We start from the raw sequence: 230,197 nt of genomic DNA, 5'->3' as shown, positions 1-230,197 counted from the left end.
GTCACCCCTTGAAAACTCCAGGTGTGGGGAAGTTCTGCCCACTGTCCCCAGCTGACCTCCACGGTCCTTTTGTTCATGACAAAGCTTATCCACATCACCGGTGTGAAGTCACCAAGTGGAACAGCCCTTGCTGATAGCTGCCCTGGAGGCAGCTTCAACAAACACGATGCTACTATCCCACTTTTTTTTTTTTTAAAGCTGCTATCATGTTTTCAGGTTTACCATCCCATTCCTGCCTTGGAAAAGCTGTATTTATATATCCATGACAATAACCTGGAAAGGCAAATAAGTGTTCACAGTGGTTACCTCTAGGTTGTGGGATTATCAGTGTTTCTGATTCTTTTCCTTTTGCTTATTTCAGGGTCTAACTTTTCCAGAAAAAAAAAAAAATATATTGCTTTTGTCATATGAAAGTTACTTTTTATTAACACAAAAGTTCTTAATAATTATGACTTTTTCTGCCCCTACAAGTGAAGTACAAGTAAGCTTTCGGGTTTGAATGACTTCTGCTCAAACCAAATGATTCACAACCACACCAAGTCAAAAAAACAACATCTGAGTTGTTCTTTGCCCCCACTGGGATGGTGTAACGTGAGCTAAGATTAGGTCAATTATTCCAACCCTCGGTCTCACAATCTTTAAAAAAAGACTGTATCCACCCCACTTCTCTCACAAGCATGAGTTATCAGTGTGCCAGACACCTGGAGCACTTCTGCACGGAGACCTCATGAGAAGTCAGTATACTGCCATCTGCCACAGTGGTCAAAAACCTGTTCTTCAAACATCCAAGTCAGAAAAACCCCCAATTAACTTCAGCACCACTAACATGCTAAATTAAAACCTTCCACCAGGCCAGGCACGGTGGCTCATGCCTGTAATCCTAGCACACTGGGAGGCCGAGGCGGGCGGATTGTTTGAGCTCAGGAGTTCAAGACCAGCCTGAGCAAGAGAGAGACCCCGTCCCTACTAAAAATAGAAAGAAATTATCTGGCCAACTAAAATATATATATAGAAAAAAAAAATTAGCCAGGCATGGTGGCACATGCCTGTAGTCCCAGCTACTCGGGAGGCTGAGGCAGGAGGATCGCTTAAGCCCAGGAGTTTGAGGTTGCTGTGAGCTAGGCTGACGCCATGACACTCACTCTAGCCTGGGCAACAAAGCGAGACTCTGTCTCAAAAAAATGAAAAACCTTCCACCAGAAGCTTAAATAAATACAAGTTTTCTTTTATGTATCTTTTATCTAATTCAGAATAAAGCAGGTTTTTCCTAAGTAATACTTAGGCTACCCAAAGTAGGGCCCATAATTTGTAAAAAAAATATTTATCAGTTGTATTCTACTCAGAAAATTGTTGCCTAGCTAAATAAAAATAAAATTTTGCAGAAAGCTGAGAAAGTTCTTTATTTCTGGTACCATTTAATAATGTATTCCGCAATTTACATTTAGGTTAGATTCTCAGTTCCCACTCTGGAAAAAAAGGGAAAACAAATAAATTGAAAACGGTGGCTGTTGGCTTACTAAAATACCCGTTTTCTTAGGTAGATGCAGAAAAGGGAATCGTCTTAATTCTATATCATAAAATCAAAATTTATTTTCAATTTGTCAGTGTGTAAAACATCAATAGATATTATTTACACACACCGCAGTCCATTATAAAATAAGGGTTAACACTTCTGCCAGTTATTCTGTCTCACAAAGCAAATGACAAGTGTCACCAGAAGTGCTCTGGAAACGTGATTATGCGGTACAAAGACATCACAAACCCAACGGCACACGGTGCAAGTAAAACCTTTCCTACGGCTCTGAAAAGTCTTGTGGATGGAACCGCTGGACGTCAAGCGGCGGGCAAGGAGCAGGTTCCGATCTGGTGACGTCCTGCTCGGCCTCTGTGGGGATCAACGCGGCCAAGTGCCCCATCCAAGTCCTTCAGCGCTGAAGACGCACGCATTACCGGGGCAGAAACGGTCACGGTCAAACGCGACGTCGCACCCGAAGGGCGGCTGCCTGTTCCCTTCCTGCTGGCCCCAGCGGGCACCGCGTTAAGTCCTCGCCCCGTGGGCAGCCTGAGTTCCAGGCTCCTCAGAAGGATCACCGGGCTCCGGCTCCTCTTCTCCCAGCACTTGTCTCAACCACTGGTCCGCGTCGCTCTCCGGCCTCAGGTAGAACCAGATGACCAGAACCATGAGCGAGAGGCTGAAGGGCAGCACTTTCCACCAGGGCCGCTGATGTCCCTTCCCCAGGGACTGCTCCACACTCCAGCGTAACGGGATGCCTTTGCTGGAGGAAAACTGAACGGGGCGGTCAGGGTCGTCGTCCTCCTCCCCCTCGGCCGCGGGCTGGACTCGGGCCCGGCCGCCGGGCGGCGGATGCAGGCTGCGGGAAGCCCAGCCCACGAGCCTCAGCCCCCGGACGGTCCTGGAAGAGAAAAAGCACTGAGCGCTCCGCCCTCCCGCCAGCAACCGCCCTCGCCCCGCCGAGACCCCACGGCGCTCACCCGGCCGCCGGCGCACACAGGACACGGTTCATCGCGACTTCGGCTCCGCGGCGCGCCGCACTCGCGTCACTTCCGTCGCACGAAATCGGAATCCGGACGTCATGGCAGGCCTCCGCTCACGACACCAGAACGTGTGCCCAGTCGCGCACCGGAAGTGACGCGTTTCTCCAGCAGACTTTTCCGTCGCAGGCCCCGCCCCGGGCGGGCGCGAGGGCATGCCGGGAGATGTAGTTCTCCATCCCGTCCGCCGAGGAGCGTGTCCGCCCGGTCCTTGGCGGCGGGGAGTGGGCGGGCGTCGTCCTGCCAGAGAGCGGCCCCGGGCCCGCGCTAGGGCGTCCTGGGTGGGCCAGGCCCGGCAGGAGGTCGGCGCCCTGGGCCCTGCCGCTGCCCGGCCGCTCCTGCCCGGGCCTGGCCGCCGCCGGCGCTGTTGTGGTTCGTTGCCAGGATTTTCGGCCCGAGAAAACCTTGTGTCCTGGCCTCAGAGGACCCTCCGCTGGCCGGGCTCGCTGGGGGCTGTGCCCTCGCCAGTCGCGCGCCCTCCTCCCCGGCCGGTGGGCGCCGCGCGGAGACGGCGGGGACGGCGGGGACAGCGGGCAGCCCCGACCCCACGCGCGGGCCTGCGGCCGTCCCTGCTCAAACCGAAGCTGCGGCGTCTCGGGGGACCTTCACGACCATCCCAGGGGGCCCAGGGCGCGCTGCTCTGCCGGGTCCCCCACTTGGCTTCGCTGGGAAGCTGCTGGAGCCGTTCGTCCCCAGGGCACAAGGCTGCCCCCGGCTCTGGCTGCAGACCACATAGGGGCACCGTCCGGACGTCGCGACACTCCGTGGGGAGGTGGTTTGTGGAAATCACGTGCACGTCTGAACTAGGACCTGTGATTTAGGGACGTCCCATTTTCAGAACCAGCCATACTAATATTATATTCTGTGTACTTTATGCGAAATAAAAGCTATCGTGCGTCATGGAAAATATAAACCAGATACAACTGATTTACCACAGGGCAGGCTACTGTGTTGAATTAATAATCTGTTTTGTTCTTGAAGCTGTGCCTCAACGCAAAAAAATAACTGCCCCACCCCCCGCTGTGTCATGGGGCAAACAGTTTCAAGTCCCAGAAACTTTGAGGTCCTTTCTCCCCAGGCAGAGTTCAGATGCTTTTGTTTTCCTCCAAAACTGTGTTTTGTGCCAAAAAGAGTGGGGGGGGGGTGCCTAAGGGCAGAGGTCTAGACAGGAAGGTGACTTCTCAGCCACGGAGCTGATGTAGGCCTCTCTGCTAACAGCGGGGCCCTGCCTCACTCCCACACGGTAGCCCAACGGGGCAGTGCTTTTGGCGGCAGCTGGCACTCTCACAGCTGAGGCTGGGCCCGGGGAAGACTCTGTGCCCTCGCCAGGCCACAGACAAGGACCCGCTCACCCGACGGCTCGCCAAGGAGCAGCCCCCTGACGCGACGGGACCACCCTAAAGCCAGGAGGCTCCCCAACAGCTTGCTGCCCCTTCTTCTTGTGGGGAAGGCAGGCGGCCCCCGCAGCAAGACGGAACTTAATTTTCTCCCCTTTGAAGCTGTCCTTTATAAAATCAATAAAGGGCCACAAAGTGGGAACTGAGGCAGGGGAAATTTATATGTAACCAGCCATTGTCCCCCAGCTGGCTATCCTGTAACCTCTCGAGACTCAGGAGTCGCACAGCTGAGGGGCATGAAGATTCCTCGCTTTCTTCGCTGCTCCCACGGATAGCGTCAGCCTTGTGACACCTGAGGCTGGTTTCTGAGGAAGCTTCCAGGCCCCGAATTCCGGTGGGACGGCTGACCCACCCAGACAGCGGCCCGTACCGAGGAACGACTCAACTGGTCTTGCGACTCCCACCCAAGAACCCACTAGCACAAGGAGGCAACTCCCACAGCCCTGTGGCCCCGCCCGGAGCCCAGCCAGCCAGCAGCCCCACCGCCTGCCCTGTGCCCCCAAACTGCCTCTACAAACCCTTTCTCCCAAATTCTCGGGGGACGGATTTGAGGACTCTGTCCCCTCCTTACACGGCACCTGCGACAGGAAAGTCTGTCTCTGCCGTGACCCTGCTGTCTCTGTGCATTGGCTTCCTCCGGAGCAGCGGGCAGCGGACTGCCAGGGCTGTAACACACTCTGGGAAGTAAAGGCCTCGAAGTAAATTAATTTTGATTTAATAAAACACGTCCTTTCCTATGCCCACAATCTCAGAGCGGAATTCACACCTTTCCAATTGCAGGGTTAGGTGGAAACCCGAAAACTAGCTTTTGGCCTCCCTGCTTGGTGGTGGGAGGAGCTTGTCCCCCCAGGATGGGCCTGGGCCACCCCCGATTCTGTGATTCTGCCACAGTTTTGGTCCACGGCTGCCATCTGGGGGGTGACTGGGACCTTGGCCCGTGTGCCGCATCATATGTGGCCGGTGGTCCTGGACAGCCCCTTCCCCTGAGCCAGAATCTGCCCTAGGGACACCCCAGAGGAACCCCTTGTGACCCTGGCGTTGCCCACCGTCTGAGGTTGGCATCTCTGCCTCTGGAACCTCCCCCTCCTGCACCTGCGTCCTGGGAAGACGGCGGGAGGGGCACCAGACGTGGGACGGGTTCCCTGCCCCCGGGAGCCCTCACAGCGGGGCACAGGTGGGGGTGTTCTGAGCCCAGGACACCTGGGAGTCCTCCCACCCCAGAGGCCCCACCCAGGGCTGTGCTCAGAGCTGCTGTGTCAACAGAGGCACCTGTGTGCCCAGGCCCTCCTCACGGGGCCCCGCCCCACTGGTTCCACCCCAGAACTCCCCGTGTGCATGGGGGGATGGGCCACAATCACCCTGGTGTGCGGCCCATGGGCTTCCTGGAGGAGGTGTCCATCAGAGGGCTCCAAGGTTAGGGATGGAGCCGCGGGAGGGGCAGCTGGCCAAGGCTGGTGCAGCTGCCTGGGGAGGATATTTAGGGCAGCCGGGCACAAGCTGCCCAGAACAGCAGTGTGTGGGCTGAGGCTTCACCCTGGGGTGGACCAGCCTTGGAGGGGCCACTGACTCATCTCCGTCCTGGTGACTGTCCTGGACTGGGGACAGGAATGAGACACCTGCAGCGGACAACTTAAGTCCTTGAGCCTCAGCAGCCACAGCTGTAAAATGGGCGCCCCCACACCCACTCTGGCCGCTGTAGGGACTGGAAGATGCTGTACTAGGTTGCACGGTGCCCCCCAAATCTATGTCCCTGAGCAGGCAAGAACGTGACCTATCTGGAAATAGGGACGTGGTTAGTCAGGATGAGGTCATGCTGGGTTAGGGTGGCCCCGGGTCTAGTGACCGGGGTCATTGTAAGGCCGGGAGAGGACACAGAGACACAGGGGGAGGCCATGGGACCAAAGAGCCAGAGATCGGGGCCACGCTGCCGGCCACACGCGAAGCCAGGCGGGGGGTCTGGGACAGATTCGTCCCCGAGCCGTCAGGGGAGCTCGGCCCGGCACCTTGGTTTGGACTTCTGGCTCCAGAGCGTGAGACAATGAATGTCCGTTGTTCTAAGTCACCCAGTTTGTGGTGGCTTGTCACAGGCACGATCAGAGAACCCCTGCTTCCTGGCAGTGTCCAACCCAGGGCAAAGTCCTGCGTCTCTGAGTCCCCAGTTGTGCATCCTGTTCCCTGTGGCCTTTGGCTGGAGGGCGCAGACGTCCCCAAACGCTGTGTTTATCTGACCCTCCGATGCTGTGGAGCCCCGAGTGGGAAAAGCCACCAATGTTCCGGGGGCGCCTGCGTCTCGGGGCCTCCCTGCCCGGCCGGCCCTGTCTTGTCCCTGGTCCCGTCCCCCCACCCCCGGACATAAACCAACACCTCAGCCGTTGTTATCTCAAAGCACACAGAGAAATTTCACGGGAGGCCTAATGTCCCACTAATGGGGCTGTGGCCCCGTGTGCTTCATGGCGGGTAATTTATTGCTGCGCCTCTCGAGAGCTGACATATTGGAGCTATTGATTTTCCCCGGTGCGTGGGGCCAGGCAGGGCGTGGGGACAGGCAGGGCTGCCCGGCAGAGCCTGACGACAGGGGACGGCTGGCGGGGGTGGTGGGCTGGGGACACCCAATGCCGGGCTGGAAAGTGTCTCTTGGGGACTGCGGCAGCGTCCCCTCCCTGAACTCCTGGCCTCGGCCCCCGCCCAGTGTCCAGTGTCAGCGCCATGCCGCACTGCCCGAGGGCCTCTTCCCAAACTCCTGTCCACGCTACTGTCCCCACTCCAGGATCTTCCGTCCCAGCCTGGGGTTTTCTCCTTGGTCTCTTGTCAGGCAGAGAGAAGCGTCAGGACGACCCCAGGACAGGCTGGCACCGGTGAGCACCCGCGCACAGGGGCCTTTGTGGGACCCGAGGCCCCGTCGTGGCCACACTGACGGAGGGAAGAGGTGTGTCTGCGGGGTAAGCCCAGGGCCCCGGGAGGGAGCCTGGGCAGGGCTGGGGTGACCACGCACCCCGTTCACGGGAGGCCGATCACCCCACACCAGGGCTTTCTCTCCAGCGACAGAGGAGCAGCTGAGGCCCCGGCTCTGGTGCCCGTGGCTGGGGGCCCTGCTGCCCAAGCCCACCTTCAGGGTTTCGGCTGCACTAGACCCAAAGCCACAGCTGATGGCATAAAGCGTCACACGCTGATCCGACAGCCCTGGAGGTGAGAGGCCGAGTGGCTTCACCAGCCTGAGACGCGGGTGTCCCCGGGCCGCCCCGAGGCTGCTGGGGGCCCCTCCACCTCCAGGGCAGCAGCGCAGTGTCGCCCAGTCTCTGCCTCCGGCCCTCCTGCCCCCTCCCACAAGGACCCCTGCGATGACATCGGGCCACCTGGACGGCCCAGGTAGCCTCCTCGCTCAAGGTCGTCCCTTCGATCACACCTGCGAGTCCCTTTGCCCCGTGAGGCTCCTGGGAACACGGTGTGGCCGTCTCGGGGCCGTCACTCAGCAGATCACAGGGGTATCCCAGCTCCACAGGGGCCGGGGCGTCTTTTCCAGACTGTTCCCTGCACTGGACACCTCACAACCCACCTCCTCCGAGCAGCCCCCCCCTCTGGTCACACTGGGGCCAATTGGTGTCTCATCCCCCCACCCCCACGCGCAGGCCACGCTGGCGCACACGGGCCGGCAGTGAGCGGACACGCCTGTGCCCACGGCCTCCTCCCAGCACCTCCTGCTCCCGGGCTGATCAGGGCGGCACTCGGGCGCCCAGATGCCCTCCTGGGTCCTCTGTGCCGGCTCCCACAGGGCCCCTGCTTCCCCGCCCTGCAGGTCTGTCCCTTCCGCGTCGAGTGGCAGAGGGTGCTGCAGCCACAGCCCCCCTCCCAGGGTCTGGCCCTGGGTCCCGGCAGGGCAGGGCTGGCAGGCGGGCAAAGGGGGCCGGCCGAGGCTGGTGCAGCCCCCCACAGCCAGGGCCCAGGCAAGTGTCTCTGCACCCTGAGTCTCAGGGCAGACCCTGGTCTAGCCTGAGGTCAGTCTTTGGAGACAGATGTCCCCACCTGACCGGGCTCTTAGCAGGGAGCATGGCCAGATGCACCTCGCCAGGACGTGGGCTCGGCTTCCTGCCCGAGGGGCAGTAACAGGCGGCCATGAGGGGCAGGCTGTGCCAGTGCCATCCCTGTCCCACTCCCTGCAGGTGACCCTGCCCCTGGCCAGGGGACACCAGTGTCTTTCCAGAACCACTCCTGGAGGTCACCGTCCTGACCTTGGGAGGGTCTCGCTCTGGGGGTCGATCTTTGCATTTCCCTGTCACTCCGCAAAGCCGGCGGCCCACTTAGCACTAAGTGGCTGCATGGGCCCCGGACCCCCGAGATCTGCCCTCCAGGTGCCCAAGAGCTGACTGGCAGCCACCGGGGTAGGACCGCCAGGGTCACGATGCAGGCGGGGCTGGGTTTGTGTCCAAATCCCACACCTGGTGGCTGTCACTGGGTGCGAGGGGGCTGCTCCAGGGAGGGGCCCCCAGGCAGGTGACGATCCAAGAGCTGGGACCTGGGACAGTGAGTGTCCGTGTCTGGAGTCCTCCCAGACGGTGCCACGAGGCTTGCGCGAGCGGGGCCAGCTCTGGTGAGCACTGAGGCAGGGCGACAGCCACGTACGCGGGGCACCCACACAGGGCTGAGAGTGTCCCCCAAAGGCACGTCTGCCTGGAAGCCTGGGATGTGACCTTGTTTGGAAACAGGGTCACAGCAGACGTAACTAGTCAAGCTGAGGTCCGACTGGCCTAGGGTGGGCCCTGGATCCAAGGACGGGTGTCTTTATAGGAAGGGCAGGGGACGTGCACAGGGACACGGGGAGACCGAGGCAGGCACCAGAGCGGTCACCTGCGAGGCTCACCAAGGACTGGGAGCAACACCGGGGACGGACTGGAGCCTCTGGCAGGAACCGGTCCTGGTGACACCTTGGTTGGGACCTCAGGCTGGAGGACCGTGTGGGAGTGGGTCCCTGTCCTTAGCCACCTCGCGTGCGGTAACTGGGTGCGGCAGACTGGCTGGGGCTGCCGGGAGGAGGCAGGGATGGCAGAGGTCCTCTGGGCGCTTCTGGGGGGCAGTCGGGCAGGTTCCAGGGTGCAGTAGGAGGGGAGGGTGCGGGGCGGGGGCTGCAGCCAGAGGAAGGAAGGGAGGTGCTGTCTTGGCCAGGCCTGGACGCAGCAGAGGGTCCAGGCGATTATCGCAAACACATCTGAGCCCTGGGTCGGGGAGGTGGCAGCCCTGCGGGGTCCTCACCACGGCCACTTCTGGGCCGGCTGAAATGAGTGAGAGCGGCCCAGGAGGACCGTGTGACCTGAGGGGGCTGGGCAGGGGCTCAGGGGGCCTCCCTGCACACGCCCACCCTGGGCCCTGGCGGGGAGCACGGGGCTGCTCTCCCTCCCTCTGCATCCAGCCGGGAGCGCCGTCCGCCAATTGCTGCAGAGCAGGATGCCCTCTAGAGAGGCTACTCCAGAACTCAAAATAGCATGAAATTTAATTTTCCGCCTATTTGACAAGGCTTGGTCCAGGCCCCATCAGCAGCAGAGATAAGGGTCCCGGGGCCCGAGGTGCAGCCAGCTGGGCGGGCGGCAAACACTCCACGGTCCCCGGGCAGGCCACTGCAGGTGAGGCCGGTCTGCGGGCGCCCCCCCCTTGGGGCCCTGGTTGCCGGGCGCTAAAGCAAACGGGCTCTATTTGCCCAGTCTGCGATGACAATGCCGTCACCAAATATTTGCCAGCCCCAGCGGCTACAGGGCTGGACTATAAATGCTTGCGCCCAGGTGGAGGTGGGCCTGCCCGGCGAGAGCTGCAGGCCTCGGCCAGGTAGGAGCCGGGCCGGGGGTGGGCGGGGGCTGCGGGGCCTGTGAGCCCTTCTGCCCAGGTGCCCTGCGGGGACTGGCCTTGGGAGAGTCCCCGGGCAGGGCTGGGTGGGGGCCGGCAGCAGGGGGGAGGCGCCCGCGGCCGGGCTTTCCAGTGCCAAAGCCCCCCACGCCGCCCTGGGCGGGGCCCGCAGTGTGGGTGCCATCAGGACCCCAGCGTGGCCAGGCCGGTGGCAGGAGGGAGCCCCCCGGCAGCTCATCCCCCTGCCGGGAGACAGAGGGGAGGGCGCCCAGGTCAGCTGACCTGAGGAACGTGCCCCGCACTCTCCCCCTCCCCTCAGCCTCCTTCCCCTGCTTCTCCTCTCCTGCTGTGGGTCCCCTGGGAGAGGCTCAGACTTCCTGGCCCCAGGGCACCCACCTGGCCCCGCGGTGTGTAGCAGCCAGGTGGCACTTGTCCATGGTGGGGCTCGGGCCTCAGAACCAGCCCCTGCTTGGCCACTGCTCCAGGTGAGAGCCACTCCTGCCCCCGCAGGTCACCTCCCGGGACCCCCACCCCCGCCACACTACGCCCCAGCCCCAGGCGCCTCCCTGGGGTGTCCTGGACAGTCACGGTGGCCCCTGTGGCCCCTCCAGGGATGCGCTGACTTGGCCACCGCACCGTTAGCGGGAGGTGTCTAGGTTGGGGCCGCTCCCTGCCGAGGGCAGCGGGGTAAGGCCTGGCGCTGTGACTGCCGGCGGGACTCGCTGGGACAGCCCAGCTCAGCCTCAGCCCGGGCAGGCAGGACCCTCACGGCCCCCCAAGCGTCCCAGGGGCCCCAGTGAGGCAGACTCATCCCTTGGTCTAGAGCCATAAAGCTCTCCGGTTCTGCCCGCCGCAGCCCCGGCCTGGGCAGGTGCCCTGCGCTGCTCCTCTGCTCTGGGGCAGCCGCAGCCCCTGGGGCTCCTGGTGGCACCATCCCACCTCCCACTCCCTCCCTGCACCCGGCTGCCCCATGAGACAGGACCCACTGCTCCCAGCCAGTGACCGGCTACCACCCTGGGGCCCCCTCGCCCATGGCCTGCACTGTTGCAGGCCTCCCCCTCGGCAGCCACCCCCCTGGTGCCCGGGTGCCCCCGTCTCTCTCCACACCTCAGCCCTGCGGAGCTCAGCGCCCTCACAGAGCACGGCCTGCACTGGCCCATCCCCCGGGAGGGCGGGGGCTCCAGGGGAGGCCACACAGGTGTGGGGTCCGCGTGCATGGCCAGGCCGGACAGACAACCTGCCCACCCCGGCTCCCCCCACAGACAGCACCTGCCGCCTCCGAGGCCTCAGAAGCAGGGGACAGCGAGGAGATGGCCGCTGGTGTGATCCGGCCCCTGTGTGACTTCCGGCTGCCCCTGCCGCCCCACCGCTCCTTCCTGCCTCCAGACGTGGAGCCCCCAGAGACTTCGGAGGAGGAAGAGGAGGAGGAGGAGGACGAAGAGGAGGAGGAGGAGGAGGAGGAGGAGGAGGAAGAGCTGCAGGGTGAAGGACCAGGGGGCTGCAGCCCGGCCCCCCAGTGCTCAGGCTGGGCCGAGCCCACCCCGGAAGCAGCCCCTCAGGGTCCCGGCCGCCCCGAGACGCCGCTCCAGCTGCTGCGGTTCTCCGAGCTCATCAGCAGTGACATCCAGCGGTACTTCGGCCGCAAGGACAAGGGGCAGGACCCAGACGCCTGCGACATCTACGCCGACGGCCGCCCGGCCAGCAGCTCTGCCCGGGAGCTCTACTACGCCGACCTGGTGCGCCTGGCCCAGGGCAGGTCCCGGGAGGAGGAGGAGGGCCCTGAGCCCGGGGTCTGCTCACCCGGGGGCCCTGGGGGCCAGGCGCATAGGCTGGGCCTCGGCAGGGACGGGGCGCAGCCTCTGGGACCCCTGGCTGAGCTCTTCGACTACGGTCTGCGGCGGTGCGCGGGGCCCAGGGCGCCGGGGGGCCGCAGAATGAGGCTGGAGCGGAAGTACGGCCACATCACCCCCATGACCCAGCGCAAGCTGCCCCCGTCCTTCTGGAAGGAGCCGGCCCCCAGCCCCCTGGGCCTGCTCCACCCTGGCATGCCCGACTTCAGCGACCTGCTGGCCAGCTGGTCAGCGGAGGCCTGCCCTGAGCTGCCCGGTGGAGGGGCACAGGCCCTGGAGGGGGCCCAGCTGGCTGAGGCCTAGTGAGCGGGCTGGGGGCGGCAGGGCCTCCTCCCTATGGCAGGCCCCTCCCGGGACAGCCTCCCGGGCTGCTGCATCCAGGGGGCCCCAGCAGGACAAGGCGGGCACAGGCAGCCGAGGGCCGGGCCGGGCTGGCCCTGAGGCCTAGAGCCGCCGTGGCCAGGGGCCTCCGAGCTGGGAAGGGGCAGGAGTAGGGGGTGCCCCTGGCCCTCGGCCCCAGCAGGGCCCCCCAAGGGGCACAGAGGCCCTCAGAGCTCTGCCCAAGGCAGGGGGTACCCGGGCAGAGGCTGCGGCTACTCTGGGGTCATAGGCTGAGGGGGCTCCACATGAGCTGCGCCCCCCAGGACAGCCCGAGCTCCGCCAGGCCTGAGAGCCCAGGTCAGTGGCCAGGGCAGCCGAGGGCAGAGCCAGAGGCGGGAAGGGGGCCCCCCCCCCCCCGCCATGGGAACAGACACAGGCTGTCTGCTCCCCGCTAGGTCTGAGGGTGTGAAGGGCTGGCGAGCAGGGTCTGGGGACCCCAGACGGGTCGGCCACCGGGCTGGGGCAGGACAGGGAGAGCCCTGGGGGTCTCGGACTGAGCCCCTCGGGTCTCAGCCACTCCCACTGCCGGGGGCCTCTGAAGCCCTGGCCAGCCCCGTGGGCCCCCGGAGGACGTCGCCGCAGGCATCAGGGACCCGTGCGACAGGGTCAAGGCACGTTTATTTCTGGGGGAGGGGCAAATACGAGAGGTGCCACGCAGGCTCCGCTGTGGGGCGGCTGCGGGACCCCTCCTGGCCTCCGCTGGGCCACCAGGCTCAGGAGCGTCACCTTCCACTGCAGCCACCTGCCAGGGACATGGCTCAGGGCCCCGACCCCTGCCCAACCGTCACATCCCGCCCCCCACCCCCGGGCCTCCACCCTGACGCCCACCCGGAGGGCTGGCGGGGGCTGTGTGGGCTCCGTCCCACCTCACGGCCTGGTACAGGCCCCAGCGGTTCACGGGGACCTTGCCGGGGGCCACGTCCTTGATGAAGAACCGCTGCCTCCCCGGGGACGTGCGCGCCTTGCGGCTGCCCAGCGCCCGTGCCCAGGGCCCCTCCTCGCCCCACAGGCGGGCGCTCTCCCGCAGGGCTGCCATCTCCTGCGTGCGCTGCGGACACAGGACACAGGGCGCCGTCACCCGGGGCCGGAGCCGAGCCGGGACGGCCTGGGCGGAGGTGGAGGCGGCGCATGCGGGGGCTTATCTCCCTTATCTGCAGGGAGACGCGGCTCCGCGCCAGGCGCAGACAGAGGCGGGCCGTGGGGCGGGCGGTGGGTCAGGCCCCCCTGCCCAGGGCCGCCCGGGCCCCTCACCAGCTTGGTCTCCGTGTTAAACTGGAGGTTCTGGATGGCCCTGTTGGCCTGGATGCTGTTTTCCAGTTTTATTATTTGGTTCTGAAACTAAACACAGCCCCCATTTGGGGTCACAGACCTGGCCAGTCTGCTGGTGTCCAGCTGTCCCCAAGGGCCCCCACCCCCAAGTCACTGACTGCTCGGAGCCTGGGCACGAGCCGCCTCCTGCCACAGCCCTCATCCCCTCCGTGGGTCCTGGGCCGAGCCCAGCGAGGTGAGGAGGGCCCTGCGTGGCCCTGCGGGGGTCCCGGCCACGGCCCAGGGCTGCCCCTGCCATGGTGGCTGCCGGTGCCCAGCGCTGGGGGCCGCACACCGGTGTCCCCACTTGGAACTTCCAGAGGCCCAGGGTGCCGGGGCCGCCCAGGGAGCTGGTTTCGAGGGTCTTGCCCTTGGCTGGAAGATGCCCCTGGGCTGGGGTCCCAGATCCACCCTCCCCTGGGGGCAGGGGGTCCTCTGGGGTCCCTTGGCTTGGGCTGCCCCCATCTGGCTCCCGGGTGCTACCGTGGCCATCCTGCCCTGCATCTCAGCGATCTTCCGCCCAGGGTTGTCGTCCTTGAGCAGCTGCACGGCCGACAGCAGGGCGGCCAGCTCCTGCCGCAGGGCCCCCACCTCGGACTGTCTGCGGCACCGAGGCAGGGGGCTGTGGTGCGGCTGGGGCAGCCCCCAGGCACACGGGCGGCTGCTCCGGCTGCTGCAGGCCCGAGGGAGCTCGAGGGGTGCTCAGCCTTGCGGCCCCTCCAGTGGGGGTGGTTGGGGTCCCCAGCAGGTGATGGGGGGCTCGAGGAGCCATGCAGGCTGCACGAGGGTGGGGGGCCGGTGCTCGGCCAGGCCCAGGCGGGGGAGGGGATGCGGTTGCCATGGCACCCAGGCCTGTGGGACCAGCCCAGCCCATGACTGTCTGCAGAGCTCCTGCCCCTCCCAGGGCGGAGGGGCCGGGCCTCACCTCGCCCTGCCTTCGGCAGAGATCCTGATGTCTGAGTCACTCTTGTGCAGGACGCATTTGTCTGAGACGCCTTCTATCTGAAACACGGAGCCCAGAGTGGGGGGCAGCAGGGGAGCGGCCCCCAGCATGGCCAGCTCGGGGAGCCCCACACCCGGCCAGGACCAGTTTGGCCAAGGGCAGCCACAGGGGGAAGAATTTAGATTCACGTCCCGCCTGAGGTCTAAATCCCTCCAGGCTGGCTGTGCCTACGCGGGCGTCGCCTGTGGCTCCGGCCCTCACCCACCTGCCGGGGGAGGCCGTCCACCTTCTCCCACAGCCCCTGCAGGTGCACAGCCACCTCCTTCTGCCACCTGGCCAGCTCCTCCAGGGACTTCCTCTCCGCACCTTCCCATTCGGTCTTTGCCTGGGATACAGACACCCAGTGAGGGCCGGAGCCCAGAGAGGGAGGACGCGTGGACAGGTGGGCAGGTGGACGCGTGGGCAGGTGGACGCGTGGGCAGGTGGACATGTGGGCAGGTGGGCAGGAGGACGCGTGGACAGGTGGGCAGGTGGGCAGGTGGGCAGGAGGACGCGTGGACAGGTAGGCAGGTGGGCAGGTGGGCAGGAGGACGCGTGGACAGGTGGGCACGTCGGCAGGTGGACGTGTGGACAGGTGGGCAGGTGGACGCGTGGGCAGGTGGACAGGTGGGCAGGTGGACGCGTGGACAGGTGGGCAGGTGGGCAGGTGATGCGTGGGCGGGTGGGCAGGTCGGCAGGTGGACGTGTGGGCAGGTGGACAGGTGGGCAGGAGGACGCGTGGGCAGGTGGGCAGGGCCTGCTGGAGCCAGAGCACAGGGAGGCCCCAGGAGTTGGGCTCCGGGAGCACAGGCAGCCTCACGTCCACCGCTGACGCTGAGCACGTCTGTGCACAGACTGGACAGGCACGTTCGGAAGGGCCAAGGCAGCCGCAGGGCCCTCCCAGGTGGGGCCGCCAGGCTGAGCAGAGCCGCGTCCTGGGAACAGCTCCTGCAGCCCACGCAGGGTCAGCGGGCAGGGGACAGCGCAGATGGCCTGGCCACGGCCGTAGAGGGGAGGGAGGCCGAGGTCAAGGGCCGCCGGGGGCCACAGGGCAGGCCGGGGCATCGAGCCCCGAAACCAAAGGGTGGACCCCGTGTCCACGGCAGTGTTCACAACAGACAAGACATGGAAACAAGCCTCACGCCCACGAGCGGATGAGGGACAGACCCCACGTGGTCCAGCCACACAGCGGGACAGGGCTCGGCTGACGCGGGCCACTCTGCGGGGACCTGCCAGCGTGACACTCAGCGACGACGGCAGGCACAGCGGCCACACGCGGCGACTCCACGTGTATAAAATGCCGGAACCGCAAATCCGTGGAGACCGCTGCTCCCGGGGCGTGGGTGTGGGTGTGGGCGTGGCTAATGGGGTGATGGCGACGCCCTAAAACTGACTGCGGCAGGGGCTGTGCCACCCCGGGAACACCTGAGAACACCTGGGAACAAACACCTGGGAACACCTGGGAACACGGCCCCACACTGCGGAGGGGGAGCTGCGGGCTGTGAACTCCATCTCAATAAAGCTGTTCACAAAGGAAACAAGAATGCGGCGCTCGCCTGCGCTTGCCGCAAAGAGCCCCCCTCGGCCCCTAGAGGCTCTGGGGCCCAGGGCAGGGGCTCCACCCGGCCTCAGTGCTGGGCTGAGGCTGCAGCAGGGGACGTCCTTGGGGCACGGGTCCCCTGGGCCCTGCGGACCGCCAGTGGGAGGGGAGGGAGGCCCAGGGCCTGGCCAGGGCTCCTCCCTGGGGGCAGCCGTCTGCCCGCCGCGCCCTCCCTCCCCGAGGCCCGGCTCACCTCCGACAGCCGCAGGCCCAGCACCTGCCCCTGCAGGTCCAGCCTGCAGCTCAGGGTCAGGAACTGGTCACTCAGGTCCCTCAGCTGTGCAGCCAGCTGGGCCACCGACGCCTCCAGGGCCTGGCTCTTCTCTCGGAGCTGCGGGGACAGGGGTGGGGCAGGGAACCCGGCTCAGGGCCCGTCCCGTGTGCCTGGGCGACCCTGCGGGGGGCCCAGCCCGCGCACCCCTCACCGCAGCCAGCTGGCCGTGCGTGTCCTGCAGGGCCCGCGTCGCCTCCAGGCCCTGCTGCACCTGCGAGGCCAGCTCTTCCGCCTGGCCCTCCTCCAGGCGCCCCTTGGCCTCCCTGGGGGGGGTGCCATCAAAACTGCCCCTCAGCACTGGGCCAGGGAGGGGATCCCGCCTGCTGGCTCTGGAACCTTCTGGGAGACCCCACGCTGGGGGGGGGGGTTGCTGTCATGGGGCCACCAAGACAGGGCTCCGTCCCCGCTGCCACAGCCGAGCCCCCCAGTGCGGGACAGGCTGGAGAAGGGACGGGAGCCCCCACGGGGAAGGTCTCACTGGGCCTAGTGCTCTGCTTGGGGCTGCCGGGGAGGCAGGGCCAGCGTGGCCGGCTCCTGAGTGGGGTGTGAGGGTCCCCCTGGCCTGACAGCCCCCGAGGCCCCAGCACAGCCTGGGGGACACCCACAGGGCCTTCTGCTCGGCCAGCAGGACGCGGTTCAGCGATGCCTGGTTCTGCCGCACGAACTTGGTCAGCTGGACCACAGCCGCGTCCAGGCCCCGGCACTGCTCCAGGAGGTGGCTGTCCTCCTGCCTCGGGCGGGCAGAGGCAGCTCTGGGACCCGTGCGCCCTGCCCCGGCCCCGCCCGCCAACCCGCCGCGCCCCACCTTGCGCGGCCCGCACTGGGCCTGCAGCCGCTCCTCCATCAGCTCCCGCAGCGCCCCCCAGCGGCCCTCCAGCTCCTCCCGCAGGCGGCCCTCCAGCCGCAGCCGCGAGCTCTCCGCCGCCTTCATCCTCTGCGGGGAGAGACCACTGAGAGTCGGCGTCCGGGCAGGGGTGGGGCGGGGCGGGCCGGGGCGCCCACCTTCTCCAGGGCCAGGAAGCTCTTCTGCAGGAAGCCGCACAGCTTGGCCTCCCTCTTCAGGAAGCGAAGGCTCATCTCCTCGCCGAGCGTGGTCACCTGGGCCTGGGGAGGGTTCACATCGTCCCTGTGCAGCCTCTGCTGGACGTCGGGGGCCGGGGGAGCCAGGCAGAGCCCTCGGGGCCCTGTCTCCTCCCGGACAGCCGCTTTCCTGCTGCTCTGGGGTCCGGGTCTGGGGTCTGGGGTGCAGGTGAGGCGCAGAAACCCCCCCAAGCTCTATCTGCTGAGCCCCTGTGGGCCCCCCTGGAAGTGCCTGGAGCAGGTCTCTTTCCGTAAAGAGCCAGAGAGCAAACGCTCCAGGCTCGCAGGGTCTCCGCCGTGGCCTCGTGACGCTGCAGTCACAGCCCCCAAAGTAGCCACGGACAAGATACAAACGCTGTTTGTTCATGGCTGTGCCGATAAAACTTTATGTACAAAAACAGGCAGTGGGCCTCAGTTTGCCGACCCCGGTCCTAGAGAGTGCTCAGATGCCCCCGTGCTCAGGGACAGGGCTGGCACCACCAGGGGAGGGGGGCAGCTTCCCCCACTCGTGGCCCAGCACCTCCCACCTTCTCCTCGGAGCCGCTGCGCTGACTTCCCACGGGCAGGGAGGGGCCGGCCCTGGGCAGTGGGGCGGTGCCGGCAGCCGCTGGGGTGCACTCCCGGCCCCCCTCCCCCGCCCCGGAGCCGGCTGCAGCCCCTGGCCTGTTTGCAGAGCTCAAGACCTGGGCTGCAGGGACATGTGGCTGCCTGGTCCCCTCCCTACCCCAGAGCAGAGGCCCCTTCTAAGGCCATAGCGGAGGGGAAGCCGCTCCAGCCCTGTGAGCAGGACCCTGGTCCCAGGAACTTGCGCCCCGGGAAGGTGACCTCCACTGAAAATGGCCGTGGAGGGGCTTTGGGGCTCCGACGTTCGATTTCTCCATCTGGGCGCTGGCTGTGTGGGCGGCAGCGTGCACGGGGCCGGGCCATTCCACAAGCTTCTGCCACGAAGGATGCCTACGTCGGCCCCCGCCTGCCACACGTGGCTACTGAGCACGTGCAATGTGGGGTGAGCGACTGAGGAGCTGCCTTAGATTGTCTGAACTGTGTCTAACTCCAGACACAGCAGCCACTGCATGGGACAGCACAGGACTTGGGGTCCTGCCAGGGCCGACCACATGGACAGAACGAAAACAGAGCTGGCGGGAGGGAGGGCAGGGGCTGTGAGAGTCGGGGACTCCTGCGGGCCTCCAGGCCGTACCTGCATCCTGGCCACCTCGCAGCCCACCCGCTGGCTGGCGTCCTCCTGGCCCCTCTGCAGGGCGCTGCAGGCCGCCTCCCGGCCCTGCTCCTCCTGCCTCAGTAAGTCGCTCAGCTTGGCCAGCCTGGGGACATCGGCTGTGGGTCACAGGGCCTGGCTGGGGAGCCACCGGAGGCCGGGGGGGCCCCTGGACCTTGATCCTTCTGGGGCCGGGGATGACCTCCCGGCTGGCCGAGCGGGAAGCGCACGGCCCTGCCCGGGCACACGGAGGGGCTGGAGGACGGGAAGGGGCAGGGCCAGGCTGGGGCCTCCTTCCCCCCGGGGGTCCTGGCAGCCAGCAGCTCAGCGAGGGCAGGGGACGTCCTGCTGGCAGTGCCTCGGCCGGGCCAGTGACCGCCAGATGACGGCCCAGAGCCGTCCCCAGGGCCCACCTGAGGGCCATCTCCTGCTCGGCGTCCTTCCGCTCGGAGTCCTGCAGCGTCTGCCTCCTCCTGACCTGGGTCAAGGCTTCCCGCACCTCCACCAGCCTGGCACACAGGGGCCACTTCCGACAGGCCCAGAGCTCGCGGGGCAGTCTTTGGGGGATGGGGGCCCCTGCCGCCGGCCTCCGCCTGTGTCCCCCCCACGGGCTGCCGAGGCGCTGTCAGCCCCAGGCCTCTCTGCAGGGCCCACACACGCGTGTTGCTCACTGAGCAAGACAACCCACCGGGGAAGGGGCTCCGGCGCTGGCCACTGGTTTCCGGAAGCCCAATCCCTTCCCCTCCCGCCAAGGCTGTGTGCGCTAGCGTATGCGGAGGTACCTTTGGTCCAGGGCCTGCATCTGGTTCTGGCTCTGGGGGCCAAGGGGCTGCGAGGAGGAGGAGGGCGTGGGCTGGCACAGGCCCGGGGCTGCCACCTGCCCCGAGTCCTCCCAGCTCAGACACGTGTCGCGAGAGCCCGGGCACAGGGGACTCCCCCGCTAGGGGACCTGGGCTCAGGGCCTGGGCAGCAGGGGCAGGGCTGGGCTCGGGGTGACAGCTGCCCCCAGCCCCCGGCAAGTGGGCAAGTGCGAGAGCTCGAGCTGTGGGGGGCCGTCAACCTCTGGCGCCTCCTTCTCAGCGGCGGGAGCCGCCTGCTGCACCTCCTGCTGCACCTCCTGCTGCAGCCGCTGCAGCTCTGAGTCCTGCACCCGCACGAGGGCCCGCACCCGCAGCAGCTCCCGCAGCAGGCCCAGCGTGGCGTGCTCGCGGCGCTCCTCCTGCCCCCGCAGGCAGGCCACCTCCGCCTGCAGCGAGGACACACTGGCCAGGGCAGGGGCAGGACCGGGTCAGGCTGTGTCCTCGAGGGTGGGTCCTCCCGTCCCCGAGCCCGCAGACTCACCACTGCTCCAGCTGCTTCCAGCGCTTGGCACTGTCCTGCTCAGGGACAGAGGCGGTGGACGCCAGGTGGCCGGACGCATCCCTCTCTGACATCTCGAGACTCAAGGGCTCAGGGCTGGCCAGGCTTCCCGTCAGGAGCCCCAGGTCCTCCGAGGTGACAGTGCTCAGCCGGGAGGGGGGCGATGCCCCTGAGGAGGGGCCGCTGTCCGCTGGCTCTGCAAGAAGGTCGTTGGGAGCTCACCCCTGGGGGACGCTGGCTCCTGCTGCAGCGCACGGCAGACGACAAGGACCCAAATCGCTGCAGGACCCCACCCTGAGCTCACACAGCTGGGGCCAGACAGAGGCTCGGCTCAGAGGTGGCCAGGGATCTGCCTGAGGACACCCAGCTTGGGGCGGCAGAGACAGGACATTGCCCCACCTGGCCAGCTCCAGAGGAAGCCCCCAGGGGCCGGGAAGCAGAGCCGTCCGTGGGGCCCACTGGTGGCCGGGCCCTTCCTGGACCTTGTTTCTCCAGCTGGGGCCCCGGCAGCAGCTCACCTGACATAGCTTCACCAGCAGCCCCGGCCCTGCTGGTTGTCCAGAGCCCACTGCAGCCCAAGGCAGGGGGGGCTGGCTGGAAGGAGGCGGGGGGGGGCGGGGGCTGGACGCAGGATCGGGGGCTGGGGGGCGAGCTCTGCCCTCACATCTTGCCTCCTTCCCAGAGGGTCCCTGAGAGGCAGGTGCGGCTGGGCTATTCTGGAACCTTCCTTTCCTCCCCAGAACCTCATGATTTCATGGCCCAACTGCCAGTGGAACCTGAGCCCTCAACCTCCCGTTCCCGCAAGGCCTCTCCAACTGCCTGCTTCTGGAAGGATCCAAGGGGGCGCCATTCCCGGGGGGGGGGCACAGAGGAGCGTCTGTCAGTGGTGGGGGAGAGGGGGCTGGCCCAGGCCCGAGGGGAGGGACGCCAGCAGAGTGGCCGGGCAGCGGGCCGAGCCCAGGACAGACCAGCCCTGCGCCCACCGGGGAGCAGAGACCCAGGCACAGAGCTCACGGCCCACAGCAGCCACGCGTGACATCAGCCTTTCCAGCACCACAGCAGACAATAAAGGGACAGGCAAAGTCAGCTGTAACAGGTCACTTTATTTAACCTAATATATCCAAAATATTATTTCAACATGAAATCTATAAAACAGTTGTGGAGGAACATTGCACATGCGTTTTTGGTGTCATGTCTTTGAGGCCTGCTGGGGGCGTCTCACTTCCGCCCACTTCGATGCTTCCGACCCTGCCGGGTGGGCCCAGGGGTCCCTGCGATGACGCCTTCCCGCCAGTGCCCAGGTGTGGGGACAGGAGAAGGGGCCGAGAGCCAGGAAGGTGGAAACCAGGCTCTTCAGCCCCCAGGGAAGGGGACGAGGACAGGACGTGGAGGTCAGTGCTCCGGGCGAGGGCTGTCCCCACAGGGCCATGCCCCAGACCTCCCTCCCCTGGGGCCCTGGGGGCCACTGCCATTCATAGGATGGCCTGGTCCCCGGACGCCTGTCTCACCACCCCACTCACACCCCGATCCCCAGGGCCCCCGAAAGTCCCGGGCTGCAGGACCGCGGTCCAGGCTGGGTGGGAACGAGGAAGGGGCGCCGGCGGGTAGGACACCTGGGACTGGTGCTGTCCCAACAGACACCCGCCAGGGACACAAACCACCTCTGTGCAGCGTCCTGTGGGCGGAGCCCTGGGGACCAAGGGACACCAGGCCCAGCCCTGACGGCGGGGAGGAGGCTCCGAGGGCCGCAGGGCTCCGGCGCTCACCAGCCCTTCCCAGCCACCTGCGCTGTCACTGGCACAGGCAGGAGGGGGAAGCTGCGGCCAACGCCGGGCTCCCCTGTGCAGAGGGAAGATCCACCTTCCCAGCCGGTGGCCACAGGTGTGGGGACCCCCAGGTCTGAGGGCTCAGGGTGACAAAGGCATGGCTGGATTCGGGGGTTCGGGCCCTCAGTGTTTCTTCTCAGCTCTGGGGACCCCAGGCCCGTGGTCACCGCGTCGGAGTGCAGACCAGGGTGCACCTGGGGCTCCCCCGGGGAGCCCACCCAAGGCCACTCTCCGGGACCACCCTGTCCCTGGAGCTTCCCGTGCAGCTGGGGCTGTCACTTAAGCCCGGGAGCCCGAGGCGGTCAGCTCCCGCTGGGGATGCATGAGGCCACGCCCGCAGCTGAGGGCCAGGCCGGCTCCACGTGGCAGAGCCCCTGCGTGCAGACAGCGCCCGCCGCGCGCCAGCCAGACACACGCCAGCCGGCAGCCAGGGGGCGTGGCACACGCACTTGATCCCTGAAGTTCAGGCCCCAGAAAGAGACAGCCAAGTCCAGGGCCAAGGCGCAGGGGACGCACTGGGACGTGGCCAGCCGCCCTCCACCGGGGCCGCGTTCCTGCGCCAGCCGGCCCGGCCCCAGGCCTGGGGGACGCTTGCTCCTGCCGCTGCTTGGGGAGCGCGGCTTCGGCAGAGACCCAGGGACCCCGGGAGGCTGGAGGGGCCGGGGGAGCCGCTGCCCGCTGAGGGCGGGGCCGGGCCTCACGTCTGGGCCAGCGACAGCTCCTCCAAGCCGCCCTTGCCCAGGCGGTACCTGGCGAGGTCCTTCCTGGTCACCAGCCCGACCACCTGCGGAGCAAAGCCAGGTCAGGGGCCGGGTGGGTGGCACAGCAGGGGCCCAGGCACAGGGTCAGGGGTGTGGGGCCAGGCTGGGCCGGTGCCTTAGCGTCCCTCACAGGGAGCCGAGAGCAAGTGCCCACCTGGGACGGGGGCACCCCTTGCCCCAGGCTGCCTTGACAAGACGCAGACCACCGGCCGCCGCTCACCTGATTGCGGTTGTCCACCACCACCAGGTGCCGCAGGCCCAGGGCCCGGAACAGCTTGAACACGCGAGGGAGAGACGCCTCCTGCAGGGTCGGCACAGCCTTGAGCTCCCCTGCGCCCCGCCCGGCACCCACACGCCGCCAGGACGTCAAGACGCGTCCGGCCCTGCCTGTCTGGGCCCCCCCCATCCATGCCACTGCCCAGCGCTCCTGAAGCCCAAGGCCTGGGGGCGCCCCGCCTCCCCGGAGGCAGACCCCGAGTCCTGCTGGGACAGCAGCTTCCTCCTGGCTCCACCTCCTGCCTGAGCCCCGGCGCCACAGTGCACATTCTGGTGACAGGGCCTCGCCTCAGAGAGCCGCAGCCCCGCGACCCTGCCACCCAAGGCTGCCCCCGGGAGGCTCCAGAGGAGTCTCGCCACCTGTCACTCCACTCAGCATGGAGCTCCTGCCCGGCTGTTGCTGCCCCCCAGCGCCTGAGCACCGCGGGTACCTGGGGCACCGTGTAGGGCGAGGGGTTCATGAACTCGGAGAGGTCCATGGTGCACTCGCGCTCGTCCTGGGACACGTGGATGGACTGGATCGGGGGGAAGCGCGGGTAGGCGTCGCGGAAGTCCTTCAGCCGCAGCCGCCGCTGCACGAGGCCCATATTGGAGCGCTCCACAAACACCTGCGGGCAGCGGCCGCGTCAGGCGCCTGTGCAGGCCCCAGAGGCTCCCTGCGTGCAGGCCAGGGGTGCCGACGCCGGGCCTGGCGTACCTTGTGCTTCAGGAGGACGATGAGCTGGGAGCGCAGGATCAGGCCCTGGAGCCGGGCGGGCTGCAAGGGATGGAGGTCAGGCCGCGACACCAGCAGGGACTGTCGGCAGCCAGGACTGCGGCTCCGACCCGCTCTGGCCAGACGCCGCCTGGGCACGGTCTCTGTTTAACAGCCACCTGTGAGCCCCAGCCTGGCCTCGGCGTTCCACGTGTGAGGTCCCTCAGTCCCCAGGGACCAGAGGCGGAGCAGCGAGGCCCAGCCGCACAGAGCAGGGCGACGGTGGCTTTGCCGGGGGGAGGCACAGCCCTGCGTGCCCCAAACCACCCAGCACCCAGGTCAGCTCCCCTGCAGGACGGGGCCTGGGCGAGGGCCGCACATCCTGCCGGGGCCTCCTAGCGAAGGCCAAGGCCACTGGCCCCGAGGCACCAGCCTCGCCCAGGCGGTTGGCGTTTCCGCAGCCTGGGGTTCCCCACAGCGACGGGAATTCCGCGCCCTGGCAGGTAACGGGATCTCACTCAACACCCAGCGGCACTGCGCCTCCGTCCCGTGAACCACCGCGCCTCACCCGCCAGACGCCAGACCCCGAGGAGCCGGGTCTGCCAGGGAGGTGCCCTGGGTACCTGGGTGTCATCCGCGTGCTCCACCACGGGGAAGCCGTTGTGATTGGACGTCGTGTCGCTGAGCACGTCCACGATGACGCCCACCTTCTCCCTCCGCCTCAAGCAGGTCACTGGTGTGCTCATCACCTCCCTGCGGAGCAGCCGGCAAGGAGATGCCACCTCGCAGCCACCAACAGCCTGGGCACCCGCCATGTACTGGCGGGAAACCCTGAGATGGGCCAGGAGCCCCCCAACCCCGCACAGCAGGCTCAGGCCTGGGGCCGCGTCTCCCACCCAGGCATCCCCCCAGCCACCCCCAAGCATCCCCGGCATAACCCGCCACACACCCCACCTGCGGGGGGCTCCTGGTGGGGACGAGGCCCGGGGGTGGGGGTGGGAGGAGGTGGAGGCAGCCTGGCCCGTACCTGGCTGTGAGCGAGTGCGAGGTGACCGGGGCCTCCCAGTGCAGGAAGGGCACGCTCTGCAGCTGGATGTGCATGTCGTACAGGCCCTGGGGGGAGGCGCGTGACGTTCCTCCGCGGCCGCAGCCCCACAACCCCAGGGAGCGCAGCTCGGAGGCCGCGGGGTGGAGGGAACAGGGGCACGAGGGGCTGGGGGCTCAGGGGGGTGGAGGGCCTCCGTGAGAGGGGCTGGGGGTGGGAGGGGCCCCGCACACCTCGATGAAGACGTCGCCCACGATCTTAGCGGTCATGAGCACCAGCATGATGGGGAAGCCGTAGGTCACATTGCTGGTGGCCTCCATCATGATGACCGTGAGGCTCAGGGTCATCCGCACGATCCCACCTGCAGGGCGGCCACGGCCCACGGCTGGCTCAGGGCCCCGGCCCACCCAACTGTCCCTCTGGACCCGCCCCACAAGGGCGGCACTGCCCAGCCCTGGCTGCTGCCCCCCAGCCCTGTGGGGGGACGGCCCGCCTGCCGCCTTGTTGACATGCAGGAGGGGGAGCCCCGAGCGCGGCCGCAGCTCTGCCCCCCGCAGGGGCGCCAGGCGCAGCGGGACTCACCCAGCTGGGCGGCAGCTCCCATCAGGGCGTACTTGCCGGGGTCCGCCCAGATCTGCGGGCGACACACAGGAGGCGTTAGGCGCCCGGCAGCCGCCAGGCCAAACCACCGCGACGCACCGCGGAGGCCGTGCCTGGGCCAGACGCCACACGCAGAGGCCGGTCCTGCGGCCGACACGCATGCTCAGCGGCCCGGCATCGCCTGCACACGGCAGCGAGGGAGAGGATGGGGCCTAAACCAGGGCTGTGCCACCCGGAAAGCCAGTCGGTGCACCAGGGACAGAAATCCCGAAGAGCGACACAGGTAAGCCTGGGACACAGCATGGAGAACCCACACGCAAGGCCACACGTGTGTGACGCCACAGACACGGGACAGAGGCTGGAGACTGTGGGGCTGCAGTTGGGGAAAATGGGGGGTAGGCGCTCAAGGGCCTGGGGCTTTCCTTTGGGGTGACAGAATGTTCTGGAACTCGGCAGTGATGGTTACACAACATTGTAAATGAGACAACCACCACTGAGCTGTTCCCCTCAAAGCGGTGGATCTGACGGAATGAACTTTAGCTCCATGTCAAGAAGGAACCGGGCAGGGCAGGGCCTGGGCAGCAGGGGGCACAGAGACGTCTCGCCGTGGCCTGGCTGCAGGCTTCCCATCTTACTGAGGGGCCGGAGTGAGAAAGGAAGACACAGGCACAAACAGCCCCCGCTGCCCCCACCCACAGGCCAGCACGACCACGGGAGCCCCCCGCCGGGACCCCCACACCCACTCACCGCCGCCCCCGTGAGGTAGGACAGGGAGATGCCGAAGAGCCGGCCCCAGGCGGCCCCGATGAGCAGCGAGGGGATGAAGACCCCGGCGGACACCGTGAGCCCGTAGGTCCAGCAGGCCAGGAAGAAGTAGACCAAGGTGAATAGGCCGAGGGTCAGCGGGTTGTAGGAGCCTGGGGGCAAGGGCGGGGGCTGACGCGGTCTCCCAGGTGACTCACGCCTAGCGGTCATGCCCTGGGAGCCCAACAACCTGCGCCAGGAGCCCCAGCCATCTCCCCAGGGAAAGGAGGGTGCCCCCCCCCCACCGCACGGCTCAGCGGGGAGCCGTGGGTGAGGAGGCCGCGCAGGACCCGGGCCGGGCCGGTGGGCAGGCCAGGCCCCCGGCCCACAGCAGCAGCATGTCCAGAGCCCACGGGGGACGCCACGGGGGGCAGCCTGGCCCGGGGAGAGGGTGCCGCGCCCAGCCTGGAGGTCCCTTCCTAGTGCAGGGGCACACCCACCCCTGCAGGCAGCAACCTGGCTCCAGCTCTGCCCGACTGGCCTAACTGTACCTCAGCCAGCCAACAAGTAGAAAACACACAGAACTTTCCCATGCACCTGAGCACAGGTGGGTCCCCACGGCCCAACCCGGTCAGTGGACCAAGGAAAATGTCCTCCGGGGGGCAGGCGGGCAGCTGGGAAGAGTCCTGCCAGGGCTCAGGAAGTGCCACACCCGGGAAAGGAGGAGGGGCTGGCAGGAGGGCGCCACCCCCAGCTGCCGTGGCTCCAGCTAATCCAGCCCCAGTCCCGGGGAAGCACTTCCTGGGCAAGGCACTGAGGTCCGCGGTGGCGGGAGCGTGGAGGCTGTGTCCGCTGGCTGGGTTGGGCGGGCAGGGCACGGGGGAGCCAAGGCCAGCCGGGGGAGCCAGCAGGACGGTGACCTCAAGGCCAACGAGAGGGGCTGTGCTCGGAAGGCCGTCGGCCCTCACTCCACACCAGGCAACCGCCCAAGGCAGGGGACACGTCGCCCAGATGCTGGAACCACGAGCCCCACACCAGGGCCCCACGCAGAGGGTCTGGGGGCCTGGCCTCACCCACATTTAAAGCAGTTTCTGTTTAACCTCAGGAACCAACTGCTCAGAGATGCACAGACCAGAGAACAGGGAGCTCCCGGTGACTTTGTGACAGGAACAACTAGAAACCACGCCAAGTGTCCCCCAGTCACATGCCAGAAAATCTAACGCGCACAGTAGGTGGAAAGGCAGGTGTGTGGGAGAAGGGGCCAAAGTGTGCGCTGGCTCCACTGTGGGCCTGGAGCGCCGAGGGCGGGCGCCGCGCTGGGCACGGGGGACAGGACGGCAGGCGGACAGCGCTGGGCGCGGGGGACAGGACGGCGGGCGGACAGCGCTGGGCGCGGGGGACGGGACGGCGGGCGGACAGCGCTGGGCGCGGGGGACGGGACGGCGGGCGGACAGCACCTGCTACAGGCAGGGTCCACGCTTCCACTGGCAACGTGTGGCCGGGTTCTCGGCCTCAGCGTGACCTGAGCACGCAGCTCCCACAAGGAAACTCACCCTGGGACAGGGGGCGGAGCCAGCCCTGGTGACGGCCCTGCTGGAGCCCGGCCAGGCCCCACCCTAGGCATGACAGGAACCCAGTGGGCCAGCGCTGCCCCCGAGCGCCCCCGGCTCCCCCACTAGGGATGACCCCTGCCTACAGGGCACCCTCAGCCAGCAGGCGTCACCCACACCCCGGGCCGACAGTGCCGACGAGCGCACCTGGCGGGTCATGGAAAAGCCGCACCACACTCTTCTCTGGGGTGTTGAAGAAGGCGGCGGCCATGGAGTTGTACTCGCCGTCGGCACAGAAGAGCTGTGAGGCCGGGAGAGAGAACAGGTCAGGAGCGGGTGGGCGGCAGGCTGCAGACAGACCTGGCGTCGCCGTCGGCGACAGCCTGCTCCGGCCCAGCCGGCATCCAGCTCCAGCTGGATGGGGTCAGGTCGGGGGGCTGCCCCAGAGGGGAGAACACAGGCCCAGGCGCGGCAAGGGCTGCAGCCCCGCTGGGGTGTCCAGCCCATCCCTGGGGCCAGGGGGCCAAGAGTGCACCATGAGCACGCCCCTGGGGAGCCGGGCTGGGGCCCCCACGGAGCGCAGGACCAGAGCAAAGCAGGGGCTCCCCATGGCCGGCCGGGCACAGCCCCGCACCGGCCGCGTGGTCCACACCTGTCCGTCTGCACGCGCCTGCTTCCCCAGCCCGGCGACCACTGAGCATCTCCCTGCTCTGACGCCTCGGGTCAAGGGCATCACACACGGCGTGGCCTTGCATGCCGGGCTTCTCTCACCGAGCACCGTGTTCAAGGCCTGCCCGTGCTGCACGCGTGTCAGAGCTCCCTTCTGCTACACGGCAGAGCAGTCACCGCGGACAGCGTCCGCTCTGGGCTGCTGTCGACCGCGCTGCCGGGAACCGCCACGCGCAGGGTTGCGTCCCTCCTGGGCGCACCTGCGGCCCCAGTTCTCTAGTCAGGTCCCCGTTCCGGGAAGAGGACTGGGGTGAGACTTCAGCCCTGACAGCACCGCCCAGGCCCCGGCAGACGGCCGGCCTGCTCTGGGACCCGGGTGGACAGCGCTAACAAACCCTAAGGCGCACCAGCCCGCTCGCTTCTGGAACTTGGCTGCGCTACACAGCCGCCGCCGCTTCGAGCAGGCCTGGGGTGAGCACAGCTGGAGGGCGGGGCCTGCACAGCCCCACCCACCTGGGGTCCCCGGGCCGCCTACCTGGAGCGGGTAGGACATGGAGTTCCCCTGCAGGGGTTGGCAGTCCCGAGACGAGTAAATGAGGACGAAGGCGACAGTGGCCGTGACGGCGGCCACCAGCATGGCCTCGATCACCTGCAGGCAGGGCCGGTGGATGTACCTGGAGCCAAGAGTCAGGGGGGACCCTGTGTGGGGACGGTGGGGGCAGTACCCTTGGCAGCTCAGGCCAACCTGAGCCTGCGACCGGGCAGACGGCCATCGGAGGACGCTGAGCAGGAGGGTGACACGGTACCAACTGCCCAGGCGCCCGCGCTTCTGGGTTATCTTTCTCCTCGTGGTAACAAGGGTCTCCCAGCGGCAACGCCTCCTGGGAAACGGCCCCCCCAGCACCTGGCTGCGCCCGACAGCAGCTGGAACTGGCGCAGGAACAAGATGGCAGAAGAGCTCCCACAACCCCAGGACCCTCCCTGAAGGTTCCAGAACAACTGCTGCTCTCCTGATACAAAAGGGCACAGAGTGCCATGGGCAGCCCCAGGCGAAGGCTGGACATGTACCCGGCCTGTCCTGGACCCACAAGGGGCCTTGCTTGCTGCCTGTGACCCCCAGGGCCCTCCTGCTCTCTCCATCAGGCTTGTCCGGCCCCTCCCCCAGGCCCTGGACACACTCCTCTGAGCAGGTCAGCGGGTACAAGCCATCAGGGAAGGACGTGTACACGTGCGGCCTGCCAGCTCCGGCCAGGGGTGCAAAACCCACACCACCACATCCTTTGCAAAAGCCCCACGTGGCCACACCTGCCAGCACAGCACACAAAGCCGAAGTTTCCTTCTCACCTGATTCGGAACATCGTCAGCCAGTAATTCAAGGCGTTGAACACAGCCCCGAGAACACCACCTGCACCCAGGAGAAAGTCCCGTGTCAGCTACACGGGCAGGGCAGGGGGGGCCCCTGCCGCACGGGCAGGGCAGGGGGGGCCCCTGCCGCGAGGCCCCCAGGAGGCAGAGCGGGGAGGGGCGGTCCTGTCACGACGCTCCTGCTGCCTCCCACGCCCTGCCGGGAGGGCGGCTTTTCCTGGAAGGCTTTGCCCTCCTCCCAGGGAACGAGGTTTTCTGCCAGTACTAACTCCTGCTGGGGCCTGTTCTGCCTCCCTTCCCTGCCCCCACCCACGGTTCCCTCCCGGGTGAGCGTGCTGCCCACGGAAGAACCCAGAAGGAGCAGTCCTGTGCGAGCCACGTCACCACCATCCCGAGGCTGAGCGCCCTTACCCACCACGCCCATGGCGATGAAGACGGGGATCTCGTGGATCGTGTAGGCCATTTTCTGTGCAGAGAGAGGAGGAGGCTGAGGCTGCTAAGGAAGTGACCACACCTCCTCCCCGCGCAGGCCCAAGGGCTGGGCATGACATCTGCCCCTACGCACGGAACCTCCCGGCACTTCCACATGGGGCCGCAGAGGTCCCGAGGGAGGGAGGGACTCCAGGCACCAGGAGCTGGCCGACCCCTGCCCGTCTGGCTGGCGGGAGGCTCTCAGAGGGCCGTGGGAGGCGTCCACGCTTCCCACCCAGGCTCCAGGCACCCGGCGGGGGGGATGGTCCCCAGCACGAGGAACACCCTCGACTCCCAGGCTTCCACGCGCAGCACAACCGTCCCGCAGAGCTCGTCCTGGGACTCCACAGAAAGGAGCCCCCGAGCCCACCCGCCCCCACGAGCCGCTGCTGCACACACACCCAGGACGCCCCCGTGCCACAGCCTGCGTGACGGCCCCGGGCCCTGCAGCCTCACAGGACATCCTGACTGCAGGGGCGGCTCAACACCTGCTTTCCCAGAGCACCTGAGAGCGCTTGGGGCTCACAGTTCCACGGCTGAGAGCTTTGGAGTTTCCCAAAGACCAACTCTCAAATCTGGGCCTCAAGGCAACAGTCCCGGCAGCAGAGGGGCGGGCGGCAGACGCGGCGGGTTACCTCCGAGTCAAACCTTCCGAAGTTGATGAGGCCGGGGCTGGACAGGTCCCACATGTTCCCGTGGTAGATGCTCAGCACGAAGTTCAGGGTGAAGGTGGAGATCATGGAGGCGAAGAACTGCCGGGGAGATGCCGGCACCATCAGAGCCGCACTTGGAGGCCACGGCTACAGCCGGGGGGCTGGGAATCCGCAGACCAGCCCGAGGCGGCAGGGAAGAGGCTGGGCCACCGTGCACCAGGCAGGGCGGGGACCACAGCCCTCGAGGGGGAGCCAGTGGAGGACAGGAGGGCAGCGGGCAGGGTCTGGGTCCTGGCCGCCCCGCCCCACAGCCTGGACCCATCAGGGTGGCAGAGACGCCAGGACTGAGGGGCGCTGGGCAGCAGGCGCACCACCACCTCGGGCAGGGACGCAGCCTAACAGCCTGCAGGGCCCTCGGGTGAGGACGCCGCAGTGTGGCTGAGGGCAAGGTGCCCGCCCCAGCCAGGCACTTACGATCCTCCACGTCAGGAACTGGTTCCAGAAGGAGGCGCCTTCCTCCAGGCTGAACAGGACCCCACCTGAAAGGCAGGCGGCGGCACCTCAAGTGCCAGCGGACACAGGGCACTGGCACCCACCCACTCCCGTCCCTAGGGAACCAAGGCCACGTCAGGAGGAATCTCGGGGGTGGGAAAAGGAGGGGTGTGGGAAGACGGGCCTCCCGGGAGCGCCGAGGGCCAGGCCCAGGCACACCGACCGACACCCCTTCCACACGCCCTGGCCAGTGACTCCGGCCTGGCCCGCCCTCACTGGGCACTCAGTCTGGAACACCAAGGCGATTGCTCCCAGCACGCGGGGAGAGCTGGATTCCCAACCCACTGGGAGAAGCCACAGACAGGCGGGGCCAGCCCATCCTCACCCACTGGGGCTCCAAACGCAGCCGACACCCCGGCCGCAGCGCCTGCAGAGACAAAGTCCCGCTTCTCCGTGTCTCTGCGGAAGTACTCGAAGATCTGAAACAGGGACAGAGCCGTGGGCAGGTTCTGCAATGCGCCTCTGAAAGGGAGGTCGGTCACGGGCGCCCAGACAGCGCGGAGGGGGGCGGGGCTTCCCCAGCGACCAAGTCCTGGGCTGTCGGCTGCGCGGAGCACAGCGCTCGACACAGCGACAGAACACAGGCCGCGTGGCTGCCCCGCTGCCAGCAGCTGGGGGAAAATAACGGAAAGGCCCCCCCAACAGGAATCCGGGTTCACAACACACCTAAGAGATACAGTGAAAAACTCCAAACTCCACTGAGACCTAAACAAAACAATCAATGAAAAACCTAAACTTGTTCTTGATTTTGAAAAAAGACTCTATAACGTGAGGTGTTAACTGTCTAATTTCATGTTAATTCAGTGTAATCCTTATCAAAATGCTGGTGATTTATTTGGAAAACATGACAAAATTGTTCGAAAGCACATCTCATAAAATACACATGTCTAATGCGAAACACGTTGTCTCCGACCTGCTTTCAGGTTATTTATTCCTTGGAGAAGTGGCTCAGGGCCAGAGTCCCTGCACAGTAAACGCACGCCCACGCACCGGGGGATCCGTGGGGGCCGGCCAGGGAGGGGCCACGTGGGGCTGAGGCAAAGGGACCTCGCCCACCCTGTCCAGGAACAGGCCGGGCTCTCTCGGAGGGGGCTGGGGACGGGGACAGGGCTCCCATGGCCACGGCATCCACGGCGCACTTGCGCGGGGGAGGGGGGCTCACCTTGAAATCTCGCTTCAGCGACGTGGACCTCCCCTGGGAAATCCCGGCGGCGATCACCGACCCCGAGTGGATCATCGGCCCTTCCTGGAAGACAGAACACAGCCGACACTCAGGGACGACACACAGGCCCCGGCGTCCCTCGCAGGGTTCAGGGGCTCAGATGGGGGCCGGGACGGCGTCACACGCACTGTTACCTTTCCCACGGCCAGTCCTCCCACCACAGACAGAATCACGCCGGACACTTTGATCACCAACGTCTGAAACAGGCAAACACATCGCGTCTCTGATTAACGGGACCCGAACGACAAAACCGCACGCACAGTGACTGATGGCACAGAGCACCCCGGAGACATAGGAGTCTCAGGGGAAGGGGCCGGGGCCACACGACACTGAGCACCAGCCCAGCCCCCTCCTCCGCACATGCTCCAGGGGACACTCAGCAGGGCAGGGTGGCCTTTCCTTCCTTTCTGAAGCAACGCTGGGCTGTGGACCACCCTGCCCCTCGGGCCAAGCACCGTGGGGACACGGAGGGGCTCTCGCCAGCCCACAAAACACTCCACATAGAGGGGTTCACGACCCGCCTTGGGGGTGCTCGCTGTCCGCCCCTTTGTTCTCGCCACACATCCCCCGAGGCCACAAGCCGTGAAGGGAGGCAGGGGACACCACTGGCCCGGCCAGAGCCTGCGGGCGCTCACAGCACTCGAGGGTAAATGGAGGCTGACTTCGTGAGAGCCCTCAAGATTTACAAACGCTTCCCCTGCCGGGGCCCCCGGGGAAGAGGGCTTCCAACCACACGGCCGGCTCAGGAAGGGCGGCGTGGAGACACCGGGTCCGGCCAGCCGCGGCGGCACCGAGCCAGCGCTGTTCCCAGGGGCCCCAGGTGAGTGGGTTCTGCTGCCGTGAGGCCAGAGCTCCCCACTCCCTCAGCGCCACCACGCCGGCCCCTCCGTGGACAGGGACACAGTGAGAGACACGGACAGAACCGACAGACACGGCCCCTACAGCGTCGGGATGTCACTCATGACGTCACGCAGAATGAGTGTCAGGAAATGTTTTGAAAACGGGAGAAGAATCACAAGTCTACCATTCTAACGTAATTATTTCTGTTTGGAAATGCTAATGTCCACCTGGTCCTTAGTGACAACGTTGCATAGCTATGATGATAACCTACGCACCACTTCTGCACTATTTAATATGTACAAAGAGAAGTTTCACCGTTTTTGAGAAAAGGTTACCCTTTACACAAGCTGTCGGCCCACCCACTCCCTGTCACCACCTGCAAGGCAGCCTGGGTGCTCGGAGGGAGCGAGGGACAAGAGAGCTGCTCGGAGCCAGCAGACACCAGCCTCGTGCCCAGCCAGGGGTCACCTTGCACCTCACCTTGAGTCGCACCACGTGGGGGACCTTCACCCCGTTGAGGAAGCACTTGATCTGCGGGATCCCACTGCCAGCAGCGACCGGCTGAAAGGGGGAGGCGCCACTGAGCCGGCCAGGCCCCAGGAGCTCAGGTGACCGGAGGGGCCCCGGCCTGGGGACAATGGTTCTCGCTCTCCCAGCCCAGACCGCAGCGCCCCCGAGGGAGTAAGCCCTGTGGGATGTGGGAGGCCAGGGCCAAGACAGAAGGCCCACGTGTCCCCAAGGGTTCAAGGGGAGGGTGGGGACACTCCAGGGTGGGCAGGCACCTACCACACACCAAGCAAGAAGCACCAGGGCTTCCTGCGTGTGGGGGCCACTGCTCTGCACCCCCAAAAGAAGGTTCTGGATGCTGCCCCTTCTTTCACCATGACAAGGAGGGGAGGCCAAGGAGAGACTTTTGGGAGACGCCCGGGGATAGGGGGCACCGCAGGAGGGTCTGAGCCCCTCGGGAGAGGGTTCCTGCTGGGGGCTGGGTCGTCCCCACTCCTGAGACTGCACACCTGGGGCACCCCAGCACCCAGCAGGTCCCGCTGCGTGTGAGCACCGGACGTGTGTCGGGGTGGGGGCCGTGGGGGGCCGTAAGGGGGTCGTGGGGGGGGGTGGAGGCCATGGGGGGCTGTGGGGCTGTGCTCCGGGCCAGCGTCTGGGGTGAAGCGGCCCTGCTGCGTTTCCTGCGTTTCCTTAGCGGTTTCACGTCTGTACCGTGTGGCTCCACCAGAAACCAGCAGGCAGGACAGGGTGGGTGGCTGGGCTGAGGGGTTTCCACTCGTTCACTGAGACCCGCTGAGCCCAACGTGGGTCTGACGCCCCAGGGCGCCTCCTGCCGCGGGGCCGCCGTACCTCTATGAAAGCCACGATCACGGAGCCCACGAGCACGAAGGCAGAGTTCAGCGTGGCCCACAGCAGGAGGGAGAAGGACAGCCCGCCCTTCTCAGTGAACTTGTCGATATCTGGGGCGCGTCAAGGATGGTCCCCGCTTCACCAGCAGGACCCCGCCCCTGCTCCCCGCCCCGGCTGTGACGCGGCGGACCCCATCAGGCCTCCTGCCCGGGCTGCGTACACGCGGGGCCGGGCCTCCCGCTGGCGCCCCCAGGCCGTGCGGGCGCACAAAGGATCCTGTTCTTGATGACCTTGTACTTGAGGCCGGCCAGGTTCTCCACCACGATGTCGATGAAGCAGGCCACAAGGCCCGTGAGGATCCCGATGAGGGCGCAGATGACCCAGCGCTTGATCTCCACCGTCCGGAAGGCCTGCGGAGGTGGGGGTGGGGGCAGAGCTGTGGTGGCCATACGGCCTGGCGAGGGCCACGGCGGCCACCGCACAACTGGCCCCTGGCCGCCTGCGGCCCCTGGAATTCCAAAAGTCGCCACCACGCACAGCCCACCGCACTCAGGACCCCAGAGTCCCACAAAGGGCAGCCTCTGGCCGACATCTCCGCGACCACAGAGCACCGCAGGCCCAAGCGGGTGGCGTGGGGGAGGGCCGTGACCTTCCCAACAAATTCACAGTTAGGTGTCGACACTCGGGCAGTGGCTCTGACGTCTGTGGGAACAGCCTAAGCTTCAAAGGCCACGACGCACTCTCCTGCCGTCTCTGCTACCCGGGGTTGAGCCACACTTGCTCCAGGCCCCAGGGACACAGAGCAGAGGCCAAACGGTGGCTCCAGGACTGGGAGGCTCAGGGACAGAGTGGGAGGGCTGGGGACGCACACTCCACCCCTGGGCAGGACGGTGGCACCGGGCCAGTCCTGCAGTCCCAGGTGGCAGAGCCGGCCCCTGCCACAAGGCCCACACCGGGGTTGGAAGACCGTGGCACAAGCCAAGGACGCACCGTGTGGTTGATCCGCCTCTCCTCCTCCAGGAACAGCTGGTTCTCGCTGTTGTCGTAGTCCAAGCTCTGCAAACCGGGTGACAGGGCACCATTACTGACCCCGATGTTCCGGACGTGAGCACAGGGGACTGGGCAGGGTAGGTCTGGAGGGGCAGAGGTCTCGGGGACAGGGGGCTGGGAGGAGGCCCACCTCGTATTTGAGGGACAGGAGCTTCTCGTTGTGTGGAATCTCCTTGGGGAAGGGAGGGGGAGGGTCCAGCTCCTGTGGGAGGAAAAGGCAAAGGGAGACACACACTTGACAACCAGGACGCTGCAGAACGTGGCACTGGAGGGCATGAGGGACCACGCCCAAGTTCATTCCCAGAGGCCAGTACTATCCTGATACCAAAGGCAGACTGAGGGCATCACAAGAAGACCACCGACAATATCCCTACAAATACAGACACAAAAGTCCCCAACAAGATATGAGCAAAGCACATCCAGCAACACCAGGACCAGCCCAGGAATGCAAGGCTGGTTTAATACCCAAAAAGCAGTTAATGTCCTATGTCATCTCGACAGGACAGAGGACAAGATCCACACAGTCATCTCAACAGATACAGGGAAAGCATCCGAGAAAACCCAACATCTGTTCAGCATAAAAACACTCAACACGCTAGAAGCAAAGAGAACTTCCTCAGTCTGGTCAAGGGCACCTACGTCAGCCGCACAGGCCACAGGCTCCGCAGTGAGTGACGGGAGCTTCACCTGAGATCAGGAACAAAGCGGCCACGCTCGCTTTTGCCAGCTCCACTCAACACTGTGCACAGGCTCCAGCCAGGACAACCAGGCAAGAGAAAGAAAGAAAAAGCATCTAGACTGGAAAGGAAGAAGCGAAACTCTATTTGCAGATGAATGATCTCATATACAGAAAATCCTAACAAATACACTAAAAAACTACTCAAATAAACACATTGAGTAACATAGAAGAGGACACAATTCAACTGTAGTTCTATACTATTGCAATGAGAAATCCATAAATGAAATTAAAATAATTCTATTTACAATAGCATGAAAAATAAACTACATAAAAGAAAATTTATTCCTAAGATAACATGTGTAAAACTTGTACATTGTAAACTACCAAACATTTTTTTTTAATTTAAAAAAAGACACAGGGGGTCTTGCTATGTTGCCCAGTCTGGTCTTGAATTCCTGGCCTCAAGCAATCCTCCCGCCTCAGCTTCCCAAACAGCTGGGACTAAAGGCAGGAGCTACTGTGCCCAGCTTACCAAACATTGTTGAAAATATTAAGGATCTAAATAAATGGTAAGACATTCTGTGTTCATATATACAAAGACTTAACATTGTTGAGACTCAATGCAATCCCTACCTGAATTTCAACTGATTTTTTGGAATAAATTGACAAGCTGACCCTAAAGTCTGTGGAAGAAAAGGGACCCTGAATAACCCAAGAGATCTTGAAAAGGAAGAACAAGAAGTTGGAGGACTCACACTTCCCAGTTCCAAAACTTACCTCAAAGCTGCAGTAACCCAGACAGGGTGGCACTGGCACAAGGACAGACGTGCGGACACACGGGACAGAACAGAGAGTCCAGGAATAAATCCAACACACCCCGGTCAACTGACTTGCAACGTGGTGTCAAGACAGTTCGATGGAGGAAAACGGCGTTTTCAGTAAATGGTGCTGGTACAGCCGGATTTCCACAAGCAGAGGATGCAGCTGGACCTTACACCACGTCCAAAAATTAACTCAGTGGATCAAAGACCTAAAACTACAAAACTGTGAGGAGAAATGGCTTTGTGACCCTGGCTCAGGCAGTGGTTTCTTAGATGTGACACCAAAAGCACACGCAACAAAAGGAAAAATAGATAAAGTGAACTTCAGCAAAATGGAAACCTTTTGTGTATCAGAGGACACACCAAGAAAGTGAAAAGAAAACGCACCGAATGGGAGAAGGCTTTTATGATCACACGCCTGACAAGTGCTGACAGGTGATGAACTCCTGCCACTCAATTACAAAAGGACAAACGACCCTATTAAAAGATGGCACACCTGACGCAGGAGTGCCGGGCCGGCTCCAGGTCTCAAGGCTGGAAGCGACGATTTCTGAACCCCACACCCGCGCTCTCTTCTCTCCCGGCCCTCCCAAGGCGAGGCCAAAGCAAAGGCTTTGACGGCCAAGGAGGCAGTGCCGGGAAGCGTCCACAGCCACAGAAACAGAGCCACACACGTCGCCCCCCTGCCAGGCACGGCTGAAATGCCTCTGCCCCCAGGAGAGACAAGCCAGACCACTGAGCCTGCCACAAAGAAGACAGCCACACGGCGTACTCGTGTGGACAAGGCCAGCAGGCTCCAGACCAGACAGGCCGTGGACAGTCTCGCGCACTGACGTGGCCACGGCAGCCCCAGTGGGACCCGCTGGGGAGAAGGTTCTGACCAGGACGCTCCGGTGCTGCCAACAGAACCGGGTCATCCCAACTCGAGTCCACCTGGCTCATCCTCAGTACATGTTTTTTCACCATATTAAAAAAACGGGCACAGGACAAGAACAGATGTTTCTCGAAAGAAGATAAATAGCACGTGAAGACGCTCGGCCTCACTGGCACCAGGAAACACAGATCACAGCCACCGTGACATGCCACCAAGGAGGAAGGAAACTGCAAGTTCTGCTGCGAGGGAACCTCAGAAAGTCTTCCCAGGACAACCGCTGGCACAGTGGCTGGCGGGGTCGTTAGCAGGGGACGCCAGAATCCTTGCCCTCTGAAGTCAGGGGACACCACCGCCCCTTCACGATCTCCGAAGGCTCCCCGTCCTCGCCCTGACACAGAGCCACTGCCCACGGCACCTGTGCCCAATTAGCTCCCTGTGCCCACAGCACACTCACCCTGCCAGGCCCGGGAGTCCTGCGTTCCTCTGCCCACCTGGCCGTCGATGGTCACCTGGCCTCGGGCTGTGTCCCTGCTGCCCCCTGGAGCAGCCTTCCCCAGGCAGCCGGCCTCAGGGCCCTGCTGTCTGCCCTCGCCCACCCTCTGGACCGATGGCCTCGCGAGGCGCAGCCCCCAGGACAGGGACCTCCACCACTCACCGGGTCTAGAAGCTCATCGTCCAGGTCCACGTTGCTCATCTGCCCAATTCGGAAAAGGGCAGAACGAGGTGACTGAAAGCAGAAGAGAAATCGTGAGGGCGCTGGGACACCAGAAGGCGGAGACCGCGCGTCCTCCCTGCCCACCCACACGCTGCCCCCGCCCCCGCCGGAGCTCAGACAGGAACAGGGCTGGGGGGACAGCGGGGCCAGGACTGGCCTCCTGGGCGCTGGAGCCCAGCCCTGGCCACCACAGCCTGGCAACAAGAAGTCCAGCCCGGCACGGACGCACCCGGCTCCCTGCTCTAGACTGAAGATGAGGCAGCTGCCGCCCAGCAGGACGGAGGGCCGGGGGTGCCCCAGCCAGGCCAGCGCCCTGCCACCGAGCCCCACTCCCTGCCAGCCGGTCCCGAGGCCCTGCCTGGCCGCCTCCCCGCTGGGCGGGCAGCCGGCGGGCAGAGCTGGGCAGGGTCCTGGCAGGTGCAGGGCAGCCAGCGCCGGGTGCCGTGGCGCCCACGTGGCTCACTGGGCCCCCCCGGGCTAGCGCCTCCTCATGGGGTGCAGACCCGCCGAGCACCGGCCAGGCCGGGCGGCCGCTCACGCGCTCGTCCTCCTTCCTCCCAAGAGGCCACGTTATCAGTTCCCCAATTTCAACTGTTTCCTGAATCTGCCAACGTTGCTGGGGCGGGAGGGGAAGGAGCGCCGGTTCCTCAGCTGAAGGTTACCTGCGTGTCATCTGTGTGTTGTCTGCATGTCATCTGCGTGTCACCTGCATGCCATGTGTGTTGTCTACATGTCATCTGTGTGTCATCTGCGTGCCATGTGTGTTGTCTACATGTCTTCTGTATGTCATCTGCCGGTTGTCTGCATGCTACCTGCGTGTCATCTCCGTGTCATCTGCGTCAGGCCAGCAGCCTCGTGAGGAGAATCAAGCGCCAGGAATCAGCTCCAGCGGCCGACAGGCCACCCCGAGGCCGCCACCCACTGATCTCCCCCGTCCTCCCCCCAACACTCCCTGGACCCAGCCAGAGGCCAATCAGCACTTCTCAGGGACCCAAAACCGAAGGTGGCGGTGCCAGGAGCCAGCTGGCCAGGATGGGACAGGATGGGGCGTGCAGGTCGGCTGCACCCGGGGGCCAACTCTCATCCCACCCTCGCGCAGATGTGGGGACCACAGCCACAACAGGCAGGTAAGGAAACCAGAGCAGACAAGGAAGGTTCCGGACTTGAGGTCTCTGCAAGCCATGGGTGGGGTGGGCTGGGTCCTGCCTCCTCTGGGGAGCTCGGCCCTGAGGCAAGCGGCTCCCTGTCACCCACCACCCTCCCGTTCCCAAAACCACGAGCTTTCCTGTCCCCTGCCCCAGGCCCTGGAGCTCCCTGTGCCCTCTGTGCACCCCCCACCCGTCCCGTCCCAACCACAGCCCGGTGCTACTGGCGGGCGGGGACCTGGGCAGCCACCACCGGCCTCACAGGCACGTGCAGAGGTTCCTCCTCTCCTGGGGCAGGGGACCCCCCAGGACCCTCCGTCTGGGGTCAGGGAGCACCCCATGGACAGGCTGATGCGAGTGGCCTGCCCCGCTCGTTCTCACCGCCAGGCACGGTGGAGCCGCCACACGCCACCTTCTGACGACCTGCGAGAAACGTGCCCTAGGATGAGGCAACAGCCAGGCTGGGACCGAGGCCCCAGCACGGGAGGGGGGAAGGTGTCACCCGGCCAGGAGGACGCATCTGACTCCCGGTTTCGTCCCCAGAAAGCAGCGCTGTGGGCTGGCTCTGGAACCTCCGACCCCGAGTCCCAGACAGGCACCAGAACTGGAACCAAAGCATCTGACCGTGAGGAGGGCCCCCATGTCACCACCGCTACGCAGAGGGGCCGCCCTCCACGTCACTCTGGAGGGACTCTCCTGGCACCTCCCACCTTCAAGCCACTGCAAGGCCCCCTGGGTGACTCCGTTTTGCTGCCAACGCCCACCTTGTCCCCTTCAGTCAAGAAGGGGGCGCAGCGCTGAGCACCGCGCAGAGCCCGCAGCCCGCGAGCGTCCTTCCTGCCGGGCGTGGGCTCCCTCAGGCTCACCGCGGGCGCAGCGGGGAGGGCCCTGCTGTAGGTGGGCAGCGCGGCTGTGGGCGGTGGGGGGCAGGCCACGCCGGCCACCGCGTGCGGACAGCTGCCACGGCAGGAGGGGCACAGACAGCAGGGCCGGTCAAACGACCAGGGGCGTGCACTGCACACCTGTTGGATCTGAATTTCAGATGAACAAGTAACTTTTTACTAAAATATGTTGCAAATATTACACAGAACTTCCATTAAAAATTATTTGGCATTTATGTAAAAATTCAAACGTAGCCGGGTGTCCGTATTTTGTCTGGCAGCGGGACACGCAGTGCCGGCAAGAGCGAGTCGCTGCCGCGCACACAGCCGGCCTCACGCGGACGCTGCGCCCAAGGGCAGACACGAGGGAGCCCGCTCAAGGCCGAGCCAGCGCCCTGTGGAGCCACACGGGTGACCTGAGGGACGCCGGCCCTCTGCTGGGGGTGTGAGTCTCCCATGCTGCCGTGACCAAGTCCCACACCCTGGAGCACAAACAACAGACCAGGGCCCTCCCCCGCTCTGGAGGCCACAGGGCCACACTTCCTCCAGGGGCTCCCGAGGAAGAGCCACCCTCGCCTTTCCCAGCTTCTGGGGCTCCTGCTGTCCCCTGACTGTGGCCGCGTCACTCCCGGCTGCCTCTGTCCCACACAGCCAACTCCTGTGTGTGTGTGTCTGTGCCCAAACTTCCTTCTTCTCCCGAGGACACCGGCCATGGCGTCCTGCTCCAGGACGACCTCGTCTCAACCTGACGACATGGCTGTTCACAGGTCCTGGGTCAGGACGTGGACACATTTTTGGGGGGCACTGTTCACCCCACAAGAAGTGATCAGTTCTGAGGAGCAGTTCACACGACGATCACCAAGCCGTACGCTTTTCTTACGCACGGTGAACATCAGCACAAGGGATCAATGAGAAAAACGTATGTTTCTGTTTTAAAAATGACAAAAAATGTCCCAAACTGCTGAATCCCTGGGAAAGACGGTGGCTCCCCAGCCCTGTGGAGCACCGCCCTGACCCAGGAAGGACGCGGCTCTCCAGGGAGCTCCCCCAGGAGGGAGGAGGCCCTGCCCGGCCCATGTGTGGAGGTGCCTGTCACAGGCACAGAGCCTGGCGCGCTGCCGAGGCCAAGCCTGCCCACGCGGAGCCGCCAGAGGCCGTCCAGCCCCTGCGAACCCAGGGAGCCTCCACACGCGCCGGGCGCCCAGGCCGACAGGCGCAGGGATGACAGGCCCAGCTGAGCACCGTCGGGGCAGAACTGAAGGTGACACTGTGAAAGGAGAGCTGGAGACTCCACCCGCTCCCAGCCTGCCAGGGGCGCTGACAGGGCCGCCTGGACACCGCGCCTCGTCCACTGCCAGCCGTGACACCAACAAGCCAAATGCCACCAGGCACCACGGGGGCCCAACACGGGACCCCGAGAAGCCTTTGGCTTGGAGGTCTTGGCAGTTTCTGAGGACCAGGAGACCCTGGGGGAGAAGTGCGGGTGGTCTGGGCAGGCAGACCCACGACAACCGTCCCAGCACGGCGTCTGGAGGACACCTGGGGGCCCCGCCCACACCCCCAAGAGCACCCCCTGGCGGCGGCAGGCAGAGCTGCGAATTCGCGAGGCCGACACAGGAACAGGTGACAAGCGGGACACCCTGGCCAACCCCGCTGCAGTCTGGGGGAGGGGGATGCAGACGCACCCCACCCCTGCAGGGAAAGCAGGACCCCGCGGCGCCTTGGCGCCAACACTCGCCTCAGCGCGTGCTGTCGTGCTGGGAAAATCCATTCACTTGAAGCGACTTAATCAGCGTGGTCCCTTTCTTCCGTAAGCGCGAGTGACACGAAATGCTCGTCCTTCCTCAAACCACCAACGCGCACAGCCAGGGTGAACCTGAAGGGCGTGACCCACTGGAAGGCGTCGGCTCACGGCCCCTCCCGCAAGACAGTAGCCGCCCTGTCACCCGCGCTGAACGGCGGCCTGCGGGGCTGCAGAGGGGACAGCGGTGGCCAGGGCCAGGGAGGGCGGGCCACCAGAGGCAGGACAGGACAGAGATGCGGTGGTGACGGAGACACTGACATCCTGCGTCTCGTGAGCGCACCACAGGGATGACAAGCTCCGGTCTGGTACTGGGCTCGGGCCGCGTAAATGTGGCCACCGAAGGAAACCTGTGACGGGCACACGAGCCCTCTCTGCGCTACCTTTGCAGCTTCCTGTGAATCCATGATCATTCAGAAGTTAAAAGTATTTTATAGCCCAGGCACAGGGGTTCCGCCTGTAATCCCGGCACTTTGGGAGGCCGAGGAGGGACGATCGCTTGAGGCCAGGAGTTCAAGACCAGCCTGGGCAACACGGCAAGACTCTACCTCTTCCAAAAAATAGAAAAAGTAGGCGGGCTTGGTGGTGCACACCTGTAGTCCCAGCTACTCGGGAGGCTGAGGCAGGAGGATCGCTTGAGCCCATGAATATGAGGTTATAGTGAGCTATGATGATGTCACTGTACTCCAGCCTGGGTGACAGAGTAAGACTCTGTCCCCTACTACCCCACCAAAAAATTCTATAGACAAGTGGGACTACGTCGAAGTTAAGAACTTCTGCACATCTAAGGAAACAGTCAACAGACAGAAAAGGCAACCCACACAATGAGAGAAAATATTTGCAGATCGCACATCTCATAAGTGAATAAAACTCAGAACATATAAACAACTACAACTTAACCACCAAAAAACCAAACAACCTGATTAAAACATGGGCAAAGGACTTAACAGACATTTCTCCAAAGAAGATACACAAATGGCCAATAAGCACGTGAGAAGACGCTCAAAACCACAGTGAGATTCCACTTTACACCCACTGGGATGGCTGCTATGAAAAAACAGAAAGAAAAGCACAAATGCTGGCGAGGATGTGGAGAAATCGGAACTCTCTGTGCACTGTTGGTGGGAAGGTCAAAGGGTACAGCCACTGTGGAAAACTGTAGGGAAGCCGCTCAAAAAATTAAACAGAAAACCACCACGTGACCCAGCAATTCCACCTCTGGGAAAATACCTAAGGGAACTGGGAGCAGCGTCTCGCAGAGATCCCGGGACGCGCACGGCCACGGTAGCTGAAGCGCCACCGAGGGATGAATGGACAAGCACAGCGTGGTCCGTCCACACAATGGAGTCATTCAGCATCGAACGGGGTGACGCACGGACACGTGCTACCACAGGACGGACCTCGAGGACATCACGCTGAGTGAAATAAGCCAGCCACAAGGCGACACATCCCGCGTGACTCCCCGTGCGCAGGTCGGTGGGTGGTCACGCTCCTGAGAGCGGTGGGGCGGGGCGGGGCGGGGCGGGCCGTCGGGCGGGGCGGGGCGGGGCGGGGCGGGGCGGGGCGGGGCGGGCCGTCGGGCGGGGCGGGGCGGGGCGGGCCGTCGGGCGGGGCGGGGCGGGGCGGGGCGGGCCGTCGGGCGGGGCGGGGCGGGGCGGGGCGGGCCGTCTGACGGGGCGGGGCTTCACTCTGCACGCGACAGGCCCGGAGATCAGCGGCACAGCAACATGAACATACCTAACACGACCGAACTGCGCACTTACAAATTAAAATGGCAAATTCTGTGTTACGTGTTTTTACCACAATTAAAAAAATTTTTCAAACAATTTTAAAGACTGTCTGCCACTCCACTCCGCCTGCTCTGCACCCACCGAGCACCCCCCCTTGCACCGGACCGCCCGGGACAGAGGCCACCTCAGTAGTGGCAACAGCCAAAGGAAACAAGGTGACACATAGCAAAGTGTAAACTGCAAACAGCCACAGAGGACACGAGGGACAGGCTGGCCTCCGATGCGGCCAGGCAGCCTCTGGGCGCAGGAGCGTTCAGACTGAGACCTGGCGGCCGAGCAGGAGCGAGACGTGCCCAGAGCAGCCCGTCCCTCAGCTCTCTGCACTGCTGGGCCACAGGCCTGGCCCACTGCCCCTCAGCTCTGCCCCACCCACGCTGGGCCTGGCAGGTGCTCCCCGAGGGCAGCAGGGAGGCAGAATTCAGGGAACTCTCGGGGAGCGAGCCGGCCCTGCACAAAGGGGAACGGGGGTGGGCAGCTGGAGGAGGGGGACAGTATGACAACGTCACAGTGTTGGGCCATGGGAAGGCAGAGGACTTCCCAGAGAACACTGGGGCCACTGGGGATGACCAGAGGACCTTCCCCTGCAGCTCGGGGTCACCTACACGTCTCTGGCACCCCCCCCAGCACCCTCGGACTGTGCTCTGTAGCTCCGACCTGGATCCCTACCCTGCTGGGGGTCTCAGGCGGAGCTTCCCAAAGTGAGTTCCCGGGAATGTCCTGCATTTACAGGTACCTCAAACACCCACGCTGCACCCCAGCCCTAGAGCCATCTGGTCCTGGCTCAAGCAGATTTTTTTTCAACCTCTAAGTGAAAGCGGAACAAACAGATTCTTGCTGTAAGTTCTCCAGTCACCTGGCTTCCCACTGCCCACACACATGACCATGACTTGCGGGCTGACCTCACCCTCCCCCTGTCTCAGCACCAGACAGGCAGTGACTGCCACCCCCACCCAGCAAGATGGGCCTGAGAACAGGAACAGCAACCCACAGGTGGCCCCGAGGGCCTGAGCTTTAAGCTTTGGCCGGAACTCGAACAGACCCCACGCCAGTACGCCCTGCCCCCAGCAGCTACCACTGCAGTGCTCGGCCAGCTGTGCCCGTGGCAACAATGTCACCGTCCAACTCTGGAAACCCTGCAACAAACCCCAAAGGGCCAGGAGACAGCCAGGACAAGCTCTCACATTGAGTTCTCCGGATCATTCCTGCAGGGCAGTTACTTGCCTAGGTTGGTACTTTGGCTCAAAATGGCCCTGGAGGCCGGTCTGCTGCTCCTGGGGCAGCCCTGGTCGTAGCCGTGAGCTCTGCCTGCTGGTCAGAGCACACCCTTCCCCAAGAAATTCAGTCAGCTGCTAACAGAGTCATGTCTGAATGTTAAAAACAAAGATGAATCACTTTTGCGCTGCTGCTTTTAACACTACTGAGGACGCCTAGCATTCGTCAAGAACGTGTTTTCTGACAGGCACCATGCTCAGTGCTGTTCACATACTAACTTTTTTGCAGATGAGCAAACTGAGGCATGTGCTCAGAGCACAGAGGCCTCCCAGGCTACCTGGCCTAACAGGTCTGCCAGCCTCTGGACTCCGCCTTTGCAGTCAGTCTGCCAGGCAGGCCACGCATCCTTTGGGACTGGAGTCCCCAGCTTCCGCATTCAAAGCCAGCTCATGTGCCAGCAAGGCTGCCCTCTGTGCTCCACACTGTGTTCCAGACTATTGGCTCCTCAAGATGGAGTCCCCGTGTGACCTGCCCCTGGGGCTCCCCAGACAGTCCTCACAGCTGGGCCTGTTTCTAGGGGGAAGAAAGCTGCTCCACGCACCTGTGTCCTACACACTGCATGGAGCCAGCCACAGAGCAAGTGCGGGATCAATTATTTTGTAATTGTGGAACAGCAGCTAATCAGTTATTAAATACAAACAAACAAAAAAGCTTGCAATGATTTTTAAGGGAAGAAATAACAGATTGTTTCCAAAATAGCCTGTATCTATTTGCAAAGAGAAGTCGGAAAACCCAAGCACATTCAGTCCCGAGATAAACCCAAATCCAACCTCTGTCAAGGTTTCCAATCTCTTTCCCTACTGGCTCTTAAAGCCAGTTTTCTCCTATCTTGTAGACTTCAGATTACTTCCTTTTAAACAGAAAAAGGAAATAAAAATTCATCAAGAAGAAAATAATCACTCCTGGTCCCACCACTCCAAATTATCTTCTTCAGAGCACTCCTCACACAGACCCCAGAACAGAAAGCAAGAGGTTCCACCTTAAAGGGAACCAAGCCTCTACCCACCAGCAAAAAGCAAGCTTTGACCTTCATTGTCTGATGCATTTCCCAGGGATTGGGAAAACATTGGGTTCTACAGAAGCAGCCTGATCTTCCTGTCCTTCCTAATCTTTAAACACAACATCCGTGTTTAAAGGACAAACCTAGAATGAAAAGGAGAACATGTAAAGAGTAATTGTAGAGTAGACTAAGACCAATCAACCAACCAAAATAGTTCATTAACTCAAAATTAACACAAAACACACAGACCGGGAAATAAACATAAGCCCAAGCCTCCAAACGTTACCGCACTCACAGACACAAGCTGCACGTCGACATGCTGACGCTCCAACCTCTCTGACTTGTTGATTATGGTTTTGGCTACACACTCCAAGTTCAATTAAGTGCTAAAGAAAGCTGTCTACAAATTCTCGTCATTCCTAAGATCACCCTGAAAGCCCCGACTGAGGACTGATCTCCCAGAGAAACGCGACAGACAGAGGTCCTCGGTCATTCCCACTGGAAGAGAAAACTCTGCCATCTAGACTGTCAAAATCTCCTGGGGGTCAAACATCAAACAAATAAAATTAGCTACTCATGTATTTATCAGAACTTTTTTAAAAGTCACCTGAGCAGAGAGCCACCTGCTTCCCCTGAAAAGCCATTCTGGGGTGCACCGTCGGGGCGTCAGCCCGCACCGCGGCTGCCCGGGGAGGACAGTGGGCACCCCGCTCCTCCAACTCGCCGGCTCCTCGGCCCCCACTCCGGCCAGAGTCCTCCCAGAACGCTGAATCCCGGCCCAGGACCCGCCGTGCCGTTCGCCCAGCGCGCCCGGGCGCGTCCCGGACCCACCAGCGGCTCGACCGCCGGATCTCCGATCGGGGTCACGGCGGCGCGGGACGGCTCCAGGCCTCGGCTTCTCGCGCGGCCTCACCTGGCGCGCGGCCGCGGGCCCGGCCCCGTTCAGTAGCGGCGACCCCGCGCCGGGCCGCGCCGTCCTCCGCAGCAGTGGCGCCGCCTCCTCGTCGTCCCGGTCGCGGCCGGACCACGACACCTTCTTGGAGACGTTGGCCATGGCCGGCCGCCTAGGGCACCCCGCAGGGAAACGCCGCCGCCCGGCTGTTTGGTCTGGTGACTCGCGCCGGCAGCCACGTGACCCTGACAGAGGTCACGTGACGCGCAACGGGGATCACGTGACGCGCGACGGCGGCCGTCGAGGGCCGCGCGCGCGGGGGCTTCTGGGAGCTGCGGTCGGAGCTGCGCGCGCTGTCGCAGCGGCCGAGGGGTCCTGGGCAGACGAGGGCGGGGACACACGGGCGCGCGCTTCTTGCCGCGGATGCCCCCGAGAGCTGCGAGCCGGTCGCTGGGGCTAGGAAAGTCGCCCCTTCGCCGCCCGCAGTACTAGCGGACGCGGGCGGGAACCGTTAGTGCACGCTGCGACCCCGAGTTAGGGTTCCTGGGAAACTGCGCGCAGTCTGAAGCTCTCTCCGAAGGGTGCTCGCTCACGGCGAGGGAGGGGGTCCGGCCGGCGCCCCGGCCACGCGAGGGGCAGTCCCGCTGCGACGGCGGCACGACCCCCGCGGCGGTGCTCGTCAGGGTCGGTTCACTCCCGTGGTGTCCGGCAAAAGACGCTGCGGACGAGCCGAAGCTGAGGGTCACCCGCTGTGCTGAGCGCGGGCAGTTAGTTCCACAATGCCAGTGTCCTGAAAGACAACGGCGGGCCGAGGGACTGTCCTCAATCAAAGGAGACAGCATAAAAGCCCTACATGGGTCTGGCATTATTGGGACAATTGGCAAAGACAGGATATACACGATATTAGTTAACAGTGTCGTAACGATGTTAAATTTCCCAAATGTGATCATTGTGTTGGGGTGGGTCAGAAAACGCCCTTGTTCTTAGGAAATACACACTGAAATATTTAGGATGGATTGGGGTGTGACATCTGCAACTTCCCTTAATCACGATGTGGAGCTACCTATGGAGAGAGAAGAAAAATGGGGTCAAATGTTAATGTTCATGCCTGGAATCCCAGCACTTTGGGAGCCAAGGCAGGAGGATTGCCTTACGCCAGGAGTTCATGACCAGCCTGGGCAACATAGCAGGGTCCCGTCTCTACAAAAAGTTTACCAAGTAGCCCGGTGTGGTGGCATGTGCCAGTGGTCTCAGCTGCTCAGGAGGCTGAGGTGGGAGGATCGCTTAAATCCTGGAGTTGGAGGCTGCAGTGAGCTGTGATTGTGCCACTGCACTCCAGCCTGGGTGACAGAGTGAGACCCTGTCTCAGGAAAAAAAAAAAAAAAAAAAACTATTGGCCTTTGGCTCTCGGAGCAGCACCATGGCAATGGGCAAAAACAAGCACCTTAAAAGTGTGACAAGAATGGAGCCAAGAAGAAAGCGGTCGGTCCATTTCTGAGAGAGATCACGGTGAGGCGAAAGCACCAGGTATGCTCCACGTGAGAAATGCCAGGAAAACAACTAGTCACCGGGACTCCAGGAACCAAAATTGCATCCGATGGCCTCAAGGGCTGTGTGTTTGAAGTGAGCCTTGCTGATGTGCAAAATGATGAAGTTGCATTTAGAAAGTTCAAGCTAATTACTGAGAATGTTCAGGACAAAAACTGCCTGACCAACTTTCATGGCATGATTGGTGACAAGCTGTTCTCCGTGCTCAACAGCAGACCATGTGGACTTCATGGTGACCAGCGGTTGTTTGCTTCAGACCTTCCACGCAGGTTTTACTTTATAAGCACGGCAGTCCTATGGGGAAGGCTTCTTTTGCTGGCACCAACGATTGGCCAAACCCAGAAGATGACAGTCATGAGCCAAGAGGTGCAGACAGATTCCTTGAAAGACGTAGTCGATACACTGATTTCCGATGGCACCGGGAAAGACACGGAAAAGGCTCCCCGGTGTCGTTACCCTCCCACGGAGTCGTCCTTAGGAAAGCGAAAGTGCCGGAGAAGCCTGAGTTTGAATTGGGAAAACTAAGGGCTCCTCAGCGAAGGTGGTCGTTCTGGAACAGCTACCAGGCATGAGACAGTTGCCAGAGCTGAATGAGCTGATGGATTTGAGCCCTGGGTCCAAGAACCTAGTTCAAATTTACACTTCAAATGGTGACAAACATAAGTCTTATTTGTTAAAAAAAAAAAAAAGTTAATACCAATGACTGTAGGATAAACACATGTGACGTGCAATGTATTCGTCTTGCAGGTTTTTCAGGTTTGAAATTTCTCCAAATGAAAAGATTTTAAGAGTTCTTTAGAGCCTTTAGGGCTGAGAAGAGAACACTTCCCTCCCCAACATAATTCAAAATAAAACCAAAACTAAACCCAAAATAAGAGGAAGGAAATCCAACCAGGCTCTGAATTTCCCCATGATGACTCTGCAGCGCTTTCTCTGAAGTACTGCAAACAACGTTTTCTGAGAAAAGGTGTTCTTTGTAGGTGTGCCCGGCTTTGCCCTTTCGAGGGACGGTGACAAGGGCACTGTGACCTCTGTTTTATACACCAGGAGTGAAGCTGGTTTATTACAAGGCCCCAGGCACAGGCAGGAGTTGAACCTGGCTTGGTTTGATTTGAAAACTGTTGGTCACAACCTGGCTTGAGTCTAGAGCAGACAGCAGGCCCCCTTGGGGTTCAGAGGGGGGACAGGCTCCTCCCCAGGCTTCTAAGAGGCAGGACCAAAAGAAAGATGTCCTATCGCTCCCTCCTCAAAGGCAGAGTGAGATGGAGCAAGAGAGTTCCAGAACACATCGGAGACTGGGAAAGAAAGGGTGTTTGGGAAGGGAGGCTGTCCATAGAGTGAGACATGTCGTGGGGAAACAGCAGCCAGTGACTCCGGGACCCGTCACGTGGGACCCCCGCGGGTTTCCAGTCCTAAAATACTGTCTCTGACCTTGACTCACGCACAGGGGGTGCTGGGGGGGGGCCTGCAGTTGCCGGGGCCCACAGACGGCTCTACAGAGGCGCTGCTGGGAGACTCAAAGGACTAAGTCTGGCACCTTCCCCACCCGAGCAGCTGGGCAGGGCCGCGGGCGAGGGGTGGCCCAGGCCCTTGCAGAGATGAAACCACCTGTGTGTGAGGCAGGGGGTCTCGGGCCCCTCGGGGGTCTGCTAGTGCGGGACATGGGGCTTCTCTACTCAGCTTCCTCACTTTTAAAATGGTGAGGGGGGAGGATTGGAACATGAGGAATCCGAGAGCCAGGCCCATTCCCAACTCAGCGGTTCTGGCCTCTCCCCACCCCCTTTTCTCCCGTCGGCACCAGGGCACCTTCTGATTCTTGGGATCTTGCCTTTGGGTCTTCTTTGGGAATCCCCAACCTTACGGGATTAATTCATATCACACAGAAACTTAGAGTAAAACATGTCTGTTCTGATTGTGGATGCGTGCTCTTTTTTAACCTGCCACAATTTGGAATTCCAAAAAAAAAAAAGGTTGTCAAAAAGACAAATGATACCGAGTGTCAGCGAGGCTACTGAGCAATGGGAACCTTCATCTGTGGCTGGTGGGCACATGAGCTTGACGCAGCAGCTTTGGCAAACAGGTTGGCAGTCTCTTTGAAAGCCTAGACACGAATCTACCGTCCACCCACACAGAGACCAGTATGAGAATGCTCTAGAAGCTTTATTCGCGGTAACCCAAACTGGAAATAATCCAGATGTCCGTAGCGGATAAATGTCTAAACAAAACACGGTCTGTCCATACCATGGAGCGTTACTCAGGTGTAGAAAGGCAAACATGCTGCTCGGCGGGAGAAGTCGGCCACGAGAGCCGCGTACTGCGTGACTCCGTGTGTAGGCGCGTCCAGAGCGGGCACGTGCAGACACAGCAGGCCCCTGGCTGCCAGGGGTGGGAGGAGGTGGGTGGGACAGGAGTGAGTGCCAGCAGCACAAGTTTTGGGGGTGGCGACAGAAATGTTCTAAAGCCAGATTATGCTGACGGCTGCACAACTCAGTAAATTTGCTACAAATCTTTGAACCATACACTTAAGATGTGTGAATTTTATGAGACATAATTTGTACCTCAATACAGTTGTTTTGGAAGCACTGCCAGTCCATCTCCAATGTTTCTTTTGAACCGCTTGCCCCTGCGTGGACCCTCCGCCCCTGTGGCCTCCCCAGCCACCACAGGACAACAGGACAGGACTGGGCCGGTTGACTTTGGGGCCCCCAGAGCTCCCGGGGAGGCGCGGGGTGGGACGGGGCAGTGTGCTGTAGTTCACAGGGCCAGGAAGCAGACTGTCAGCCTTTTTCACAAGAGCTGCTGGAACAATGGTCACCTTGAGAAAGGCAGTGATGGTTCAAATGCCACCTATGCAGTTTCAAGGAAAACGGACGGTCCCAAGGAACTAGCCTTTAATCAACTAGACTTTTTTTTTTTTTTTTTTTTTTTTTTTTTTTTTTTTTTGAGACAGAGTCTCACTCTGTTGCCCAGGCTAGAGTGAGTGCCGTGGCGTCAGCCTAGCTCACAGCAACCTCAGACTCCTGGGCTCAAGAGATCCTCCTGTCTCAGCCTCCCGAGTAGCTGGGACTACAGGCATGCGCCACCATGCCCGGCTAATTTTTTCTATATATATTTTTAGCTGTCCATATAATTTCTTTCTATTTTTAGTAGAGGTGGGGTCTCGCTCTTGCTCAGGCTGGTCTCGAACTCCTGAGCTCAAACGATCCGCCCACCTCGGCCTCCCAGAGTGCTAGGATTACAGGCGTGAGCCACCGCGCCCGGCCTCAACTAGACTTTAACAGCTGCAAACACACTCGGAGGAGAGACCCGTTGGAGCCCGGCACTCTGGCTGGCTAGGTCAGGGCGTGTTGAAATGCCACCATGCCACACAGGACGAGGTGGCAGATGCTCTGAAGGAGCAGCAGGAAGGACGCCGTGGTGATGGGAAAAATGCTGCCTTGTGGCCCAAAGGTGACGCTGGGCCTCTGTCTCCGGCTCGCTATTTCCTTGTCCACTTCCCTGCTCCCATGTTAGGGCGCAGGTGGGCACAGCCACGGTGGGTGGCGGGGGTCTTTGTGGAAAGTGCTGGTCCTGGGGAGGCCAAGCGTGGGTGGCCGCAGCCCCTGCTGGCGCGGCCTCACAGACAGAGCTCCAAGCAGGAGCAATTGGCCCTCTGCACGAATCCGCCTACCCGCGTGGCATTGGCCAGTGTCAGGATGGCGCCTGTCGGGAGCTCTCTCCCAGTGGCAAGGTTTGTGACTTCCCCAGGGACCAGCACCCGGTCCCAGATGGCCAAGCCAGACATGCTCCCCACGAAGGCCTCGGAGCTGTCGAATCCGCCCCCCACACTGTCCTGCTCCTGGCCCAGCACAAGGGACCCTCCCGGGGGGATCTCATAGCCCTCCCTGAAGTGGGAGCCGGTGGCCACTAGCCTGCGGTCCACGTGCAGCCAGTACCTGCCCTGGATGGAAGTCCAGATGACACAGATGTGGTGCCACTGGCCGTCCAGCAGCAGCTGCAGGGGCAGCTCCCTGAAGGCCGGGTCTCCGATCACAAAGTGGATGGAGCCGGGCACGAGAGAGTCTCGACCATGTAGCACCAGCTTGTTGTCGTTGTCTTCCGTGGCGTAGGAGAGGAGGGTGCCCAGGTGGCCAGAGGCTGTTCGGACCCAGCTGCAGAAGGAGAGGGCTCGTAGGGCCGTGAGGAAGCCAGGGCTGAGGGAGACCACGTTTTCGGTGGAGGCGTTGGGGAACACGAGCGCGGGGCCTCCGCTGCACACTAGGAGCAGAGGGCGGGAGGGTGAGCTGCACCGCAAGGCCGTGTGGCATGTGCTGCCCCTCACCCCAGCGGGCACACCTGGGCTCCCAGCAGCCACCCCACGGTGAGCCTTGCCCCTGGGCCGGCCCTGCCGAGGGCTCCTTGCAGCGTCCCTTGATTGAACCTCAAGATTGATCACCCTGTTTCACAGGCGGGAAGGCTGAGGCCCTCCCAGGGGGTGGCTGAGTCCCGATGGGGACCTGAGCTGTCGGCCCACGAAGCTAAGCCAACGCTCCTCCCTGCCAGGCCTCTGTGCGCGTTTCCTGGTGCTGCTGTAAAAAAATAGTCACAAGGCCGGTCGCAGTGGCTCACGCCTGTAATCCAGCACTCTGGGAGTCCGAGGCGGGAGGATCACTTGAGCTCAGGAGTTGGAGACCAGCCTGAGCAAGAGCGAGACCCCATCTCTACTAAAAATAGAAAGAAAATTAGCTGGACGACTAAAAAATTAGCCGGGCATGGTGGCGCATGCCTGTAGTCCCAGCTACTCGGGAGGCTGAGGCAGGAGGATCGCTTGAGCCCAGGAGTTTGAGGTTGCTGTGAGCTAGGCTGACGCCACGGCACTCTAGCCCGGGAAACAGAGTGAGACTCCGTCTCAAAAAAAAAAAAAAAAAAAAGTCACAAATTTAGTGACTGACAACAGCACAGGCTTATTATCTTACGTTTCTGGAGGTCAGAGGCCCATCGCGGGTCTCACGGGCCTCAAATCAAGGTGTCGGTTCCTGCGGAGTCTCCAGGGGAGGCGGCTCCCCCTGCAGCGTCTCCAGCTGCCCACATTCCTCGGCCCCGCCCTTCCGGGCCTCCCTCCAACCTCTGCTTCCGCCCATGCGTCACTTCTCTGCCTGTCGCTCCTGCCCACCTCTCTTGAGGACCCCCCACCTCTCGTGAGGACGCCATACACTGGGGTCCCACCCAGGACGGGCTCCCCTCTCGAGGCCCCTAACAATCATCTCTGTAGAGTCCCTTTTGCCACGGAAGGTACCTGGGACGTGCACACGTGCTGCCACCTGGACAACTGACAGGGTTGGGCCAGTTCCTTACTTCTGGGGCACGGTGTGTGGAGAGTGACGCTGGGGTCCTCTCCACACAGCCCCTGGGAGAAGCCTTTTTGGTGGAGCTGGGGGAGGCCTACACAGCGATGCGGGCAGGGCGGGCCGTGGTACTTACTTTCTCCTGGTCTCTGGGGCGTCCACGCAGGCCGAGGAGGGTCCCTCGGGGCTGTGGCAGCCCCCTCAGGTGCCAGGTGGCTGCCTGAGGCTGGGGGTCCCCGTGTCCCCTGGGGACGTGCAGCAGAGTCCCGGGCGTCGCTCCTGTGCTCAGGGGCGGCTCTGAACGCCTGCCTGCCCCGCTGCAGCTGCAGGGAGCTCGGGCCGGGCTGTTCAGGCTGCACTGGGCTTGGGGCTGGGACAGGCCCCGGGGCTGCGGTGCCAAGGTTGGCCACGGGCAGCTGCCCCTCGAGGGCAGCCAGCCTGGCCCCCTGGCTGTGGACAAGGTGCGAGAGGTGAGCCAGCGTGTCCCGCAGGGCCTGCACGTCCTGGGCCAGTCCCGAGGTGGCGTCCTTCTGCACCTTCGTCTCCCGGGCCCGCAGCTCACTCTTCCTGCTCAGGGCGAGGTCCAAGGCCTGCAGCCTCGAGTGCGCCTTCCGGCTCCTGCGCTCAATCTTCCTCACCCAGGCCCTGAGCTGGGCCAGGTCCCCCTGCACGGCGGCCTGCGACTGGTTGACCGCCACGGCCACGGCCTGGGTCTCTTCTGCCAGGCTCCGGAACCGGATGTCAACGTTATAGGAAACATTGTAGTTGCTGGCAATGTCCCGCAGGTGTGTTAAGGTCACCTCCTGGAATCTCCGAAACTGTGAAGAGGACACGGAGCGATTGTGGGGCGCGGGCCAGGGCGGGGGGCGGGGGTGGGAAGGAGACTTTCCTGCTCACACTGTTGCAGCACCTCCCCCACGCCCGGGTCAAGGTCGGGACCTCGCAGGCATCAACCGCCATTCTGTGAGACAAGGTGCGGGTTCTATGGCCGGCCCCCCCGTGAGCCACCCCAGGGCCACAGCCGCACGGTGTGGGTGGGGACTCCAGGGCCACAGCCTGGGCTTCCGTCCGTCCCTCACGCCCCACGCTCTGGATGAACACCAGCCAGCCGGTCACTTTACCGAGACCAGGTCCTGCCTGTGCGTGAAGGGCGGCAGGGGAGGCCCCGTGAGTGCCCGATACGACTTAGACAGGAAGCACCTGGTGCAGGCCTGACACGCAGGGCACTCGAGGACTGTCTGTGGACCCCATGCAGGAGTCTCGGGGGTGCCCGTGTCCTCTGCTTTGAGGCAGTTGGTGACCTCACAGCTCCCATGCCCAGCGATGCTGCCTGGCCCCTCGGCCCCAGCACCCCCAGATCCCCAGACCCCAGCTGTGCCCCTCGGGCCCTGCAGATACCGTCCGGCCTTCTGGCCCCACTCAACCCTCACACGCCACCTGGCTCGTCCCCAGAACACAGCCCAGCAAACTTCTTCCCTGGTTTCCAACTATGGTTAGAAATGGGTGACAATGCGAGAGCTGACACAAAGAACCGCAAACGCCATGTTTGTTTCCACCACGCTCTGCCGTTTACTGCTGTTTCTGCAACATCTGTCCTTCGTCTGTTGCCAGCTTAAAATACCAACCGCCCCAAGTCCTGGGTATACTTGCCTGCTCTTCTAGTCTACGCAGCCTCTCAAAAAATGGTTTCCTTGGCCCTGCTGGGCCGGCTTCCTGCAATGAAGCCCCATGTAGATAAACAGGCACAAAAATAAGGAGGAAAGACAGGCTCTTCCTCCCAGAGCAACCCATCCTGAGGGAGGACGAGGCTCCCGCTGTCTCCGCCTGAACACAGAAGGTGGTGTCGGCCTCAGGCATCGTCTCATCCTACGCCTCTCCCAGCTCCCTGGCTGAGCGATTTTCCTTCTTGGGCCCTGGCTGGATGTCAGGTGCTTCCTGCCACCTCAGTGAAAAGCATCTGCCTTCAAGCCACAGGCTGTGAGAATTGGAGGTTCCCAAGGAGACAAGTTTAAAACAGATGCAAACATTATCTTTGGAGAATTGTTCCACAGGGTGCAAGCCCTTGTCTGGTTGGCTCAGAGGCAGAGAGGAGGTTATGGCTTTAACAGGACACATGGATTCATGGTCCCCAGAAGCTGGAGCAGGACAGGGGACCCGACTGGGGCTTCGAGGTCAACAGAGCCAGGTCTGCAATGGCCTCCGGCATCCAGGCCCGCAGGGCCGCATCTTGTGAGGAACATGCGCTCTCTCCCTCCCCACCCGCCCCTGTAAGGCAATGGAAATGTGATTGGGAGCCACCTTAATTTATTCATTTTTGGGCACAGTTTTGCAGCAGGTTGAATGATGCCTCCCAAAAAGATTTGTCTAAGTCCTAACCTGGGTACCTGTGATAAAACGGTCTTACCTGGAAAAAGGCTCTTTGCGGTATAATTGAGCATTTTGAGGTGAGGTCATCCTGGATTATCCAGGTGGGCCCTAAAGCAAATGACAAGTGTCCTTACAAGAGACGGAGGGGGAGACGTGGAGGAGAAGGCCGTGTGGAGACAGAGGTAGAGTCTGGAGTGATGCTGCCGCGAGGAACACCTGGAGCCCCCAGAAACTGGAAGAGACAAAGTAGGACGCTTCCCTCGAGCCCAGAGGGAGCGTGACACTTGCTCTCAGACCTCGGGCCTCCAGAACTGTGATAGGGTAAATTTCTGTTGTTTTAAGTCACCCAGTCTGTGGTGCTAAGGTAATCATGAGGTGTCCCCTACAAGGGCATCCATCAGTCCCGAGACGGCATGGGCCCAAGCCTCATCTCGTCACATCAGAAGGCCACAGACGCGAGAAGATGCTAAAAGCACCCAGAGAAAAGTCTGGTCACGTAGGCGGGGTTGAGCTTTTCCCCAGAGCTGCCTCTCAGCAGCAGTGCTGGGTGCCAGAGGCTGGGGAGCAAACCTTGCCACTTCCGTGTACAGTTGTGTGTCTGGCTCCTCTGTGCGTCAGTCAGGAGTGAGAACAAGGACACTTCCAGACACGCAAAGCCTTGAGAAGTCACCTTCCCTGCACCCTCCGCTGGGAAGTTACCAGATGTCGGGCTTCGGGACAATAGCGGGTAAAGGAGGAATGGAGTTGCCGTGGGCGCTGGGGAGGCCGTAGCCCAGCAGTGGACTGGGGGCAGTTCCCGGGATGGGGGGGCGCCTGCAGAGTCCCAGGAAGGTCTTGTCCTCCCGTCCTCACACCCTGCACTCAATCCATCAGCTCTGCCTCCAAAGAAACACCCCGAGTTTAGTGGCTTCTCAACACTCTCACTTTCCCGAGCCCGTCCTTCCGTCTGCCCAGCTGGGCTCACTGTGCTGAGGCTGCCCCGCCGTCTGTTCTCACTGCGCCCAGCGTGGACCGTTAGGGAAGGGCAGATCCTGACACCCATTCCTCAACCCCTCCGGGAGCTGCCTACCGCACGGCAGAATCCGCAGTCCCAGCTGGGCCTTCCAGGCTGTGGCCGCCTGTCCCCCCCCAGCTCCACCTCCCTGGCCACACCTGTGGCCTCAGGCATGTGCACTGCAGGTTTCCGCTGCCACTGGGTATGCTCTTAGGTATCCACCACGTTTGGGGCTCTGCTCAAATGTCTCCTTTTCAGAGGCCTCACCTTACCTAAAATAACACCCCCGCTGCACGCTGCCTCTCATTTCGTTTTTTTTTAGACAGGGTCTTGCTCTGTCACCAGGGCTGGAGTGCAGTGGCGTCATCATAGCTCACCGCAGCCTCCAACTCCTGGGCTCAAGCCATCCTCTGGGACGACAGGCGTGAGCCACCGCGCCCGGCCCGGTTTACAAGTTTTTAAATCTCAGCTCACGTCCACAGCCGCAGGCGCCGGGCGGGGGCGTGTCGGACGCAGCTCTCACTCCCTGGCCCCGCCTCCTCGAGGCTGACGTCACTCCGCGGAGGGCGGACCGAGGGGAGCGGCGAGGCCGAGCGCGGCGGGCGCCGCGTGAACGACCCGCACCACGTGGGGAGGGAAGGCCCCGCCCCCTGCCTCTTCTGACCCCGCCCCGCCCCCGTCTGACCCCGGCCCGCCCTCCGGCGCAGGCGCAGCCGCAGCCGCGCGTGCTCGGCAGGTTAGTGGCGAGCGGCGGCGGGAATCGGCCCCGAGGCTCCGGAAGGCCCGAGGCGGCCGTGCCCGCTCCCGGAGCTCGTGCTCGGGCCGCCCGCTGGGCCGCCACAGAACTCGGTCCGGGGCCGCGGCGGCCGTGGCGAATCGGCGGCGAGCGGGGCCTGAGAGCGCGCGGCCCCTCGGGAGCCAGGCCGGGTCGGTCCGGGTCGGGTCGGGTCGGGTCTCGGGGCTCCGGAACCCGCGTTCCCCGCGAGCGGCCTGGGTCGCAGGTCACCGCTCCGGGCTGGCGCTGGCCGGTGACGCCGGACCGGGTTCTCACGTGGGCGCTGCTGACATCGGTTCCGAGGTGTTTGCCAGAGACGCTGGCCAGTGGCACTCCCGGTTGTAACAACTCTCGTTTGTCCCCGGGGGCATGCGCCCAGGAGCCGAGTGTTGGTGGAAGGTGTCAGACGCTGCAGGGAAGGAGAGGGCCAGGGAGCAGCTGAGGACAGGGCCGGGTCGGACCAGGGGCGGGAGGCCGGGTCCCCAGGGAGCTCCCTGTGCGGCCGGAGGTGGGGTCCTGAGGGTGTGTGAAGAAATGCTCGGTGACCCCTGGACTGAGTCGAGTTAATGCCGAAGCTTCTGGGCCTTCTCACGCGCGCTCTCCCGTGCATGCAGGCCTGTCCTGCAGGATGGATCCTGCCCGCTCCGAGGTCCGGCTCGCTGTCCAGGAGGCCGTGCACACCCTTTCGTCATCTGAGGATGGTGGCCACATCTTCTCCACCCTGGGGTCTCTGAAGCGGTATCTCAGTGACACGGAGAGCCCAGCCCTCCCCAGGGAGAAGGAGGAGTTTGCCACAGTGCACTTCTCCGCGGTTCTCAGATGTCTGGCGGGCGTGCTGAGCCCGGGCTGGCTGGAGCTGTTGCCGGACGGCCGGCTGGAGGAGCTGTGGGCCAGCTTCTTCCTGGAGGGCCCGGCTGACCAAGCCTTCCTGGTGCTGATGGAGTCCGTCGAGGGCACTGCAGGGTGAGTGGTGCTGGGCTGAGCACGGGTTGTTCGTGACCTCGGAAGCATAAGAAAGGCCTGTAGGACTGTGAGCCAACAGGTTCTCTAAATTCCGTGAGTTCAGCATCCTAAAAGGTGCTGGGGTTGACAGTAAACAGCTGAATGTAAAATGCCCGAATGTAAAAGCGGTTTGTGACCCTCTCCTCTGCAGTGGGAAGGACCTTGCTGTCTCCCTGTCGCACGCTGTGTCCTCTGTCCTGCTGTGTCGGAGAAGGCCAGGAGTGGGAGTGTTCACATCCCAGGGGCCCCAGTGAGCTGGGCAGGCGGTTGGCATGTGCCGTCTTCTGGGGCCCTTTCTGCCACTCTGGTTCCCGGCCCTGCAGTGAGGGACCCGGGCCCTGCAGTAAACTCTCAGGGCTCCTCGGGACACTCCAGGTTTCAGGGAAGCACAGTGTAGGCGACAGGTGTCTGATGTGGACTCCTGGCTCCAGGTGACTCCCAGATCCAACATGAGGTCACTGCGGTCCTTGCGAGGATGCCGTGTTTTTGAGGAGCTGGGTTTTAGAGGTTGCGGTGATAAACGGTGAGCAGGGGGTGGCGGAGCCCCCAGTGTGACTCCAGCTTGGGAGTCGTGTGGGTGTGACCAGCTCTCACACCCCACTAGAGATTGAGGTGGTTCAGGAGTGGAATTAAAAAGTTGTTCTTTCATTTGTAACCAGAACCAAAACTTATGAAAAAAGCTTTTTGTTTTAACTAATGAGCTCGAACATAAATGCTAACTCAGTTGGCCGGACTGCCTATTTAATGGGCTTCTGGGAGTCCTGGTGGCTACAAGGGGGTGCTGGCGAGGGACGGGCTTCGAGGGCTCCGCCCAACACGCCCGTGTGCTCAGCCCCAGCTTCCGTCTGATGAGGATGGCGCAGCTGCTGGCCGCGTTCCTGAGGGCGGGCAGGATGGCGGCTCTGATGGAGGCACAGTGTCGGCAGCAGACGTCGCCCGGCTTCCCCCTGCTCCGGGAGACGCTGCTCAGCAGGGTGGTGGGCCTGCCCGATCGCCTGGGCAACCGTCTGCAGCGGGGGAACCTGGCCGAGTTCCTCCCGCAGAACTACTTCCCTCTGCTCGGCAAGGAGGCTGTCCGGGTGCTGCAGGCCGTCGTGGACTCTCTCCGAGGTAAGGCCCTGCCTCGGTGTCCCTCTTGCAACCCGTCTTCTTGGGCTGCCGTCCCCCCCTTCCCTCTCTGGTGTCTCACGGTCTCCAGGGTCTTTGCAGTCTCTGGGTGGTGCTGTTAGGTCAGGTGACGTCGCCTGTCTTGGACAGCAGTGACCACATGCTGAAGCTTCATCCTTCCTGGCTTTTGACGTTGGGAGGTGGGGCTGACCCTTGATTCCTTCAGTTCTTGGGGACATTTGGTGAAGTCATCAGGACGGGGTTTGCCGCCCCCTGCCCCTCGCTGGGCGTCCGCTGGAAGGTCCTTCGCTCTGAACGGTAGGGCGGCTCCTCCTCTGTCCCTTCCTCCAGCTCTGCACAGGCCGAGAGACGCCTCGGGGGCAGCTCGGGTGGCCCTGGCCCGGCTGTCCCCAAGCCTGCTCCACGGGCCACTCCCACCTTGTTCTCGCCACCTCCTCCCAGTGCTCAGGCCCAGCTCCCCGGAGGCCCCTCAGGTCCTGCACGGCCCCCATCTGCCCAAGCCACCTGGTCTCACCTGGGTGTTGCAGTGACCTCCCGAGCTCCGTCCCTCATTCCGGACTGTAGCTCTGGCCCGGAGCTGCTATGTGCGCTGGCTGGTGCCTTAAGGAGCTTTGGGATCCACCGAGAACATACGTGGAGCGTGTCTCCCTCACGCTCGCAGTGGTGGCCTTGGGTTCATCTCGCCTGACCTATGCGCCCCTCCCTGGTCGCCCGTGCTGCGCCCCCACGCGTGGCTCCGTGGCTGTCCATGGCTGTCCACCCGTCAGCCCCAGCGGCCCTGCTCCTCTCACAGAGCTGGTGCCCCTGCCCGTCCCCTTGCTCCCCATGTTCCAGCAGGGCTCACTTCACAGATGCGGGCGTGTGTCCCTTCCCTGCGGGTGGCGCTCCGTACTCCCAGGCCCACCCCAGTGGCTGACCGACTGCGGCCGGGTCCCCTCAGTCCTCGTCTTCCTCCTTGGTGACGTTATCTACATCCTGATTTTGTAGGATCATCGTGACCATTAAGTGACCTAATATATGTGATGCTTTTTAAACCGCCACGGGTGGCCCCTCAGTTAAATCAGTGCTGCTAACACGCAGACGGCGGTTGGAACTGGCCTGAACTGCGCAGCGTGGACGCCTGTCCGTCTGCGCTTGCTCGGCTGTCGTTGCGCTGGTGCCTGTAAAAGGGGTCCTGCTTTCTGTCCCAGGTGGCTTGGACTGCTCCGTCTCCTTCGTGTCTCAAGTCCTGGGGAAAGTCTGTGTCCACGGGAGACGGCGTGAGTAGAGCAGCGCTTTCCGCCCTGTCCCCACCCCGGCCATCCCGTCGGCCGTCGTGTGGATGGTCGAGAATCCCCCCGGCCCCGAGCCCCCACGACCCCCTCGCTGGGTCAGTGGCGCCAGCTGTCCTGGGCCCCTCGGGTCGGGGGCTGGGCTGTGCCAACTGGGGAGCCAGTGGGGCTCCCTGGACGCACCCTGGGCGCTGGGGCAGGTGCCGCTCCTGAGGCTCAGGCTCCGTGTGCCCCTCAGAGGAGACTCTGGGCGTGCTGGTGCCTGGGCTGACCGCGCTCACCGAGGGGAGCTGCCTCTGGCAGCGGGTGTGCTGGCGCCTGGTGGAACAAGTGCCGGACCGGGCCATGGAGGCCGTGCTGACGGGGTTCGTGGAGGCCGCCCCAGGGTAAGCCGCCCGGTGCTCTTCCCGCTGCCGACGCTCCCTCTGGGGGTGGGCCAGACTCTCCTGCGGCTGCCGTGCCTTTGTGCTACTTTTCCTGGGCACCAGGCTGCAGCCAGTCCCCTGTGTTGGTGGCTCAGGGTGCGACGGCCCCCCCTGCCTGGTGGCCAGTCCCCCAAACTTGCTGCTTCAGGTTGGCTGTCGAACTGGTGGGGAAACGCAGGGGCCAGTGCTGACCACCTGTGCAACTTCTTTGTTTTTTATTGTGAGACAGGGTCTTTTTCTGTCACCCAGGCTAGAGTGCAGTGGCATCACCACAGCTCAAACTCCTGGGCTCAAGTGATCGTCCTGCCTCAGTCTCCCGAGTAGCTGGGACTACAGGCATGTGCCACCATGCCCAGCTAGTTTTTTCTATTTCTAGTAGAGACGGGGTCTCGCTCTTGCTCAGGCTGTGAATACGGTTCCGCGGGCACACGGCTGTGCTCTGGCTGCTTTTGGCTACGTCGGCAGGAGTGAGCGGTTGCCGCAGAAACTGTGTGGCCTATAAACCTAAAATGTTTACTCTCCGGCCCTTCACGGAAAAGGTTGAGTTCAGCTCGGACTTGGTCACAGCCGGGCCAGGATGCCGTCTGCGCTGACCCCTCACAGCTGGGGTCCAGCCTCTCGGGGTTTCTGCATTTAGGCTCTGCAGGAGGAAGGGTTAAGGCCGCCCGAGATGTCCGAGGACTGGCCCCCAGGCTCATGGCCGGCAAGCGTCAGGGCCCAGTGTCCATCCTGGCTCTGCCACATCTGGGTTCATGCCTCCCCCTCCCCTCCGCCTGCGCCTGCCGCGGCTCGTGACTCCGGCCCCTCCGGACTCCACCTCATAGGCCCGAAGTGCTGTCTCGGCTGCTGGGGAACCTGGTGGTGAAGAATAAGAAAGCGCAATTTGTGATGACCCGGAAGCTTCTGTTCCTGCAATACCGACTCACGGTGAGAACGCAGGCACGGGCGTGGCGGGGCTGCCCCGGGTCACAGAGTGGCTACAGAAGTGCGCTCAGAGCAGTGTCTGTGGCCCGGGACGTGTTGCCGTGATTCGGCAGCCCGCAGGAGTCAACGCAGCCGTGGGTCCGTCCTGCCCCTTGGTGGCCCCACGGTGCCGGATCTGGGCCAGTGCGTCACACGTCCCCTAACCCAACCCCCAGAAGCCGCCCTCACCAGCTGTGCTCCGTGCCTGGGTTGATAGGTCCGGACCCAGGCTGTGTGTTCCCCAGCACGTGACTGCTGCTGTCCCTGTGTCCTGGTGCCAGGCTCTGACCCGAGGGCTGGCCGGCTGTCAGGGCGCGGTGGGCGTCTCAGGCTGTGGCGCAGGGCAGGACAGGTGGGCGTGAGGCCAGAGCCGGGCGCACCGAGGCCTGGGACTCACTTGTCTTCTCACGCGGCAGTACTTGCTGGTGCCCACCACGTGCCGAGTTCTTTCTTGGTTGCCGAACGTCCCACTGGGGGCTGAAGAGCCACAGGCCTCCTCATGGGGTTGACGCCACAGGGAGGGAGGAAGATGCCGCACGTGCACGCCATGGTGTGACGTGGGTGCTCGGGGCCCAGGCGGACGAGTGCCACGGGGCTTGCGAAGACTTGGTGATGAGACACCTGAGGCCACAGGGTGTGGCCCCAAGAGACAGGGCCTGGGCGGTCAGCCTCCGAGCAGGATGGGCCGTGAGCAGGATGGGCCCTGCGGCCTGAGCTGGTGCTGGGCCCCGCCTGCTACGCAGAGCAGGAGGCTGGGGAGGACGGAGAGGCCAGGGCGGCCAGATCCAGAGCCTTGTGGCACCTTCATGGTGTGACGGGGCAGCTGGAGGGTTGGAGCAGAGGTGACAACACCCAACTGTGTCACAGAGACTCGGTCTGGCTGCTGTGTGGGAGGCCAAGGGGCCAGGGCGGAGATGATCCTCACTCACACCTGCCTGCAGCGTGGTGCACCCCGCGGCACAGCACAGCGGGCGTCGAGGCAGGGTGGGCGTCACCTGGAGCTTGACGCAGCCCAGCCGTGCTCAGGGGGTGGGTGGGGGTGACGAGAGATGCCCCAGCCGGCCCCTGAGGGAGAACAGCCCGGGCTGTCCTGCCCAGGATTCGCGGCCCCGGAACCCCACCGAGCTGACAGCCTTCCAAGTCCCCGGAGCATGAGACAAACCAGGGGACCAGGCCACAGAGCAGACGCGCAGGTGCCGGAGTGGACTTTGGGGGTCACGGTCCTGGGGGGTGGGGCTGTCGGGATGAGGACGCAGCAGCGAGGGGACAGCGGAGCAGCTTCCAGCATGTCCCTGAAAGGAGCAACCCGAGGAGTAAGCGAGGAGCCACGGCAACGGAGAGGACGTAACTGAACGTGCAGCGGAAAGCATGGCGCCGCGTCCTGCGGCGAGAGGAGGGATTCGTCCCTGTGGGCACCGCGTCAGTGACGAGAAAGGCAAAGTCAGATGGGAGCGGAGGAGCCGCACGCGGGTCGAGGGCAGCCTGTACTGGGGGGAAAACACGCTGGGGCGCGGAGGGCCGGCGTGAGTCGAGGCGGCGCAGGCCCGGGTGTCGCGGGGCTCCCACCCCTAGGGGTCCAGGAGACCTCGATGCTGTGCGTCACTCCACGCAGCCAGCCTGAGAACTGGGATGAAATGGAAAACTCCCTCAGGAGAACTTTGTGCCCAAGGTGGCTTGCAGAAGCAGAGTGTGCCCTGCGCGGCCGGAGCTCTCGTTTTGCACAGCTTTCCCCGGTCCCCACTAGCCGGGGGCAGAGGGCGGCCCCTGCACGCACGTCCCACGGCTGCCGGCCCAGACCCCTGCCGATCCCGGGCCCCCGCGGGACGGCTCTCGGCCTCCGGGAGCCCCGGGCTGGGCAGTGAGTGAACAGACAGGACGCGGCTTTTGTTGCAGACGCCCGAGCTGCAGAGCCTGCTGGGGTACCTGGCCATGGACAGCCAACGGCGCCCGCTCCTCCTGCAGGTAAGTCCCCCTGTCCTTGTGTCCCCTCGGGGTCCCTGGGAGAAGGGCCGTGCAGGGTCCACCTTCTGGTGGGCAGGGCAGAGAGGGGCCGGCTCGGCCTGGTGCTGGCGCGCAGAGCCAGGCGCCGAGCCCACGTGGTCCTGGGCCGTGCCGCCCGCAGGTGCTGCAGGAGCTGCTGGACACGTGGGGCAGCAGCAGCGCCGTCCGGCACACGCCCCTGCCGCAGCAGCGCTACGTCAGCAAGGCCGTGCTCGTCTGCCTGGCGCAGCTGGGGGACGCGGAGCTGCGGGACAGCCGGGACGGTGAGCGGGCGGCTCGGGCGCCCCTGGCCCCGGGCGCCCCGAGGTGCTCAGGGTGCGTGTCTGGTGCTTCCAGAACTGCTGGCCGGCATGATGGCCGGCGTGAAGTGCCGCCTCGACAGCAGCCTGCCTGCCGTGCGCCGCCTGGGCATGATCGTGGCGGAGGTCATCAGCGCCCGCCTCCACCCCGAGGGGCCTCCCCTGAGGTTCCAGGTGAGTGGGGCTGTCCCCTCCATGTCCCCTCCGCGTGACTGGCCCGGGTCTCCCAAGAGGCTGTCAGTCCAGCCCCCACGTCGCCTCAGCTCCTTGGGGTCCAGCCTCGCGGTTGGTGTTGGCCATGCCGAGGGCCGAGGCTTGGGGGTCGCAGGCGTGGCCCTCAGCTCCTGGGGGGCCAGGCGAGTCAGGGCCGAGCGCTTGTTCCCCCGGAGCAGACGCCCTGGACGTGTCCACAGACTCGTCCAGACAGGGATCCAGGCGAGGCTGTGGGTGGAGGGAGCAGTCGCCTGGGTGTGTCCCCTCCCCTGTCCACTGAGCCCCTGGGGGACCCCTGCCCCTCCTTCAGGAGAAGGTGGGGCCCGTGTGGCCCTCAGCCCACCTGTGCACACCTGTGCTGTCCTCGGCCCGTGTGGACACTGGGAAAGTCACTTTTGGAAGGCGACTGGCTGTCCGCGGCTGCGCCACGGGGGAGGCTGGGCTGCGAGGGCCGGCTGTGCCTCTGTCCCCTTGGGGAGGTGCTGCCGGTGGGTATCACTGACCCGGTTGTCTGCGCCTGCAGTACGAAGAGGACGAGCTGAGCCTGGAGATGCGGGCCTTGGCCACCCCCCGGCCGGCAGGCGACGGCGTCCTGGAGGCGGGGTGAGGGTCTGCGTGCCCCTGGCCCCGCGTCCGTGTGCGCTGGGCACCCGCCGTCCAGGGCCCAGGACAGGAGCTAAAGGGCGGGGGTGGGGGCGAGCGATTCCGAGGCACAAGCAGGTTCTGAGACCGGGTGCTCCAGGGGGCCTGGAAGGGTTTGTTCTTATTGTTTCCTAGAAGCCAGCCGCTGGCTCCAGCCCCTGCAGAGACCCCCGCGGAGACCCCTGCAGAGGCCGTGGACAGCGGTGTCCCCCAGGCACCGCCGGAGGGCTCCGACTCGGAGCTGGACAGGTAGGGGTGGGGCTCCCTGACCCGGTAACCCCGGCTGCCCGCGCCCCTGCGGGTGGGCACCTCGGCCTCCACTGCACGCTGGGCTGGGCAGTGCTGTGGCCCTGGTGGCCGGCCCACTGCCTTGTCTTCCTCTTCGGTCCGCGTACGTGCCGCAGCTCCTGCCCCTGCCGCCCCTCCGCCCCTCCCAAGGGCTGCAGGGACTTGGGAGTGAACGTGCGCGTTTTCAGGAGGGAGGAGGGGGCACTGAGCCAGCTCTGGGGGCTGCTTCTCATGGGCCGTGGGCGCTTCTGTGTCCACTTTTTTTCTTCCCCAGTGATGATGAGTTTGTCCCCTATGACATGTCGGGGGACAGAGAGCTCAAGAGTGGCAAGGCGCCTGCGTACGTCCGGGACTGCGTGGAAGGTGGGTGTGGGCCTAGGTGGCCCTTGCTGTCTGCTCCGTGGGGCGGTCCCCAGCCCTGGACAGCCCTCGTCCTGACACTCGGGGCTGCCAGGAAGCCCTCGGCGGGACAGCAGGTGTCGCTGCCGGCGCCTGGCTCAGGGTTAGCGCTGAGAGGGACAGAGGCCTGTCTGGGTTCTGTGCAGCCCTGACCACGTCTGAGGACGCAGAGCGCTGGGAGGCAGCCCTGCGGGCCCTGGAGGGCCTAGTCTGCAAGAGTCCCGAGGCCACCCGCGAGGTGAGTGGGCGAGGGGCTGCCGGGGAGGTTGGGAGGGCCTGCGGTGGCTGCTGCCCCTGCACTGTCTGCGTCCTGGGTCCCGGGGGCTGGTGTCTGGCTGGTGTGGGATTCGGTGGCTGCTGTTTCTGCCGGGGCTGCAGGCATCCCGTTCCTACCCCGCGTGCAGGTGAGCTTGGAGCTGGCCAAGGTGCTGTTGCACTTGGAGGAGAGGACCTGTGTGGCGGGATTTGAGGGGCTGCGCCAGAGAGCCCTGGTGGCCGTCACTGTCACAGACCCAGCCAGGGTGAGCCCAGTGCCCTGGCCAGGCAGGCGCAGCGGGGAGCGCTTGGGGCTCTGCCTGGTGCCCGAGGGCAGCCCCGGGTGGCCTGCGGGGTCCTAGTGGCTTCCTTTGTGCACTCAGGTAGCCGAGTATCTGACCTCGCAGTTCTACGCCCTGAACTACAGCCTCCGGCAGCGCATGGACATCCTGGACGTAAGTGTCCCTGGCCTCTGTCCAGGAGTCCCCTTGGTGCTGGACCCGAGGGTCTTGGACAGGCCTCTGCCTGCTGCGTGTGACAGCAGGTCACACTCGGCAGTGGCGGAGTTGGGCTCGACAGCTGAGTTCTTTTGTTTTTTAAAGTAATAGTTTTACTGACATAATTCACACACCATAAAATAACACCATTTTGGGATAAATTGTGGGATATTACGCAGCTGTAAAAAACCTGAAATTCTGATACATGCTACAGCACGGATAACCCGTGAACACGTGCTCGAGCCAGTCTCAAAGGCCAGGGCATCATCGGGCTGCATTTGCGTGGACTGTGCCGGGCGTCAGGGCCGTGGAGCCAGCAGGGCGGGGGGTGCCGGGGCTGCGGGAGCGGGTGGGGAGTGACCGGGAGGAGCTTCCATTTGGGAAGATGAAGAGGCCGGTGCTGGTGGTGGTTGCCCAACACGAGCATACTCATTACCACCATGGAAATGGACATTTTTAAATGGTTAAAATGGTAAATGTGATATTTTGCCACAATAAAACAAAAAGGACCCAGAGGGCATCACAAAGAACTCGCCATTTTTAAGTGAACAGTTTGGCGGCATTTGGTGCACTCACCTGTCCGCTCCGGAGGTTTCCGCGGCCCCGCAGGGAAGCCCCGCCCAGCACGTGTCCTGTCTTGGACTTGCCTACCCTGGACGTTTCGGGGAAATGGAGTCACGTGCACATGGCCTTGTGTCTGGCTTCCTTGGCGGACGTGGTGTCTGGGGGCAGCCACCTGGGCCCTGTCCCGCAGCACTTGTGTTCACTGAGGCTGCGCATGCTTGGTGGGTAACTTAGGAGTGTCATTGGTCCCCACGACGACGGGACTGCCCGGGTGTCTCCACCCCTCCAGGTCCTGACCCTGGCTGCCCAGGAGCTGTCCCGACCTGGCCGCCTCAGGAGGGCTCCGCAGGACGGCCGCCCTCGTCCTGGCGCCTGCTCGCCGCCCCTGGCCGCCTCCCAGCCTGGCAGCGCCGCGGCTCCCGACTGGCGGGTGGCGGTGGAGGAGCGGATCAGAAGCAAGACCCGGCGGTTCTCCAAGGTCAGCCTCACGGGCTCAGTGTGCGGCCAGTTTCCTCCGGGGGCGGGCGGCACCAGCACCGGTGGCCTTGAAGGGAGGTTCACAGCACAAACCGAGGAATGTGGCAATGCACGGCGGAGTCAAACTGGTCCCGGATCCAGCTCAGAAGCAGACGACCCGCGGGTGCTCTGTCGCCGGGGCCCATCTCGGCCCAGAGTGGTCTTGCCCCACGCGGGATGTCTGGAGACTTCTGGCTGTGGCTGGGCGGGGGAGGCAGGGCGGCTGCTCAGCGTCGCGCAGCTTGCAGGGCAGCCCTCGCCATGGGCGTTATCCGGTCCTGAACGTCCGTGTGTGAGGCTGGGATCCCTGGTTTGGGCCGAGGGAGCCGGAGTCCTGTCGCCGTCGGCACAGGGCCTGGGGCTGCGCGGCTTTGCCCGTCCTGTGTGGGCGGGAGGGCCGCTCGCTGCCGGCCGTGCACCTCCGTGAGCGCCATGTGGTGTTGGCAGGGCGCTCCCCGGCTGGGACCCGCAGGTGGTCCCAATGCCTTCAACTCCGTGGCCGGCTACTTCTTCTTCCCCCTCATTCAGCGCTTCGACAGGTGAGTGGGTTTTCCACAGGCCTGTGGATTTGGGGAACAGGAGCCCTGACACACCCTGTGGACAAGAGTTTCCCAGGGTGGGGTCCAGTGGGGTTTGGGGCGTGAGCAGGGGTCATGACTTTCACCATGGTTTTTTGTAAGCTTAACTTAAATGATGCAGAATGTTCCGCCAAGTTCCCTCTGCCTTGAGCTCTGTGGTGGTGTTTTCATCGTCACTCTGTGTTCCCAGATGTCTGGTGCACGGTGGGGCTGGTGGGGCACGAGCTGGCAGACGCTGCCCTCGCCTGGCCTGGGCCCCCAGGTCCGGGTGTGTGGCTCGTGGGTGGCAGTGCGGTGGGGGTGGGGGCCTTGGCTGGGCCATGCCAGGCCGTCCTTCACTGACCGGGCATCTGGAAACACCTTCTCCCATGGCTCTTTTGGTGGCACGTGGGCTCAGGGTGCTGAATGCAGGAGAGGCTTTGTGGAGCTTCCTAGAGTCTCCCTTGGTGGCCCAGGAAGTGGGGAGCCCGCCCCGAGGTGCCCACGCTGCACCATTTGCTGAATTCTGTGTTGTAGGCCTCTGGTGACCTTTGATCTATTGGGAGATGACCAGTTGGTTCTTGGGAGACTGACTCACACCTTAGGGGCTATGATGTACCTGGCCGTCAATACCTCGGTGAGCTGGGAGGGGAGTTGAAGGCGCTGAGCACTGCAAGGCCCCTCCCGGCCCTGGGGACAGGTGTCTGAGGGAGGGGCCGCCTGCACGAGGCTCCGCAGGGCAGTGGAATGTCCCTCGCCCTCGCACGGCGTGGTCCCTGGGGGTGGGGATGGGCGCGGAGGACCCCCGCCTACCGCTCCTATGCCGGCCCCCAGGTGGCTGTGCCCATGGGCAAGGCCCTGCTGGACTTCGTGTGGGCCCTTCGCTTCCACGTCGACGCGTGAGTGGCCCGAGGGGCTGGGGCAGGGTGGGTCTCGGGACGCACAGGTGTCATCGCTGAGGCCACACGGAGCCTCCAGGCAGCTGGCAGGCGGCTGGACCTGGCGCTTCCCAAACAGGAAATGTGCTGGGCGGGGGCCGGGCGGGGACCAGAGGGGCTCAGCCTCCCGCCTCCTTGCGCGGCAGCTACGTGCGCCGGGGCCTGCTGTCTGCCGCGTCCTCCGTCCTGCTCAGCGTACCTGCCCAGCGGCTGCTGGAGGACCTGCCGGACGAGCTGCTGGAGGCCAGGTCCTGGCTGGCAGGTGCGTGTGTCCCCGGCTGCGTCCGTGAGGCAGGCGGGGCGTCCGGCGCCAAACAGCTCCTGCGCGCGGCCCGTCTGGACAGGCACATCCCTCCTGGGTGCCGACAGGCTTGTGGTGGCCTCAGTGTGGGGGGCAGGGGAGGCAGTTCTCACGGCCACTTTGGGAGCCCTGCAGCAGAACCCGAGGGCAGGTGCCCCCACTGTGTTCCTTCCCGAACCCCAAGTTCCAACCGGGTCTGAGGACCGTGGAGTGGGCGCCCAGCACCTGCCCCCAGGCTCATCCACGGAGCGTTTGGCCACTGTGCTCCTCCTGAATGGTTTTTTTTATTTTAATTTTTATTTTGTTTATTTTAATAAGTTTTTGTGTTCAGAGGCAGAGTCTCACTCTGTCTGGCAGGCTGGAGTGCTGTGGTGTCACCACGGCTCACAGCAGCCTCAAACTCCTGGGCTCGAGGGATCCTCCTGCCTCAGCCTCCCGAGTAGCTGGGACTATAGGCATGCGCCACCACGCCTGGCCACATATGTTCTTTGTAAAGTCAGTTGCAGATGTTGTGACCCTTCCCCCTGGGTCCTTGAGCTGGGGCCAAGGACAGGCCACTGTGACCCCCTCAGGACACCACTCGGAGAGAACGTCCAGCCTGGCTACCCCAGGACTGGCCCTGTTCTTCCCTTCAGCCCTGACCTGGGACCCAGCGGGGCCCCTACGCAGCCCTGAGCTGCCGCCCTCTTGGGCGCCTTTGGTGGGCGCGGCTCCCTGGTGCCCTTTGTCACCTGTGGCTTTTGAAGCCCAGGTTGTCTTGTGCCCCCCGCTGTGGTTTCACTGACCCCCGACTCCGCGAGTGTCAGGACGGTCCTGGCCAATGCCAGCTCCTTTTCAGGGACTTGCACTGCAAGCACCTCTGCTGGGGACGCTAGTGGGAGCCTCCCCGTGGGGATGGCCGGTCTCTGCTCTGCCCCAGCTGTCTCCCCACCTGGGCGTGGGCTCCTGCTGGGGCGCAGTCCTGCTCATCTCGAGGGGCTGCCGAGCTCGTTGGGTTTGAACAGGCATTTCCCGTGGAGCCGCCGGGGACAGGGCAGAGGAACAGAGCGTGGGACTGACAGGCTCCCTGTCCCACGTCCCTGTGCTTAGGGCGGTGGCTGAGTACGCACACATCTTACCGCCAGAGCCTGTCTCTGAGAAGCGGGACAGTACCGGGGGGTCCTTCTTTTAAGGGGGAGTGAGGGCCCGTCAGGTGACGACCCCTTGGAGCCACCCAGCTCCCTCCTCAGCTGGCAGTGACCTGCCAGGAGCGTCCTGCTGCATCAAGGACGACAGTTCCCTCCGTGGCTGTGTGGGGAGCCCCCAGTGTGGGGGGCAGGGCTGCCACACCCCTCCCTGCCACTGGGCTCCTGCTTCCCCAGGGACTCAGCACTTGCGTCACAGCAGTCGGGGGAGGAGCTTGTGGGGACAGAAGCACCTGGTCCTCAGCAGTGACTTCAGCTCAGGGCATGGAGGGGGTCTGGCCAGTGCAGCCTTGTCCACTGTGTCAGGGCAGCGCCGTGGCTGAGCACAGACTCCCCCGAGGGTCTCCAGGTGCCCCTCGTACATTGTGAGGGGTGTTGGGGTAACCCCCACTAGCGGAGCCTCCGGTGGCTTGCCAGGCTCTAGGAGACCTTGGTGAGGGCCCTGGCGTGGTGGGGATAGCCGGAGATTTGGTGCCACCCTGAGTGGGGCAGTGCAGGACTCCAGACCCCCAGAGGCCACCTCCCTGGCCGCCTCCATGGGTGGGGTCACCTCCTGACCTCCATCAGGTGGTGGGCGGCCGCTCATACACTCCTGGGTGCCCTGCCTCTGTGACTCAGCACCGTGGCGCAGCTGCAGCGTGACCCTCTGGGCCAGAGCGGGCCCTGCCTGCTCCTGGGCTGGGCAGCCCCTCCCCCACTGGCAGTGCGGTCACTGCTCTCTCCGTGCGGCCCAGCTGCAGGCTCTCGGGGGGACTCCCAGGCTCCTGAGCAGCCCCCTGCCCCCACTCGAGGCAGGTGTGGCAGGGGGAGGGCTGCTCACCTGTGTGTGTCTCGCAGCAGTGCCGGGCCCAGGGAGGGTCCTGCCTCTCTCTTCGGGCCGGTTTTCTCCCAGGGTGCTGCTGTGGTGGGTGGGATGCCCCGTGTGTCCCGCAGCGGAGGGTGTCCCTGTCACCTGGCCCCCTGGCCGAGGCTCCCAGCCCCAGGGGGAAGGGGGTTGCTCACGCACAGGGACGTGGTGGTGCACCCTTGTCAGCATCCGAGATGGGGCCTTAGTGAGGGTGCTGGTGCCACATGCCCACGGCCTGGCAGGTGGCTCATCTAGGAACACTTCAGAGGAAAGAGAAGAGCAAACAGCTGGCCCTGTGACGCTGCCTCATGTTCCGTTTTCATTCTTATCTTACGGCAGACGTGGCCGAGAAGGACCCGGATGAGGACTGCAGGGTGCTGGCACTGAAGGCTCTGCTGCTTCTGGAGAGACTCAAGGACAAGCTCCTCCCACCGTCGCCTTAGTCCCCTGCGCCTTTCCCCAGCCCGGGGCCCCAAACAGGAGGCCCAAGGAGCGGAGTGGAGCGGAGGACCCAGGCAAATGTCGGGGCTTTGCAGCGCGGCCAGGTCTGGAGCGGCAGCCGGTGCCGAGCGTGCAGATGCAGGAAGGCCCGCGGCCCCCGCCTGCACCCCCGCCGCTGTCTTTAGCCCGGCAAGTCTGAGCGTTCGGCTACAAATGCACACGGGCCTGGGCGCTGCCATCACAGCACACAGCAACCTGAACGAATGCTGGGGCTGGGGGCGTTGGCAGGAGTTGACCCCTGCAGTGAGGGGGAATCGGGGAGTAGCAGGGGAGGAAGGTGGGAGCTGCTGCTTAGGGCCCCAACGCTCCCGCAGGAGCCAGCAGGAAGGGCACAGCCCTGTGGCCTTCGCACGTTGTGTCCCCAGAACAGTGAAGAGCAGCAGGTGGCCGGGCACGGCCTTCACTGTGGTTCTGACTGCTGGGCTTGGACAGGCCTGCAGGGGCCCGTGCGTGGAAGGAAAAGCCCGGGCCTGAGAAAACGGACTTTATTGGAGTCGCAGGAGGGCCAGGGCGGTCCTGGCCTCAGTGGGCCAGCTGGGAACTGCCAGGTGACCATCAGAGGGGCTTAAGGAGGGGCGTGGGGAACAGCAGGTGTCCCCCGTCCTCTGGGTGCCGCGGCATGAAGCTCTAGAAGTCTCTCAGGCTTCACAGTATGTAGTTGGGAGAAGATCGTGGGAAAGACGAATCCAACTGCCTTTAAAGGAACTAATCCAAAAATCCGCAGGAGCTGCCGAGCGCCTGGAGGCAGGAATGCCAGAGGAATGGTTTAAAAATACAAACACACTCTTCCCTTCTCAACACGCTCCCTCTGGGCCCTGGCGACTGGGCCTGTGTCCTGCTACAGCTCTGCTTACATGTTCCAACACACGAGGGGTTTTTGGGGAACAAAAAAGCTGTCTTTGCTGCTATTGGCAACTGGAAAATTCCAGAAGACGCTTCTAGCAGGAGAACACTGGCTGGCTGGGCAGCCAGGGGCCCAGGCCCATCAGGGGTCATTTTCTACCTCTTCAACCACCTCCTCGTCCACCTCCCGGGGGTCCTCCATGCTGTTGTGGCGGATCCGCTGGGGCACGACGCGTGCCGGAGGGAGGCCAAGGCCCTGGAGCACGGCGTCCGTGGTGCGCTGGCTCACGTAGTAGGACATGTTGGCGGAGGGAATTCTCTTGCGCATCTCCTCCAGGTGCTTGTAGGCCTAGGGTAGAGGGGACAGCCAGGTACTCATTTAGTCCAGTGAGACCCGAAGGAGCCATCCCATTTGTTCACTAGAAAGAGGTTCCTAAACCCCCTCAAGGTACCCGGCTCGTTACCCTCGGTCAGAGGGAAAGCCTCCCGCCTCCTGCCTCCGGAGGACACTCAGGTCCGGTGGCCCGAGGCTTCGTTTAGGAGGGGATCATGGTGTCCGCAGACGGCACATGTTTCAGGCTTTGAATGGTTAACACTATAAGCTATCATTAGTATTTTAACTTTTTTTCGAGGCTGCAGTGAGCTATGATCACACCACTGCACTCCAGCCTGGGTGACGGACTGAGATCCTGTCTGAAGAAAGGATTTTTGGGTGACTCACTGACACCATCCTGCAATTGGCCCACACGTACAGAAGGCCTCTGCCTGGGCTGGATGGGCAGCATGCAAGCCCTCCATGCGCTCTCAAAGGACAGGCTGTGAGCAAACACCTGCGTCCTCAGGCATTCACAAACGCCCTGCTGTGCCCCAGCAGCCCTGCTGGACATGTGGGACACAAGACAAAGAGGAACAGGATAGGGACAGAGAGGTCTGGCGGCAGCATTCAGGGAAGGGCTACAAGGGGAGGGAGGAGTAAGGAGCTGGTCAGGAGATGGGAAAAGAGCTTGTGGCCAGAAGGCCTGTGCGTGCCTGAACGCCCAGGCCCAGCACCTGTGACCCCTGTGTGCAGGCTGGCTTCATCAAGGGCAAGGAAGCAACCCCAGAAGGAAGGCAGGCACCAAGGACAGCGAGGGGCAGGGCGCAGGACAGCAAAGATGACACGTCATCGCACGTCCTGACCAGGGGATGTATTTGTCACCCCGAATCAGGAGTTTGTGAGGGTTTGGCTCTGATGACAGGCAGTGAGACCCGAGTGGACGGGGAGCAGCCACGCTGAGGGCAAGGAGCCTGAGAGAGAGATGGAGACAGCAGCAACAAGGTTTCTTTCTACCAAGAAGAAGCTGTGCATGCCTATCTCAGATTATTTATAGTTCTGAGTGTTTTTTAAATTTGGAATTCCTAGGCCGGATGCGATGGCTCCCGCCTGTCATCCCAGCACTCTGCAAGGCCAAAGCAGGAGGATTGCTTGAGCTCAGAAGTTCGAGACCAGCCTGAGCAAGAGCGAGACCCCGTCTCTACTAAAAATAGAAAGAAATTAGCTGGACAACTAAAAATATATAGAAAAAATTAGCCGGGCATGGTTGCACAAGCCTGTAGTCCCAGCTACTTGGGAGGCTGAGGCAGGAGGATCGCTTGAGCCCAGGAGTTTGAGGTTGTTGTGAGCTAGGCTGATGCCACGGCACTCTAGCCTGGGCAAGAGCGAGACTCGATTTCAAAAAAAAAAGATTTTTCTGTTAATGTTGAAGATACAGGCATCTAAGTGTCTCTATAGTCCAATTTTGTTTTATACACAAAATATTCTCCAAAAAGCGTGCAGTGGTGTGCACCTGTAGTCCCAGCTACCATGGAGGCTGCAGCAGGAGGATCACTTAAGCCCAGGAGCTCAAGGCTGCAGTGAGCTACGATTGTGCCTGTGAACAGCCACCAGACTCCAGCTGGGCAACTCAGCAAGACCCATCTCAGAACAAAACAAAAACAAAATAAAAAAAAGAAAACTTGTTGGAATTAGACTGATTTTTTTTTTGCAACAACACAAGGGTCCAGTGAGTGGAAATGGTAGGCGCACAAGGCAGTCTCACAGTGCTGACCTTCAGCCTTGGGGACGCCACCTGTTGGATGACTTTCCTGTGAATTCCGGAGACTGCAGCCCAGGGCGGCCGACACTGTCAGCACATTTCTAAAATCAATTTGTCGGTCCTCGGTTTGCGAGCACTTGAGACGGAGCAGAGAGACTCCTTGAGCACTGTATCTCCCCAGGGCTGTCTGCCCGGGGAACACAACCCCGCAGGCAGAGCATCAGGATGCAGCAAGGTCTACGTGTATCTCTGTCCTTGGGAACGTGAAGGACAAATGCGGGTGGGTGGAATTTTTTGTTGACTACCGTAGAATTATGATGGAAAAAGAATGAGGAGCCGCCCCCCGCCCCCGCCCTCCTTTTGGGGAAAAAAAAAAAAAAAAAAGAGGAACGAGGCTGCTGATAACGGCAGCATAAGTCACATTAGGTCGTTGCTCCCGCCAACGATAGGCCCTGGGCAAACACACACGCGGGAAAGGGGCAGCCCTGGGTGAGTCTCCTGCTTGCAACTTCTTGCCTCAGGGCAGGCCCAGGAGTTTGAGGCTGCAGTGAGCTATGATGACACCACTGTGCTCTAGCCCAGGTGAGTGAGTGAGAGACCCTGCCTCAAAACAAAACAACAAACAAAAAGATAAAACGCTCACAGGATAGATAAATTGAAATTCTAAAAAATATTCACTTAATTTAAAAGACAACAGGACAGAAAGTTCAAAGGAACAATAAAAACTGATAGGACAAGCCAAACAAAAATGGTATCGTGAAATCAAGCCATATTAATAATTATGTTAAATGTAAGTGGATAAAACATTCCAATTAAAATGCAGAGATTATCAGAATTTTAGAAAGACCCAACCATATGCTGCCTACCAGCAATGTACTTTAAATATGACGACACAGATGAGCAAAGGTGAAAGGCAGGAAAAGGATATGCCATACAACACTAAGCATAAGACAGCAGGCTAGCTATGCTGGTGTTACCTTAGGGATACTTCGAAAGAATACTACCAGAGACAAAGGGGGACATTTCCTAAAGATCAACTCAGCCACCCTGCTTACTGCCTTGAGAGTTTTTAGGCTGCAGTGCAGGGAGGGGGAACCAAACAGCTGGCAGTCTGTCTGTGCTGAGGAGATGGGTCTGAGTCTAGGGAGGCCGAGGCAGCTAGAAGTCATGGGATAGAGCACTGGACAGGAGAGAGCAGAGAGACAGAAACAGCACTCTGGAGACCTGTGGAGGGTTCCGAGTCTTTAGCTGAGGAAAGAACAGTGCATGTGTGTGAAGAAAGTAACTGAGGCCAGGGAAAAACCACTGGAAGTGATCAGGTAGAACCACCCCAGAGACTGATCATGCGTGGCCAGGAATAGTTCATTCTCCCACCTGCCAGAGGAGAAAGATCTCCCAATACATGAGGCATCGAGTAGAGCAGATCCCTCGGTAGTGGTGCAAAATTAACCCTGGACACAAGCCTGTTCTGGACCCACCTAACAAAGCTAAAAAGCAAGCTGCAAAAGAATCAAATTGTTTCCAAGTAACTTAACCTCACCCCAGAAAAAGGCAAAAAAATATTTAAAAGAAAATGCATTCCAAAGAAGACTTCAAAAAGAAAGAAAGAAAAAAAGAAAAAGAAAAAAGAATACACACATACACACCACCATCCCACTACCTAAAACATTTTCAGTGTCTGGAATCAATGAAAAATTACCAAGCATGCAAAGGAGCAGGGAAATATGAGCCATAATAAGAAGAATCAATCTGTAGACACAGATCCAGAACTGACACAACAGAGTTTGGAGACAAGAACATGAAAACTATTATAAATGTACTAAATGTGCTCAAGAAGGCAGAGAAAAGTACAAGCATGATAACGAGAGACACAGAAGATACAGGGAAGGAGCCAAATCAGATTATCAGAGATGTAAATCATAATGTCTGAGATGAAAAATAGGGACGGGATTTTAGAGTAGACACTACAGAAGGAAAGCTGGTGAACTTGAAGCAATAGCAACTACCCAAAATGAAAAACAGAGAACAAAACCTAGGAAAAAAGAAAAGTATCAGTTGAGTAGGGGACAGTGACAACACTGTATAACAAGTAATTGGATTTTCAGAAGGAGAAGAAAGAGAGGTTTAGGAGGGAACTTCCTCACAGACTGGGAGAAAATATTTGCAAATCGTGTATCTGATAAAGCGAATGTATCTAGAGTATGTATAAAGAATGTATAAAGAACACAACTCAACAATAAGATTAAAAACTCAATAAAATGCTGGGAAAAGACTTAAACACTTCATGAAAGAAGACATACAAATGGACAACAAGCACATGAGAAGGTGGCTCAACATCCTCAGTCATCAATAAAATGTAAATTTAAACCACAATGAGATACACACCCTCTAGGATGGCTAAAATGAAAAAGAGTCTTGGTGAAGATGAGGAAGAACACTTGTGCAGCTAAGTAAGTTGTGAGCTAAATTAGTCACTTTTACATGGAACACCATTTTTTTTTTTCTTTTTTGAGACAGAGTCTTGCTCTGTCACCCGGGCTAGAGTGCCGTGGCATCAGCCCAGCTCACAGCAACCTCAAACTCCGGGGCTCAAGCGATCCTCCTGCCTCAGCCTCCCGAGTAGCTGGGACTACAGGCATGCGCCACCGTGCCTGGCTAATTTTTCTATATACATTTTTACCTGTCCATATAATTTCTTTCTATTTTTAGTAGAGACGAGGTCTCGCTCTTGCTCAGGCTAGTCTTTTTTCTTTTTTTTTTAGCGGGTCCCAAGAAAGGGGCCCAGGCGAGGTTCACGGGTCCCAACAGAGGGGCCCGAGAAGTCGCTCAGGCTGCTCTTGAACTCCTTAGCTTGAGCGATCCTCCCGCCTTGGCCTCCCAGAGTGCTAGGATTACAGGCGTGAGCCACCACACCCAGCCAAGAACACCATTTTTTAAAAACGACTAAGAGATAAACTGTGGTTATTCAGACTTGGGTATGTGGCAGATATTTTCTCAAAAATGAACAAAGTACGCCTGTTACTTCAAGAAAATTAATGACAACATCTGAGCTCTGAAGCACAGAGTCCTAGAAGCCGTATGTGGCAGAACGCTCCTGGTGAGCAGGGCCCGGCCTCACCGTCTGGTACTCCTCCATCTGCAGGTAATGCTCCACCAGGAAGCCATAGACGTCCCCGACGCGGACGGTGCTGTCCAGGTCTGGTTCCTCCAGGAGCAGCTCACACTGCTTGACGGCCTCCTTGGGGTCTTCCGTGTATGTCCTGCAGAGAGCAGAGATGAGGCCTGTGCCCCGGGCCCCTGAACACACGCTGCTTGTCAGAGGGCACAGCAGACGTCTGTCCTGCAGGACATGGTCTTGGGGAGTGGTAGGAGGAAGTTTTTTGTGAAGTTAATTCCCACAAATTAAGTTAATTCATTAATTTCTTCCTGCATTCATTCAACAAACTCTTACTGATCACTTACAGTGCTGGGTCCTGTGCCTGGACACCAAGATCAAAGATCTCTAACCATTGGTTCCTGCCCTGGGGACAGCCCAGAGGGGACAGAAACCTCTAGGTTAAGTGTGACCCAGAGGGACGTGGGAGTATGCGGATGGGGGTGTGTTGAGAGGGGCACACCACCTTGCGAAGGCAGTTGAAAGGAACCTTCGAAGCAGAGGAGTTGGCCTGAACACAGGCCAGCAGGTGTGAGCCGGCGTGGGCGTGTGTGGCAGAGCAGGGTGTGGCATGTGAACTTGGCAAGACTGGGGGGTGAGCCTGCCCACGAGCCAGCTGAGACACGACTCGGCCACTCCAGGCAGGTGCCTGGCCCGCCCTCAGACCCCTGACCCCTGGAGGGCTGCCACCCTGCCCCTCACACATCCTCTGCCCTCCACCCACACGCCCTGCGCTCTTGCTGGTGACCACCTGCTGCCCATTCTCCTTGAGTCCTGCCTCCCACCGCCCAGGCTCAGCAGGCCTCTGCTACGTACAGATATTCCAGAATCTACACATGCTAGTGGACGTGCCCTCCACGGAACCCCACTTTGTACAACAACACTATTTCTGGAACTCTCCTTCTGAAAGGCTATTCGCAGCTGAGAAAGACACTGTTGCTAGTTCGGCGGACGCTGAGCCCCAGGAGCCCACAGATGTCTGCTCAGGTGTGGTGACCCCCAGAATTATCTGCCCACAGATGAAAACTGGGAGGTGTCATATAAAAATTTATATTCTTGGCCTTTCCTAAAAAATGAGACAATGCACTGCCCAGCACCACCCCCCACAGGCCTGGAGCCTGGCGGCAGTGGCACCAAGGAGAGGTGGGAGCCTGCTGGTCACCATGGCCCCAGCCACCCTGAGTCACATGATAGTCCCTCACTCAGGGTGACCTGCCTGACCCCTGCATGCCCTGACCAGGGGCACACCTGGCCCTGGACACAACTTCTCACACAAATCACCTCCTCTTCCCCTCCCCCACCAGATTTCTCTCTCAGTGTCTCCAGGTGTTTCCAGAACAATCTTTCCAAGCAAGATTGTGCCCAGGTTCCAAGGGAATTCTCCAAGAGGAGCTCAGATGCATCTTAAGCAACAGAGATGACCCTAGGGTTCCTACCCAGTTGCCCAAGGATTTCTTTGAAGAGCGTTTGTCAGAAGTGAATGTTTGGTTTGGTTCCTTGCTGTCAGCTGTCACTCTCCCAGTGAAGGGGGACTGGGGGGATTCCCGAAGTCTGCGGGGCGGTGCGGGCCAGCTGCCTGCCGCAGTCTGCCGGGGACGCACCTGCGGGCCTGGATGAACCTCTTCACCAGTGCCATCTTGCTCTGCAGCTGAGCCAGCTTGGTCTCCTGGTCCAGCGGGCTGGAGGCCTTGGCCTTGGCCAGGCACTTGTAGGCCTCGGTCAGCGCCCCGTGGGCTTTGTTGTAGTTCTGGTATTCATCGATCTCCACCTGCACCGGGAGAACGTCAAGACCCAGCGAGGCCCAGGCCTCCCACAACCCCTGCCGAGCCTGCCGCAGTCCGAGGAGGGTCTGTACCTGGGCACAGGCATCATAAAAGCCCGCCAGCAGATCCAGGGCACGCCCCTTGGTGTAGAAGCTGATGATGTTCTTCATGATCTCCGGCTCCTTCCGCCAGTCCAGGGACTGCAGGTAGTTGGCAGCCATGATGTAGATCTCCTTCTGCCTGGAGACGCCCGCGAAGAACACAATTTTCTCTGTGTCTCCAGACTTGAGCAGCGCTCTCATGGCCTAGGCAGAGAGAGCGGGGGCTCAGGTGCGTGGGCGGGGCACCTGGGGACGCGCTCACACCCAGCCAGCGATGCTGCAAGTCTGGCTCACAGAAAGAGTGGCTCAGGGCTTCTCGTGTTCCCCAGCCCGAAAAGCTCTTGCCCTCCCTGATAAGTGCAAAGGCAAAGGGAGAAAGCACAGCGGCGTGGTCTACACGACTGTGAGGCGGCTGGCGGACGCTTACCTTCAGCTTGTTCCCGGCCTGCGTGTACTTCTTGGTCGCCAGGTGGTAGCTGCCCTGGCGCATGCAGCAGTTGGCCACCTGCTCCAACAGCTCCCGCCGGGACTCCTCAGACAGGTCCTTGGAGTCCTTGGACACGGTCATCTTTTCGGCCATGTCCTCAGTGATGGTCATGTTCTGCTCTAGGCACAGCTGCAGGGCTTCGTGGTACTGCAAAGGCGCCAAGGAAACCTCGAGGGGGCTGCTCCCCTGAGCAGCTGAGGGGCACCGAGGCCGAAGTGGCGCCCGTGCACCCGCCACCCCCAAGGAAACCAGGCCCACGGCTGGGTGGTGGCTGCTGTCTGGATTCGCTCATGTTACTTTCTCTCACGCTATGAACCTTAACATTCTAGAATGTAATGAAGGGAACGTGGAGCTCAGATGAATATTGTATTTGTTGTGGCAGAAAAAGGAAACTGGTAATTCATTTCCTTTTATAATTTTTTTAGAATTTTAAAAATTAAGGGTTTTAATTTTTCTTTTTTTAATTGTAAGAGGAAACATAACTCGAGTGTGCCGGGTCCCCTCCCCCTAGAGTTTTAATTTTTTTTTAATTTTAAGAAAAAATTTTATATTCTTTTTTCTTTTCTAACATCAACTTGAACCAAAAAAATTTTATATCGTTCACTTAAAGACATGTCTTAGGAAACAAGGATTTTGTCTTGGAGGTCATTCCACCTCAGTACGTGAGGCAGGCGCTCTCTGCCCACTGTGTAGGGTTCCGCTGTGCCAGGGTTAACCATGACTCTGCTGATGACGAGGGTGACTGTCCTCTTCTGTGGCGTGTACCCTTGTGCATGCACATGTCACCTGAACGTGTGAATGTGTTGGTTGGGATCAATTCCTGAGGAAAGGAATTGCTCGGTCAAGGCAGTTGTAAACTTTACTAGCGACAGACGTTCTTGCCCATGGTGCCTGGGTGATCTGTTCTGAGCCAATCTAGGGTTTTCTAACCTTTTCACCTTGACCAGTCCAGCTCCTGAGAAACGGCACCCCCGCGAGCTCTGATCTGTGATCTCTTTTTACGAATGAGGCTCAGCATCGTGTATTAAGGAACCACTCACATTTCCTTTTTAAAAAAACATTCACATTCTTTGCCCTTTCTGTTTGAGTTGTTGGTAAATTTTTTATTGGGTTATAAGAACTTGATGAATTTTAAGAAAATTAGCCTTTTGGGATAGAGGTAAAATATATTTTGCCCATTTTACTATTTATCTTCACCTTGTTTATGGTACTTTCCCAAGTGCTATAGGCAAATGTGTGTTTGGTTGAATTGACCAGTCTTCCCACTATGGCTTTGGGCTGGTTTTACACCACACTTAGGAACAGGCTTCCCTCCTTCAAGGCGGTGCAGGACGCTGAAGGGTGGAACCGCGGTTGCCTCACTGTTACACTTGAATCTCTGATCTCTCTGGAATTTACTCCGATGTGGGGTTTCCCAAATGACCACCTGGGCCTTCCGACCCCACTGACGGAGTGGCCCCCCCCCCCCAACGCCATGCACTTCCCTCATCCCACACTAAATGGACTCTTGCCCCGGCTCTGTTTCTGGATTTTCTAATATTCCCCCTGATCTGTAGACCTGCTCATGCACCAGCCCGAATATTTTGGATTTTATGTATTATCTTTACTATCTGGGTGTTCGATAACCTTTTAGTTGTCTTTCCCAGATTTTTCCTGGCTGTTCTGACTTACCTAGTTTTACTGTGAAGCTACAGAATCAACATCTCTAGCGAGAGAAAACCCTCTGGTGTCGTTCCTGGGCCCCAGTCAGCCTGCAGACTACCCTAGGACAGGCCTCTCTAACCAAGAACGCGGCGTGTCCGAGAATTCTGAAATTGCTCTGTAGCAACACGCAAAGCTGCACGCCTACTGCTGGCTACAAGAACGACCTTTCAACCTGGACAGGCTAATTCTGTACCATTAACAATTTTCTGTATCTCCATTAGGTTTCTATCACGAGGAATTTTTCTACTTAAAAAAAGGAGAGTGCACATACTCTTTTATTATTGGCTACTATCAAAAAACCCCCAAACACAACGAGGTTGGGAAGGACGTGGAGAAACAAGCCCTTGCACAGTGCTGGTGGGAATGTAAAATGGCGCACGCAGCCACTGGAAAAATGGCCTGGCAGTTCCTCAAAGGATTAAATGCAGAACCACCATGTGATCCAGGAATTCCACTTCTGGGTGAACACCATGTCTAGGGAAGACAGGTGACGAAGAGACATCTGCACACCCACGTCCACCGCAGCAGTGCTCCAGAGGAGGATACCACCTGTAAGACCACGTGGCCCGTCCACACAGTGGGACATCACTCAGCTCTGACACCTGCTATAGTGTGCGTGAACCTTGGGGACATTATGCTCAGTGAGATAAGCCAGTCACAAAAACCCATATACTGTCTGATTCCACTTACTTGATTCCCTGGAGGAGTAAAGTTCCCAGAGGCAGAGGGCATCATAGGATGGCGGGTGCTAGGGGCTGGAGCATTAGTGTTTAATAGGGACAGAGTTTCAGCTTGGGAAGATGTAAGAGTTCTGGACACTGGGTGAATAAAAATGTGAATGTACTTAACACTACTGACTGCACACTTAAAAAATGGCCAAGATGGTAAATTCCGTGTTATGTGTATTTTATCCCCCTGCCACACATGGAAGGGGTCAACTCCTTGTTATAATTCCATGACGTGCGTGAAGTGGGCAGTATGTCTCAGGTTGTCCCCAGGGCCCTTCACCTCCACGGCAGGGTATAGTCACAGCCTTTCTCGAGAAATCGTAACCAAGAGAGACAGGCCGTTCCCACCGTATTCGTGGAAAAGGTGCCCCTGGGCGGCGGCGCCTGAGCGAGCCCGGGACCCCGTACCTTCCTGGCGGCCAGCAGCAGCTCCACCGCCTTCTCGTACTGCCTGTGCTCGATGAAGAAGTCCGAGCAGCGGGCCAGCAGGGCGGGGTCCGACTTCTCATCCAGGTCCTCCGCGATGAGCTGCAGGGCCGCAAACTGCTGGGTGGCGAAGGCCAGCTCCAGGGCCTTGGAGAAGTGGCCAGCCTGCAGACAGTGTGGGCTCTGAGCGGCTGCCCAGCCCTGGGGCCCCCAGAGCTGGGCCTCGCACAGGCAGTGTCCCTGGTCTCTGGCAGAAGCCTTGTTCTTGCTGTCCCCCACCTCCCCCAGGTCCTGGGCACCGCCGGGGGCGGCCCTAACCTTGTGGTACAGCATGACCGCCCTGTCCATCTGCTCGCCCTTCTCCTCGTAGTAGCGGGCGGCCTCGATCATGTCCTCTGGTGAGCTCAGCAGGGCCAAGTTCATGAGCTGGTCGTCCAGGCTGTTCTCCTGTGGGAGGGAGGCAGGGCTCTGCAGACAGCTCCTGCCTGGCACCCTGGGCCACTCCGACTAGTGAGCATGGCGGGGCGCATCCACCCCCTTTTGGTTTGGTCTGTTGCTAAGCGACCTCTGCACCTGATGCCTTCCTGGGCCTGACTGTGCCTCCCACAGTGCTTTTCAGACGCTTCCTGCTCTATTTTACAGAGCACCGCAAGAAATACTTGGCCTGGAGGGTTTTCCAGAAGTGAGACCCTGAGCCGGGATGTTTTTAACGGATGCAGAGGGTGTGACAGCTCGCTATGAAGGGGCTGCCTTTTAGCAAGGCCACCAGCCATGAGCCGGCCTCATGACTCGCTCAGGAAGCCTGGATACTAGGGACACCGAGTGACAACTCAGTGTCCTACAAACAAAGTCAGGTGCAAGACGCAGGGATGGGAAAGGTAGGGGAATGCAGAGTGAGAGGGGGAATCAGCAGGGGCAGGAGTGTTCACGACACAGCTCTCTCGATGGCTCTCGTGAACAGCCAGGAGGCACCATTTCCCACCTGCCGGGCTGAACTCCCGAGGCCTGTCCCTCCGTACCTTGCACAGGCGGATGGCGTTGTTGAAGGCCTGCGCCCGCGTGTAGAAGTGCACTGCCTGCCGCACGTCTTCCTGGCTCTCATACTGGCGGGCAAGGTGATACGACGCTGCCAAGTTCCCGGTCTCGTTGGCGATTTCAGCAGCCTAGAAAGACAGCAAAGAAGCCCAGTGGCCGTGTCTCCAGCAGCAGGCCGACCCTGCAGGAGTGGCCTTACCTTCTGAATGTTGCCCTGGAAGCAGCAGATGCGGACCAGGGAGAAGTGGTCCTGTGCCAGCTCGTAGTAGCGAAGCGCAGTGTCCATTTCCGCCTGACTCTCCAAGTACTGGGCCCACCACCTCCACAGGGTCCTGTGGGGCCCACAAGCCATGGGTTCTCTGCCAGGGCCCCACCCCGGGCCCCGACGCCACCCTCAGAGTGCAACACGTGTCCTGCAGACAGGAGAGGTAGGGAACCAAGAGAGGCCCCGGGCCCTGAAGGGAGAGCCCCACGTGGTGCCCGGGACCAGCTCTGAGAAACCCACTGTTAGGTGATGCTCGTAAGCAAGGGTACCCAAGCAGGCCTCCAGCTCCTAGTGGGGACACTCACTTGTCCTTCATCTTATTGATGTAGAGCTCCAGGGACTGCAGGTCCTCCGAGAGCATCCTGGGCACCTCAAAGCGGTGGGTGTCGGACTTCTCATAGCTGTGGAGGGAGGAGACAGGAGGACCTCGTTCTTTTCCATCTCAGCCCCACGAGGACAGGACGGGCTGAGAGGCAGTGTCACAGAAACACGTGAGAGCAGTGGCCTGTGTGGTGTGCGCTCCCAGCCTGCAGATCCATGGGGCAGCACGCTCACTGTTGGGGGGCAGCGGGAGTTTCCTGCACTGTGGGCGGCTCAGGGCCGGTCCCACCTCAGAGCTGCCCACACGCAGTCCAGATCACAGACACAGATCTCGGAAGAGCTCCTCCTCTGGGAAGGGTGACATGTGGCCAGGCCCCCAGCGGTGGCTCATCTGCCCTCATAGAGGCACCAAGCCCATTCTCTGCTGCAGCAACTAATACGAGCAAGGGATGGACGCCTGCCTTTAACCCGCCCTGAAGCCTGCTAGGCCAGGACAGAGGGAGGGAGGCCCTGAGGCTGTCCTAAAGCCACACCCCGAGATGCTCTTCCTCTAAGGATCTCTGCAGCCACTTCACCTCGTGGCAGCCAGGGCCAGCCCAGAGGGAGTCAGGAAGACGCCCCATGTCCCACAGCCCCTCCTGGGCCCCACGCTCACTAACTAAGGGCCAGGCAACAGTCGGCGCTGGCCTCCAGGTGCTTGGCGTAGTTGTAGTAGGTGGTGCGCAAGTGTACTCGGTCGTGGAGCTCGGCGACTTCCACGGCTTTCTGCCACTCGTTTGAGGCCTGGTAGAACTTGTTCAGAAGGTCGTAGCGCTTGCACTTCTTGTACAGCTGCTCGGCATCCTCCTGAACAGTAAAGAAGGGCGGTGTCATGGCAGTCACCATCTCCACAAACCAACTCTTCAGAACAAGACTGCTCCGGGAGAGATGCCAGAGGTCGCCAGCTGACCTGTCCTGGTGCCTCCCATGGTGCGAAGCTCCCTGACACCCAGGGGCCAGCAGGGTGGCCTCTGCTGCCCAGGAGCTCATGGCAAAGACATGCAGCACACCACACACAGGGCTGACACGTTTACAACAGATGCCGCGTGCCAACGTGGCACTCCTGTCCCACAGCTGGGAAGCAAGACCGATGCACTGCCCAGAGGACATGACCCCACCCTAACCCAGAGGCCGCCTTGCCCCTGCCCCACCAGCCTCCCTGCCACCCCAACACTCTGGGGCTGCTGCACCAAAGCCCAGCGGAGGCCGGCCTGCTCCGGCCCATCTGCCCCTCCGCGTCTGCCCGAGGTGGAAGTGTCTGCCTGTCGGCCTGCCCGTCCCAGAGGCGGCTCCGACTCACCAGCATGCCCAGCTGTATGGCCAGCATGGCCACTCTGGCCTCCAGCTCTGGCTCACGCTCTGCCTCCCGCAGCGCTCGGGCCCCACGGGCATGACCCATGTTCCCCAGGCACACCTTGGCGACGTCCAGCCTCTGTGTCTTCACGCACATGCGCGCCATGTTCTCCCAGACGGCCTCACTGTGGGCAGAGAAGGGGCTCTGTGAGCTTCCTGCCCAGCGCCTCGGGCCCCACAGGCCCTTCTCCCTGGGCAGCCTGTGAGCGCACAAGGCACGAAGGCCTGCGGGAGGCCTCACAGCACTGCTCCACACACAGTAGGACTGCACACTGGCACCACAGGCCATCGCCCCAGAGGAATGGAAGTGACAGAAACTGTCCCGAGTTCCACCGGGGCGGGGGGGGGTGGGGACTTCTGGAGCACAGGGCCAAGGGCTGCATCTCACGGCCTCCCTGCTCCTGAGGGCCGGGGGAGATGGGAGAGAGGGCCCACTAAGAGTCAGGATGACCTTTGAGCAGGTCACCAAACTCCTACTTCTTGCCCCTGCTTCAATCACTCCAGCGGCTCAGCCAACACTGGCTTCTCTTTTGCACACAGAATGGGCTCAAAGACGGGACCTCCTGCTCTCACCCAGTAAAGCAGCCGCTGATGGAGGGGACCCTCTCCCAACCTCTCCTGACAGTCAGAGGGCAGAGCCTGGGGAGGTGGGGTGTGGGGTCCCCCGGCTCAACCCGGGAGCTGGAGCAGGGCCTGCTCCCGAGAGGATGACCCGGCCCAGTACAGGGTCCCGCAGGGTCCAAGTTCCGTGTGGCTGAGGAATGGAGCCCATGACTGGGTGTCCCGTCCCAGCACAAGCCAGAGAAGTTACTGGGCCTCTTTCTGAGGTGTCCTGGCATGCGTTCCCCTCCTGCCGCCCATCTGGGTTTTCAGCCCCAGGTTCCTTCTCAGTGGGTCGCCAGGCTTGGTGGGAACATGGGAAGGGCCCAGACTACTGAATCCTGTGGGCCCAGGGAAGGGAAAGGCTGCTTCTGGCCACCCCTGGGGACCCGACACTCTGTAAGAACCGAGTGTTCACGCGAGGGCTCTTCGCTCACAGCCAGTCCTCCAGGGGTGGGCAGTGTACGCTTTCTGCTACTCCATCCACAGGGCACTGTGAGCCGCCTTCCTCAGGGAGCCCTGGCAGACTCCGCCCAGCCTGTGCCTTCAGACCTAGAAACAGGCTCAAGGCCTCCAATAAAGATGCCCTTTTTACAAATGGCTCAGTGTGGTCACTAAACAGTGAAAAGGCCAAGGAGGAGAGTTTACACATCACGCTCTCTCCCTCTCTGCCAGCAGAGCTGCAGCCGCACGCGCACACAGCGAGCCCTGGGCAGCCCTGGGGGACGTGTCCTCACTGAGGCCCTCCCTCACATTCCAGCTGCTCCCTCCAGATAAAGCGGCAGCCAGGGCGGGTGGTCACGGGAGTCGTGGGGAGCAGCCGCTCCGCAGGCGGGATCTGCTCCCTGCCCACGGGCCGCTGAGGCCCCAGCTGTCTGGCAGCGGCACCCACTGTCCTGGTGAGTGAGGGGACGCAGGGGTGTGTGTGCTGCCCGGGGAGGGATGAGCTCCCGGGAAGAGGGCCGTCAGGGCCCAGCCCCACTGTGGGCAACTCGAATCTCAGCTTCCCTCAGACGGAATCTGAGCAAAAAATCTTCCAAGACGGAAGTGGTGGGGCCAGCTCACTGCAGTCCCAAGGCTGGGGTCTGTCCCCTGGACGGACGTCACTGTGGGTATCAGTGGTTGAAATGCTGCGTGTCCGGTGCCTGTCCTGTAGCCAATGTACGCCTTTTGTATGTTTTTCGGATTTACTTGGGTCCTGCTGGAGCTTCAGTTAATTCGGTAGCTGTGTGCTACCGAGCGACAGGGGCAGGGCAGATTCTCCCACGGCAGCCACTGCCTGGGGGAGGTTTATGCGGCAACTTGCGCCTTAGCCGGTACCTCTGCAGGGCGATGTGGGGTGTCCTGGGAGCCAGGGCTGTGTGTCCACACCCCGCCCACGGCACCTGGATGGGAGCTGACCTTCCCTCCCCCTGTCTGCGCTCAACACCCCCTGGTGCCCTCATCTGGGGCGTCTCACAACCCCGAGGGGCTCGTGCCCACTGGCACCCGCAAGGACACCCGGGGAGCACCGCGGTGAAGGACCGCGTGGCGGCGGGGCCTCTCGCAGGGTCAGGTCCCTGGCAGCACCACCTGCTTCTTGCTCATGGAGCTCGGTCTGCTTTCCTCGTCCTTCTGGCTTCGGAGTCCAAATCGCTGACGGTCGCTGTGAGGCTGCAGACGCCCGAGAACCCGCCCAGGCCCACACAGCCACGGCTCCGGCTCCTTCCCCGAAGAGGCTGTTTTAGACTAGGGCACCCAGGGGCTTCAGCCAAGAAATCGCCTTCTTTGCGTATAAACTTCTTTCTTTATAATAAGCAGAAAACCAAAGCTGTCTTGTCTTCCACCCTGAAGTGCTGGGTAAATGCCCGGGAAGGACAAGCTGTTCATAAAGGGCCCAGACAAAGCGGCCTCTGCAGGGCTCTCCTGGCCCCCGCCCAGGACCCTGTGGGACGCGGTGGACTAGGCTCTCTGAGACACCGCGGGGTCTGGAAGCGCCAGCTAATGACAGCACATGGAGTGCAGGGGTCAAACCTGGAAATTCGAGAAATCTAATCAGAGAAATACCCTGTTCTCACCACACAGCTTCTAGTAAGTTCTACTGAATGGACAGAAGAGATGTCATAGCTCCTCAGAGATTCCTCATTTCTCTAGCAGGCCTGGGGGGTGGTCTTGGGCGCTCTGAGGCCTGGAGCTGCCCTCCCAGGCCTGCTGCACAAACTGCGCGATGCGTGTTGACTGCTCCGTAAGCAGCAAAATGCTAGTTAGGTATCAGATCTTTTTTATCCTCCCATTCCAAACGATTTCACGTGATTGAAACCTTTCAAAAATAATCTGTGTTCATTCTCAACTGTCTGCTGAGGCCAGGTGTGCGGGGCTGGACGGGGTGGAACGCCCTCTGCACGGGGTGGGGGGGGGGGGCGACTCCCTTTCCTCTGCCTTGTCTGGAAAACCAACGGTTTGGGTCCTCACCCCATCGAAGTGGAGAACAGGCCAGGTGCGGTGCCTCACACCTATAATCCCAGCACTTTGGGAGGCCAAGGCAGGAGGACTGCTTGAGGCCAGGAGTTTGAGACCAGCCTGGGCAATATAGCAAGACCCCATCTCTGAAAAAAAAAATCAGCTGGGCACTGTGGTGTGTGCTTGTAGTCCCAGCTACTCCGGAGGCTCAGAAGGGAGGATCACTTGAGCCCAAGAGTTCAAGGTAGCAGTGAGCTATGGTGACACCACTGAACTCCAGCATGAATGATAAAGTGAGATCCTGTCTCTTAAAAGTAACAGAAAAGTGGAGAATGACCTAAATAAGCAGAAAAAACTGGCAACTGACACGTGGGCCCAGCCAGGCCCCGTTTGCTCTGAAGTGCCCTGTCTCTCCCACAGGGCAGGCTATGTCCACCAGGGTCAGGCGGCTCTTGGCAGGAACGGCGGGACAAAGAGGCCCGGACACCTGACTCAGCTTTGCCACGGCTCACCGAGCACTCGTGTGACCAGGGATCCGTCCGCCACATTGCTACTGCCACCAGTCCTCTGTCCTGGGAACTGAGTCTCCGCCACGCAGGGCTCTGGAAAGCTCATGCTCCCACGCAGCACCAGCCCGGCAGACAGACTCGGGAAACGCCCCCTCAGGGCGGCCCCAGCAGGCCCCCCCACTTCCCGCCGGGCTGAGGCTGCTGCGAGCAAAGCACAGGGAGGGCAGGGGCCCCTCACCCAGCTCAGCTTAGACTCGCCGGACGCAAAGAGCTGGCTGCAGCTTCTACAGAGCATGAGCTGCGCGCTCACCAGCCGTGTCCTTCTGGGAGAGCCGTATCGACCCCCATCCAATTCCTGACATTCTCTCCACACGCAACTGGCCAAGGATCTAGGGACAGCTTCCACTCTAGCGCAGGGTTCTGGGGGTTGTGGATCTGACATGAATTCCGAGAAGTAAACACCCTCTTAGTCTCCCCATCCAAGTCCTGAGGATTTCCTGTTGTCCAGGCGGGTCTGTGGCAAGCCACGCACATCTGCACCTCATCAACTCGGAGTGCCTGAAATAAGCAGCAGATGGGCAGCAGGATGCCGGCCCTAAACCAGGCCCGGTTTCTGCAAAGCCCCGTGCGCCGCAGAGGCTCTGCCGAGACCTCTCTGTGTCCAGACAGCGGGCTACCAGAGGCATAGCAGCTTGATGTCCCAGCGAAGGACACACTCGCTGTCACTAAGTCTTCCCGCCATCTCTGTTCTGCATGAAGGCTCCCCGTTTGTGTGAGCACGCGAGCAGCAGACGCACCCCAGGAGCTGCAGCCGGACCCTGAGGCAGACCACAGACACCAGCAGCAGGGAGAAGAGCAGTCCCCTTGGGGGAAGCCCTGCCGTGAGCACCACAGACCCTTTAAGGACAGCATCTCCTCCCAGGACCGACCCTGGTAACTTCTGCCCTCTTGAGCCCGGCCTCCCACACTGCGGAAGCTAGGTCGGGGTGCAGGGCCCAGGGCACAGGGACCCGATGGCCTGACAGGAGCCCTGCCAGCAGTGCCGGCTGGACAGGGCTAAGGATGGTGGCTGTGACACAGGACTTCCCAGCTACCGCCCCGCAAGGAGCAGCTCAGGCCGTCCCCGTGGGTGGGTGCCTGGCCGCGGCTGCCTTACTCAGCCCAAGGAAAGGACCAGACAGGGCTGCTTCTCCTCTGGGCTTTGAGACGCCACTAGCTCTTTAGTGAACATTAGTCACTTAACTACTCCCTAAAGATAAGTGATATAATTAAAGAGGAAAATAAATTCTTTCCTACTGGAAACTTTCGGGAAAATTTCCTTTTCAAGGCAGCCTCCTGCACTGTGTGTGTAGGAGTGTGGGCATTTGAGACGCGGCACTCCACGTGCTCAGGGAAGGACACGTGCAGGCAGGACTGTTGGCCTCTCCCCGGGGCCCTGGGCCTCCGCAGAGCAGCGAGGGCAGACGTTCCACGCCGTGCACTCCCCGTCATGTTCCTGGTGTGAGAACATGAGCACAGAGAGGCTGGGGTGAACAGACAAGAACAACAGAAACAGCAGCTTGATCTGGCACAAGCCAAGGAAGAAAGGAGAGTAGTAAGAAACTCAATGCACATCTGCTACAAACGCCAATGGGAAAGATCCTAAAATAGGCAAAATCCCTCAGGGAATCCACAAACATTTCTCAGGGTGAGGATTCAGCACAGGCTGGTCAGAGACAAAGCTCAGAGTTCCTGCCTTTCCGGCACGTACACCTGGCGGGCAGGGCCCCTCGAGTCACGTGCGACGTACGAGGCCACACACCAACCGACTGAAAGGACCAATCCCGGGAAATGGGGGGCTCTCGGGGCAGCCCCGGGCCGGGGCCCCCGGCACGGGCAGTGCATGCAGGCAGGAAGCGCTCAGAGGCTTCCTGCTCCCTCGAGGAGCCCCGGCACTGACAGAGCCCTTTCTGCTGCGTGGTGCCTTGGGTTCACGTGCTAGGGACGGTTCAGACGGGATGCGGGACACCTACGTCCTCTCATCCATTCACAGTCGCCTGAAGCCCTGGCGTGCTCTCTGGAGAAGGGACACAGAGTCCCAGCCCCTCCCACTGTGTCTATCCACGGGTGCCGAAGGGTCTGAGCAACAGTGAAGATTCCTCCGAGCTCCCAGCAACTTACTCTGTGTGACAACACGACAGTGCACACAGTTACCTGCCTAGCCCCTCATCTAGCTGTGGGGGGTGACCGTTTCCATCAGAACAAAGCACGGGCCAGGCCAAAAACCACATTTGCTCCATCCCAGGCCCTGTGGGTGCCCCACCCGGCACGTCCAGACTCCTACCCCTTCTCGCTGCCTTAAGGATGACCTCCAGCCGGAAGGTGCTGCAAGTGTGGTCCCTGACTGTCCAGGTCTGGGCACACCTGCTCCCCCAGGCCGTGGGTCTCTGCCCCAGAAATCTCTCTGCTCTCTGTGCCCACTCCAGGGCAGAACCCTGGGGACGGAGGCAGGCCTGGCACATCATGGGCTCTCGGTGCTTGTCATGCTGGGGAACAGCTGGAGGGTCGGGTGGGTGGACAGTAGCCAAGGTGAGCAACTGGCCCTTGGCGTCCCACCTGCCCCCGGATGTCCACAGCATCCCTAGGCCCTGGGTCCCAGCACAGGAGCCTGCCACTGCGGCCTGCCAGGCAGTGGGTGAGACAGAGGGTCTGTCCCGTGCCTGGCATCCTGGCCTCTCCTCTGGGGCAGGAAGGTGGGGAGGGGACAGCAGAGGGGCTGGCCTGGAGCAGGGCCTCAGAAGCCTCCCCAGGCCTTTCCCATCAGGAAACACATCCTGTTAGTGTCTGGCTGTGGTCGCAGAGCTGCTATTTGTTGCAGTTGGCTACGCCCTCCAGCTCGCCAAAACAGCCTCAAAAACAACCATTTCCTCTCTGCCGAGAGACGGGGAGAGCTCGAGCTGAGCGCACACACGCTTCCTCGCAGCGGGCGCTCTGCTTTCCAGGACCTGCCGCCTGCTGTGGAGCACCTGGACAGGGCCCGGGCAGCAGAGGGGCAGCTGCCGAACCTGCCCTGCTCGGAGCACGACCTGGGGCTGGACGCCCGCGCGGCCGCCTGCTTCCTGAGTTCCTTTCTGTTTTCTGCCGCTGCAGGGGGAGAGGCACACGCAGCCTCCTTTGGCCTCTGCTGCCCGGGAAGACGGCACGCTCACGACTCTGGATTCGCGCTGGTGCCCCCGTTTCCTCCCCGGGATGGGCCTCGCAGCGACGGGCTGCAGCACAGGCGCGGCCCTGCTCCAGGTGCAGGAAGGAGGATAAGGCAGGGCCGTGAGGCGGGCTCACCTGGACCTCTCCCATGGGCCTCTCCCGACACCGACCCCTCCGAGCGTCTCCTCTGCCCGGCTGGAGCCTCCCGCGCGACCACCGAGAATGAGCGGCGATGTGCTCTAGCCTCCCCTAGCAGCGTCTTGCTCTCCCTGACGCACAGCAGCTGACTGGGACTTGGGTTTCTCGGATAAGCAGCAACACCGGTGGTCAGCGATGACCATCCAGAGACTTGTGGCCGTGGCTGTGCTGGTGGCCCTGGTCTCACTCATCCTCAACAATGCAGCAGCCTTCACCCCCAACTGGGTGTACCAGACGCTGGAGGACGGGCGCAAGCGCAGCGTGGGGCTGTGGAGGTCCTGCTGGCTGCCGGACAGGGGCTGGGGAGGGCCGGGCCCCGGGGCCAGGGCTGGCCAGGCAGACACACGGGACTGCGAGGCGCTGGGCTGGGGCTCCGAGCTGGCTGGCTTCCAGGAGTCCCGAGGCACCGTCAAACGTAAGTCTGCTGTTTTTCTGTTGCCTTCAGTGTGGCTGGGGCCCCCGGGCACAGGGAGACATGAGATGTGCATCTGGTTAAGGTCGGGGAGACGGGGACACTGGTCTCCCAGGGAACCTGGGCTGATGCCCACCCTCTCCCTAGCGCGGGAGGGCCACACCACTCTCCCGCCCGGCAGACCCTTCCTCTGGCTGCTTTGCACGGGGATTCCTTCTTATGCAGCGGGGGTTTGCCTTCTGCCATTGTGCCTAAAGGACAGGTACCTTAATCAAAACAAGGAAACATTTTTCCTTGGTTGAAAATAAATATTTTTCATGAGTAAAATAAGCAAGAAGTTTAAAAACACGACGTTGAGTTCTGACCTCATTCCCACGGCTGTCGGGTCTGTACCCTGAGAGCAGCACGGAGGGAGGTTCCAGCTGACTCTAGATGGGACCTTTGCCCCGAGACCAGGGGAGACTCCTGGGGCTCAGAGCACGGTGCTACCGGTTTTCTCCAGTCACAGCTGCCGAGTGCAAGGTCTCCCCACTCCGTAAAGCCGAGGCGAGGGCTCTGACTCCCAGGACCCTCTGCCCTGCTGCAGAACTTCAGAGTTCAGCATTGGACCTCTCCTCTGCTGAGGTGACACTGGTCTTTGAGCCTAGGGCTTAGGCGATGCCTCTGCTAAATGCTTCCAGAAAGTGTTCCCGAGTCCTCGAGCCACTTGTGCCACAAGTGACTGTCAACAATCCCACCCCGTTCCCAACCTGCTGTGGTCAAGCAACCCGGTGGCGGCGGGGGGCACCACCCCCATTTCACAGGCAAAGAAACTGAAGCTATCAGAGGACACATGGCTCAGCCAAGGCACCGTGGAGAATTTCAACCCCCTCTGTCCAATTCAGAGCCGCCTGGCTGTAGCGCACAGCCTAGACAGGTCCCCTCCACTCGGGTCCTTTGTGATCAAGGAGCCATAGCCCTTTCCTTAGAAATAAAAGCATGTGAATAATTTCAACATTTCTATGAGCTCTCAGAACTCAGGTGTCTTAGGGAAGCCAGACAAATACAGCTGAACGTGGGCCTCTGCATGCCTTGCAGGCAGGGAGCCCCCATCTGGACTCTGCTCCGAGGAGGGCAGGGAAGCGGGCAGGGGCTCCTGGGCTGGGGCTCTCACGTGCTCTGGGACCAGCACTAGTCTCCCCATCCCACAGAGCACCCCCGGTGGAGGGAGGCCTCCGCTGGCCCCCGGCCCCGGGCCTCAAGGCCTCCTAACTGCTGCCACGTGTATGTCTCGGCACCACACCCAACACCCACAGGTGTCCTGGGAGCCCTGAGCGGGGTTCAGCCTCTGGAGCATTTTGTGTCCCTCCGCCGCACTCCCCCACACCTGCCGTCCACTCGCTGAGGCCTGGCCCCTAGGCCCCTTAAGCCCTGCTGCCCCCTGACAGCTCAGACGGCAACTTTCATGGTCCCCCCGCCCCCCCATAGCGAGTACAGCGTCTACAGGCGGCCGGCCCTCGATGCACCCCAGCAGCAAACACTTGTTCAAACAATCTAAACGTCCACAGGAAGATTCTCATGAATGACGCTGATGAGACTGAACTGAGGAAGACGAACAGGCTAAATGGGTCACTTTGGTGGCCGACAAAACTCCTAACAAGCTTCACGTGACTAAACACGGTATGAGCAAAGCAGTGCTAGGCCGGCCCTTCTTGGGGGGAAACAGCAGACCCCAGCCCACAGGTGTGGGGCTTGGGCCTCGGGCTGCGTGCTCCGTCCCCTAAGGTCCCAGGGTTGGGGACCTGCTAGTGTCTCTCCTGACAATGTTGGTTCTTCCTCCTGTCTCTCACTGGTGCCTTCTCCCCTCTGTGGGGCAAAGCTCATCCCCACAGTGCCAACTGCTCCATGGCAGCCCACATGGCTTCCCCACCCGCAGCGGCAGCCCTGGTGTGCCTGTGTCCCCACTTGACCAAGGGCTGCCACCAGCTACCGTCTGAGTCAGGCCTAGCCTTGAAAACTCCCCTGCAAAACTCCAAGCGGGTCAGCTCAGACCCTCTTCTCCCTGCTCACCTAAGCCATTTTCAGGTAAAATCACCTGACATAAATGACGGGCCATGTCCGTCTGCGCCTTGGGGCTACAGGTGCCAGATTCCTCCTGATCCCACTGGAGAACCAGTCTGGGGCGGGGGCTTGACAGGACACAGGACTTGGCACACGGCACCCACCATGCTTCCTCAAGAGCACCGGGCCGTCCTCAGAGTCTCCAGACATCACTTGGGATGGCGTGGCCTCTCCTGTCAGCTCTGTGCCCAAGGTCCCACCCCATGGAGCATACTTGGTCGAAACCACTCAGCACTGTAGCTCACAAACACCGTGAGAGGCCTGCCCGAGGGATGAGGGCCGTCCCCGACATTCTGAGCTCTGGTTGGGGCACCCCAAGCTGCAAGACGTCCCAAGGGGCCTGGGTCCAGGGCCAAGGGGTCTAGAGCTAGAGTCATCCCTGAGAGGGCCATGGAGGTCTTCCTGCCAGCTGGCTGTTCTGTAGCCTGCACTGACCAGGACTTTTCTTGCTGAGCAGGGGCCTCTTTGTCTTTATGAGGAGCTCAGGGGGTGCTGGGGGGACCTGAGGCCCACCTCCCAACCTAGGTCGGGGTTGGTCTTACTTTCTGACCTCCACTGTCTCTCTGTCTCGTTTTACACATTTATTTCATCTTTCTGTATTTCATGCATTCTCTCGGGCACCACAAGTCCTGAGACGAGGTGGCATTGAATAGATGATCACATATCTGAATCGCAGGGCAGGTGGCCCGAGCCCAGTGCTCCCTCAGCGGGAGCCCCTGCCCTTCTCCTGGGTGGCTCCAAGGGAGCCTCTCTGCACACCCCACCGACGTCAGACAGACGATATGTGGGGCACGCGACACAGCACTTGGGCTTTACCCACTGCTGGGCCAGACACGCTGGAACCGGGTTCTCACTGGTACCTTTGGAAGTCAGGGGGTGACTGTCTAGGGCCACCCACACAGCACAGGACAGGTGAAGAGCTCAGAGATGAACACCAGCTCTGGGAAGACTCCCTCTGGGTGGGGGTAGGGCTTCCACGCAGAGCCTCTGCTGTGCATGGTGTGTGGCACAGGCGGCTCGGAGCTGCCAGGAAGGGTGGCTGGGAGGGCAGGGCTGGGGCGGAAGGACAAGTCAGGAGTTGGTCTGAGCCCTTCCTGGCTCCTGGGAGCCTCAATCATGTGGCCTCACTGCAGCTCTGCTGCTCCAGCTCACTCAAGGCCGGCCTCCCCCCTGGCAGCCCCGCCCACCCCAGCCCTCCCTCCATTCATTCAGCCCTTTCCCGCCTCCGAGGCAGAGCTCGGAACCCAGCCGCCATGAATCTAAGCAGCTGTGCTGTCCTGCACTATTAATATTCCACGTGATATTTTAATACTCCCCAAACTCTATGATTGCTCAAAGTAGCAGAGCCTTCCAGATGGTTATATAAATGGTAAAAAGGATTATGAAGTGAAGTGTTATGATGACAGAGCATTATATAGAACACCTCAGGACAGTCCTAGATGGTTTTCAGATCACACTGGAAAGGAACCTTCTGGAGCACACACTCATCCCTAACACAGGGACAGGACACTTTTGAAACATGCAGGATTGAGTCTGGTCTGCACATCATGTGTGGTCATGCTAGGGCCAGCTGTGAGGACCACGTGAGTCCGGGCTCCCGCCCACCTCCCCTGCATAGGTTGTGGTGCCCTCAGCCTTGGGGGAGATGAAGACGCTGAGGCTGGGGTGCCCCCTGCCTTGGGGCTCAGTGAGGTGTGAGAGGCCAGTCGGTGGCAGTCAATGGCTGGCAGTGAGCTCCCTGCCCTGCTCTTTCTAGTGGAAGGCTCTGACTTCCCAGCAGCCCAGGGGTCTCTGTGCTCTGCGTCCTTTGTGTATCGGTGCTCTTTACACAGTGCACACAAGGCCCACGGGCCTCAGAGCTGGGGGTGCCGTCCAGGCTGGACAAGGCACGTGGGAAACGCCTGGCATCCGGGACGGCTGAGGGTGAGCTCCCTCAAGCCCAGTGACAGAAGGGGATGCCATGGAGGGAGGCAGCTCGAAAAACAATGGGCAGGACGGGCTGGTCCTTGGTGGCGGGAAATGCCAAAACATCTTCGAAAGACTCTGTGACTCCACGAGCCTAAATATAGATGCCGAATGCCGAGGAGCATGAATCAGGAACCATCCGGCCCCAAGACCGCTGGGGTCTGTGAGGGCCTCCTGGTGGAGACGGTGCACACGGCACAGGGCCCCACCAGCAGGTCCCCACTCCCATCGGGGGCGGCTTATCCCACGCTGAGTTAATGGTCTGAGAAAGACCTGTAGGAATGGGGCTGCTCCACAGTGCAGTGAGCCACATCCCACGCTCCTGCTCACCCCACAAGGGCAGGTGTTGCTTCTTCTCAGCCTTTCCACGATGCCGCTAATGGCCCTCATCTGTGTGGAGGTGGCCCTTGGTCACGGCCAGCTCCGGAGAGCACAGCCAAGCAGTGCATGAAGGCCCCTGACCAGCCAGAGGAAGCTCCTGAGGCCCTCGGACTCTCACCGAGAGGCAGCTTCGCCCCACTCTAAACTGGCCACCAGCCCGGGTCATCGGAGGGGTGGACAGGGCATGGCGGTCTGCCTTTGGTCTGCAGGTGAGGGCGCCCGGGAAGGCGTGGCTTCAGGGACTTAACGGACTCACAGCAGGAGTCGGAGAAGGGCTTCAACAACATGGACGAGGGACAGACTCCACGGGCCCAGGCAGAGCTGCCCCCGTGTGCCTGGCGTCGTGGCAGAACACAGCACCAGGGTACTCCGGCAGGGAGGGTGGGAGACGTCCCCTGCGATGACAGCCGTGAGGGGCAGATGGGGCAGGGAGCAGAGCCCGGCACGAGGTGGAAGGAGAGGCAGGCGCCAAGCCCAAGGGGCCTGCTCGTGACCTATGAGACCGTCTGCAAAGCTGAACTGCGTTTCAATAAACATTAAAGTTGGACCAAATGGAACTGCTGATATTGGCAACAGTGGCTCAAACTACACTTCTAGCCGTTTAAAAACTCACCAAGGTGAAGCAGCCTGCACACTCCCGAGCCTCCAAGGCCAGGGCAGCTGCCACCTGGGCGTGCAAAGACCACTGACGAGCCGCTCCTGCCAACTCCAGCTCCCCACGAAGCTGCCTGCGAGGAGGCGGCCAGGCACCCACGAGTCTGCAAACACTCGGCCCCATCACACAAACAGGCCACTTCCCCACACAGGAGATGCCAGGCCAGCCAGCCTCCACGCCTTCCTCGCCCCCATCTCTGCCCCCGAGTGGGACAATGCGGGTCACCCAGAGGCCAGGCGCCTTCAGGGCTCCTGGAAGAGTCTGCTGCTTCTTGCTCAGTTCTTACATTTGTGATTAGGGCATTTTCAGTGACCCGCTCCTGAAAATCAAGGATCTGTTTCTCAAACTCCTATGTCGATTTACCTGAAAAGTACCTTGAGATTTCAAGGCAAGCTGTTTAAAAAGGTGTCACTATTTGCAACAACTTAACTTTGTGAACCAGAACTTCCTAAATATCGTGCAATAAGACGGGACACAGACGCACAGTGTGGACGATCAGACGAAGCCGCTACTCTCAGCCAGCACCTGGCTCCTGCGCTGTGCGTCCCGCAGCAGACGTCCACGTGCGCCGGCGACCACCACCAACGTGCACGCGTGGTAAAGTACTGTCTCACCACTGCTCAGTTCTATCTGCGAGAGGACAAAGCTCCTCTGCTCCAGAAGAGCAACCAGCCCTGTCCCTACAGGCAACGCCCCACTCCGCGGTTCACCCACCGAAGGCTCTGTCTGCCCCAAACTCGTGTCTGTGTCCCCTGTCTGCCTGGCTCCTGAGCCCAAGGTTGGGGGCAGGGAGGGCAGGCCTGTGCCACCAGTGAGGGACGCGGGCACCAGCTCTGGCCACAGGCAGAGCGATGGATTGGGCAGGGGGGTGAGGGGTGCCCAAGGGGGGCCCTGGCACAGACCCAGGGCTGGCTCCTGCTCTGCCCCTGGTGGGGCGGGAGGGGCCCGACTTATCCCTGTGGGCCCAGGGTCCCTCCCCCGTAAGGAAGGAGGGGAAACAACGCCGGCCTCCTGGGGATGGGAAAGCGGATGGCATAGACAGCAGCTGGGCCACAGTGGGCTCTCTGGTCGGGCCGCAGCCCTCGTCAGTAGAAGAACAAAGGAACACTAGTCAGGGCCCAGCGTGCTGACTCTCCTTTCCCTTTTCAACCCACCACGGTAGCTCCTTCGAGCACTGTGTCAAACCGAGAGGAATGGCTGTTCCAAGAAGACAAAAATCACAGAGAAAGGCCTATCCCGGGGGATGCACCCCCTGCAGCCAAGCCTGGGGCCATGAGGAGCCTCCAGTGGTCAGGGAGACACATGGGCTCTCCGGTGGGTGAGGGGGAGGCCACGGCGCTTCCAGAACAGGCACTGGACGCGCCTACTGCCTTTTCAGACATCAAGAAAGTGAGTGGCCGTCACGGGGACCTGCCTGGCTGGGGCCTCGGACTTGCCACCTGGTAGCCTGCTGCACTAACCACCTGCTTTCCCTCCTCGCCCACAGTGCAGTTCGACATGATGCGCGCCTGCAACCTGGTTGCCACGGCAGCGCTTGCCGCAGGCCAGCTGACCTTCGTGCTGGGGCTCGCGGGCCTGCCCCTGGGGTCGCCTGACGCCCAGTGCTGGGAGGAGGCCATGGCTGCTGCGTTCCAGCTGGCGAGTAAGTACCGCAGGCAGGCAGAGGGGCTGTGCCCTCAGGCCCGCCGTGGGGGGAGTGGGGGGAATCATGGGGGGATCTCAGGGCCTTTGGTGGTCTGAGGGGGAGCTGCAGGTTGCACCACTGTATGTGGCCACACCACTGAGAGGTTCCCGTGGGGCGTCCTCCCTCCCCACCGGCTGCTGAGGGCAAAAACAAGACAGAAACACACTCGGACCCACCTGGCATTGCGTCTCTGTCATGCCCTTTCCCATTTTAAGCCCCGAGATGGCACGCCAGGGCTGGGGCGTTGCTCTTCCAAGTCCGTGGATCTGAGACCTGGTGGGCCCTTCTGCAGCCACGGTCACTCAGCCCCTCAGTGCTGGAGCAGCCAGGGAAGAGCAGGGCCAGCCCGAGCCCCCACCTCTGCGACTCCCAGCTCAGAGGCCTGGAGCACACGCGGGGAGGCAGGACACTCTCTCACAGCCTCCAGCGCAGGCCGGCGAGCATGGGGCTGGCGCCCAGTAGGCAGTGAGGCGAGCACACGCCCCTGCCTGGCTCGGACACAGATGCAGACGGCAGCACCACACGAGGCACCGGCTTCCCCCAGCTCCGTGCGAGCGTGGGGGCTGCAGGGCCTGGAGGGAGGCCAGAGGCAGCTGCGTGGTGCTGGGCCGTCAGCGCCCGCAGCCTCCTCTGACACTCTGGAGCCCACCAGTCTGGGCTGAGATGGGACAGGCCGCAAGAACACCTTGCAGTCTTTAAAGGGTTAGAATGATGGAATTGTCATAAGGAATTCACAGAATATTCTGGGGCGTTCCGGACAAGTGGTGGAAGCCACGGCAGCCGTCCAGCCGAGGCCGGCACCAGGCAGAGGGGCGGTCTGCTTATTTTCCCTCCACCACTGCCCGCCAGGCTGGCTCAGGGCTTGCAGGGGCCTGGAGGCTGGGAAGTTCGGGTTTCCTGCTGCTCCCTGGGGACAAGTGAGCTCAGGGTCCGAGGAGACAGAGACACAGACAAAGCTACCGCACATCAGCACACGGCCGACCCACCTGCCTTTCCCTCCTGGCGCAGAACCGCAGCACCTCCCCTGTTGGACACACAGCCTGGCAGGGAACTGGCAGGGGTGTGAAGTGACTCGTGCTAGGATTAACGGGTCCCGGGCCCTTATCTTTCTTGAGAAACGCAATTTCCAGGTCGAGGCTGACAGGCCGGGGCTGGTGTTTGTGTGGTGGAAGGTGCCCCAAGTGGGAGTCAGCACACCGGGCTGTCCCGGGCGCGACTGCCAGCACAGCAGTGTGGTCCCAGGCGAGTCATTTCCCCACGAAGTTTTGGTGGAAGAGCACAGGGCCTGGTGTCAGAAGTGGGACTGTACCCTGGCTCCGTCCCCAGTGTGAACTTGGGCACATCCGGAGCCAATGTGAGTCTCAGTCTACACGACTGTGAAACGGGTGCTCTCTGCCCCCCACTGATCACGAGAATCAGTGAGATGGGGGAACATTATCAAGGTTCAGTTCTGCCCCCTTCCCTCCCCCCAACAGTGGTGAAAACATGACATTCCAGGTGACGGGTCTCATTCAGGATGCCACCCACATTGCCCTCTGCCGACCTCGGGGCCATAAAACGGAGACGGTTCTCAGTCATACTGAAGCCACCAGTCTCCATCATGTGGGACTATCTGAAATTCCATCCCTTAAAAGAGGAAATGGAAGATTTTAAAACTGTGATTAGAAATCCTGGGTTAAAGTAAAGATATTTTAGCGGCAAAAAAGAAAAGTAATAGTTTTTGATTCTTAAAACAACTCCTTAACCAGGTTGATCACAGTGCTTCTCCATGGCTCCCGGGGGCCCTATCTGGCATATCAGAACGCCTGCAGGCTTGGCGTGTCAGACATGACCGCTTACTTCCTGCAAACTCTTATTTCAGGACAAGATAGTGTTGTTTTCAAATAACTTATTTTCTAGCAGTCACAACGGGGGAAAAGCACCCCAATGAACTAAAATCGGGCTGTGCTGCAGCAATCCCGGGGGTGCTGCTGAGCGTCTCCCCAGTGCCCTGTCCCTCGGCAGGGACGGGGGAGTGCTAGTGGTGGGGGCAGAGCTGTGTTCCCCTCTCCTGAGCATTTCCAGGCCGGCACAACCTCTGAAAAGGTCGGACCAGGCTCTGTTCAAAAACCATCAGACAGGTGGCAGCGGGTGGTGGCCCTCGGCAGCGGCGTTTTGGGCGGCTACTCTCTCCCCCTTGGTGTCCAACATTCATCCCTAACAGGTCTGTTTTGCCCAAAAAGGAAATGCATTTTGGAGCTGTTTAGACGGTTTCATTGACAAACAGGACAGAGAGCAGCTATGTGCCTTTCTTCTGTCGTGCTGCTAATTTTAGAGTCGAGTTTTTTTCCTGTGCTCGGGAGAGACTGAAGGGCGCCAGGATGTCCTGTCACAGGACGAGGAAACGCCTGCTATTACCTGTTATGCAAGCGGACCTCGATCCCAGCACCCGGCCGAGGTGGGGTGGGCAAGGGGGTAGGATGCTCATAAAAAGAGGAAGGGAAAACACATGGGATCACGGGGTCGGGGGACACAGGAGGACGCCGCACACCCAGAAGGGGACTCTGTTATCCTAGAACGGGGAGGGGGCAGGGGGTCTGTGCTTTCACTTGTTCCTTCCACGACCACTCTGGGCACCAGTGCTGTGCTCAGCACCATGCCCAGGCTGTGGCCACACCATCCTGCCCCCCAGGGCTATGGACCCTCTTCCCTGCCCTGAGCCCCAGTGAGAGGAACTGAGGCGTGGAGGGCCTGCCCTATGGGTGACGGTGCCCGCGATCAGCCTCTCCTCAGCCGCATGGTTGCACAGAGCTCCCAGTCTGCCAGGAGACCTGCCACACACCTTCTTCTACCTCGTTCATTCTCTTCTCTTCCATCCTCTGCCGTCTTCTCGTTGCCTCTTCTCTTTTCCCTGTGCCCCTGCTCTTTTGTGTTCTGTGGTCTTATTGGTTTGGGCAGACAGGCACAGGCAGGGAAGGAAAGGAGCATTGAATGGGGTCAGGGCAGGTGACACGTGAAAGGTAAGAAAGTCATTCCAGCTCCTGATTGCTGCAGCCACTGTCTGGGCAGACGCTTGAGCAGCTCCTGGAGCCGGGTGGAAAGCTGAGGGCCAGCTTTGCAGGCAGCTTAGCTCAGGAGGCTCCTTAGTTCTCTATGGCTCTTGAGAATGTTCCGAGCTCTCAAGTGTGTCCGGCTGCAGCACTGGCTCCAGAGCAGGTTGCCTGGGTTTGCTCCTGGCTGTGCTTCTGGTCAGCCAGGAGTTCCTGGGCGAGTCCCTCCACCCTCTGGTGCCATCTGTGCAGTGGGGAGAGTGACCGCCCAACCCACAGGTGTGCTGTCTTCAGTGACGCGCACTGGGCTTGTTCTAACTTTTCCCCATGGCCCTGTTGGGTAACACCCATACTGAGAAGCCCTCAGCCCAGAGTGTGGCCGGTATGCTCCTTGGTGCAGAACCTGGGCTCTCCGCTCGGGGCTGGGTGAGCACGAGGCATAGGGAGAGCCCCGCTAGGCACTCCTGCCACCCACCCCAGTGGGCAAACTGTCCTTGTTGGTGGGGACTCTGCCAGGCTCCAGATGTTCCTGGAATAGTGCCCTCCGGCCTGCTCCCCTGGTTTTCACACGGGTACCCTGGGTCTTGCTTTTTGCCACCCAGGACTAACCAACCAAGCTCGGCCTGAAGACATTTTTGGATGGGACAATCTAGTGGCCGGCCACACAGAGCTCTGTAGTTCGGTCAAAGGCACCTTTAAAGGGCAACTGTTTGGCCACGACTGCAGCCGCCAGGGCAGCAGGGCTGTCTAGCAGAGCCCAGTGCGAGAACATGACAGCCACGCCCAGGGGTCAATCTGGTGAGTCACAGCTGTCCCCTGGGTCAGCGCTCACCTGGCATTCTCCTGCATCTGTGTGAGGACCTGTGGCATCCTCGCTACAAGAACACTGGCTTAGCAGGGTCCTCTCTGCGGGAGCCGGGGCCTGGCAGATGAGAGCGATCCTGGCAACAAAGGCCCTGCTTCCTGCCTGCTTCTGCCTTAAAACAACCCTTCTTCCGTCTACGCTGCATCATCATGTGTTTAGCCAACTTCCAGTCCTTTTTGGAAAATGGTAGCATGCAACCAAAAAATCCCGGTCACTACCTCAAGGACACGAGAAATAGGTGCCCTGGATGGCACCAACCTGTCTCCGTGGTAAGCAGCGACATTCTGAGAAAAGGCCGACTTGCAGAAGTGAACGGCTTTACGTTTCTTCTGAAAGGCCTTTGAAGTGGTTCAGGTTTTCCCTGGGAGCGCTCTCCAGCAGCCTAGAGTCGTCACGGAAGCCAACCAGGAGGCCCAAGCCCTCGTGCTACGCAGAGAGTCTCGTTTCTCCCGAGTAGGGGAACCCGCGCTTGTTCACTTCTGACCTCAGTCTCTACAGCTGGCACCTCAGAGTTCATGTCACCTGCGAACCACAACGTTTGGCTGCGCATGTGTTACCACAGCTGACGGACGCAACCGTTCACCAAGGCCACTTCCAGTGCCGGGCGCTGGGACGTTCTTCATCTCCCAGCGTGGCCAGCTCCCTCCTCGTACACAGGCCTCTCAAGTGCACGTGGGACGGCGCTGAGGGTGGGTTTGCTGGGGACCCCGGTCAGAAGCTCCTAGCAGCCTTGCCCAGCTTCGTGCCCGCGGGCTTCCCTCTCCACTTCTGGAACGCTGAGGTTGGTTCTAGCGAGGCAAACCTTACACACACTAGAGGCCCCGTGGTTCACCCCCCGGGATGCTGACTGACCAGTCCTCAGGCGGTCAGCGGAGCTGGGAAGCACTCACTGAACTGGCATCTCACGAGATGCAGGGATTTCTGCTGTTTCCTTAGACACAGGGATCTTCTCTGAGAAATATTTGACTTTTTGTTTCTTACAAGCACTTTGCTTGGTCTGGGTCATTCATTTTCTGTCTTCTGTCCCTGCTCCCCAAGCATCGGTCTCCACCCAGCCACCCCTGCCCATCTCTTCTTTCCCTTCCATCTTCTCTGACTGCGGAGATTGCGGCGCGGCTTCACGCTCCCATGGGAGCCCACAATGGCGGGAATCCTATCCTCCTCCTCTCTCTTTTCCCCTCCCAGAATCTCTCCCTTGAGAGAGAATCTCTTGGATTGCCTCCTCTTCCTGCTCACAAGTGGAAACTGCCAGCCACAGTAGGGCCTCGAGACGCCCGCTAGTCTGTCTGCCCTGCAGGCTCCTCGCAGCGCACGGGGTCCACGGCCCAGGCACCGCCTGGTGGTTCTGCAGCTCTGTGAAGAGCGCCAGGGGTCAGCCCCAGGGTCCCTCCACTTGGCCACCTGTGTGTGTATGTTTGACAGTCCCTCTGAAAGGAAGGCCTTGTGACAGAAGCCGCAGCCCCGGGAAGCAGGCAGGAAGGAAAGGAGAGGGGAAAGGGCCGGTGGGGCTGGCCGAGCTGTAATTCACACCGCCCGCGGCTGGCTCACAGGAAGAGATTGTTTGCTTTGGCAACGTAACTTCACGAAGATGGAATTGATTCCATGTGCACAATTCACAGTGTGTTTGCTAGAACTCTTCCCTCACATTTGTTTCTAGAAAACTGGTCAACATCACTGAAAAGTTTTGGGAGAAAAGTCTTTAGGGGAAAGGACAGTGGGAGAAAGGGACCTTCACATTAAGACGGTGACAGAAACACTCGAGGCCAGCCCAGCCCTCCTTCCCCACCTGCCCCAAGCCGACAAGCCCATGGGTGCGAGAGGCCGCTATGCTCCCGAGCAACAGCCACAGCGCGGTGTGACTACCCAGCGGGCTGCACGGCCTCCTTGCCGATGTCAGAGACGCACAGTGAGTGGGGCCACACATGCCTGTGTTCCCATGTTCTCATCTGCTTTTTACTGCTGACATGCAGAACACACGGAAGATCCCCTCATACCGTGTGTCTGCTTAGTGCATTCACTCTGTCACTCAGTGCAGCATTTGGATGGCTGTCAACCACAGGAGCCACACAACGCTCCCGGCTGTGCCCTGAGCTGCACCCCTGGCCAGCCCCTCTTCACACCCGTGTGCTCAGGACCACACAGGTGCCTCGTGAGGTGCAGGGCCCGGGCCCGGTGTCCGGGGGGGCCTCTGTATGGCACTGGCGTCTGAGAAGGTTGTTCTAAATGCATAAACTCTTTCTCTGTCTACACGTACTCTAAGCTGAACCAAAGCAAAACAGAAGTCAACACTGGTCTTTACACAAAGTAGGTGATGTAAATACAAAATTTTAGTTAACCTTTTTTCACACAAAGTACAGGGCTACATTTTCCTTTCTACTCACTCTGGCAATAGAAACGCCAAGGCAAGTGCAGCCTCTGAACTGCACCACCAGTCAGAGAAGCGAGACCCCCGGAACTCTGCCCAGAACAAGCCCAGTGCCACTTGTTGCTAGGTTTGCAATAGCTTCCAAGGCTACTAATAAGAGGTGGGGACCTGCCTTGTGAACAGGAAGCCCGTCAGGCTCAGGACTGACACCTGATCCACCGTCTTCAATACTTCTCCAACCTGTACTTTTAGGATGCAGGTGGCTATGCCAAGCGTGTTGTGCATATGTGAATTTATCCTTCTTTCATCAGTTTATCTGCACTCAGTATTCTTTCACTTTATATAGTATTAATAAAAAATAGTGTTCTCAGAAGCAGATACAGCTCTGAAACCTGAGTTTGTGTACATGGTAAACAACATAGCTAACCACACACAGGGAAGAAAGCAATCAACAGGTTAAAACAGCCTACCTTGTTTTCAAAAGCATTTGATACTGATCTTAAGAAAATCATTAACCAGAACAGAGAACCCAGAAATAAACCCACATTTACACTGAATTCCTCTTTGACAAGGGTGCCAAGAACATATAGTGGGAAAGTGACAGTCTCTTCCATAAGTGGTGCCAGGAAAACTGGACATCCATCTGTAGGAGAATGAAACTGGACCCTTGTCTCTCACCATATACAAAAATCAGATCAAAATGGATTAAAGACTTAAACCTAAGACCTGAAGCTATGAAACCACTGAAAGAAGCCATTGTGGAAATGCTTCAGGACACTGCTCTGGGCAAGGACTTCCTGAGTGATACCCCAAAGCACAGGCAGCCAGAACACAGCTGAGCAAATGGGATCACATCATGCTAAAAAGCTTCTGCACAGCAAAGGAAACAATCAACAGAGTGAAGAGACAACCCCCAGAGTGGGAGAAAATATTTGCAAACTACCCATCTGACAAGGGATTAATAACTAGAATATACAGGGAGCTCTAACTCAATAGGAAAAAATCATATAATCCGATTAAAAATGGGCAAAGGATCTGAACGGACATTTCTCAAAGTAAGACATACAAATGGCCAACGGGTGTATGAAAAAATGCTCAACATCATTAGTCATCACAGAAATGCAAATCAAAACGACAGTGAGATATCACCTCACCCCAGTTAAAATGGCTTTTATCAAAAGGACAGGCACTAACAAATGCTGGTGAGGACATGGAGAAGGGGGACCCTCGCACACTGTGGGGGGGTGGGGAATGTACATTAGTGCAAACACTATGGAGAACAGCGTGGAGGTTCCTCAGAAAACTGAAAATGGACCTGCCACGTGACCTAGCAATCCCGCTGCTGGGCACACACCCCAGGGAGGGGAGCTCGGCACAAGGAAGAGACCGCTGCACTCCCAGGTTTACTGCAGCACTAGTCACAACAGCCAAGATTTGGAATCAACTAAGGATCCGTCGACAGAAAACTGGACAAACAAATTGTGATGTATAGACACAATAGAGTATTATAAAGCTACAAAAAATGAAATCCTGCCATTTGCAACAACATGGACAGAACTGGAAAACATTACGTTAAGTGAAACGGGCCAGGAGGCCGGGCTGCTGTCCTGCCTATACGCTCTGTGAACTTCCACCATCTCATATTCCCACCGTTGGCTTAGAGTTTGGAGCGCCTTCTCCACACGCCGGAACCCCCAGGTGTGGCGAGGCCTGACGAATGCCACCCTCTGGGAGCACATGCCCATCCTCTCGCTCCCTGCTCCCCCAAGCACAGCAATGAATTCCATCTTCATCCCTCGGAGAGGAATGCCAGCTCCCCAAGGACAAGTCAATGGTGCCCAAGCCATCTGTGTACGCTTTCACTGACGCCTCTCGTGGCCCTGGTACAGAGGGGAGGCTGAGCAGGTCTGTCGGGTACAGGCACACGTGACTAATGCAAATGGGTCCTCGGGAATCAGCGTATCCTTCTATGAGCTTCCAAGGTGCCAGGGTAGCAGCACCAGCTCCAATGCAGCATCTAGGCAAGCCTGGCTGGCCAGGTCCCATCCCTCTGATGGGTTTGGTCAAAACCTTAGGTTGGCATCCCCTCGCCCCCTCTGCCGCAGACCCGCACTGCATTCTATTCTGCTTCATGTACTTGGATGTGCCTCGAACCACACTACACAAAACACAGGCTGTAATTCCTTTACACACTGACGCAAAAACCATACCACAAAACTGTAAGCAGAAGATACACCCTTCACTGGTACAGAAATGTCACACGTTTCCTTTAGTTAGTACGAGTCACAAATAGAATGTTATTTTTGATAGAATGGAAGTGTCTGGGACCTTCATTTATAAAAACTCCACAGAGTATTATAAAGAATTAACATAATGGGCCGGGTGTGGTGGCTCATGCCTGTAATCTTAGCACTCTGGGAGGCCGAGGCAGGTGGACCATTTGAGCTCAGGAGTTTGAGACCAGCCTGAGCAAGAGCGAGACCCCCGTCGCTACTAAAAATACAAAGAAATTATAGGGACAACTAAAAATATATAGAGAAAAAAATTAGCCGAGCATGGTGGCGCATGCCTGTAGTCCCAGCTACTCAGGAGGCTGAGGCAGGAGGATCACTTGAGCCCAGGAGTTTCAGGTTGCTGTGAGCTAGGCTGATGCCATGGCACTCTAGCCTGGGCAAACAGAGTGAGACTCTGTTTCAAAAAAAAAAAAAAAAAAACGAATTAACATAGTGATTAGTCCCTGTCATTGTTTAGGACAAAAGGGAGGGAGATGAATGTTTGCTTCACACTCTCTGAAGGGTACAGTGAGGATGAGATGCAAGTGCTGGGTGCCTAGGAAAGTCAAGTCTGTTACCTGTCGCTCACCCTGCGTCTCTCTGTCTCCGCATCTCTCTCTGTGTCTGTCTCTCTGTCTCTGTCTGTGCTTTCTTGTGCTGCCCCTTGCTCTGTGGCCACACAAGGATGTGATGACTTGGCTTCCTGAGGAAGCCCATGGAGGCCGCTGGGAGTGGGAAGACCAGCGTGCACAGACATACGGGTGACAACAGGCAGGCCAGGTGGAGGGACAGCAGGGAGCTCAGTGTGGCCAAAGCCTGGGAAAGACGTGGATGAGTCCGAGAGGGGCTGGAGAGTTGGATCTGGTCCAGTGTGGGTGACAGAGAGTCTCTGGCACTTTGGTTGCAAGAAACAGACTCACCCAGGTCAGCCTGACGGACAGAGGTAGGGGTATTGGTGGTGGGGGGAGGGCCAGGGCAGCCCACCCGGGCCTTTGCTTCTATCCCACCTGGCTGGGTCACAAGACCACAACACCAGAGCCAGACTGCTTCTCCCTGGAGCCAGACACCTAGAAATGATTCCATATCTGAATTTTCTTTTTTTAGAGACAAGGTCTCACTCTGTCACCCAGGCTGGAGAGCAGTGGTGTCATCACAGCTCGCTGCAGCCTCCAACTCCCAGGCTCAAGTGATCCTCCCACCTTGGCCTCCCAGCGCTGGGATATAGGCGTGGCCCACCTCGTCCCGCTTTCCATGTCAGAATTGAGCAGACGCACATCACCCTTCCACAGCCACCAGATTCAAGAATCGTAAGAGCCCACAGAAGGCTCAGTGAATGGCAGCTCGACACTAAGTAACTGTACCATAAAACAGGCTTGTCACTCACGCTAGGAGGACAGAGGTTAGGGAAAGAAATGGAACTTGCCTTTTGGTGTGGGCTTTCAGTCAAGTTTCTGAAGTCCCTCCCTGGCTCAGAACAGGTCTTCTAACTATTTCTCTTTCGATGCAGGTTTTGTCCTGGTCATTGGGCTGGTGACTTTCTACAGAATCGGCCCGTATACCAATCTCTCCTGGTCTTGCTACCTGAACATTGGTGCCTGCCTTCTGGCCACCCTGGCAGCAGCCATGCTCATCTGGAACATTCTGCACAGGAGAGAGGACTGCATGGCACCCAGGGTGATCGTCATCAGCCGCTCCCTCACGGCGAGGTTCCGCCGAGGGCTGGACAACGACTACGTGGAGTCACCGTGCTGAGGCCCCTCCTCGGGCTCTCTGTGAAGATGCACTGTCACAGGGAGTCTATCAGCCGGGGGACTCTGCCAAGTCACTGTCTCTGCTTGTGCAGAGGCACACGCCAAGTGTGGGTTCCCTGTGTACACACATGTACGATACACATGTACCTTTACTGTGTTATACATACATATATATATATATATATATATATTAAAAAAAATATGTCTATACATGACGTGCACCATGACCTTCCCAGGTCAGCACATGTGGCTTCACACGCACGCACGTATCGAGGGTGGAAAGCAAATCTGAGGTGTGGAGCAGGAGTGCGTGGCCACCCCGCTCTCCTCCGTGGTTGGGATTAATTTATTCTGTGTCTGCTGGCAGGGGTGTCCCTGGTCACAGTTTACTTGGGTAAAGCAGAAGACCCAGGCAGATTTTCTTGAAATATCCATGATATTCCCTGAGTCAGAATTATAACCAGAGAGTACGGTTCTATGACAGAAGCATGTCAGTAGTGTACGTCTTGCTCCTGATTGTTTTTCTTTTTCTAAGTTAAAATAAATGCAAACCTCTTAACTCTGTCTAAAACTAGTGTTTTGTCCATCTACACTGCCACATGAGTGAAGAGAATTTGCTCAACTTTTCTGTAATTTTCTCAGGCTGACGTTCAGAGAAGGGTTGAAACGACCTGTTCAAAGACCCAGTGGAGCACCTGCCCTTGTTCATGTTTCCGTTCAACCGAGTCTCAGAGCCCTTGTTCCTGCACACGCTGGAAACTCTGGCCACGTGATGGCAGATCAAAAGGTGACAGAATAGGAGGGAAGAAGTCTATATGCTTTAAACAAAAAAATTCAATGAGATTGGTTTACTTTTTTCTCCAAGAAAAATCTTCAACCTCTCATCAGCCAAATGCCTGGTGGGCTACAAAGCGCCCCCATGATCCACACTGATTCCCAGTAACAGCAGCAATTCCAAATCTCCTAAGTCTGCAAGGGGCGCATGAGCCACAACTCCACAGATTGGCAGAAAACCCTGAAGATCTACACCTCAGGGATGGGAACCGGGAACTCGGAACCCGGGCTGCCTGACCCCACGTGTGACCAGGGTCCCGTGCCCAGCCTGGCTGCTGCCTCTGACTGAGAGCCTCCCGGGGTAGGGATGACTGTGGGCAGCTGCCAGACGGGACAGTGACACTGGGGCTGGCGGGAATTGTGCAAAGCCAGGGCCTGGCCACCCGCTGCCCTTCCCTGAGTAACCGCCTAGCTTTGTTGCTTTTGACCTTCCAGCAAACGTAAGGTGATCAGTTTAGATTTTGAAGCTCATATGGCCCCAGCAATTTGTCCTCAACTGACAGTAACTGAAACGCGTTTATGGACCAACCACCTACGACACACCCAGCACACGCGTGGAGAGAACAGGATTCACCCCTCAGATCAGCACAGGAACGCAGACAGCTGGCGCTTAGCTTCCCCTACTTGACTTCTTTCCTACGAGGGATTTTTATGTCTAATCATATGCTAAAACTAATTTGTTTTTTTTTTTTAAAGAATAATGGGATATTTAAAACACTGCACAATTCTGCTCATATTTTGTACATGACTGTTAACTGTACGTAGAAATTTTAACCCCAGCCACGTAGTCAGTCACCGTCTGTAATCGTCTACATCAAGTGGAAAGCTCTCAAAGAGAGGCCGGGCCGTGCCGCTCAGTCTCTCCGGCACGTTCAAACCCGCGGGGAAGGAGGAGGTGTGGCCGCTGCCTCAGCAGGACAGGGGCCCGGGGACGGGAGTCACCACTGCAAGGTGAGGGAGGGCTCGCTGCAGGTGACTTCACTGCACACCCTTCTTTTCCCACTTTCGTTTTATTCTTTAATAATTTTTTTGCCCTTTGGAAATTAAAATCTGTCAAATGTACTTGTGAGGAATTTCTGAATTCTCTCAAGAACAGAGAGGAAGGCTGTGTTTGCCGACAGCCTTTGACTGATAACTTCGTTCAGAGCACTTTTAATTGTGTTTCACCTTACTGTTTTTATCGTTTGGTTATCAAAACGTTTTCTGTTTAGGAGCAATTATTCCCAGAGGGATGGGTATTACAAATATTTAGCAATTGAAGAACTTTTGACTAGGAAGCATCTACAACATTTTAAAATAAACCAAAAGAAATGAATAACAGCCCAAGAGGATCCCAGCACCACAGAGGCCAAGAGCCGGCTCACCTGGCCCCACATCCAGCTGTGCGTCACCAAGCGCCCCTGCTGTGTGGCACAGTGCGCCAAGCATGCCCTGGCTTCTGCGAGCTTGGTGGCACTTCACTGAGTGGAAACACCATGAAATACACCATGACACCGTCATGAAACAGTTAATGGTTTTAAAAAGTCTTACTTAGAAGGAAGGCACAAAGAAAGGAACGACCCTAAGAGGTGTGCTCACCATCTTTTGACATCTCAGTGAACGAAGTCCTCACCTTTTGATGAGTTTAATAGATTTGAAAGCTTCGTCCATGTCGCCGATGGTAACGAAGAAGCTGAAGTTGAGCATGGCGTCCCGAGTGGGCTTGTCGCAGTCCTCCAGCCCGGCAAAGTCCCGCAGGGGTCTCCTGGCCACCATCTGGGGGACGTGCTGGTACCCAGAATCCGACCTGTCTTCTCCGTCTCCTTCTCCAGGCTGAACGACAAAGGGCCCCATTTGTGTCAATGCACAGGCAAAGCCAGTGCCTACGCCCAGTCTCTTCCTCCAGACTCCTGCAGTTACGGGGAACCCACCTGCAGACAGACAGAGACTCAGCAACAGGCCAAGGGGTCTCTGCCAGAGCCACTGAAACCCTTAGGGTCACTGGAAACTATCATCGCTTGGGGTCTGGTTTCAGATAATGAATAGCATGAACTTAATTTTTAGCCTCTAACCCACTAATATCAAATTTTCAACAGTTAAAAATGGCTATTACAGTTCCCATCTCCCGGGTTTGTTTTTGTCAACCATAAAGAGTTTTCTACTAGCTATAGGTCAAGTCAGACACGCGTACTTATCTGCAAGGTCTCTTAAAATTAAGTACTAGGTGCACTATTTCAGGTAAAATTTTCTGAAACAGTAACCCAGATTGGCTGTGTATCCTCCACTCGTGTTTGTCAGAACAGTTATTAGCCGGGCCTGGCGTCCCCCAAACAGGCACAAAGAGGCAGACACATTCCTGCGGGCCCTGACTGAGAACACAGACTCACAAGTACACAGGGCCAGCCTCCTGGCCTGGGTGTCTTTTATACTCAGCACCTGCAAACAGGAGCTACTGAGGGGATGCTGCCCCCCACAGGCCCCCTCCACGGCCCCCATCCTCTCTAGTCACGGCTCCTTCCTCGTGCGGGTCAGGGCGAGAGCCCTACCTCATGCCTACCGCTTTCTCTCTGCAGGTCCCATTGCTCTGACGTGCACGTGCCTTCCCGTGTAAAGGGGACCATGACATCCTCCTGGGCCAGGCTTCCCTATAAGTTACTGGTCTCGTATCTGCTTCTACTCAGTGCCTTTTTTTTTTAAGACATGGAGTCTTGCTCTGTCACCCAGGCTGTACTGCAGTGGCACGATCAAAGCTCACTGCAGCCTCGAATTCCTGGGCTCAAGCAATTCTCCTGTCTCAGCCTCCTGAGTAGCTGGGACTGCAGGTGCATGTCACTGTGCCTGGCTTCCGTGTGACTTCTTGAAGGGTCACTTTGGCACCTGCCTCCCCAGCTCAGTCCCATCAGCTCCTCGTCTCTCTGCTCCTTTACAAGCTAACCTGCAGCCCCAATGAGCAGGCCTCAGGGAGGAGACAGCACTTGACCGGGACCCTACAAAAACTGGTGGGATCTGTCAGACTCAGCTGCAGATGGGGAGGCCCCCCAGGCACAGCACAGAGCATAAACAAAGGCCCTAAGGCAGACTTTGGACCAGGGTGGCTTGAGTTTAGGGTCCATGGGTCACACCAGGCAGGATGCTGAGTGCTGAAGAGTTTGGGCTAATTCTGCACTAAGTGCATTAATTCTGCATTAACTGTCAGAAAATGTCCATGCACAAAACCGACAGAGAATTCCTGCCTGCTCCGGCCTTCCTGCAGTAGCGTTGGCCTTGGTGCGGATCTAACGAGAGGCAAGCTGGCTGCGTGAACACTCGCGGTTCTTGCAACCCACCACACCCTGTTCACCTGCCTGGGCTCTTCGTGCTGGTCCTCACCAGAGCCCTGTGAGGGAGGGACGGATTATGCCGTGTCACACAGACTAGAGCAACCTGCTACTGTTACAGGGTGCAGGGGCTGGGCACTCTCTCACCGACCGCCCTCGAACGTGAAGGCACAGGAAGCCCTACAGACCAGGCTGCAGAGTCTGAATGAGGTAGGTCATCTGGGTGAGGCAGCCATACGGAGTGGAAGTGCTCCATGGCTGTTCTTCACCAGCACCTTAAAGGCTGTGTTGATCAAACTCCCTATACTGCAAACATCGGGAACCCAAGTATTTTCTGTATCACAAACACCCGTGGAAACAGCTGCCCGTGTCATGTGCCAAGCCAGGACCAGAAGTGCCAGGCTCCTCTGCAGCTACGCTAAGTGCCAGGCACCCTGCTCAAATAAAAAGATGGCACCAAGCGTCTCAGGCTTCTCAACGAACCTCGTGAAAATGCATATGCTGGCTGAGCAGAGAGTAGCAGTGCACTGACAGTCGCAGCTTAAAATAAAGAAGGAAAAGGATCTTGGGAAACTACAAAGTTACGGTAAAAAACAATCGAGTGGGGGGTCTGTACTTACAACTGCATCATACATGCCTCCTCTCTGGAACAACAACTAGAGTGATGGGAACATAAAGGAAGATGAGAAATGAGAGAAAATAAAAGACACATAAACGTGTGAAGAAACAGAAATCCACTTGTGAAATTAATGGGGAAAAACTAAACAGAAAGAATTTAAAATATTTTTCACAACTTTTTGAGTTCTCAATGAGAAATTAAAGCACATAAGGGATACAAAAGAAGAATGAAATTCATTAAAATGCCAGTGTGGTGACATTAACCTATTAAAAATAAGAGCACGAGGAGCCACGCAGTGGCACGGAGCAGGCCCTCCACTTGGTACCTTCCAGTCTGCACACAGACAAGCCCGTTTCGAGAACGCAGAAGTGCGCACACGGACTGCTCACCACGCCACCTCCAGTGGCTGTGCAGCTTGCTTTACCTGCGACACGGGGACACTGGAACCAGCCGTGCCCAAATTCATCCTGGTTCTGAATGCTGAAATCACCGCGCACAAGGTTCTGGCAGAGACCTGCACACACCCGGCCACGTAACTGACACACACCAAGGGGCAGCACCTTCCACCCCATGTCCTTTATATCAAATCCTTTTAAAGTAGCTAATAGCCCTGGGAGAAGCGTGGGTGGAGCCAACAGAATTGCTTTTGACTGTTGGCAGTTTACACGGTAAAGCTGGTGTTAGCTTCTGAGGCCATGTAGAAATGACTACACATAGACAGGCCTACATGTCTCTCCTCTTCTCCAAATGTCCCTCTGGGACATATTCCCCTGTCCCAGTTTAAGTGCCCCACCTTTGGTTACAAAAGTAACACATGCTACTTGTAGAAAGAGTCTCACTCTATCACCCAGGCTGGAGTGCAGTGGCACGATCACAGCTCACTGCAGCCTTGAACTCCTGGGCTCAAGTAATCCTCCAGTCTCTGCCTCCCAAGTAGCTGGGACTACAGGGGTACCACCACACCCAGCTAACTTTTCAATTTTTCTGTAGAGATGGGGTCTTGCTGTGTTGCCAAGGCTGGTCTCAAACTCTAGGCCTAAAGCAAACCTCCTGCCTCAGCCTCCCGAAGTGCTGGGATTACAGGCATGAGCCACCTTGTCCAGCAAGAATATGTCATTTTAAAATAGCAGATAGAATGGAAAACAGAAAAGCTAAAAGCTGTCAAGGCTTTAGTGGGAAAAGCCAAGGGGGAGGACACGAGTTCTGGCCCTGAGTCATGACAAGAGCCCCTTAACCAGATGACACTGCTCATTGTGTGACTTCTGTCTAGCCCGAGAGTCCTAACTTTTCCCAGCACAAGAGGCCCCAGTGTTTGGGATTTTGGGTGGGCACATTATAGCAGATGGCTGAGCTTCTTTACTGAGTGCAGAGCCCCGTGGGTCCTCAAGGGCTAACTCGTACTTCAGGGCCCTGGGGCGCTTACAAGAATACAGCCAAGCACGGGGGCAGAACAGAAAACACCTGTGCGTGTTTCATGGGGTTCATACCTTTTTTGTGAAGTAATAATGGGGCACTTGCATCCCCAGAAGAGTCTGGTAGGTAGGAGGCCGCGGGAAGCTGTCATGAAGCAAGAGGCCACGCTCTTCAGAAACGAAGAACGACAGAATCAAAACCTCTGCCTGGGAGAGAAAGAAAACATGCTCGGTTTTTAGTTTGGCGATGTGATTTTCTACCTGGCTCCTACTTTCCATTCTCACTGCCAGAATATTTACACATCCACAGAAAGCAGGGAGCGGAGCAGGTGTGTACAGGAGAATATGCTCTTCTCCTCGCAGCATGCGGCCGCCATGTGTGTCTCTACCAGGTGTTCTCAAACTTTCTTTGGCTCCACTTTGGAAACACCAGCTCAGCTTCTGGAACGACACACCTTGTCCAGGTTGCAACCACTGGGCCCTTCGAGTGACTGCTTTTCTTACAGCAAAAACTGATCAGTCCACCCTGAGTCGGTGACTAAAACCCACAAGAGCTCTTGTGTTTTAAAAGTTCTCCCCTTCGGTTTGCTTACTCTGATTTAACAATCAATAATATCAACAACAAAAAATGCCTCTACTCTGCTTCCAAGGAAGAGGGAGCACACAACAGAGAAACTAAGTGCTCCAGTGGACGTGTCACACATGATTTGGAACCAGAGAGACAGGACTGCACTCTCACCTGCTGCTGCTCTGACCAGGAACTAGTGAGAGCTCGCTCCACAGCTGCGCCATCGGCGGGCACAGGGCTGGGACTAGTGAGAGGTGAAGGGAGGGTGGAGCCTGTCCCTCTGCCACGGTGCGAATCCCTGTGATTGTGAATTATCGTCACAAAAGGCAAGAGAGGTACTTGGTGCAAGTGCCCTGACAGGGCCCAGCCCTCACTGGCTACTCGTGTGCTCTCCATCGTCCACCTGGAATCACCGCCACAGCTTCTACCATGCACACACTGCCAGCTGCCTCTGGTATTTTGTTTCTCCCATTCCAATGACAGAGATGCCACCTCAATATATTTTATTGTTTGGTGTTTCAGAATCAAGGACTGGATTTGCTTCTGAAAATCTCAGAGTGTCGACACTGACTGCAGATGATCTGAGGGGGGCTAAGCTCTTCCATCCTGGTAAGGGGAATCCTTTGGCACGGAGTCAAGTTCTAGGCCAGCTGCCCTTTGCTAACTTACCTGAGGACCCTACACGTAAACTCCTCTTGGAACGAGTGGGTCATAGAGAGACACTCCAGGGAACGTCAGATGTTCCGTAAGACACAGACTTGGAAAACATCGGGCTCCCAACCCCTGGTGGTGGGGAGACGGGGCCCAGGGTTAAGTTCTGAGAGCATCAGAGTGGAGGTGGGAGGCCCCGAGCTGGTGGGGACAGAGGGCAGGGACTCAGGCACAGGTGAGTCAGACTGAGTGGGAATCGGCCTTGTTCGAGGGTTGGGGAACGTTGTGGCGTGAGGAGTGCACACGCTGCCTCGAATTCAATCACAGGATGTGCCACCACCGGCCGGTTAGCTCACGTTAACTGTCTCAGGGAAGAGATCTGCCCTAGTGAGAGCAACATTAACAGCTGAAATAACAGGGGAGCCAAACACAACACTGGGTCAGACCAGACAGACAGGGTAGAGCAGCCCATGGGCGTAAACCCTGGAGAGGACACACACACGCCCTAACTTCTCTACAGAGTTCAAGAGGGATTTAGCAATTATAAATTCACAGAAATTATTCTGACTTTGCGGTGACGCTCCCTCTGGTGGGAATCGTGAGGCAGATGGTCTACTCCAGGTCAGAGAACTGTCATGACCGCTGTCTCATAAACCCCGTCAGGAAGCTCTTAAGCCTGGCAAACAGTCACCACGTGTGTCTCAACAAACATGATGCGGCAGGTGGTACCGTGGGGCTGGCGTGGGGCTGCCTGTCCGCCGACTGCGGCTGGGCACCCTGCGCTTCCTGCACCGCAGCCTCACACACGAAAAGCCGGGGCTCACTCTGATCCCAGAAATGGCTCACGGGAACGCGATTCGCCAGTCTCTCGTCGGCAAACAGGTGGCTCCTACAAGAAAAGGGAAGACCCGTCCTCAGCACTGAGGGGAGCACCCCTGGTACCCGCCACCAACCTCCCCGCACTCATCCCGGGAGTCGGATGGCCTCCACTCCACCGTGCTCCACCAGGGCCAGCCTTTGCACCCAGCACTGCGCACCCTGTGGGAATGTGCACTCAGATTTTAACAAATTGGTTAAGAGTCTGAGTAAAGTCAAGTTTGAGGGGACAGAGAATCACGATGCTTTGATGCCGCAGGTCTGTGGAGGGTCCCAGACTCTTCCTGTCCTCTAGGACGAGCGGGCAGACCCTGCAGCAGAACAGCGCTCCCTGCCGGGCAGCACTGAGCTCTGGGTTGTGGGTCGGGGACCAGAGCCCAGGGCTCAGCAGTGACCCTGAGTGAGGCTAACCCTGGGCCCTTCCATCTCTAAAATTCCACGTTTCATGGGCCCAGAACTCGAGGAGGTACTGTCGGGAGACAAAACGTAGGGTGGCAAGGAATGGACGAGGTCTCCACAGAGGGCGGGCACCTGAGGGGAGAAGCCCGAAGGCGGAGGGCAGACACTGCTGGGCAGCAGGCCGTGGTGGCTGTGCAGGAGGACAGAGGTCTGTCTTACCAACACGAACACCCTCACGGGTGCCGCCTGCGCCCCACGCTGGAGGGTCCCACAGCCACGTCCTGCCCCAGCAGGGTGCGGAAAGCGGGCGGATGTGGCCAGCTCGGTGCTCTGGACAGGCGTTCACTGAGTGCCCACAGAGTGCCAGGAACACAGGCCGGCTCCTTTGCAGCAAGACTGGCCTGGCAAGGGACGCAGCGTGGACGGGAGGGAGGTGGGCAAGACTCAAACGTGGGGAGTCGCTCAGAAGGCTTCCGCGACTCACTGAAAGGGAAGCTGTGAACAGCGACGGAGATGAGAGAACAGCGTGAACTAAGAGACATTCCCAAGCCAGGAAACCGGGACTGGGGCACAGGCAGCAGGGATTCAAGCAGAGGGCAGTGCCACGGTGTGGACCTGGGTGGCCAAGAACAGTGGCACCAGGGCGAGCCCGGAACTTAGAAGTGAGGCTGAGGCAGGCGGCAATGTCTAAGCGGGGGTGGTGGGGTGAGGGGGTGGTGGTTAGAAGTCCAAGGCGACGTTTTCTGAAGTGGGAGACGGGGCTGCGCTAGGCGAGGGGTGAAGACCTAAGTGTTCAGTGGGGAGTCAGTGGTGAGAGGGTGAGGTGGGGCCCACCAAGTCAGAGAAGCTTCCAGAAAAGGATCTACAGATCTACAGGAAGGTGTGTGGTAGAGAGGCACAGAGAATTCAGGAAGGCGGGACAGAGGATGTGTGTTCAGAAGGAGGGGGCCTTTAGGACCAGCAAAAATAATCAAGCATTAAAAAAAAAAAAAAAGACTGAAAAAAATTAAGTCACCAAATCTAACATTTTTAATTCCTCTGCCCTTCTGTGAGCCACTGATTCAAGCCTGGAGGTTTCTGCCTTATGCTCCTCTGTTCTGCCACACTTTGCTGCGTACACACCGCCGAGCGTCAGCCTCTCGGTGACGGGCAGCAGCTCACCCCGGCGTCCTCCCGTGCAGGGTGCCCTGCACGGTGCCCTGCTTTGCAGAGTCAGTTACGGAGCATGAGCCAAACACCGTGAGCACTTAATGCTCCACAAATGTGTTTTTAGTAGCACAGGGAACTACAAATACACATTACATTAACGCCCTGAAGAAAGACGATTAATTCTTCTAGAACTACATTCCCTACGAAGACAAATGCCCTCCCTACCAACAGAGATGCTGATGGGTCTGGGGTCCATGCGTTACTCTCTATCCTGTGACTCAATGGCCATTCCTGTGGCACCTTGGCCACAGCCTTCCAGAAGTTTCCACTCAACCAATCCCAGAAGTTTACACCTGGAGACGAGAGACCAGGGACTTGAACCCATCCCACCTGCCCACGTGTGTTTCTGTTTCACTTTGTATTTTTATGACTAGTAATTGCTAAGGTCTTTTGAAGTTTGATGTATAACACAGCAACAAACTGCCTAACAGTTGAGAAGTAACCAAATATTGTTCTCAACACTTTTTCCAACAAAATCCTCCCAAACCACAATCTTACTTAGTCTCTTGCCCATTAAAGGACAGCGTCTCTCTCTGATCAATCTGTCCAGTGTTGAAGTCGAAGACAGTCACCGTGTCCATTTCAACGTCGTAGAAGCAGATTCTGGAATCGGGGCTGTTGTCAGCCTGGGGACGAGAAAACCAGAAAGCTTGTGGTGCCGCGTGGACCAGGGGTCACACATCTGAGAAACACACCTGGTGTCAACCAAGTGCACAGCCCACTCAGCTTCCGAGGAGAAGCTTGCTTTCAGCATTCGTAATTTGAACATCAATGACCAATTATCTCACTGAAACCATTTTTTTTTTTTTTTTTTTGAGACAGAGTCTTGCTCTGTCACAAAGGCTAGAGTGCAGTGACATCATCATAGCTCACTGCAACTTCCAACTCCTGGGCTCAAGCCATCCTCCAGCCTCAGGCTCCTGAGTAGCTGGGACTATGGGTGTGTGCCACTATACCCAGTTAATTTTTTCTATTATCGGTAGAGACGGGGTCTTGCTCTTGAACAGGCTGGTCTCGAACTCCTGAGCTGAAGTGATCCTCCCGCCTTAGTATCCCAGAGTGCTAGGATTACAGGCAGGAGCCACCGCGCCCGGCCCTGAAACTGTTTTTGAATTACTACTTTATAATTTCAGAGAATTGAAAACAAATTCTAAAAAACTGTGTCTAGCTGCTCTTAATAATGACTTGAAATGTTATTTTAGTTGAGGAAGATTAAACAAATGCAACTAGAAACAAAGAATCTAGATTCTGATAAACCAGTTCTCACAGAGCTGTGCGAAAATGAAATACATTTCATGAAGACAGGACAGCTGGGCACTGGGGCTGGCCCGTGAGGTGGTGAGTGTTGTCCACAGTAAAGGGGGCCGGGAATGGGGAGCCTCTCGAGCTGCGGCAGCACCCGCCCTGCCGGGGGAGGCCAGATTCTGCACCTGCTCCTCAGCCAGCTGAGGTTTCTGGCGCTGCTTCTGGGAGGCTTGAAAGGCTCTACTTGCATGTTCACAGCAGCACCGTTCATAAGAGCCCCAAAGTGGAAACAATCCTAGTGTCCATGGGGGAAAAATGGATGAACAACATGTGGTCTATCTATAGAAGAGACTATTACTCAGGCCAGGTAAGGTGGCTCACACCTGTAATCCCAGCTCCTCAGAGGCTGAGGCAGGAGGATTGCTTGAGGTCAGCAGTTTAAGACCAGCCTGGGCAATGTAGGAGGACCTCATCTCTACAAAAAACTTAAAAATAAGCCAGGTGTTGTGGCATGCACCTGTAGTCCCAGCTACTTGGAAGGCCAAGGGAGGAGGATTGCTTGAGACCAAAAGTTGGAGGTTGGTGTGAGCTATGATGACACCACTGCGCACTAGCTCAGGTGACAGAGCAAGACCTCATCTTAAAAAAGGACAAAAACAAAAAAGGAATATTACTCAGCCATGAAAAGGGATGAAGCACTGATGCATGCTACAACACAGCCGAACCTCGAAAACAACATGCTCAGTCAAAGAAGCCAGTCACAAAGGATCACATATGAAACGACCAGAATCGGCAAATCCACAGAGACAGAAAGCAGAATGGTGGCTGCCAGGGGCTGCGGGGAGGGGGAATGGGGAGGAACGTTTAATGCGTACGGGGTTTTCTTCTGGGATGGTGAAAACGTTGGGAATTAGAGGTGGTGGTTGCAAAACACTGTGAATGTACTAAATGCCACTGAACTGTTCACTCTACAATGGTTAATTTTATCTTAGGTCAATTCCACCTCAATTTTTTTGAGACCCTATTTTAAGAAAAAGCTATGTTAGTGCCCCCAAAGTGCACCTAAGGTCTTTACTAATTAAAACAAAGTTTCAGGCAGTGGGAGGAAGGATGTGGCCCCATCAGCAACAACAGCCCAACAGAGGAACCGCCCGAGGGCAAGTGTTCGGGTCTTTTGTGTGTCACTGGTCTACAACTGCACCCAAACACTGCCTTTCATACTGAAATTGCAAAATAAATGCCTGTTGAATTGAAAGAAATAAAAGTAGAGCCTGGTTTGCACCACCCCTGCCCTAGTCTGATGAAGCCACCCTGGGGGTAGCTTAGGCTTAGGCCGTCTAAGAGCTGCCCAGGAGATTCTAACGTGCAGTCGAGGCTGAGAAACTGTTCTGTGCTCAGTTTGATGAAGTGCTCACAATTCCAAGTTCTCCCCTGACCTCACACACAGCAGGTTCTCAGCCTGCCTCGTTCTCGGCTCCCTTTCTTCTCCGTTCAGCACCACTGTGGGTCTCCCTGTTCTTTCTCCCCTTGTCCTGGATAACCTGCCACTGAGGTCAGGACCCCAGGAAAGAATCTCAGCTACAACATTTACTGGGTGTCCTCGATAGTAAAGCCAGGGCAGTGCAGGTGCAAACCCGACAGCTACACTTGCGGCGACTGTCTCACGGCTCCTGGCCCCTCACCTCCCTCTTCTTAGCCCGTGCACAGGGAAGGCACGTGTGGGCGGGCACACAAAGAACCTGAGGAAAGGGAGCCTCTACACTAACACCTGTTTCCCTCTGACCACCGGCAGGGAGGCCCCGAAATTCAGCCTCGTTCGGACAGAGCTCGCCCAGCACCTGACATGATGCAGACGCCGGCTTTGGGTCCTGCGCACCCAAAAAGCAGTGCTGGGGACCACATGCTAGGTAGATGGTGGAAAACTTTATTCTAGCAGATACTTGAATGGTAAATGGAATGTAAGTATTTTTAAAAAGAAGGTAAGAAAATGAAAATTTGCCAAAATTTTAGATAAAAAGAGACGCTACAAGCTTAACCACAATGGAAGAAATCACAAATTAAAATCAAGAGGTTTGACTACACAAAAACACAATCTTTTCAACATCTTTACAAATGCTATAAACAAAATGAAAACCAAACCACGACCTGGCAGAAACATCTGCGACAGATAGGAAGGGCAAAGAGCTTCTTCACCCCCCCAACCCCACTCCCTCAGGCTCAAGGCCACAGCCCAGCCCCCACCCGCAGCTGCCACAGGAGAGCTACAGCAGGGCTGGGGCCACTTGGCACCATGAACTCCTTTGTCACAGTCAAGCTTTTTCTTCTGCATTGTTTTCAATTCCCGATGCCACGCAAGTGAGTGTTCCCGATGCCACGCAAAGAGGCGCAGCGGACAACCCTTGCTCAGGCCTCACCTGCCTGCCCGTGCTGTTCCCGGAGTCCTCACCCCAGGGTGGCAAGGACTGCCAGCGCCACTAGACTGGTGCACATGGTCCCTGGCCCCCGTGAGCTGTGTTTCTGTTTCTGTGAAGCTGCAGCCTGGTGCTGCCAGCCGCTGGAGAAATGAAGGGAACCATCCTGCCCCCACTGAGGGCTCCTCCTCAGAGGCCCCCACCTCCCTGACCGCACCTGCTCACTCGGCTCCCCAGGGCCCAGCCGGGTTCTCAGGGGAGCATCTGCCTTGGGGATACCCCTAGTCCCTTCAGCCCCCGCAGCCAGCCCTCCCCTCTGAGAGCCAGGCCACGAGCCCCTCCCAGCACCTCCAGCTGACGTACCCATCTTCCCCTCAAAAGGCTCCTCACCTGGTTTTCTTTTCCACCCCCCACCCAACTGCTGGGGGAGCCTTCTGACACCCCCACAGCCAAAGCCAATGGATCACCAAGCCCCACTATGGCTGCTCCTACCGCATGGCCAGCAGGGTCTAGCTGGCCAACCCTCCAGAACAGCCATAATGGGTGCCAAGTGGGCTTTGGCACCCACTGCCCTCCTTAGCCCACATTCTAGAAACAATCCTCTAGAAGGATGGTAGTGACATTACCCTCCTTCCCTCCGCCTGGGTGAAAGTCAGCCCACGGACCACACCACCCTCAGACTCGTCCTTCCTCCCCGGAGGCAGAGCCGTGGTGAGGCTGTGCTCCGCCAACACAGGCCCCTGCCCTCGCTGCTCCTCTGCCCCGACGCTCTCCCAGTCTCACTCTTGCCTCACATCTCGGCTAGACCGTCACCTGCTTGGGAAGCCACCCTCGACCACCTCTGCGCTGTTCTACGCTCTCCTAGCTCGGCTCTCGCCACAGGGGCGGCATTCGCTTGGCAGCTGCCTGCGTGACTGCCGTCTGTTCACCCACGGTGGGGGCTGGCTCCTTCTGTGGACCCGAGCACCTCTGCACCACAGTGCCCAGCACAGGGCCTAGTCTGCCACAGGCAACCAGCAGCTGCCCCTCAAATGGGTGAAAGAACAAACACTGGAGGGTGGCAAACAGACAGCAAGGCCACCACCGGGTCCCTATGCCCAGCTGCCACCTCCCTTCCAGACCTTTTGCAGGTGGCTGTCATCGATCGCCTGCACATCGATGTCTTCCAAGCAAGATGCTGGAAGGTGCCCCTTCAGCAGTCCCTGTCACTCTTCTCGTGCCAGAGAGGACTGAGTTGGGTGATGAAGAACACAGAAAAGAAGTGAGGGAGTTGTTTCTCTGAAGAAGAAACAACTGCTTATGATGAAATAAGAAATGAGGAAAGCTTGGAAAAGGTGGAAGGTGTCCAGTGGGGTGAGAGGACGGAACCACGCAGGAGAGACTCGCTGAGACGGGAGGAAGGAAGTGGGGGGACCAGGGCGGCTGGACGTGGAGACCCGCCAGGCAGGAGCGGGCACAAGGCGAGGCAGAGGAGGCCTGGCGGGAAAGGCGGAGCGTGCAGCAGGGTGAAGGGCAGGAGGACGGAGCCCCACCTTACTGAGGAGGATGCTGATCTTGCTCCCAGCGGCGTTGCACCTGAGGGAAGCAATGGTCCCCACCCCGGGGAGCAGCTCGGCCAGGTTCTTGCAGTGGCAGTGCACTTTCGCCTCCCTGTGGGGAAAGAAGGGGGCCTCAGCGCCAGCGCTCCATCTCCCTCGCCCACCTCCCCCGTGCGGTCCACGGGCAGGTCCGGCTGCTACGCGTGCACCGTGGCACGGGCCAAACTGCGAGTTTTTAAACCTCACAAGTGAGCAGATACGAATGTGTGTTTTTAGTGCCCTTCCTCTTCTTACCCAAAAAGTAGCTTATTAAAAACGCTGTTCTGCACTTTGCATTCTTCCCTTTACACTAAGTTTTGGTGATTTTTCATGGTAAAATGGGGCCTGCTTTGTCATGCTGTGCTGCAGTTGCAGTTTCCCATCTACAGATAAACTAAACGTTACTTAACCAGCCCCTGCCAGTGACGTTGCTTCCAGTTTGCTGCCATGTAAGCGATACCAGGTGCGCAGCGGTAGCTCGTTACGTTTTCACTTCGTTCACGTTTCCTCAGGTCTTCCCTGGAGTCTTCTCTCTGTCCCAGGGTCCCATCCAGGGTCCCACTGTGACATTTGGCTGTCATGTCACCGTAGGCTCCCCTTAGCTGTGGCAGTTTCTCCGACCTCCTTGCTGTTCGGTGGCCTTGCCAGTTGTGAGGAGTGCTGGCCAGGTGTCCTGCAGGGTGCCCCTCCACGAGATCTGTCCGGTGTCTGTCTCAGGATTAGACTGGGGATAGGGCTTTGGGGAGGGAGGGCACCAAGACGAAGTGTCATTTTCATCACGTTGTATCATGGGCACACGCCATCAACCTGAATCATCACTGCTGATGCCAACACGCCCTGGGGAGGTGGGGTCTGCTAGCCCCCACTGTGCCGTTACCCCCCTTTCCAGCCTGCACTCTCCGGAAAGAACCAAGTGCAGCCCACACCTGCAGCGTGGGGTTAGGGCATGCTCCCGCCGTGAGGTGGGTGTCCACGTGAACCACTGCAACTCTTCCATGTGGACGTTTGTCTTTTCTCCCCCGCCTGTGGCCTTGACCATCTGTGTCAGTGTGGACTCCCACATGTTCATGTTTTACTCTGGGTTATGATCCAATGCTGCTTTACCTCCTACGTTGCTCAAATTGTTCCCACCTTGGCTACTGGGAGCTTTGTCAGGTGGTTCTGTATCTCTTTGACCCATTCCCGTCACGGTGATGGTCCTGTGGTTTGATTTGATTTTAGCGCCTCCTTACTTTCTGGCACCGCAGGACGCTGCAGACTCATTTGTGTATTTCCTGCCCCAGCCCTGGAATCAGCCATTCCCCAAGGAGCCCTGGCTCCTCTCACTGGAGGACGGTGCTGGAGAGCAGGGTCTGGGCGCGGGGTGTGCTCACTGCTGCGGGGTGGCACTGCGCGAGGCCCTCTGAGCTGGCAGCGCCAGGGGAGTGTGCACCAACTGGAGCACAGACACACACCGCAATTTTCTCCGTGTGTGTGGTCACCTACACCTATACTAAGCAAAACGTGAGTTTGTGCTGATTCTCCAATGCTAGTCCATCACCTCAGGGGTCATCCCTGCCTCTTCCCCTCCAGCTGGGAGACACGGCTCCTACGCTCCGCCATCCGTGTACTTAGTTGTGCAATTCCAGCACATATGAATAACAGCATTACCAGTACTAATCCATACTCCTGCGGGAACAGCTCTATCAGCCAGAGAACAGTGCTCACGTGCGGCTCCCTCTGCCCTCAGTGCTGGAGTCCCCACTCGTTCCCGCACTTGCCAAGGGCAGCACTTTCTCCCGCACCCCTCAGTGAAGTTGTTTCACACGTGTGTAACACAGACTGCTTTGTTGCCATCTGCATTCCACCCTGGGGTTCCCTAATGTTCTCAATCATTTCTTAAAAATTTTCATACATTAAGGTTCACACTTCCTTGGGCTGTAAAGTTCTGTGGGTTTTGACCAATGCACAATACCCTGTATCCACTATGTAGCAGTTTGCCACACCCCAGATCTCCTGTGCTTTAGCCATTCACCCCTCCTCCTCCCCTATGCTGCTCCACCATCATGCAAAGACTGAGAATTTAGGGCAAGACATAAGGCATTTCAAACAATGAAGGGATGTCTGTTAATGTTAAAATGAGAACCCAATGAATTTTCTGGCTTTTATATCACTTTCTACCCAACACGTCGTTTCCTAATTTTAAAAATGTAGTACTTTTATTTGGACAAAAACTGTACCTTCGGGAGAGATCAAAGCTTTTAAAGTGAGCTAAGTCTGTCCCTACAACCAGGAAATTTCCACAGATGTCCAAGAAGCAAGGGCTGCCCTCAGTCTCGGAAAACAGGAGGAGTTGCTTGACAGTCCCCTGAGGAAAAGGAGAGAACGAGGCGTTTAGGAAGGCAGCCTTCACAGCACCTCACGTTTGTTACTGAACATTATTCACACACAGCCTCGCACGCTCCATCATTCATTCAGTGAACGTTTACTGGTGGCTCAGCGTGTGCCCAGCACGCTGCGGGACTCTAGCGCTACGCGGGAAAGATAGGCCCTGCCCCCAGGAGAGCCCCGGAGCTTCGTCTAGAGGGGGACGGACGGACAGCGGCTGGGCCAGCCAACAAGCACACACGTGACCTCGGCCGAGCAAGCACATCGGTGACGAACAGCGAGTCAGGAAAGCAGCACCTGTGGCGACAGGTGCGTCCCACCCACTCAGGTTGGTCTGGGAGGCCTTGTTTGTGGAGGTGGTTTGTTGAAGCCCCTATAATACTTTTAAGTTGTTATTGTCATGTGAGAGGCTACCCCTGGGTGGCAGGCTGGTGACAGGAAGGGAACCTTACCAGGATGCCAGTTACATCCTGGGACTGTCCCATGTGTGAAAGTCACTGCGCTGTACCCTCAGGCACAAGGTACCCGTGCTTTCTGCGTGTCATGCTTCAATAAAAAGCTTAAGAAGAGAAAGTCTCGTCTGGGGGCAGTGGTTAAAGTGCGGCTGAGGAGAGCCCGGGCCAGCCTTCCAGGGAAAGCAGGCGGCACCCACTGAGGCAGGAAAAGGTCTCCGTGGTCCAGGATCCTGGAGGCTGAGGCGGTGGGAATGAGGGGCAGTGGCAGGAGTGGCTGGCACGGAGGGTGGCCAGTGGGCAGAGGCCACACGGCAGCACTGCTGCAGGCCACAGGGAAGAGTGCGATTCTAAGTGAAGCCGGAAGACTCTGCAGGGTTTTGAGCTGGGAAGTGATTTCGTATCACTTATATTCTCAAAGTGTTTCTCTGCCTTCACACGCCGTGGAAAGCGTGGCCCACAGTCCCACCTGAGCAGCCCTCATGCTTTGCAGAATGTCTTTCACACGGGGAGCTCCAGTCCTCTGTGAGAAAGGAGCGGCTGGCTCCCGGCTCAGTGATGGCCCAGAGCCTGGTCCAGGCCCTCGGAGCCTCTCACATGTGGCGTCTCCTTCAATGTCACCAACTACCCTAGCCAGTCCCGGTGCATGGGCACAGAAGGTGTCTTCCAGGGAGAGAGCAACGCAAAGCCGGGAAAACACAAGTCAACGTGTGGTCTGCACGCCTGGCTTCAGCCTCGCTGGCAATCTGCACCCCGCCCTGCTCCTTCCCGCCTCACCACTGCCCCCACCCGGCAGCTCCTCCCCAGCACGTGGCCCCCCACGGGAGGCAGAGGCAATGCCAGGAAACACACTCAGGGCCGGGCGCCGATGTTCTGGCCTTGCAGGACATAGGTCAGGGGTCAGAAGGCCCTAGGTGTCTGGAGTCGCCGTGTCGCCCACACGACCGGCAGCAGCTGCGCATGCCCACAGGCCGGGCGTGCAAAGAGCTGCTGAGAGCACTGACCTGCCCTTACGCAGTGGGTGCTGCCCCACCTGCCACCAGCGACACATATTCCTTATGCAATTTCACAGAGCAACAAACAAAAAACGGACACAACTCATGGGGCTGTTGTCAGACGCCCTCCCGAGCCCTGCCGACAGGATTCCTGGGTGGGCTGTTTCCCAGCAGGCCTCTCGCCTCTTCCTAGCAGTCTGGTTGCCCCTCCCCAGCGGGCCGATGCCCCGCACACCTGGCACTGCAAGTCTCTGCTGTTGCAGCTGCGCCTTGGTCTGTCCGTAAACACTCTGTCTCTCCACCTCCATGTCCACAACAGACGCCCCTGCACCACTGTGGAGTCAGGCAGCGCAGCGCAGCAGGACTGGAGAAGGCGGGTGGCAGCGAGGAGGGCGGCCTTTCATGGCTGGGATACCCACAGGCTCCGGCCGCCTTCCCTCCAGCATCTCTGCCCACCCCCACTCAACAGGCCGAGAGAAAACACGCCGTGCCAGCTCCTTGGCGCCTAGCACTGCCGTGTCCACCGCGCAGCCGCAGACTACAAACACCCTGCTCCAGGGGAGCCGGCGAGCAGCGTGGGAGGTGCAGGGACACACACACGGCAGCCCCAGGAAACCAGACACCAGGTCCCCGGGGAGAACTCAGAGCTGGATGAAAACCACACCAACAGCTAAAACCGGGTCGTGACAAATGCTCTCGACCTGTCACAGAACACTGCTGCACGCAGTGGCATGAACAGTGGCCCCCCAAAAGATATGTCCACTCTGAAGCTGTGAAAGTGACCTTATTTGGAAAAAGGGTCTTTGCAGATGTGATTAAAGATCTTCAGATGAGGCTATTCTGGCTTAGGGTGGGCCCTAAATCCGACGACAGTTGTTTTTATAAGACACAGAAGAGAAGACTGGGACACGGGGAGAACGCCGTGTGAAGACAGGGCAGAGCCTGCAGTGACGTGTGTACAAGCCAGGACACCAAAGACTAAGAGCACCACCAGCTGGAAGAGGAGAGGAACAGACTCTCCCCTTACACCCTCCAGAAGGAACCAACACCGATGCCACCTGGATTTCAGAATCTGGCTTCCAGAACTCTGACAGAAGAAACTTCTGCTGTTTTTAAGCCACTCAGTTTGTGGTGATTTGTTATGGCGCCACGGGAAGCTGACGTGCCACGCCAGCCCCCAGGTTCCAGCAGTGTGTGTGGGATGCGGACGGGCAGGGGTTCTCACTCCACACGACCTGAAGGGAACAGACTGGAGTGCGGGAGGCCGTCATCTTGGAGGCCATCACTGCCATCAATCACGCTGGCCCTGCCCATGAAATGCATGCAGGTAAGGCCGCCAAAGACACAAAGTCCTAAACTGACGCCACTCAAGCCTTCATGACACAGGTTGAACCCAGCCAGCGTCCTCCGGTCTCACAGCCCTGTGTGTTCAAGGGCCTGCTCACTGCACAAGGCCCCGGCCCGTCTCCCTGAGTCTGAAGTCTGTGGCAGCCACAGATGGAGCCGCTGCCCAGAACTCACGTTTACAATCCACCACCTGACGGGGAATCTGATTTCCTCAGGTCAAGTCAGGAAACAGGCTCTGGCTCAACTCAGAGATGGCATCTGAATTCTGCTCTAGTTTTCTTATCATCACAGCCCACTCGCTGTGGAGCAGCAATTTACCTGCCAGGTTCGAACTTGAACTCGGTTTGGCTCCACCGTATAAACGCTTTCTTCATGCATTGCTAGCACTGGAGACTCACATGGGAAGGTACCTAAGATGAAAGACGAACATCAGGACAGCAGCAGCTGATCTCTTCACGCTTCCTTAGAGTTTAAGAGGCATTTCCGCATAGTCCCTAACCCGCTGTGGCCCTCACAACAGCTTCCCGAGGGAGGCATCATCTGCCTCTTGCAAATGAGGAAAACGAGGCTGTGTGCACAGGGCCCGAGGCCAGAACCCGCAGTGACGGCGCGTGCAGGCTCTGGCCCGCTGGGGACTCAGCGCTGGGCTTCCTGCCCTGGACCTCTCACCTGAGGCGTCTCCCCCCTTCTCCCGCCTGGGAGCTGACGCTTCCCCAGCATCTGTGACAGTACAATCACTTAAGCAAGGGTCTGCTTCGTGTACGTGGAACTCTGGAGGCTACCAGCCCTGGCGTCTGGCTCCAAGGAGGTTCTTATCTACTTGGGAGACGATGACACACACAAACCAGAAACTATCTCAGCACCTGCTGTATTGGTCCCGTTGGGGAAAATGAGGAATTCACCTTTGCTCCCACGGATTCTACACAGAAGACGGGAGAAGATGTGAATTATCAGTACAGATTGGGACACAGTGTGAAAACGTTCTAAGAGAACTTTAGGCAACAAAGTGTTAGGAGATAAACCAAGTTCGTGTGGGAAAGATGTGAGGAAGGGAAGTGGCAAACATCACCAGGGAGGCAGATGTTCAAACAAGGCGGTGATCACCCACGGAAAAGCACAGTGACAAGTCCTACGAGGTAAGAGAGCCCAGGGGTGAGGAAGGGTGAAGGTAAGAATTGTGGAGAAGGCGGCAAGCTGAGGGAACACAGCCTGATGGCTGGGTCACTGTCACAGGCCGGAAAACGTCCCCTGAACATGTCAGGTCCTAATCCCTGGAACCTGTCAATACTACCTGGAATGTCACAGATGTAAGGTCTTGAGATGGGGAGATCATGCTGGGTTATCCAGGGGGCTCTAAATACAATCACAAGTGCCCCTGTAAGAGGGAGGCAGATTTCAGACTGGGGACAATACGACCACAGAGCCGAAGACTGGAGTTTTGTGACCACGAGCCAAGGAGGGCTGGCGGCCACCAGCAGCCAGAAGCAGCAAGAAAGACTTTCTCCCCTGGAGACTCAGAGGACGCCTGGCCCTACTGATCCCTGAATTTTGGAGTTCTAGGTTCCAGAATTGTGGGAAAATAAGTTTCTGCTGTTTGAAGCCACAGAATTTGTGGTGATTTGTCACAGCACCTCAAGAAACTCACAGGCATATGCTGAAGAGAGAAGGCTAACAGCGGCCAAATTAAATGTGGAGAGTTGGAGAGACGGGTGGGACATGAGAGGCTGTTTGAGATTGAAGGAGCATCTCTGAAGAGCCACCCGGAAATATGCGGAGAGTGGCCGGCCCTGATCAAGCCACCCAGGGGCTGGAAACATTTCGGGTGATGGGCGTGTAGCCACCCGCTTCCCCAGAAGGAAACTCACGACAGCACTGTGGTTGTTTACGCTCATGCAGCCTTACTGTTGAGCCATTTAGGAATCTGGGAATGCAGGAGGGCTTGCTGGCCCCAGAGGCCCTGGCAACTAGGCCGGAGCTGTGGCAGCACTGGCTCCGGAAATGCAGGCATAGGCACGAGGACTGATGCAAGTGTCTCTCCAGCCCCTGGGCCACCCCCCGACAACATCACAGGCACCAGTGCCCCTCACTGGGGGTGAGAAAATAAGGCACTGTGAGTCCCCTCCGTGGGGCTAAAAGACTCCCACCTGCATTCCGTAAGGTGGTCCCAGAAGGCTCAAAAATCACCACCTGTTTTCCGTTCCAGACAGCAACAGCATCCTAAACAGAACAAAGGACATGCAAAAGCAAAGGTCAGGAAAGTGGGGCGCAGACTGTAGACTCCACTGCACACCTCCCGACGCGTCCTTCTCCTGTGAATATTCCCCAACGCTGCCACCCCATCTCCCTGACATCAGGTCACTGAGTCCTTCGTGAACACAGGTTAAGGCTGTGCTTCACGTTATGTAAAATACCCCTGGGTTTTTAATATTATTTTCTTTATGATCATGACGTATGCAGAGACACAGGAAGTAAGATAATCCAGGTGGAGCTGCGCATGCTCAACCTGCCACCCAGGCCCTTGCTGTCCTGAACCGCCCAACTGGGCAGGTCCCTTTGTGTGGACGATCTCCCTCCGACTCACACGTGACCCCTGGCAGTCACCTTGGTGGTGAACACTCCGCTGATGTGCATGTCCATGCGCAGGCTGTGCGCTCCCCCCGTGGACAGGAAGGACACGTTGAGTAAGCTTGGGGACACCTGCACAGCGGCCGCCAGCTGGTGGAAGTGCGCCGCCATGGCCTGCTCGCTGAGGATCGACACGGCGCTGGCGCTCTTGACCGCCAGCAGGTTCTTTCTGGAGCCCCACTTCGTTTCCACGTTGGAAAGAAAAAGAACCAAATGTGTGAACAAAGCAGAGGAAAGATACAGTTAGGGGAGTGGTTACACACATGAGGAGTCATAAACCATTTTCTAAGCACCATTTTTTGTGTGTAAAAATGATTTTTGGAAAAATTTTATAAAGGTAAAATGTGTGCTTTGCAGAAAAATTCTAAAACACTAATAATACCCAAGAGCTGAGATTCAGCAGTGGACACGTGTGTGGCTACTGTAGTTGGTGTCTGTTCTGACTGGCAGTGTGTCTTCTAGAATTTGCTTCTGTGTATGACGTGGGGATGTTTATATTTAATAAATGGATAGGCAATTTACACCACATATTAAACTATCCAGCTTTCCTCTGCTGAGGCAGAATGTCAGTTTCATAATTTCATATGAAACTTTGAAATCTATCTAAAATGTACATTTTTCCAACAAAAAATTAAGAGCTATGCAAAACAGGAGAAAATGAACCACATTACAGGGGGGAAAAAGGCATCAGAAACTGCCAAGAAAAGGTCCAAATGTTGGACTTAGCAAAGCCTTCAAAGTAGCCACTACATACCCAAAGAACTAAAGGAGGCCGTGCTTAATGAAGCCAAGGAAGGTATCACAACAACGTCCCATCAAATACAGAATGTAAATAAAAAGACAGGAATGATAAAAAAGAACCAAATGTCCAAGAGGAAGTAAGACGGACGTCCACACAAAGCCCCGTGCGCAGCGTTCACGGCAGCATTATCCAAACGCCCACCGACTGACGAATGGACAAACAAGTGCGTTCTGTCCACACGGCGGTGCTCAGCCACACAGAGGAACGAAACTGAGACACGCTACAACACGGATGAGCCCTGCAAACATGCTTGGTGAGGTAAGCCAGACACAGCCCCTACGATGCATGATTCCTTTTTTAAGAAATGTCCAGACCAGGCAAATCCTCAGAGGACAGAAAGTAGATTTGGTGGCTGCTTAGGGCTGGGGGCGGGGGAAAGGGGGGATTGACTGGTAAAGGGTACAGAGTTCTTTTTGAGGTGATGAAAATATTCTAAAATTTACTGTAGAGATGGTTGCAAAACTGTGACTATATCAAAACCCATTTGGCAGATGAATTATATCTCAATGAAGCTGCTTCTAATACACAGACAGATACATGTAGATGAGGACACACAGATACAGGGACGGGTTGATAGCAGACAGACGAATATTAACTAGTACAGCTCCTCAATCCCTTATTTGCAACTCAGAAATCCAAAAGGACTTTAACACTTTTTTATTATTATTTTTATATAGTCTTAAGTTGAATAACTGACAAAAAAATGTTCAAAGCCAATTACTTCCTCCACTTCCTTTTTTTTTGAGACAGGGTCTTGCTCTGTCACCCAGGTGGGAGTACAGTGGCGTCAGCCTAGCTCACTGCAGCCTTGAACTCCTGACCTCAAGCGATCCTCCTGCCTCAGCCTCCCAAGGTGCTGGGATCACAGGCGTGAGCCACTGCGCCCAGCCACTTCCTCCACTTCTGTGCGGTGGAAAGCGAGTGCCGTGGGTGCCCCGCAGGGTCGCACCTTTATCTGTGTGATGTTCCCTTCGAGTTCGGTGGGGGTCTGAAGGGTCCACCTGTCCTTGCCCTCCCCACCTCGGCTGCTCGGAGGGCCCGGAGCTTTCCTCCACATGGCTACCCGCCCTTTGTCAGTCCCCGCCGCCAGCAGACCTAGAAGCGAGAACACAGCGTGTTAACTGAGGTGAAGGAGGGACAAGAACAGCAGCGGGCGCCTTTCTCTGATCACCACCTCTAACCCAGCAGCCTTCGCCCCGCCCGGGGCCTCTCTGGCCTTCCGCCTGGCTGCACCTTTCCTCAAGGCGCTCGCTGCTCCCTGGTGGGACAGCGCTAGTGTGGGGGGTGCTGCTTTTTCTATTTTTTTCCTGTTTCCTTGAGCCCAGTCCGCCTTGCTCAGGGCTGCTGCCCCAGCACTCCGGCAGTGCTAGGCACACAGTGGGCACTAAAGGAATGTGGCTCTGGCTCATCTGTCCTTTCTGTCCTCTCTGTATGTATATACATGCCTGTGCATATACACACATACGTGCTCGCATGTGTGCATACACAGGCTCCCTGCACGGTCCTTCCTGCAGGCTTTCAGGAGGGACGCAGACCAATGCGCATGTGGTCAGTCTGTCACGTTTTGAACAGACCTTCTGGTCTTCCCCTGGGGTAACAAAGCTTTGGAGACACGTGCTCACCCTTGGCTGACTGTTCCAATGACTAATGCCAGTCACCACCGCGCTGCCATTCCCTGAACAGCCCCCAGGTTCCACCGTGGCTACCTGGCACTCACGCACCATGCTTGAAGCTGGCTCTGCATCTCTCACGCCAGGCCGGGAAGTCTCACCTTTGGCCTTACAGTAACAGACGCAGTTTATGTTCTCTCCTTTTTCAAAGCCAAACTTCTCATCGGGACTCAGTATGTAATTCTCTCCTCGTTCTAAATCCCAGAACCTACAACAGAAGGAAGAAAGTGCCGTTGAGGGCCGCATCAGGGGCATTTCCCTCTGTTCTGAGGGTTTCACTAAACCTGTGGAGCAGATGTTAAAAATCAGGAAAAAGACACTGCTCAACAGCCTCCTGATATGGAAGTGTGCTGTTGAACCACTTAGGACTATCTCAGGCCCTGTTTATTTTTTATTTTTACTCACTTATTTATTTTTTCAGACAGGGTCTCACTCTGTCGCCCTGGGTAGAGTGCAGTGCTGTCATTATAGTTCGCTACAACCTCCAACTCTTGTGCTGAAGTGATCCTCCTGCCTCAGCCTCCTGAGTAGCTGGGACTATAGGTACGCATCATGATGCCCAGCTCATGTTTCTATGCTTTTATTGGAGACGGGGGTCTTGCTCTTGCTCAGGCTGGTCTCAAACTCCTGAGCTCAAGCGATCCTCCCGCCTCGGCCTCCCACAGTGGTAGGATTATAAGCCTGAGTCATGGTGCCTGGCCTCATGCCCTGTTTATAATCACAGAGAGCAGCTGTTAACAACAGCTGGTTCATATATGGCATTAGGTCACCAGGGGAACACAGGAACTCCAACCACATGCAGCAACACAAGAGAGACCCTAATAAATGAGTCTGTTTACACCAAGCTCAAAAAAGCCAGCAAAGAGATTCCATGGGCAGACGCCAGGGCAGTGCTACCTATTGGGGCAGGGAACCTGGAGAGAGAAGAGCAGGGCGGGCGGGAACTCCTGGGGTCGCTAATGTTTTATTCCTCCGTCTGGGAGCTGATTACGTGGATCTGTCCAATGCGTGAAAATCCACTGTAACACGTGCATTTCACTGCACCTATGTCATACTCCAGCACAAGGCGTACTGAGAGGAGCCTGTCCTGACAGGATTCTCGTCAAGGCGGCCTAGGGAGACAAACTCTTACCTGAGGACGGTTTCCCCAATGGCCATCACGAGAAGGCTGCCCTCGATCAAGGCGATGTCTGCCTGGCGACCTGTTTTCCCACTCAACTTTACCTGCATAAGGAAAAAACAACCAGAAAGAATCGTGTTGCTCTTGCGAAGACTGCCTCGTCCAGATTTCACGAGTCTGGAGTCTCTGGTCTTCCGTGACTTCGCAGAGACGCAGCAAGTGCAGGGAACGCAGGAATGACGGACACTGAGAGGCAAGCTCCGGTGTGCAGGACGCACGGGCCGAGGCAAACCACTCCTCTTGCGCGTTAACATTGGCTGTCGGGCCCCTGGTGTGAGGCGGGTGCCCGTCAGTGGCCGGGTCTCCACAGGGATTACCGAGTGGGGCTGGGTGCTCCCATTCAGGTGTGACCTCACCTCTGGGCAGGTCTTGCCATCCCACTTTGGAGAGAACAGACTTGCCCAGGGCCCACCACCCAGGGAGCAGCTGAAGGGGCATCTGAAACCAGGTGCCATAGACGGAACTGTGTCCCCCCGAAACTCGTATGTTGAAGCCCTAACCCCCAATGTGACTGTATTTGCCCTTAGGAGGTAATTAAGGTTAAATGAGGCCATAAGGATGGGTGGGTAGGTGGGTGATCTGATGGGACTGTGGCCTGTGGCCTTATAAGAACACCAGAAAAAAAAAAAAAGAAAAGAAAAAAGAAGAAATACCAGAGAGCCTGGGCTCCCTCTCTCCCTCCCCATCTCCCTGCTGCCATGTGAGGACACAGGGAGAAGGCGGCTGTCTGCAAGGCAGGCAGGGGGGCCTCACCAGCACCTGGACCTGGGACTTCCAGCCCGCAGAACCGCGAGTGAGAAATGTCTGCTGTCAAGCCACGTGGTCTGTGGCAGTTTGTTATGATGGCCCAGCGGACTGAGACGCAGGCCCACGTGACTGAATGCATCCTCAACTGTTGTTACAGGATGAAGAAACGGCCACATAAACACTGACTTACATGAAAAAATTAATTCTGCAATACACAAGAGTACCTTTAGGGAAAGTTCAGTGTTCTCCAAGGAGTGTAACTTCCTTTGGGGTAAACCAAGAAACTAAAAGGAGGGCAGCCACAGGCAGGGTCCCACGCAGGAGCGCGAGGCTCTGACGCCGTCACAGCAGGTCTCCTACCTGGGAGGGTGGTCCCAGAGCCGATGCCGTGAGGTGCTCAGTGCCTTTCAGTAGCCCATTAAAACATCGCTACCCAGCAAGGGCAAGTGTAACACACACCGTGAGGCAGAGCACCGTGCACACGTGGGCAAAGGGTGGATGGGAAAGGCCCTGGCGCCAAAACCCTGCCAAGGGATGCCGAGTGACGGGCATGGGCTCTGAGATGGCGAGTGAGCGTGACTCTGCCACTCCTCAGGTCTGCTGAGGGCACAGCCTAGGAGTGGCGAGCCCAGGCTCCCTCCTGACTCTGCCCTCTTCCCAGGGACAGAAAATCCCACCTCCAGCTTCTCTCACCTGTGAGCTGGATGCCCCATAATAAACAATGACACTAAGTATCAGCAGCTACGTTAGCTGCCCCAAAGATGGTAGGTTCTTTGGTCCCGCTAACCGAGAAAGAAATGGTAGTCAGGATGGGGCCTGAGAGAATCTGGCCCCAGCCCCTGAGCGCGACCCACGGCCGTGGGCGCCCCCCCCCCCCCCCCCCGGTCTCCCACCCACCTTCATCACTTCTTCGGCTTCACCCTCGGGGGTCACCACGTACAGGGACAGCAGGAGATTCTCCGTGACCACCACCAGCGCCTCTCTCTTTTCTATGTGGAACAGCGTTTGGATGGAGCTGTCCGTGGACGCCACCTGCGCGGTCCTGCCCTTCTCGTCCACGTAGTGCACCGTCCCTGGGGGCAGAGGCCGTCACCACACACGCAGCACTGGCTCACCTGTGTTTCCACGAGCAGCCATTTCTATCCGCCTAATGACACTTCCAAAGTAAAACATCTTCACTATAAAAATTCTAAGCTGAGACATTTACCCATCATCTCAGGCCTATCTCTGAAACAAGCTCCGTTTCACTGGTTTAGATCTGCCCTGAGCTGTCCCCGTTGATCCTTCCTCCTCCACTGTCTCAGAGGATTTTAATGTCCACACTGTTGACCCTCCTGATCCCATGGCCTTGGAAGTCTTTGTTCATCTCAGTCTGCCAACTTTGGGCGTGCCATGTCCTCCACTGAGGCCCTGCCTGATGGCCCCCTCTGTGGCCCCCGCTCCCCGTCCTCCCTGCCCAGGGTGCTGCTGCTGTGCTGTGTGCCTCCTGCCAGGCTTGCTCTGGACCTCCCTCTCAACGGCACCGGCTCCTCCCGGTCCAAGCTTCGGGAGTTCGCTGTGCCCAGCCTGGGATCCCCAGGCCCACTCCAGTGCTGGCCCGCCACTCCAGCTGCTGCCTCCTTCCTTCCTGGGCATCGGAGCTGGGTAGGTGAAGCCCCTGACTCTCAGGGACCCTCTGGTTCATTTCTGCTGTTTTGCGGGAGCCCTGTCCAGGAGCCTTTTCACCCTCCTGTCATCTTATTCCCAGCGTATAATGAGTTCGTAGTCCCCTGAAAAGTTCAAGGTTATCCACGGGGTAATTGTGACAATAACTAGTATTTAATAAGCACATACTGTGTAGCAGGCTCGGTTCTCAGCGCTTTTACAGGTAATAACTAGGTGGACATTCACATGCTCCCTGTTTTCCACATAAGGAAGCTGCATACGGACTAACTTGCCCCTGAAGCTCCTTAGCCAAGGGCAGGGATCCCACCCCCTAGCCGGGGTCCTGCAGGACTCTGCTCGCCCCCAGTCTACCCACATCTTTCCCCGACATGCCTCATCCCCATACCCCCCTCTCAACTCTTCCTGACGGCCTTGCCCTCGCATGCCCCCTCCAGCGCCCCCAAGTGCTGTGCCCACTCAGATATCCCTCTCGGGTCCTCTCAACCCCCCCTTGTTTGGCTGTGTCTCTCTACCCTCTAAAATGAACGTTTTCTCTTATTTGAAGATTACAAAGACCTCACGGCCTGTCTGCTGCCATCTGTTCTCTTCTTCCCATCAAGCTGCCTGGTGAAACCAACAGCAAAAGCCTCCTCTCCTCAAGCCCTATCGCCTTTGTGTAGCTCTCACCTCCTTGGTTTCTCCAGCAATGGATACAATTGTGACTGCTTCATGTAACTGTACAAGACTCTTTTTTTTAAAAAAATAGAGATGGTGTCTCACTATGTTGTCCAGGCTGGTCTCGAATTCCTGGTCTCAAGCAATGCTCTCATTTCAGCCTCCCGAAGTGCTGGGATTACGGGTGGGAGCCACTGCGCCCAGCCCGAGACTTTCTTCTAACTTCACATTGCAGTTATTCCAGCCCTAGCTGGGCAGCCCGTCCTACTGCGTACACTGAGGAGGAGCTGTGTTAGAACCAAACAAACAGTGCCTAGTGCTGATCGCCCAATGGAGGCTGCTTGGTGGCTACAGGCTAGAAGTGAAACCCCATTCTGCTCATACCTCATTCCCAGATCCTAGCTCAGCACCGGGCATACAGTAGGTGCTTGATAATGACACAGACTGCATGACAGGAGTGCCACAAAAGAATCTCTTCAACACCGTCTCTGTAGCTGTGCAGAGTATAAACGCTGACAAAAAGCTTCCTTATGGAAACCCTTCAAACGCAAACACAGCCCAGCTTGTGTCTATCAGAGCGCAGTGAAGCCAGGCTCCGAGCGCTGGGTCAGTACCTGCAGAGCGCGAGCTGGCGCAGCACTCTCGGGCTGGCACACGTGCGGAAACTGCATCCGTTAGAGTAAGAGCCTTATCAGACACCCTTAAAACACTGACTCCCCAGAATAACGACCTAAGTTCCTCACCATCCGTCAGACTGACAAAGAATGACAGCCCCTCCTGAGAGCCCATCTTCAGGAAACTTCCAAAGCCGCTTTTCCTCCAGTTAAACATGTCCAGGGCTTTTTCATCGCCACTCACAGCTGCCTTCGCCAATTGAACCAGGTCCCTGAAAATAAATATGACACAGAAATCGACTCTTCTGCCACTCCTGGAGCAACTTGGGCTGGAGCCCCTCCTAGGTGAGGAGCAGAACCCCCACGCCCTGCCCCCATCGTGAACAAACGCACAGGTCACCTTGTGAGCCCCATACTTACGTGCCCGGAGGAGGCAGCCGGAAGATGCAATGAGTGAGGTGTTTCCCATACTCGTGTTTCAGCAGGGGCGTCCCCTGGACCCGACCCCTTTGGTCCAACCTCCATAAAAGCAAGACGCCAAGCTGGAAAAACCCAACACCACACGTGTAGGAAACATGTTCTTACAGAAAGACTGATGGAAGGTAAGTTAAACTATGCAACATATACTTATTTTCTTGCTATACATTCTAAGGGGTATAATATATACATACACTTTTTAAAAAACTTACAAAACTACATGTGCACCATGAAAATTTCAAATAATTCAAAAGTGTTTAAAGAAAGAACCAGAAATTCTTCTATGGACCCCCTCTCCATCCTCACTCCCTAGAGACGGCAACTGCTACATACACTCAATTTTTTAAAATAAACTTTTAGTTTTAGAATAGATTTAAATTTACAGAAAAGTTACAAGGATAGTACAGAGAGCTCCCATATGCTGCACCAAGTTCCCTATTATCAGATCCTAGGCTGGCATGTCCTTTCTTAGAATTAATGAACACTGTTGTCACTGCTACCTAAGGTCCACACTCCATTTGCATTCCCTCGGTTCTTCCCTTTCCTGGCCCAGGACCCCATCCAGGACCCCACATGACATTTAGCTGTCACATCTCCTTAGGCTCAGGACAGTTTCTCGGGCCTTCCTTGTTTCTGATGATCTGGACGGTCGCGGGGGTGCTGGGCAGGTACACTGCGGGATGCCCCTCCTTTGGGGTTTGCCGGTTGTTTTTCCCATAGTTAATCTGGGATGATGGGTTTGGGGGAGGAAGGCCTTTTCCTCACATCCCGCCCAGGGTGCCCACCACCCACACAACTCATCCAGGCTGACGCTGCCCTGGACCACCTGGTGGAGGTGGAGGGCGTGCTGTCACGTTTCTCCGTTGACAGTGACTCCTCCCCCCTTCACCCTGTACTGCTGGGGAAGATGACACCATGTGGCCCACACTTGAGCGGGGAGTTATGTTCTACCTCCTCGAGCGGAGTATCTGCGTAGAATGTCTGTCTCTTCTCCACCATTTCCTTGCCTTTTCAACCAAATATTGATACCTGCGTGGACTCACAGACATTTACTGTGTCCTCTGGATTACAGTCCCGTGCCGCCTTATGTCTGTTGCTCACACTGTCCAGCTTTGGCCTGGGGAGCCCTTTGGTTGGCCTCTGTGTCCCTCTGGCCTGACCCGCCTGGGGGTTTTGTGAGCACATCTCACCCTGTGGCTAAGATTCTCCAGGCTCGTTGCTCCATCCGAGCCCTAGCATCAGCCACTTCTCCAAGGAGCCTGGGAGCCTTTTACTGGAAAATGGCATTAGAAACTAAGATCTGTGTGCTAGCTACACTGTGTGTTCAATTTTAAAGTCATCAAAGTCTCAAATTCACTGCAAAGACAAGTGCTGGAGAAGTTCAAGGGAGGGAGATGACGACCGCATCAGAACCGGCTGAGGAGGGCTGCCGTGACTGGGGTGTGCGCTAAGCTTTGCGAAGGGCAGGATTTCACGTTTCACCCTGGATCTGCGCGCTTGATGCCCGAGCCCTCCCCAGGCTGTTTCCTGGCTCAAGGCTGGGGGGCTCTTTAGCACACAGTACACTCTTCTTCCCACCCTCCTTTCCATCATCACTGACTCCAGGATCCCCAAATGCTGGAGAACACCATTCTTACTGCACACAGGGATAGGATCTTCAAATAACGTCAGATTTAAAGGCAACTTAAACAACGAACTTCTAAGAAAAGTTCTGAAAGATCTAAAAGAGTATGTAAAATATGAGCATACATACGAATAAATGAAAACAAGAAAAACACTATTGGTATCTTTGTTTAATAATTCTTTTTTTTAAAAAAAAGCAATGCTTGTTTAGTGAGAAAAAACACACATACAGGGACAGAAATGAAACTATCCCCTGCCCCTGCCTCCTCCTCAGGGCCGAGCACTACCGAGACTGTGCACCTGAATGTCACTCACATACACGGCGTCTTCAGGGACGTTCGCCTGCTACACCCTTCACATGCAACCAGCTAGGACTTTCTCTTTTTTTTACATAATTGACTTTAGAGATCTGTACTAGCACAGACAAGCTGCTAGCTGACCACTCAACCAGGTTCCTGAACATAATCAGACATAAACAGCACGTTCAGATTTCTAGGCTGCTGCTTTGGGGAAGTTGCTGGACGCAAGCGTTTAAGAGCAATGATTTCTGCTTGGCCAGGTGAACAAGTACCTGTTGTTCTGAGAGAAGGACAGACAGAGCCCACTGCCACTGGGAGTCAGACTTCCACCGACTGGGGGAGGGGAAGCCAAGGGAGGCAATGAGCCAGATGTTCCCCACCCTGGGGTTTCTGCTAAGAGCCAGAAATGAGAACACAAAGCATAAGACTTAGAACGAACTCTGAGACATTCCCGTCTCCTCTGCCACGCCCTCCTATTCCTCGTTCCTAATTCTTTTTCTTACTTTTAAATTATTATGGGCACACAATAGTTATAGATCTTTATCCTTGTTCCTAATTCTAAACACTGAACTGCGTGGGGCTCCCTGCTTGGGTCTTCTCTTAGTTTCTTGTACCTCTCAACACTCCTGAGGGTAATCCTTTGTGTTTAGGGACGTCTCTTCCCTATCTGCAAATTCCTTCTAAGTTATTTCATACATTATAATTTTGTACAGTAAAATTCTAAAGAAAAACTATCCGCAAGTGAGAAATTATCTCTATTTGTGAAGAGCAAGAGTTTAGAGTACCAAGGGACTAATGGGAGGTTAGAGTGCTCTGGATGAGAGTCTCGGCGCTTATCACACAGCGCAAGGACTGAAGTGGTGGGTGCGCTCACCGTGCGTCACTGAAAAGCTGTGAGAGACGGGCTTGTCATTCATCAGGGCACGTGTTACTGGACTCCCACACCTGGCTCAGCCAGAGTCCCCTGGGGAAGTGACTGGCCTGGCCTGTGTAATATTCTCTCCTCTTCTCTGCTGATGGGACTTCTAAGGCACACTTGGTAGGGTGCCCATGCAGTGTCCCTTTCTACGGATCGGCTGATCTGGGCTGACTCCACGGGCAACCGCAGCAGAGCTACGGCAAAAGGCAGAGAAGCCCCTGCACCCAGCCTGATGAGAAGCTCCCGCAGTCTGCTCACTCGTTACTGCTCGTCCTGCCAGAGCTCCTTTACTAAGGTAGTTCCAGACAACCCTAGATTTTCTTAGAAGGATTAGGTATTTCTGTTTTCAAATATCCTGCCTCACAGGACTGGCTCAGCTCTTACCAGGGCTTCATTTTATGCCTGAGTAATCGATTTTGTTAGTTGCTTCTTGGTACGGTCAAGATGAGAAGGATGCAATTCACTGATCCTGAATTACTTTATTCTAAGGGGGCACTTGCAGACTTCTGCAGCACGGCAGCGGGAAGACCACCAGGAAGTAGGAGTCTGGACTCGGGCTCATGTCATGAGGTAGGAACTGAATAGAAATGGAGAAGGAAAATCATCCAGAGAAAAGGGACAACATGGTAGAAAATAGGCAAATAACATGAATGAAAAGGATATACAAATGGCTCCCGTAAATGACATCCATCCCCAATGGCAAGAGAAATGCACATCACAACAGTGCTGGGATGCTACTTTCCCGGGCAACGTTCTGAACCTTTGCTGCAGCTCTCTGTGGGGAAACAGACGCCAGCGTGCTGGTGTGTGCAGGCACGAGTGCCGCGGGGCCGGCGTGGGCAGGCACGAGTGCTGCGGGGCCGGTGTGGGCAGCAGCCGCCAGACACGAGCACGTGCCCTGGGACCCAGCTGCTCCCTTCCAGGCATTTCTCTAAACGTGCACACGTGCAGAATGGCAGAAGCACCACTGCCTGTTTAGCCGAAGATTAGGAACCACTGCAATGTTTACCAACAGGAGGCTGGTTAAGCAAATTATAATACATTCATACAATGAGAAGCCAGTCAGAAGAAAACCAGGTAGCCTGCTATTGACCAGTGTGGAAAGATGTCCAAGCTACACTGCAAAATGAAGAAGGCAAGAAGCCGAACAGTGTGCATGGGATGCTATCACTTAAGTGAGAAAACACGAGAGAACTCAGGGGACAATACCCTGTGTGTGATATTCCTGCCAGAAATGTTTAATTACAAATTATCACAAGGAGACAATCAAATGCATCCAAGTCAAGGGACAGTCCACAGAGCCACCAGTCTGCACCCTCAGAATGCCAATGCCATGAAAGACGAAAGGAAGGATGGACCAGGGAACTATTCTTGATTAAAGAGGAACGGGGGCTCAAGGCAACGCTCGATACTTTACTGGATCCTGGATTAGGAAAAACCAGCCATCAAGGACATTACTGGGACAACTGGAGAGATTTAACGTGAACAGTGTATGGGTGACAGCACCGTGTCACTGCCTACTTTCCCGAGTGTGATAACTGTATGGTGGTTATATGGGAGAATCGACATCTCAGTGAAGTATCATGTCTGTGACAAACTCTCAAATACTAGAGAAAGAAAATATTGAGAGAGAAACCAGATGAGTCACAGTGTTAACAACTGGTGAGTCTACGTGAGGGGTGGATGGGTGTACCTTGTACTATTCAACTCCTCTCAAAGTTTAAAAATTCCAAAATCATAAGTTAGGGAAAAAATGCATGTGTGTGCGCCTGGGTGCGCCTGAGGAAGCTGGAGACGGTATTAGCCGTGTGCACTAGAGGGCAGGGTGGGCCGAGTGGACAGGGGACGGCTGGAGGGTCTTATCACTCTAGATGCCTTTTATACTTTTTGAACTGTGAAACGTGTGAATGTATTGCCTACAGTTAAAATAAATGAACACACTGTGAAATTCCTGCCATGCATTTGTAAGTCAAATTAGATCTAGACCAGGGTTTCTCCACCTCTGTCCTGCGTCACTCCCTCCGTGGGATCTGTCCTTTGCACTGCGGGATGTTGAGCAGATCCCTGGCCTCCCCCACCCACTAGAAGGCAGCAGAATCCTCCCCCCAAGTTGTGACAACAAAATATGTCTCTAGACACTGCCACATGTCTAACCAGGGGCAGAATCCACCCTGGTTAAGAAGCCCTGAGCGAGACAAACAGGCCAAGGGATGCCCAGGCAGCGAAGGCACATGTTCATAGAAGCTGGTGATTCTGGGGTGCCGTGAAAGGGACGGTATCTGAGGCATTTCCCCATCTCTATGGGTGTAACTTCCTAGCAAAGCTCACTTCTTTGCCATTCAGTGGGAATCACAGAATAAAATTTACAAGCTCTGCTTCTAACATAAAACAAAATCTGTAATTACATCTGGTAAGATCAATTGAACTTGGCAACCACACATTTCAAATAATTTGGTCTCTAATATCCTTCCCAGCGTGTGTGCTTAAGAGCCGGTCCAGGGCTGCAGAGATCTGACACCAAGGGCCAGCATGTGCTTACTCACCCTGTCTCCAGAGAGGAGGCAGTTCCCGTTGGTGCTCCAGTTGAGGACAGTGATGTCGGTGGTGTGGGTCAGGGGCACCGTGTGCTGCTCCTTGTCCTGCTTGTTAAACACAATCACTTCTCCGGTCTCCCAGCCAACAGCCAGGATCAGCCGCGTCGGGTGCCAGCACAGGGAAGCAACATGGAATGGCCTCTCGATGTGTGTATCAGGCACGCGCTCACCCTACATCAGACAAGAGGTAAAATCTCACAGTTCCGAGAGTGGCGGCTACTTTAAGAATTTCTGGCTAATCCAAGGAATTGATACCAGCTACAAAACATAAAGAGCTGTTTATTGCGGAAATGTTATTGGTAGGCTCTTTTATTTTCATAAAAACATGTCAACCTTGCCCCTAGCTGAGCCATCAAAGCAGATCACTTGCACTTAGCTGGCAACGCCACCAGCCTGTCAAGGACTGCAGGCTCCTACTCACAGCTGCGGGAGGGCTAGCAAGCATTTTGAGTGGTGCAGCTTCCAATAAAACCTCATTACAAAGACATGCAGTAGGCCAGGAGTTGAAGTCTGTGGCTCCAAGGTTCTTAATGTGTGGTCCAGAGACTGCGAGACCCTTTCAGAGTCATTTTCAGAGTGATACCAAAAAGTCATTTCTCATGAGTCTACCACGGAGTTCTTCCAAAGGCTACGTGACGTGTGATGATGTTGTCAATGACAGCTCATGGAACATGTGCTTATATATTCTTGTGTTTTCTAGAATTTTCTAAAGAAGTAGCTTTAGGGTATCAGAGATTAACTCAGTTTGTTCTCAGTTCTTCTACTGAACTTATTAGCAATCTTCTGTGACCTCGTCATGGTCCAATAAACTGTTATTTTTAAATCCTCAAGTTTTCCTCGTGCCAATTGGAAACACAGAAGTACACTTTGTTCACTTACTTTGCAAAAGTATTAAATTTTAGATTTTCTAATTTTAAAAATTTTATCTAAAATTGCTATAATTTTGGAATTATATTTAATATTTACTAAAAATTTATTAAAAATATTTAATATTTATTAAAAAAGAAACATTTATAATACATGTTAGACAGTTTTCTGCCTCCTAGAAGGGAGACTCCACTCCCAGGAAACTGGGCAAACCAGGCTTGGCACTGAGCACTCGCTGAGCTGCACGGCAGCTGTGGCCCCTGCACACAGAGAGCCCACCAAGGACCCAGGGCACCGTTGGGGAGTGATGTGCGGCACGCATGTGGTTACGTGTGATGGGGGGGGACTTCCTGAGGAAGGGGCTGTCGAGCCTCTTTTGCCCGAAGGATCAATGCATCCATTGAGCAAAAGGACAAAGGAGAGTGTTCTGTGCAGCAGGCACAGCACGTGCAGTGTGGAAGGCTGGGAAGAGTGTGCCAACGCCGAGGAAGGAGAGCTGTGCGGCGGGCGGCAGAGGCAGGCCTGGGGGTGCTGGGGCTCCGTCAGGGATTCCATGCTTATGCGAAGAGGAACGTGGGGACAGGGAGTGATTCCACCTGTGATTCCAAAAGACGGATCCGGCCGCCACCAGGGGAGTGGAGGATGGAGGCCCATGAGGACGCAGCTGCTTGAGTGTGGAAGCCATGCTGGTGTCCAAGAGGGAGAGAGGACAGGAGCTCAGAAGAGGCAAGGGCCAATGGATGGGGGAGAAGTGGCGGATTCACCAGAGGCTCTTGGAGCAAAATTGGGAGAACCTGGCAATGGATTATAAGGCAGGGGTGGAAGGTGTCAACAGTCATTCCCAGGTCCCTGTGCTGCGTATCGGGCAAGGGGACATGACAAAGGTGGACCTTTGCAGGGGACTCAAGGCAGAGCAGCGGTGGGGGACAATTTAAGTTCGACTTTGGATTGTGGAGTTCGAGGTATCAGAAGCACCCAAGAGATGTCACGGAGGCAGCTAGACTCCTAACTCTGCCTTCCAGGGGACTTCTGGGCAGGGGACATGTGTTTGTAAGTCATCTGCTGAGACAGTAACTGAAGTTCTAGGGATGCTAAGATCCTGGAAGAGCAAACAGGCAGGGAAGAGGCCTCAATAAGCTCTGAGCAAAGCCAACAGGATTCACAATTTGGAAGAGGAGGAAGGGCCAGCAAAGCTCACTGAGGAGGCTGTGCAGAGGAAAGCCCCTTCCCCACATTCTCTCGCATTCTGTCATGTGTTTCCTGGAGGACTTCCCAGGAGTGTGGAGCTGTGCAGATGGCTTCCCAAATCAACACAGAAACCACACTTAGGGGGTGGTACACGGCAGTTACCGATGACTGTAGCTTGCTTGGGTGAAGTTATGGTAGCAACAAGAGATTGCAGAGGGTTGAAGACAGAGCGGGAGAGGAAATTCCATTTTCTTGGTGAGGCATGAGGTGTGTGGGCACTTAGAGTAGGTTGGGCGGGGGGAGGCTATGGAAGTTCGAGGAGCTTAGAGAAAGTTTCTGTTATGGGTTTAATTGTGTGTCCCAAAAAGATATGGTGAACTCCTATCCTCTGGTACTTGCGATGTGACCTCCTTTGGAAATAGGGTCTTTGCAAATGTAAGCAAGTTAAAAGGAGGTCATCAAGGTGGCCCTAATCAAGTATGACAAGCGTCCTTTTAAGAGGAGGAGAAGACACTTCGACACAGAGGAGAAGGCCATGTGACACCAGAGGCAGAGACCGGAGCAGTGCGTCTGTAACTGGGGAACACCACGATGGCTGGCCACACCAGGAGTCGAGACAAGGGCAGAGAACAGATTCTCCTCACAGCCTTCAGAGCACGCAACCCTGATTTTAGACTTCTGGCCTCCAGAGCTGAGAGAGTGCATTTACGTTATTTTAAGCCACCCAGTCTGTGGTGATTCGTTGCGGCAGCCAAAGAATGGCCCATGCGGAGAGTCAAGGAGTGAGCGGAGGCCGGGCGCGGTGGCTCACGCCTGTAATCCTAGCACTCTGGGAGGCCGAGGCGGGTGGATTGCTCAAGGTCAGGAGTTCGAGACCAGCCTGAGCGAGACCCCGTCTCTACTAAAAATAGAAAGACATTATATGGACAACTAAAAATCTATATAGAAAAAATTAGCCGGGCATAGTGGCGCATGCCTGTAGTCCCAGCTACTCGGGAGGCTGAGGCAGTAGGATCGCTTAAGCCGAGGAGTCTGAGGTTGCTGTGAGCTAAGCTGACGCCACGGCACTCACTCTAGCCTGGGCAACAAAGTGAGACTCTGTCTCAACAAAAAAAAAAAAAAAAAAAAAAGGAGTGAGTGGGCAGGAGCACGGGTTGGGACCCACAGACAATGCTGTGGGGCCATTTCTGGGTGGTGGGTGTGAACTGACGGTGGAATCTGTCTTAAGTATTCCTAAACATGTCCCCAAACCTGAATAGCAGGGCTAAAAGAATTGCCACATATTAGGGCTCTTACAATATCGGGGATTGACCCTAGTGAGAGCTGATGATGGTATTACTCGTTTTCTTAGTGAAAAAGCTACAGTAGAGCTGGTTTGATCTCTCTCTCTCTCTCTCTCTCTCTCTCACACACACACACACACACACACACACACGCAAGAACAAGAGAAAAACAAGGGCCAAAAGTCGGAACCTTTGCTGCTGAGTACTCACTTGTTCCAGGTATATATCCACGCTGCCTCCTGAGGTTGTGTTGACAGAGGCAACCGCCAAGAATGGGTGGACAGGGTGCCAGCTGATGTGTGAGGGCAACCTGGCTGTGTCCGGGGCTTCTACCCGATGATCAAAATAGAGGGCCATGACCAAACTCAGACCTGGTCAGGGATGGAACCTGCAGGGAAAAAACCACCACGTCCAGTTGGTTTTAAACAAAACAAACTATATATGGAATCACAAAAGGGATGCATCACAAACCTATGATCATTAGACATCCAGCAACTTAAAAATGCCCCTTTGGGCTGATACAGGCAACTTTATGTGGAAGAAATTGCTAAGAGGAAAAAAATACAAAATCAAAAGCAAGGGATTGGACCTGGAATGCCCCAGGTGTGACGGGAAAGAATAAAACTCATTGTCATCAAAGAAAGAAAGAAAGAAAAGCTCTGTAGCCCAGATGACACATGCAATCCTCAAAAATTTTTATTCCAATCATAACAAGGACAACTTATATTTCTATAGCTGCCTTTTAAGCAAAAATTCCAAACATAATGAAAGCAAATTGCTCCCCAAGAGAGTACTGGTACAAAAAAACCCAGTACTCGATTTCTGATAAAGCATAAAACCCAAGACTGTCTTCTGCCTCTGACTCCCAGGTGGTAGAAGACAGGATTCCTTTCTTAGAGAATCAAAGAGAACAAAGCCGCAGCAACTGCAGAGAAGTTGAACTTCATTAGTTACAGGAACTTAATCACTTTCCTCTCCTTCATTCTTCCTTTCAGACCTAGAAGAGACAGCCATACTGTCTCTCTTCAGGAGAGGCAGGATGGTGAGTGAGGCGCTAGTGTGACTACCGCCTATCATTCTATGCCCCAGAGCCAGTGTGGGGGAGTTAACTGGCAGGGAAGAGAATATTTGTGGGCTGGTTTGCCATCATTTAAAGTTATATTCAACTTCATACCCATTAGATAACTATCATCAGAAAAACAGAGATAGTAAGTATTGGTAAGCATGTGGAGAAATTGGAACCCCTGTGCATTGGTAGTGGGAATGTAAAATGGTACAGCCACTGTGAAAAGTCTGGCAGTTCCTCAAAAAATTAAACACAGAATTACCATTTGATTCAGCAATTCTACCTCTGGGTCTGTACTCAAAGAATTTAAAACAGGTTCTTGAACAGATATTTATACACCCATGTTCACAGCAGCATTATTCACAATGGCCAAAAAGTGGAAACAACCCAAAAGTCTACTGATGGGTGAATGGATAAACAAACTGGTCTAATCATATCATGGGATATCATTCAGCCTGAAGGAGGAGGAAAATTCTGACACATGCTGCAACATGGATGAACCTTGAAGACACGATGCTAAGTGAAATAAGCCAGACACAACAGGGCAAATGCTATATAATTCACTTATATGAGGTGCCCTGTGTAGTCAAAATCAGAGACAGAAAGCAGAAAGATGGTTGCCACGAGTTGGGGGAGAATGAGGACAGAGTTTCAGTTTGGGATGATGAGAAAGTTGTCGAGATGGATGTGGTGATGGTTACACAAATATGTAGATGTACTTAATGCCACTCAACTGTACACTTATAAATGGTTAACATGGTAAACTTTATATGACATATATTTTATCACAATAAAAAATTGTTTAAAAAAATTAAACACCTGCAAATTTCTATCAAGAAAATAGGGCATAGGCTAGCTGCAGTGGAAATCCCAGCGCTTTGGGAGGTTGAGGCAGGAGGGTCAGAGATCCAATTTTGTAGAGACCCCATCTCTACAAAAAATTAAAAAATTAGCCAGGCGTGGTGGCGTGTGCCTGTAGTCCTAGCTACTTGGGAGGTGGGAGGATTGCTTGAGACAGGAGTTCGAGACTGCAGTGAGCTGAGACTGCACCACTGCACTCTAGCCTGGGTGACACAGCGAGATCCTGCCTCTAAAAATAAACAAACAGCGAGCAGGGCATCATGGACTTACTGCTTGCTTTTGGCAATGCAGCCATGGTCTGAGAGAAAGCTGGGAAGGCTGTTTGGATCTGGAGAAGGAAATGCTCTTCCATGAGAAGCTGGAAGACACATGGGTATAAATGAACTGTTACATTTCAAACGTTTACCTTTTTTCTGCATGTATGCCCTGAATACGAAACAAAGTTAAAGTGTTTGAAGCTGTGCTGTCACCACCATGGACTTAACGAGTGCCAGCCCAAGGTCCCCAGGGCATGACCAGCTCCCGTGTGGGAGGGAGTGAAGAAGGGCAGACCCCACCTCCTACACACACTCACACATACACTGAGGTGACATCTACACTGGTCAGCGCCTGCTATCTTTGAGTCAAGTCCTTACACAAACCTCCAAACAAAGCCATTAAAAGGGAAAACACATGAGATCAAAACCTGGGTGACTTCCCTTCAAGGCTTGAAAAATAATAAAAAATAAAAGAAAAAAAATAAAAAAGAAAGACAAAAAAAAAAAAAACAAAAAAAAAGAAGAAGAAGTAATAATACAAAACCTGGGTGATTAAAACTTTTTAAAGTGAGTTTTAACGTGATGCAGTCAGCCAAGAGTCTAATCCCTGGGCTATGGGACATTTGTATTTAACAAGTTTACTTCGTGAAAATATTTATCTTAAAAATCAATGATACATTAGTTTTGCGGTAATAAAGAAGAACTATGATAGCACTTGGATAAAATTAACCTGATTCCCTCTGTATTTATTTCAAACATCACTTTGTAATAAGTATGAATGTTAATGTCCTTTTTTTTCTTTCCGGCCTGGGGTTTTTCCAGAGGCTCTTCCCCCCATGCCCCTCTTTCGGGTACTCAGAAAACTGCCCCTTCTCCAGGAAGCTCTCTGAACTTGACTTCTGCTACATCGTCCTGTGCTTCTGCCCAGTGTCCCCTTACAGCCTTGTGCTTCTCCACAGCTGCATGTAGACTCCACTGCAAATGTGTCTGATGGCTCGTCCCTCCCCGTATTATCTGCGCGCAGGGCGGGAGCCGCAGGAGCATTCCCAGGCCCTACAGGGCGCTTTACACACAACAGGCTCTCAATATGTGCATCTTGGATGAAGATGTTCATCAACAAGGGGAGATGTTCTTGCTGTTTTTTGTTGTTATTGTTTTCAGACACAGGATTTTTTTCCTGTTGCCAGGCTGGAGCGCAATGCTCCGATCACAGCTCACCGCAGCCTCAAGCTCCTGAGCTGAAGCGATTCCCTCACCTCAGCCTCCCAGGAAGCTGGGACTACAGGTGTGTGCCATCACACCTGGCTAATTTTTGAAGTATTTGTAGGGATGGAGTCTCCCTATTCTTGCGGTTTTGTTAGTTTTAAGAAGTGGACTTAGGCCAGCCTAAGTCCATTTTATACAACGTATAACTTATTCACCATTCCTTTCACTGGCACTTTAACATGTTTTGACAATAAGTATTATCTCTAGAGTTCAAAAGCTACCAAAGCCGAGGAGAGACGGCTACTTAACGACAACCTATTAATAGCGTCAGTTCAGAACCGACGGGAAGTCTGCTAAGCTCATTCAACTGAGGGTTACACGGTATCAAAACAAGGCTTCGCGTAGCGCTTCTCCGTGTCCCTGGAGAAGGGACCGAGGAAGGGACCCCAAAGGTGGACTTTCGGGACAGGCACTAACTAGTGGCCGCCCTCCAGAGCCCCCAGGCCCCGAGCCCCCGTCCGGCCTCGGCTGCGACCAGTGCACCGGGCGCAGGTTTGGTGTTGAGCTGGGGGCGCTTAACCAGCGCAGGACGCTTTCCTTTGGCTGTTCTCCCCGTCCTGCTGTTAGCTGGGGGTGCACGGCGGTGCCACCTCCCCACCCCGTCCCTTCCAAAGGGACTCGCACAGCAACTCGGCACCCACCGCGCGCCCGCGGCAGTGCCCGCAGGTGGCAACTGTGCTCTCATGGGCCGGACACTGTGCCGAGCACGCCCTGGCTTCGATGGGACCCGCGAGAGGCCACGGGGACTCGGCGGCGGCGGGCTCGCGGGAGGGACCCAGCAGGCCCTGCCCTCGGGCCCTGGTCCCCGGCCTGACCCCCGGCCGCGCCCGTGCCCGTGCCCGCCCCCAGGACCTGGGCCGCCCTGACCCGGGACGCCACTCACCTCCACCAGGCCGCTGCGCTGCCGTGCGTTGCCGGGACAACGCCGAGCGAGAAATGCGGAAACAGTCGAAGGTGACCGATGCTGGGCTCAGACTGCCGGAAAGAGCCGAAGGAGATCGGGAGTGCTCGGGCGGCTCCGGCCCCGGCCCCGCCGCTGCGCGCTCCGAATTGAGTCCCTAGCTCCGGAGGGCAGCCGAGAGGCGGGGATCCTCTCGGGGCGTGACGGCGACGTGGGGCCCGCACCGGGGACCTCCGTGTCCAGGGGCGCTGGCCACACCTTCCGACCCGCCGGGCCACTCAGAGGCGGAGGGCGACCGACGCGGCAGGACCGGAGCGCCCCCTTCGCCCACACCCTCCTCGCCGGGCTCCGCGCCGCCGGCCGCCGGAGGGAGAAGCGGCCGACTAGGCCTCGTTTCCTGGCGTCACCCGGCCGTTTACCATAGGAGCCCGCGGCCTCGGGGGCCCCGGACCCCTGTGGCGAGAGGGCGGTCCAGCCGGGCCAGTCCCGTGGCGCGCGCGCGCTCCGAGCACCCACGTCGCGCGCCGGGAGGGCAGCGAGCGCCGCGAGGCCGGCCGCGGAGGACGCTCGCGCGGGATCGGCCTCAGAACCCCGTTTCGGGAAGCACTGAATTGTAAAAACGCGCCCGTGTCTCCGTAATGGAAGCGACCTAAGCGCCCCGCACCGCGGGCTACGCTAACGCCAGAAGGGCGCGTCTTCCCCTCACACGCCCTCCGCTTTCTCCTCAGAAGCCGGGTTCGCGCCCGACGCCAGACTCGCAGCTACGGCGGCGTTTTCTTCTCACGCATCCGTCAACACTACCGTAGCCAATGACAGCCAGGGCACTGAGCTATTGGCTGCCGGTCCACCAATCCGAAGAGACGCAGGTCCGCACGGTCACGAGGCTGGCGACACAACAGTACTCGTGCCGCAGGCCCGCCCTGCCGCTCCCGCCCCTTGTTCTTGCGTACGAGCGCGCGCACCCGTTTCTGACCAATGGAAGCGCCTATAGGGGGGCGTGCTCGCCCCCGCGCGCCTCGCCCCGCCTCCGCCCCCTGCGCCCGCGCGCCCCGGTCCCGCCCCGGCGCGCCGGCTCCGCGGTCTCCACCGGCAGCCGTAGCCGGAACTGCTGCTGAGCGCGGCAGCAACAGCGGCGCCGCAGCCCGGTTCGCCTCACGCCGGCCCGCGGAGGGGACGAGCCGGGGCAAGCGCTTCTCGGCCACCGCTCCCGAGCCGGACGAGCAGACCGGCGAAGCGGCCTTGCTGCAGCCGGCGCTCGGGGACCGGGGCTGGCCGGCCCAGCCGGGTCTGCGGGCGCCCGGGGAGGCCCCGGGGGAGCCCGGGAAGCCAGGCTGCCGCGGGGCGTTGATGAAAAAGGTGACCGGAAGCGGGGAGCTCGGGCGATCGGCCGCCCCGCCGGGCTGCCACGGCGAGGCCCGGCCCAGCCCGAGGGGCGGCGGGCGGCGTCTGCGCCCTGGGGCGTTGCTGCGCGCGGGGGGGGCCCGGCCGGCCGGCTCCGCGGAGCCCTCGGCGGAGGCGTGTTGCGCTGGCAGCGCCGGCGTGCGGCCGGAGATCTGCCCCGGAGGGAGGTTTCCGCTCGTCCCGTCCCGAAACGTGACGAAGAGTGTCAGCCGGGATGGGGCTGGAGGTGACTGCACCTCTCTGAAGGGTCAGGAAGTAACGTTGGAGGTTTTCGGCAAAAGGATTCCATCTCCGTGTTTTCCTTTGGCGTTAGGGAAAAGTCTGAACGGTGTCGAAGTCCTCTGAATTCCGAAAAGCTTGTCTTTTTGTGCTCAGTTGGTGTCTTCAGTATCAAGCCCAGCAAACGGGCGAGTTTATTCTGTTGTGGCTGATGTTTTGCTTGGGTCTTGGGGTGACTGTGGGTAGCTTTGGCACAAGTCTCTGGGGAGCGGGATGCTCCATTGTAGAGCCCAGAGAGAGGCCTTTAGGGATTTAGGTTTCTTCAGTAGAAATGGATGGGCTGAGAATGAAAAGTGAAAAGTCCTGTGCCATGAAGTCCTTTGAGTTTGAGGATTTGTCTTGCATAGTTTTGTTCTTTGGCAGGGTTTTTAAAAGCTAGCCTGAACTCAGGTGATTTATAAGGTCGGTTCCAAGAGATGAAAACTGCTACAGATCGTGTTGTGGCAAGAATACATCAGAGTAGTGGTATTATTACGATTTTTTACCCATTTCCCAATCTTTCTGAGAGGCCTTTGACCACGCTCCTGTATTTCAGTGTGTTGGTGCCTCGCTCTTGTTTTCCTTTTAGATGGAAATGTACCCTGGAACAGTTGTGTTGAGTGTAGCTGTCAATATCTGTTGAGGAATCTAATATTTATTTATCTTCGTTGTTTCATTACATGTACACATTACTGATTATTTCTGGGCTTAAGATGGTGTGTACCTGATTCTCTTAGCTTATTTTTGACTGGCTGTGCTTTCTGGGCTGCCGACATTTTAAGTCATTGCATTTTGTCGTTGACGTTTTACACGGCAGTGGGTAGCAAAGTTAATGCAAGAATTTTATTAATTGTTACCAAGAAAGTTTTAACACCTTTTTCTTCTACTGATTCTTGCAATTGGACCAGGACAAGACCGGGTTGTCACTTTCCTGGGTGGCTCCAACCTGTTTCATGCAACAGGCTCCTTTGTTGTAAAAGCATTTTTAATCGGTAAATCCCTGCAGCAGCACACATCTCCCACCCTGAGAAGAAGATTCCCAGAGACCCGGAGCTGATTATTCTTTATGTCTGTTTTAAAATAAGCAGGCGGACCAGAGGCACTGGGCCACCATGGAGTTCCCCGTGCGAGCGGGCGGGCCCGCGCCTCTCCCGTCCCGGGGTCGATCTGGGCTGCTCGGCCCTCCTCCGGGGCCAACTCTGGGGGCCGGCGCGCGGGGCAGGTGCGCGGGGCCCGGGAGCCCCGCGCGTTTCGGGGGGCGGGGAGGGGGTGGGGACGAGGGGCGAGGGCTGTGGCTGCGGCCCGGCCGGCCGAGGCGGCGAGGGAGCCAGGCCGGTGCGCAGGGCCAGGCCATGAGCCGCGGCCCCGCCGGGTAGGTGGCTGCGGGCGGGGGCGGGCGGCCGGGACCCGCGCCCGGACCCGCGCCGGCCCGGGACCCTCGCTCGTCCGCGCCCCCCGGGGCTGGGGCTGGGGCGGGCCGGGGTCCGCCGAGCTGTCGCGCCCTCCCCGCGGCCGCCGGGGCGCCGGGCTGCGGGCCTCGGCCCGACCGCGTCCTGGGCAGGCCCCGCAGGGCCCGGGGCGGCGGCGGGGCCGGGCGCGGTGCGGGTGAGGCGGGCCGGGCGGCCGGGCCGGGCGGCCGGGCGCGGATTTGGAACAAACAACGGCGGCCATGTTGAGAGGGAGTCGGGCGCTAAACTTCCCGGCCGCCGCCTCACCCGCCGCCTCCCGCTCCCCCGCGCAGGATGACAGTGAAGTTGGGCGACGGCGGCAGCGGGGAGGAAGGGCTCAAGAAGCTGGGCAAGCGGTCGGCCGATGAGGAGTCCCTGGAGGGAGAAGGGGCCGGCGGCGCGGACGCGGCCGAGGAGAGCCGCGGCACAAAGAGGGACGAGAAGACCCCCCGGGCCGGCGTCGACGGCACCCCCGCGCCCCCCGGCGCGCCGCGGGCGCCGTCCCCGCCGCAGGGCAGCCCCCAGGACCAGCACCACTTCCTCAGGTCCAGCGTGCGGCCGCAGAGCAAGAGGCCCAGGAAGGACCCGCCGTGCGCGGTGGGCAGCGGCGGCGCCGGCGGCTCGGGGCCCCGCGGAAAAGGTAGGGCGGCCCGTCCCCGCGGGAGACCCCTGCCCCTCTCGGTGGCCGCGGGCGCCGAGGAACCCCTCCCTCCCCGGCCGGGCTCCACCCCAGCCCTCGCATCCTGAGGCCTGCGGAGAGGCCCCCACTTTCGGTGGCACTGATGGGGGGAGGTGTCCCCTCTCTGCTGTATGTAACTATGTGGAGACGCGGTAAGTATCTTTCCTTCGGGGAGTAAAAGATCCCCCGAGGCTGCTTTCTTCCCGAAGGCTCCCTGATGATTTTCTAAGGTTGGCTATTTTAAACGGCGGACAATAGTTTAGAAATGGGAAGAGAAACATACCTGCTGTATCTCTTCCCAGAATCCGGGTAGTGGAAACGCAACAAAGGAACAGACTGTGGAAACTCAGGGGAGACTGATAAGAAGGGGAAAGGGACCCTGGGGTCTGACTTTGGCTCGCCGTCCTCTGCTTCCAGGGCCCCGGCTGGCGGGCGTGAAGGGCACAGAGATGCACCCTTTGAGTTTACTCCAGGGCGGCAGGAAGGTCTCCCCCAGCGTGGTGGGTGGTGAAAACAGCCCGGCCCACCAAAACGAGCACCCTCTGTGGTGTTTGTCCTGGCGTTCTGAGGTGATCCAGACCACTGCCGCTTAGCCGGGGTCCCCACCAAAACCCAACCAAATGGCAGTGTGGTCCTCCTGCGCCCGCACTCCCCTGTCCTGTGCTTTTTCTGACTCGCGTTTCAGCATTGAACTTTTTCTTAATTACACAGGTGAATTGCTCTTAAATTCTTTCAGATCAACTTTGCAGCACTTTTTATGAGTGACGAATTAACGCATCAATTTCCAGTGAGTTTCACATGAAAAATTTCCATTTAGTTCCTTCAGAAATGTGAATTTAAATTTAGTAAATGTCCTGGTAGATTTAAAAAGTAAGTATTTCAAGAGTTAACAGAACCTGTTTTGTAGACCTGTGCCAAATGTGTCCCGTTAAGCTCACTTCTGCCTTATCCAGAGAGGGCTGGGCTGGGATCACAGCCTTGCTAGTTGAGGAAGAATTTTGGTGTAAGTATACTTACCTACAGATGTTAATATGGTGGTAACTTAGTGGGTTTCAGAGTTTAGAACTTGCCTCCTATAAGTTTATTTTGGTATGAAAGTTGCTGGTTGATTAATTTGCTTTACTGTCTTTGCTTGTTTTGAAAAAGTAGTTTTTCATTGCTAGGCACAGGTATATCTAAGCCCCGTGGGTCTGCGTCTGAACTCAAGTAAGCTCTTCGGGTACCTTCAAGGGTTTGTCATTAGTGGTTTCAGAAGTCCTGGGCCTAGGGTCCTGTTCATGGCCCCGCTACCCTGGTCCTCTGACCTCACTCTGTTCACTTTCCCTCTTGAATTTGCTTTTCTGTCGGAGAGGTGTCCTCACCTGTGAAGCACGGAACAATAGTAACCGCTTTACCCTCTCGAAGTGTGGTTGCTAAAATGAAATGAGGTGTTGGTGCAAAAGCACTCCATAACTTGGACTTGGTTACCGGTGTGTAAGGTGAAGAGTTGAAACGTCCGTGTTCATTCAGGTAAATTTTGGGCAGTAAAATGATGAAGGGAGGTTTGCTTTTGTCTGCACAGTAGAGAGCGGTTTGCTAAGGTAGACAACGTTTCCTGCGTTAGCCTCATGCTCAGATCATGGGTGCTTCTGTCCCTAACTCTTGTTTCAGTGTGTGGCTTAAAGCAGCACTTGAGTTTACGTTACGTTTTTTATTAGTAAAGTGCAAATTTTTTTAGAATTGTGTTCCTGGTGACTTATCTATTTCACTACGTCAGCAAGCAAATGTTTGTTTAAGTAAATAATAAATTTAAGACATCATGGTAGCCTTTTGGAGAGGAGTAGGAAGTGGGTCTCCTTTGCTTCGAAGAACTTCTTGGCCAGCGTCTGCCCTTGAGCTTCGGTGAGGCCTCCCATTGGCTGCTGTCTGCTCACGGGCTGTGTGGGTCCTTTGGAGGTACTTTGCCGTGCCTGGGATGTCCCTTCCTCCGTGCTGCAGGGAGACCTCTGCTCGGTCATCACCTCCATTAGTCATCAGAAAAGAAGGTCCGGTTGTGACAGCACACCCCCACCCAGCACGTTCTCTAGCTAACCCTTGACAGTCCCGAGAGGAACTTCGCCCTTACAGGCTGTGGAAATCTCTACCTGGGGTGGTGAGCATGTCTCGGTGAGGAAATGAACACTACTTCATCTTTCACTTGAAAACGTTGTAATTTCGGTTACAAATAAGGAATATTCAGCTCAGCCATTGGCAGCTCCTTTGGTTGACTACTTACCCCTCTTGCCAATTTCAGGCTCTCTCTCTTTTTTAGGTACCGGGTCTGGCTCTGTTGCCCAGGCTGGAGTACAGTGGCACAATAACAGCTCAACTGCAGCTTCGAACTCCTGCATTCAAACCATCCTCCTTCCTCAGCCTCCCGAGTAGCTGGAACTATAGACGCCACCAACACACTTGGCTAATTTTGGGGGAGTGCGGGGTGGTAGAGACAGGGCTGTGTTGCCCAGGTTGCAATTTCAGTCGTAAGGGCCTGAGAACCTCACAGTGAATTTGGAGGAAAGGACTTGTGGAGAAAAGGAAAGTCTCCTTGTTTGGCTTTTCTCCATACAGCTGTGTTTTCTTTCTCTATAAGAACAGACCGTTCTGTTGATTTCAAAGAAAAATATTTTTTTTAGTATGATTCCAAATTAAAATCTTTTTGAATTGGTAAAGGAGATGGTAGCTAAGATTTAATGCCTAAGTAGCAGGCATCTTGCATCCCTGCAGCTTTGCTTTTAAATGGGTGCAGAAACTGAAGTTTATTGTTTAAATCAAGTGCTCAGCCTAAACAGAAAGTAAGCAACAGATCAGAAATCAGTGGATCAGCTTGATTCCAAAACAAATGTTCCTTAGGTTCCACCATACCGCCAAAGTGACCCTGGGATGCATTTGGGACCACAACTGTAAGAACATGGGTCAGGAGACAGGGCCCCTGATGCTCTGCCCTGTTTGGCAGTTCACTGTCTGGCTGACCCCAGGCAAACTAGTCCATGTTTTGGATAATACCTCACCTCGATAAATAACGCAGTGAAACCCAGGCATAAGGTGGTTAATGGGCAGGGTGCTTCTGCTTCAAGGTTACAGGACGGCAGGAGGAGCCTGCGTAGGCTGGCGGGGTGGGGGCCCGCCTGGGGGGGAGTAGGTCCCAGGAATACTCCCGAGCTGGTGCCTGTTGGGGTTATTTGGCTGGGAGGACTCTGGGGGTGGATGCAGAGACTCTCTGCTTCCTTTGGCCCCCCAACCCGTAAAAACTTTAGTTCCGTTGAGGAGGGGGAAATGCATCATCTCCAAATTTGGGCATTGTAGTCTGAAGTCAGGGTTGCTTGTGCTCAGGGGTCAGTAAACAACTATAGGTAATTTACTCTTATTTACATTTTGCATAATCTGTGGGCTGCTTGAAGCTTCTGGGTGTTTTTAAAAGATGTCTTGAGCCAGGCATGGTGGCTTGTGCCTGTAATCCCAGCTGCTTGAGAGGCTGAGGCCAGAGGACTGCTTGATGCCAGGTGTCTGAGCCAGGTGTTCAAGACTAGCCTGGGCAACATAGCGAGACCCTGTGTCTATAAAAAATAAAACAAAAATTAGCCAGGTGTGGTGGTGCATGTCTGTAATTCCAGCTGCTCAGGAGGCTGAGGCAGAAGGATCACGCTATTGTAGCTCCAGCCTGGGTGACAGACTGAGACCCCATCTCATGATAATAATAAAGAAGCTATAAAATCTCTTATCTGATGCAGTCAACCCTAGCGAGACTGGTACCACATTGGAGAGCAGTTTGAATCAGCAGTGAGGGGACCTGGATTCTACTTTCAGAATTCAGTTGTGTGGCAGAGGGACAGTCACTCAACATGCCTGAACTTTAGGTTCCTCTTAGAATGAGTTGGGTAAGCTAATGGCTGAGAACTGCGCTTGCCTTAACATTCAGGGGTGAAGGACTCAGCTGTGCAGAAGGCACTTGGATCTGGTGCTCTCGAGAGCGTCCTGGAAGTAGATTCACGGAAGTCAGCAGAGTCTGTGTCTGGGCCTCTGCTCAGTCCTTTCCTCTGGGGAGGCCAGGGGAGGCTGTTGGGTGTCTTCCTCTGGTCAGAGATGGCCGGGGGGCTTGGCAGTGGGGCTGCTAGAGGACGGTGGTGCTGAAGTGGATGAGAGGCAAGGGTGGGATCAGTTCTGGAGGCCCCGGTCCCAGGCCGGCTGGGGCAGAGGGAGCACAGGGAGGGCCCTCACCTGTCACTGAGCATCTGCTGGGTGCATGGCCCGTGCTTGTGGGCCAGGCTTGGGCGTGGCAGCCGCACATCCTTGCTCTCGAGGAGCCCACTGTTGGGGCCTGTTCTCCTCGCATGTCACTTTGGGACTCTTGGATACTGACTTCTCATCACGCAGACTATTACTAACGCTCTGTGTGGTCTCAGAAACATAGACGCGGGTGAAACGTTGACTTTGACCCTCTACTTTCTGTTGTGCTTTTCACACCCCCTCCCACCCCCGAGAATGCCCTGTGCCGACCCCGCCTTGTTAGAATCGTCTTCTCCTTCCCTGGCTCACCTTTCCACGCCTTCCGTTCTCCTTGGTAACTTCTCTGCTCCCCTGTGGGTTCTCACCTCTGTTTCCCTCCCTGGAGGGAGGTGGCCTCTCCGGGGTCACCGTCGTGTTCTGCCAGGTGTCTCTGCTCCCACCTGCCATTTCATTCTGCTGGAGCTGGAGCTGTCAGGGCCAGAGTTTTGGGGGAGACTGGATGCTACGTTCTTCTACTCGGAGTTGGTGATTCTACTCTACTTTTAAAAAGCATTTGAGGTCTAGAATGATGGGCACCAAACATTGGAAATGGTTACTCGGGGGTGATGTGCTTTGCTCTGTGGTTCTTACTGCTTTGTTTCCCTCTCCTGAGGAGGTGCCGTTTTTGAAAGGCTGAGCATCCCCAAACCTCTCCCCTGTCCGGCGGGAGCGTCACTCTGACTGCTGCACCTTCTCACGCCCGAGGTTGGCTTTGTCGTGCCCTTGGCCTTCCCCCGCCTCCGGCTCAGAGACGCTCTGCTCTGTTATCCTTTACTGTCATTCTGGCCTGGGTGACCATGCTGTTGTCTGGTAAAATCTCGCAGAATTTATCAAGGCCTCTAGATTATGGAATTTTAGAAAACGTCTGTCTACTACTTCCGGTAGGTACCTAACGCGGCGTGGCCGGCAGCGTAAGCCTGCGCTGTGTGGTGGCGCTGCTCGGCAGGTGTGGTGTTGGGAGAAGAGAGCTTAGTGATTGTTCCTTACGAAGCTGGAAATGACTCTGAAGTCCTTTGTTGCGGGTGGCGCAGAGGGGGACAGGCAACCCTTCCTCACACAACTGGCCTGAGGAATCAGGGCTCCAGGTGGGCCAGGATGTCTTGTAAAGACGGCATCCGGACCGGCCCTTAGCTTGCAAGGAAAGCGCCTCTGACTGCCAAGAAAGGGGAGAGAGCGGACCGGACCACTCCTGGAAGCCTACCCTAAAGTGGCCACACCTGTGGGGAACGGTTGGGCAGCACCAGGCTCGTTAGGTTTGCTTTGGTGAGGAATGGATGACGTCAAATAACGTGCTGGGTACTTCCTCGCGGAGCCCACGCTGTGGCGCAGAGGGTCCCTGAGTGGCGTTCTGCTCCGGGGGCTGGGGTGGGACCCACGTGGAGCCTGCCTTTACTCCGTGACAGTGCGCTTAGGACTGTGAGGACTGAACATGCAAACGCTGCGCTGTCTGGCAGCACTTTCTGCACTGGTACAAATGTTCCGTGCTGTCCACTGCAGTGGCCACGAGCCACATGTGGCTGCTGACCACCAGAAGTGTGGCTGGTATGAGTGAAGATCGAAGTTTTTAATTTTTTAATCTAATTAATTAATATCTAAATTTAAGTGGCCTCACAGACTACCGAATTGGACAGGGCAGCTCTGATAAGCCAGCATTTCTGTGCACCTGGTCGCATTGCCTCATGAGCCAGCCACACTCGTCGCCACACTGACACGTCTCTGCAGACCGGAACCAGACGCGTCCCCACAGCTGAGCACATCTGCGTGTGCCGGAGCGTTTGGCCCCAGATGGCCGACAGGGGATCAGCCCTGTCCAACTCGCGCTCTCCCGAGATGCTCTCACGAGCCTGGGCCTCCCCCTGCTCTCCGGGCAGCCCCCGCACCAGTTTTTGGTGTTTTTCCAGAGACAGTCTTCGCAAGTACATGTGGACTAGCAGCCTTTGGGTTTTTATTTCTATTATTTGTGGTGGTCTCCTGTGACACTCCTGTCCTTGGTGGCAGACCCTACCGAGGGCGGGAGCAGAGCCCCAGCCAGCACCGGCTGCCTGGGGAGCTTCCCCCAGCCAGGAAGTGAGTCCCGGGTGGCAGGGCCCAGGATTATCTCATTAGGAAAGCATTTTTAACAATAATCTACAGTTGTCTGGCTTTTACTTTTTAAAGCATTTTTATCTTTATGATCTCATTTTCACCCTTGTTGTAAGATTGTTTCAGAGTTGGAAGGTTTCTCAGCTTTTTGTGGTCCAGCAGTTCCAGGAAGAGAGAATCCTGGTTATCACAGGAGTAGCCGTGACCACAGGGATATGCTGGGAGTTCCGTTTCCTCTAAGAGGGGCGGGAGCAGTGCGGGGCTGTAAACAGTTCATCTGTGCCCTTTGACCCCATGCCTGCCTGCCTGCTCCTGCCTGCCTGCTCGTGGGCGCCGGAGTTCTGAGCCCACAGCTCCACGGCTCAGGAGGACGCAGCCTGCGTCTTCTCGTGCTTTTCCCTCCCAGCGCCCTGTCCAGACGCTCAGCTCGAGATCAGGAGCTGGTGCTGTAGTGGAATCCCCAAGGTTCTCCCGTCACTCTCAGAACTCCAGATTCTGTCGGTGGGAATTGATCAAGGACAAGGACTAAAGATTCTTAAGGACTGGTGGTTCTGAAGTATTGATTATTTCTCACAGAGGGTAGTGTTTTACAGACGTTTAAATATTTTCTTGAGTTTGACTCTCAACCCACTTATTTGTAAAGACGGGGAGAATATTTCAGCCAAAACCCCACTTGACAAAGAAAGATGCAGTGAAATGTGATGTGAGACTTCAGTTCTTGGCGGGGCAAGACCTCTGTCTCCATCGTGCGCAGCACGTCACGGTGCTGTGAAGCTGTTCCACAAGAGCTCTCTTCTCCTCTCTCTCACTGTGGAAGCGTTTTGTAGAGTCCTTTGGTCGGGTGAGGGCTCTGTCACTGCTGAGGGCCTTGCTGGCGCTCGTGGGTCCCGGGTGGAGGGGCCTGGGGCGCTGGGCCCTCCCTCCAGCTTTCGGGGGCAGATCGCTCTATGGTCCTTTCTCTCCAAGGAGCTGAAGGTGGTGGATCGTCATCTGGAAATGTGTCCGGGGCTGCCCCCGCCGCCCCTGCAGGGGGCTCTCGTCCCTCCTCCCGGAACTTAGGGTCCTCGGGCGGTGAGAAGGAAGAAGGCAAGAGGGCTCGGCGGCAGTGGGAGTCGTGGAGCACAGAGGACAAGAACAGCTTCTTCGAGGGGCTGTACGAGGTGAGTGAGCTGTGGAGGTGAGAGGCAGCTGGCGCACTCAGCGTCTCGCCTGCGCCTTCCCCCTGTCTGTGCATCCCTCCTACATGGCCGAGAGGGTGGCAGGTTCCCGTGGAAGCCCCGGCCTCGCCCTCTGACCGTGGCCTTTTATCTCCTCCTCGTGCCTTGGGAAGCCATTGCTGGCGAGTGGGGTTGGGGAGCGTTTCTGTCTGCTGCTTCCACCTCCTGCCCGAGACTGCTGCCTGCTGTGTCACAGGGATTCGTGACCAAGTAGTGGTCCTCCCCTCCCCGGGCCTTCCCTGGACGCGCAGGCTGACTTGGGAGGGAGTCCCCTGAGCGGGGGCAGGGGCCGCTTGCCACATCTGTCAGAGTAGCCGGCTAGACCCCAGGCCGCGCCCAGGAACAGGCAGAAAGTCCTGCAGGGAGAGGCGGCACTGCCCAGTGAGTGGGCCATGCTCTGCTGGCTTTGTTTATTTAAATCCTTGTGATATCATGAACATACATTTTTATTAACATTAATTGTATTTTTCATGGTGTTTCATCGTTCCTTTGCTGAGTATTTTTTTTATTACCTATAAATATGCTGCTTCAGATGTAGATAAAGCTACGGTCTGTACGCTCACCATTTTTGTAAATGAAATTTTACTGGAAGCCAACCGTGCTCATTGATTTACGTGTTGTCTGTGGCTGGCTTTGACCGCAGTTGCGGAAATGGGTAGTTTCCACAGGTACCGAGTGGCCCCCAGGTCAAATCTTCACCTCCTGGCCCGTCACTGCTCTACCGAACCATCCTCGTGCTACTGATTTTTGAGGTCCTGTGATAAATAATGCTGTAGGGAACATCTTTGTGCACATTCCATGTTTTAGGCTACTCTTTGGCATATAGTTTCAGAAGCAGGTTACTCAATGCATGAACCTTATTCTTTTTTCTTTTTTTTTTTTTTTTGAGACAGAGTCTTGCTCTGTCACCCTGGCTAGAGTGAGACGTGCCGTCAGCCTAGCTCACAGCAACCTCAAACTCCTGGGCTCAAGCGATCCTCCTGCGTCAGCCTCCTGAGTAGCTGGGACTACAGGCATGCGCCACCATGCCCGGCTAATGTTTTCTATATATATTTTTAGCGGTCCTTATAATTTGTTTCTATTTTTAGTAGAGACGGGGTCTTGCTCTTGCTCAGGCTGGTCTCGAACTTCTGACCTCAAACAATCCGCCTGTATTGGCCTCCCAGAGTGCTAGGATTCCAGGCGTGAGCCACCGCTCCCGACCAGAACCTTATTCTTTTAATAGACAATTAATTGGGGTGATGGGAAAGTCTTGCCAAGCCTGAGAAACAGACGGCTCAAAAAAGGAGTAAGGCTTTGGAGTTTAAACCATGGTGTGTTTGTGGAGAGATTAGAGACACTTAGGAACGCAGGCAGCGAACTGGACTGCGGCTGTTCCCGTGGCTGGGCCGCTCCCTTCCTGGGTCTGACGGTTGAGTTCTGCCTGTCCCACTTGGATAGCACCCGTGTGTCTGTGTCGCCTGGTCGTCCAGAGAGAGTGAGTGTGCACGCGAGTCTTGTTGGAGTAGATGTCAAGTCCTTCAGACAAACACAGATGTGTCTTTTTTTCCCTGTGAGTCTTGGAATAAAGCACAGGGGCCGTTGTGTGGGTGGCGTCCCCAGGTGCCTTCTGTAAGCTGTCGGTCAGGCGTGGGGGACCGGTGGGTCCTGGGGTGTTTTCAGAACCAGCAACCACTGCTGATTCCTGCCTGAAACACTCACTGCTGTGGTGAGGCCCTTCCTTCTTGGGGAGCCGCGCGCCCTGCAGGGTCTGGCTGCTGTGCTTGTCCCCTGAAAGTGGCAAAGGGAGAGCCCCTGTCCACAGCCCTCTGTACCTGTCTTCAAGTGAGTCGGCTCCTCTCCTTGTGCAGCCTCCTTCTTGTTTTAGTTTTGCTGCCAAGTGGGGGTTTGTCGTGAGAGCTCCTGAAATCCTTGGTTAGCAATGATGACTGGCTGTTCCGATCGTCTGATGCTTTCACTGTTGACACTGTGCATCTCAGAGAGTGTGTGTCCCTCACTGTGTGTCTGACCAAAACGAGTGGCACTCTGGTGGGTCTTGCTGTAGCAGGTTGGAGTAAGGTGACCATTAAGATGTCGAGCTGTGGGATCACGGTGGCTGAGCACAGGCCTCTGCTCTGAGGAATGTCGCTTCTCTAAATGCTAATGAAGGTCGCTGCCTTTTTGATACCCACACGTGTCTGACTTCGTTATGCTTCTAGTGACAGAACCCAGCTCAGTGCTGCTCAGGGTGGAGGGATTGAGCCACTTTCATAGCTGGGAGGGATGGGGAGGGGCTCCGCCATGGGGCCCCAGTCTGCCACCCCAAGGCACGGGCCACCTTCTGGCCCCAGCCTAGTTAGGACAGTGCTGGACACGAGCTCATACTGGCCCCTCGAGTCCCCACCCATCCAGACTTTTCCCTGTGGCGGGGCCCCGTGCCCACTGCTGGAGGGGGGTGGGGCCGGCACCCGAGCCTCTCCGCCTCCGAACGCCCTTCCTGTCAGCGGTGTTGGGTGCAAAGCCTGCCGCTGACACTTCATTTCCCCTCTCACTTTCGCCCGTCTGTCCATGTGTATTTTTGCCGCACAATTCCTGGTTTCCCACCTTTCATCCTCACAGCCAGTGTCCTGTGCTTATTGTCCACCACGTCCAGAGCGGCCGAAGGCCTCCCCGAGTGCATGGCCATCCGCCCTCTCCCCTGCACCTGCCCACACCGTCCCCTGCCCTGCGCACAGAGCTCAGCTTGTCCTGTCTCCCGACCCCCTGTAAATGCTGTGAGGTTCTGAGTCTTCGCCTCCAAATAGCTTTCTCCTACTTTCAACTCTGCCTCGTTTCTGTTGTTGCCGCCACCGTTTATTTATCTAGTTCACAGCTAAGGACACGGCGCTCGGTTGTGCTGGCAGTGCCGGGAGGCCCTGCCCTCGTGGGCTTACGGTCTTACCAGAGCGAGACGCAGGCACTGAAGGAGGTGGGCGATGAAACGCCAGGTGCCGCCAGGGGCCGTCAGACCTCAGGAGGCAGCACAGCCGAGAAATGGGGTCAGGAGTCGTGAAACGTGGGTTCTGGTCCCAGCCTGGCAGGTCACTTGGCCTCTCCCTGCCCGGCTGCAGAGGGACAGGGCTGGCCGCGTCCGTTTCCAGCCTCGTCTGAGGCTGAGGGTGTGGAGGGAGGAGGGTCCGGTCTGGACTGTGAGGGAAGGTGTTTCAGACGTAGCTTTGCCGCCTGTGTTTTCCCTGCGTTCCTTTTTAAAACAATGAACAAGGTGCTTTTTTTTTTTTCCTTCCAGTTTTTTTTTTTTTTATTTTTTAACTTTTCATTTTGAAACATTTCACACTTAAGAAAAGTTGCAAAAAGGGGACAAAGAATTCCCACATCCCCTCTTCCCTGCTTCCCCAGCGTCAGCGTAACCGTAGGTGACAAGCTCGCGTGCGTCCTGCTCACCCCACCGGCCTTCCAGGGCCCAGCAGGAACCCCGGGCTCCGGGCCAGGGTCCCACGTGGCACGTGGTTGTGTGACTCCCAAGGCTCCTGCAGGCTGGGGCAGTTCCTCAGTGTCTCTCCCTCTCCCTCTCTCTCTTCCTTTCATGACCTTGACGCTTTTGAAATTGCCCAGCCTGTTTGGGGAAGGTCCTCAGTTTGGGCTTATCTGCAGTTCCCTCCTGGTCCAATTTACGTGGTGCGTTTCTGTCGAGAATTCCACAGCCGTGATGTGTCCTTCCTGATGCATCGCTAGGAAGTGCGCGGTGTGACCTGTCTCGGTCCCGGTGACATTGACCTCTATCTCTGCATTCAGGGGGTGTCTGCTGGGTCTCAGAGCATGTGAATGTCCTGCTTGTCATTTTCTCCCCCCCCCCCATGTCAACAGCTGTCGCTGCTGTGGTGTCTGCTCAGCAAGGACCTGTTTCCTTTCTGCTTTCTGTACTCCCTGGTGGACCCACGTGAGGAGGAGCCCTGCATCTGCGTTTACATGGTTATTCGGTTATTTATTTACGTTTATGCCCACGTGGACTTGTGTTTGTTTTATTCTGTGGGTCATGATCCATTCATGTCATCCTTGGTTTTATTGCCCAGATGACACCAGATTTGACCTCTGGAGCCACTTCACATTGGCTCCTGTGCCCTCTGGACATGTTGCTGTCCCCTGCAGCATGTCTCACTTTCTGGCACCTTGGGGTATTTTGGGCTCACCTGCTGCCCTCCCTGCCCCAGCCCTGAAGTCGGCCGTTTCTCCAGGAGCCGCTCCCTGTGGAAAGCGTGTCTGGGGACCAGCAGCCGGACACTGGGGAGCTCCTTGCTGCTGGGTGCCCCAGCTCTGGGCCCGCCCGTCCAGCTAGTCTTCCAAGCTTACTTTTGATGAGGTTGTCCGGCAGCCGGTTCTCTCTGTGGTGGGCCCTGGGGCAGCACTGGTGGTGGCCTGCCTTCTGGGAGTCTGAGCTGTGCTCCGCTTTTGCAGGGAGCCGTTCGGGAGGGTCAGCCCGCAGGTGTGATCAGAGCCTGTGCTGTGTGTTCTGTCCGTGCTCACGCTTGCCTTCCTCGCTGTGGTACAGAATGTGTTCTGTGTGGCCAGAGCCACGGAGGGGTTTCTGAGCAGTCGGTCTGTTTTATTTTTAAGGTGCCACGTGTGCACCACGCTGGGCACCCTCGTCCCTCCTGCCTCCTGGTGATTCCTCCCCGGCTGTCCCAGTTCACGGTCTCCGTAGAGCTCTCGAGATTGAACCCGGTGGCCATGTGACGAGCTCCTTGCCTCTTTTGGGGTCCACGTGCTGTGGTAGTTCTGTCCCCGAGTTTCTGCTGTTACTTTATCCTTTTTCCTGATTAAACCTAGGGTCCTAGGAAGTCAAAGCTGAAGTCCCGACACGAGAGCTGGGAAGGACAACCTGCTTGTCCACGCCAGGCCGTCCTGCCTTCTCGGCAGGCATCCGCCTCCCACGGAGGGCTGCGTGGTTTTACCTTGTGCTTTTGCCCCGGACTTGTTTTCCAGCACGGGAAAGACTTCGAAGCCATCCAGAACAACATCGCCCTGAAGTACAGGAAGAAAGGCAAGCCTGCGAGCATGGTGAAGAACAAGGAGCAGGTGCGCCACTTCTACTACCGCACCTGGCACAAGATCACCAAGTACATCGACTTCGACCATGGTGAGTGTGCCCGGGCCAGGGCCGCTCCTGCTGGAGTGCAGTTTCTGGCATGTTCTGGCCGCTCAGCCCGCATTTCCTCGCCTTGCACTTCGGTGGTTTGCCGGGTAACTCTTGGTCGGCTTGAATTTGGAGGAAGCTCCGGGGTTCTTACTGCTGCTTTTCTGGGTTGTGTGTTGTGTGCCTCTGATGGCGTGTGGGCTCTGGGTCAGGCCTGGTCCCCCACTGTAAGCGAGGGCCCCCGGGGTCCAGCCAGGGGGCCAGGCTGCAGGCGCTATGCCGGCCATCCTCTGAGCAGGGCACGTGGGGGTAGGAGTCGGGCAGGGCTGGCCCTGGCCTGCCTGGGCGGCTGGTCGGCTCTCCCAGGCTCTGCCCAGGCTCTGCCCGCCTGTATTTGAATCCAGATCGTGCAGGCTGGTCTTTAGTCACGTGACCGGCTCACCTCCAGGCACGCCTCTGGCCGGAGCACCCTTTGTTCATCACGATCTCTGTACCCTGGAGATGCGGTCGCCTGCCACCTCCACGTGTCGGGAGAATCTCTCCCCGTGCCGTGCTCAGTCCTGCTCTCCGTCCCTGCGGTGCTCTCCGTGCACTCACGTCGCTGGCGCCTCCATGCGCCCGAGCCCTCCTCTCTGCCACTCGCACTCTGCCTGGGGCAGCGTGGCTGTGCCGCTCCTCCTCGAGCCCTTGCCTCTGTGCCCTCGCGCCCACTGGAGCCTCTTGTCTCGGCCACCCCTGCTGTGTCTGCTGTCCACGCTGCCTGGTCCCAAAGGCTCTCTCGAAATTGAGGAGGTGGCCAGTGACGGGAGGAGCGGTGGGGAGGCTGTTCGGTAGCTGGTGTTGATGCAGAGATGGGATTCCACAGGCCTCCGTCGGAAAGTCTGCTGCTCTCCTGCCCACAGGCCGGGGAAGTGCCGCGGGGACGCCCGGGTCCCCAGGGTAGACTCCGAGGGCGCATGCTCAGGGTCTGCCAAACCTAGGCTGCTGCCTGTGTTGATTTGGGAAGGCACTTAAGCAAATGTTTCCTTTCTATGTTTGTCACCTTCCCCTGCTGTGCAGGCTCCTAGTCCTGCACCTCCTCTGGTGCCTGGCAGTGTCCCTCCCTCCAGGCCTCCCCTCCCGTCGGGGATGAAGGGCGGACGCTCCCACACAGCCGCCGTGCGGCTCAGACCGGCCCGAGCCCTCCGCTCTCTGAGTGGCCTGCGCTTTCCTCCCTCCCTCCCTCCATGCCCTGCTGCCTCCTGACGGCGCGTCCTGGCGGGGGCCTGCGTGGTGCGCCTCGTTTCTGTGGAGTCGCAGCTCCCCTGCGTTCGCTGACGGTCCCTGTCATTTCTCAGTCGGGGGCCGCCAGCCTCTGCCCGCGCTTGCCCGGGCCCCTGGCACGGTCGAGCCTTCGCAGCTGGCATCAGCCTGAGGCTGGAGGTCACCGGGACACTGAGGTGTCTGGGTTCCTCAGGTGGCAGCAGGTTTTATACATGGTACGTACCTGTCGTGGTGCTTCTGACTGGGCGGAGAAGCAGCCGTCTGCAGTGTGTGGTGTTGACTCGCGAAGCAGAGTGGGAACCGCGGTGCGTGCGCCAGAACGCGCCCACCTCCGCTCCTCTGCTGCTCGGGAGCCCGGGCCTTCATGTGTGCTGCGGTCTGGGGTCTGGTTGTCTCGTTAATCCTGTGTGGTTTCCACCCAGATAGATGAGTCCTGCCGGCCACCGTGCCGTTGTCACCACAGAGGGTGACGTCTGTGTGTATCCGCGTCTCTGCTGGTGTCTCTTGTTGGGCGTGGCTTGTTGCACAGCCTCAGCGTCTGGATGAGGCCAGCTCTGTTCCTCCCCCTGGGTCTGGGACGAAACCCCCAGGGGCCGTGCTGGGGAGGCAGCAGATGGACGCCGCCTAGACCCCCTGCTCTGTCCCTTTGCCTCCTTTCCCCTCGTCCCCTTTCTGTGCTTTCTTGCTCTTGATGCTGTTTTCTTCTGTCTTCTGGGTTGTAGATTTTTTCCTTTTTGCCATTTGAAATAGGCGGATTAAAAGCAATTTTTTTTTTTTAAATTTTGGAGATAGGGTCTCACTTTGTCACCCAGGCTGGAGTGCAGTGGCATCATCATAGCTCACAGCAACTTCAACCTCCTGGGCTCAAGGGATCCTCCTGCCCCAGGCTCCCAAGTAGCCCGGACTACAGGTGCCACCACCACGACTGGCTAATTTTTTATTTTTTTGTAGAGATAGGGTCTTTCTATATTGTCCAGTCTGGTCTCAAACTCCTGGTCTCAAGTGATCCTCCCACTTCAGCCTCCCCCCAAAATATTTTTTTGAGATATAACCCACATACCATAAAATTCATCATCTAAAGTGTACAATTTAGTGGTTTTTAGTATATTTACAAGGTGTTTCAGCCATCAGTACTATCTAGTTCTGGAATATTTCCATCATCCCAAAAGGAAATCCTGGGCCCTCAGCCCTGAAATCTTCCAGTCTACTTTCTGTCTCCATGGATTTCCCTGTTACGCACATTTCTCATAAACAAAATCGTGCAGTGTGTGCTCTTCGTGTCTAGCTGCTCCCACTGAGCATAGCGCTTGTAGGGCTCGTCCGCGTCGCAGCACGTCTCCGAACCGTGGTCCTTTTCACCGCTGAGTAGTACCCCACCGCGTGGACAGACCACACTGTGGTCACGCAGTGAATGGCGAGCCTTAGCGTTTCCTGAGTTCTGGTTGCCTTTGAGGGTCTGGTGAGATCTTGGGTCTCAGGAAGGCGCCACGGACAGTTGGCCTGTGGTGTTGGCAGTGTCCTAGACCCTCAGGGCCACCCACGGTCCGGAAGCCTTGCTTTACGTCTTCAAAACCTTATTGTCCACTTACTATTGTATTTTTCTTTTCCTTTCCTGTTACTATAAACACAGCCAGATGTCAGAGCCTTGAAAAGAGGTCTCTGGGGAGAGAACCAGAGGGTGCCGTTGGGCGAGAGCGTGGAAGGGACAAGCAGCCTTCGTCCCTGCTCTGGGATGACCCAGAGGTGCCTCTACTCTGTTGTACCTGTGAGGTTCAGCTTCATGTAATCGAAAAAGTCAAAATGACAGTGGCCCAAGCAGCTTAGGCTTTATACTCTCCACAACAGAGGTGCTTGGAGGCAGCGTCCCGTCCCTCTGCTTGGCCATCCCTGCTGCGTTGCTGGGGGCAGGACGGCTCCAGGGAGGCGCCCCTGAGGGGAGTGTGGGCAGGAGAGCGCACTCCCGCCCAGGTCTGCCTCCCGCATGAGCTCCCGCCGCCGCCTGCTCGCCTGCTCGCACCAGAGCCCGAGTGTGGAGTGTGGAGCACGGCCATGTCCGGCCGAACCTGTCCCGGCCTGTTTGCCCCCGGATAGGCTGGGTTGCTGCTGAGGGTGGAGGGTGAACGTCAGGCATGGCAAGGATCTGTGCCCTGGTCCCTTGTCCTGCCTGGCCCCCGGCACTTGGGTGCACCCCGTGTGTGCAGAGATGGGTGACAGAACAGACTCAGTGCTGTCACGTCCGCTGCTGAGCGTTCTGTTTTCTCCTCGGGACACTTGCCCTGCTTGTTAGGGGGGATTTTCTAACCGCTTCCCCCTTGTTTGTGTTTAACTTTTATTTTGAAAACTGCAGAAACAGCACTGTGTTCTGTGCGCTCCACCGAGCGTTCCCAGGTTGACGGCTTGCGTGGTCAGGGCGCAGCGATCAAAACCACGAAGTCAGTGCGAGCCTCGTGTTGATCCTGCGCACGTGAGCCGAGTCGCCCCTGGACGTCCGTCTCCCTCTCTGACGCGCACCCCCTTTCTCGCCCCGCAGTGTTCTCGCGAGGACTGAAGAAGTCGTCCCAGGAGCTGTACGGCCTCATCTGCTACGGCGAGCTGCGCAAGAAGATTGGGGGCTGTGAGTACGCTCCCCCGTTGGGGCCCTGCTGTCCTTGTCACCTTAGATCCTAGTGCCCAGGAATGCTTCTGTTTTCCTTGTGTCTTGAAAACATTCTGGTAACAGGAAAACTGAAGGGTGTGACCACGACCACGCACCCACACTGGGCCTCGCCAGTCGCTCCCATTCGCCCCGTGCGCTCTCCCTCTCTCACACGGGTGCACACGTGCTCTTGGGCACACACATGTTCACGCACACACGCTCTACCATTTGACTGTCAGCTGTCAGCCCACGTCACCTGAGAGCGCAGATGTTTTCCTGCACAGCCACTGTCCTGCCGTCGCACCCAGGACAGCGAGCAGACACGGGCACGGGAATCTGTCTGACCTTCTGCCGCATTTGGGTTTCCCAAACCCCCCAAACCTCGGTCTGGGCTCCCGTCCAGGGCCGCGTGACGGGGGGTCTCTCCCAGTCTCTGCCCCAGAGTAGCCTGCACTGCTTGGTCTGTCACCATCTGGCGTTTTGAAGAGTCCAGGCCTCTCTCCCATCATGTTGGATTTGCTCTGTTGTCTCCTCGTGGCCAGGTTCCCTTTAGACGGTTCTGACACCAGTGTTAGGTAGGGACGCTCTGGCCTTCCTGGGTACCTCTTGGCCCTGCCTGTCCTCCCTGTGTTGCCCCCAACGGCGCCTTACCCATCCATGGGGTGTTGTAGGGGCACACACCTTGGGCTGCCTCAGAGCTTAAGTGAAAGGCCCGTGACCTACAGCGACAAGCCCTCACCACCCCAGTCAGCTCAGGGTGGACGGCAGACCGGGGAGGGCGTGTAAGCCAGTCACCCTCTACCTGCTGCGCTCTGGCCCCTGCTGTCCCTCTGTCTTGTCCTCGCTCCTGGTGGGCAGCGCTGTGAGCCAGGCTGGCGTTTGTGTCTGGGAGGCGCTGCCTTCCTGCCATGTCTGTGCCCTGCGCAGCGGGTGCTCTTTCTCCCTCCTCCAGCCCACCCTCCCCAGCGCGGCCGCTGCACTGCCCCGTCCTAACCGCGGGGCCAGACGCCAGCGGGCAGCACCCCTGCTCCTGGCCCGGTCTGGGCCTGCCGTGCCGGCTCCTCACCCACTCCTGCGCCTCCTGCCCACCTGCCCTGGTGGTCAGCCCCCCTCTGCCTCTGGAAGGTCTGCATTCAAGGACCCCTCGTGCTACAGCTCTCTCAGCTGTCCCCTTCCAGGAAGATTAAGGACAACCCAGTCTTTTTTTTTTTTTTTTGAGACTCGGTTGCCAGGGTTAGAGTGCCGTGGCGTCAGCCTAGCTCACAGCAACCTCAAACTCCTGGGCCCAAGTGATCCTCCTGCCTCAGCCTCCCAAGTAGCTGGGACTACAGGCATGCGCCACCATGCCCGTCTAATTGTTTCCATATATATTTTTAGCTGTGCATGTAATTTCTTTCTATTTTTAGTTGACACGAGGTCTCGCTCTTGCTCAGGCTGGTCTTGAACTCCTGACCTTGAGTGATCCTCCCGCCTCGGCCTCCTGCATAGCTGGGACTACAGGCATGAGCCACCATGCCCGGCTAATTTTTTCTATGTATATTTTTAGTTGTCCAGCTAATTTTTTTCTATTTTTAGTAGAGACGGTCTCACTCTTGCTCAGGCTGGTCTCGAACTCCTGAGCTCAAGTGATCCTCCCGCCTCGGCCTCCCAGAGCGCTAGGATTATAGGCGTGAGCCACCGCGCCCGGCCGACAACCCAGTCTTGACCACGTGTCCCCACTCCCTGTTGCCTGGTCCTTCTGCACCACTGCCCGGGGCCCAGTTCCCTCCACGGACACTTTATGGGTGTCTGTCTTCTCCAGCCTGCCTGTCAGTCCCCACCAGCTGGTGGCCCTATGGGGATGCCCTGGCCCCCAGCCTTGGGGCCTCTTCCCACGAGGCCTCTGCACCTCTCACTCTGCCCACTGCTGACATGCCTGCATCACGGTGGGTCCTTGTCCTCGGCCTTTGTCCCTCCTTCTGGTTCTTGGTTCTCATCGGGGTGGCCTTGCCCAGTCCTGCGGCTTCAGGTGCCACCTGTGTGTGGAGGACTTGCATTGCCACCTCTGCTCCCACGGTGACTGCCCACTTGACCCAGGACGCCGTGAGTCTCAGCACCGTCGCTACCCCCGTGTCCTGGCCACTCGCGCTCATCTCAGCCTGGCCCCAGCACAAAGGCAGCTGCTCGAGGCAGTGCCCCGGGGGCTGCCCCGCTGCCCCAAGTTCTCTCTCCCCAGCCTCCTCTTCTCTGCGCACCTCACAGGGTTGGGGCAGGTCCCTCAGCCCCGCCTCCCTCTGATCTCTGCTTCCTCTGCTCCATCCTCCTCTCTCCTTGCCCTAAATAGCATCTATTCATGGTGTCGCGTGGGGTTCCGCCCTGCTGTGGGCACAGTGCCGTGGCCCCTCTGGGCATCTTTAACTTCACCTGAGTCTGTGGACTTCTTCCCTTGTCCATCCCCTGCCCGGGACCTTGGGCAACTTCACTTTCCCCGGAGTATCATGGGACCCCCAACCAAGAGCCTCTGTGTGGGCGTCAGGCCCATCTTCCCGGCCACACCTCACTCCCCTCCTGTATGCCCCTTGCCCAGCAGTGGGCTCCTGCCATGCCCAGTCCTGGTGGCACGCTGGCCAGTCCCTGTGCCCCCGCTCACATCACACTCAGAGGCACGCTCACACACACACCTGTCACGCTCACACACACACCTCTCACAGCCCTTCACCCCACTGGGGGTTTCTCCCCTCTGAGCCCCTGCCCCCCACTTGCCTTCACAGACCACATGGTCACGTGCCGGGCTCCATGGTGCCCTCGCTTTGCGTGTTGTGTAAGATACACCCAGGCCTGTTACAGCCCCGAGTGCCTGCATGTTGGCAGCTTGCTCTGGGCCACTCGGAAATGTGCTGAGAGCTCTGTGGTTGGATGTGCTTTTAGCGGCTTGTGCTGCCTGAGGTCTCCAGACAGACATGAGTCCCACGTCGGCAAACTGAGTCTCTGCTCACACGTGTGGCCTGTTGGCATTGTCTTAGCTTCTGCATATGCTGGTGTCATCCCCAGTTAAAAGGGACCTGAGGGAAGTAGATGACATGGTTGGCAAGTGACCTGGCGAGCTGGGGCGCAGCCACCGTGCAGCGTCACGCCTGGCTGGCTCCGGGGCTAGCTGTCTGGTCCTCGTCTGGTGCAGAGGTCTGTCCAGAGGCGATTGGCGCTCGCTGCCTCGCCTGGTGACCGGAGCCTGGAGGCTGCTGCTGAGGGCTCTGGCTGGACTCAGCGGAAAGCAGTGCTGGGCCGGGCCACGTCCCTGCTGAACGCACGAGTCCACGCCTGGGTCCTTTGCAGGGCTTTCGTACTTCTGTGCAGCTCTGTGTCCAGCCGACGTGTCCCTTCACGCTGGAAAAAGTGCTTTCTTCTTGTCATGCAGCTGTGCCTGCTGTGCGTGCTCTTAGTTGTTTATCTGACAAGTCTTCGTCTTCGTCCTTGAGAGGTACTTGTGCTGGGCATAGAGTTCCGACTGCACAGGCTCTTCCTCACGCCCCTCGAGCTGTGCCCGCTGCCTCTCCTGTGCCATTTCTGGCGGGCCAGTGGTCCCTCGTCCTGTCTGTCTGAGGTGCGTGCTCTGGCTGCCGTGACGAGTTTGTCTTTGGTTTTCAGCCTACTTGTGTGTTTGTGGGGTTCTTTTCCCCAAAAAACATGCAGAAGAAATCAGTGAATTTTATAGTGAGCACTCAAATGCCCACCGCCCGGGTTCTCCCAGGAACTCACTACCCTGCCTGCTTTCTTGCACACTGGAGCACAGTGTGTCCCAGAGGGACATCCCTTCTGGGAACACGGAGTGTGTCAGGTCCGTCATTGAGCCGACCTCGGGGCTGGCGCCCAGGGGTCAACACGAGGACGCGGTCAGGTACAGAGCCCACCAGAAAAGCACATGCGGGGCGCAGTGTGGCACCCAGGCTGTCCAGAGCAGGCGGTTAGGGACAGGAGTGCAGAGTGGCCCTGGGTCTGGAAGGGAGTTTGGGGAGGAGACATCGGCTGACTGCAGCCGTGCAGTGCGCCTGCCTGGGGAAGCAGCTGGGCAGGACGTGCCGGCACCTTCCAGGTACCTTCCAGGTGAGCAGAGGCGCCAGGGGCGGTGGACTCGCTGGTGTGACTTGGGCAAGGGCTGCAGCTATGCAGGGGTTTCATCCTGGAAGCCCCTTGATGTTTGGTGACAGGATTTGGAGTCTCTGCTGAAGACAATAAAATGGGAATCTTTAGTGGTGTTGCTCCTAACTACCTCATGGTCTCATTTATTTGTGTTTCCACTTGAAGGTATGGATGACAAGAATGCCACCAAGTTGAACGAACTCATTCAGGTTGGGTAAGTCGCAGTTTTATTGTGAAACATTACTGACTCCTTGTGGATGTTTACATTTAATCTCTGAAGTACAGGAGTTGAAATGTGTGTGGTTTTCTTCCCTTGCTCAACGAGGACCCTTAGAGTTAACGTTGCGTCATCTTGGTTATGGTTCAGCCCCAACAAAGGTGCTGGGCCCGGAGGGCAGGGCAGGGCCGTCGCCACCCTGGGGAGGGAGGGCGGTGGCTGTGGTCTTGGGGTATGGCCCTTGGTCTCACCTTCTTGGGCTCTTTTCCTCTGCCGCCGTGCGTGTCTGAGTGCTCGTCGCCGTGTGTCTAGAAAGCCTCTGCGATGGCTTTTTCCTGCGTCCCCCCGGACTGCTCTGACGGTCTCCCTGCCTTCTTGGGCGCCAGCTCTGCCCCTCACGCCCCGGCCCTCCCAGGGGTCACGTGCTCTCCCAAGCAGCCTTGAAAAGGGGAGTGGGACTTCCTAGAGCAGGTCTGGGCCAGTCCGAGGCACCAGGAAGAGGGCTGCAGCCGTGCGTGGCGGTTGCTGTGGCTTGTCACCTGCGCGGGCGCCCTCCCAGCTGCGGTGCCCACCTGCCTTCCACCCACACGTCTGCTCCGCCTCTGTCAGGGTGCAGCAGCGCTTGCCCTGGGACCCTGGGGGCTCACCTGGCCCCAGGCCCTGGCACCTCACCTGTTACTGTCCCTCAGAGAGGTGCAGAGACACCTGAGGCAAGGTTTGGAACAGCACAGTGACAACAAGGTGCTGTGGCAGCTTGGCGGAAAGCTTTCCGTCTGCAACCGTGGAGAGAGAGGAGACAGACAGACTGCTGAGTCGTGTGTTCATGGTTTCTAGAAATAGCCGAGCGCCTCTGCTTGCCTGGCACACGAATGGGTGCCGGGACGCAGTGCTGACAGAGCTGTGGCGTGGCAGCTGATGTGGGTCCGCTGAGCAGGCCTTTCCCGTGTGTGTGCACGTGTCTGCGTACATGTGTGGACACATGAGATAACCTGGTACGATGTTACGATGAAATCGAGGGGGCGCAGACACTGCAGGTGATGGGAGGGCGCCTGCCTTCTCTGTGTGGGAAGGGCGTGTCCAGAGTGATACATTTATGGCTTTTAGACCAGGGTCTTGTCTATTTCTTTTGTTTGTTTTATAGAGTCTTGCTCTGTCGCCCAGGCTGGAGCGCAGTGGCATCATCACAGCTCACTGCAGCCTCCAACTCCTGGGCTCCAGCAATCCTCCTGCCTCAGCCTCCCAAAGTGCTAGGACTACAGGTGTCCACCACTATGCCTGGCTAATTTTTCTCTTTTTGGTGTACAATTTTATGAGTTTGGTTTTCTTAAAACAGACTTTATTTTTTAGAGCAATTTTAGGGTTACAGAAAAACTGTAGAGACGGCAGAGTTCCCATCTGCCCTCCCTTCCCACGTCCTCCCTGTTGTTAACGTCCTGCATTAGTCGGTCCCTTTGTTACATCCGCAAAGCCCCACGGGGCGTCATTGTCACCCAAAGTGCTCAGTTCACGGGAGGGCTCAGCCTAGGCGCTGTACAGTCTGTAGGTTTTAACCGATGTGTACTGTTGCGTGTCCTCTGTGGCAGCGTCACACGGAGGGTTTCACTGCGCTGCTAGTCCTGTGCCTGTCCTGCCCCGCCCGACTCCCACTGGTGGTCTCACCGTCTACTTTTGCCTCCCAGAATGTCATCGTCCAGGTGGAACCATCCAGGGGCAGCCTGTGTAGACTGACCTCTTCCTCGTGCAGTTCTGTGCGTTTTAACAAATACACGGGTGTGCGGCCCCCGCAGTCAGGATACAGGGCACGTCCAGCACCTCCGAAAAATCCCTCCCTGTGCCTTTGCCGTGGCCTCCTCCCCGCAGCCACTGAGCCGCTCCCCGTCCCCTGGAGTTTAGCCTTTTCCAGAAAGCCACCCAAATGGCACCACAGCTGTGGCCCTCTGAGGGTGGCTTCCGCCCTCCAGCAGTGTTCACGCGGGGTTCTTTGAGCCTCTCGGACCTGCTGCTCGCTCCTGCTTCCTGCTGAGCGCTGCCGCGTGCCGACCTCCCGCAGACTGCTTGCCCGTCCTCTGTGGAGGGACACCGGCTTGCTGGCAGTTCCCATCTGCCCTCCCTTCCCACATCCTCCCTGTTGTTAACGTCCCCAGAGGCATCCAGGTTTCACCTGGGTGCGTCCCCTCGAGGAGGAGGTGGGAGCGCGTGTCTCACTTGGCGACCAGTTGCCAGCGTTTCCCAGCGTGAGAGGTCAGTGCGACCCGTGCTCCCCAGCACCTGGTGTTTCCAGTTCGCTCTGACCGTCCTCGTGGGTGTGAAGTGGTGCCTCAGGGTGGTTCCGATCTGCATTTCCCTGGTGACCGATGGTGCTGTGTGTCCTTCTTGGTCTTGTTTGCCATCTGTGTGTCTTGGTGCTTGTTCACATCTTGCCCATTTCCTAGGGACTGAGTTTAGAGAGGGCCTTGTGTGTTCCGATGGCAGGTCCCACGTCGGATGTGCGACACACACGCTTCTCCAGGCGGCGGCCTGCCTTCGCGTTCACTTAGCGTCTCTCACAGAGCAAGGGTCGTCACTTTGATGAAGTCTGGCCTGTAGTGACTCCCTTTGTGGTTTGTGCTGTCAGTGTGGGGTCCGAGACCTCTTTGCCTAAACCAAGATCAAGGGTGTTCTTCCGCGTTTTCTTCAGAAGTATTATAGTTTTACGTCTGAATCCACGATCCACTTTGAGTTACATTTTGTGTATGATGTGAAGTTTGGGCCAAAGTTGATTTTCTTGCTTCTGGCTGTCGGGTTCTGGCGGCACCACTGTTGGAACGGACTGTCCTCTCTCGGAGGAGCTGCTCCAGCTTGCCTGCCAAAGACCACCCGTGACTGTACTGTGGGGTCCGTTTCGGGACCTTTTGTTCATTCCATCAATTTATGTGCCCTTCTTTCACCAACAGACATTCTTTTTAACAAACAAACAAAAAATCTGTAGTGGTGGAACAGAGATGGGAACAAATTAGTTGGTGCCCATGGAAGACTCTTCCTTGATTTCAGACCAAAGGCGACTGGAGTATTTAACTAGCTGTTGTCTATACTCTTCATGCAGACCCCATTCAATTAACTGTGAATCTCTCAGTTACAGAATTATAAAATTAAATTAAGGAATAAATGAATTGGGAAAAGGTCTAAACTAAAATTGAATCTTATTATGTTATTCCCAGACCCAGAGGCACAGAAACTTAGCACGTGCTTATTAGATTTATCAAGTGTCTGTGCAGAGAAGAAAGCACATCAGAGGGAAGCCAGAGCCAGACACATGGAGGATTGCTCCGTCGTCTGTTTGCTAGACCCGGGGAGGAGTTCACGAGAGCCCTGTGTGTGTTGGTGTACTCAGCGAGAGATCAAACTGTGATTCTGCCACAGGCATTACCTCTTAAACCCAGCGCCCCAAGGAAGGCCTGGCCTGTCTTTCAGCCTCCAGGCTGCTGTGGGGTGGGAGGTGTGGACCACGTCCTGGGACCGTGGCCCGACCCGAGAGTCCTTGCCTGTGAGCTTGAGCGTGGCCCTTCACTGTATACGGTGCCCCGGCTTCAAGCTGGTGTTAGAAATTACATTAGCAAGAGGAGGATTGTGATCCGAGTATGGTTACTGAGCAATGAAAAAGGGGGCACTCGTTTTCATTGAAGGAAAAAAAAGGAAGTCACAAAATAGCAGTTTAACGGAAGATGTGATTATTGTAAACACAGGTGCCACATGACACAGCTCCACCGGCTGTTGAAACCCTGCCTACTGCTGATTTGTTTGGGGCAGATGGAACAGAAAGCAAGAAGCAGAAAAGTGCGTTTGCTTCCAGAGCACTTCCCGGGAGAGATGGCTTAGGAATTGACTCCAGGCTTAGTCGCCGGTCTTCCCAGTGTCCCTCCTGGTCCCTTCTCCTGCAGCCCTGCGCCAGCGTCATTAATAAAGCTGCCGTGGCGGGTGCCTGTAATCCTGGCTACTCAGGAGGCTGGGGTAGGGGAGATCCCTTGAGCCCAGGAATTTGAGACCAACCTGGGCAACAGAGCAAGACCCTATCTCAAAAAAAAAAACGAAAACCACACAACTTGTGGTGGCCCTTGTTATCTGTATGTTACACCTGGGTCAAGGTGGTTGAAGAACAGTGTCTCAAGAGAACATGTTCTGTGGAGACACTCGTCCCCTCTGATTTACGCCTCCAGACAGAAAGGGAGTGGGGGCACGGAAGCTTTCTTCCTGGGGCCTTGCCTCTGTGGCCAGGCTTTCCGCGTCTCAGCTCTGCTCTTCGGTGTCTTGTGTTAGCTTCCCAGCACAGAAGGAGCTCCGTCAGTGCTCGCGCGGGCGGGGCGGTGGAGGGACAGGCGAGGAGGTGGATGGACAGATGAGTGAATGGGCGGAGGGGTGCGTGGACAGAGGGAGGAGGGGTGGAGGGGTGCGTGGACAGAGGGAGGGGTGGAGGGGTACGGGGACAGAGGGAGGGGCGGAGGGGTGCGTGGACAGAGGGAGGGGCGGAGGGGTGCCTGGACAGAGGGAGGGGCAGAGGGGTACGGGGACAGAGGGAGGGGCGGATGGGCACGTGGACAGAGGGAGGGGCGGAGGGGTATGGGGACAGAGGTAGGGGTGGAGGGGGTGCGTGGACAGAGGGAGGGGCGGAGGGGTACGGGGACAGAGGTAGGGGTGGAGGGGGTGCGTGGACAGAGGGAGGGGCGGAGGGGTACGGGGACAGAGGGAGGGGCGGAGGGGTGCGGGGACAGAGGGAGGGGCGGAGGGGTGCGGGGACAGAGGGAGGGGCGGAGGGGTGCGGGGACTTGTGGCTGCCGTGGCGTGAGGCATCATTGAGGTTTCTGTATGCAGTGACTGTACCCAGCTGCTGCTCCTGTCCTCGCACCCCACCAGGACCTCTCTGTTTGACCTTATAAACATTTGCTTAAAGCCTTAAAGATTGTGGAGTGATGGTAAAATCCACTGTGGAGGATACTGAGACCTTAAAATGCTGAAATTAGAGTCACTTACGTTTTAGGAAAAAGGAGATGACAGCTTTGTTTCTGAGAAGTGGCGGTTGTGGTGATGCCCTGTCTGATGTTCCTGCCGTCTGAGCTGTCTCTGTCCGAGGCGCACAGTGGGGGCTTCTCCTGCCGTCCGCGGGGGCCGTGCCTCCTGTGCGGCATTCCTTTTGAAACCGTTGTGTCAGAATAGCATTTCCAAGAATTTTGCGACTAATACAAAATTACATTCTTATAAAATTTTCAAACAATACACATATAAAATAAAAGACCCTCCCAACCACCCCGTGGTGCTCCCCTTGCCAAAAATAACCACTTGTAATAATGTTATGTGTATCCTAAATTTTTTTCTTGGGCGACTTTATTATTTGTCTTGCCCACACTTAATTTTACTGCTGTTTTTAAAACAGCCTACCTTTATCGAGTATTTCCAAGGTATTCCAACTATATTTTTTAGAGGGAACTATTTTTTTTGCTTTTGTACTGATTTTATTAGTTGCATAGTGATTCTTTAATTTAAATAACTCCAGCCCATCTGCAGCTGTGCTCTGGGCCTGCCTACAGGTCGCTGGGGGGAGCATGTGGTGACCCCTGACCTCCAGCTACCGGTGCCCTGGGTCCTGCTGGTAAGGTTTACAGAGGGGTTGGGGGCAACGCGGATGTGGCCAGGTAGTCACGGAGAGGTTATGTAGAGGTGGACTGAGAGCCTCTGCTTTGAGGGGCTGAAGAGGGACGAGCCCGCAGACCTGGAGCAGGGGAGGGAGGGGTGGCGTCTGAGGGCCTCCAGCGCAGCGGCCCCTGCAGGGGTGGATCCCAGCTCGTGCCGGCCAGTCGCTGAGCGGGAGGGCACAGTGTGTTTCCTGTCCCCTTGGGGTGTGAGCTGTGGTCAGGAGAGCAGCAGGGTGTCCAGAGTCACCACATCACGTCTGTCACCGCGTCTACCTGCTATCCTGGGAGCCCCGCGCGGTGCCAGGCAGGTGCTGGCAAGAGGGGCGGGTGCGTGGCCAGGCCCCCCTGCTCTGGCTCAGCGCCTCTTGGACGCACGGCCCTTCCTTCCTTCTCTTCATTCGGAGGCCTCAGTGTCCCTTCAAAACTCTTTTCCCAGGGCCACCACCGTGCGTTACAAAGGGAGGAACCTGCGGATCAAAGCACCTATGTGCCGGGCCCTGAAGAAGCTCTGCGATCCAGACGGTACGTGGATGGGGGCGGGGCCGGCACGTCCCGTAGCCCACGGGATCGGACCTGGTGCCCGTCTCGTCCCACTTGATGATGGGCTGGCTGAGCTACAGATGACTCTGCCGTTGCTTTGTGTCTGACCCCGCTTCATCCCAGTCCTGGGAACGGGCTGCTCGTGAATTTGAAACTCTTCCTCGTCATAGCTGTGCGTCCACGCAGCGCGTCCAGTTTGGCTCAGGAGCTAAACCTTCAGACAGAGCAGTCAGCCGTTGTCAGGATGGAGGCTCTCGTGGCCTCTGTGGCCGGGTCTGTGGCTCTGCCTTTGCAAATGCACAAGCAGCCGAGCCGGAGTTTCTTCCTTGCGGGTCTTTCTCTGCCGTCCTTGCCCCCCTCCGCTAGGCGGTCTGTCCGCAGCTCCCTCGTCCCACTGGTTTTCTTTCTGGTGGAGCTCTTTGCCTTCTACCTCAAGGTTGGTCTGCGCGAGACTTTCATGGTGTCCCCCCCCCCCCGCCCCCGCCCCGCCCCCTCCGTTGCAGGCTTGAGTGACGAAGAGGACCAGAAGCCAGTGCGCCTGCCCCTGAAGGTCCCTGTAGAGCTGCAGCCACGGAACAACCACGCCTGGGCCCGTGTGCAGAGCCTTGCCCAGAACCCACGCCTCAGGTAACGTGGTCTTCCGCGCTCTGACAGCGCATGAGGACGGGTGTGGGGGTGACTCTGGGGCACCTGGGAGCGCCGGGCTGCAGGTCCACACCTGGGCAGGGGTCTCAGGCCGTTGTGCGAGCTCAGAGTGCGTGGTGAGAAGGTGAGTGGCTGCAGAGCCTTCCCCTTGTCCCCCTCAAGCCCTCACTGTTCCTCCCCCGCTGGCTCCCTGGAGGTCTGTGTCTGGTTTGTGCACAGGGCACCCACAGAACGGGCCTTTTCCATTTGTATGTTTTTCTAAATTGAGGTAAAATTCACATAACAAAAGGGGCCGTTAGCCATTTTGACGTTTACAGTTCAGCGGCGTTTAGTGCATCCCTAGTGCTGTGCAGCCACCGCCTCTGTCTAGTTGCAGAACATTTTTACTACACCCAAGAGAGACCCCGTACCATCAGCAGTCACCCCTCAGCTCTCACCCTCCCCCAGCCCCCGGCAACCCCCAGTCTACTTCTGTCTCCGTGCGGTTGCCTGTTCTGGACACGTCGCAGCGTGCCGTCGTGCACAGAGCCTCCCGCGACCGGCTTCGTTCGCTGCGCGGGGTGGTTTTGAGGTGCATCCACGCTGTAGCACGTGTCGGCGCTTTATTTCTGTCTTTTACGTGTTTTTATTTTCTCGGGTGGAGGAAGGCTGTCGAGACACCCGCCCTTCCTGAGCCCAAGAGGAGCTCACAGCACAGGGCGGCGGTCGTCCCCGTGTCCCAGTCGAGACCGGGTGCTGGTGCAGGGTGCATGCATGGCCGTCACTCCACAGCTCCGTGTGAATCCTAGGTGCTCTCACCTGGAAAGGCTCATTTTTAGGAAAAGGAGCTGAGGGCCCAGCAAACGCCCCCTCCCTGGTGCCCCTTCCAAGGCCCCTTTTCTCTTTTTGGTGCTTCAAGCCGAAGGTGTCCCTGTTGTCCCAGCGTCCCTTCCCCGCACTTGCCGTCTCTCTAGGATGATCGTGGAGCTGCACCGGAAGGTCTCCAGCCTCATCGAGTTCTTGAAGCAGAAGTGGGCGCTCCAGGAAGTGCGAATTGTATCTTTTTCCAACTGAAGTGAGCCCTCCAGTCCCCGCCCCGAGTGCTGTTGGGAATGGGTCTTGCTTCCTAGTACCTGTCATTGTGAGGGCCCATGGGCGTAGCGGCTGTGCTGTGACGTTGTGTGCCACTGTCACCTTTGTCTGCTGGGTTTGGGTTGTTGAGCCCCTGTCTGACCTCCTGCAGTGTTAGGACGTGGTCACAGCCAACCCTCCCCAATGTCACTGGGCTGCTGTCTAGCCCGTGGGGGTGGCTGAAGTGTTCCTGCCAGTAGGTTGAGCACAGTGACCACGGGACAGCCCAGGTTTCTCCATGTCCCCGGCTGGCTCCTGCAATGTGTATCGAGTATGAATTTCCTAAAGATGCCAAGTGTCTGGGTTAGCATTTTTGGTAGTGGCGTGAGGAAAGCCTGGGTCAGGAGTCAGGGGGGCATGATCGAGCCCCAGGGGTGCCAGGGGGGCGTGTGGCTGTGGTCTAGCCATGTGCCTGGGGGTCAGCACGACCGTGGTGGCAGCCAGTGGGGCGCCTTCCTTGACCGTGTGTTCAGCGGAAGACGCTTGAGGAGCGGCAGCTGCAGGACTCGTGCGCTGCGCCCACGCAGGAGAAGGTGACGCTGCACCTGTTCCCAGGCGAGAACTGCACGCTGACGCCGCTGCCTGGCGTGGCCCGCGTGGTGCACTCCAAGGCCTTTTGCACAGTGCACTGGCAGGAGGGCGGCCGGTGCAAGCAGAGCGCCAAGGACGGCCACTCGCTGCCCCCAGCCCAGATCCTGGGCATCCAGAGCGGGCAGGGCACGGCCCGGGGCCATGTGAAGTGCCCGAGGGGCGGCGCTGAGAGCAAGGGTGGGGGGCGGCCCCCTCCCACCACTGACATGTCTCAGAGCTCTGGAGAGAGTTCCCCTGAAAGTGCCCCTGGGGAGGGGGCCACCCCGAGCCTGAGCATCCCCGACGCTCCTGACAGGCCTCCCCCTGGGCACCAGGACACTGGGCCACATCTCGAGAAGACCCCTGCAGTGGCTCCTGCGGAGGGTGGGGACGGCCCTACCCAAGAGCTGGGGGCCCAGGAGCCGGGGGCCTTGCCATGTGCCTGCAACCAGCTCCCAGACCTGGAGGACGAGCTCTCCATCCTAGACCCCTTGCCCCGCTACCTAAAGTCCTGTCAGGACCTCATTGTCCCCGAGCAGTGCCGCTGCGCGGACACACGGCTGGGGGGCGTGCACCCTCCTGGCGGGGCTGTCTCCCCAGAGGCTCCTGCCCCTGGCAGCAAGGAGGCTGCTGACCTCGCCCCAGCTGGCCCCGGGCCCCTGCCAGATGTTTGCACTAAAGACTTGGCAGACGCACCTGCAGAGGAGCCCCAGGAGAAGGGGAGCCCCTCAGAGCCTCCGCCACCTCAGGGACCGCCTGCCGCCAGGCCCCCGAAGGAGGTCCCCGCCAGCCGGCTGGCCCAGCAGCTCCGCGAGGAGGGCTGGAACCTGCAGACCTCCGAAAGCCTTACGCTGGCCGAAGTCTACCTCATGATGGGCAAGCCGAGCAAGTTGCAGCTGGAGTATGACTGGCTGGCTGCCCTGGGCCCCGGCCAGGCCCCCGGCGCGCAGGGCCAGGCACCCGGCTCTCCGCCCGCCGCGCTCCACAAGCAGCGCCTCCTCCGCTGCCTCCTGAAGCTCATCTCCACCGAGGTCAACCCGAAGCTGGTGAGTGGGTCGGGCTGTCAAAAGCAGCAGCAGCAGCCGGGCCTTTGCAGGGCTGGTTTTGTTGAGTCTTACTGAGGACTAGGGGCTGCGGCCCAGGTTACAGACACACAGACACTGACCCTGTCAGACATTATCTTACGTGCAGGAAAAGGTAAGGACCAGGGTCATTTATCTTTTAAGCCAGTGGTCCCCAACCTTTTTGGCACCGAGGACCTGTTTCATGGAAGACAGTTTTTTCACGGACCGAGGCAGTGGGGATAGTTGTGGGATGATTTGAGCACATTGCGTTTCATGTGCAGTGAAACCTCTCTGCTAACGAACGATAATCTGTATTTGTAGCCCAGCGCTCGCATCGCCACCTCAGCTCCGCCTCAGGTCATCAGGCGTTAGATTCTCATAAGGAGCAGCGACCTAGACCCTCCGTGTGCAGTTCACAGTAGGGTTTGTGCGTAATGCCGCTGCTGATCTGGCAGGACCAGGGCATGGGCCGTGACGCGAGCGATGGGGAGCAGCTGCAAACACAGACGAAGCTTCGCTCGCTCACCTGCCGCTCACCTCCTTCCATGCAGCCCAGTTCCCGACAGGCCACAGACCGGTCCTTGGTCTGGGGGGTGGGGGGGCGGCAGTTTTAAGGGATACAGTGACTCGGGCAGATGACAGGGTGTGGGGCAGTGGGCTCTGTCCTGTTTTGTCTTCAGAGCTGCTTTTCTGAGAGTCACACATCATCGCAGAGTCCAGGTCTTGTGAAATGACGCTGGCAAGCAGAAATGAGCAGATGTGTCTTCCAAGACCATTTTGTCTTCCTGGCCGCCTCGGGGGGAGCCAGGCCCAGCCTGGAGGGCTCTCAGCTGGGTGGCGAGGGCCTGCCAGCAGCGTGGGGTCCAGAGGGGAGAGACACGGTTCTGTGGCAGGGCAGGGCAGGGCAGGGCACCAGGAGCCTGCAATACCTCAGGCAAGCGGGGAGGCCCGGGCCCAGCTGACCAGGGAGGCAGAGGCTCTTTGTAGACCACCCAGGTGGGGGTGTGGGGCACTTGGTGAGGCCCTAGTTCTCTGCATGGCACCAGGAGTGCAGCACTGAGCGGGCTGGACATGGTCACTGTTGGGGGGCTTGGACGAAGACGACAACGGGTAGCACCTTTGAGCCCTGTCGTGCTCCTGTGAGTCTGCCAGGCCCAAGCGCGCAGCAGGGGGATGGGACAGCCAGCGCAGGGGTGAGGGTGAGGGTGAGGTCAGGAGCCGAGCTGCGTTCCAGCCTCACCTCGGCAGCTGCTGCAGGTCTCTGCGGAGGGAACGCCGGCTGGGGTTCCCACTGTAGAACGTCACCCCCGCGCAGGCCCTCGGGGTGTCTGTGCAGTGGGAATTAACAGGATGCCCACGGGAGTCCCAGGCAGGGCTTTGGTGGGGCCCGTGCACAGGGAGCCTCTATGGCACGGGCTGCTTCCTGAGGGGAGTCTGGGGAGAGTGTTAAAGAGGCTCAGGCAGGAGGAGGGTGACGTGTGTGCCCTGCGTGGTTCCATTACATGCTGCGTTAGCGTCGTATGTCCCATGAGCTGTTAAGGCTCTACTCCCGGCCATGATTTTGCATTAAAATGAGCTTATCATAAGGAAAAAGGGTAAAGTCAGTATGGGAGTCTCTTCTGCCTCGAGGGACTTCGGTCTGGATAGGTCTGGCTTCTCTGCAGCCAGGTATCTTAGCAGCTTGTGTCCATGTTTTGTTCCTGAAAAATATTACTCCTAAGACAAATGGTTTAGCCCTTTTCTTATGTGGGTATGGGCTGAATTCTGGAGATCAGCAAACTCTGCCTTAGCTCTGCAGCTGCTAATTAGGCTGGGTCATGTTGACTCCTCTGGTCAGGGCTGAGGGGCCTGAGTCTTGTCCCTGTGTTGTCTTGGAAAGACTGTCCCCACTGTGTTGTGCAGGCAGCGTGTGACGAAGTCAGGGCTGAGCAGGGGGTGTCGGCAGGCCGAGGTGGAGGAGCAGAGCTGGGGAAGGGCTGGACAGGGTGGTCCCTGTGGTGTGCGGGCCCCTCTGAGGGTAGCTGTTGAGGTCTGGGGTCCTCTGGAGGCTCCTTGTTTTGTGTGGTCCTGGAGCCCAGCAGGGGTCCCCTACCACAGGGAGGCCAGTTAGCGGAGCCCACAAATAGGGTACAGAAGGCGCCGCTGATGGGAGTAACCCCATCCCGCACCCCTGAAGTCTGAATAGGATCACCTGGGTACAAGCGCAAGGTCCTGGGCTCCAGAGAGTGGTGTGTTATTTTCGGTGGCGAGCCGCTGGGGGAGCCATGGGTCGGGGGCGGTGTGAGCGCCAGGCCCTCCAAGGACCAGGCTGGGGTTTTGCGACCAGAACTGTGTGGGAAGTCTGTGTGCCTGTGTCCTCGTGAGCCCCACACCTGCTGTCCCGTGCCTGGTGTCGGTCACGACTCCCGCCCTCGCGCCCCTGGGTGGTGCTTGCAGGGAGAGGGGCTCGGTCACCATGTGGCGAGAAGGTGAGGAGGAGCCGGAGACGGGGCTTGTGGGGGTGCTGGTGACTGGGCCCGGCGCTCAAGTGGCTTTCAGGCCAAGCCGGACAGGGAAGGTGGCCTCAGTTGGAGCAGTGGGGAGGGGACCCTTGGGCCAGCCCTGCTGTAGGACAACCGGGGTGAAAGAGTGGAGACCCACAGGCAGTGGATTTAAGGACTTTTCAGGTTTGGATCTTGGGCAATCACAGGAGGGGATGGAGGAGAGACGGGTGTGTCTAGGTGTCCTGGGAAGGAGCCACAGCGGGCGTCCCAGTCTCGGCCTCAGTAGGACAGGGCAGAGGGCAGGGTGGATATGTGAGGGTCATAACTGGGCCCTCCAAGCACAGCACCCCGACGGGGTGCCCGGCCAGTGGCTCCCATCGCCCAGGCACTTGCTAGGAAGGCAGATGCGGGGACAGGTCCAGCCGTCTGTACAGACCAGGCCCAGGGGGCTGGTCCGGCTCAGGTGCGGGAACCACCGCCCAGAGGCCCGGCTGAGGCTGGAGACCTGGCATCAGAGGTGGACGGCCCGCCTGTGTTCTCCCTCTGCCGATCCTCACCCTGCAGCTGGGACGGGCCGAGCCCCCGAGATCAGGAGACGCTAGAGGCTGGCGGAGCTGCTCAGGCGGGTGGGAAAAGTGAAATAGGAAAGGACGCGGGGCTGGTGGGGCTGGCGGGGCTGCGGGGTCTATACCATGGCAAAGGTGGGTGGGCGGGGGCTGGAGGTGCTGAGCGGGCAGAGTCCGTGAGGCTGTGCCGAAAGCGCAGGCTGCGTCATTCACAGGTGAGGTCGTGTCCGGTGGGACCTGGGGAGTGGCGCCAGCAGCGAGGGGTCCTCGGCCAGGTCTTCCCAGGGTGCCGGGACATCTCCGTGGTGAGCCTGGCGGGGGCCCAGGATGCAGCAGCAGCCTCTGCAGGGCCTGGAGCTGGGCCTGGGCCTGTGGAGCCCTCGGGCTGGGGGCTTTGGCTCCTCAGAGGCCTCTGCTGTGACTGAGTTTGGTTCTGGAAAGTAAGTCTGTGTCTCTTTCCTCTGACTCCGAACAGAAGAGGCTGCCGCGGTCATCTCAGGCTGGCTTTTTTTTTTTTTTTTTTTTTTGAGACAGAGTCTCACTCTGTTGCCCAGGCTAGAGTGAGTGCCGTGGCGTCAGCCTAGCTCACAGCAACCTCAAACTTCCGGGCTCAAGCGATCCTCCTGCCTCTGCCTCCCAAGTAGCTGGGACTACAGGCATGCGCCACCATGCCCAGCTAATTTTTTTTATATATATTTTTAGCTGTCCATATAATTTCTTTCTATTTTTAGTAGAGATGGGGTCTCGCTCTTGCTCAGGCTGGTCTCGAACTCCTGAGCTCAAACGATCCGCCCACCTCGGCCTCCCAGAGTGCTAGGATTACAGGCGTGAGCCACCGCGCCCGGCCTCAGGCTGGCTTTTTAATGCGGCTTTGTCACTTGCCGTCCGGTGCCTCCTCCCGCAGCCTCACCCAGAGTGGCGCGGGCCAGGCCGTGTGCGGGCAGTGCAGACACGGAAGGTGCTCGGGATGGGCCGGTTGTCACTGCTTCCCTGACCAGTGAGCTTTCAAACCGGCGAGCTGCCGAGTGACTCTGGGGGATGCCGCAATCGGTGCTTCTGCCCTGACCTCTGCCGTCGCGCCAGCACCTCCCGAGTCCTCCTGGACCTCAGGGGCGTCCTCACGCCTCCTGCTCCAGGGCGCTCGTTTCACAGTGGTGTTTTGTGTGCTGAGTTTGGACGTTGTTTGGCCCATTTCTGCCCCAGGCTCCGGAAGCAAACGCCATGTCCACAGCCTCGGTGAGGCCCTCGCAGGAGGAGCAGTCAGCGACACCCCCAGGGAAGGTGGTGACCATCAGCTCCCGCAGCCCCCGGTGTCCCCGGAACCAGGCCACCCTCCGCAGCAGCAAGACCTTCCCGCCCAGCTCCGCTCCTTGCTCCTCAGGTGAGGCGGGCGACTGCACTCCCCATCCCCCATGCCTGGACCGCCCTGAAGGTGCCATCCGTGGTCCTGGGTGGGTTTGGGGACTGAGCTACAGGTGTGCCTGAGACCCGGCCTTGCTGTCCAGTCTGCCACGGCCCCGCAGACGGGGCAGGTACGGAAATCACTGCCTCCTCGTGGGAGGGTGAGCGCAGGGGCCGATCAGAGGGGGTTTGGAGGTAGGAGCCAGCAGGAAGCAGAGGACAGGTGGCCCTTGCCAGTCTGTTTGGGGCCAGCATCATGAGGCCAGCAAATGCCTCTGTAACAGGCCCCTGAGAAGGCTGGTTTTTCAGAGCCTGCAGCAAGTGTTTTCTTTATATCTAAAATATTAAAGAAGGCTTCAGTGAGGGGATGTGCCAGCACTCCTAGAAAGTCCTAGAAAAAAGATGGAATGAGCTGCTGTCCGCAGTGTGCCATGTCTCAGGTGTACGCAGGAAATGATCCCAATTCAAGGTTCATAAATTGTGTTACTGGAGACATGAAACCCCAAGATTGACGTAGCCTGTTTCCTGCAGCATCAATTTTACTTGCTTTTAACTCATATTAAAACAGGCTGTCGTGGCTAGAATGGTGAGTTCTACGTGAAGTTTAAAGGTAGAATGAGCAACTTGAACACTTTGTGTGGCTGTACCCATGTCCCTCTCCCAGGCACAGAGGAGGTGGTGCCACTGTGGATGGGCACGGGCCGCTCTGGCTCTTCTGCTCCTCCCAAGACAAGTCTGGTGAGACGGGCGTGACCGTGCAGGTGGGGGCCGCTGGGGCTGAGGGCCGGGTGCTCCCTTCTGTCCCGTGCCCTGGAACGCCACCTCCACACTTTGACTTGGAGGCTGCTGTCTCGGCGGCGTTGCTGGCGCGGGTGCTGTGACTGCAGCGTCGGCCCAGGTCTGTGCTCCGGCGCCCGCGTCGTGCAGGTGACAGCTCGGCCTCTGCTGAGTCGGCCCCCTGGAGTCAGGCAAAGCACTGGCCTGGCCAGGCACCGAAACACACGCAGCGTCCTGGTGTGTTGACGGCTCCCCAGCTTATTTTCCTCTCAGAGAATGTCGCTGGCTTCTGGGTTTTCTCTGATGAGTAATGCTGTGGGGACCTGCCGGGAGATGCTGGGGACCCCACTTCCCTGGGTCCGTCCTCATGGCCTGGGAGGAAATAGAGACTGCTGTTGCGTTAGCTCACGTCCTCCTGAAGTTCTTTTCTTGTTGTTGTTTCTCCTTCCGCTTCCTCCGATTCCTTCCTGGCTGTCTGGTGGGGACGGTGCCAGCAGGCTTGAGTCCTAGTGGACACAGCGGTGACACGCGCTCACTGCTGGTGGCCAGCGGGTGGGTTGTGTGGGTTTTTCCTGCCTTCCATTCTGATTTTTAAATTTCTTAATTCTGCGTACTCTTTCATTTCCTCTTTCTGAATTGAGGATGGTTGTAGACCGAAGAACCTGTAATTCTAGAAATCTATGATAGCGTGTAGAAGACCTGGCCCTTTATCCACAAATCTGCAGATAAAGAATAAAGAGGGGCCGGGTGCGGTGGCTCACGCCTGTAATCCCAGCGCTCTGGGAGGCCGAGGCGGGCGGATCGTTTGAGCTCAGGAGTTCGGGACCAGCCTGAGCAAGAGCAAGACCCCGTCTCTACTAAAAATAGAAAAATTAGGGCTGGGCGCGGTGGCTCACGCCTGTAATCCTAGCACTCTGAGAGGCCGAGGCGGGTGGATCGCTCAAGGTCAGGAGTTCGAGACCAGCCTGAGCAAGAGTGAGACTCCTGTCTCTACTAAAAAAAATAGAAAGAAATTATCTGGCCAACTAAAGTATATATAGAAAAAATTAGCCGGGCATGGTGGCGCATGCCTATAGTCCCAGCTACTCAGGAGGCTGAGGCGGTAGGATCGCTTGAGCCCAGGAGTTTGAGGTTGCTGTGAGCTAGGCTGACGCCATGGCACTCACTCTAGCCCGGGCAACAAAGCGAGACTCTGCCTCAAAAAAAAAAAAAAATAGAAAAATTAGCCGGGCATGGTGGCTCCTGTAGTCCCAGCTACTCGGGAGGCTGAGGCAGGAGGATTGCTTAAGCCCAGGAGTTTGAGGTTGCTGTGAGCTGGGCTGACGCCACGGCACTGTAGCCTGGGCAACAGAGTGAGAGTCTGTCTCAGAAAAGAAAGAGCAAAGAGAGGGGTGGTTCCCACCATGGATTTGGGTGGTGGTGAGAACAGCAGATTGAGGCCCACTGCACTAGTTCTGACATAAATATTTTCTGTTCTTTTATCTCCGGGTCTGTTTTCTAAAAACTAGAGATTTAGAGCAGGGTTCAGCCAACTGCAGTCTGCAGCCGGAGTCCAGCCGCTGCTGCTGTTCCAGGCGCAGCCCACTGGCGCAGAGCCACGCTCACTGCGTGTGTCTGCAGCCGTGTGTGCCGCAGACAGGGCTGCCCCGGGGACGAGCGCCCACAAAGCCGAGGAGGGCGTCTGGCCCTTTACCAGGAAAGTTTGCTGGTTCCTGGTTTGCAGTAGGTGACCTTGAGGGCTCTTCTAGCTCTGGAAACTTGTCTAAGATTGCTTTCATTCATTCATTCATTCAAACAGTAGAGACGGGGCCTCACTGTGTTGCCCAGGCTGGTCTCCAGCTCCTGGGATTACGGCGCTCACCACTGCGCCAGCCTCTGAAAAGTCCTCAAACTCTGCCCCTCCCTGGGCACTGAGCAGAGTGGTGAAGTGCTTCTGTCCTATCCAGGAGACCCGTGATCCGCTCAAAACAGAAACGAGAATTTCAGTGAGAATGACGGAAAAGCAGTGTTCTTACGGGACTGAGATACAGCAAATTCCTTTCAAGGCAACCGAACAGGTTGCCAAGAGAATTCCTTTCGGATTTTCTTCCCAGCAGGACTCCACCCCCTGGAGATGTTGCTAGGTGAGTTGATTCTCCCTTCTCCTTTTCCAGGTTTGCGAAACCCTCCGAGACCCCTCTTGGTGGCTGGTTCCTCTAGCACAGGAAGCAGTGACTCGGATGGTGGCCTTTTTGCTGTCCCAACAACTTTGCCACCCAACAGCCGGCACGGGAAGCTCTTCTCTCCCAGTAAGGAAGCAGAGTTGACGTTCCGTCAGCATCTGAACTCCATCAGCGTAAGTGCAGGCCGCGCTGCCCTGCGTGCCGGGTGCCCCACCCCCTGTTCGTGGAAAACGCACCTTCAGGAGTCGGGTCCTGTTTGCCTTACAGATGCAGTCGGATTTCTTTTTGCCAAAGCCCAGGAAATTGCGGAACCGGCACCTGCGGAAGCCATTGGTGGTCCAGGTCAGGGAACCTCGTTCGAGTCTGCATGTGCCCAGCCTCGCAGCTGGGCCCTCCTGGCCAGGCTGACAGGTCACACTGGGTTTCTTCTGTATCTCAGGTTTTCATGGTGTAAAATGGGGGAAATCCTTGCCCCTCTTTTCCTCCTCGTGAATAGGGTAAATACAAGCAGCAGCAGTGCACGTAAGGATGACTTTTGAACAACGTTGAAAACTGCTTGAAAAAAGACAAAGTTCTGGGGATTCATGTCCCAGTAGTGTCGCAGATTGGGATGTATTCAAGGATGATCAGAACATCTATTTACAAATATTTAGTCAGTGGAAGCAGCTGGCCAGAGGCCCGGCCTCTCACGAGCCCGTGATCATGAACCTGGGAGGACCCGCAGGTGCCACGTGCAGACCCAGGGGAAGCCCAGGGAAGTAGAGGCACGTGAGAAAGAAGACATTGTCATTTTGAGGTGTGAGATAAGGGAAGGAGGCTGGAAGTCTGAAATAACTACGGCCTTAGAAATTTATAAATGTGTATTTTTTTGGATTAATGTTTTTTGTAGACTCTTAGAAATCTTTTTCTCTCTTGAGATTAGTATATTTAGAAATCAGTGATTGCATGAAAGGTCTTAGGAAGAAAGATGCATTCTAAGTCTTAGGTATTTTGTATTCAGATTAATTTAGTACATTTTATCTCGTACATTTCATCGTCTGCATTTAAAATGGAAGATGCTCCTGGCTGGGTGCACGCTCTGGCTGTTAAATCCAATGTCGAAAACTACGGCCCAGGGGTCAAGCCCAGCCTGACTGTTGTTTCTATTTAAAACAGCTTTGTAGATACACAGTTCACACACCATGACATCACCCATTTAGAGTATATAACTTACTGGTTTGTAGTCTCTGTACAAGGTGGTACAACCATCGCCACTGTCTGATGCCCAAACAATATCACCCGAGGAAACACTGTAGCTATGAACTCACACCGCCTTCTCCCCCAGCCCCGGGCAGCCACTGGTCACTTCTGTCTCTGTGGATTGGCCTGTTCTGGGCATTTCCCATAATGGGGTCATACAACATGTGGTCTTTTCACTTAATATTTTTGTACATAACATGTTGCTGGCACACAGCCATAGTTAGTAATTTCCATACTGCCTGTGGCTGTTTCCCAAGGGCAGGGTCAAGTATGGTCCCAAAACCTAAAATATGTCCTGCCTGGCCCTTTACAGAAAGAGCCTGCCAAGCCCCATGTCAGCCGTCGGCACAAAGCTGGTGCGGGACGTATGTGGCTCACGTGCAGGGGGCGCCGCCTGCTGCTGTCCCAGTAGCGCCTCCGCCCCGACCTCTGCCGACCCTGACGCCGTGGGGCGCCACTGAGGGTCAGGGGCCGAGTCCTCCATACGAGAGCACAGGGCAGTGTGTGCCCGGAGACTGAAGCCACTTGTGGCACCATGGGGCTGACAGACGCCTTTTGTTACTGTTTTACTCTGATGACTGACAGTTGCAGTGATAAGTGTAATTTCTTAGGTGGCGGCTGTCACCATTCACAAGGTGCCCTTAGCGCATTGCAGTCTAGTTATCCGCACACAGGAGCCCCGTGGAGGAGCAGCCCGTGCCCTTGAGGGTCTCTGGGCTACGAGCCAGGAGCTTTCTTTCCTTCACCCCACACGTGAGGGAGCCCAGCGTGGGGGTGTCTCTCGTAGGAGTCCACGTCCAGTAGTTACATAGTTGCATTCCAGCCAAATGCAGAAGAACATTCTGGATTACAGGAAGATGATTGTGACGTTTTCCCTGGCAGAGGCCGGCCTCCCTGGTTTGTGCTGGAGAGGACCTGGTGTTCTGAGGCGTGGTGTCCGCAGGACAGAGCGGTCTCGGGTGCCCAGGCTTGTGTGTCGTCACCTCGCCTGGCTGTGCTCAGCTCCCTCTTCCTTGGAGTTTCCCTCTCTGTGCAACTGGGTCTCTGGAGCGAGGGAGTCTTTTCCTCACTCTGACTGTCGCAGTTTTTCCTTCACAGAGAACGCTGCTGCCTCGACCTGAAAACCAGTCCCACAACGTCTGCTCCTTCTCCATCCTGTCTAACTCCTCCGTAACCGGTAAGGACCCGGCGCCCCGGGGCGGCGTTTCCTCCTCCTCACCCGAGTGTGGCTGTGTGCTTGGGAACGGCAGGCGCTGATGTCCATGGCTCTCGGAGTGACATTTCAGGCACCCTGGTGTGCCTTTGCTGGGCCAGGCTGCCGTGGCGGGCGAGGCATGGGCCCTGGGCTGGAGGTGTGGGGGCGCCTCTGCCGGTGTGGTCCCAGCTGGCCCCCTGTGCGCCTCGCTCAGTTCATGCAGCGGAGCGTCTGCTGCCCACTCTCCGTATGCAACGCCTCGTCAGGCGTGTTGCGGAGCGGATGTGTTGTTGGGTGTATGAATCACGCTTTCCTACGTCTAAATTCAGTGGGGCCCTGGCTCTTCGAAGTCAGCCTGGTCCAGGGAGAGTCCTTAGTCAAGCACACGTTCTGTGATTTGTGTTTTTCACCAATCTTGGTTTTCACGCTGGCCGACTGTAAGACCCATACGTGTCCGTTGACTTTGCTTTTCCTCGTGCTCCCGTTTTAACTGTGGGAGGCCGAGCAGAATCAAACCAAACCTCAGTCCCAGGTCGGATGCTCTGACTGCCTCAGGGGAGCCTGTGGCTCAGCTCGCGCACCCATGGACCGTAAAGGGCCATTCTCCCAGGATGACAGTGGTGATCGCAGCCCTTCAGCAGCTCCTAAGAGGCACAGTGGTGCCACCGTGGTGGGAGCCACTCCAGGTGGGAGCCTGTGTGACCTCTGACTCTCCAAGTTAGCAAGTGCTTGGAATGTTCCATGGCTTCCACCTTGGCTCCGCCCCCGTGACCCCGACAGTGGCTGTGAAGGCTCTACAAGGGAAGGCATGGGCGGGCAGCGCTGACATGTCTGCTTTTGTCCTCGCCCTCGCAGGGAGAGGTTCGTTCCGGCCCATCCAGTCTTCTCTGACCAAAGCAGCTCTTTCCCGGCCGATCGTGCCCAAGGTCCTTCCACCCCAGGCCACGAGTCACCTGGCCAGTAAGTGTGTAACCTGCACGGTGACAGCCACATGTGAGGTTTCTGAGGGATGTTTTTGTCACAAGGCTTTTAATGTTTTCTTCTTTGAATCATGATGTCTCATTACCCTTCAGAGAGACCATCGGAGCCCTTGGCTCTTGCACTGAGATGAGGTGTGAGGGAGAAGCTGTTCCCAAGCCTCCTTGGGACACGTTGTGGGACGTCCGTAGAGCAGAGACTTGAAGGTCGTTTCTGTTGCCAGGTGCCATCGACTTGGCCGCTAAAAGTGCAGGCATCATCCCCGGGAGCCCCCTCCCTGTCCTGGACACCGAGGGCCTGTCCGGCCTCTCTGCACTGTCCTCAGAAGAGGTAGCAGCAGCCGTCTCCGGTCAGGACTCCACGGCAGCCCACCAGAATGGAGACCCCATCCCCGCCATGGGGGTGAGTGTGTTTAGAAGGGCTTGAAATTCCGCATTAACAGCTTCTGGGGTGGGGGCCCAGGACGTGAGGCTGAGATCACTCGGGGCTGCAGTCCTGCCTGTGGGAGGCCGGACCCCGTGGGCTGGAGGAAAGCGTCTGAACGGCAGGGGGTACAGCGTGAGTGAGCACCGCGTGGCCCTGGGGAGCTAGAGCTGGGACACGTGGGGGCGGCTCAGTCTCGGCCAGCACCCAGCACAATGGCCTCTGCCTGGACGTTACTGGGTGTTTCTCGTCTGCGAAAGGAAGGGTCTGCACAGCCTTCCTGTCACTCCTCACCGCTCCTCCGAGTGGTCTGGCTTCTCTGGCCTGCTGTGGCCTGCCTGAGAGCTGCCTGGAGGAGGGGGTGGGCCAATCCTGTCAGAACTCTAGGGAGCCCAGCCCTGCCTGCTTCAAGGTCAACTTCTTGGTAGAACTTGAGTTTGCTCTTGGAGTCAACAAAAAGTCAAAACTGCAGGGCCCACACTCTGGAAGTGGCTTCTTAGCATTTTCAGCCTAGACCCGTACCCGCTGACTGTCCCTCTGGCTGTCAGGAGGCCCAGGGGGATGGGGCAGCTCCTGCCCTGGAGCTCCGTCCTGGGCGATGGCTTGGGCAATGCCTGGCACGCTGTGCGGTGCTCACGGGTGGGCCTGCTGTTCTTGCAGGGCACGAGCGACCCATTCGTCAGCGTCCCCTCGAGGGCTGATCAAGAGCCAGTGACGGACAGTTTTCAGGTAGAGCGTGCCCTTGGGCCACTGAACGAAATGGCCCCACGACCCCTCCAGTGCCCTGACCCCCACCCCTGGTCCTGCCAGCGTCTCTCCCCTGGATGGCCCTGACACAGTGACTGTTGTCCCCTTGCACCCCTGCGCCTCCTGCCTAGAGGGAGTGAGTGAAGGTGGCTGTCTCCCGCCCCAGACTCCCTCCTCCCCAGCAAGGCTGATTCATCCCCAGTCCTGCAAGGGCTCCGTTTCTGGCGGTGGAGGAGGAAGCCGTCAGCTGATAGCTCTCCTGGCGCCGGCTCTTGCCTGTGCGCTGTGGCACTGCTGGCGGCAGTCTGAGCAGGTCCGGGCCTCTGAGGCTTGGCCCCTCCACTCTGCCCTCTTGGGGATTTGGGAGAACTGAATTCCCCAGGCGTGTGGGGACTGCGGCACCCACCGCCTCTGATCTGCATGCCACTTGCCCGCCGAGCTGTGAAGCTAGAGTTGATTTTTCATTAGAGGTTCTGATTGGTCAGTTGTGTCTGAACAACACCTGTCTCCCCACAGGGCTCGTCTGTCCTCTCCTTACCTGAGCTGCCCAAGGCTTCTCTCCAGAATGGCCTCTCCACGCTGTCCTCAGCAGAGGCCCCCAGCACCCGGCTCTCTCCACCAGATGTCTCTGCTCTGCTGGACATCTCCCTGCCAGGCCCGCCCGAGGACGCGCTCTCACAAGGAGAGCCTGCCACACACATCAGCGACTCCATCATCGAGATCGCCATCAGCTCCGGCCAGTACGGTGAGCAGCAGGGTGGCCTCTCCCCTTCCCAGAATCAGGGGTCTGGCCTCCTGCCTGACCGTTTGCCACACTCGCTGGGAATGTTCCAGTCCAGCTGTCGTGTTTTGAGAATTGGATACTTGCCAGCTACAGGTGCTGCCTGGCCCTGGCAGAGGCAGTGCAGAGGGACGGGGTGCAGTGGGACCTGAGGCTGGTGGTGGTCCCGTAGGATTGCTCCTGACCTTAGGGCAAGAGCAGGGTGGCCCACAAGGCCCTCCACAGCACGCGGCCAGAGGGGCATCTTCCTAGCTGATGTGCAGTATGAGGGGACAGCCTGTGGGTGTCACAGTGTTTAGGAAGTGGCTAGACTGGTACCGGGGGGGGGGCCTGGGCCTGGTCTGCTCTTGGGGCGATGCTCCTGGGAGTGGTGGCGTGGTTGTTGGTGGCTGGTATATTCCGGCTGTGGGTTCAGGCAGACGGGAGCTCACACCCTGTTAGCAGGTGGCCTTAGGCAGGTCACCAACTTCCGAGCCTCGCTTTCCTAAGCAGTAAATTGGGAATAGTGAGCGCGACTCAAGGCTGTTGTCAGCGCCATGAGATGATTCACATGAAGATCGTGGCGAGGGCCTGGCCTCGTCCACGCTCGTTGCTGCCATTGTTGTTGCTCTATGTCCTGTCTTTCTTGCCACACGAAGCCCTCCCGAAGGCTCTGTGATCCTTCCCTGAGAGCAGGTTGTCCATCCTGGTGAGGGGGCCCTCGGGTCCTGGGTCTCCCAGCTTGGCAGCGTTCCCTTCTCAGTGGGGGATGGGGAAGCAGGGACCAGACTTCTCTCCCTCATGGCATCTCTGACCCAGCATTTTGGGGGGCAGGTGAAGGGGTCCCTCTCTCTCCAGCAAAGCTGAACGGCAGTGACGGTTCCAAGAGTCTTCCCTCCCCGTCCAGCAGCCCCCAGCCTGACTGGATCGCCTCTCCCACCCACGACCCTCAGTGGTACCCCAGCGACTCCACCGACTCCTCGCTCAGCAGCTTGTTCGGTGAGCGTGTGGGGAGGGCTCGAGTCCCCTTCCCGGACCAGCGGGATGGAGTGTGGGAGGTGGGGCTCCCGTTGCTCTGTAGCTGAACCCCTGCTAGGGCTGTCTGCTTGTTTCTCAAGTGTTAATTTTTTTCTGAGTTAATTTTTTTTAGGCATAACTTTTAGGAGTAGCTGGGGCTACAGGCATACGCCCAGCTAATTCCTCTATTTTTTTGTAGAGATGGGGTCTCGCTCTTGCTCAGGCTGGTCTCGAACTCCTGGCCTTGAGCAATCCTCCTGCCTCGGCCTCCCAAAGTGCTGGGATTACAGGCGTGAGCCACCGCGCCAGGCCTGGTCACTGAGCTTTGACAAGCGTGTACACCCTGGTAACCCAGAGCCTGATGGGGGCAAGGAACGTCCCCATCACCCACACGTAGGCTCTCTGGGCCCCTTCCGCCCTCCCCTCCGGGGCTTCCTGCAGGACCCTGCCGAGGGCAGGAGGAAAGAAGTCCCCGTCTTTGCACTGTTGGCTCCTCTTTCTGGGATCAGATATTCTGAAGTGGATGGTCCAGCTGCCTCATGGCACCTTCCTGATTGCAGACGGGAGAGTACGTAGGACGTGTTTGTCCTCGTCCCCCGTCTGTCTGCTTGGGGGGTACCAGGTGTTAGTGCGGCCGGAAGGGGCATGTCAGGGAAAGACACGCTCAGCTCCTCTTTTCCAGGCAGGAAGAGCTCCCCTTAGCATGTCGGGGACCCACCCCCTTGTGGTTTTAGGGAGCAGCCAGGGCACGTGGACGGTTGTCATAGGCAGCCCCCGTGTGTCACATACAGCGAGCTCAGTCAGCCTGAAGGTGGCACCACGCCTGATGGCCCAGAGCGATTCGGAGTCCTGGGTCTGGGTGTTGCCAAGGGAGCCAGCCCCCTGCAGCGTCTCCTGCTGCCACACGTCGGTGCGGACGTGTGCAGAGTCAAACGTACGTCAGGAGCAGTCGGAAATGACCTGAGTGCCCCTCAGGGAGGACTACTCAGAGAACAGAATGCGGGGGCGGGGTGGCGGCTCCAGAGTGGGACACTCGGGGGCTCCTGGAAAGCGAGACGCGCACCTGTGCCCCAGGATCGCTACGCGGGAAAGCCAGTTACCCCGTGTCCGTTCCATCCAAGGCCCCTCGTGCAAGCCCCGCCCCAGGGCCCTCCCGCTGGGCTGGTCAGGGTGGATCTCAGGGTGTTTTCCTCTGGTCCTCTCTCTGCAGCAAGCTTCATCTCCCCTGAGAAGAGCCGGAAGATGCTGCCGACTCCCATTGGGACCAACAGTGGCACCTCCTTGCTTGGCCCCAGCTTGTTGGATGGAAACTCGAGGGACTCATTTGTGTCCAGGTCCCTAGCCGACGTTGCGGAGGTAGGTGCACCAACCTCGCACCTGAGCTTGACCCCCGACCCCTGCCCCCTGCCCCAAAGGTGGCCAGATCCCTCCCCAGACCTGTGGGTCACTGAGAACTGCTTGCCAGAGTGGAATGCCAGGAGGTGGCACACACACACCCTGGCTCTGACTGCTCCTGAGGATGGAAGGTGCTGGCTGGGCTGGCATTCGTCCGCATGGCACGGTGACAGACTCCCAGCCAGCCGAGCCCTATGGCATCCAGACTGGGAGGCCCTGGTGTCGTGTGGGGAGCAGGGTCTCCGAGGGTGGCTGGAGCCGAGCTTCCGTCTCAGGGTGTCCTGCAGCAGCTGTGTGGCCCTGGGCTTCCTGGGGTTCCTGATTTGTGAGGTGCCAGTGCCATTGTGGAGTATGTGGTGACAGTAAGCGGTTCTGTCATCGCCAGTCCCATCCTGACGGCAGGGAACCTTCCAGTAGGGTCTCCTGCAGTGTGTTGTGGCCGGCCCCATGGAGCTGGGTTGGTTCTGCAGGACTCTGCCGTCCTCGTGCGTCTCTGCACGCACTCGGGCTGACAGTGGTAGGCGTCACATGGCAGCTCCTGCGTGTGGGGGCAGAACTCCACGTGTGACTGTGTTCTCTGGACCAGATGCAGTGTCCCTCCTTTGTGTGGCCAGGCTGTCTGCTCGCAGCCAGCCAGGTGTCCCCCAGGTGGTTGAGTGGCGTCTGGGCGAGCGGGCGTGAGGGCGAAAGGCTGGCTGGAGGAGTGAAGATGCGGCGGGCGTTAGCTGGTGTGCAGGGCGGCAGTGCTCGGGGAGGCTTGGGGAGGCTCAGGGAGACTAGAATGCCCCTTGGAAGGGTTCATCCTGTTGTAGGAGTCCCGGGTATGGAGACGGTGGTAGGTATTTCTTAAGGAATTTGTAGGACGATGGTTGAGGAAAACCATGGAGCAAAAAAAAGCTCAAAAAACATACACTGCGAATCTTGAGATGATGAACTTGGGGAAAGGCTTTGGAGCACCGAGCCGAGCGTGATCTGACTGGAAACTTCATCCAGAGGCAGACGCGGTGGCACACTGGGTCTCCTCCCACAGCGCGTGGCATGTCCTCGGCCCGCCTGGCCGAGACTCTCCACGCGGAGCACACCCGGGAGCGCTGGTGTCTCCCTTCCCGTGTTTGCCTGCACGTTTGTACATGCCCAGCCCCTGTGAGGACAGGCGCTGCACAGACGCCTGAGAACCATGCCGTGGCCCTGCTGCTCAAAGAATGGGCACAGACCAGCTGCAGAAACACCTAGAAGTCAGAAATGCAGATTCTCAGGCCCACCCCAGGGCCGCCGAATCAGAATTTGCACCCAAGATCCCTGGGTGACGTGTTGCACGTGGAAGTGAGCAGCACGGAGCAAAGACACGGTCCATGTCTGTGAAACTCGGTGTCCTTAGTGAGTGACTGAAACCCATCTTTCCCTGCAGAAAGGGCCGGTCAGTGTTTAGCGCAAGGATGTTACTGAGAACCCCACACGTACGGCGCGGCTGTCCCTAAGGCAGTCCTCAGTGCACGTACGGCGTGGAGCACCTGCGGACTGGCCCACTGGTGGGGTGAGGGACCTGGGGGGAGGTGGAGCTGGACCCGCCCCGGGTGAGGAGGGTGGAAGCTGCTGGTGGAACATGGGTAGGAGAGTTGCTCTACGTTCTAAAAACAGATTCAACTTGTTTGGCCTTTCCCATAATATTAATAAAAACTTTAAAATTGGGTTCATACCATAGCCCTGCTCAGTTTTCCAAAGCCCTCTCATTCATTCATGATGCGTGCCATTCATCATCGACATTTACTGAGGGCCCACTATGTGCGAACAAAGGCCCTGTCCGCAGGACGCTTCCACTCAGGCGCAGGAGGCGGAGGGTGAGCAGTGAAGACAGCAGGTTCCATTGTGGCCGTGCACAGGATCGAATCCTGAGGCCTTGCTGCGCCCGCGTCTCTCCCCCCTGCACTGCGCCTCGCTCACTGTGTCATGGCCACTGTCTCTCTCGAGCTTTTGAACAGTCAAAGCCTGTTCCCGCCTCAGGGCCTTTGCACTTGTTTCTCCCGAAAGGAACATGCTCCCCAACTTGTCCTCCGGACGTACCCTGCCTCCTGCTCAGGCTCCAGTCCTTGGAGGCCCCCGACCGCCCTCGCCAGCAAACACTGTCCCCTCGCTGCCTCCGCACCCTCAGGCTGCTCCTCAGTCTCCGTGACTGTCGCGGGAGAGGCACCACCACGCTCGCGCAGCAGTCGGCTGTGCCAGGCTCCCTTGCGCAGTGTGTGTGGACGACAGGCCCTTCTGAAATTCTCCAGAGCACACTGGGCCGCCGTCCATGGCTCGGCTCCAGCAGCGGGACTTGGGAGATAGCTGTCTGCTCCGCAGGGAGCCACCCCCCTCGGGAGGGCCCTCCAGCCGCCGGCTGATGTGGCCCCGTGTCTCCTCTGTGCTGCAGGTCGTGGATTCCCAGCTGGTGTGCATGATGAACGAGAACAGCATCGACTACATATCTCGGTTCAACGACCTGGCCCAAGAGCTGTCCATCGCAGAGCCCGGCCGCCGGGAGGTTCTGTTTGATGCTGGTGGAGGTGGTCCCCCCGTGGGTGACCTATCCCAGTGACCGCAGCTCGGGACGGGGTATCCTGGAGGCTAAAAGGAGGACTTACGGGGCTGGGGTCCTCCTTTGTGGTAGCTGAAACTCTCTTCCAGCTAGAGAGGACAAATCGAGCCCAGGGCCCCCAGAAGATGATCTGAAGAGAGGCACCTCTGCACCCTACAATGTGCCCCGTGCAGGAACCACTGCTCATGAGCTGTGTCCCCACAAGCAGAGGGCAGTGATGTCCCAGGAGACCAGGGCCAGTTCTTGGGAAGGGCGGACAGCAGAAATGGCCGTGGTTTGGAGCAGTTCCTGGCCAGTCCCGGGGCCCCGTGTTAGGGTCTGCATAGCAGTGCCGTTTCAGCCCGTGCTCTGCTTCAGCTGTCGTGTTGGACGTTCCAGTGGGCTTGCTTTCTGAGAAGGGAGCATGTGCCTTGGCCTAGTTGCTGTGTGCCGGGGAGTTGCTGACTCCCCTTTCTCTGGGGGGAGCCCCCAGGCCACTGCTGCGTTCCTTCTGCCAAACCTGTGCCACCTTCGAGTTGCTCTCGGGAGGGTGCTGGGCAGGACTGTCGGGTGTGGCCTGGGCTCCTGCCTGGTGGTGTCACACCCTGAGAGAGCAGACGCTCAGAGGATGTCTGAGTGTCAGGGGCTGCAGCCAGTGCCATCAGCCCAGAAACACTCGCCTCTGGTGCTCCCGCCTAGCAGCTGCCCCACCTTCACAGGAAGGGGATGAGAACCACGTCTTAAGCAGGTGGTGTGGACTTTGTGTGGTCCTGCTAAGCTGGCTAAAAGTGTTTTTCTTGTGTTTTAAGAATTAGGGAGACATGGAAGAGGAAGAAGAGTCTGTGTTAGTTGGTTCCCTGCCCATGCCCCTTGGCAGGTTTCTCCCGGGTGGTCTGAGATGATGTTTCTCTGCTGCGATGGCCCCTAAGCACTGATGTGACTACAGATGAGACTTTCCTGATGAGTTCTTGAGCTTCCGTGTGTTACTGTCCGGCATCTGGGACAGACTTGCCGTCGCGAGGAAGTTTTCTCTGCTTCAGAGCCTTGTCTGCTTTCCTTGGCGCTGGTGCAGGGAGGCCTGGTGTACCTGCTCAGTCCCGTGCACATGCCTTTGCCCGAGGCTCCCCTTTCTCTCCTCCCCTTTCTCCCCTGTTCAGGGCACACAGGGTTCAGATGTCCAGAGGGAGTCAGAGCTCCCCAAACCCATCCCCTTTTGGTGGTCTCCCCCTTTGAGCCCCGGGTGACCAGTGTTACAACTGCAGATGGCCCAACGTCCGGTCTTTCCCAGACGGAGCTAACTAACCAGGGCTCCTTTGCCTTCTCAGCCTCAGGAGTTCCAAGCACACAAGTCACCGTCCAGCCATATCCAGTATGGCCAGGAGCCACCGCTGTGCTGTTGGGCAGCTGGTGCCTGCGCCACCATTTCCCGTCCTACTTCACCCCAACCCAGTAGCGGGGACTGATCTGGCTTTTCCAACCTATCTGAACCTACACTTTCTCTGCCCCCCACCTTTTGTGAGGTAGGCAGCAGCACTCAGGGCTGGCCCCGGCCCTCTGCACCGCTTCTCTCCCCGTCCACAGTGCAGGGAACGGTGAAAAGGGGGAAGAAAGGCCTTTGGCGTAGACGAGCAGGCAGATGCCCTCAGTCCTGCTGTCCCACCGGCTGCTGCAGCCAGCAGACCACAGACGGTGATGCACTGCAGGACAGGCGGCTTCCAGGCAGGAGCTTCCTTTTGTCTTCTCACAAGTTTTTCTTGGAGCTTTTGCCTCGAAGGTGGTTTACCTTCTTCAGACTTTCAGACTTTGACACAAGATCTTAAAAAAACAGTCCCAGAGCTCTGGAGGGATGAAAAGGAACATGGTGCCACTTTATTAAGGGTTATGGGCGGCACTGTTTGGACCAGAATGTCTTTAAACTAGCTTGTGTTTCATGCTTAATATATCAGCCTCCTGAAATTAGCATCCCACTGAGCTAAGGTCGATCAGTCGCTCTCCCTTGCTGGGCACCTGCCATTGCCAGGTCTGCAGTAGGTTGGACACCGGGCTGATGTGGAGCCACTCCGAGCTTTCCCACATTCCCACAGTCTAGGCCAGAGATGCCAAGTCACAGCACAGCCTTGATGCTCCGCAGTGCACAGGGCCGACGTGTGCTGTACCAGGGACGGAGGGGCCTGAGCTGCCTGTCGGAGACACCCTGAGGCAGTATGGTGTGTCACTTGGCACCTTTGCCCACTGACATCCAATGGGGAAACCTTGGAGATTGGGATCTGCTTTGTAGGCTCCTCATTTACTTAACAGCACCTCCCACTTGGTTCTCTGGCATGGACTCCCGCTGGGTGCGGCGGACTGTAGCTGTTGTCATCCAGTGGGTAGGTAACTTAGGGAGGAGAGAGGACTGACTCATCTCTCCTGGAGTAAAACTGACAGGATTCCAGAGAATTCTGCTGCTTCTCTAGCAGCTAGACCAGTATATGCATTTATTTTCCATATGAAGGGGAAATGATGCATTCTCTTCCGGCCTAATATTTATGTACAAACATAGGCAACTGTTAATGGCTGGAATTTTCAAAAGACTCAAGCAGAGAGGCCTTCCACTTCCTGCGTCTTCCTCTGCCTTTCCAGCGGAAACCGTCTCAGTAAGAAACTGGCTTCCTTTGTGCATTTGAGCATGTGATTAAGGTGAGATCAGTTTCTTAGAAAAATCTTTCCCTAATCTCTCTAATGTTGTCTGGGGTCTTTCTGCTGATTCATCTTTTCTAAAGATTGAGACCAAATATCTCTGGTGTCAAGGAAGTTGGTGTTCTGGCTTTGATTCTTGATTGTGAATGTACAGTGAGAGCATTCCATCCTTTAGAAGGTGCAGAGGCAAGTTGAAGTTCACGCTTTCATGACCTTTTTTCATCCTTCTATATCTCATAGGTGTAGAGTACTTGCTCAGGGAGTGGGAATCTTTGGGGTCATTTCCTCAGTTGCTCTGCTTGTTCTCCCGCACATCTGCAGTTTCTTAGCACCAGAATCCCGTGCTGTACTATTCTGTACGGTGCCATTTCTGGTGGGTGTTCTCTTCAGTTTAATAGCATCTTTAACTAGATCACACCAGTGAATCTAAACTTGCTCTGCAAAGAAAGTTGTGGAATACGAGACACTGGGAGCAAGGGAGGAAGAAGACAGTTGTGTGTTCTCTTTAAGCATGGAGATCTAGCAGATGCGTTGGTGAGGAAATATGGCACTTTGTCTTAAGGAAAAAAAGGAAAGATTAATTTAAGAAAAAAAAAAAGGAAAGAAACAGCAAATCCCAAGTCATGTCTTGGAAGCACTACAGCAACCTGTGCCCTTTGTTCTGTAACAGGATAACTGGCTCTAGGAATGGTCTGGACAGCAGAAATTATTGCTGTTTCTTTTAATAATCGTTAAGCCATATCATCTAAGGTTTTCGGCTTGTTTGAGATGTGAATTTGTTTTATAGATTATAAATATACATTTACAGTGTATGTATAAAGCAGAATGCTTGTCTTTCCTGATTATTTTTTGTACCATATTGTAAATTATATTATTTATTCTTTACCAATTTGGGAATAAAAGGTGTTTTGGTTATTTAATATAATAAACAAGAGCTGTTAAACTTCTGTTTAAATTTCCAGTTCAACTTGTAAATGTTTTTATTGTGCATAAATACATACTAATACTTGATCTAACCATGGTCGTTCGGTGGTCATTTGTGCCTGTGCTGAGGGCCTTGTGCCCGCAGGGGCCGGGCGGGCAGGTGAGGCCAGAGGTCGGCGATCCCACCGCGCCTCCCACGTCCCCATTTCCGCCCCGGGCCTAGTCCTTTAACCTGTTGTCCAATGCCAGCGCCCGACGCTCTGAGTGACGCCTGCTCCCACCAATCGGCGGCGGGCGCGGTGCCGGCCTTTCCAAGACTTCTATTCATTGGGCGTGGGCGCGAAGGGCGGGGTCCTCGCGGCGATAGGCTGCGGAAGCGAGATTGGCGTCGCGGCGCCCAATGGGCGTGGGAGGGCGGGCTCGGGTACCTGCGCGGGGTCCGGCGGGAACCGCGGCGCGGCGGGCAGAGGGCGGCGCCGGGCGGCGGGCGACATGTTCCAGGGCCCTGAGAACGAAGGCGGCCGCGAGGGCTCTGGGTGAGGCTTGGGGCGGACGCGGGGCCGGCTACGGCGCGGCCACGTGGCGGGTGGCGGAGCTGGCCGGGCAGGGCGACCTCACAGCGGCCCGTGGGCCGCGCCTCCGCCTTTCCCTTGGCGTGCGCCGCGCGGCCCGCCAGGGCGTTCCGGGACCCCGACCGCAAGGGGCGGCCCTCACTCCCTCCACTCCGTGCGGCGGGGCCAAGGCGCGGGGGGCGCGCGGGGTCTGGGGACAAAGCTGCGGGGGGTAGCGGGTTGCGCGGCCTGCGGCCGTGTGTGCTTGTGTGTGTACGTGTGCCTGTGTGCCTGCGCCCGTGTGTACGTGTGCATGTGTCCGTGTGTGCCTGTGTTGGCGTGCGCCCGTGTTGGCGTGCGCCCGTGTTTGCATGTGCGTACGTGTGCCTGTGCCCGGGCTCATAGGTGCCTGTGTGTACGTGTGCACGTGCTCGTATGTGCCTGTGTACGTGTGCATGTGCTCGTGTTTGCATGTCTGCGTGTGCCTGTGCGTGCGTGTACGTATGTGTGTGTCGGGCAAGTCCACTTCCAGTTGGAAAGCACCAGGATGTCCTGGGAAGAAGATGACAGCCAGCGGTGCTCAAGGGAACGGTTATCTCCTTAGTCCTCACCACGGCTTGGGGAGGTAGGTGCTGTTCTCCCTACTGTGCTGTAGGAGGAAACAGAGTGGAACGTGGATCTCCTGACTCGGGTCTAACACCCAGGAACACACAACGCACTTTTTTTTTTTTTTACCTCTAAAGTGCTTTTGAGTATTGGAAGTCACATAAATTAGGGTCGATGGAGCTGACGAGGTCTTTCGTGCCACGCGAGCAGCCAGCTTGCGTTGTAAAGTTTTGGGTTTTCAGATGCATGAGATTTTCTGTATTATGAGCCATTTCTGCAGCACAGCCTCTCTGGAAGTGAGAGAATGTGCGTGTGTGACAACTGTCAAGACAAATGCTAAGCAGAGTAAATACTAAAGACTTGTTCCCACTTGCTAGAAAACCCTTTAAACTTGGGGGAATTAGGGCAGTATTCAGGAATACTAACCAAGTAGTTAACGTTGAATCTATGGAGCAGTGACTGTTGATCACTCACCTCCACATCTGCGCTGATGTGGGACCAGCAGTGATTCTGTACTCAGAATGCACCAAGTTAAGTATCTATCTGGTGCCTGACTACCAGAGCTCCCTCCCTGCGCCCGCACCAGCTGGGCAAGGGGCTGCGTGCCCATTGGTGTCTCAGTTGCTGCCTGGGCTCAAGCCATCCTCCCACCTCAGTCTCCCCGGTAGCTGAGACTGCAGGCCCACCGTTAGCAGGCAGCTCAGTGGCTGAGTTTGTAAGCACTGTGAGGAACATTGATGTTTTGCTGACTTTTTGAGTTCCAGAAGTTAGCTGCAGAGGTAGTACTCTAAAGTAATATTTCACACTTCTTTGGGGGGTTCATTTTTAGACAGGATGTTACGAAAAGGAGAAAAATCTTCCTTATAGGATGTCGAGGCAGGCACCAGTTTTTTGTTTTTTTTTTTTTCCAGAGGCGGGGAGTCTTGCTGTGTTGCCCAGGCTGGTCTCAAACTCCTGGCCTCAAGCAGTTCTCCCGCCTCAGCTACCCAAAGTGCTGGGATTATAGGTGTGAGCCACCACACCTTGGTAAACCAGTCTTAACTGGATGATTAAATGTAATTGGAAGCTTCTGCTTGGATTGTCAGAAGCTGTGCGTTTGCTGGCCGTCCTGACAGGACTGAGCAGCTAGGCTGATGCCTTGTTAAGATTTACACGTTATTTTGCTGTGAAGGGGATCAAGTGGTGGCTGTAAGTTACCCGGGCGGGTTTCCCCTCTTCAGACCCTGCATCCTCTGTTTTCCTTCTGAGGGATTATCTTGTGTTGAAGGGATTTTTGAACCATGAAAGCATTCTGCTAAAATTTCTATTTGTGAAGAATTTAATCTGGGTCTATTTCTCTTGTCACAGGCCCCTTAGTTTTTATGTGTTTTCAGTATCTTCACCGAAACATATGGAAGGGATACTACAAAGGGAAAACAGAAAGCACCCCGACATTGTGAAATTGTCCCCAAATGTCTGAGCTCGCTAGCTTTCCTTCTCTGCCCGTACTCGCTGTCACAGCGGTGGCTGCGCGTGGCCTGGAGAAGCCACACTGCGCCATTGTTGTGGGCTCTGTTTCTGCTGAAAGGTCTATTGAGCTCTCAGTCCCATTGCTCTGAGCCCCCTTTTCGGCAGCCTGGCAGTTGGCACGGTAGCTGCCGGCTGTGAGACCTGCGGTGCCGGCCGGTGTCTTTGTGATGGAGGTGGCCACCGCCCACGCCCAGGTGGCCGGGCCTTTATGCACCATAATCCCTGCTAATACATTCTGTGGTGCCACTTGTTTTTTCTTTGTTTGTTTTCAAATAGAAATCCAGAAAAGTACACAGATCTCCATCCCTTTTTTCCAAAGATGTGACTGGGAACCCGAGCTTGTTAGACTTGCTGCAGTTAGCCGAGAAGGATACGGAGAACGCCGGAGCTATGTGATTCAGAAATGGGTACGGAAGTCGGCTGGCCTTAACAAAGCGCCTGACCTAAAATCTGATGGTCACCCCTTTATTCTTTTTACTTTTTATTTTTTATTCTTTTTATACTTTTTTTTGTTGTTGTTGTTGTTCTGCTTCAAGAATTACAAGGAATTTTGTTAGATGTTTTTAATTTAAGCTTGGTTAAAATGTTTTTTCTTGGCTGGGCGCAGTGGCTCCCGCCTATAATCCCAGCGCTTTGGGAGGCCGAGGTAGGAGGATCATTTGAAGCCAGGAGTTTGAGACCAGCCTGGGCAACACAGCTAGACTCCATCTCTACAAAAATTTTTTAAAAATTAGCCAGGAGAGGCCGGGCGAGGTGGCTCACGCCTGTAATCCTAGCACTCTGGGAGGCCGAGGTGGGCGGATCGTTTGAGCTCAGGAGTTCGAGACCAGCCTGAGCAAGAGTGAGACCCCACCTCTACTAAAATAGAAAGAAATTATATGGACAGCTAAAAATATATATAGAAAAAATTAGCCGGGCATGGTGGCACCTGCCTGTAGTCCCAGCTACTCGGGAGGCTGAGACAGGAGGATCGCTTGAGCTCAGGAGTTTGAGGTTGCTGTGAGCTAGGCTGACGCCACGGCACTCACTCTAGCCTGGGCAACAGAGTGAGACTCTGTCTCAAAAAAAAAAAAAAAAAAAAAAAATTAGCCAGGAGGCCGGGCGTGGTGGCTCACGCCTGTAGTCCCAACACTTTGGGAGGCCAAGGTGGGTGGATCGTTTGAGCTCAGGAGTTCGAGGCCAGCCTGTGCAAGAGCGAGACCCCGTCTCTACTAAAAAAAATAGAAAGAAATTATATGGACAACTAAAAATATATATAGAGAAAATTAGCCAGGCATCGTGGCGCATGCCTGTAGTCCCAGCTACTCGGGAGGCTGAGGCAGGAGGATCGCTTAAGCCCAGGAGTTTGAGGTTGTAGTGATTGTGCCACGGCACTCTAGCCTGGGTGACAGAGCAAGACCCTGTCTCTAAAAAAATAAAATATTCTCACACTGAACTGATTTTTTCCCTTCATCAAATCCTTAAAGAAGTGCTCACTGCTGAACAGGCAGGTTTGGCACATCCGCCTCCCCCATCCTCCCAGGCAGACAGGGACTCGGGCACCAAGTCAGAAGCCTGCCGGTGCTCGCGTGGCTTCTGCGGTGCTGTGCGGCCGCAGTGGGGCCGTGTTCAGGCCGAGACGGGTGCGTCGTCAGCCCTCTGTAAAGCAGACGAGGTCTTCGCTTTCTGCAGTCCGGGAGATCTGAGAGCCGAGTCTGTGTGAAATCACAGGGAGCAGGCCGCTCTCTTTCTAGCTCCTTTGAGGAAACATTTAAATGTCCTGTTCTTTGTGCTAACCCTGAGCAGTCAGTGTTTGCGCAGCTTCCATGGAGGCCTAACCTGCAATCACAGCTTTTGTGTGGCATCGAGCCCTGTGACTTCACGGATGATTATCTTTGGGGGGGCTTCCCGGACCTCCTGCAGGTACCAAAGTCCACAGACAGTCAGGTCCTTCATGTAAAATGTCATAGTATTTGCATATAACCTATACAGAAAAATGTCTGTACATGTTCAGTACAGACCCAAACTTTTTTTTTGTTTTTTGTTTTTTTTCTTTTTTGTCTGAGGTTGGTTGGATGTACGGATGTGGAAGCCACAGGCACGGAGGCCCAACCGTATTCTTCAGTGTCTGGGGCCACAGACAGTCCCCCTGCGTAGGACTAGTGAAAGCGTGGGCCACTCGCTCGTGTGAACACTCAGTTTCAGCAGGCCTCTCTCTCTCAAGTGCATTTTAAAAATCTTTCCAGGTTTTCCAAAAAAAAAATGTGTATGAATGCAGCGTTTCTCCGCTCTGCGCACGTATGGAGGTAGAGCTTTGCGGCAATTCCTTATTCAGTTTTTGCAGTAAAAAGTGACTCATAGTCCTGATCTTCTACTTCTTAAACTCTACTTCAGTAGCTCGTGACACCGTTTGCCACAGACCAGAACTTGTGACCGAGCAGTGGGGAACCTGCGTTCTTCACAGGTGTTTAATTAAAATCGGCATTAGTAGAGCGCCAGTGTATCTGGGGTGACATCCCGTGTGTCGATCTGAACAGTGGCGCTAGTAGGTGTATTCTTTGACCTTCGCGGTACTCGGCTTCTGTCTGGTCACACCAGACTTCAGGACCGCGTAGATTCCCAGGATGCACTTGGATTAACGTTGGTGGCACTTCCCATACAGAAATGTGAGCCACAGATGGAATTTAAGATTTTCTAGTAGCCACATTTTAAAAACTAATAAGAATCAGCAGTTAATTATAATAGGTTTCATCAACCTAATATGTGCAAAACATTTCAACGTGTGATCAGTAGAAGGACATGATGAAGGAGACACTTTGCCTTCGCTTCGAGAGATGTGCGTCTCGGTCCGCGCCAGCCACGTCCGAGTGCTCCGTGGCCTGGGCTCCCGTGGCCGTGGCGGAGTGGGCAGCCCAGCCCTGCGATCAGGCTTGCTCGGGGGCGAGTGGTGGGTGCCCGTCCTGGAGACCTTTAAGAGAGGTGTAGGGCACAGTCCGGGCTCTAGATCCAGACTGCCTGTGTTTCAGTCTTGGTTCTGCTATTTCCTGTGTGGCTTCTGGCAAATTACTTGATTTCTTTTTGTCTCAGATTCATCATCTGTGACAGCGATCCCTGGATCAAGGGAATGTAATGTGCTCGGAAAGTGCTTAGAACAGTGTCCAGCACAGAGCAAGCACTTAACAAACGGAAGCAGCAGGACTGAACACATTCATTGTGTTTACGGTATTAAACACCACCGTATAGTGATTAAAACTGGTATTAAACTGTGCTGAATGTGGCTCAATCTGCCTGTTTTAGGGAAAGTTTAATTTTACTTACAAGCGACCATAGGGCTAATTTCAAAATACGCAAATTTCTAGAGATTTTTTGGCATAAACAAGATACATAAAGAAAACTTTTAAGGAAGTCCTAAGAGCACTAAAATAAGTTTTCATGTGGCCACGTGTGAACCAGTCAGGCCAGTGTTAAATAACCGTGGGACGTGATTTCTCTGTAGACACTAGGAAAATACTCCGCCCCGTGACGAGCCCCCAGGTCAGCCCCCGGTGACGTGTGTTTGTTCTGTCCTCGCAGGGCCATGAAGCCTCCGGGGGGAGAACCGAGCAACCTTTCTGGAAGTCCGGAAGAAGCTGTTCCTTCAAGCAGGCCTAACAGGATGGCGTCTAATATCTTTGGACCAACTGAAGAACCTCGGAACATACCCAAGAGGACAAACCCCCCAGGTGTGGGCCTGTGTTAGCCCTTCCACCTCCGCCTACTCCATGTTCTTTTCAAGCTGTTTTCTATTTCTTTATACGGATCCTTCCAGATAGTTTCTGGGACAGGTTATTGCTTGTCGTCAGAGTTCTTCCAAAATGAAAGAAAGTTCTCACGATTTTCACTTTCTCTCTTCAAGGTGGCTCGGGCATGCTCAGATGCTCCATCTGCTCGGACGCTGGGTGGGTGCAGGTCCTGAGGGCACCAGGCGGGTGGTGGGACGCTGGTTCCTGCCAGGGAGCCACTTCCACGTGCCCCGTGGGCCCCTTGAGGGTCCTGCAATTGCGTGCAAATTATTGTGCAGTTGAACCTTGTTCTCAGGGAGGGAGACTGTTCTTAGTCACATCGTCAGTGGGACTGAAACTCTAAAAGAAAAGAACCGATCTAGAACACATATACATAGTCTTGAGTACTTACCCACCTTCTAGTGGTTACGGTCGGAGAGACTCTGAGAAAGGTTTCTCCTGGCTGATGGGCCGTGCCGTGAGTCCACAGTGACAGCACCTGAGTGGCCTCCGCTGTCCGTGTCCACTAGGGGAAGCGTGGTTTGTTCCATCCTTGCAGGATCTGAGCGGCCACACGCGGGAGTCAGTTTGTCAGACAGATGATCAGTCAGGCGGGACCAGAGCTGGAGCTACTTCCTGCCTCACCCCAGTTCTGGGGAAATGTAGGGGAATAAGGCAAGAGACTCAGAAGCCGGATTGTCATCTGGTGGTGGTTTGGCTGCAGTTACAGTGGAGCAGCAAGTGCTTTCCGTTCTCATTGCGTCCTCGTCAAGGTCTTGGCGGCGGGGGGGGGGGGGGGGGGGGGTCCGCTGTGCACACCCTCTGCATTAGCGGCAGAACAGCACGTGGCCTGCAAGGTAGAGTCAGATCCGAGGCAGGTCCAGGTGTGTGAGCCAGTTCCTTCGAGCCCAGCTCTGCACAGTGCGTGCCGGGCTGTCCTGGGAGTGCACCGGGGCCGTGCCGCGACCATGCCCACCTCCCTTCAGCGCAGCGCGCCGTGGCAAGTAGGGGCGTGGTGCTTGTTCAGAGACGAGCAGCCGCTACCTCAGTAGCCGTCCTTTTGCTTAGTGTGCGCACTCATGTTTTACACCCAGGCCTCAGTTACCTACGATAAGAAGTAACACCTTAGGTGCACGTTTTCATCATGGCTTGTCAAGTCACCTAGGGTTAGCAGCAGAGATGTTACCTGTCTCTAACTGGCTGACACATCTAGTTGTCACCAGCAGTTACAGCCAGAATGGGGTCAGAAGAATGACAAGTAAATACTGTGTTCCAGGTTCCAGGTTTCCCTGGAGTAGGGCGTGCTATTAGAGTCAGAGCTGTCTGTGTGACCTAGACATGTAGCTGTTTGCTTTTAACCTACTAAAGAAGTGTTCGTGGGTTTAGTGAAGAAGATGCTTCAACGGGAAAGCCTGGTTGGGAAATTCCAGCGGGAGAAGTGCTGTTTTATGCCGCCTTCCCTCCCGCGCCAGTCCAGGTCAGCTCTGTTCTAGACTCGAGGCTCTAGCAGGCCCCAGGTGAAGGGCGGGCTTTGACGGAGGCCATTAGGAGTTAGCGTCTGATTGTCCTGCCCGGTTGGCCTGGAACCCAAGGCTGGCACGAGGGTGTCCCTGTGAGAGGTGACGAATGTGTGGGCTGGGATCAGACAGGTGTCCCGAGCGCTCAGTGTGCTGTGATTGTTTCTGCAGGCGGGAAAGGAAGCGGCATCTTCGACGAATCGACTCCGGTGCAGACTCGGCAGCATCTGAACCCCCCTGGTGGGAAGACCAGCGACATTTTTGGCTCCCCAATCACTGCCGCTTCCCGCCTGGCTCACCCAAACAAACCCAAGGTAGGGACTGCACTCAGGGAGCAGACACGGGAGAGAAACAAGTACGCCAGGTCTCTCTCAAAAGGCTCTGAGCCAGGCGTGGCGTGTTGGTGGGAAGGGACAGGTGGACGACGTTGCTTTTCCTGGGTGCAGTCATTAGTCACTGAGTCTGGAATCTCCCCTGAGTCACCCGGAAACAGCCAGCCCGGTGCTGACGGAAGCCCCGGGGCACGGGGGGGCAGTTCTGCCCTCGGGCTGTGGCTGCGGTCTGGGGAGGAGAGTTTACACAGCTGAACATTCACGAGGAGTCGGATCCTCACGAACTTTTCCCTATTCTTACTTCATTTTGGAAGAGAAAAATGATGGGTGTTTTTTTTTCCCCCATTTGTTGGGTTTTTGGGGGGCTTTCTTATTTTTTGTTTTTTTTTTTTTTTTTTTTTTTTTTTTTTTTTTTTTGAGGCAGGGTCTTGCTCTGTCGCCCAGGATCACAGTGGTGCGATCACAGCTCACTGCAGCCTTGAACTCCTGGGCTCAAGCCATCCTCCTGCCTCAGCCTCCCAAGTGCTGGGATCACAGGCTGAGCCACCGCACGTGGCCAGTGATGGCTCGTGTGGGCGTTGCCCCACACGGGGGCGAAGCCCTCATGCTCATCTGTGCAGGTTCGTGGTGCCTGGCTAACATGTAGCTGGCGCCTCTGAACCAGTGAAGCCACCCTCAGAATGACACCAGCGGAGTCCCTGCACTGTCAGCACTGACTCCGGACCACTGGGAAGGAGAGCGCCTGAGCACGTGGCTCTGGGTGTGGCCTGAGGGAGCATTGCCTAGGTCTGCGGCCTCAGGGCCTCAGGGAGGGCCTGACCGAGGAGGCCGGGCCTGGCTTCCCTGGGGACCGGAGCCTGTACCACGGCTGCTCGGACGTTTGTCAGCCGAGTGGTGGCAGAACATTTCTGGGCTTTGCTGCATCCAGACTCATAATAGAGCCAGGATCTTTATTAACACAATTTTTAGCAATATTTTCAACTTATTTATTTGCCTTTCCACCTTTATTGTGGTCAGAAGGTACAGTCTCCTTCCCTAAAACAGAAAATTCTTAACCACTTCTGGAGTTGCCGATGCCTAGAAAATTGCTGAACTTTTGTTGGTTGACACGCCAGAAGGTGGCCCGTTGCAGAGTTGAATCGGAAACTTGAAAAGAACCAAGACAAGGAGAGAACAAGGGTGGATGCGGGAGCAGCACCCAGTCTGGGTTGTCCCACGACCCCGCCGTGCGGGAGCCTCCGCAGTGACGTCTCTTTCCAGTCTAGTCTCCTGGGGACCAGGCGTGAGCCTCTACGGTGTTACGAGACCGTTACGTTTGAGTTGTTTTAAGAGAGCTTTTGTTTGAAAAGTATCTTTAGGGGCTCCGCTACAAGCTGAACCTTGGCTAGACCAGAAATGGGCTGAAAGTCAGCAATTCCTCCCTAAGAGGGGCTGGCATCAGCCGAACCCAAGGGTAAGAAGCCTCCTGCGGTGACTCCCACGTTCCAGCGAACGCGGATTGGGCAGAGACAACTGGTGTAGAACAAGCAGAGACAGAATAGAGCTTCCCTTGATTTTTAACAAACATAACGGTCTTCTGGTCCAGGACCACTGGGCATCCCCAGCATCACTGGAGAAGTGGCCAGTTCCGGGTTGAAGTCAGGCAAGGTGAGCCTGGAGCCTCTTGCAATACCAGAAAGCCAGAAGCCCCACAGGCTGCGGGGGTGTTCCAGGACTCCTACCACTGAGTGAAGAGGGACACGGGCTGTTTGGTCCTTAACAAGTACCGTAATTGCAGTGGTTTGGAATTCATGGCTCATAATGGCACTAAAAATCATCTAATTTGTGACCTTTGGAGAATGCCACAGGACCCATTCGTGCAGCTGGGGGAGGACAAGATAGAGCTCTTGGCCAGCGTTTCCTGCGTGAACCGCACGGCAGGATAGCAGCTATTGAGGGAAGGTTCCCTTTTGTAAAAGTACTCCTGGCGGCAAATGAAGACACAATGACGGAATTAGAATATCGCCATTTTGCAAACTTGTAATAAAATTGTGGATCTAGACAATGGTCATCAGTGGCTGTTATATCCCAAAATGCTACAGGCCTGGTAATGAGTCCCTCAAGGACCACCTTTGACATCACCTGGACAAAAAAAATCAAACCTAGATCAAAGAACCAAACCCAGACCAAACCCCGTGTTCACACCCCAGGGTGCACTCGGAGTAACGCGGCGCGCAGGAAATTGCACACCGTGGGGGCCGTCCTGGAGATGGAGAGAGACTTACTGTAGTCCCTTCCCTACCAAAGTCTCAAGAATTTTTTTCAAAACTGGAAAAACCCGTCCTAAAATTCATATGGAATCTCAAGGGACCGCAAATAACCAAAACAATCTTGAGAAAGAAAACGTTGGAGGCTCATCTTTCCCAATTTCAATTCTTACACAAAGCAAATTAAAACAACATGGTACTGGCATAAGGACAGACACACAGATTGGTAGACAGAATTGAGAACCGAGAAATAAACCCTCCCAATCATACCTCTTTGTTCAGGCGATTTTTCCGCAAGGGTGCCGGGATCATCCAGTGGGAGTGGAGCGGTCTCTTAGCGAACGGTGCTGGGAAGGCTGCGTGTGCACGTGCAGGAAGATGAACGGTGGGCCCTTGCCTAACGCCAGGTGTAAGGATGAACTCAAAATGGACCGAAAACCTAAAGTTAAGAGCTAAAACTATAAAATTGTTAGGAGGAAATATAGAGACAAATCATGATCTTGTCTTTGGCAATGGAGTTTCCGATAAGACACCAAAAACACAGGCAACAAAATTAAAAATAGATAAATTGGACTTCATTCATATTAGAAACTGTGCATCAAAGGACACTACTAAGAGTGAAACGCCGGGCGCGGTGGCTCACGCCTGCAATCCCAGCACTCTGGGAGGCCCAGGCAGGAGGATCCCTTGAGCCCAGGAGCTCGAGGCTGCAGTGAGCTGTGATCACACCACCGTTCTCCAACCTGGGCGACAGACTGAGACCCCATCTCTTAAAAACAAAAAAAACAACCAGCAAAACCATGGTGAGATACCACTTCACACCTACCAGAATGGCAGTGGTACAAAAACGGAAAATAAAAAGTGCTGACAAGGATGTGGGGAAATTGGAGCCTTCCCAGGTTGCTGTCGGGGGCGTAAAACGCCGTAGCTGCCGTGGAGAACAGTTGGGCATTAACCCTAGAGTTACCCCATGATCTAGCAATGCCACCCTTAAGTATGCACCCACAGGTTTTAAGAGGAGGACTGAGACAGATACTTGCACACCTATTTTCGTAGCAAAATATTCGTAAGAGCCCAAGATAGAAACAACTCTAAGTGTCCGCCAGCGGATGGATGGGGAACAGCGGGTGGGCTGTCCGTGCGGTGGAATATTAGTCGGCCACAAAGAGGAGGGAAGCACCGACTACGGCATGGACCGGCCTTGGAAACACTGTGCCGATGTTTAAAATTGGGCTTTAACATCATTAATATTCGTAGTTTTGAGAATTCTTTTCAGAGGACATTTTTAAAAGCCACATCTTGAACCGTCTATGGATAAATGAGATATCTGGGATTTGCTTCAGAATAACGCTGTAGAAGGATGGGGGGGGGGGGGGGGCCCGAAGTTGGGAGAACAGTGTGGCCAAGACAAGGGTGGGCATGAGTAGGTGTCACTGTGCCTGTGCAGAGGGTCATGTGGGGTTCACGGTAGTTCTCTGTTTATGGTTACAATTGTCCATAGTAAGAACATTTTTTTAAAAGCTAAAAAGTCGGCCAGGCGTGTTGGCACACAGACATGATCCCAGCCGGGGTGACGGAGCGAGATCCTGTCTCTAAAAAATCTGAAAAGTTACAGTCGTTCACGTCCTGGTTTTCACTGTCCCTTTGAGCGAGGGTGGTAGGGTGGTGGCCCGACTGCTGACCGGCCGGTTTGCCTCGTTGCAGGATCACGTTTTCTTACGCGAAGGAGAAGAACCAACATCGGACCTTAAAGGTGAGCTTTGGTTTCCTGCCCCTTCTTCCTGAGTGGCCTCGTTCTGGAGGCTGCTGCTGCGTCCCCGGGAATGGGAGGCAGCGTCTGCCTGCTCCTCCCAGGCCGGCTGCCGTGCTCGCTGCTGAGAGGATTTGGCGTTTGAAGCAGCTTGGGGGGAAGAGATTTCCTTTCCTTGCTGCTCATGAGCCCAGGCCTGAGACCAAGGTGGTGTCTTCCTGGCACCCGTGCAGTGACAGGCAGGGACCCCGCGCCCTCTGTGAGCTCGCGGCCCGTGGTGGAGCTGGCAGAACTAATCGAGGAGAGGGCACACGGGACAGCTGGGAAGTGGGAAGGAGGGACACAGGCCGGGTGGGGGCGGGATGTGGCATCTCCGTGGGCGGTCACCCAGGAGCTGCTCTGTGGTCGGGCTGGAGGTCAGATGAGCTCCCACCAAGGTTCTCCAAGCTGACTCTGGGCAGCGATTCCTGCCTGTGGGTCACCATTTCCCTAAACTGACGACCAAGACACGTGGGAGTTGGTTCTTCCTCCAGAAAGGCCAGAGCGGTGGTGACAGGAGGCCTGGCCTCCGCCCTGTTGAGACGCACTCTCCCCTGTCCACGCTCACTGGGGAGTTTGGTTTTTATACTTGAGGTGGAAGAAATGGGAGTGGAGTCTAACAAGAATATAGATAAACACCTGACTAACTTAGGAAGAAGCCAAAGCGTGTTCGCAGTAGCTGGCCCGTGTTACGCTCACAGCAAGAGCTGCGCCTGCTAAGCACCGCCAGCTGGCTGGGCGCAGGGTGGAAAGCCCGGCTTCTCTCCTTCCCGGCAACAGTATGAATCCTTGCGAGTCGCTCTGTGACCCTTTATTCTCGCGGCACGCCTGGCAGGCAGACAGGTTGCTTCTAACACGGTGGTGTCCTCGCTTGGTCCCACAGCTGTGAGGAGCGTCCCACCCGGAGAAGAGCCGGGCGAGAGAGGCGGCGCCAGGGAAGCCGGCCACGCGGCGGAGCACGGGCCCACGGCCAAGGTCGACAGCCACGAGCCCAGGCTGGGGCCGCGGCCTCGCTCACACAACAAAGTCCTGAACCCACCAGGAGGCAAATCCAGCATTTCCTTCTACTGAAACAGTTGCCGCCTGACCACAGCCAGACAGGAGAGTCGGTGTAGCAAATACTGTCGTTTCCTTTAGCCCAAGCCAGCTGCGGGGGAGAGGGTGAGTCGTGTGTGGGAGGCCGGCGGCTCGGGGTCCCCGCTGACGTCACGAGAGCCGCCCGGAGGACCCCGCCTTCCGGACTGCGGGAGACGTGTCTTCGCGGGGATGCGATGCGATTCCCCTGGTTTTCACTCCTTCCTGGTTCCAGACGCGAGAGGGACCCCACGGTGGGCCAGGGTGGGGAGGTGGCACGGGGCCGCGGGAGGCTCGGTGAAGCCAGGCGTCCTGTGCCAGCCGACAGGACACCCTGGAAGGAAACAACAGCCCGTCCTCTGCGTGGGGGGAGGTGCAAAGCGTGCAGACACTGACGAGGCGCTGGGAGGGCGTCCGGACGACCCCCTCGGATCCTGACGCCAGTTGCCCCCCACCACGCTCCCCACCCCGAGCCCCCTGCCGAGCCCTGCGTCTCCTGTCCATTTTATCCCCACTGTATTTGTCTTTATTTTTGCAGTCTTTTCTTAAAATATCTTGATTGCTTCTCCTTAGCAGCTTTCAAAAGAACCAAAAAGTTGTCCTCAGTCTTCTGCTTTGTGGACGGTTTTAGACCCTAATCCTCCGAGTTGCCCATTTCTGCCACCCAGAGCCCTGGCCCGGCTCACGCAGGGATCCGCCCTTCTCTCGCAAGGGCCGGCCTCGGTCCTTCACCTGCCAGTTTTGCTTGTGAATTGTTCCTTTCCTTCTCTCATCAGCCTTAAGTCCAGGCCTTTGTTCTTCTCCCGGGACGTGGACAGTTCCCTCCCAAGCCACGGTTCTCCCGTAAGTGTGCCCCACTGACCTTGGCAGGACTTGGAAACTGCTCACACGTGTCCGAGTAAGGGGCTTATGTAACTTCTCCCGTGTCTCGCTCTATTCGAGCAATTGGTTGATGGGAAGAATCGATGCTTGAGAACCTCGGATTCTTTAATACCTGAAAAGCTATTTTTAAACACCAGCTTTACATAAATGACTGATTCTGGTCTGTTCCTGACACCTTCCCAGAAAAAAGTCACTTGCTCAGGTACACCAAAGAGGAACAAAAACTGCTTAGACCACCCTCTGTAAAGCTTTGCAGAACCTCTGGACCATGGTCACAATCGTCTGGAAGAGATTGGAGACCTGAGGCCAGGAGGTGAGGTGGTTTAGCAGCAGTCACGGCTGTTCAGTCCCCTGACACGTGCCGGCGAGGACAGTGGGCTGGCAGGAGTGGCGCTGCTCCTCTGTCAGGCAGGAGTCCCTCCGGTTCGCCCCGAAGGGGCTGCGGTTTGTGCCCTGCTTCCCTTGGGCGGGTGTCTCTCTGCAGAGAAGAACGTCTGGGTGGTGGTCGCTTTGCTCTGAGTGCCTACAAAGCTAACGCCTGGTGCTAGAAACCATCATGATTAAAATTTCTTAATAGAAAAGCAACAACTGTTAGTCGGGCTCACACCGGCCTGCCTGCTTCAGTGCCTGCAGGAACTGCCTGTCGAGCTCACTTCCTGTGCCCGGCACGTGGGGGCATCTGCACGAGGCTTTGTCAACCAAAGACAGTCCCCCCCTTCGACTGCCCTGCGGACTCTGGAGCCAAGAGACAGTCATTCCATGCGACTCTGTCGCACTTCAAATGGTTTGTGGTTCAGTCACTTACAAGAGTGATTAGGAATTAGAGCTTTTTCTTTCCCCTTTAAAAACGTCCTAAATGGTAGTAAACTGTTTAAACCCAAACACACTAATTCGTTTTACTTAAAAGGAAATAGTCTAATGGTAGAAATGAACGACCACTTACAACTCTTTGTAATGAGAGAACGGTTTGTGAGTCCGCGGTGGGCTGCCATGAAGAGACCTGGCGTTGCCCTGCTGGCCCCTGCCCGTCTCCCTCGCGCCCTGCGGGGGGCTCTCTAGTTCTTCCCACTGGCGGGCACTTTGGGTGGAGAAGGGAGAAGCCAGGGATGAGAACGAACGTCTTGGGGAGCGAGGAAACCGTGAACCAGAGCAAAGGCCCCTGGGCAGCCGTGACAGAAGTCACCTCACTCCTTTCCCATCCTTCCGCCTTTGCTGAGGCTGCGGGGCTGGGCTGAGTCCTGGGCAGGCCGGTCACGGGAGGAGATCGTCACTGCACATGGCAGCCCCACCGTGGTTGCCATTTGCATGTGGAAGGTGTTCTCTACCTTGGGGACTGCCTGTACGTGGAAGATTTAAAAAAGTAGCATCCTGTTTTCAACCTCTAAGCTGCATTGAGAAATTATTACTCTGTATTTTGATTAAGCCTTAAAACTTTTAAGTGCATTTGGTGCCAACATTTTTCTAGCGCTGTATCTAAACAAACCTATACTCACATCTCAATGTAATTTTGATAGGAACATTTTTGTTATTTTTACAAGGCAGAATTGGATGTAATAGTTGAATTAAACTTAGCAATCACGTACTCAAAGTCTTTGCCTGTTTTGTGTGTGCGTGTCTCCTCCTTGGTTCATTCTGCAAACAAAATGCCGAAACTCTGCCCTTTTCCCTGCTTTTCATTGGTGAAGGGGTTTGCCTTCTTTGGAGTGTGTGTGTGTTTTGTTTTTGTTTTTTCATTTAGCCAAAGGGTGCCCAAATTAATCTCAAAGCTTTGAGTAGAATGAGTGGGGAATATGCCAGTGTTTTCAGTTTCTATCCACTAAATGTAATGATTATTTTTTTCTCGTACACCATTTGTCCTAAAGGTGTTTTTAAGATGTTTAACCCACCTCCGACTTGGCTTTGAAACTAGTGACAATCCTTGTAGGGAGCGGGTAAGGTGCCTCTGAGAGCTCGTCAGATCCAAGTCCTGTCTCTGCTCCTTGTGCACTGGCTGTTTTTGTATGTTCCTCAAACAAACTTCATATCCTTGTGTGCATCACATGATTCAGGGTGATGAAACTTCTCAGATTACCTGCCTGCAGGGCCCCCTCTGGGAGGCTCCACACCATTCTGCCTGCTGGATCGAGGCTTCAGATGAAGAAGACCAACATGGGTTACCCGAAACGCCATCTTTACTGTTCCACACACGTGTTCTGAGTGCACAGCACGTTCCGGGGGCGGGGCTGGGCACTGACAGTGCTACGTTACCTATTTGTAGCAGCTGCGCAAGCTGCAGGCAAGCACTGAGATCTCGGACAGTCGCAACTCATCTGTCCCCAGAGGCCAGGCAGTGGCCAGGTCTGGAAGGACCACAGAGGCTCCACCTGTGTTAGAATGAAGGGGTGAAGAACAAACCTCAAAAAGTCCCCCTTCAAGGCCCATGCCATGTGTAGAAATACACTGGCTTCTTTGACACCATGTACCTTGCTGTTACCTCTGTGGTGTACCTCAGTGAGTCAGACCCTGCAAGCATGTGTACACACCTCCTGTGTCAGTTGGTTCATTTCTTCTGAACTCATAATCTCTTCTTGGTCCTTACCATCTTGGGGATCATTAATGAAGTGTTCCTATTTTATACGTGGCTACAGAGTGCTATGCAAAGATGCCATCCTGGCCGGTCCGATGGCAGTGGATTATCAGAACTTACTAACATTAGTGTCATTGGAGTTTGTATACAACCCCCCACTACTAAATTTGACGGGCTAAATTAATTAAAGATGCCATCTAACATTCAACTCGAAGAAAAGAGAGGGACATTACAGGGACCTAGGTGACTTTTTAGCAGGTATTATAATGGGACAGATACTTAGAAATTAAAATAGAACTTTAGAAACTTGTGTGCCTATTTTACAATTTAGGGTCTTTTAATGAGAAAAAGTTATATCCCAAATAATCTTTCCAGATCTGAAAGGAAATCTGCTCTTCTATTAGAAGAAAGTTGTAATTCAGTTAGCTTCAACTTTAAGGAGCAGACCAGTTGTACTATTCAGCAAACATCAAGAATTATTCAGCATGTCATCTCATTATTTATTTTTTGTCATACGCAGGAAAGACCTGAGAATGTCTTCTTGTTTAAATTTCATTTTCTTTAACCAATTTCAAATAACAAACCTGCCCCAATCGTGTCAGTGATAAACATTACTAACGATGGCCAAGTCAGTTGGCCGCTCCCTGTGGCACTGAGCGTGGTTTCTGCTGGAGTGTGCTACTTCATGAGTTCAAAGAGGTCAAATTTCTGTAAAAGACAGAAAGCAGAAGCAGTAAAATATTCCCCAGAATACAAGCTTGCTCTGTAACTTGCTCAGCAGGAAGAATTATGCATTGCATTTTGACAATATAAATGTCACAACTGTACATAACATTCATTGCATGTATTATTTGCCAGAGGTGGTGCCATGTCTTTGACGGGTTAGCTCACATTCCTAATAGGTTTCAATATTTTAGGCTCAGTTTTGCAGGCTTGGAAGTGGAGACTTGGGAAAATTAAGTCACTTAAGATCTAATCCCAGGCAGTTTGAATCTGAGACTGAAACCTTAGTTTGTCTCTTAGTGGGGTGGGTGAACATTTATACATCAAATAATGCTGCAAGGGGAAAGTGTGAAAAATACAATAGTATTTAGGGTGTCAGCTATAGGAGAGCTCATTGTTTTGCTGCAGTCAGGTTAGGGTGAGAGGATCTGAGCTGACCTGCAGGCGTTTCAGGTGAACAGCAGGGGTAAGAAACCATTCAATTAGCATTAAGCAGTCACAGATGGGTTTGGGTTGTTTTTGTTAAATTTTTTTAGAGGGGGGGGTCTTGCTATGTTGTCCAGGCTGGTGTAAAGTGTCCATTCACAGGTGAGATCATAGTGCACTGAAACCTCAAACTCCTGGGCTCAAGGGATCCTCCTGACTCAGCCTCCAGAGTAGCTGGGTGCACACCACACCTGGCTACTGATGGGTTTTTTTTTTTGTTTGTTTGTTTTTTTTTTTTGAGACAGAGTCTCACTCTGTTGCCCAGGCTAGAGTGAGTGCTGTGGCGTCAGCCTAGCTCACAGCAACCTCAAACTCCTGAGCTCAAGCGATCCTCCTGTCTCAGCCTCCCGAGTAGCTGGGACTACAGGCATGCGCCACCATGCCCGGCTAATTTTTTTTCTATATATATTTTTAGCTGTCCATATAATTTCTTTCTATTTTTAGTAGAGGTGGGGTCTCGCTCTTGCTCAGGCTGGTCTCGAACTCCTGAGCTCAAACGATCCGCCCACCTCGGCCTCCCAGAGTGCTAGGATTACAGGCGTGAGCCACCGCGCCCGGCCCCTGATGGGTTTTTGATCAGAATTCACACTACCTGTGTGGCCCCCAAAGTGAAAGTTCAAAGTCTGCAGTTCATGGCATCCTCAGGTGCCTAGCGAAACAAAATGCAAGTCTTCTAAAGCAACTCTTTTTCTTTTAAGAGACCAGGTCTGGCTCTGTCACCCAGGCTGGAGTGCCGTGGTGTGATCATAGCTCACTGCAGCCTCAAACTCCTGGCCTCAAGTGATCCTCCCGCCTTGGCCTCCCAGAGTGCTGGGGTTACTGGCGTGAGCCCAGCCCGAGCAGCTCATTTGAAATTCAGGGCTGAGAGTATTTCCACGGATAAAGT

The 230,197-nt window shown here is 57.7% G+C and overlaps 10 protein-coding genes across 20 annotated transcripts; 5 read left to right on the top strand and 5 right to left on the bottom strand.

Moving 5' to 3' along the window:
- Nucleotides 1-1,342: 1,342 nt before the first annotated feature.
- On the bottom strand, nucleotides 1,343-3,361 carry UQCC4 (ubiquinol-cytochrome c reductase complex assembly factor 4). Its single transcript, XM_069486334.1, has 2 exons — nucleotides 2,494-3,361; nucleotides 1,343-2,414 (listed from the first exon to the last, which is right to left on the bottom strand). Exons 1-2 carry the CDS (start codon nucleotides 2,523-2,525, stop codon nucleotides 2,039-2,041), a joined length of 408 nt encoding a protein of 135 aa, XP_069342435.1. The 5' UTR covers nucleotides 2,526-3,361; the 3' UTR covers nucleotides 1,343-2,038.
- A 7,728-nt stretch (nucleotides 3,362-11,089) lies between these two features.
- On the top strand, nucleotides 11,090-11,932 carry PERCC1 (proline and glutamate rich with coiled coil 1). The gene has a single exon (XM_069486542.1). The coding sequence runs from the start codon at nucleotides 11,090-11,092 to the stop codon at nucleotides 11,930-11,932; it is 843 nt and encodes a 280-aa protein (XP_069342643.1).
- Nucleotides 11,933-12,616: 684 nt separating this feature from the next.
- Nucleotides 12,617-20,354, bottom strand: CCDC154 (coiled-coil domain containing 154). The gene is made up of 18 exons (XM_069485717.1): nucleotides 20,229-20,354; nucleotides 20,134-20,137; nucleotides 19,812-20,046; nucleotides 19,531-19,732; nucleotides 19,253-19,299; nucleotides 18,884-18,979; nucleotides 18,453-18,576; nucleotides 17,177-17,278; nucleotides 16,980-17,108; nucleotides 16,780-16,898; nucleotides 16,326-16,437; nucleotides 16,094-16,231; nucleotides 14,527-14,646; nucleotides 14,244-14,320; nucleotides 13,802-13,919; nucleotides 13,262-13,348; nucleotides 12,877-13,058; nucleotides 12,617-12,752 (listed from the first exon to the last, which is right to left on the bottom strand). Exons 1-18 carry the CDS (start codon nucleotides 20,352-20,354, stop codon nucleotides 12,617-12,619), a joined length of 2,154 nt encoding a protein of 717 aa, XP_069341818.1.
- A 568-nt stretch (nucleotides 20,355-20,922) lies between these two features.
- CLCN7 (chloride voltage-gated channel 7) lies at nucleotides 20,923-47,571 on the bottom strand. Of its 2 annotated transcripts, XM_069487121.1 has the most exons (25): nucleotides 47,395-47,571; nucleotides 38,533-38,604; nucleotides 35,634-35,705; nucleotides 35,444-35,509; nucleotides 34,731-34,863; nucleotides 34,454-34,563; nucleotides 33,578-33,658; nucleotides 32,392-32,454; nucleotides 32,198-32,281; nucleotides 31,361-31,454; nucleotides 30,958-31,022; nucleotides 30,466-30,582; nucleotides 29,771-29,825; nucleotides 29,339-29,399; nucleotides 28,530-28,668; nucleotides 27,533-27,626; nucleotides 25,779-25,948; nucleotides 25,014-25,065; nucleotides 24,665-24,792; nucleotides 24,414-24,499; nucleotides 24,010-24,139; nucleotides 23,390-23,449; nucleotides 23,124-23,300; nucleotides 22,637-22,717; nucleotides 20,923-22,439 (listed from the first exon to the last, which is right to left on the bottom strand). In XM_069487121.1, exons 1-25 carry the CDS (start codon nucleotides 47,533-47,535, stop codon nucleotides 22,353-22,355), a joined length of 2,418 nt encoding a protein of 805 aa, XP_069343222.1. In that variant the 5' UTR covers nucleotides 47,536-47,571; the 3' UTR covers nucleotides 20,923-22,352. The 2 variants fall into 2 exon arrangements, with proteins under 2 accessions (XP_069343222.1, XP_069343223.1); XM_069487122.1 differs by lacking the exon at nucleotides 38,533-38,604 and having other exon boundaries at nucleotides 34,722-34,863.
- Nucleotides 47,546-56,036, bottom strand: PTX4 (pentraxin 4). The gene is made up of 7 exons (XM_069485716.1): nucleotides 55,896-56,036; nucleotides 54,382-55,063; nucleotides 52,542-53,178; nucleotides 50,459-50,529; nucleotides 47,967-48,163; nucleotides 47,792-47,861; nucleotides 47,546-47,748 (listed from the first exon to the last, which is right to left on the bottom strand). The coding sequence occupies exons 1-7, from the start codon at nucleotides 56,034-56,036 to the stop codon at nucleotides 47,546-47,548; spliced, it is 2,001 nt and encodes a 666-aa protein (XP_069341817.1).
- A 2,284-nt stretch (nucleotides 56,037-58,320) lies between these two features.
- TELO2 (telomere maintenance 2) lies at nucleotides 58,321-73,117 on the top strand. 5 transcript variants are annotated; one of them, XM_069487115.1, is made up of 21 exons: nucleotides 58,321-58,342; nucleotides 58,996-59,344; nucleotides 60,216-60,493; nucleotides 61,702-61,770; nucleotides 62,021-62,168; nucleotides 63,032-63,134; nucleotides 65,064-65,132; nucleotides 65,293-65,434; nucleotides 65,508-65,644; nucleotides 66,207-66,286; nucleotides 66,461-66,574; nucleotides 66,888-66,976; nucleotides 67,159-67,250; nucleotides 67,417-67,533; nucleotides 67,651-67,722; nucleotides 68,618-68,806; nucleotides 69,292-69,383; nucleotides 69,939-70,038; nucleotides 70,236-70,300; nucleotides 70,486-70,601; nucleotides 73,011-73,117. In XM_069487115.1, exons 2-21 carry the CDS (start codon nucleotides 59,010-59,012, stop codon nucleotides 73,112-73,114), a joined length of 2,511 nt encoding a protein of 836 aa, XP_069343216.1. In that variant the 5' UTR covers nucleotides 58,321-58,342; nucleotides 58,996-59,009; the 3' UTR covers nucleotides 73,115-73,117. The 5 variants fall into 5 exon arrangements, with proteins under 5 accessions (XP_069343216.1, XP_069343218.1, XP_069343219.1 ...); XM_069487117.1 differs by lacking the exon at nucleotides 58,321-58,342 and adding an exon at nucleotides 58,381-58,533; XM_069487118.1 differs by lacking the exon at nucleotides 58,321-58,342 and having other exon boundaries at nucleotides 58,548-59,344; nucleotides 65,302-65,434.
- A 738-nt stretch (nucleotides 73,118-73,855) lies between these two features.
- On the bottom strand, nucleotides 73,856-156,428 carry IFT140 (intraflagellar transport 140). Its single transcript, XM_069487114.1, has 31 exons — nucleotides 155,674-156,428; nucleotides 151,551-151,728; nucleotides 147,952-148,173; nucleotides 142,511-142,632; nucleotides 142,220-142,362; nucleotides 140,055-140,230; nucleotides 138,363-138,454; nucleotides 137,332-137,438; nucleotides 136,510-136,655; nucleotides 134,735-134,938; nucleotides 134,278-134,350; nucleotides 132,452-132,543; nucleotides 129,192-129,319; nucleotides 126,928-127,045; nucleotides 122,238-122,365; nucleotides 119,985-120,144; nucleotides 118,112-118,243; nucleotides 114,322-114,521; nucleotides 87,414-87,591; nucleotides 86,730-86,920; nucleotides 86,059-86,154; nucleotides 85,688-85,820; nucleotides 85,473-85,616; nucleotides 84,772-84,900; nucleotides 84,436-84,618; nucleotides 81,536-81,742; nucleotides 81,100-81,312; nucleotides 80,846-81,012; nucleotides 79,209-79,350; nucleotides 74,176-74,364; nucleotides 73,856-73,910 (listed from the first exon to the last, which is right to left on the bottom strand). Exons 2-31 carry the CDS (start codon nucleotides 151,695-151,697, stop codon nucleotides 73,878-73,880), a joined length of 4,395 nt encoding a protein of 1,464 aa, XP_069343215.1. The 5' UTR covers nucleotides 151,698-151,728; nucleotides 155,674-156,428; the 3' UTR covers nucleotides 73,856-73,877.
- On the top strand, nucleotides 88,948-112,028 carry TMEM204 (transmembrane protein 204). Of its 3 annotated transcripts, none has more exons than XM_069486332.1 (4): nucleotides 88,948-88,965; nucleotides 94,144-94,810; nucleotides 101,395-101,550; nucleotides 111,632-112,028. In XM_069486332.1, the coding sequence occupies exons 2-4, from the start codon at nucleotides 94,531-94,533 to the stop codon at nucleotides 111,874-111,876; spliced, it is 681 nt and encodes a 226-aa protein (XP_069342433.1). In that variant the 5' UTR covers nucleotides 88,948-88,965; nucleotides 94,144-94,530; the 3' UTR covers nucleotides 111,877-112,028. The 3 variants fall into 3 exon arrangements, with proteins under 3 accessions (XP_069342433.1, XP_069342432.1, XP_069342430.1); XM_069486331.1 differs by lacking the exon at nucleotides 88,948-88,965 and adding an exon at nucleotides 91,753-91,947; XM_069486329.1 differs by lacking the exon at nucleotides 88,948-88,965 and having other exon boundaries at nucleotides 93,951-94,810.
- A 582-nt stretch (nucleotides 156,429-157,010) lies between the features above and the next one.
- Nucleotides 157,011-210,797, top strand: CRAMP1 (cramped chromatin regulator homolog 1). Its single transcript, XM_069487113.1, has 22 exons — nucleotides 157,011-157,047; nucleotides 159,092-159,438; nucleotides 166,807-167,000; nucleotides 172,017-172,170; nucleotides 175,961-176,044; nucleotides 180,347-180,395; nucleotides 186,498-186,583; nucleotides 187,105-187,228; nucleotides 188,200-188,281; nucleotides 188,830-189,972; nucleotides 194,243-194,420; nucleotides 197,371-197,552; nucleotides 197,647-197,721; nucleotides 199,717-199,795; nucleotides 200,669-200,773; nucleotides 201,015-201,193; nucleotides 201,875-201,943; nucleotides 202,478-202,706; nucleotides 203,556-203,720; nucleotides 204,949-205,094; nucleotides 207,544-207,725; nucleotides 210,788-210,797. The coding sequence occupies exons 2-21, from the start codon at nucleotides 159,093-159,095 to the stop codon at nucleotides 207,706-207,708; spliced, it is 3,834 nt and encodes a 1,277-aa protein (XP_069343214.1). The 5' UTR covers nucleotides 157,011-157,047; nucleotide 159,092; the 3' UTR covers nucleotides 207,709-207,725; nucleotides 210,788-210,797.
- A 955-nt stretch (nucleotides 210,798-211,752) lies between these two features.
- Nucleotides 211,753-227,098, top strand: JPT2 (Jupiter microtubule associated homolog 2). 4 transcript variants are annotated; one of them, XM_069486317.1, is made up of 5 exons: nucleotides 211,753-211,826; nucleotides 217,509-217,657; nucleotides 219,385-219,527; nucleotides 223,496-223,544; nucleotides 224,464-227,098. In XM_069486317.1, the coding sequence occupies exons 1-5, from the start codon at nucleotides 211,783-211,785 to the stop codon at nucleotides 224,649-224,651; spliced, it is 573 nt and encodes a 190-aa protein (XP_069342418.1). In that variant the 5' UTR covers nucleotides 211,753-211,782; the 3' UTR covers nucleotides 224,652-227,098. The 4 variants fall into 4 exon arrangements, with proteins under 4 accessions (XP_069342418.1, XP_069342417.1, XP_069342420.1 ...); XM_069486316.1 differs by lacking the exon at nucleotides 211,753-211,826 and adding an exon at nucleotides 211,842-212,466; XM_069486319.1 differs by lacking the exon at nucleotides 211,753-211,826 and adding an exon at nucleotides 214,338-214,363.
- The last annotated feature ends 3,099 nt before the right edge of the window (nucleotides 227,099-230,197 follow it).

This window comes from Eulemur rufifrons, chromosome 14 (assembly GCF_041146395.1).
Source record: "Eulemur rufifrons isolate Redbay chromosome 14, OSU_ERuf_1, whole genome shotgun sequence".
NCBI lineage: Eukaryota > Metazoa > Chordata > Mammalia > Primates > Lemuridae > Eulemur > Eulemur rufifrons.
This window is presented reverse-complemented; position numbering and strand designations above follow the sequence as displayed.

Coding starts and splice junctions, on each gene's coding strand:
- PTX4 (XM_069485716.1), bottom strand. CDS start 56,036: ATGGGTTGCTCTGGGAGGAAGAGCCTGTCTTTCCTCCTTATTTTTGTG. Junction 50,530..52,541: donor TCCTGCTTGGAGCTCTGTCT/GTGAGGCCGCGC, acceptor CCTCACACACAG/GTGGTTTCATCTCTGCAAGG. Junction 47,862..47,966: donor GCCGGACCCCCTCCCTCGCC/GTGAGCGAGCAC, acceptor CGCGTCCGCTAG/TACTGCGGGCGGCGAAGGGG.
- CLCN7 (XM_069487121.1), bottom strand. CDS start 47,535: ATGGCCAACGTCTCCAAGAAGGTGTCGTGGTCCGGCCGCGACCGGGAC. Junction 29,400..29,770: donor CATCGCCATGGGCGTGGTGG/GTAAGGGCGCTC, acceptor TCCTGGGTGCAG/GTGGTGTTCTCGGGGCTGTG. Junction 24,500..24,664: donor TGGGCGACGTCTTCATCGAG/GTGTGCGGGGCC, acceptor GCCTCCCCCCAG/GGCCTGTACGACATGCACAT.
- UQCC4 (XM_069486334.1), bottom strand. CDS start 2,525: ATGAACCGTGTCCTGTGTGCGCCGGCGGCCGG. Junction 2,415..2,493: donor CTGTGTGCGCCGGCGGCCGG/GTGAGCGCCGTG, acceptor TTTCTCTTCCAG/GACCGTCCGGGGGCTGAGGC.
- IFT140 (XM_069487114.1), bottom strand. CDS start 151,697: ATGGCCCTCTATTTTGATCATCGGGTAGAAGCCCCGGACACAGCCAGG. Junction 142,633..147,951: donor GCCTCCTCTCTGGAGACAGG/GTGAGTAAGCAC, acceptor GGGTTTTTCCAG/CTTGGCGTCTTGCTTTTATG. Junction 84,901..85,472: donor ACGCCATCCGCCTGTGCAAG/GTACGGAGGGAC, acceptor TCCCTCCCACAG/GAGAACAGCCTGGACGACCA.
- CRAMP1 (XM_069487113.1), top strand. CDS start 159,093: ATGACAGTGAAGTTGGGCGACGGCGGCAGCGGGGAGGAAGGGCTCAAG. Junction 197,722..199,716: donor GGAAGCCATTGGTGGTCCAG/GTCAGGGAACCT, acceptor TTTCCTTCACAG/AGAACGCTGCTGCCTCGACC. Junction 205,095..207,543: donor CCCTAGCCGACGTTGCGGAG/GTAGGTGCACCA, acceptor TCTGTGCTGCAG/GTCGTGGATTCCCAGCTGGT.
- TMEM204 (XM_069486332.1), top strand. CDS start 94,531: ATGACCATCCAGAGACTTGTGGCCGTGGCTGTGCTGGTGGCCCTGGTC. Junction 94,811..101,394: donor GTCCCGAGGCACCGTCAAAC/GTAAGTCTGCTG, acceptor CCTCGCCCACAG/TGCAGTTCGACATGATGCGC. Junction 101,551..111,631: donor TGCTGCGTTCCAGCTGGCGA/GTAAGTACCGCA, acceptor CTTTCGATGCAG/GTTTTGTCCTGGTCATTGGG.
- TELO2 (XM_069487115.1), top strand. CDS start 59,010: ATGGATCCTGCCCGCTCCGAGGTCCGGCTCGCTGTCCAGGAGGCCGTG. Junction 65,435..65,507: donor GCTGCGGGACAGCCGGGACG/GTGAGCGGGCGG, acceptor TGGTGCTTCCAG/AACTGCTGGCCGGCATGATG. Junction 66,977..67,158: donor CGTCCGGGACTGCGTGGAAG/GTGGGTGTGGGC, acceptor GGTTCTGTGCAG/CCCTGACCACGTCTGAGGAC.
- CCDC154 (XM_069485717.1), bottom strand. CDS start 20,354: ATGTCAGGTGAGCTGCTGCCGGGGCCCCAGCTGGAGAAACAAGGTCCA. Junction 17,279..18,452: donor GCGAGGTGGCCAGGATGCAG/GTACGGCCTGGA, acceptor AACCCTCCCCAG/GCCCAGGTGACCACGCTCGG. Junction 13,059..13,261: donor TTAACACGGAGACCAAGCTG/GTGAGGGGCCCG, acceptor CTGTGTCCGCAG/CGCACGCAGGAGATGGCAGC.
- PERCC1 (XM_069486542.1), top strand. CDS start 11,090: ATGGCCGCTGGTGTGATCCGGCCCCTGTGTGACTTCCGGCTGCCCCTG.
- JPT2 (XM_069486316.1), top strand. CDS start 212,213: ATGTGCGTACGTGTGCCTGTGCCCGGGCTCATAGGTGCCTGTGTGTAC. Junction 219,528..223,495: donor CTCACCCAAACAAACCCAAG/GTAGGGACTGCA, acceptor GCCTCGTTGCAG/GATCACGTTTTCTTACGCGA. Junction 223,545..224,463: donor ACCAACATCGGACCTTAAAG/GTGAGCTTTGGT, acceptor TTGGTCCCACAG/CTGTGAGGAGCGTCCCACCC.